This window comes from Meriones unguiculatus, chromosome 4, assembly GCF_030254825.1.
Source record: "Meriones unguiculatus strain TT.TT164.6M chromosome 4, Bangor_MerUng_6.1, whole genome shotgun sequence".
NCBI lineage: Eukaryota > Metazoa > Chordata > Mammalia > Rodentia > Muridae > Meriones > Meriones unguiculatus.
In genome coordinates, this window is record NC_083352.1 from 24,858,092 (window position 1) to 25,076,821 (window position 218,730).

General features: G+C 39.2%; 2 protein-coding genes and 1 long non-coding RNA gene across 6 annotated transcripts; 1 reads left to right on the plus strand and 2 right to left on the minus strand.

Moving 5' to 3' along the window:
* Positions 1 to 6,764: 6,764 nt before the first annotated feature.
* On the minus strand, positions 6,765 to 131,722 carry Wrn (WRN RecQ like helicase). Of its 2 annotated transcripts, XM_060381595.1 has the most exons (35): positions 131,539 to 131,722; positions 123,539 to 123,668; positions 105,026 to 105,133; positions 104,077 to 104,189; positions 98,667 to 98,812; positions 98,089 to 98,237; positions 96,515 to 96,664; positions 93,749 to 93,818; positions 90,393 to 90,507; positions 81,043 to 81,463; positions 79,004 to 79,084; positions 77,215 to 77,353; positions 75,856 to 75,931; positions 74,333 to 74,400; positions 73,996 to 74,104; positions 73,336 to 73,404; positions 70,906 to 70,988; positions 66,501 to 66,607; positions 57,255 to 57,442; positions 54,874 to 55,048; positions 51,340 to 51,521; positions 48,293 to 48,394; positions 47,937 to 48,029; positions 43,839 to 43,980; positions 38,723 to 38,893; positions 38,202 to 38,299; positions 37,208 to 37,280; positions 35,656 to 35,729; positions 28,205 to 28,280; positions 27,922 to 28,034; positions 25,993 to 26,107; positions 23,416 to 23,547; positions 20,961 to 21,123; positions 12,983 to 13,185; positions 6,765 to 8,961 (listed from the first exon to the last, which is right to left on the minus strand). In XM_060381595.1, the coding sequence occupies exons 3-35, from the start codon at positions 105,119 to 105,121 to the stop codon at positions 8,842 to 8,844; spliced, it is 4,212 nt and encodes a 1,403-aa protein (XP_060237578.1). In that variant the 5' UTR covers positions 105,122 to 105,133; positions 123,539 to 123,668; positions 131,539 to 131,722; the 3' UTR covers positions 6,765 to 8,841. The 2 variants fall into 2 exon arrangements, with proteins under 2 accessions (XP_060237578.1, XP_060237579.1); XM_060381596.1 differs by lacking the exon at positions 123,539 to 123,668.
* A 434-nt stretch (positions 131,723 to 132,156) lies between these two features.
* Positions 132,157 to 163,365, plus strand: Purg (purine rich element binding protein G). 2 transcript variants are annotated; one of them, XM_021627243.2, is made up of 3 exons: positions 132,157 to 132,284; positions 132,576 to 133,448; positions 162,466 to 163,365. In XM_021627243.2, the coding sequence occupies exons 2-3, from the start codon at positions 132,582 to 132,584 to the stop codon at positions 162,601 to 162,603; spliced, it is 1,005 nt and encodes a 334-aa protein (XP_021482918.1). In that variant the 5' UTR covers positions 132,157 to 132,284; positions 132,576 to 132,581; the 3' UTR covers positions 162,604 to 163,365. The 2 variants fall into 2 exon arrangements, with proteins under 2 accessions (XP_021482918.1, XP_021482916.1); XM_021627241.2 differs by having other exon boundaries at positions 132,576 to 162,618.
* A 15,231-nt stretch (positions 163,366 to 178,596) lies between these two features.
* LOC132653605 (uncharacterized) lies at positions 178,597 to 198,199 on the minus strand. 2 transcript variants are annotated; one of them, XR_009591344.1, is made up of 4 exons: positions 194,626 to 194,850; positions 190,995 to 191,156; positions 188,592 to 188,768; positions 178,597 to 179,695 (listed from the first exon to the last, which is right to left on the minus strand). It is a non-coding gene; the product is annotated as an uncharacterized LOC132653605 (long non-coding RNA). The 2 variants fall into 2 exon arrangements; XR_009591343.1 differs by lacking the exons at positions 188,592 to 188,768; positions 190,995 to 191,156 and adding an exon at positions 198,106 to 198,199 and having other exon boundaries at positions 194,626 to 194,819.
* Positions 198,200 to 218,730: the final 20,531 nt, after the last annotated feature.

Genomic DNA, 218,730 nt, shown 5'->3' on the forward strand with positions numbered 1-218,730 from the left:
GTCTTATTTTGCTTAGCATTTTCTTGCAAATGTCATGACGTAATTGATGTGGGAAGACTCAGCCCAGAGTGGACTCAGCCCACAGTGAGCTGAGCACCATTCTCTGCACAGGGGGTCCTAAACTGTGGAAGAGTGGAGAAATCAAGCACATAATCAAGCTTGTAGGCAGGCTGCTGTGTTCACTGCTCTTGATCATGGATGTGATGACACTGTTTCAAGTTCCTGCCACCTTGATTTCCCTCCCGTGATGGGCTATAATCTGGAATTGTGAACCAGATCTCTAAGTTGCTTTTGTCGGGAATGAACCTAGGACCCAGGAGCAGAATGAACAGAGCCAACTAAAGACTACGCACTAAACCCCTCTGAAACCATGAGACAAAATAAATAATTCTCCCTTTTAAGCTCTCCATCAGGTATTTTTGTCAGAGAAATGAAAGTTTTAACACAATAATGCTCACTGTAAAAAGACAACAATATGATTTTCCTTGTTAAACTATGCTTTAAAATTTCATTTTTCCATTCTGTTTATTTGAAGGCGAGTGGCACACATGCTATAGTTCATGTGTGGGGGTAAGAGGATAACCTACAGAAGTCAGTCCTCTCCTTCCGCTACATGGGTCCCAAGAATTGAACTCAGGTTATTAGGTTTGGCAACAGGTAATCCAAGCCATCTCACTAAACCTGTACCATGATCTGGAGAACCAAGAGAAGAGACATGTAACTGGTAGATCTCAATTCCAGGCAAAGAGGGAGTGTTAGTTACTTTTCTGCTGGTCGTGGTAAAACACCACGACCAATGTAACTTACTGGGGGCTTAGAGTTTTAAAAGAATAATATCCCCTGATGTCGAAGCAGAGATGGTAAGCAGTCATGAGTTAACATGTTGAACCACAAACCAGAATGAGAGAGCACTCAAAATGGCGTAAGTATTTTGAAACCTCAAAGCATACCCCCCGACCCCGTTGACAAACATTCTCCATCAAGGCCATATCTTCTAGGCCTCCTAGCCACCACCTGGGGACCAGGCATTCAAACACCTGAGACTTACGGGAGGCACAACAGAGGGCTTGCAGTGAATAAAAGAAGACATCAAAGCATTGAAGGAATAAGACAATGGGAGAATGAGTGACTGGAACCAGTCTCCTGACCCAGTAACACCAGTGGGTTGCCTTCTGGTTTCTAAGCAGGCACAGCCCACCTAGCACTTAACCCTCTGGAAAATGGCGCATCTTGTCACTCCCAACCCCATTCTGTGCGCTGGCTAGCTATCCCCTCCACATGAAGTGCCTTCCCATTCTACCCCTGAAGCTGGTCAAGCTCCTACACAAGTGAGGTCAACACTCTCTTGTCAGGAGCCACCCTCTGCTGTGAATAATGTCTATTTTGTGTATATTTTTTCATCTGTGCCTGTTCAGTCAATATTTTGGGGGATTCCATGTTTCTCTCTCCATTTCCATATCCAAATGACCCACCACAAGTAATAAACACAGGTCTATTTTCTTTGTGCAAGCTGCCATGTTAGTTTTTCAATGAGTGTCCACTGAACTGCCTAAGGCAGGCTATAAATTTAAATGTTTGAATCCTCATCTATTACATAAAACAGTACTCTGTGCCACCTTTTCCTCTTGATTTTTTTTTTAGTTTTGTACTAGATAAATGATTACATTGATTAGTGGATTGACCCAAACCAAATAAAACCTAGGACGGTCCTGCTTTTCCTATAAACCATATTACCTGAAATTGCCAATTTTAACCAGCAGATGGTGGTCTTGAACCAGTGTGGTAAATGCTAGCTAGTTTTGCCAGTGTGAAAATAAAGCAAAGCAAATGAATAACTTAAGAGAGCATGGGCTCACACATTCTTAAAGGATGCTTAAAATAATATAAAACTGAAATGAGTCGATGAAAATAAAATAATAAATTACTCCCACCAAAAGGAAAAGAGTTAGGACTAGGGGCCTTTTCAAGTCCTTCTCCAATCCTGGGGACTTGCAGAGCTCCAGGAAAAGAAGTTTCTTCCTCCTTTGTATTCAACACCCTTTTAAACTAAACTACCTACAATCATCTATGATAAGCCTTAGAAGGATTAAAGGTAATTTATACTTCAGACTGAGATTTAATGGATTGCCACTTCATGAACCAGAATATTTTAGGAAGACAGCCGATTATTTTAATTATTTTTATAACTCCTTCTGTGATGGCCTTCCCTCTGTATTTTTTTTTTTTTGTTGTTGTTATATTGCTACTCTGAGAAATATAACTGAGTGCCTCTAAATGTGAAAATTGTCTAACTGTCCTGTTTATATCAAGCCATAGGCAACCTTTTTTTTTTTCTTGCAGCTTTCCTATAGACAGGGTGAGAATCCTACTGTTTATTATTCAAAAGCACATTCTATTTTCCAAATGCTCTAAGCCCCTTTCCTCTTTTATATAGTGATTTTAATAAAAGAGGCTTATGGTGGAGGGATGTGCTCCAGGTTGGAGTCACAGATCATTGCTTAATTCTCATGGCTCAGCAGGGTGTCCCCTTATCCAGTGTGAGCTAGGCTCTACCCACTCCATGTCCTCTCCTTACTCTCTCTAAGGGGAACCATATTGCTTTTCCTTTGGTCACTACTGTGACCCTGGCTTCCAGAACTGGGCTCTGCACACAGTGTAGGTACTCAATAAATCTGCCTTGAAACAAGAGTCCACTTCAGGCTGCTGACACAGATTGCTGGCTAAGCACGGTAAGAGACAGGTGCTGTCCAACCGCAGTTTCTAGAAAGTGATGTCTGTGAAACAGGCTGGCTTCCTCAAGACACCCAGCTACTGACTGTCTTTTCTGGTAGATGCTTCTCCAGTCACACGGGAGAAAAAAGCTAGTATAGGGACAAATTGTTTGCTTCTTTGTTTGAGGAGGGTCCCACTGCACTCTGGTCACCACATGGCACTCTTGATCCTCCTTCATCCACTAAGCCCAGATGCTACAATTGTTTAACTGTACACACATTGTGTCTGCTCCCAGAGATAGTTCAAACTATTATAACACATTGAAATGAGGCTTGGGATTTCTAAGTGATTTGCCCAATCACCTAGCTAATAGACAGCAGAGCTATGGACTTTAGTATATGCTACTAGGGTTTTAAAGGGAAGCTTTGAGACCAGATGTAATCCAGATATCTCAACAGAAGAGACCTATGGTTAGACAGATGTCCAGATTTTTTTTGCTTCTGTTGCTCTCTTTGTGGAACCCCTGTCGCCTCTGCCAGGTCTTTCTTTCTCCCCCTTCTTCGATAAGGTTCCCTGCACTCTACCCAAAGTTTGGCTATGAGTCTCAGCATCTGCTTTGATACGCTGCTGGGTAGAGTCTTTCAGAGGTCCTCTGTGGTAGGATCCTGTCCTGTTCCCTGTTTTCTCCCTCTTCCGATGTCCGTCCCATTTGCCTTTCTGAGTGAGGATTGAGCATCTTACCCAGGGTCCTCCTTCTTGTTTAGCTTCTTTAGGAGTACAGATTTTAGTATGATTATCCTATATTATATGTCTAATATCCACTTATAATTAAGTATATACCATGTTTATCTTTCTGCTTCTGGAATACCTCACTCAGGATGATCTTTTCTAGTTCCCACCATGTACCTGCAAATTTCATGATTTTCTTGTTTTTAATTGCTCTGAAACTGATACTCCAACCAAAGGCCATACATGGAGATAACCTAGAACCCCTGCAGAGATGTAGCCTATGGCAGCTCAGTCTCTAAGTGGGTTCTCTAGTAATGGGAACAGGGACTGTCTCTGACATGAACTCAGTGGCTGGCACTTTGATCACCTCCCCCTGATGGGAGGAATAGCCTTACCAGGCCACAGAGGAAGACAGTGCAGCCAGTCCTGATGAGACCTGACAGACTCGGATCAGAGGGAAGGGGAGGAGGACATCCCCTATCAGTGGACTTGGGGAGGGACAAGGGAGGAGATTAGGGAGGAAGGGTGGGATAAGGGAGGGGGCTACAGCTGGGATACAAAATGAATAAACTGTAATTTATTTAAAAAATAAATAAATTTTTAAAAAGATGTAATATATGAGAGAATAATTTAATTTAAAATTGAAAAAAAAAAGAATTGTAGAGAGGCCTAAGGATCCATATGCCTGCCCAGCTGGAACCGTTCTGGCTAGATCCTGTAGCATGTGGACACTCCTACTCATTCATTCAACATTTTCTGGTTTCTTGCCTGGTGTTACCCTACTCTAAGTGGCAGAGACACAGCTATGCACAAAACAGATAAAAATCCCTCCTCCCCACTGGAATTTATATTCTAGTAGGACATCATACATAAACACAGTAAGCACAACTTCTAGAGTGAGATGTGCTCTTTGGTAAGTTGGAAGAGTAAATTGGCACACTGGTAAAACGGTAAATCGGTGAAAGAGACTGCAGTGCACGAGGATGTTAAATCCTGCTGTTTGCTGTGGCAGTGCCTGGGGTGGAAGTCACAGCTCTAGGGTACCAGACAGTGCTGTAATGGGAGCCACAGTCTTGAGTGTGCTGGGCAGGGCTGAAAAGGAAGCTGCAATTGTTTGTGTAGTAGGTGAGTTCCCTGCCACTGAGCTATAACCCCCCACCCTCAGTCCCTTCATTTGAACAGAGGGGAAGGACTGAGGACTATGCCATGGCTAACAAAATCTTGTACGAGGAAAGAACCTCTGTAGTGAGAATTTGGGTTTTTATAAAAACACAGAAATGTTATGTGAATACATTTTTGCTTTGATCCCAGGTGTGGGGTTGTAGGGCTGCTTCAGATTGTCCACAGCAGCTGGCCACCAGGATTTGTCTTGTGCTCTGGCAGAGGCATGATTTTGCCAGATGCAGATAGTTTACGTTTGGAATTTTAGGGACTCTTCAGGGGGTATATAAAAACCAGAGCACCAGAGGGTGCGGCGCTGCCACTCCCCCGGCTGCTGCTGTCCCTGCCACTCCTATTGTTGCTGGTTGCTGATGGTTCTAGTTGGGTGGGTCATGTACAGAGAGACCAGCAGAAAAAAATTGGAGAACTCAAAGCCCCTAACCAGCAGGAAGTAGTCTAATGCTATTGACACCCCCTTTCCTCTCTATCCTTCTTTCTCTTCTACTTAGTGCTGAGGGGGCTGGAAGGGATAGGTGTAGGAAGGTAGATAAAAGAACACAATAAAGTAGCCAAGAGTCTGGTTACCGAAAGCCCAGTGGGGACGTTCTGCATTCCTGAGCATCTTCAGGAACAGAACAAGATGGAACAAGAGGTAAAGAGACAGGCAGAGCCCACAGGCCTTGTCTGTCTTGCAGGAGTTGCATTTCAAGACATTCACCCCTGGGCACTGTGCTGCTCAGGTCACAAGTTTGAAGCAAGCTTTGAGGCCACATAATGAGAGTCCCACTACAAATTCTCATTCCTCTTACACACACACACACACAATCTCCCTAGAGAGGACCTCTCTGTAGCCATTGATAACCTATAGTTCTTCTTCTAGGGTTAGAGCCCTGTGAGATTTCCTCCATCAGTGTCGGCATGTCAGTTGGTGATGTCATTATGCTGGTCTTGCCTAGGTGACTGTATCATTGAAATTCCATGTCTTTTATCGAAGTCACTATCTCACAGCAGAAGTCCTGGTTCTCTGGCTCTTACAGTCTTTCTATCCTCTCATGCACAATGTTCCTTGAGCCTTACATGTAGGAGTTGTGTTGTAGCTGCTTTGACTGGTGTTGAGCAACCCATGGTCAGTTCTCTGCATTTTGACTTGTTGGGGACTTCTGTAATAGCCTCTGTCTACTGCAAAAAAAAGACACTTTGTTGAAAAGGAATGAGAGCTGCACTTCTGTAAATATCAGGATAAGGGCTTAGAGTGAAATTAGAAATTATACCGGTTTAGGAAAGTAGCAGTAATAGGTTCCATGAACCCATCAGCATGGGGGGGGGGGGGGGTTGGCTAGGTTTATAGTATTAGAGATGAATTCCCTCTGACTATGTGGGCTGTAAGCCCAATGAGACAGCTGTTGGTTACCCCTCAGATATGTGTCACTACTATACCTTGAGGAGATTAGAGCTTCTCTTTCTTGACAGTTTGCATAGCGCCTTCCAGCATGATGAGCGCTGGTCCTCAGGGAGGAGCTCCCAATCAGTTCCGGGGCAAGGGGGAGGTTCTCAAAATCCTGTGCCTGAAGTGTGAGGTGTTTGTAGCAGCAGGGTCTTATCTTCAAGTTCTCAGAGGCAACAAAGGGTGAGGGCAATGGCCTATGTTGTCTGGCGAGTCTCTTGGACTTCCTTGACCAACAGACAACTTAAAAGGAGGTTTCTCATGCTTAGCACTGGGAATTTTGTTAGTAGTCTATTGTTCCTGAGGGGAGTACTAGCACCACGCACACAGGGAGAAAGACAGACAGACAGACAGACAGAGAAAACAGCCTGTTCTATACAGTGCTCCAAGTCAAACAAGGTTACAGTTAGACTCTGTCTGAAGAAATCAAACCAAACTAAGCCAAATTATATAAAGATATGTATTTTTAAGTAAACACAAAGACATAAATAATTTTTCCCTATGGCTTTCAAACCTCTTTAGTATTGTCTCTCCCTCTTTCTTCCCCTCTGCAGTTAAAGTCCCTGCCTTGCTTTGTCATTCCCATCATAGCACCTGTGTCATTTACCCCCCCCCCCCACCGCAGCTCCTTCTTCAAGGCCCCCATGGTTGCTTATTACATTCATGGGTTTTGCAGTTACTCAGCATAGGTGCAGTCATGCAGAAATACACTCAGGTCTGAGACTTTTTCCAAAGATTTATTGATTCACTTAAAAACAGCCATAGCAAATCAGTTACATTTTAGCACAAATATTGTTTGTTTTAAAAAATATATTTTCATTACAAAAAAATTCACAAGGATGGCCCTGTTTCATTTCTGTAAACATTCTCATTGAGTAGATGAGTTTAAGGGAAGAGCCTAGAGTCTGGTCGTCTGCATTCAGTCTATTTGGACATACTATTTTGCCTGAGGTATACTAGAAAAACCCAAGTTCATACAAATATATAGTTGGAAAAGACAGGAATATTTTAATGTCTTTACAAATAATGGTAGAGAATCTTCTTTGAAGCAATACCAAAACAGTAGTTGTTTTTTTAATGATTATTTTCAGTGTGTCATCTGAAACGACAGTCTCCAGTTCTTGGCTAACATTAAGATTTACTGGCCCCTCTTCTGCTTCAAGCAGGCCTTTTAAACAGCATGTCTCCCTGTTACATCATGTCTTAGCTGCCCTTAAAGACTGATTTCTCGGGTTCATTAGATATTCTAGATACAGATAAAACTTTGGATAGTATCAAAAATAATGTTTCTTTTATCCATCTCATTACAAAAGTCTTCAGGTCAAGGAAAGCTGCCCAGGTTCCCCACAAAGGACATAAGCTCACCAAAATGGTAAGCTTTGCTACAAATTTCAGCTTTACTACAGACATTAAATATTGGTAAATCATTTCCCTTAAAACAATAAGCTAACTTCATTCAGTCTTGAGAACAATGTCTGCCAAATAGCCAGTCTAATGAACCAAGCATAATTTTTGCGAGCAAATTTTTGTTTTTCAATTGCATTAGAAAAATTCCTCCAATTCAACTCATAATTAGGCAGGTGTTTTCCTACAGATGGCTACCATATCCAGAACTCAGCTCAAAGCAGGTTAAACATCTTGACACTCTGTCATAGAGAATACAGACTCAAGCACTATAGAAACACATGTCAAGGCACAGAAAGACAGGAGTAACTACCAAATGTGTGTGACATGCACTTAATGGGAGCTACCTTCTGGTTATAGGAAGCAGAAAAATGAGAACATGGGGACTTTTATGTATTAAGTATAGTTTGAATGTTTTACAATAAGATTCATTCATGTATTATGGATGTAACAAATTAAGAAAATGAATATGAGAAAGTCTGATAGGTTCCAAAAATGGCTTTGATTATCTCCTAATGGAATCCCAGGGTTCCATTTTTTTAAGCTACTCTGAATTCACACATGTATTTCTTCTGTATTAATAACAGTCCATTTCTATTTACAAAAAAAGTCAGTCAAAGTCTTGAAATGTACTTATAAGCTATATGGTGAACTGCCTAAAGTTATATTACAAAAGTTTACCAAGAACAGAGTTAAGTTTTATGTTTTTAAGTTCTTTGTGAAACATAAGACATTAAATTCTGGCATCTTCAAATATTGAAGGTACTCAGTAATTAAATACATGAAAATTAAGTATGTTTAATATTCAATATGGGGGACACTGTTTTGCTGGAAAAATAATAGAAACTCCGTAGAAAATGCATAGCATTTAGTTGTCTCTGCAACCGAAAACATTTCAGCATGGCCCCCCCCTTTTAAATGGAAGCCAGTGTGTCACTGGTCTGCTGCACTGATGCTCTGACGGCGCACCTACAGGCATCGGCACAAGGAAGCAAAGACAATCTGCAATATGGGTCTCTTGTCTTAAGTCACAGGACTCCATTTTGTCAATTTCAGATGGCTTCGTATCTATCACTATGTAACTACTAACCTATAATCCACGTCACAGAGATCCTACAATTCCCACATGCAGCACTGCCAGAAGTAGAGAGACCGCAACAAGACGCTGGCAAGGGTGAAGGGAAGCTCACCTCCACACTCTGTGTTGCACTCAGGCTCTCAGACAGCTCAGATGCTTTATCTCAACTCTGGATGGGTGATTAATGATGCCGGCTGCTCAATGTCTAAGTGAGTTTTACTTTGAACTTTAAGTAATTTTAAAGTTAAAAAATGTTTTTTTCATTCTTTACAGGAATAAAGACAGACACACAAATTGCTCTGTACTTGTCATCTTAACTAAAAAGACCTTTCTTTTTTGTCTTGGCCATTGATGAGCTGCCAATATCAGCTGAGGACACACTTCTTTTGGTAAACCATGGGGGTAATTTTCTCTTTGACATTTCAGACGATGTCTATAGAAAACAGAAATACAAAAAAAAAATATTTATACAATGGAAAAAGCATACGAGCTGTAAAAGCAACATAGATAACTATTCTCCCCAACCAAACAAAATGAAATAGAAACAGCTATAGAATTCATTTTGGGATGAAAAATCTAATAAATAAAGGAGAAAAAATTATTATATAATGTCCTTATTCATTTACTTATCCCATTACCACCCACTTTAAAGATGATTTGTTATTTTATTATTAGAATGTCTGTGCATGTGCATGTACATGCGTGCGTGCGTGTGTGTGCGTGTGTGTGTATGTGTGTACACACACTACATATCCTACATCACCCAATGTGGAGGTCAGAGACATCTTTCAAGGTCTTTTCTATCCTGGCCGACATGTTAAAGCAGAGGTTCTCTTGTTTTCCGTGCTGTGTACTCCAACCTAGCTACTCTCGAACGTCCAGGCATTCCCCTGTGGCCACCTCCCCATCACTGCAGGAGTGCTGGGATTACAGAGGCACACCACTATATTTACCATTTCCCTATGGCTCCAGGAATCAAACTCAGCCATCAGCTTTGCAAGGCAAAAGCTTTTATCCACTCGGCATCCTGCTGGCTTCTCTGTCAACTTTCAAGATACTCAAGTTCAGGCATTCTTTTTTGTTGTTCTTTTTTGTTTTTTGGAGACAGGGTTTCTCTGTGTAGCCTTGGCTGTCCTGGACTCACTTTGTAGACCAGGCTGGCTCAAACTCACAAAGATTCAGGCACTCATTTGCTAAGTAAAAAACTGGACCTTGTTTCCGATCTACTAGCATGACACATTAATTTTAGGTTGACCAAAGTAGTGAATTTAAAGAGCTCAGGACACAGCTAAGTGTTATAACACTCATCTGGCACGCACAAGGCCTCAAGTCCAAGAGATTTCACAGAAAACAATAGCAAAGAAAACTTTAAAAGTGATGAATGTGATGCTCTGAGGAAGGCATACAAACAAGGACACACAGAGAGTTTTTATTGAGTGCATGAAAAAGAAAACAGGTACTGACATCCATGGTGTCAAGGCTAGCAGAGTGACTCAGCCACTGCTCAGCTCCTTGCAGAGTGGCCGGGAAGCAACAAGACAGAGTAAATGAAAAAGATCTTTGCTACATAGACTGCTTTGAGAATTCCCTGACAACCATAGATCCCCTTCTCAGAAAAAGAACGAATAAAGACATGCAGAACACTTTGCATGTAATTTTAGGGGCCCATCTGCCAAAATATTTTGGACCCTGTCAAAAGGCCCTGAAAAAATTTATTTAATAACATAAAAGGAATGTTTTGTGCTACATCATCTGTGCATGAAAAACAAATAAACAAGCATTACCACTTGAAACAGTAGGTGATTGTTCTATAAACCTACCATGCTGAGCCGCTAGAGGCTTTGAATAAAAGGGCAGAAATCATACTAATAAGAATACTCCTTGGAATTTAGCCAAGCTAATTTGCTTACGAAAGCATTTGAAGGCTTTTATCATAAAGTAGCTTTATTTAAGTTAAATGTGCCTGTTAGTTAGCATAAGGTATGACAATGGTATAACTTATACTATTTCAGAAATATAACTTTAAATGCTTTAACAATTATTTGCTATATTTTATTATGTTTTCTGCTTTAAAAAATGTTTCAAAATATTCACAGGTAAGGAAAAAAGGCAAAAGATACTTAGAAAAATGAATTGCACATTGAAATTTCATATTGAACACTGTAATACTGACATTTTATATTTAAGAAAACAAAAGCTGTTTCATGTTCCATGTCAAGTAAAGAAATTCAGAGTAAAATGAAGGGGAGGCTGTAACTTTCCCAAAGCTACGGAAAGGAACTGGCTGGGACAGCACTTTTGCTCCTTGTACCCATTTCTAACCAGGGAAGAACAAACAGGAAGAACAGATGAGATCTATGCACTCTGGAAGACACTGGAGCACTTGACTACAATGAAATATTACATGTTACATGGAATAACAAAAAGAAATTTTGATAGTGAAAAATAGCCCAGAGATGGGACAAAGGTTGTGGTTGGCATACAAAAGGCTCTAGATTTAATTGCCAAAACCAAAACACACACACACACACAGAAAGAGACAGAGGCAGAGAGACACAGAGACAGGGACAGATACATGGAGAGAGGGAACACAAACCAACAGTTGAGGGGTATGGAGACATGGGAAAGGGATGTCTCCATCAATTCCTCCCCTCAGAGTACAGGGAACCCCACAAAAGAGGAGACAGAAAGAATATAAGCTAGGGGGGATCTAGAACTCTAAGAAACAGGACCAAAGCTCATATGAACTCACAGAGACTGAGGCAGCATGCACAGGGCCTGCAGGGGGCTGCCCCAGGTCCTCTGGGTATCTATTATCACTTCTAGTTTAGTGTTTTTACAGGACTCCTGAGTGTGCAAACCAGTAGATCTCTGATTCTTATGCCTTCTCTTGGGCTTATTTCCTTCTGTTTTTGTCTTGTCCAACTCTGATGTAAAAGCTTTTGTTTTATCTTATTGTACATTTTTTATGTTTTATCATTATCCCTTCAAAACTTTGTTTTCTAATGGAGACGGAAAAGGAGTAGATGCAGAACGGAGGGCAAGCGGGGAGGAACTGGAAGGAACAGAAGGAGGAAAACTGTAATCAGTTTTTATATATTATTATATATTAAGTGAGAAAAAATCTATAACTGGAAACAAAAAGAAAGTCAAGCAGGACAGTTGCAATATAGAATCAGAAGAGAAAAAGCAGCAAAAAATGGTGGGGTGCGGCTCATAATCAATTTCCATATTTTAAACACTACACAAAACAGCATTATATAGAGTTACATGAAATGAATAAGGCCACCCTGGGCCATGCTCTGCTTTGCAAGTGCAGGAAAACCAATTTCACGTGACATGGACAAGACAATAGGTACAGGCTCACATTCTCGGATAGCAGACTGACATTCAGAGTAGAGCATAGCCTTTCCTGTATTTACAGGTACGGGAAAACAAGTAAGAAAGTCCTAAGTGTGAGCCTAAGTTGTAGAAATAGAAAGATGGGCTTTCTACAGAACTACGTTTCATTAATTCTAAAATATGCATGTGCTGATATCACTTTTACAGCTAACAAATTATGAAAAATGTCAACATTCCCAACTACTTAAGTCACTAGGTTATCTAAAAAAAGACAATACACGAACCTAACTAAAGAACTTTAAAAGACCAATTTAATTTTAAAAAAGAAAGATGATTTTCCTTTATTTTTAAAATATTGAGAAGAGCGAGTGGTCAGTGCTGGAAGTCCTATGCTGATCACCGCTGTGCTGAGGCGTGGAGCCTTGTCTTCAGCACAAGTGTTAGCAACTACCAGCCAGCACACCCAGCTTATCATGGCAGAACTAACATAATTTTAGTGAGTTATTAAAGCTGAGCAATTACTATCAGTGAGTCATGTAGATCTTGGAGGTATTAAGTCAAACCTACAAATTTATAGTCATGTCAGAAACTGATCCTTCTCTAATTACAATCTGCCCATGTGATACCAACATAATTTTTAATATCATCTAAAATAACACCGGATGCTTACTTTTCCTAATTATGCAAGATTCCCCATGTTACACTCAGAACCATAGCTATACATGTAGAGTGCAATCCTTGTACCAGAAAGTGAAAATGACAGAAGGATCAAGCAAAGGGACGCATTCATAATTGAATTTGCTTCACTTCTGTAGAACATATGCACTGCCATGATACACAAAGCTAACTCCATTAACTACATCTCTGGAACAAGGTGTATTTCTTCAAATACAAACCCAATACAGGTAAAATTTAAGATGGTTTTCTACACAATAAATTATTCTTTTATTGTCTTTTTTTTTTAAAAAAATAACAGCTTTCCTCACATGATATTTGAAAAGCGAAGGGAATAATGTACAGAGATTTATATATTACAACAGACCAAATGTACCCTCTGAGCATGAGAAGGGAACCAGGGACACTGTGTAGACATTCTACATGTTAATTAGTACCTTGGCATCAGGGACTGTGTCCTTGCTTTCCTTAACACTCCCACAGTTCTCTTCCGAGCTGGAGAAACACCTCTTTCTGCTGGAATCACAAGAAGGCTGACTCCTGCTGTCGGAACCACTGAGGATCTCAATTACCATGTGGATTAGGTATGTGTCAATGTTTTCAGGAACTAACATTCTAATGAGTTTAACTTTATACATATCTGTAAAAGATAGGAAGCCAAACAACAAAAGTTAAGAAGGATATTTTAGAAAACTAGGCGGTGAAAATGATAAAATACTAGGAAGAAGAAAAATTGCCCAAGAAAATTTTTGTCTTTCAAATGGTAACATCCTTCAGGAAAATGGGATAAAATTATGTTTCCCTCTCATGACACCATGCAAACCCTTAGCTCCAGGACAGGCCAATATTAATGATGCTATATAAGTCATTTCTCTGTCGGATTCCCTGAAAATAACAACCAACATGCATAGACCCCTTTTTAAGGGAACCTGTGCTTCAATTTCCAAATATTGGTTACAAATTAATATTTCTTAAAAATAATTTACTCCTGGGGAGGGAGAGATAGCTCAGCAGTTAAGAGCATACACTGTTCTCACTAAGAATCCAAGCTTCATTCCTAGCTCCCACATCAAGTACTCACAACCACCTGTAATTCTAGCTTCAGGGAATTTGATGCCCTTTTCTGGCCACTGTGGAGAACTGTACCCATGTGTATGCATTCATTTATACACACACACACACAGAAACAAATAAATTTGTCCTTTTAAAAACAATTCTTTGGAAGAGAGGGCTTTTTGCAGCCTTGGCTGTCCTTGAACTCGCTCTGTAGATCGGGCTGGCCTCAAATTCATAGAAATTCACCTGGCTCTGCTTCCAGAGTGCTGGGATTAAAGGCATGGGCCACCACCACCAGGCTTAGAAATAATTCTTAAAATACAAGCTATTGATACTTATGAATAAGATTCTAAGATAATTACATTATTAGTATATGCCAGAGCAAACCACATCAGTTACTTAAAATGCTTATCATGGTGAATTTTCTGAGAGAAAATGACTATGGCCATCACAATATTGTTTTAATGAAAAAATTGAAGACAAAAAGTGCTCAAAGTAAACACTACCGTCTACCCAGAGTGAACAGAATACACGTTACAGAGTTCTGGCGCAGAATTTTGCCTTCAGAATCAAGGAACTTGCGTGTTTTGTGGCAACACAATTAACTCACGTCGTGGCAGTCATCCCCACTTCCCTACACCGTGGAGCATCTGTACAGATGAACCACTGCTTTCCACTGAAGGAAACCCTCTCCACAGCACACACATCCTCAAAGTCAACTACAACAAAACTAAGCAACTTCGAATCCACTTGTTCCTCCTCAGTGTTTATTAAACACATCAGGCACTCCTCACAGGCAACTTAACTTAGTGATCAGAAGCCGAGTCATTATTTAATGACAGCTTCACAACATGAATATAAATTGTTGATGTTTTCAGGCTTATAGTCTCTTTTCTCCCAAAGACTATGGCTTGCTATTCAAGGACTCATCCAAAATGAAAAAAAAAAAAAAAAAAGGCACAAATAAAAGTTATATACAGCTAACAAAAGTAGTACAGTTGGCTACCTACATATGTTACAGGTTAAAAATGTAAGACTGGTGCTAAGCATAGTCTTAGTAAGGACTATGTACTAATTCGTACTAAAATCATCAATGACGTTAAACTATCAACCCCGTTAAAACTGATTTGGGTCAATGTACCACTCTAATTATCTCAGAAATCCCACCATCTTACTGCCCCAATGAGCAATCTGCTCTGTATGTATGCCAGGCTCGACTCTGAACACCTGTTGTCTTCAATTTTTCTTTAGAATAATGTTCTGATACACATTATATTATATTTCCATTATCTCTGGATTGCTGGAAGCGGGGTTGGTGGTTCACAGGTTGGAGACATTGTAGTTTGATGCATACTGGTAAATTATCTCTAAACTGTGCTATATATATTATTATAACCATTAACCAAGGACATGCTCCTAAACATCTGAAACTAAGTAATTCAAATTAATTTTTAAATTTAAAAACTGATATTATACCAGTCCATTCTGTTCAACCTCAAAGCTTATGAAAGCTAAATACTTTTCACTATTTTTTGATGTTGATATTTTGTCATTGATTTTTTCAATTTATTTTTTGATTTATTATAATTTATTCACTTTGTATCCCAGCTGTGGTCCCCTCTCTCATCCCCTCCCAATCTCGCCTTCCCTCCCTCTTCTCCTCCCATGCCCCTCTCCAAGTCCACTGATAGGGGGAGGTCCACCTTCCATTCCCTCTGACCCTAGCCTATCAGGCCTCATCAGGACTGGCTGCACTGTCTTCCTCTGTGGCCTGGTACAGCAGCTTTGTATATAGACATATATTTGTATAACCTGCTCCAAATCCAAGTAGAGGAAGAGGATTATGACAACCATGATATCTTAACCCTCACTTCCTTGGTAAAACACTCACCGTCTGTAAGCTGTCATCTGTGGGTGTGAGATTTGGTATTAGAAGCATGTACCAGCATACTGGCTAAAGTATTTTTAATTAAAGCTTAGCATCAGAGGACACGTTATAATAATGAAATGACTGCAAAAAAAGCTTAATACGGAAAAATATAAGAGCACTTGTTAAGAAATTTAGATTAATTGTATATTGAAATAATATTTTAGTATGTAGAACAGATTAAAATGTTATGAAAGTTAATTGCATTTATTTAGCTTTTTAATGTAGGTATTAGAAAATTAAGGTGTCCATATGGTGTTATATTTTTATTGGGTAGTACAGTTCTAGAAAAATCACTGGATTTTCCCATATTTCAGTCAACTAATATAATGATACTGTATTATATTCATTTTCTTCTGTGAGTTGTTAAGATTAGATAATGATAATACACATCCTTAATTTTATGATGTAAGTATAGTGTTTAAACTATTTTTTAGAAAACAGTCAAAATACTGAACTATGATAATGTTATGCTGAGGTTATTTTAAAAGAATCCTTCTCTATTTTGAATAAAATATACTTCTAAAATTAGGAAACTATAGTACAAGAACTTGAGTACACAAACATTTGCCTCTGGCCTAGCTGCTGATGGTGATGTCACATAAAGTCTTATGAATGTAGGAGTCACTGGTATTTTCACACACTTCTGCAAAGTCATCTGCACTACAGTTTTGCAAGTAGGTCAAGTGTAGTTTTAGATCTTAATTCTTTTCCACCCTTGTGTGGAAGTCAGTACTAAAACATGTCCTGGAACACGGAATGACAGCACTAGCTGTCCTTTGCTGTGTCAAGAGAGATCATGTTACTTCTTTGTTGAAGGTCCCTTGGAAGCCACCCTTAATTTCCCAGTTCCATGCACATAAAGAATGGGGGAAATTATTCTGAGTATTATCTAGGTACCTCATTAAATATCTTACTTAACTTATTAAGCACAGTTAAAACACTCAATGTAATGAAAGACGTTTAAATTATATAAACATAGAAAAATAATTTAAAAAACACAGAATTATAAAAACACAGAGTGAAAATCTAAATGGATAACAAGAATACACAAAAATAAGATTTCAATTCACAGTTACTCTATTTTTGAGTTAATATATATATATATATAAAACATTTATATTGGTTATACATATATAACCCATATGTATATAGGCTATACATACATACATATATATATATGGTTGCACACACTGGCTGCTCTTCCAAAGGTCCTGAGTTCAATTCCCAGCAACTACATGGTGACTCACAACCATCTATAATAAGATCTGGTGCCCTCTTCTAGTGCACAGGCAGGCAGAATGCTGTATAATTAATTAATTAATATTATTAATATTAAATTTTTTAAATTAATTTGGAATTGTACAATATTTAGATCTTGTTCCTTAAAATACTGAATTATGTGATAAGGCTATTGCTAAATAAAAATAACACCAAGCTATTAATATGGTATGTACATTTTCATTCCTTGTGGTAATGCATAATGATATTTTTTCCAGTAAGACCATGAATAGTATCTTATCAAAGAAAAAAAGAACCCAAACCCCAAATCTCACACCCACAGATGACAGCTTACAGACCGTGAGTGCTTTATCAAGGAAGCGAGGGCTAAGATATCATGGTTGTCATAATCCTCTTCCTCCACTTGGATTGAAGCAGGTAATACAAACATATGTCTATATATTATGTATCCAACCTATGTATAGTATATTGTAGAAGAGTAAGACACATGGTTCATAAATACATTTGAAATACATCTCTGTTCTTTGCTGTAATATTTAGCACAAGTCTGAGTAAGATGTACTTGCACTGTAGTCTGTGGATGGTGGTGGTGATGAGTGTTCAACTAGTGACTCGCTCACTCATTAGGAAATACTTCACTTCTAATGCTTGTGAAGTCAGGCTGTCCAATTAGAAATGGTTTTTTTATATTACTAAACTCTGTGTGGTTTTATAATTCCTTAGTTTAAATAGTTGATCAAGTTGGCCCTACCTACATTTATGTACACAGAGAACAATGAATGGACTCAGTAGATTCAGCCTGAGTGTGTGTGTGCATGCATGTGTGTGTGTGTGTGCAAAATGACAATAATTAACAAAGATGTCATGAATTTGAGATGGGATGCAGAAGACGGCAATGAAATGAAGAGAGGAGAGGGAGTGGAAATAATGCAAATACTGTACTTGTACATGAAATTCTCAAGCACTAAAAACTGTTTTAAAAATTAATTATATAACAACTGAAATCAAAACTGCCAAGTTCAGACAATAGGGGGTACTAGTTATCGTAAACAATATTTGAAGAAATTATAAAATATTAAAGGAAATAAAATCAATTTATTCTAATCAAAGAGACTTAATAAACCTGAATCTTACTAAAAACTTTAAGTTACACTTTATTTTGATAACTTTGAAGTTAATTTTAAGTTATTTGACAGAATGACTTAAAATGGCATAGTAAAAATTAAAACATGATAAATCATTAATCTTAGACATGATATTAAAACAATTTTTGCAACTGTTTAGGCCTCAAATCCCTATGTAAAACAGGGTGGAAGTAGGAAAGAGAAAAATGTTTCTACTTTTTTTAAAATCAAAAGTTCTATAACTTTATAATGACATAAATTATAAACTAAATTAACATCAACTCACCTCTTTACCACAGTCAAACCAGACAGTTTCCGTAGTTACGTGGCAATGCTGAGTTAAGGTTAGAATAGTCCTTTTTTGTTATTTAAGAATGTTGCTCAATTATTTAGTATATAAACACACAAAAGATCACTATAGCCCATAGAATTTTCAAGTCACTCCCTTCTGCAAAATGCAATTTACCATTGTTACTGTTGTCTGTTCACCAAAGCCACAGGTTCCATATCCATATTCACCAACCACAAACCGGGAATGGTGGTACGTGCCTATAATCCCAGCACTCAGAAGACTGAGTCAGGAGGAAGGCAAACTCAAGGCCAGCCTAGACTACACAGCAAGACCTGTCTCAAAGCAAACAAACACCAGCGACTGTACTAAACAAGCACACATCCTCCATATTATTTTTCAAACAATACATCACAACAACTACTGACACGTACAGTATAGCAACTGCATATTGTGTTATACTGTGATTTACAGTATACAGGATATGTGTTACATTTTATACAGGAGGCTCAGACACCCACAGATATTTAGATCCCCATGAAGACATGAAATCAATACTGAGGAGTGATTATGCAGTTTCTGAACTCTTCCTCTGTATAGTCTTCCTTATCAACTTCATATGTTCTTTTGTTTTTCAATATTTATTTGTATTTTATGTGTATCACTGTTTTGTCAGCATGTATGTATGTGCACTATGTGTGTACCCGATGCCTGCATAAGCCAGAGCAGGGCATCATAGCTCCTAGAACTGGAGTTACAGACATTTGAGGGTCAGCATGTGGGTGTTGGGAACCCAACCCGGATCCTCTGCAAAAGCAGCAAGTGCTCTTACCCATTGAGCCTCCTCTCTAGCTCCAACTTTATATATTCCTGAAAACTGTCAAAAAGATGGAGGATAAAACTGATGCTATTTAAAGGGTGTTTTAAAAAATGCTCTTGGATATTACTGTTTACTTCAATCATCACCATCTTTACTAATGCCACTACTTACTGTTTGCCATGTACCAAGTCTCTCTGTCTGGTACCCAATGTGCTTCTCACAATTCTGTAAAAAATAAAAATGCTACTCCTTTCTACTTCATACATGAAGAAATTATGACCTGGAGAGGTGTGGGTCATGAGCTAATGGTCACAAATCATGAACTGTCAGAGATAAGACTGGCTCACTATTGCATCTACTGCCAAAGCCTTCACATCCTCCTGTCTGGGCTAATTCCATCTGTCCATTCACGGTAACCATTCATGAAGGTAGCCAATCAAGTGTGAACATGATTGTCAATGTTTTTAAAGGAAGCATGCTGTATAACATTGCCCAACCACCTTATCAAAACATCCAAGACAATGCATTTCTAGCAGAAATTTCAGTCTTTAGCTTTCCCTAAAACAATGTGTCATTTTGCAATGGGCAAAGGTTGATAAGACCACAGTCTAACCCTGCACAGTAAATGCTGTTTTCTCATTCTGCCTTCATGTCTAACACACTGGCTACTGATGTCAGAAAGACTGACTTTCTCATAAGATGACTCACACTTGAGTTCTGGATATTTTACCACGAAGTCTACAATTTGGCTCTTGGGTCTTAATATTCAGAAACTTTAATTTAACCTTTGAAGATCCACATTGACCAAGTTCCCCAAAATACCAATTCATTAACTTATTAATGTGCAAGTTTCCTCTAAATCTTCAATTAGCATGTCTAGACATGCTTTCTGTATATGCAGATATGTACAGAAAATCAAATTATAACGAGACTGTATTTGAGAAAGACTCCTCTTAAGTAATTCTTTTGCTCCATCACTTTACAAATTCTTGGTTGAGGGAAAGCTCTAGCTGTTTCCACATGAGAAAGGATTTCAGGTAGTGAAAAGTAAGAATTTATTCAGCTTTGTAGAAAAGGGTATTTTTGTTTGTTTTTAAGATAATCATTGCTGTAGTCTAACAGAATTTATTTAATCAGATTTATTGTTATAATATGCTGGCCTTATATCTGTACATTTAAGAGGGGAAAATCCTCTAATGTGCCGTAACTTTACTTCTGTAAAAAAATAAATTGCTCAAATATTTCTATAAGGCAAACAGGGGACTGTGCTCCATGGCACAGCTGAAGTTCCTCAGTGGGACAAGAACAAATGCTTTATTTTCTCTTCCTCCTCCTTTTTTTAAAATGCTGTTTTGCCTGTATGATCCATGAACCAAGTGTGTGCTTCCCCACAGAGGTCAGAAGGGGGTGTCAGAACCCGTGGAACTGCAGTAACAGTAGACTGTGGACCACCATGTGAGTGCCAGAAATCAAACCCCAGTCTTCTGGAAGAACAGCCAGTACTGTCAACTGCTGAGCCGTCTATCAAGCATGGAGAAGCAACTCTTTCACTGGGCTACAGAGCTTGACATGTCAGTGACTGACACCACTGACTGTGTGGTTAAAGAAAGATGCCAATGGCAGGGACTCAGGGCCACTTAGGGGAAAATGAGGAGTGCATCGGCTGCTGAGAATGAATCTCAACAACAATGTGGTTTCACACATACATGCCTGGTTTGGGTATGAGTGGGAAAATCATAATCTGAGGAGAAAGAAGTCTTCAGTATACTTTCTGCTGAGGAAGAAACAATTGTTTTTGTTTTTTTTTTTTTTTTTTTACTATTAAAAGTTACCAAAGTAAAATTTCACCACAGCAGAAGGCTCAGTGCTGTTAATATGAAACTATGAGCAAATGGCTTGTTTACTTCATGTGAGTTGACTTGGGTTATTAGGCTGAGAGAATGGCTTTGCTCATCACCTGAGTTGATGGGAGGGTTTCGGATAACATCGGTAATGATCTTCTGAACCTCTGGGGTCAGGCCAGCTCGTTCCATATCCAGGGGGCAGCCAGCTTTTCTCGCCTGGGCTAAGTGCATGCCAACTGCAGTGAGAGGCAGAAGCCTATGCTCAGCTATGCTGTGCTGCAGAAAGAACAGGAAAGAAAGCAGTGAGCTTAAAACCTCCTACGGCACCTCACAGAAAGAAAACATCTCAGGCAGTAAATACTCACCGAGAAATAAGCAATGAATAGACCTTGAGTAAAATTGTAAATATTTCTTCAGAACTGTATCGACCTTTCATGGGTTCTACTCTGTATACTGATTAAAACAAATCACCCAACTCAGCCAAAATTCAATCCCCGCCCCTTCCTTCCCTCTGTATGCACTTTAAAAAGCTACTGTTTCAGCCATCAGCTACTTTATGCTAAGTCTGATATCTGTTACAATCTTTGAAAACATTAAAAAGCTGTATTGTAATGCTCTTAAAATTAGAGATGGTGCTTTGGCTACATGAATTTCCAAGGCTGCAACTCCTAGATGCTCAGGGATGATGCAAGGCTCCAGAAGCACTCTTTAGAAAGGCCCCAAGAAGACTTTCATAAGCATTTTTAATGGGCTCTGTTCATAAAGCACTAACTACAACTTACCAAGGATGCTTGCTCACCGTTATCATACTACTGAACTTAAGATAATCATGATCACTTTTGGAAAGTATTTTTATAAAGATTTTTAAAATAGTTGTGGCTCCAAATACATTTATAATATGTATTAAGTAAAAGCATTTTTTAAACAAAAAACATAGACGCTCAATGACACTAACATTTATGATGTCTCTTTCAATATATTTAGAAAGTCTGAATTTAGACTGTGCGTGTGAGTGTTGATTCATTCACAGAGCAGACCAGCTATGGCAGTATTTTCATCTTTCATGAGTAGGTGTTAAATTGCTTTCATTAAATGTCTACGCTTTTCCATTAAAAAGTATGAACCATGTGTGTATAATATCAGGGTTATTTGATACTAGGCATCAAATTACTTCCAACTAATTGCATTATTGCTCATCACTAATTAGTCCTCAGATGTGTTTAATTTTGTGGTTAACTAGCAAGACCCTCTTAAGACTCCAGGGAGTTATAGATAATCAACAATCATTTTGCAAAATCAACCACTACCTAATACCATAAGACATAAATTAAGATATTTCATTCATCACATCACTGATTATAAATGTAACATATTTTATGTATTATTATTAAAACTAGAATATTCTTTATTCAAAAATTTGGAGCCCATTTCAAACTTTCTTGGTAACCATATTCAGTTACTATACACACATGGTCAGAACATACATATAAGATATATTGAACAAGTGCACCTTAACTCACTGCTTACACAAGATCTCACTACATTCCACTCATCATATATGGTTAAAAGAGCTAATGAAATGATTTAGTTTCTGGCTAAGGGTTTTTCTAAGTTTAAGTAGGAAACTTGACTGTCAATAGACATTTTAAGTTAAGGGCTGTAGGTTTTTATTTTCACACAGCTGTGAGCTAAATAAAGTGCACGGTGGGCAGGCCCTGACCCAAATGAGCTGTTCCAGTTTAATGTCAGAGAACCAGGGATGCGGAGCAGGCATCTCATGGTACCCTAGTCTAGTGATGTGCTTTCCATCTCTTAGAACTCTTGGCAGCCATAAAGACTTATGTTAGAGCAATGAAGAAATATGACCTGTGACCATTTTTCACAGTAGTAAGATATTTAAGAATCTCTAACACAGTTTTGGAGGAAAAAAGAGAGGAGCAAGTGCTAGAAAAAGGTGTGAAATGTAAATTTTTAGAAAGTTCTTTTCAGATCTTTGACTAACTTCCAGAAAGAGTGTATACATCGCACACATGTAACAGCATGTTTTCACAGCTTTGTGCTTTGTTTCTGTTTAACTCACTGAATTTATTTTCTCTGACAGTGCTTGGCATCAAGCCCGGGGGCTCCACATGGTAGATAAGTGTGCTGCACGGAAGGCATGGAAGCTAAGGATTACACACACTCCATAATACAAAGCTCATATTTCATAATAAATGGTATAAAGTACAGTGTATCTACAGTTAGTATTATTGGATCATGTTTTGTTTCTGTGTTTCTTAATAACACATACACTAATTGTTTTAAACTGGTTTTAAAATGCCTCTGCTACATTTTCCCTGAGCTACAGCTGTGCCCTCCCTCACTGTGAAAGACTCTGCTAAGGTAATCACGGACACACTAGACAGACAGGCTGACTGGAAGGACAGACTGCCATCGGTGTGTGAAAATTCAACATGTGACTTACTATATGACAAGAAGTAACAAACCCCAAGACACAGTTTTAGTACTAAGAAGCTGTGGAAACACACTGAAGGCGCTCTGGGCCCTGAAGGCAGCACTCGCTCTTACCAAGGACATCTTCTTTTCCTGAAATAAAGAGTATGTGACCGCCACCGACTGTGAGAGCGAGCATTCTTTATTTTCCGTTTCCTGACTTTTCTTCTGTTCCTCTTGGGGTTTTGTACTCAAGAAGAGGTCTGTCTGCAGAATTTTAAGTATGGCACAAATAATAATGTAATGCCAGATATAATAATATCATCAACATAATGATCACCATACAACTGTGAGGCATTGCAGGGAGATGTAACACAACATCTCTGCATAACAAAGAGTTTTCATGGAGATGCAAAAAGAAGTTGAATTGTTATGTGTTGACTTAAAGGGCTAAGAAAGCTAAAGAGCATCCAACAAACTTTCTCATCTTCTCTTTCGCTCATAAGGAGGAATTCAAAAGGAACCATATGATGTTCTAATTAATGTCTTTAAACTAATCCCCTCATCCTCTGGAATGAACACTGAACAGAATCAATATTCACGTTTATATACTATAGTCACAGAATAGGCACATAGATCATAAAGAAACATAATCTCATCATATCTGTATATGTATATAACTATATGTGTATACATGTATTTAAACATATATGTATATATATGCATTTATGTTAAATATATAGTAATTAGCTGTAAAATACACACCCTAACTAGAACTCTGGCCTTGAAGCATCATGTAAAGTCTTAGATATAGGGGACTCAGAGGATAAGAGCATACATTGCTCTTCTAGAGGACTGGAGTTTCATTTCCAGTACCCACATCAGGTGGATCCTATACACAAACACACACACACACACACACACACACACGATAAAAAAATAAGTATAAAAAACATTCAAAAGATGTACTTTAAAAATTCTTTTAGATATAGTTTCTTTTGAAATATCCAAAAGATAAAATAGAAGATTTTTAAAAATTCACTAAAAATACTATAATTTCCTTAAGCTTTAAAATGAAACTGGTTTTTTTTAGTTACATATAAAAGCCAGATTAAAACAGCATACTATAGTCATAATAAAACAAGAAAAATAGCTGAATAATTTAATGAGCCTAGTCTCCTGATGAATAAAACTGGTTTTACCTTGATAATTTATCATTGTGATCTGTTAAGCTTCATTCTGAGGATACTTTGTTTCTATATCCTGTCATTTAGGAAGCTCAATAAAAATTGAAATATATTTGAAGTAAATATATTAAAAGATTATTGAATATGGTGACTGTTTACTTATTTAGTAAATGTTTTCAATAATGCAGGCTAACTGCAGAAGCCAGCAGTCATTTTTCTCTCTCCAGAGAGGCAGGAAGGTTGTTTCAACACCTACCCTTTGGAGCATTTCTCTTTTGCCTCACTTCAGTTTCCTCTTTGCAGAGGAGCTAGGTGAAGAAATCCACTCACATTTAGATAACAGCACTAATTCATGAAGAAAGATATACCAAGTGCTCAGAGAGGGTGCTTACTCAGTTACTACCAATGAGTGTGCTATTCCTTAACTAATCATCAAGATACCACAATTTCATTTCCAAAATATCTAATATGAAATACAATGAATTTCATACACTTTCTTATGTAAGGTTATGAAAGAGAAACTTTAAAGTTGCCAGAGACACTCTGTTTCAAAAGAGGAAATGGTACATACAAAAACCAGACACTGCTTGTAAAGCCTGCCCACGGGTACCAGGGAGAAACAAGTCCACACAATGCGTGGGTGCTTAATTTCTCCAAGGCTCTTCACCACTTCCCTGATACAGAAGTCATCATTCCTGTGGTTCAGATAAGCAAATGGAGACCCAGGGAAATGGAAGAAAATGTCACATTCACGAGATAGACCACAGCACTGAAATCCGGGTCCCTGACTCTGAGATCGGCAGTCTTCACAGACTCCGACAGTTTCATGTCACAGTGTGGATTATTACAGGAGTTTCAAGAAAAACAAACAAACAACCCTTGTGGAAATGGTCACTTATGGTAGAACAAGAAACCATCAAATGAAATAAGGAGAACACCATAAATATTGAAGAGAATAAAGTGAAAGTTATCTAAGGTTAAGGGGCAGCAGCACAGAAAGGGGCACTGACTAGGGCACACGAAACCATAAAAAACAAAGTGTCTATGCTCCTCACCAACTAACAGCTAAGATACACACAGCTTCAACTTCTAACTACCATATTGGAAAATTTGTCAGCCAAAATACAATACTTATCCAAATTTAAAGTAAAACTTCCCAATTAAACAGGCATGTACATAGACGGCTACTTTAACCAATAACTATAGGTAACTAGTAGGTAGCTGCCAGGCATGATGGCTCCTGACTATGATTCCAAACCAGAAGACTGAGATAGGAATCCAAGTTCAATTCCAAATGGGACACACGGTCAATTCCAGGGAAGCCTCGGCTGCAAAGGGAGTTCTTGTCTGAGTTAATTTTCAGAAGCATGTAGCTAACATGTTACTACAACCATTTACTGTAAATCCATCCAAACTCATTTTCTGTGTGTCCAGATAGAAATACAAATAGAGCGAGAACATGATGCCTATGAAACAGTCTGGAAGTGTTACTCTCCAAGAGTGTCTGTAAACCAGAATGTTTTACCTGAATGCTATTCACTTGGCAGAGTTGTTTGATGACTTCCAACAGAGGGCCCAACAGAGTGGCTTTGCCTTCAGAGACACCATCAATCTGTTTCATATTTTCAACAGTGGTTGGTCTGTCGTTTACAAGCAAAAGAGGGAGAATTATGAGGAAGCCACCGAGTCAGCATCACTCCAAGAACATACTGATACTCAGCCTCACAGTGTGCTCAGTAACTGTATATTTCTCTACAACTCAAAACCAGTACTTTATACAAATGGCAACACCTCATAATTCCTTTCTCTGCCTTTGTCCACTGATGGATTTGCCATGTAAACAATTAGCAAATAAAGGCACCACTTCCATCACCACAAAACTCCATATGCATACTAACTAGTGAAGAGACCGTTACCAGAAAAGAATATGCTAGCACCCTGTGTTCTGCTTGGTTATCCGTATTATTCACAGAAATGGAAAATGTGAGGCTCTAAATGGGCAGTGAGAAAGGCTGAGAAACTCAGAAGAAAGTCTCATCATATTTGTTCCCTGCAAAATGTCTGTGGTAACAACAACCTGGCCCACTAGGCCTTTAATGAGATGGGCTTATTTGAACCTTTGTTTCTTGAACTTCAGACCTGCTTTAAGGACACGCTGCTAGTAGGAACATTCACATTTTAAACGCCCACAGATACAACTTTGATGCTGCACTTTAAAACCTCTATTATACACACATGGAATCATGCAGCTCAATTTTTTCCATTATGTCCACTATCCAAGACTATATGATGTCTTCTTCCTAAAATCCAGTCCAATTAGTGATTATACTTATGGTCTAAGTATATTCTCTGAATAGTGAAGTGTCATATTGGAATATTTAGTTATTTCTTTAACAAAATAATAATAATGACATGTAAGCTACTATGTGTTATTCTGAGAACATCCTGCAGTGAAGCAAGACCTATTAAGTGAAAGTAGTGACAGGAACAAGGTTTAAACGGAACCAAAGGGCAAAACGTTGGAAATGAGTCCTAAGTGCTTACTGAACACCTAGTTCTTCTAAGACACATGCTGGGTGATGTCAAAGCCATAAAGAGGTGGAAAACTAGTACTGTTTTTCACAGTGTTTAAATTCTACTGTGTGATACATGTTTACAACTAACTATACAGAAAAGTAAATAAAACACTATTCACCAAAAACCCCTGATAAGTTCAAGGGAGAGGAATTATTTGGCTGATAAACACAATGAGAAACATTATGAAGGAAACTATAATTAGACGTTGAGGGTTTAAGAGGAATTGTGAGGAATCAAGGAATTCAAGACAAAAACATCTATGAAAGCTAACAGGGCATCGCCCAGAAATAGTAAGCAATTTATGTCATAGAAACCATTCCAAATTAAAAAAAAAAAAAAAAGGTTTAAGTCAACAAATAGAAGGGTGTCAATGCTAAGCCAAAGAAGTCAAGACTACGTAATTAATTTGTTATTAGTTATTAGATGTGAGGGAGTGGCCAGTTAAGAGGCCTCTGCAAAGGAGTGCTCCGCAAAGGTCTGAAATAGCAATAGGAAGAAAGGTACAGACTGATAGACACAGGAGTGTCTAAATGAAGAGTTAAAAATTATTTAAAAATTATTTAAATGAGAGGAAGGGGGATACTAAGAGGAATGAAAGCAAGAGCAAGGATTTAGGAGTGTCATTAGAAACATCCTAACTAAAAACTTGAAAATATGAGAGAAGAGGGGTTTGGAAGATATGAGACACAGAGGGTGAGTGGCTGATGGATGCGGTTTTATGAACCTGAATGTGATTCAGTCTCGTGGAGACAGGGAACTCAAGGCCACCTAAGACACTGCCGCGGCAATGTGACAGTCACCTCACAGGCTGGAGCCACGCTCACGCTATTACCTAATGCTTTGTTTTAGAAATCTGTTCTATCAAAGAGCAGCTTACCGCATTTTGGCCATATCCAGCAGAACCTTGTTTGTTGCCAGAATAGCCAGTGGCACATCCATTTTATTAGCATGTTTCTGTCTAGCTTCCACCAGCTTGGCATACAGCACAGTCTAGCAGGAAACAAAGCAGCACTGCTTTTTAGAACACACTTAGAAGAAGTTGCCTCTACTTTTAGAAGTCCAGAAGTCCCTTAAGATGAAGTGATCTCTAGATTAGAGTATTAGCTGCCCATTCATAAGCTAATCACCACAGTACAAAAAAAAAAAAAAAAAAGCCTTACCCGAGTGTCCAGCTCTTGGGCAGAAATAGCAGGTTCTGGGGAGCTGTAAGATGTTCCTGGTGACTGCATCATGACTCTACAATTAAAAAAAAAATTAAAAAAGTAAATACATTTTTCTTCTTTCCTCATTTACTTTTTATTTCATAATCCAAAACTAGCACTTATTCTTCACAATACCAGTAAGAAAATCCGAACTTGAATTGCAACAGCCTAGATATGAAACAGTTTGGATTTGATAATTTATTAAAATGCTACAGTTGAAATTGCCATTTAGTTCTCTCATAGTGGCTTAAGGAGGGCATCTACCAATCTTTCTTCTCAGGCACATGCTTAGAAACAAAATATTGCTTATCCACAGTGAAGAGGTACTTTCCTAGCCAACCGGAACATAGTTCTGTCCTTGCTGAGAAATCACTGATTTCTGTTTGGTAGGCATCATTAGCAAAGAATTAATACTGTTATTCAGATTTTTTCAAAATCAAACAAACAAATATATGACAAAAGACACAATTGTATTTTGGATTTTTCAAAAATTGTATGCAATATATCAAATTACAAGACAGGAAACGCGCTTGGGAGTATCTCATAAGAAGCATTTCTCACTTATAGGCTAATTATAAACAGGAAAAACTGCAAAAATAAAATTGTTTATGATAACATTTTTTAAGGATGTCATATTTAAGTCTCTACTTCTTGAAAATAAAAGAGTGAATGTGTTTAGTATTCCAGAAATGCTTATAAATTTCTGTTCCAAGAATTCAGTAAGTACAATATAAAGTAAGAATTCATCCTCACATTTCTCACATCCTACCACATATATTAAACAGGCTTGCACCTGACAAGACATACCAAGTTAATCAATTATAACAAGAAATACCAAGTCAATCAATTATAACTGTTGTTAAATTCACACTTATTCATTTATTATATATATGTGCACGTATGCAATGGTGCATGTACATAGGCCTAAGCACAAACGGAGGGCCTTTCTCTCCTTCCACTTCTCTGTGGACACCAGGGGTCAAGCTCAGGACATGAGGCTTGTGGACCAAGCCTTCATCCCCTCATTCAGCTCAATAGCCCAATTTATCTTTTTTTAAAATTTTTTATAGCTTATTCACTTTACATCTCAATCGTAGCCTCCTCCCTCATCTCTTCCCGGTCCTGCCCTTCCTTCCTCTTCCCCAATCTCTCTCCCTTAGTCCTCAGAAACGGGGAGCCCTCTTCCCCTACCATCTGACCCCAGCCTATCAAGTCTAATTAGGACTGCCTGCAGCCTCTTCCTCTGTGGCCTGGCAATGTCCCCCCCTTCAGGGGTAAGTGATCAAAGAGTGAGTAACAGAGTCCATTTCAGGGACAGCCCCTGCTCCCCTTACTAGGGAGCCCACATAGAGACTGAGCTGCCTATAGGCTACAGCTGAGCAGGAGTCTAGGTCCTCTCCATGCATGGTCTTTGGTTGGTGCATCAGTCTCTGCAGGCCCCCCTTGGGCCCAGCTTTGTTGACTCTATTGGTCTTCTTATGAAGCTCCTGTCCTCTCTGGGTTCTTCTCTCCCCCTACTTTTCCTATGACTCCCTGCGCTCTGCTCAAAGTTTGGCTGTGAGTCTTAGCATCTGCTTTGATTCCCTGCTAGGTAGAGCCTTTCAGAGGACATTTATGGTAGGCTCCTATCCTGTGCCCTCTCTTCAAGAGCTTCCTGTGTCTATTCTATACTTTTTACTTTGTTTTCATAGAATCTTTATAACAACAGGCTACTGGCATGATGATTTTTAGTAAACCAAAGCCTTACTATCATATTTTCTTGCAAAATTCTAAGTGCTACCACTAACATAGAAATGAACACAGGAAAAGTTCATAAAAATGTGCTGTAAAAGGCAAAACAAGTGAAGCAGCAATAGCCTCGTTGATGGTATTATTGATTGGTAACCTGATGGGATCTAGAGTTACACAGGTGTTTACTTAGAGATTACTTAGACCAGGTTAATTGGGGAGGGAAGACTCACCTGTAATATTGGGCTCGGATCCCAGACTATGTAATAACAAGGAAGAAACTAAGTATAAAATATTCATTTCCCTCTGCTACTGACAACAGGTGCAGTCAGCTGCTCAATGCCTGCCACCATGAATCTCCCACGATGAAAGAGTACACCCTCAAGATGAGAGCCAGCATGCACTCTGCCTTCCCTAGGTTGCTCTTGTCAGGGAATTTGTCCCAGGTGCATGGAAAATGATAATTACTGTCTTCTATCAAAGAGAAGCTTGGGAACAGGTAGATTCACTGCTCCTCAAACCACTCCACACAATATAAAGAGAAAGAACACTACTAAACATATATACTGAAGCTAGCATTACCCTACCAAAACAAGATAAGGACATGCATACACACAGAGAAAGAGACAGACAGACAGTCAGACATACAGAAAAAGAAACAGAGAGACACAGACAGAGATAGCGAGTCATGGACAAGAGACAAACACAGAGAGACAAAGACAGAGAGAGACATAGAGACTATTGACTAACATGAACATTAAACATAAATACAAAAATAAACCCGCAATCAAAATTCAGGAACACATAAGGCCATACACCATGGCCAAGTGGCTTACATTCCAGAGATATGGTTCAATACAATATATATAAAAGACAACATACAAAGACCCAAACAGTCTCCAGGACACATGACCATCTCAATGTATGCAGAAAAAAACCTCTGATGAAGCACAACAGCCCTATGGAAAAAATCCCTTAAGAAACTACAAAGAGAAGGAACATACCTCAACATAACAAAGGCTACACACAGCAAACCTACAGCCGATGATAGTAAGTGAGGGGAATAAATGAAAAGATGTCTTCTAAAATCAGAAATGAGACAAAGGTCCCTAGTTTTTAGTCAGTAGAGGCCTGAAGAACCAAGCTAGAGCAGTCAGATAAGAAAAAGAAACAAAGGGATACAAATAGGAAAGAAAAAAGTATCATTCCTACTTGCTGCTGATATACTCCTGTCTTTTAAAGACGCTAAGGATTCTACCATAAAACTCTCAGACCTGATAAACATTTTTTCAGCTACAAAGTAGGTTGCAAAATGAACATATTGAAGTCAGTAGCTTCTCTACACCTCAAACAACAAAACTTGATTAAGAAGTCGGGGGTAGGGAATTCCCACTCATAGTAGCTTTGAAAACCTAGGAATAAGCCTACCAAGGAAGTGAAGGCCTTTTGCAACTTTAAACATTGAAGAAGAGGCTGAAGACATTAGAAGATGGAAAGATCTCCAATACACAGAGACTGGCAAAATATGGTGACAGTAACTAAATTACAGAAACAGATCTAAAATTCAACATAATCCCCCATCATAATTCAAAAGAAGTTTCTTCATAGAAAGAAAAAAATTCCTAAAACTCAAAGAGAAGCAAAATGAGCCCAAATGGCAAAAGCAATCCTAAGCAGAAGGCACACTGAAGACATTGCAATAACTGATCTCGAATTATACTACACAGATATAGTATGAACAAACAAGCAAACAAACAGAAAACCATGGCCCTGGCACAAAACCTGACACATAGACCAAGGAAATACAATAGCAGAATTAAATTCACAGCTATATTTACTTGATTTTTTTATAAAGGCCTCAAAATATACAGTAAAGAAAAACAGCAAAGAATGCTAGGAAATCTGGAGAAAGAGAGAATAAATATAGATCTGTATTTCTGACCTTGTATAAAATTTTCAAAATTCTGAAACAACTATAGAAAAATACTTCAAAGTACAGACATGGGCAAGGATTCCACAGAGCAGGACACAATCACACATGAGATTGAATGAAATTAAAAAGCTTCAGTAAAGCAAAGAAAACAATCACCAATGTGAAGAGAAAGCCTGCAAAATAAGAGTAAATCCCATTAACAGAAACTTAATATCTAAAATGTATAAAATTAAATATCAAATATTCAAAATTAATCAATAAGTAAGTCAATGGGTTGAACTGACAATTCTCAAAAGATTAAAATATGAATAGCAAATAAATACTTGAAGAAAAAGTTCAATACCCTCAGCCATCAGAAAAATAAAAACCGTTCTGATATCCCATCGCACTCCAGTGGAATGGGTATCATCATGGAAACAAACAACAAATGTGGACAAAGATGTGGGAATAAAGGAAGCTGTAGTCACTGTTTATAAGAATGTAAACTAAAGTGGCCACTATGGAAATCAGTATGAATATATCAATATCAATATATATCAAAAACTATAATTGCCGTATGAAGCAGGTTTGGATATATACACAGAACTGTAAGTCAACATAGCACAGTGACACCTGTCCATCCTTCTTAACTGCTGCACTATTTACAATAGCCAGGGTATGGAACCAAGCTAGATGCCCACCAACACTGAACGGAGAAAGAAAATGGGATACATATACACAACACAGTTTTATCTAGCTTTAAAGAATGCGATTATGACATTCACAGGACAATGGATAAAACTAGAGATAATTATAATAAGCAAAATAATACAGACTCAGAAATAAAAGCACCACTTTTTCTCTGATATACAGATCTAGATGTGTGTGTGTGTATGTGTGCATGTGTGTGTGTGTGTGTGTGTGTGTGTGTATGCGTGTATGTGTGCCACAAAAATAAAAGCACTAAGAGAATGGGAGAGGAGGACTGAAGGGAGACAAGGGGTAATGAAGTCAGCGATGGGATCCATACATCATGAAAGCAGGAGGAAGAGGAAGGAAACTAGCAAAAAGAGAAGAAAGTATGAGGGTGGTGGAGCAGGTGAAAAAACAACGAAGTACATGATACCTGTATGAAAATGCTCTAAGAAAACCAATGTATTCGTATGCCAAACAAAACTTGATTTAAAGGCATTGTGTGTGATTATTATAAGTACACAGAAGAAAATTTCAAAGTAACCACAGAAAACATTAACAACTAAAGTCATATACCACATCCTTGAAGAGACATCATTAAGAATAGGAATAATTCTTACATTTGATTTTAGCTGAAAAACTAAGAAATTATAGTGATCAAGATTTTTACAAATGGAAATCTGATTACAAAAATTCAGTGTTCCCTAGATAAGAAGAGATAAAAAGAAAGTAATACAAGATAGCAGACATAAAGGAGACTGAATAGAAGGAAAATCAGTAAAAAGAAAACTAAAGCCAACTCCAAAGAAAAAGACAGTTATTAACACTAAGATAAAAGAAGTAGTTAAAATGATATATTTGCTTAATATTATTTGTAATATTTATATGGTTATGACATTGAAAAAAAACAATTACTCAAATATGTTCAAGGAATTGAGGAACGGGAAACACTATATAATAAAAAGCCAACTATTTTTAATTGACAAATTAAAAACTAGTTGTTTAAAAGTATGTCATTTAGAAAGATAGTTGCAAATTACAGAGAAATCAGAAGATTCAAGAATGACTACTAGCTGGGCTCAGTGGCAAATGCCTGTAATCCCAGCACTCAGGAGGCAGGCAGATCTCTGTGAGTTCAAGGCCAGCCTGGTCTAGAAAGAGAATCTAGGACAGCCAAGGCTACATAGAGAAACCCTCTCTTGAAAAAACAAAAATAGAACAAAATGTAGAAATGTTTCATGATAGTGTATGGGCACTGTCATATATATGCCTTAAAGTTTCTATTTAAATAAAACATTAGTAATCACATCTCCCATGAACAAACAAAATGCACCAACCCAGGACCTAGACCCCCTGCTCACATGTAGCCTAATGACAGCTCCGCCTCCATGTGGGTTTCCTAGTAAAGGGAGCAGGGGCAGTCTCTGACATGGACTCTATTGCTTGCTCTTTGATCACCTCCCCTTGGAGGGGGGACGTTGCCAGGCCACAGAGGAAGAAGATACAAGCAGTCCTAATGAGACTTGATAAGCCAGGGTCAGATGGTAGGGGAAGAGGGCTCCCATTTCTGAGGACTAGGGAGGAGACGAGGGTGTAGGTTACAATTGGGATGTAAAATGAATAAAGTATAAAAAAATAAATAAAAACTAATAAAAATTGAAAAAAGCAAAAAAGAAATTAAGAGAAGGAAATTAATATTGTGATAAATGTCTTGTAAGACACAAAGTAGTGCCATCTAAGTGAGCAAAGCATAGGCAGTATGGAGGTCTTACAGCATATTGTCTTTAACCTGAGATGAACATGAGTATAGTCCATTTAATCTTCGTACATAATACAAGCTGTGACACTTCTATTATGCCATCCCTATACAGGATATTAGAATCTATACTTTCCATTCTTCTATCACATCAGCAAGTTGCACAGAAAGATTAGACTGTGAGCGGCTGGGCTTGTAGCTAAATGGTAAAGTGCATAACTAGCACATGCAGGCCCTGGGCTTCATTGCCAGCACGAGAAAACACGAAATTAAAACTACAATGGGGATTTTAGCTTTATTCTCTAACAGTTCTTATATTTTCAGTCTGATTGCCATAGTACCTGTATTTGAAAATGGATTGGGAATATACATTATATAATAGTAGTTAGATGCTAGAGGTAAACAAATACAGATGTGAGACAGCAATTTCATTAGCTATACCTTCTTGGGCAAGTTAGTTAATGGCCTGTCCTTGTACATTTGATTACAGAAGGAAAATAGCAGCAGCTTACTTTAAGAAACAGGTGCATCTGAGCAAGGGGTCTAGGTCCTCTCCATGCATGGTCCTTGACTGGAGTATTAGTCTCTGCAAAGACCCTGGGGCCCAGATTTTTTGGCTTTGTTGGTCTCCTTGTGGAGCTCCTGTCCCCTCCAGGTCTTTCTCTCCTTTCTTTCATAAGATTCCCTGCACTTTGCCCAAAGTTTGGGCTATGAGTCTCAGCCTCTGCTTCGAAACCTCGATCAGTAGAGTCCTCTGTGGAAGGCTCCTGTTCCTGTCTTCTCCTACTTCCCATGTATATCTCGTTTGCCCTTTTGAATAAGGATTGAGCATCTTTCCTAGGGTCCTCCTTCTTGCTTAGCTTCTTTAGGAGTACAGATTTCAGTATGTTTAGCCTGTATTTACTCGAAGGCAAGGAGAAACTCCCTACCAGTGGAGGAGGAGAGGTAGAGGGGGAGAAGAGGGAAGGAGGGTGGGACTGGGAGGAGACAAGGGAGGGGCCTACAGCTAAGATACAAAGTGAATAAGTTGTAATAAATAATAAATTAATTAAATAAAAAAGAAACAGGCGAATCGAGTACTTAACATTTTAATACAAAGCATTGTAAACAGAGGTGCCCAAAAAGCACTATCTATTCCCCTAATTCCCCATGGATCTGTTACAGTCATTCTACAGCTAAAGAGGTTATCTTTTGATTTGATTTGATTTTTTACAATGAAACAGCCCAACATCTGATAGTTCTTTTTCTTTAGGAAAGAAAGGAAAAGAGAAGTATCAGTAATATAAGCAAATATAATAGATTAAAATTCCAACTCTGTACCTGTTTTTAGGAATGTTACTCCCAGAGGAAAACTTCTCAGGTGCTTTGTAGGAAAACATTCTCTCCAAATTCGGCTATTTTTCACAAATAAAGTCCATTAACAAAAAAGAAATTACAAAAACATTAAATACAAAGAAAGTAGGATTGAAATACTTCATACTAACAATTTTTCCCTCAAGCAACAAACTCTTCAAATAAATAAGCTGAAAATGAAAATAAGTTGGTGAGTTACCACCTTTTAAGACTTTAAAGACAGTTTAAAAAGTAAACGATCCAAAGAATGTCCTGAGACACAAAAGCCTAAGATACAAAGGTGATTCAACTCCACATCAACACATCAACACTCCTAACAAGGAGGGAGGGTGGGATTGGAACGGGATGGGGGAGGGGGCCACATCTGGGATACAAAGTGAATAAACTGTAACTAATGAAAAAATGAAAAAAATAAAATAAAATGAATTGGAAATAAAAGAGAGCAATGTTATAGTAGGAGACTTAATTCACCATTAGCCCATCACCATGTTCTAATTAGCTAAAGACAGGTTTGCTAAGGAACCTGGAGTAGTTACTAAAACACTAACAAAAAAAAAAAAAAATATATATATATATATACACACACACATACATTCATTTGCAGATGGAATGGGTGTATATGGAAATATTTAGGAATCAAATTTATTTATTAATTATGTATTATAATATATTAAAAGCCTCAAGACAAAAAATTTATAAAATAAGCTTAAAAAGAAAAATAAATTGCTTTTTGAAATATTTCTACTTATTGCTCAAGAAATCATATATATCATATTTTTATTCTAGTCATACAATTTCTCTTTGTAGTTCATGATTTCTATATATGCCATTCTTATTACTAGCAACAATGCAAACATAAAACTTTTTTTTTATTTCTTTTTTTTTCTAGTTACAAAAGATTTTATTCATAGAAAATTACTTCCAAGTCTTCTTTTCCACTGGCCCTGGAAAAAACACCATGGTTTTCTATCCTGGGTCTTTTTTTTAATTTTTATTTTTATTAATTACAATTTATTCACTTTGTATCCCTCTGTAGCTTTCTCCCTCCTCCCCTCCCAATCTCACCCACCCTCCCCCTTCTCCACCCATCCCCCTCCCCAAGTCCACTGATAGGGGAGGTCTTCCTCCCCTTCCCTCTGATCCTAGTCTATCAGGTCTCATCAGGACTGTCTGCATTGTCTTCCTCTGTGGCCTGGTAAGACTGCTCCCCCCTCAGGGAGAGGTGACCAAAGAGTAGGTCAATCAGATTATGTCAGAGGCAGTCCCTCTTCCCATTACTATGGAACCCACTTGGACACTGAGCTGCCTAGGGCTACATCTGTGCAGGGGTTCTAGGTTATCTCCATGTATGGCTCTTGATTGCAATATCAGTCTCAGGAAAGACCCCTGTGCCCAGATTTTTTGGTTCTGTTGTTCCTGTCGTCTCCAGGTCTGACTCTTTCCCACAAATGTAAAACTTTAAAGGAGGAGTTGCCTCCATGACCAATGAGATAATAAGAGCTACTCCTTGAAAACAAACCTGCTCTGGAGTTAATCCAACTGGTTTTTGAGTAGAGGAATGTTGCTTCATTTCTGATGATACGTGATTAGAACTGAAAAACAGTAAAGTTGAAATACCTCCTAAATTAACATGTAATCACCTGACTTATGAGTCACCACATTACTCTCAGAGAAGCAGAGATCTTATTTCCTTTTAAGAATTGATATTTAAAACTAATAAGTTCTAATTAATAAAAAATGAATTAAAAAAGAATTGATATTAAAAACAGATTTCCCAGAAAAGAGGTTTCAAAGAAAAAAAAAAAAAGGCATCAAGCATATTCCCTTCCTCTGCCTACAGTAGAGAGGTATGCATCACTGATTCTTTAGCATCATCCCCACGCTGTTTAAGCAATACTCAAGAAGTTTGCTTACTCTTTTATTCTGTACGGCCATGAGGTGACTGTAATTCATATATATTCATGTATTCACATCAATATAATAGCAGAATGTACAAAAGCACATAAATCTTGAGAATATACTTTCAAATCCTTTTCATATTTTATACTGCACAGTATAAGCTGTGAAAAGTAAATTCAAGCCAGGCAGTGGTGGCGCACGCCTTTGATCCCAGCGCTTGGGAGGCAGAGGCAGGTGGATCTCTGTGAGTTAGATGTCACCGTGGTCTGCAGAAAAAGTTCAGGGTGGCTAGGGATATACTGAGAAACCCTGTCTCTAGAAACTAAGAAGGTTAAAAGAAGCATAAAACAGAGGATTTCCCCAAGCCTGTGTTCTTCTGTAAGGGACACTTCTTCAGCTATATGGCGGCAAGCAGCTTTGTACATATTGCAGTCAGACCCTAACACCAGCCAGGATAAGTGTTCTATACTTTACCCTTCCCAGTGGCTCCCTTCTACCTTTTACCCAAGTGAAACACTGATTTTACCTGTACATGTCAACAACCTGCTGGAATTTGAATCACTTAAGAAAAACCAAAAGTTAATGGGGGTTGGGGGAGAAAGCGGAAAAAGAACCTTGGCAGCTGACCCATCCTCGGACACATGTCTTCATTAACTTGTAGGATAAGGCTCGGAGGAGACTGCAACTCAGCTTCAGCAAGCCATTTTCTACCCTGTCAAAAGCAAGACAAATCTTTTTTTTTTCTGTCTCTTTATTTTTTTGCATTTTAATTAATTATTATTATTTATTACAATTTATTTACTATGTATCCCGGCTATAGCCCCCTCCTTTGTCCCCTCCCCACCCCCCTCTTCTCTTCCCATGCCCCTCCCCTGGTCCATTGATGGGGGAGGACCTCCTCCCCTTCCATCTGACCCTAGCCTATCAGGTCTCCTCAGGACTGGCTGCATTGTCTTCCTCTGTGGCCTGGTAAGGCTGCTCCCCCTCAGGGGGAGGTGATCAAAGAGCCAGCCACTGAGTTCATGTCAGAGACAGTCCCTGTTCCCATTACTAGGGAGCCCTCTTGGAGACTGAGTCTATCTTAATACAAAGTAGGAAGAAGTGTGTTGTAAAGATAGATCCCTGTGCTCTTTACCTTTTTTGTGAGGGAGCAAGTCTTTATAAATTTGTTTTGCGTGGGCACTTCTACCAAGAGTCCTTCAGCTATGAGATGGTGAGAAAGAGACTTCCACCAACTCTCTGCTTGCTCCTTGCCAGTGCCAAAAAGCCTGTGATGGCGGTATTTATCCGGAAGTCGCTGAGAATTCTGAAATCAGAAATAAAGCATCTAAAAACGCTTGCTCAAATAAACAGGCCAAATAAAGCAAAAGCCTACCTAGCAATTTTTTTGGGTTTGAAAGCAAATTTCAGCTTTTAAGCCTCTCAGGTTTTTATGCTCTACCTTTTTGTTCTGAATACTCAATGTGAAATGGAAATAGTATTCTGCCTTAAATACAGAAAAACCCTCACACAATTCAGATGCATTTCCCAGTAGATAGGTTTGGATATACATCTGGAATATTTCACCTTTGCTATTACAATTTTGATTAACAACTTTTACAAATGATCACAACTACAGCTCCATTCTAGAACATGGGTGATAAGAGAAAATGTGAGCTGGTATTTGTGGGACAATCCATGGATCCCATGCATGGTTAGGTCTCACTGCGCATTAGAGTTTACTTAGCTTGATCACTTGAGACAGCGAAACAGTGCATGCTAAACAGCTCATGTTAGGGAATGACCACTTCTGAGAGATGGTAGAATTCTTAAAGGGGCGCTGTAATCATTAAGTCCTAGAAACATTAGGAAGCTGCCATATGCATGGTTTTGACATGTGCCATATGTCTTCCTATGACAGGGAAGAGTCTGCCCACCTCTACTCTCTATGAAGCACTCTTGCGCTCACTTCATCCTCCTACTGCCTAGCTCATACATTCTCCACATCCAACTACCTTAAACGTGCATGGTGGCAAATGTCAGCCAGCATCGTAGCAAACTTGTGCACGATATAGCTGAGATGATTATGACAGACCAAAATTCATCTATCATTGCAACCTCCATCTACTGTGCCCTCTACTACAAAAACTAGAAAGTCATGAACATGTTCCTGGAACTCTCTTTCGCCCAGAATTATGACCGTGACTTAAATTCTGTTAAGCAGATGTTATCTGCAGGACAAGTACAAGCAAGATGTGAGGCAAAGGCTACTCCTCCGCAATATGTGTGACCATGCATGATCACAGAGGGTCATGCATGATTGTGACCCAAGCAGTGTTGTGATCTGAATGTAAATACGGAGCTCACAGGCTCGTGCATTTGGAAAACTGGTCCTCAGGTGGAGATACTCTTTTGAGAGGCTGCAGAGCCTTTGGCGATGGAGGCATGGCCAGACATCACTGGTGACAGATCTCTGAGAGTTACAGGCTGCCTCTGCTTCCCGTCTGAGTTCTTTGCTTCCTATCGGCTACCATGACATGGCAGGCTGCAAGTTCCCAGTGCTATGGACAAATCCATATGAAGCTCTTCCTCCCGTGACGTGAGAGACTGCAGCCTGTGAACTATGATCCAAAACAAACGTCTCCTTTAAGTTACTTCTGTCAGGCAGATCTGGTCACCATGATGAGAAGAGGATGCTAACCCTCATTGTGGGTCAATTTGAATAAAGTTTTGGAAGTCCAATGCATGCCGGGTAATGGTGTTGTACACACTAATCCACAATATGGAGACCACAACTGTTAGAGTGCACTGTAATTGACCCGGAGGAAAGAATGTGTTTCAGTTGTCCATGCCAACTAAACATGTAAAAGATGTTATTTTGTTTAACTATAGCAACCATCTTAATACACATGTAATCTATAATATTCTTTATTAGTAAGCAACAAGCTTTCCCTGACTTGCCATGAAGAGCTGCTGGGGCTTTGTAGGAGGAGACTCTATTGCTTACAAATAATACCAAAGCAGTAACTTGCCTAACTTGCATTACTAGCTCTCTTGGCATTAGAGTTATTCTAGCCCTTTTTCTTCCTACGCAGAAAAAAAAAAAAAAAAAAAAAAACAAAACTAAAGTGAATGTGCACATTTACTGGGATGAAGTAATGAGGCTTTCCCTAATTAGTAGAAAGTACTTCTTCCCTTTATGATCAATAATCATTGTGAATACTGTGTACTATGTAAATAAATTTATATAACATGTTCCCATGGTAACCACCAGGCAGAGAATGAAACCTATTTATTCTTTGATATTTTATATCTTTTTATTTTTCAAAAGAATCATTTTCCTAGTACAACTAGAAACTAGCTAGCTACCCAATCCAGGTCCTCTGCAAGAGTAGCTCTTAACCACTAAGCCATCTCTCCAGTCCCACAATCAAACTTTGGAAAAACATTGAATGATGTCTTACTCTGGGCAAGACATTCTCGTTAACTGCATAAATGTTTTAATTAATTTAAATTTCCATGTTATCCACTGAATAACCAAAACTTCTTAGAATGAGAAAGTCATCATTGAGAATATAATATCTATTTTGCCATTTTTAGCTCTGAGAACCTATATTTAGTTCCATGGAATATAATCTTGAACAAGGATATTTTCACATTGCTCTTTTCCTTTATTTTCCATCCTCTTTTCCTTGAAAAATAAGGTCCAATAAATTGACATATTGCAGAGTGCAGAACCCAAGAACTGATGAGCAAAATAGCTAGAATAAAGACAACTAGTGGTCAGGGCATCCGTCTAAAGGATGAGTTTCTATGGACATAAACCTTTGTAATAGTATCTGGTACAATAAAAAATAGGGAAATAAAAACCTGCCACTTCTCCAAATAAACTTCTTCCAAAATCAATTCGTGTTTTGTAGTAAACCTTTTTTCTTGCTGGGATTGGCATTATCTTTCATCACTCTTCCTGCTTTCTATATCCAAATGTCTCCATCAATTATATTCCCCCAAACCTACTGAATCCCCCACAAAGCAGAAGGTTCCAATGACAACCTCACAAACCGTCCTGATTCTCCACGTGTGCTCTTTCTTAACTTCAGTAACATTTCCCAACCATCCACAAGTCCTGTGTTGCTTTCCATCCTAGGTTACACTTATTTCTTCCCAAGTAAAACCGACTACACTAGATGCTAACAATGCTCACCCAGGTCAGCACTTCATCCTCTACAAAATAAATGTACTGTCTTTGGGAAAAACAGATGCTCACTAACTCAAGAAAACTAATAGTGTGGGGTGTGACAGAAGAAGACATCCAATGTCTACCTCTGGTGTTCACATGTGCACACACACACACACACACACACACACACACACACAGCTTAAAATATTGCTTAGGTGGTACCTAATTCTGCGGTTATGATAAGAATTAGCACTTCGATAAGGTGTTTGAGAAAATGTTACTCTTGGCACGCAAATGATCAACGTGTTTTTCTTTAAATTATGGCCATTGGCTATGTTACAACATGTTAGAGCCTTGTCAAAGATTTTTACATGGTGAACTGTTTAGTCAGTTAAAGCAAAGTTCTTTAGACAATACTGGTTACTTTCTAATTAGATGCATTAAAACAAAATTTTAAACTCCACTTCACAAATTTACGGATATTCTGAGTAACTGTTTATATTTAGAAAAACGTGTAGGACAGAATCAAGCACTACCGAAACTGTACTTATGTTTACAAAATTCATCTCTTCAAAATAACTCCAAAAACAGTTTGATGTATCACCTTACATCTCAAAATTACATACAAAGGTATTAAGTTGTCCTAAATTGGTTAAGGGGAAAAACTTACTTAGTTCTCAAGAGAATTACAGTTGTAATTTTTCAATAATATCCCAAAAGATATCAAGATCACTGAAAGCAAGGACAGGTAACTTGCCTTATTTTCACTATCTTTAGCATCTACATATTTTCATTAAGTGAGACTTTTTTTAAAACCTTATACTTTTAGCTAGCAAGGGTAGTATAAAGTTTCACTAAGGACGAGCTGCTTAATTTGAGGACTCCCAGAAGACACTGTCAGTATAAAAGGTCTGACTTGGTTTTCAAATAATAAGTGAAACCTGATCCCTCTTGTGACCACTTGAAGTTTGTCTAGAAACAACTTATTTATTGATATTGGATATAGCTGGATGGCAGCAAATCAAAACAAGGATACTTTTCATAAATTAAATACTCACATTGGATACAAGGATTTTAAAGTTGATAAAGATAAAAAATAAATGTATAAATTTCAATTACATTTGAGCTGTCCTGCAGAGCTGATAAAAAATTAAAATTCCCTACTCAGTAATTCCATTGTTAAAATTTTAAGCATCTTTGCCACTTAAAACAAAAAATTTAAACCCCATTATCTTAGAAGCATTAACATTTGAAAGGGTAATACAAGTTTTCAACATTTTACTAAAAATATTTCACACCTAATTTCATAGCTTAAGCAAAAGAAGAAAACATTTGCATGAAGCATTTGATGCTTCTGAACAAGCAAACAACACTTATCTTAATGATTGTTAAATTCTATGAACAAAATAAGCATTTACCCTCTACTATACAGCATATTTTTTAATAAGAAGATATATCTGTAAAGTATCCTGCCTTCTACTCTTGGTTTATTTGTGAACTTAAATTTACACTCTCAATTCAGAAATAAAATTACCATTAAACAGAAGGACTACAGAAAATCAGCTCTGCAAGCTTATTTGTACCTGACATTTGCCAATATAATGAGAGCAAATGAATCATTCAAAACAGAAAGTAATTCAATTAAACTTGGCTGTTCACAGGTAAAGCGCCCAAATACCATCAGAAGAAAGAACATGCCGCTGTGTACTATTGCTGAACAAAGCCACTTATAAAATAATCTCTGAAACTAACGCTTTCCACAAAGAACAGAACCGTATCTGGGCATCAGAAGATACAATTTTGTTCTACCAGTCCCTTGACACAATAACGTTTACTTTCCTTAATTATCCTAAGAAACACCAATCTAGGGATTAATGCAAGTGCAGTGTGATAAGCCAATACACTTCTTCCAGCCGGCAGTGCACACCTGACCAAAAGAGCTCTGATGTGATACAAGGTTTGTGCAAGAAAATGAATGCAGGGTTAAGGTGGATCTCAAGGCGTCTCTGCATTGCCAGTAAGCCAGAGATACAAGCACACAGTGAGAATCACTGTCAGGAACTGTCACAGGAGTCATTACAGACACACTTACAGATCCTCGGAGAAATAAAATTGGAGTCCCAATTCCAAACTTCCCCTGTAGGATGTCCACGGCAGATAGTAGCTGGAATGCCTGTGAACCTAGGTCTTGGGATGTGTCCTCTGAGATGTTAGTGGAAGAGCATTGATTCAATCTGAAGAAAAGTAATAGTATACTAAGAAAACACAGACAAAGCATGTTCCTTTAGAAACAAAAAAGATACAACCAGGAACCATGTAAAATATTGCAAATGTGTCCAACACTTCAAAAACTACAAGTAAAGTTTATTACAATCAAGAGCATGAGCATTATCTGACACCTGAGACACAGACCATCATGGAGCATCACCAACAGTGCTTCCTCATGGTAGCCAGAAGCTAAGTTTCATGGGGTTGCCCAGAAGACATGCAGGGAAGGGGAGCTGCAGGATCTGGCTAGGGCAGCTCCACATGGCCAGTAATCTAAATACTCAATTCTGTGGTATGTTACACCAGAAAGGAGGATTAATTAAAAAAAAAAATTAAGTTAAAAAAATTTCTATGCAGTAACATGCTAGTTTGAACCCTGGTAATTTAAAAATACAACATGGAGCTTATAAACTTGTCTTGCTGGTACATTTAGGAGTTAAATTCCTTAGCTATCCTCCAAGTAGTTGCAAAATTATCATTAACGTAAATGATATTTTTTTTTTGGTTGAGAACAAAAGAAGTCCTTGGAGACTATCAACTAATACATTTCAATTACCAAACTTCACTACTTTCTATATCACAGATATCTTTAAAACAGCAGTAAGAATACATTCAATATTCCGGATAATAATATCATGTTTGGATTTTAAAAAAACTGCTTCGGTTTATTCTCCCACTAACCTCCTGAGCAGGGATGCTTTAGTGGACTTTCTCCAGAGTATTTAAAGTTAGCACGTTGCCATAAGGTAGGACCATTAAGTCTCTCACCACTTTAAATAAAGATTATTGTGGCTATCACTAATTCCTAAAACTTTTTAAATTTCTATAACAATGCTGCTTCTGCCATAGAGCTACTGCACCTAGAGACAACTAACTCAAAAAGGTACCGTTTGTGTTAATTTACGGTATAACAAACTGCACATATCCCTATGCGCACATTCATCAAACCTTCATCACAGTCAAGACCCAGTGACCACACTGCTTTCAAACCACTCGCCCTGCCTTCAAGCTCTGCCAGCAGCAGATCTTCCTTAGAGTTCTACCTTTCAGAGGATATGCATGTGGAACCATACTATAGACCGGGGGCTATTTCCTCATTTAAATGTCTGCTAAAATTTGTCATTGAAGCCCTGTGGGCTAGAGAGTCTTCTTTTCCGGGGTTTTAAAGGAAGAATTCAATCCCTATAATGGTTGGATGAGTATTCCGGTTATGCTTCACCTGAGCATTGTCATTAGAGGACATTAAGCTCCCTTAGATCTGTATTATTGAGTTTCCATTAACTGGCTTACTCAGAGCACCCTCTTTCCCCCTTTACCCTGAGGACTCTGAGGTCTGCAGTAAAATTCGCTTTGATTTTGATGTTGGTAATCAGTGCTCCCCTTTTTTTCTTGTCAGTCTTGTAAAATGATGAACCCCTGAATTCAATGACTTTCCTCTATTGGCTTTGTTTTTCAAGCCATTATTTTATGCACCTAATCTTTATTCTTCCTTTCCTGTTCATTTTCCTCTTATTTGCCTGTTTCTTAAACTGAATGCTTCATTATGTTTGTACTGTTCAGTATTGTATTTAACACTATAAATTGTCTTTGCAGAATCATACTAGCTGCATCCCAGACATTTCATAGTCTTATTCATCAGTTTAAAACATTTTCTAACTTGCCGTAAGCCTTTGACTCACTGCTTATTTGAAGTATATTGCTTTGTTTCTAAGGGTTTAGAGATTTCTCTTTTCTTCTCACTTCTTTCTAGCTTGACTCCTTTAAAGCAAAAAATATATGTTATCCAAATAGAATATTTTTTTCATTTGTCAGGGTTTGTTTTATGACTCAGGAAAATACAGGTGCATAAGTTTTCTAGCTGCCCTTGGAAAGAATGGGTGAAATGCTGTCAGGAAATTAATTGGACCTGGTTTGCTGAGAGTCTTCTTCATTCCTCTATCTCCTCATAGATCTAGTAGGGTTTTGTTTAGGAGCTTTAGGGTGGGTCATGGTTGTTGTTCAGTCTTACTTTTGCTTTTGTTCTCGGTATCTTGACACACATTCTTACTCTTGGACCTAGGCTCATCTTGAAGTCACTTGCAGTGCAGTCTGGCCTCAGAGTCCTGATCTTCCTGTCTGAACCTCTGAATCTTGCCACTTGAGGCATCCCATCACTTCCAGCATCCCTTACTCATTTCGTTCATTAATTCTATTGGTGACTTGTAAGCAGACATTGATGTCACTGAATACACTTGTGGCTTTCTGTTCCACCTTTTAGTTCTGTAGGTTCTCATGTGAAGTCCATGCGCATTTGGGATTATGTCTTCTCTTCTGGGTTGTATGGCTCACATGACAAAGTGGTTATGCTATGTTTAGCTTAGTTGCTTGGCCAGACAATAATCTAGATGCGAATATTTTTTGTAGATATGAATACTATTTATGATCAGATGGCTTTAAATACAGAAATTACACTCAATAATTATCCTCTTTGAGTTCAAAGCCTTAGCAAAAACAGGATTACTGGACAAGGAATTCTGTTTCAAAACTGTAACATCAGCTCTTACCTGATGTAGTATCCAGACACCATTGGCCTACTCTACATGATTTTAGACTTACCAACAATGTCCATCACTTCGCCCACTTCTTTGCTCCTTCCAACTTCAACCCTCCTCTCTTTAGCTCTATCCTTGCTGACATTTCTCTAAAAACTTTGATACTTTTGCACTGTTCAGTGTCTTTCTTTATCCTTGATAATATGCTTTGTCCCAAAGTCCCCACTGCCAAATACTAAAATAGTGACTTACGATTTCTTTTGATTGGTGTTTTCACAGTATTTCTAATTAACTAATTAATTAATTATTACAATTTATTCACTTTGTATACCGCTGTTGACCATCCCTCATCTCCTCCCAGTCCCATCCTCTTCTCCCCTTATGGTCCTCCCCTAGTCCACTAATGGGGGGGGATGTCCTCCTCCTTCCCTACTATCTGACCCTTAGCCTATCAGATCTTATCATGACTGGCTGCATCCTCTTCTCTGGCCTCAGGTGGAGGTGATCAAAGAGCTGGGCATGGAGTACATGTTAGAGACAGACCCTGCTTTACTTACTAGGGAACCCATATGGAGACTGAGCTGCCTATGATCTACATCTGGGCAGGGGTCTACGTCACCTCTGTACATGGTGCTTAGCTGATTCATCAGTCTCTGCAGGACCCCTGGGCTCAAATTTTTGGCTCTGTTGGTCTCCTTGTGGAGCTCCTGACATCTCCAGGTCTTTCTATCTCCCCCTTCTTCCATAAGAGTCCCTGCATTCTGCTCAAAGTTTGGCTATGAATCTCAGCATCTGTTTTGATACCATGCTGGGTAGAGTCTTTCAGAGACCCTCTGTGGAAGGCTCCTATCATGTTCCCTGTCTTCTCCCACTTCTGATGTCTATACTGTTTGCCTTCTAAAATAAGGATTAAACATCTTCCCTAGGGTCTTCCTTGTTGTTTAGCTTCTATAGGAACTAAAGATTTTAGTATGTTTATCCTATATTAGATGGCTAATATCAACTTATAAGTAATACAAGTGGGTGTTTTCACAGTATTTCATATTTCATTATTTTTAACTTATCTGTTTAATTTTACTTCCCCTTAGGGGAAAAAAATCAGATAAAGTGCTTTTAACACAATTTTGATAATTTATGGATTAATGAGTAAAAGGCTTAAATAGCCTTTCAAGGCTATTTATATTTAAAAGCAACTGTTGACTAGCTAGGCCTACCATTTTATGACTTTATCACATAAAGGTAAACCTCTTTACTTCACTTTATTTTAAATAAAGTAACTGTAATTTTAAAGAACTAAACTACTTATCATCCAACAAAAATTTAATGAAGCATGGTCTGAAGAGAAAGAGAAATAACAGTTTCTAAAATGTTCATCAAGAGGAAATTTTTACCTGGGCCTGCAATTATCACAGCATTTTTCAGTTCCCATAATGTCCAAGGAGGCCTTTTGTAGTTGTTTGTCCTCAAAATGGGACAAGATGATTCTGATAAAGCAAAAATTTTAAATTAAAGAACAAATATAGACATGTTAAACCCACCACCCAAATGAAGTACCATTACTGTATTTATTTGGGACCTTGTTATGTCATGCCAATTTATTTAAACACAAATAAACCTGTGCTAAAATTACTGTATACTGCATGTATATAGTAAATATTCTTTTAAAACACTTTAAATTAAAATTTTAAAAGTTCCATCTAAAGGTCTATGCTTCTAATCAGTAAAAACAAAAACAAATAATACATACTGTCGCCTACATTGACTGGAGTGAAGATATTTTTCCATCTTTACCATCATCTTTAATTTATATAACCGGAACTTTTCATTTTGTATCTCAATAAGGTGATGCCTGCCAATTGAAAATCACAAGAATATTTAAAATTATACTTTCAATTTTGTATTTTAATAGCCTCCCCTCAAAATCCCCACTGTATCACAGTAAAGAATATTTCTATCTCCCCAAATGGCCTACATTCTTCCCAATCATGCCTCTGACAAGAGAGAGTTCCATCAATAACTTGGAAGGTTTGATCTCATCCATGCTCATTTCATTTGAGAAAAAGAAACTCAATAAAATATTTATTATTTTATTCTTCTTTTACTACTATTAAATGAGTTAAATACAAAATTTCACAAAAAAATTTTAACAATTCTGAAATCATTAAGAGAAATTAGAAATTAAGAAATTTAGAGAAGTTAGTCAAAAATTTATTATATTGAGATTATTCTCCAGATTATTCTCTTTGAAACAAAAGATAGCAGTAAAATTATAAATATAGTAAATACAGTATATATATCACTGAGATACTTCCTGTATTATGGTTCTGCAGTAAAAAATATAAAATCACACAATACAGAAATATAAAATTACATAATTTTATATGTAATTATGTGACTGAGGTCATGGCTCTACGTATGCTTGTCCAGCATGAGTGAGGCCCAGATTTGATAACTAGTATCACAAAATTGACAAATAAACATTTGTTAGTTAAAATCACTGCATCATCAGTTAGACATGTTTCTTTTCTTATTACAGAATATAATAAGATAGAGTAAAATAGACTAAACTCTTATTAATAACAGCAATCCTTCTGGCTGAGACCTAGCAACCCATTGTTTTTTTTTTCCAGAAGTTCATACTTGTGATGGTACAAATTCATCCTCAATCCTTGCTCTATTCTGTTTATTCTAACCCTATAGTTTTAGGCCCTTTGTCACTGATAAAAAGAGCAATCTATCTGTACCAAAAGCTCAAGGATTTGACCCTCTTCACCCACTAACTCAGCACCTGAGAGTCACTAACCCCAGGTTAAACCCCAATCAGGCTGATAGTGGTTGAATCTGCACTGAACATGTTGAGACATTTTTCTTGTCGTTATTCCTTAAACATTGCAGTATAAACTATTTGTGCATCATTTACTTTGTAACAGATGTTATATGTAAGCTAGAGAGAAAGGATGTAGGAGAGTACACAGCCTGTAGACAAATACTATGCTCTTTTGTACAAAGGCCTCGAGCATAATGGATGTTTTTTTTTTCTCTTAAGGGTCCCAGAACCATTCACAGTGGGTACTAAGTGATGAGTGTATGGGTCTTCTGGCACCACTAACACTTACTGATCAATCTTAACGAGATAAGACACTTAGCATATCTTTCTTACCACATAAACCAGAATTCTCTCTCTTGATGAGCTTGCACTATAAAACCCAGGCCTCTAGTGTTTCCAGCACATTAGTGTGATGCACAAAGAAAGCAAGACCTGGTATTAACCAAGTGATATTCGATATATTCCGACATTAGTGGTCGCTTGCATCGAGGTGTTCGGTCCAACTTACTTCAAATTGGTTTTTAAAACGCTTGAAAGACTCTGGTGCCTGGCCCGGAAATGGCTCAGTGGTTAAGAATGCTTGCTTACAGGAGACCAGAGTTCAGCTCTACATGTTATAAAACACTGACTATTTCTAGGAAGAGCTTAGATTTTAGAACAACTGTTTTTACTTATCTAAACCTACTCTTTAGCTACCACTTCTTGAAGGAAATCTTACATGACTTTTCAAGTAGGTAAACAGCACTCTCTACTCTAAGCAACTTTCTTTTATACCACTTGAAACAGCATTTATCAAAGGTATTTGGGCCAGAAGTGGTAGTGCACACCTTAATTCCAGCATTCCAGGGGTAGAGGGATATTTTTAAGTTCAAGGCCAGGTTGATCTACATTCCAGGCCAGAGAACACTACAGAATGAGACTGTCTTAAACAAACATCAGCAAAGACACATTCATATGATCACTGAAAGTATTTAGTAATAGACATTTCCAAATGCAGAATGAGAAAGTAAAAAGAACACTGTGCATACATAATATGAAGTTCTTGAGTTGAGATCGCCCATTCCACCTACACTCTGAGTTCTACAAAAGCAGGCACTGTTACTCACCTGTGTCCTTAGCACTAGCGTAGTTCTGAGAACATGGCATTTACTCACCACCTTGAGGAATGATGGAGATGAACAACAGCTGCAGAGGCTCAAGAATCATTTAAGTGAACTGAACTAATATGGCTACTGAAGATCCTAACTTACTCATCAACCTGGAGGAACATTTGAAAAGTCCCTTATGTTGGCAGCTCACTGTTTGAGCTGTACTGATTCCTTTCCCTGGCTCCCCATGGATAAACTGGTAAATATTGCCCCTAAGATTTTGCAAGTTGAAGCTGTAATTTTTAATACAATCGGACAGAACTTAACTGACAATTTACTTAGCATTTACGTAAGGTTTAACTGAATTTAAACCATGAACAGTTACTATCTTATGACAGCACCCTGTCAATACACTGTCAACAAGGCAGGGTCAACAAGGCCATTTTCAGTCTGTGAGCAATGGCATGTACTCGTGAAACTAATCATGGAAAATAATAAAGAGAGTTAATGAAGAACTGGACACATCTTTTATAATAACCAGAATTAAAAAATGAGCAATACTACACGGTAGTATCACTGAGGATTTAAAGTGCGGGAACTGCTCGCTGCTTTATAGGACAGTGTGCCCTAAGACCCACGTCAGACGTCCAAGTAGAGTCCCAATCTTGTCAACTCCACACCTAACTGGACATCATCAGGAGTCCTGCGTGACAAGACTCACCACAAATGCTCTTCACGATGTTCTGTTAGTTTTGCTCATTTTTCACTGGCAACCTTTAGATACACGCAGAGATCATTTGAAATTTGGCACACTCCCTCAACTACTTTGTTGGGAAGAAAAAGAGAAATTTGTAAGGTAAAAGCAATAAGCATTCTTACCTAGTTAAGTTAAAGTCTGCCGGAGCCCAGAGTAAGTGACAAGAACTCTGAAGTCCATCACGGCCAGCTCTGCCGATTTCCTGGTAATAGGACTCCATTTCCTTGGGAGCGCCATAATGAATAACTTTGCGAATGTCAGCTTTATTAATGCCCATTCCAAAAGCTATGGTTGCCACAACACACTGAGGATGAACAGCAACACAGCGTAAGCATCACATTTCAACATAACAGAAACTTAAGAAATAAAACAGCTTACTCATAAAACTGAATTAAATATAATGTTACTTACAGACCCGAAAGATTATCTAAATATAAGTTAAATACTTATAAATCATAAAATGTGACTCTGTTCATCTCTATAAAAAGTACCAAATAAAGCAGTTTCTCAGGATACCCAAAGCTACAAGTAACAGTTTCTAAAGTAAGTAAAACTTTTGTATTATTATAGAGTTTCAAGTGTCTTCCCCTGACAGCAGAATGTCTTACTCTAAGAATTATATCATTCATGATTGTAGAGTGAAATGCAACTAATGCTGAATCTTAAAGAGGTGTATAATACTGTAGGTATAAAGTTATTGTATCAAATGCTGATTTCTGAACCCCTCATATCTGGTTGCAATCCTTGTTCTGAGAATCTCCTGTCTCAAAGTTGTGTAAACACTTCTCTCCAATTGTCCCCTGATATGTCAATAAAGCAGCTTATAGCCAATTGCTGAGCAGAGGAAAGAATAGGGTTGGACTTCCTGCTACCCAGAAAAGGAAGAATTAGAGGAGGAAGTAGGAGATTCAGCCAGTGGGCAGAAGTCCAGGAGAAACAAGGAGAGAGAGCTCAACAAAGAAAGCTACAAAGTGCAAGTATCTCTGGCATATACACTGGGAGGAAACCTGATTCTCTTAAAGGGTTAAGAATAGAGTAATAACTGTTCACTTTTTGTGCTGTGAAGCTCATTATTAAACAAATACAATAGATCTCAATTACTGGTATGATAGCTGGGTTAAGAGAGGAAATGAGAAACAAACCCAATTTTATAAAAATAACCATAACATAATACCAAGAAAATAAAACTGTCAAATGATCTAATATGAACAGACCTACTAAAATAAAGTTTATATGGTTGAAAAATATTCATAGAAGAATTAGTGATGTATTTAATAATTTGCAGAAAACAATAATCTTTAATAACAAGAATACAAAACAATAAGCAAGAAACAACAATATATTATAAAGATTTGGGTTTATGTTTGGATTAAGAACCATATAACATCTAAACAGGATTATGATATAAACCAACAGGGAAGGGCAAGGGGTTTAGGAATGCAGAGAGAGAGGGAAAGGACAGTAACACGTTTGAAAGACAGGTGAATGTGCAACACTTTTAGTGGGGAGTAACTAGAGAATCATTCACACTAACAAAAAATTAAGATAATGGTGTCAGCAAATTATGGCAAGACAGAGCAATAAACACCCACAGAGTCCGTAGAAAAGACGGGGAGAGAACAGAGAAAAAATTCTCATTAAAGGTATAATAGAATTATTTGCATATACAGATGAAATTAAAGTATTATTAATAACATATATTCTAGAATGGTCCAGGAAGAAAGGAGGAAGATAGGAAATGACAACAACAACAAAAGATCCTAAACAAATTAGAAAACATGCAAAAGAAGGATGAGAGAATGGTGATAACGGTACAAATATGAAAAGTGAAAACTTTGGGCGAAGAAGACAAGTTCGATACAGCTAGAAGCTAGTAATATAATTCTAATCCTAACCAGATGTTAACCAGATGTTAACCTACTAACCAGATTTTCACACTACCTCTATAAACTTTCAAGTATAAATTAAAGTTATTTTTACCAAGTAAGTTATTCATCATTTCATTCACAAGAAGGCATCATAAAATGACAAACATCGGAAAGACAAAACTAAAGGTTGGGATAAAATTTGTGAACAGTTACGAACAAATAATGAAAATGTGATTAGATTTGAGTGTATACTAAATTTAAAAAGGTTTTTTCTAGAATTATAAAGTAGAAAACAGTTCTAAACATCAGTCTAACATATGAAGAACTACAGGAGTCTGCTTCTGTGACTGCCACAAAATAGAAATCCACTGTAAAATGATAGGAAAGTGACTATTTAAAAATCATTACATTTATGAATTCAGTAGGGACTCAACACACACTCAGCAGAAACGAACCAATTCTAAGAGTCCTAAACAATTCTACACAAATGATAATACATATTTCACCATGTTAAGAAAGGGAATGGTTTCAAAGCATACATGAAGCTTTTGAACTATGACCAGGACCAGATGTTAAACAAAACACTACCTGATGTTAGCTAGAATGCAACTATTAATATAAACTTTAATTTTTACAATTTAAATTCCTATTAGTGACTTTCACATTAGAAAGAGAAGATAAAGCAATGCATGCACATATACATAGAGATGATAGATGATAGTAGATAGATAGATATAACCTTCAAAAAATTAACTATAATGAAAGATCATTGAAGATTTTTAAGCCACCTTTTAAAATATTAATGCTTTAATCAAGTTATAAATTGGCAGTTTGGTGATTTGAGTGAGAAGCCTTCTCATAGGCTTGTCCATTTGAATGTTGATCCATAGGTGGTAGAACTGTTTAGGAAGAAGTAGGAGGTGTGGCCTTGCTGGAAAGGATGGAATATAGCGCTGGTTCGAGGTTCCAAAAGCCCATGCCACTGCAGTTAGCTCTCTGCCTGGTCTAAGGCTGTTGGGTGCTGCTCTAGCTCCACGCCTGCCTGCCCGCCCGCTGCCATGCTCTGTAAGGTGCCTCGGTCACTTATCTTAGCACAGCAGCAGAAAAGCATTGAAGAAGGTGGTAAACCAGACATATCCAACAAAGTGCCCTATTGCTGAATAATAAAAAATATTAATAAATGCAGACAAAAATCTATAGCAAGCATTAGATCTGTTCCTTCCACAGGAGAGAATAGGAATGACAAGACTAGATGTCTTCAGGCTGAGGCAAGCCCCTTCTCATCTTCAAGCTGGTCAACCACCCAGCTCAACCTGCCTGTGATTGTCTTAGCTTTCCTCACTGTCCGCTCACTGTGCCATTCCTACCATTTGTCCTCCTCTCCAACCACTTCAAACTACTCACTCTCTGAGCCCTGTACACACTCACTTAACTGCACCTGCTGCTCTCTCCTGGGATTCCACAACCAATTCCTTTGCCCTCATTACCTACTTGACAAACAGTCTCCGCTCACATTTCACCTTCCTAGATGGCCACTTTCATTACAAAACCTACTTTGACAGAGCTAGTGTTCCTCCTGTATATAGCTCAGTAACAGACACAGTTTGCTATTTACATTAAACTGCATGGTTTGTTTCACCAATTTTCACTATACAATGATTGCTTTTATCAGAGTACTGACACTGTGCTTAACACAACAAAATTACTTGAAAATTTTGGTAAATAAATATCTGATGGATATTTATAGTTCCTATGAAGAATTTAAAGAAAGATGGTTAATCCTTATACCTGAATTTCGTCTCTCAGGAACCTATGATGAACATCCTTCCTTTCACTAATTTTCATGCCTGCGTGGTATGCTCTGCAGGCTAAGTTCAGTTTCTCAAGCTCAGCAGTAACTTGTTCTGTCATTTTTCTGGAAGGACAATAGATAATGGTAGGACCTTCAAACTCCCAGGCAGAACTGTGGAGAGGGCAAGGAGAGAGGGAGGGAGGGAGGGAAAGAACACAAACACATCTATTATATGTATGTTTCATCGAAGCTTGGCTTTCATAATCTTGGCTTTCTACTAAGTGAAAGTCTTAAAGAAGTCAGCAGACCAAAAAAGATAACACTTCAACTCCCTGAAACTCTAAAACACTATAAAGACAAATATGGAAATGAATTACGTGAACTCAAAACTCTAGCATTCAATATTGCTTCCAAATAAAGTTAAAATCAGAAATCAGTTTATTTTAGGAAAAAAATAATTTAAAAACTTATAAGGTATAGATACAAATACTTTTAGAAAAGCAACACAATAGATTAGTCTTTACTTACTTAAGTAAGTTTCATTGTTTCATGGTTGCATAAAATACTATACAAGATTTAAAGATAAAATATTACTGCAAGGTTTACAGATATGTCTGCAGGTGATAAATCTGAAAAGTTATCTATGGAATACATCAAGTAGCAGCAAGGAGATAGATGTGTTAGGAGAGATTATAGTAATCTGGGATAAAAATTAATCGCCATTAGCAGAATTAATATAAATATGAGCAGAAAGCATTTGCATAAGAGATTGTAAAGCAAGTAATGGCCAAAAAATAGGAAAATGCAATATCACAAAAGGAGATGGAGGAAGGCACTTTTAGAAATATGTATCTTTAAGAAAGAAGAAGGTCATTTTAAAAAGTAGCCATAGTATTGAGGATAATCTGTATTGAAAAGAATCAAAGATTAGGGGTGAGGTAGTGATGTGAGTATAAAAGCATCTAGTTTAGAAGAAGCCCTTGACAAGAGAACCTTTCCCTTTACTGTAAAAGAAAAGTATAGTACAATATACTCAAGGAGGCTGCTAGAACAGCAAAACATTATGAGTACATTCATTATATTCCTATTTCATTTTGAATAACAAGCATTGCTCAGTTATTACTCAAATTGTTCCCTAGTATCCATAACAAGAACTAGTGTTTCTCAACCTAGGATCCATCCCTTCCATTGTCATACTTTCTGGAAGAGGAAAATACTAACAATGTTCTGTGTTCTTACCTACCTGCATTTGGTTTGTGTTAGTATTGGTAGGAAAATTATTTTACTTTATTCAGAATACTTCATATCATGAAAATATCAATTTTTCACTCAGCAGGCAGGTCAGAGAATATGGCATTATAAAGGTTCTTAACAAACAAGATAAAGCATATATAATACCTTTAACAAAACAAGCAATGAACAGTTTCATCAGTAAAATGAAGACATAGGTACTTCCTGGGCAGTTGGAGGATTTAACGAGCTAACTTGTAGAAAATGCCCAGGACAGTGCTTGGAACATGTACAGACTCCATATAGACTATTAAAAAAAAAAAAAAAAGTTCCCACAACAGAGCTAAGCCATGTTATTAGGAAAGCACACAGGACTCCTAAGAAAGGCGCATGTCTTGCTTGTTCACTGACTTGTAAATTATTAAAAGCATATGCCCTATTCAGATAACAACATAAAATAAAAACAGTATCAGAAGATTAGCTCCTGTCCACCTGCCCCTCTACACCTTAACATATACTCTTTGAACATCACAGAAGAGGGGACAAATCGACTGTAAAAGCCAATGGTCTGATAAAACTGAAGTAAAGCAGTGTCTCCTGGATATGACAGGACCACCACACTCATGAACTTACAGTTGCCTGCACAAGACCAAGCCACTCAGACAGAGCTCTAGAATGGTACAAATGGCTCCCTGAGCCCCTACCCCACACTGAGGCACTGCAGACAGCTGATAGTTTCTGGGAGAGGGAAAGGGAGTTTTCTTTAAGACTGGAACACCTGATTATTTGTCCATATGCCCATGGATGCTCCCTACCCAGAGGTAAACGGACAGCACATTTGAGAGTTGGTGTGTTATTTAAACATGAAGGACAGCGTGACGTTGGGGAGCAGTAGAGAGATAAGATGGATCTGGGAGAAGTTGAGTAAGTTATATGATCAAACTGTAGTACATGAAATTCTAAAAGGAATTAAAGAAAATATTTTTAAATGTGCTTTAATCCAGGCCACTGAAGTGATTATATAGTATTACACTTAATTTGAAATAAAGCTACATAAAATTTGAAACGTTAAACATGTATCAAAAAGAAACAGAAAAACTAACCTAACTTCCTTAAAAAGAAAATTCATCTATTGTTATATCTTTACCTTGACTTCTGGACAAGAAATGGTTTTAGATCCTGAAGGATATTCCCTGTTTTTCGTCCAACTTCTAAGTACAGATTTGGTCGGTCAAACCCAGTGCAGGTGACCTGAGGGTTTTTCAGGTTTAAGCAGCGTATGATATCTTCCCGGATGGAGGCGCTTGCAGTGGCAGAGAGGGCAATGATTGGGACCTGCGGGAAATACGACACAAAGGGATTCAGGAGCTCCCTCACTTTCACTTTTCTCACAAACCAACAGTCATACAAACTATGTCTAAGCCTTCCACATTACTGTTTTGGGTTATTTAAATATTTATTTCTTTTTGTCATGTTGAGGGTGGAACCCAGGACCTTGGGCATGCTATGTGACTACTCAACCACTGAAGTACATGCCCTGAGTAAAGAGAAAAAAAGTTTTTAATCGGAAACACATAAAGAAATGCTCAACCTCATTAGCCATCAGGGAAATGCAAATCAAAACAACCCTAAGATTTCACCTTACACCCATCAGAATGGCTAAGATCACAAACTCAAGAGACAACACATGCTGGAGAAGTTGTGGAGAAGGGGGAACCTTTCTCTACTGCTTGTGGGAATGTAAACTTGTACAACCACTCTGGAAAGCAATCTGGAGCTTTCTCAGACAACTAGGAATAGTGCTTGCTCAAGATCCAGCTATACTACTCCTAGGCATATACCCAAAGGATTCTCAAGTACACAATAAGGACATTTTCTCAACCATGTTTGTAGCAGCCTTATTCATAATAGCCAGAAGCTGGAAACAGCCCAGATGCCCCTCAACTGAAGAATGGATGCACAAATTGTGGTATATGTACACAATGGAATATTACTCAGCAATAAAAAACAAGGAAATCATGAAATTTGCAGGTAAATGGTGGGATCTGGAAAAGATCATCCTGAGTGAGCTATCCCAGAAGCAGAAAGATGCACACGGTATACACTCACTCATATAGATATACAATATAGGATAAACCTACTAAAATCTGTATACCTAAAGAAACTAATAAGAGGGAGGACTCTGGCTAAAATGCTCAGTCCACATTCAGAAAGGCAAAGAGGCTGGACATCAGAAGAAGGAGAAAAGAGGGAACAAGTCAGGAGCCTGACACAGAGGACCTCTGAAAGGCTCTGCCCTGCAGACTATCAATTCAGATGCTGAGACTTATGGGCAACTTTTGGGCAGAGTGCAGGGAATCTCAGGAAAGAAGTGGGAAACAGTAAGATCTGAAGAGGACAGGAACTCCACAAGGAGAGCAATAGAACCAAAAAATCTGAGCACAGGGGTCTTTCCTGAGACTTCTATTCCAACCAAGGACTATGCATGGAGATAACCTAAGACTCCTGCACAGATGAAGCCCATGACAGTTCAGTATCCAAGTGGGTTCCATTGTAATAGGAACAGGGACTATCTCTGACATGAACTGATTGGCCTGCTCTTTAATTACGTCCCCCTGAGGGGGAAGCAGCATTACCAGGCTACAGAAGAAGACACTGCAGCCACTCCTGATGAGACCTAAATGACTAGGATCAGAAGAAAGGAAAAGAAGACCTCCCCTATCAGTGGACTTGGGGAGGGGCATGCATGCAGAGGGTGGAGGAAGGGAGGGATTGAGACAGGAGGAGGGAGGGAACCACAGGGGGGATACAAAGTGAATAAAGTGTAATTAATAAAGAAAAAATTAATAAAAAAGTTTTTAAAACAGAAAAATTATCTCCTACTTAATAAGTCAAACACTGAATCTATAAGGTTTCAATGCAATCTATCTTGCTCCACTAAATTAAAATTACTTATTAGCCATCTACATTTTAGTGGTATAGAAACAGGAATTTTATTATATATATATATATTAATAATCTGTAATTCACAGTTCAAAAGCAACGGCAGAGTTATAATGTGATAACCTAGTTACATAGAACAATTTATCTTGTCTTTTGCAAGAAGTTTCTTCAAAATTATATTGGCCTATGGCTTTTCAGTGGAAACAACTCTCCCAACAGCCTTAACAACCTCCCTTCAGTTTTACTGCCTTCTCAGTGCCATACTGTATATGACAAATACGTAGCAAGTGAAACGTTTACTAACTGATTCCTTAAGCAATCGAGTCATAGGCTATTTCCAGTCTAGCTCTTCTTGACAGGATGAGCAGCAAAATCAGGAGCACAAGAGGTAGCAGGAAAAAACATGAATGAATTTCTTTTAGAAATTCAAAGCAAAATATCTCCCATATAAATGTTGCATCTTTTATCACTATTTTAATGGAGATACATTCAATCAGTTTTTACTATCAGAAAAAAAAGGCTATCTTAACATTTATTTCTAAATCATTGGCTATCGCTAAGGATACAATTTTATTTTAAAATACTTTATTATCTGTAGTAGATCAAGGAAACAATATTCTAATAAAATGAGTTACTCAAACACACTGTGACTACTTCACAAACTAATTTAAGCATTGTCTTATATCTAAGTATAAATGTATGTGCAGTTTGCCAATTTGCAAAGAAATATATACACAATTTCTAGACGTCGTGGCACACTTGAAATTCCAGTTTGTAATCCTGGCACCAGGTAGATGGAGATGGGCTGCTCCCTGGGACTCACTGGCCAAGCTACGCAAATGTACACCTGTATCTGCACACAACACACATGAACACATACATACAAAAACATGCCCGGTGCTTCATGTTACTCAAGAGTAGAGAGCAAGCACCTAAAAGGTTTCAGCTGTAACTACTACAGCACAAAACAGTTGAGATTTCTTTCTGTACAACAATTTCAAAGGCAGAGGCACTGCTAGCTCATTCCCCACTGACTTGGCAAGGGCTCAATTTAGGAAGAAAGAAGATGAGCAAGAGCTACATGGTTGCATGAACTTTTAATAAAAATTTCCATTTTTTATAAGGCCCTCAGGCTGGCAGACTGCTAGGAGAAAAGAAAAAATAATGTATTGTAAACTCACTACAACATTGTAAAGACCCAGTGGGGAGTGTTGCTCTTACAACTAGAAAGTAGGATCAAGTAACAACACTTAGGAAAAGTGGATGTTCAAAAAGTGGATAGAACAAATCTCTCAGAATGATGTTGGAAATCATTTATGATGATTTATGATGATTTATCATTTGTGATAAATCCAACATTTATGATGTTGGAAATGTCGCCAAGAATAAAGTTTACAAATAGCACATGGGGCAGTATTGAGAAATCAACCCCATGCCCTCATTTGATGGGCTACTTCCAGGTCATCTCTGTGGCTACGCACAATTATTAAAAGTCCAAACTGTTTAACTTTGAAAGAAACTGCTCAAACACTGACTTATATTGCCACCTACTTAGAGCAAGTTCTCAGTGCGAGGAATTGGTTGTTTAAGTTGGCTAGCCTTGATTTCCTTGGTGAGAGACAGCAGTTGTTAGCAAAAGAAGCAACCAAACATAATAAATATAATGCAAATTAATCTTATGGAACTGTACACTTAGGTGAATCTTAATTATATACTCCATGAAACAAAAGTTGAGAGAAAATATAACTATTCTTTTTCCAGATTGGATCATGTGACTACTTCACACTGTATAATGTACACAGATTTTAGATGTTTATTCTTTTATTCCAGTTATTCAGTATCTGAATAACTGATCTTTTTAATGGGTCCTTACAACAAAGTAATGGGAAGAGCCAGTATATCTCATGGACTTTAAAAATACCTCTTCCTGATTGGATACAAACTTTAAAAGATATGCAGAACTTTCCTCTGGCTGCTCCTTCTCTGGGCTCACTTTTATGATTCCCTCCAAATGGGCTCTTTGTGTCAACTGTTTGGTGATTTCTAGCGTTTCTAGATTTACTATAATAATTTGGTGTGATGTATCCAGGCTTACAAGAGTAATCCCAGTGTAACTGGATAGAACAATAAGACCAAGGAACATGAGAAAACTGATATCCAGCAGGTGGCGTTTCTTACTACTGCCTAACAGAGTCAGTTCTTAAAAACACAGGGGAAAGGATCCTCAGCCACTGCATGAGGAACAACCTGCCAAGACTCTCGGCTGAAGGATATGGTATTTAATCACTGGAAGAACGGAAAATGATCTCATTATATCCAGAGTTATATATAACAAGGGATTTAATTCCACCTGAAGAGTATTCAAGAACTGCTTGAAATATTTAAAACTCCTTTAACACGATCCTAGAATGAAAGGCCTGGGAAAGGATTACGAAAGTACTCTTCTCGATTTTCAATTTCGCAGCTCTCTCTCTCTCATTAAACCATTCAAAATTAGTGGAAACCAGTCCTTCAGAGCAGTGCTTGGTGGCTTGCACTGTGGGAACGCCTTCACTCGCCCTCCCACGAGTACTATTCGCCTTTCGGTATCACCTGCACCATTCTATGCACACTGTATCATGTGCTTCTACTTTCCTGGATGTGGATCTCAGTTCCCTCACTGGACTATGAGCTACCTAAGGGGAGAAAATGTGGTTTGTCTCTTTCAAATCATTTATTTTGAAACCAGCACAGAGTCCTATGGTATAGCTATTTATCACCCAATTCTTATAACTACCTACGCAGGTTTCTGATCAGAATTCATTCATTCATTCATTCATTCATTCATTCAAGTAATTATTGAGCAGCTGCTATGATTCAGATACCACCCCTGCTTATATAAACCAAAAGAAGAAAAACTCCTTCTTGCTACGGTTTAGATACAAACTGTCTTAGCCATGTGTGGAAGGGTGAGTTCCTGGGTAATAGACCCAACCACTAAGAGGTTAATGGATAACGACAGCTGTAACCTGACCCACTGATGGATTCCATTAATAATCTGATGTCATCATGGGAACATGAAAGTGACATAACATAAAACTCAGTGGAATGTGATACCATCGATTTTTTCACTTTATTTGGTGAAATGGCACCCTACAAGAGGATCTTGTGCAGAAGGCACAAAACTCTCTGGCATATTCATAAGTATCACTTTAAATGCTGTATTGAAGTAGACTGAAGATGGAAACCCAGAGGTCACTGTAATAGCCTATGTGAAAGATATAGGCTAGCACCAGAGATCTGGCAGGGATCAAGAGAGAAGTAGTTAGAGTTTGTATATACTTGGAAGCCCTCACAAGAGTTCCTTATTATTGGAATGTGTGATGGAGAACGGTAAAAAGAAAAGTTACCAGGCATAGTGGTACATACTTACAATCCAGGCACTGGGGAGACTGAGGCAGGGGGATCTCTAGTCACTGCTGCATAGCAAAAGTCTGGTGCTGCTATTCAACAAGATCAGAGAGTCTGGGGGAAAGCAGTTGGAGTGGGAAGAACATCAGAAGTCAGTTGGGATGGGATAAGTTTGAGATAGCTATTAGGAACCTAAATAGAAAAGTCTTAAGTAGGCAGCTATGTGTGTAAACATAACCTATGAATCTCCTATCGTGTGTTTGACTTTTATTAAATAAATATTGCTAAAAACCAAATTAGTGACAACACCAAATATGGAAAGTTCATATAGGAACGCAATAATATCTTGGTGGAATCAATCCAAGACAGGGATGTAAATTTGAGAGTTCTCCATAGATAGATGGTAGTTTAGCACAGAGGATAGAGATTAAGTACCAGGCATGCCAACCTCAATAAAACAGGCAGGTACAAAGGAATAGAAGACACTCAAGGAAAAGGAAAGAAAGAAAACAAGAAAAATGTGCTGTCCTTAGACAACTGAAGGAATATGATATTGATGGCTACCTTACTGGATGGTGCACAGCTGAGAAAGAGTGCCTGAGACAAGGCCAGACAGTACTTAGACCTCAATCCACACCAGCTGTACTCTCTTTCAGTATGATATTTGCCAGCTGTGACATTGCGTTTTTGCTACTGTTGATGACTTATTTTGTTCACTTAATTACTGCTCAATCAAATCTTCAAGGGAAAACCCAAGCAAAAAGAAGTAATTTTAAACATAGCAATTTGCCATTAATATGTAAGATTAATGATTAATGAAACTGAGACAGATAATCTTACTAAAAGGTTAACAGCTTTCAATATTTTTCTCTGTTTAACCCCTGTAACTATGAATCTTGAGCACAGGAGGCACCACCGTCTTCCTGTCAGTAGGACCTAAACACAGGCCACTTTGTTCATTCAATCAAAATTAATACAGAGGACTAGCACAAATGCATTCAAAAGATCTTCAACAAAGGGGCAAAAGTGATTAAACAGAAAAGGCAGTCTTTTGATCCAGTGGCAGGGGTAGGGGCTTCCTGTTCCTACCTCCATCGCATAGCATGGGATTAGGCACATGCTACTTTGCTTTACAGGGGCTTTGTAGACTCAAGCGCACGGCTTCACACTTGCATGGCAAGCTCTTTACCTGCCATGCCATCTCTGCACCCTCTGAGACCTAAATTTAATCACTCACATTTTAGGAAAAACAAACAAACAAACAAAAAAACCATAGAAGCAAAATGTCAAGAGTAAGACTGAGAACAAAATCCAAAAAATATATAATTATAATATTCTAAATTTCATCCAAATTCATGTTTTTTCTTTATAAGACAATGTGAAAAAAATAAAAAACAATGTGAAAATAATGATAGATAAAATAAAATTTATAAAAAATATTTACAAGCGAAATATCTAACACAGAACTGATATTTATAAAAACTTTTTAAAATTCTGACAGGGTGATGCAGGGACGAGGGACATGGCTGAGTCTTTGGGCCTGAGCGTCTATCTCCAGCACCTACACAAAAGCCAGGCAGAGAGTGCACACCTGGGAGCCCAGCGTCCAGGAGGAGAAGGAACCCAGGGGCGTGGTGGCCCGCCAGTCTAGCACTGGCGAGCAACCTGGCTGGTGAGAGACTCTGTTTTAAATCAAATAAGGTGCAAGCGTAACAGATGAAGATGCCAACACCAACAGCTGGCTTCTGCAGGTGCTACGCTGTAGAATTCGACACACACACACACACACACACACTCCCTTTCCCTCTCCCTTTTATTCTCCTTCTCACACACACCCACTTAACAGAAAAAAAAAAACAATTAAACAAGGCATGTTACCAAATAAGAACCATACAAAAAGACATTCAACACCACTAGCTATTAGAGAAATGCAAATTGAAAACACAAACTACCACTCCACTCCTATCTTAGTTGCTAAAATACAACAGCAGTAAGACAAAACAGTGGTGAGAATGAGAAGAAATTATAGTTCCTATACTTCTGGGGACAGGGAGGATACACAATGGTATCGCCAGTCTGAAAAGTAGTTCTGCAGATCCTTCTAAAAATGAAGGAAGCACTTCCCAGAGGGTCCAGCAGCCACAGTCCTGGCATTTATCCCCAAAACTAAAACTTATGTTCACAGGTTATAAAACCATTGCCCTACCAAAGGACCCTGGGAGTATGTAAGTGTTCACAGTATCCTCATTTACAATATCCGAAGTCCAGGAAACAACTGAGGTTTTCTATGAACTGTGATGAATATGATAATGCAGTCCACAGCCCATCTTACAGTGGCCCATTAATGAAGGACACATAGCAACTACAATTTTGTGGAATGTTTAAAAAAGGAAAATGAAATAAATGTGTCAAAGCCATACTAAACACCTGCCCTCTCCATCCACATTGGCTTTTTCTGGTTTCAGACTACTGTGATCAAGCCTAGTTTAAATATACTAAATGGAAAGTTATACAAATAAAAAGTTTATTTTTCTTTTTTTCCCCAAGACAGGGATTCTTTGTGCAGCCTTGGCTGTCCAAGAACTCATTCTGTAGAACTCACATGGATCCTTCTCCCTCTGTCTCCCCAAGTGCTGGGATGACAGGCGTGCCCTTCCAGTGCTGACACTCCATTCTCACTGTGAAGGAATGACCCCTTGCTACCGAGTACCTGCACAATTCATGTTTCTCATCAGTTAGCTCTTTTATACCCGTCTTGGTGACCAGCAGTTAAGCTGGGAAGTGCTTGTGGTTGGCTGCCCCTTCTTCTACTTAATTATGATCCAAATGGTGGAGAATGAGTGTGGGCATTTTTATTATAGTCTATTGCCATGGCTATTCATTTAACACTTCTTCCACTGTGCGTAAATTACATCGGGGGGAGCTCCAAGGTGCCCACTGGGGTCCTAGCAAATATAGCCCCTGCCACTAAGGAGCAATAATGCCATTTTTTATTATTATTTATTATAATTTATTCACTTTGTATCCCAGCTGTAGCCCCCTCCCTCATCTCCTCCTGGTTCCACCCTCCCTCCTTTCCCTCTCCCTATGTCCCTCCTGTAGTCTACTGATATTTACAAAGCTTCTTTTCCAACTCTTGTCCCAGGGAAGAATATACTACCTGTGCCCTGACATCGAGGAGTGTGATAACGACACAAACTCAAAAATAATTTAATACATTGAGATATCTTGATACTTTTTTAACTTTTTTTTAAATTTTTTAATACTCTATTCATCATATATCCCAATTGAAGGCCCCTCCCTCAACTCCTTCCAGTCCCACCCTTTCTCCCTCATTCCCCTCTTTCCCCTCTTCCTATCCCCTTCCCCACGTCTACTGAAAGGGGAAATTTTCCTCCTCTGCCAGCTGCCCATAGCTTATTAAGTCTCATCAGGACTGCCTGGATCTTCTTCCTCTGTGGCCTGGCAAGGCCACATCCCCAGGGGCAAGTGATCAAAGAGCAGGCTACTGAGTTCATGAAAGAGGCAGCCCCTGCTCCCCTTGCTAGGGAACCCACATGGAGAATGAGCTGTCTATGGGCTACATCTGAGCAGGGGGTCTAGGTCCTTTCCATGCATGGTCTTTGGTTGGTATATCAGTCTCTGTAGGAGTCTGACCCCCTTCGGCTCAGATTTTTAGCTTTGCTTGCTTTTAATATCACAATTTCATGGTTCTCAAGGGTAAACTTCGTGGATGACAATGGAGTAGCTCGATGTCAAAGGTTGCATATTCCTGTTAGAGTATTCCTCAATAAGCTATATGCCAACCTCAAAAGGAGGCCAATGTTAGAATCTTAAAAAAAAACACATAGGTTCCCTGCTTATATCTGACACCTTCTCTTTTATAAAAAAGCATTTAGCTGTTAGGACATTACTCAGTCCTGGAAGCACTTGATAAAAATGTCACTTCAAGACATTAAACTTGGGGTTGAGGATTTAGGTTAGAAGGAAAAGGCCTGGAGTCAATTCAAAACTAGGATGGGTGGGGTAGGATGGGGACATCAAACTTGGCAAAGCTTACCAAGGGGAGTGCTTTCTTCAGAGAGCCCAGTGTCCTGAATGAACTTCTAAAATCATGGCCCCACTCAGAAATACAGTGAGCCTCGTCCACAGCAATAAGTGTGATACCTACAAAAAGGAGAATATACATGGAAAATATGAGTCAAAAAGCAAAAGATGCTATCTAAGTCAATATTGTTTTTTCTGTTAGAATATATACCTTACAAAAAGTATGAGCCAAATCAAAGTATTTGGCTCAAACACACACACCCATAAGAAGCATAAAAAATACCAGATAACATCAAAACTCATAAGCAAGAATAGGAGGCAAGAAGAGAAATGAATAAAAGGCATTAGAATATAGGAAATATTTATATTTAATTCAAACAACATACTATATTTCAGCTTTCATTACTATTCCTCAAAGATATAAATTACTTACTATTACTTTGTCCCCAGATTATCACTTATGAACCATCTGCAACAATGTGCTTTCAAAAGAACTGTTCTATTTCATTTTTTGGCAATAATGTTAATCTTATCTTATAGATTGGCTATCAAAAAAGACAAATAGTCAGCACATTTCTCCCGAGATGAAAAACATCATTATCCACGATTGAGCACGTATCATATTGCAAGAAGTTCCTCTGAAATGCCAATATGTGAAGACACCATGACATCCATATTGTCTAACATAAAATAGTATGGGAAGAACTCAATCTAATTGTGTGCAAAGTAGGTAGTAAAAAGGAATATAGCTCCGCACTCTGCCCCACAGTGTACACTAAACAAGATCGATAGTGTGGTAATGCATTTTAAAGGGTTTATTGTATAATCATCTATTAAAACAACTTCAAAGAACTGACTAGTAATGCCCCTACCATTAATTATCAAATTAATACTTTTAAGAGAAAAATAACTTTTGTTTGGGGGCTATATTCTATCAGTGAGATGATTAAAAACACATGCTTTAGAGTCAGATTGGCTGCACACAAAGCCTTGACTGCACACAAGTTAAAAGACTTTCCAGTTCTCAGTTTCCCCAAAACTACAATGTGAATCTGCTGAGATGGCTCAGGGTGTTAAAAGCCTAGAAAGCCTGACAGCGTTCAACCCTCAGAAACCACAGAGAGAACTGACTTCCACTGCTCTGTAAACACATTGTGGTAACATGCACACACGCACGCACACACACACACAGCAGCAGCAGCAGCAGCAGCAGCAGCAGCAGCAGCAGCAACAGAACTCTATGATACACAGTAGGCAATAAAAGCACCTAGCACGTCTTGGTACTCTGAGGTTAAATTATAGCACACACATAAAATACTCAGATAATCCAGGCACCAAAAAAGAGTTTATTAAGAATATGCTACCATTGTTAAGAGCCAGTGTGGTAGCACATGCATGGAATTTCAGGGTAAGGGATTCAAGGCCATCTTCAGCCACAAAGAAAGTTCAAGACTTGCCTGAGCTACAAGAGTCTCTGTTTAAATAAACAACTAAATTAGCCCTTTTCTAGATAACCAAAATGCACTTGACTTCAAGGATCTCACAGTTCTACAGAAAAGACAAAATTCACTGAGATTATAAGCTACACTGAGGTCCTCAGAAAATGAGAAGGAAGAAAGCAGAGAAGCAAATATATATTTTATACCACTGAGTGACTGGGAAAATCCCACTGTTACTCACACACTTATTTTGACTGTAGAGAATAAAATAGCTAGATTTTAATTTAAATGAGTTAGAAAAATCTCTGATAGGCATATAATGGAGTTGACCTTTGACCTGCATAGTTAGTTCAAACAAGCATTGGTTAACATTCACTTGAATGGAAAGTTCAAGTGTCTTTCCAGGTCCTGTACATATTTCATTTCGGCACACCTGTCACTCAAGTCTCATTCCCAAAGTTAAAAGACAATTACAAGTGCAGCTGAAAAGGCACCCCCATATAAAAGTATGTTTGCTATTTCTGTTATAGATCCAGACTCCTTAAAAAAATTTAACATTTACCTAAAAATGACAAATCTGATTAGTTAAATGTCAGACTACTGTACAAATAACAACCTGAGTATATTCATTTTATAGGCATTTTACACTTTCCTGCAAGCAAAAGCCAAGGGGAGATATTAGTAAAAATAACTTTAATTTAGCTTATCCCTTTTTCTAACTTACCCAGGGAAAAATATTTTCATCCATTAAAAGCAAAGAATGCTTCTCTAATGAAAATACTTATGCATGTTTTTTGGTTTTTTGTTTGTTTGCTTGTTTGCTTGCTTCTGTGTTTGTTTTTAAAATAGAAGGGAGCTGACTATCTGATCCTCCTGAATCAGCCTCCTAGAACTGAGATGATATTTCCGTACCTAGCAAAAGAAAGGAAGGAAAAAAGGAAGAGGGGGAAGGGAGGAGAGAGAGAGAGACAGACACGGGGGAGGGGGAGAAAGAGTGGAAACCACAATAAATAACAATATCTAGATGATCAAGCAAGAAGAGGGGTTTAAAACCACCTCTCTTCAAGCCTGACAACCAAGTTGAATGTCTGGAACCAGCATGGCTGAAAGACAGGACCATCTCCCCTTCTCCTGAAAGTTATCCTCAGACTACACACTCATACCAAAACAGAGTAAAAATAAAAATAAATTAAACAATGAATTCAGGCCTGGTGCATGCTAGGCAAACACCATCATTGAGCTACACCCTTGGCTCTGCAGCATTCACCAGTTACCTGTTATGAAAAGTTAAAAAGTAAAAAGTCACAACTACTTGTCAAAAGCATTTAACATTTATTTACGTAATTATTCATTTACAGCATTATAAAACTAAAACATATTTGAAGCGGAATCAAATATACTCAGAATATAGAGTTACAGATTCCAGTGTTTTAGATATAATCATGAAATTGATCTATAACGTAGAAAGGCTTATCCCATAGGGACATGCTCAAAAGAACTCCTTATAGCCTAATAGGATACACATCAAATTTGTTTTCCATTGCAGGCAAAAAGCATGCAATGAGAGCTAAACAGATAACACAGGCACATACTGATAATACACTTCTTACATGTTAATTTCTGTCCTCAATCTTTGTTGATTTCATCACATACTGCAATATAAAATTTTGCTTTCATTGTATTTGTTAAGAAAACTGTTAAATATATTCCTTATACAGAATGTTAAGTGATACATGTCTTTGTTAGTATTAATATTGCTGTGACGAAATACCATGACCAAAACAACTTGTGGAGGAAAGGGTTTATTTGGCTTACACTTAAACACCACCTTCATCACTGATGGAAGGCAGGACAGGAACTCAAACAGGACAGGAACCTGGAGGCAGGAGCTGATGCAGAGGCCATGGAGGAGTCCTGCTTACTGGCTTGCTCATCATGGTTTACTCAGCCTGCTTTCTCATAGAACCCAGGACCACTAATTGATAAAATGCTCTACAGGATTGCCTACAAATAGATCTTACGGAGACATTTATTTTTCATTTGTGGTTCCCTTCTCTTTGATGTCTCTAACTTGTACCAAGTTGACATAAAACTAACCAGTCCAGTAGAATACTGAAAACTTAATCTATATGAAATTACTTAAGACCTAGTTCTTCAAAAAGTTCCCAAAATTGGGAAGATAATTTTATCCTACAAGTTGGATAAAATTTAAATTAAGGTTTCAAATATGGATTAGCATTTGTCTCCTTTGTAACTCTCAGCTGAACCTAACCACCACCACCAAAAACAATAAAAATAAAATAAAAACCAAAAACATAAAAATGTTTCAATACAGTGTCACAGCATGTGACTAATTTTATATTTATATTCTCTAAAAAAAAATAAGCTGTTTAACAACATTTTTCTAAAGTCTGAAGAGTAATTTTTTGTTTTGTTTTGTTTTCTTTTCAAAACTGGGTTTTTCTGTATAACCCTGGCTGTCCTGCAGACCAGACTCACAGAGATCTACCTACTTTGCCTCCCGAGTACTGGGATTAAAGCCATTAATGAAGAATGATTCTCATAAACAAGAACCAAGAACTATGACATAGATTTAATTTAGACTCAGAATATTAAAGAAGATAAATCTCAGAATCATTGAATGAATTCAGCATTCATTCAACGGCATACTGAAATAGATAACTAGGTACCAAGTCCTGCACTGAGGAAAAAAATTAAAAAAACCATATTTTTCTGTCAAGAGTATATTGTGTAGCAGGAGATACTTACATGTCTGCATACAAATATAGAACTAACCCAGAGTCCCACCTTTATGGAATGAGGAACTATATATATTATGAAATGGGACAAATACCAAATTGGTCAGCGATTTCCCAGAGAAGGAATTGTTTGAAATGAACCTTTAACAAAATTGAAATCTAGTCTCTATTCATGCGTGGATTTACTTTTTATTCACAGAAGTCCTATTTCGTTACTTACCAATATTAGACTCAAGCTCCTGGAGTAGGTCCAAATTACCAGAACAGAATTCTGGAGTTATGTATATGATCCTGTATTTGCCTCTGTAAAGACAAACAAAAACAGGAACAGAAAAGAAAACACTCCACTAAAGAACACAGTCTTTTTCTGTGGCCTAGCAAGGCTGCTCCTCCCTTGGCGGGGCGGGGGGAGGGGGGATCGAAGAGCTCGCCGTTGAGTTCATGTCAGGAATAGCTCCTGTTCCCCTTATTAGAGAACACATTTGGACACTGAGCTACCATGGGCTATATCCGAGCAGGGGTTCTAGGTTATATCCATACAGGGTCCTTGGTTGGAGAAACAGTCTCAGAAAAGACCCCTGTGCCCTGATATATTTGGTCCTTGTGGCGCTCCTGGACTCTCCAGGTCTTACTAACCCCCCTTCTTTCATATGATTCCCTGCACTCTGTTGAAGGTTTGGTTATGGGTCTTAATATCTGCTTTGAGACACTGCAGCCAGGCCTGAAGAGACTTGATAAACTAGGGTCAGATGGAAGAGGAGGAGGTCCTCCCCTTTTAGTGGACTTGGAAAGGGACAGGGAGAAGATGAGGGGGAGAGGGGGGACTGGGAGGGAAGGAGGGAGGGGGCTATGGTTGGGATACAAAGTAAATAACCTGTGATTAATATAAAAAAATAAATGAATAAAAAGAACATAGTCAATGAATAACAACTTAAAATTAAAATGTTTGATAGATTTTTAAGTAACACATCATTCTTATTATGAAAAACCAAAGGAATATTATATATACAAATTCAGATTTGTTAGTTCTTTGATTTGTCTTCAACTCATCAAAACAAATAGAGCAATTTCTGTCAGGGAATATTTGCCACTAAAGTGGTATTACAAGTCAAATTCTACTTTCTAAAAGTCCATTTTCAAAACAAAATACCCAAGTTAGATACTCAAATCTTTGTAAAGTTTTTGTATTATCCCATACCAATGTACCTCACCTATGAGAACTAAAACCCATATTCCTTGCTCTCTAATAATTAAGGCCTTAATAATCCAGTTTATTCTATATATTCTACTGACAAGAATAGGCAATCAAAGGCTGTCTTCTAAAATACGAACACCTGATCAAGATTAACCAGTCATCAAAGGGAGGAGTGGAGTTGCCATCCTCTATTTGGTGACTCATCTCCTAAATGGGACAGGAGAACACACATAAAAAGAAGATCTTTTGTATTCTCCATGTCCATTTTTTCTCCACGGGAGCCATGTGAACTTCCTTTGTCCTTAAAATAAAATTCATGTTTTGCTTAAAGTAATTATGTTAACTTGTTATTATGACAACTTTTATAATGAAGGCTACAAACTATTTATGCTGTGTCATCACTTTACCATATAAAAACAGATGAAAGCCCGGTAGTGGTGACACACATCTTTAATCTCAGCACTTGGGAGGCAGAGGCATGTGGGACTCTATAAATTCGATCCTGATCTACAAAGAGTTCCAGGACTACCAGGGCTACGCAAACAAATCCTGTCTCAAAAACAGTAACAGATCAAATTAAACTTATTTTTTTCTATATAAGAAGTTGAGTTTTTAACTCATCCATTCAACAAATATTTTGCTATCTATTACATGCTAAACATTATATTTTCACTAGAAATTTATTAGGTACAGAATAAATTTTCCTTTATCTCCAGGAAACTAATATAGCATTCTAATTACTGTAAGAAACAAAAATAATAATAAAGTCTGACATTATTCTACCCAGATTTGGACTCAGTTCTCCTTCCTTTATGAAAACTGATCTGAGATGAGTTAGTCAATTCAGTGTATCCCAGTTTCTTTTATCTATTGTTGGTTGGTTGGTTGGTTGGTTGGTTGGTTGGTTGGTTGGTTGGTTTTTCAAGATAAGGTTTCTCTATGTTGCCTTGGCTGTACTGGATTCACTTTGTAGACCAGGCTGGCCTCTAACTCACAGCAACCTGCCTGCCTCGGTCTCTGCCTCCCCTAGTGCTGGGATTACAGGTGTGTGCCACCATGCCCATGCCCGGCATATCCCAGTTTCTTGAAAATGAGATGTTTCCTTAGAGAGTGAGACTCAGGGTATCTCAGTTTAAAGGGCATGCCAGAACATTCATGGAACCAGAGAGCAGCCAAAAAAAAAAAAAAAAAAAAAAAACAACCCAACACAAGTCTGAGAACAGGGAGCATAACCGCGGGTTGAAATCCAGACTGCCAAGCTTATTACAGTAACCAAGTTTGGAAGAAAGAAAGGAAAGGGAGAAATGTAACTACCTTGTAATTTCAAAATTAAAGTTTTTAAAGTATGCTTTCAAATAAGGGCAATTTATTCATATATTAAATAAAAATGTACACAAAATTCTCTTACAGTATATACATCTTAGGATGTGATCTGAAGTCATATAAACTACTCACAATTTAATGTCTCCTAGAATATTTTTTGATTGTGCTGATCCAAGTAAACAGGCTGGAATGTTGGACATTCTAAAAGAGACAAATGCTCCACATCAATACACATACCACAGATACTAACTTTGTTCTTAAAAAGAAGAGATTAGTAATATATATCCCTCATTCTTCTAATATATATATATGTATCTTGACAGCAGAACAGAAAAAGAATTTCGAGGCAGCCATTATAAACCAGCATAAATCTTCTTAAAACTTGATCAGGAAAATCTGATGGCCTTGACTCAGAGAACACCAAAATGAATGTAAACTCTCCCACTAACACTTTGTTTGCCACTACTAAATGCAGCCAGGTGGCGTAGTGTGCCCCGTGAGCCCAACACTTGCAGGACAAAAGGACAGAGAGACACCATCCTGGACTATAAACAGCAAGACCCTAGATAAAAATAAAAATAAAGGTCGTCATGTCCCCAAACATAATCCTATGATTTATGTTTATCATCTGATATTTCATTTACAGAACAAACAGAGGGGGACAACTGAGCAAAGGAGCACTGGACTGAGAGAGAAGATGCCAGCTTGGCCTCTCTAGTAAGATCCTTCTTTAAGTGTTCTTTCTTGCTTGTTTATCAAAGGCAATGATGTAAAGGTAAAACCATTACTTACTCAAGCTGAAGAACCTGATCTTCCATTAAGGAAATAAGAGGCGAAATAACAATTCCAATTTTGCCTGCATAAATAGGTGGATACTGGAAGCACAAACTCTTCCCATATCCTTGAATAAAAATAATACACAAAATAAAAATAAACTCTTGATGTTTTACTTTCTTCTTACAACGTGCTTATGTAGCAGAATAAATATCCTTATAAGGTAATTCATACATTAATTTGAAATCTTTTTTTCTGTTCACTCTCTCCTATATTTTAAGTTTGTGAAAGATTAAGCACTTTAAACCTTAATGATTTTTAAATGATTAAATTATTTACTTTAAGTATAACTTACCAGTTGCCATGACAACAACATTATCTCTTCTTTCTTCTAATACAGAATAAATGACTTTCCACTGAACCCTTGAAGGTAAAAAGTAAAATCCTTTCTCACAATCCAATGTACAATTTTAAACTTATTTAACTTCTGCTCCCCAATAAACTCTTCTGACTTTTTTGAGCTTTCTCTATAAATATATACAAGTCCCAGATTTTTGAGACACTATTTTATCAACCTCTCCTTCAGACTGCCTGAACAACTAGGAGTTTCCATATGATGCGTGGATTAAATATAATCTGAGGTATAAAGTAAATCTCCAGCTTCGAACTATAGAGCCAAAATAATTAGTATTTTAAAATAAATAAGAGTAATGTCTTGGGTTTGAAATGAGAGATCTGTGTCAAGTGATGGTCCAAAGGAAAATCAGCTGGAGATAAGATCCTCTGCTTATGCAGACAACAATTATTCTTCTTTGAGTGTTTTCTCTAACAACAGCATGCTGAGTTAACAAAATGTATTTCTCTATACATCTATGTGTGTTCTCCTGAACATGGACTATATTATTTTAGTTTTTTTTACAAATTAAATTAAAAGAAAGAAGAAAATGCTTCCATGAATTCTGTTTTAAATTCTCAAAACTGGGAAAGCCCAGTCAAGATTTTTACTTTCTTACTGGTCATATTCAAATTTACTTGTTCCTAATCTCATTTTTGTTCATTTCATTTTTTCTGCTTGTTAGTGTGTCCTTGTTTGAATGGTCTGAATAAAAATGACCCCTATAGGCTCATAAAGAGTGGCATTATCTGAAAGGATTAGGATGTGTGGCTTTGATGAACTAGGTGTGGCCATGTTGGAGGAAATGTGTCAGCAAGGGCAGGCTTTGAGCTTCCAGAAGCTCAAGCCAGAACCAGTGGCTCGCTCCCTCCTCCTGCTGACTGCCAATCCAGATGAAGAACTCTCAGCTCCTTCTCTAGCACCATATCTGCCTCCATGCTGCCATGCTCCCTTCTGTGACGATAATGGACTAAGCCTCTGAACCTGTATTCCAGCCCCATTAAATGTCTTCCTTTATAAGAGTTGCCATGGTCATGATGTCTCTTCAAAGCAGTGAAGGCCTAGCTAAGACAGCCCTTTAGATGTAACTATATTTTATTTGTTAAAGCAGTAAAACATCACAGCTCCTCAAACTGTTTTCAGTGTGCCTTGGAGACCTGCTCAAAGCAGGCAGGGAAGCTTGTTTCCTCTGATTTCATACTTAACAAAAGGCAAATCAGCAACAAGAAAAAATTCTTTTTTCATTATGTAGTTTCTACATAGAACCATCCAGCTAAAGAAAAAAACATAAAGAAACCCTTCATTTCTTGCTAAAAGAACAAAGAAATTTATATACTATTTCAAATAATTTTGCAGTTACATAGGATATACATTTGACATATATTACTACATTAAAATTATACTGCTTCTGTTACATGAATGGATTATTTTTTTCTTTGTTAAAAAAATAACTTAAGCACATAATTAACTGAGATCACACTCACGGTTTAAAACTGCAATGGCCGAAAAAGGTCTTGAGGAAATTAATTTGCTTTGCACTGGGTTCCGGCAATAAATGGTCTTGAAAATAAATAAAATAATAAAATTGATATTCATGTTCAAAAAGAAGTATACATGTAAGAGGAGGAAAATTTCATTTTGTTGGCTTTCATTAAAAAGAAAAACAAAACAGTGATGGGTAGCATGTTAGCTTTCTGTTCTAACCAAATTGGATCCTCTAGGTAGCCATCAGGACACCAGGTGAACCCTGTGCTCACTGCTAAAGCAGCAGAACTGTGGGAGCGCTTTTACAAGTTACCAACACTGACAAAAAGAGGCCCAGCATTCTGTAATTAGGTACACTTGCAGGATCTAACATCTAGAACGAACCAAACCAAAGCAAACACCAGAAATGCTAAAATAGTTTCCTACTAGAAGCAAGTTTTAATTAATGATAAACATAAAAATTGTATTAGTATCCCAAATTAAGTATATCGAAAAAATAAAATCTTTGGTTGTTTAAAACTAAATCTATTTACGTAAATTTAGTTACCTTTATCTGATTTAGTTTTCTATCAGATTTAGTTAGGTAAATGCAGTTACCTAAATCTTTAGCCAAAATTTTAATGGCAGCACACTGTGGCCTCTGCCACAGTGCATACCACTGTCCATCCTTGCTAAATGATGGAAGGCCTCACAGCAGTCAAGAAAGGACAAAACACATACTCTAGATAAGCTGTCATTAAGCCTGAAAATTAAGTTTTATCTCACACCTTAACACTTCTAAAAAAAAAAATTAAACAGATGGCTGCACTTAATAAAAGAAAGCAGAGGAAAATATTTTATCAATATGCTTATAAATACCTTCCACCTACCAAATGTTTTGAAATTTCTACATTTTCCCATAACAAAACAGTGTCAGTACAGTGTAAGCTCTACTTCTGGAGAAGACTCTGCAAGCTGACAAGATGACTATGATTATTTACCCTGAGATGATAAGTCTATCATTTACACACTCATGTACTATATTCTTTGTGAAAAGAAAGTGCTCTGGTGTGGTGCCAGTCTAAACCACAAGCTCCTGGGGAGCAGACCACAAATATTCGTGTCATTTACATTTAATATAAGCAATTATTAAACTATTTTACCACAGTTACTAAGACCCGAACCAAATCTTTAACTTAAGGACGAAAGGTTTCAGTTGCCACATTTCCTGAGAGACAAGAGCACTGTGGGATTAAATGCCTGGTTTATAGACCTGAGAAGTAAGTATATGCCACCTACTCATTAAACTCCACAACACTGGAAGACTGGCCCAAAATCAAAGTCAGTGAAAGGTGAGAAGTTTCCAACCTATTTCTTACCCTCTTCTTCCTGCTCCTCTTCAGTGGCTTCATTTCCATCTCCATCTCCCTCCTCAGGAGGAAGACTCACGTTGCTTTCCATTTCCAACCATTTAGAATGAGTTGGTTTCACCGCATCATTATTTAGGTTTTCTAAAGACTGAAAGCGTAAAAGAAAATTTAAAGCAAAACACTGACAATATGGTATCTTTTCACCAAGCACAAAAAAGAGTGTTATTAACAAAGCCTACAATTTGGTTGAAAGCTGGCAGATGTGCAAGCAACAACACAAAAGAACATGTGTGCTCCTCTATAAATATGTGCTGGAGAATGGCTTCAAGGCATGAGGCCAGGATGGAACTTGGCCAGCATAAACAAGGTTCATTAATAGCATGTAATGAACTGCCTCTAGGAAATCTATCATAAATTTTAAATTTGCATAATTTAAACAATTTTCCTTATTGGGCTTCAATGTTTTAGATTTCCAACTGGTAAAATACAAATTTTAATGCTATTTTTATAAGTTTCTCTATATTGGATGTCAGTTGAATTTTTTATGGCTAAAGATGATGCTTAAATTATGAACAATCAATAAATGTGTTTTAGAGTTATAAAAAAATTCAAATAATTTTAAGAAAGTATTACTTATATGAAATAAGTTCTTTTTTTGTATATCATACATTTTCTCCCCTATTAGAAAATATTAGTATATTTCAAATTGCTTAATCAATAAAACTTTTTACTAAGGAATGACATGGAAGATTCATTTAAGCAAAGTTCTTCACTTCTAGTTTTTAGTTTGGCTTTAAGAAGTCTTTAAGAGTATGAGACTTCAATCCTATCAAAAAAGAAAATGAAAAAAAAGTAAGTGATTCTGTTTAATTTTACCAATATATTCAGAGAGCAGAGACAGTCAATGTACAATGTATGTTCCCGATGTCCACGAGTATCCTATACCACTTGAACAGAACACAGCAGAGAAAGACTAACCTTTGCTGGTTAGTAAAGGCATTGTGAGTTAGCTCCTAGTTCTTAAATAGGAGTCAGGCTCTGTGACAAACCCTGCTGTGAGTAATGGGCATCAATGGGAAAATAAGAATTCAAATCTACAAGTAAAGAATTCACATCCTTATTATTTCTGTGACTGCCATTACTAGGATTCAAAACCGAAGAACTAGAAAATTACTCTCCTTTCATAAAAGGAAAAAAAATCACACTAATGTAAAGTTGATAGATTGAAAAATAAATACAAAAGAATACTTCTTTTTTTCTTTTCATTTTTCACTTGATTTAACTAAACTGTGTTTTCCCCCGTTTCACCTAGTCTGGTTTTTCCTGTTCATATATGATTCATGACACTTGATAAACTGGAGGTTGAGAGAAGGGATAGAAAATGCATACATTTATACCTTTTCTTTGATAACATAACAGAGTAAACAAGCATTATAAAATTACATGTGATCAGTATTTAAAACCCACAGTAAGAAAAACCAGAGACTACAAATGATTGAATTGGTAAAAATGGAATATCTAGAATGTGGCATGAAGAATGAGAAATCAATGTCATACCAAAGTGCTTAGTCACTGCCCACATTTCATGCCAAAGAGAGACACAAAAAACACAGCATATATGAGAACCCACGATATTATACCCAAGACTACTTATATATTAAGAAAAGTAAACTGAAAACTTTAAGTCTAACATTATATATGAGTTGCATTGTGGTGGCATCTGATTGAGCACTGAATAATATTTTAGTTATTTAAGTGTCTTATATTCTTGAAGTAACTCTTTGAAGTTCAAACATACCTTAAGCATCTCCATTTCTAAATCTTCATCACTTTCAATTATATAAGAGGAATCGTTTCCATCATCATTGAAAGATAAATGCTTTTAAAAAAAGAGAGTATTTCAAAGATTAACTTCCTGTATAATTGATTCTATACTCTGTGTTGTTTTCACTAGACATATTTAGACATCTTCCTCTCCTTTAATAGATGGAGATATATAAAGCTTGTTTATTTGTTTGGTGGGTGGGTGGGTGGGTGGGTGGCTGGTTTGGGTTTTTTTGTTTTGTTTTGTTTTGTTTTTGAGACAGGGTTTCTCTGTGTAACCTTGGCTGTTCTGGACTCGCTTTGTAGACCAGGCTGGCCTCAAAGAGATCCACTTGCCTCTGCCTCCAGAGGGCTGGGATTAAAGGCATGCACCATTATGTCCGACATATAAAGCATATTTATATATTTACAGAGTGAGTGGACAGAATGGTTTTTTAAACATAATCAAAGAGAAATAACATACTTAAAAAGATAGGCAAGTTAGATAAACAGATTTGAAATAACATCTACATTCAAAAGAAAAACAAAAGTTTAAGTTCTAAGGTCAGTCAATGTCAAACCAAGTCTCTCCAACTTTCAAATACATGAAATTCTATACAATATTTAAAAAAATCTATACAAAGAAAAGTAACTGTTCTTTTATATATATTGACTTAAAAATAGCAAAGATTAATAATATATAATTATATTATCTTTAAATAAATCAGTGTTTTACAAATAATACCTATTTGAAAAAGTACTAGATGTATTATTTACTTGATCTCTTGCTGGTGCTTGGATATGAAAAATCTTTACAATAATTTAGCAATCTCAAGAAATCAGAGGTACCTAACAAAATATGAATCTCCCCTCTCTCACACAACACATATACACATTGATACACACACACACATACACAAACACAAAAAAAATCAAGAAGAAATATGAATAAATAACTCCCCAAATGCTGAATATTTAATTTGTAAATGAGAAAAGGAAAAAATAGCTTTAATTAACATGCTTAATTTGAAGCTATCAAAATATATTAAAATACATTTTTTTAACTAAGAAAGGTTTTGTTGCTTTCTAAATGGGGTCTTAAACAAATAATGAAAATAATGCTAGTAATTATGATATAATAAAACGACAATAACTGGTATAAAAGATGTCAGTTAAATCAAAACTATGATCCTACTACTCTATTATATAAGCAATATTAGAGATTTCTACATAATTAAAATAATGTCCATGTCAGCAAAAAAACAGCATTCTCTAAAGAGAGGGTATGGTTTACAAATGGTTGGAATGAGAATATTTTGAAATTTTTAAAACAACATACGTTTGCTAAATAGAAACCTAAAAATAAAAATCAAGGACTATATATATGACTGAGGTTCCATTTCTATAATAAAATTGGAAGAAATATACAATCTTTTCAAAATCTAAAATAAAATTTGTTATTGCAAAAAAAAAAAAAAGTAAAAAGCCCAGAAACAATGAGTGTCTTCAGTAATTTGCAAGCTAGTGAATACCAGAAGGAAACAAGAGCTCACTGGCTCTCGGGGTGACAGTACAGACCCCTGTAAGGCACACCCTTTTACTCTAGCAAAAAACTTCTACTTAAAGGAATATAACCTATTCCCCAAATCAAGTTAGATGAGTCAACACTTAGAAAGAACCTACCAAAAATCTATTACCTATTATGCAAAAAGAAGCATAAATGGTAAAGAAGCAAAATCTAACAAAGGTTCTCTTGACAATATAATATTTTTGACCTATGCAGTGCTATATATTGTATTAAGTGGGTTTCACAAGTTAAGGTGGCCCTCTGTATTGGTAAATAAAGTTTTTGTTGATGCACACAAGGCACAACTGTTTGCTTGTGTCTGTGGCTGCTTTACAATCCAACAGCTGAATTGAACTGCTGCAACAGAGACTATGCATCCCGTAAAGCATAAAATGCTTGTTCTGCATGCATTTATCCAACAAAGTAAACCAAACTGATGAATATATTATTCCCTTTCGATTTAGTACCTCAGAAGATTGTTGAGAAACATCATTACAATTTTTTTCTTCAGCCTGCTGTTCCAAAATTTGGAGTTCATATTCTGAAATACTGGACATCCAACAAGTTCTTTCCATTTCTTCTTTCAACAGATTGTCTTCTACTTCATCTTCAAACTCACCTTCTTCTTGCTTCACTTTAGTTCTAAATACATCAACTTCCTCAAGTTTCACTAAATTGTCAAGTTCTGGGTCCCATGGTTCTTCTTTAGGGAAAATCCTAGGTTCTCCAATTTGTTTCTCTTTATCTCCAACAACAGCTGAATCCTCTGGTGACAATACGGTAAAACTACTGCCTTGCTTCTGTTCAGGCTCAGTGTTTGGAGGACCAAATAGCACCTCTCTCAATGAACATAGATTTTCTGAAATATTCTTCAATATTATAGGAACCCTAAAAAAATTCAAGAAACATTATTCAGTTTTAATTATTCATCATAAAGACAAGTTTTTTTTGTTTTTTTTTAATTTTTTATTAATTACACTTTATTCATTTTGTATCCCCCCATAGGCCCCTCCCGCCTCCCCTCCCGATCCCACCCTCCCTCCTCTTTCTGCATGCATGCCACTCCCCAAGTCCACTGATAGGGGAGGTTCTCCTCTCCTTTCTGATCTTAGTCTATCAGTTCACATCAAAAGTGGCTGCATTGTCCTCTGCTGTGGCCTGGTAAGGCTGCTCCCCCCTCAGGAGGAGGTGATCAAAGAGCAGGCCAGTCAGATTATGTCAGAGGCAGTCCCTCTTCCCATTACTATGTAACCCACTTGGACACTGAACTGCCATGGGCTACATCTGTGCAGGTGTTCTAGGTTATCTCCATGAATAGTCCTTGGTTGGAGTATGAGTCTCTGAGAAGTTCCCTGTGTTCAAATTTTCTTGTTCTGTTGCTCTCTTTGTGGGGACCCTGTCCTCTCCAGCTCTTACTATTTCCCACTTCTTCCATAAAATTCCATTCACTCTGCCCAACAGTTGCCCATCAGGCTCAGCATCTGCTTTGATAGGGCAGAGGCTTTCAGATCAAAAAACTCAAGTGACAACACATGCTAGAGAGGTTGTGGAGAAAGGGGAACCCTTCTCCACTGCTGGTGGGAATGTAAACTTGTACAACCACTCTGGAAATCAATCTGGCTCTTTCTCAGACAACTAGGAATAGCACTTCCCCAAGATCCAGCCATACCACTCCTGGGCATATATCCAAAAGAGGCTCAAGTACACAAAAAGGACATTTGCTCAACCGTGTTTGTAGCAGCCTTATTTGTAATAGCCAGAAGCTGGAAACAACCCAGATGCCCCTCAACTGAAGAATGGATGCAGAAATTGTGCTATATCTATACAATGGAATATTACTCAGCAATGAAAAACAAGGAAATCATGAAATTTGCAGGTAAATGGTAAGACCTGGAAAGGATCATCCTGAGTGAGTTGTCCCAGAAGCAAAAAGACACACACGGTATATACTCACTCATATAGACATACAGCATAGGACAAACCCACTAAAATCTGTGCATCTAAAGAAACTAAGCAAGAGAGAGGACCCTAACTAAAACGGTCAATCCCCATCCTGAAAGGCAAAGAGGCTGGACATCAGAAGAAGAAGAAAACAGGAAACAACCTAGGAACCTTCTACAGAGGGCCACTGAAAGCCAGAAGAAAACAGGAAACAAACTAGGAACCTACCATAAAGACAAGTTTTAAAGGCTTTTACAAAAGAAAAGCTTACTAAGAAGACCCACAGACTAAACCTGCTCCTCATTTCCACATGGCCACATGTGAGGCTGAGTCGCAGCTGGCTTACCTGTGTGATAAGGTGATTCAGATTGTTGCAGTGGCCTACACCTTGACTAATAGTCAATAGATTGACGAATAGTCAATAGTATTTGGTTCTAAAAGCGTTTATGCCAGATTTTCCTTTTTCTATTTGATAATTAATTTAATGAAATATAAAGTACATCAATAAGATATGGTCACAACAACAAAGTAAAGACTACTTCATTACATTCTTAACTAAATGCGCAAGAAGAGCCAACAAATTTCTGTTAAAAAAAAACTTGTTTGATGGTTGACCCAGAGTCCATCTAGTTCTTCCCCAACCTCTTTCAACATTTCCTTCTAGCACATCTCTATTTACCATGGCAACCATCAACTCTCAGAACTATACTCTACCAAGGACCGCCAGTGGCTACACTAGTGTGGAAGTAACCTTTATTACCCTCTGGCCTCCATTAGCTCTCTCCAGACTTAGTTCTACTGCGGGCCACCAAGAGTTCCTACTCTCAGACCACTTCCATCCCCTGGAGACTCTGCATCTTGGTGTGGAGTGCTAGGGCCTCCTCATTCTCTCCCTGTGTGACTTCCAGCCTTTCTTTCTAGCCCCTTCCCACTCCTTTGTGATACCTTCTAATTCCCAGAAACACTTTTAATTTGGATACCACAGCTCCCAAACTTGCCTAGGACCTAGAGTCAGCAAGGACAACCAAAGAACAGAACACCCACCCAACAAAGACAAGACCAGACATTTATATCAAGAAACACTCCAAATATCATAATACCAAATGTGTAGATCCCAAGACAAAATAAAAATACAAATAACCATACAAACAAAATAGCCAAAACAACATGCTTCCTCCAGAAGTCAGCATCTCTATTATAGTAAGCACCAAGAAAGGTAATTTAGTTAAAGCAAAGACAAGAACTTCAAAACAGCAATTATGAATTGTTCAAGATTGTTAAAGAGGATATAAACAAATCCTTAAAGAAAACAGTAAAAATACAAACATTGCATGAAAAACAAACAAACAAACAAAAAAAACTTATGACATAAAAGTAGAATTTAGCAAAGAAATAGGATCACAAAGAAAACCCAAGCTGAAAAATGAAAACCTCAGGGTGTTAAAGAAAAGCCTCAGAGGTAAGTCTCACCAACACATCAAAAGTTATGGAAGAAAGAAGTTTAAGTCAAGGTAGAAGAAATGTACAGTTCAGTCAAAAAATATTAAATCTAGAAAGATTCAGGCACAAAACATCCAGGAATCCTGGAATACTATGGAAAGACCAAACTTATGTAAAATAAATATAAAGGAAGTAGAAAAAAATCTACATAAGGCACAAAAATATTTTTAACAAAATCATACAAGAATTTCCCTGAATCCAAAGGGGGAAAAATGTTTATCAACATACAAAAAGCATACAGAAAACTAAACAGACAGAACCGGAAAAGAAATCCCTCCCTAATACATAATCAAAATACTAAACATACAGAAGAAAGGATATTTAAGGCTCAAGGGGAAAAGAGAAAATAACACATAAAGACAAGGCCATTAATATAACACTTGACTTTTTTTTTTTAAACTTTTTGTTGGTTCTTTTTGTGAATTTCACATCCTGCACCCAATCCCACTCCCACTCCCCTGACACCCACCTTTCACCCTTGCAACCTCCTGCAACAGAGAAAAGAAAAATCTCGTGGAAGCTGTAGTGTGTGACAGTGTGTACCCCAGTATACCCTTTTGGCCACACTTTTTTGAATGCAAATGTTCACTGCAATGACTTGTTGGTCTGGTTCGAGGAGTCTGGCTTCTGCTCCTCTATCAATACTGGAACCTCACTGGGACTCCTCAGATATCATGTTGTTGCCCTGTGTCATGGAGATCCTGTACTTTTGGAGCTGTAGAACTGGCCCCTTCATGCGTTCCAGCAGTTCATAAATGGGGTAGATGTTAGAGCGGCCCAATTAAAATCCCTGGATCTGGGCCTGAGAAGTATCCCGAGGGCGGGAGGATGGGAGAGCAGGCCCTGCGGCTTGTCTTGTGGCAGCCTGGGTGAGGGAGAGCTGCCCTTCCCTAACATGCCTGCAGGTGGGAAAGCTGGCCCCCAAAGGCATGAGGGCAGTAGAGCAGGTGGGCTGACCAACAGCCGGCTTTTCAATGGGAACTTTGAGGGCCAGAAAGGCTCCGGACTGATAGCACCGAAAGACCACAAAAGCCTGCCCAAACTACTGTATCCAGCAAAGCCACCAATCACAGTAGAAGGAGGAAAAAAATTCTATGAGAAAACCAATTTTAAGCATATCTATCTACCAACTCAACATTACTGCTGGCAGTAAAAGGAAAACTTCAGTCTGCAGGGGTTAGCCACTCCCAAGAGAACACAAGGAATAATCCCAGACTAGTAAATCAGAAGAGAGGAAAGAAACCCACACTGTAACCACAAAATAACAGAATCACCCCCCCAAAAAAAACAAAACAACAAAAACTGTACTGTTCATTGACACCTCTCAATATTAATGGCCTAAACTCTATAATAAAAGGACACAGAAACAATGTCTCCCATACACAAGACTAATGCACATTTGAACTCTCAGAGACTGTGGTAGCATGCACAAGAATGACAAAGGTTCAATACAGAAAAAAGTCCAGCACGCCTAACCAAAAAGTTCTTTGCAATGCATATGGCTGGGAAAAGAAAAAAATCACTTTTCTCCAATCAAGTGTCACTGGGTATATCAACTACATTGCAGGGCAGGCCCCAGGCCCAGAAGGAAGCCGTTGACCAACACAAAATGAACTCCATGCTTTTTCTGTAGGCTTTTTGTTTCATTTTGTTTGGGTATTTGCTTTTCCTTATTGGTTTTTGTTTGTTTCGGTTTTTGTTTGCCTGCTTGACTGATTGTTTGTTGAGAGAGGTGCACTCGAGCCTGGAGTTGGGTGGGTAGGATCTTGGAACTGTTGAGCAAGAGGGGAAACAGGGTAAAAACATAAAAATTTTTAAACAAAAAATTATACCTATAGTTAAAATAACTACAAAAGCTCATAAGAAAAAAATATAAAAATTCTTAGGACTCTGTATTCATATGACTTTAGGTACACTGAATTATCACTCCATTTTAAAGAAACTAAAATTAGAAATTGTAGGTAACACATTCCAAGTATATTTTAAATAAGAAGCACTGTGCAGAACTCCGAAGAGCAGGCCTACATGTAATGAAAACTCCATGATGCTTGCCTAGAGTGCACAAGGCCTCAAGCTCAATCCTCTGTACTAAAGAAAAAAAAGATCTACCTAATAAGTGAAGAAATTAGAGAGAGCCAAAGGAATGTGATAAGCAAAGAGATGTGTTTATTATGTAATAAGTGCTTTGGATTATATACTCTAATTTTTCAGTATGAAAATCAATGACTTAGGTAATCTGAAATGTTTGTATAGCTCCAGTGAATTTTATGGTTCAAGATGAAACTTTGCTCTTTCATAAGAATGAACTATCAAAGTGTGAACTGTTCCAGGAGTTGTTCCCACACTAGAAACTGCATTATTACAAGACACAGAAAAAAAGCGAGAACTGACGGGGCGCATCACCCTGCCAGTTAGCGCTCAGACTTCGAGAAGGCATTACGCCACCTGCTGAGGAAGTGGCAATGTCATCAAGGGTCTTCCCGGCTCTGTACCCTCTGTGCTACAGTTCCAACCTGCCAGGCAAGATGTGCCTACTGGTGAATTAGTGACATGACTGGTTGTGGGGTGGCCAGCAAAAACGTGACAGGATTTGAAGACTGAACCTTCAGGGGGAATAGATGAGTGGACACGTAAATCTGGTCAAAAGCCTCGGCTGGGAAAAAGCCGGGCCCCACCAGCAGAACCTACTGCCGGCAGGTTGCTAAGTAGACACATACCATATTGCCTTCTAAATACTTGTTATTTCCCGTAGTGTTGCTCTCCGTTTCTGTCAGAAGAGCCTTTTTTTGCAGCGGGACTAATGGAGACTCAGAACTGGTCAAAGAGGAGAAATGAATGCTGTGTGCTCAGCCTGAAAGGGGACCTCTATATCACTCTTTCAAAGGCCTGTGGACATCACAGAAAGGATGGGCAGACTGTGAGAGTTGGAAGATGTGGAGGAGTGCTATGAAACTGCCTTCTGGATGTGGCAGGGCTACTGAAATTGTAAGCACAAAGCAGCTGTGGACACCTGTAGAAGCCTACAAAGGACAGGGCCTTTCAACACCCACCACGGAGGGGCAAAGCTCACAAGAGACCTCCTCTTCCCCAGAAAGCTTTTGCTTGGTTGCCAGGAGAGGAGTTACCATTCTCTTCAGCAGTGTAGTACTGGTAAGTTGCCAATGCCCAGTCCACAGCTTCTTAACTATGCCCATACAAATTCAGCAACACACTCAGGTTTGTGAGCACGTGTGTGCGCACGCACGCACGCACGCACGCGCACACACACACACACACACACACACACACACGACATGAAAGAAAAGGAACTACCTAAGTGGAAGAGGGTCAGCAGGAATCAGGGAGATAAGAGAGTGTAGTGGGAGACAAATATGATCATAATAAATTGTACAAAATGGTCAAAAATCAAAACAAAACTGTACAATTAACAACTCTCCAAAGTTTGGCTCAACCTTAAACTGTCAAAGTCTGTATTCACACAAACAAAACCGAGCTCAAAATGAAATTCTGTGCTGGAAAGATAGCTCAGCAGTTAAAAGCACTGGCTGCTCTGCCAGAGGACCAGGTTTGATTCCCAGCGCACACAAGGCAGCTCACAGCTGACTGTAACTGTTCCAGGGGCTCCAACACCCTCCTCTGCACCCCTCAAGCATATGGCATGTAAGCTGTGCATACACATGGCATGCAGGCAAAATACTCATACACATAAAATAATTTTTAAGACTTAAAAATTTTTAATTACATTCAAAATATAGTAACAGACATATCTTAAAATAAAATTTTATGAAGTTTTTGTTAGGCAGACTGACTTTAAACTTGTGATTCTCCTGCCTCTGTCTCCTGAGCACTGAGATTATAGGTTATGTACCACCATGCCTGGTGATATATATATATATCTCACCACATATATATATATATATATGTATGTGTGTGTGCTTATATGTAACAACTATGTATGAATAATGTGATAGGAACAGTTATGATGCAATTTAATTGTGAAATGTGTTGCTATAGCAACAGTGACATAATTCAACTAGCAATACTTCATGCCTTATTTACCCTACTCTCACAACAAAGATATAACCACCTACTCTAATACTAAATCCTGGCCTGTGAAGACATTCAAGTTAGCACTTTTCCTTCCTTAAGAGTGCTGTCATGCTCATTAGTAAGCAGGAGACAAGCTCAACACCCCGCAGAATGTCAAGAACACTGCAGCAATGCCACAGTACACACTGAATTTAAAATCAGCGACTAGACAATACTAAATAACTCCAATCCTATCAGAGTCCTCTGAAACAAAACAACTGTTCCTTTCTGCAATAAACCTCAAACCACTCTGTTGTGAGTTCTTGATGTTAATAAAGCCTACTTAGCCCGCCGTTTCGAAGCAAAGCAGTAAGCATATGTGATTTATACCAAGCAGGTATTCTGTAAAAATCAGAAATCCATGTTTAAGAAAAATCACATAAAAGGTTATTGAAATTGGTACCAGGAGTGAGGTATTGCTGTTAGAGACCTGAACATGTTTTGGGGAAGACTGTAGAAGGACTTTGGAACTTTGGGCTAGAAAAGCCATTGAGTGTTCAAAGCTTGGTGAGCTATTCCTGTGGATCTTGGAAGATAAAAATGTTGAGAGCAATGCAGACAATGAGACGTGGCTTGTAAAGTTCCAGAGGGAAGTCTGAGAGTCCCTTAAAGACTCTGTTACGGCTATTTGTTATTTTATTTTATGTTATTTATTTATTTGAAAATCTGTGGTTCTGGGTAGCTGGAGCTGAAAAAGCAGCTGTGACTAACAAAACACAAGAAACACTGAAGTAAAATTTTGCATTACTGAGACAACTGATGCTGCTCAGCTGGAGATGAGAAATTAGTGGTGATTAAGAAGAGACCAGCATCACTGAGGTGAAATCTTCTGGGAAATGTTGCTTCAGAGTCAGCTCACAACAACTCTTCCAGAGGTGGCTACAGTTGTACCGCATGCACTCTGGCAGCAGAATTTGGATCCTGGAACAGTCACCCAGGTGGTACTGGTTTTGAGGCATGAAGGGGTCATGGACAGCAGCTGAGGCTTGGCACTGTGAGAGTCCAAGAAATGTCTCTGGTGAAGGTGCAACTCCAGGAGCAGTTGAAGTCCCAGGATTAAAGGGGTCACGGGAAAAAGTTGAGGCTTGGCACAATGAAAAGAGTCCAGGAGAGGCTATTAGTGAAAGTGCAGCCCAGTTGTAGCAGAAAACCCCAGCATTTTGGAGATGTCAGAAGTATTGGATGACCACCAAGAACAGTAGCAGCAGGGGCGTGAAGCCAGCCAGGGCCTAGAAGACCAGCTTTGTATGCCTCAGAGTGGGGCTGGAGAAGTGATGCAAGCAAGCCATTTAGAGAAACACAGAATGGGTGAGTGGGTCCCAGACACTGGACATTGCACTATTTACACTGCTGGGAGTTTGATTTTGCTTTGTTCAGATGGCGAGTGTGCCCTGGTTCTTCCCTCTTTAAGTAAAAAAGTCTTTATTTTTGATTTTACAGGAGCCCACAGGAGGCCATAGTTGAGAGACTTTAAACTTAGAGAGACAGAGACTGACAGAGAGAGAGAGAGAGAGATTTGGGAGTTTTACAGAGCCTTTAAATTTTAAAAGAGACTAGATCATTTAAAGAGACAACTTCTCAAGTGTTAAGTTTGTAAGACTGTGGGACTTATGAGTTTGTAAAATGCTCTATATTGTGATGCCTTTATTAATGTTGATATTGGGAATGAACAAGAAAAGAAAGTTTGTGGTTTAGCAGTGGTGTAGTTGTGTGTCAAGTTGACAAGGGGTCAGCTGTACTAGTTTTATGCTAATTTGACCCAAGCAATAGTTATCTGAGAGGAGGGAATCTTGATTGAGAAAAATGCCTTTATAAGTCTGGGCTGTCAGCAAGCCTGTGGAGCATTTTCTTAATTAATGACTTATGGGGGGGGTCCAGGCCATCCTTGGACTTGGGGTACAAGTTCTATAAGAAAGCTCTCAATCAACATATCAAAAAAAAATTATAATTTCCCAAAGCCAAAATACTATCTATCCCAAATAACTGCTTCACATTTCTACAGAGCAATTGTTACCTCCTAAATTACATTACTGAACTGGAATTGTTCAGAGCATTTCTACTTTTAAAAGAATAAATTTATCAAGGAATTCACTTGGACCAAAGCAAAGTATGCTTCCAAAGAGATTTAGTTACACAACTGTCTGAAACTCCAGATCCAGGGGGAATCTGAAAACCCTGACCTCCATAGACACACACACAAATGTATACATTCACACACACACACACACACACACACACACACACAATTTAAAATAAAATAAATAATTTTAAAAGCAGAATATTTAACCTCTGTAGAGTTTCTAAATTTCTGCAAGTGACAGGAAAATGCTTGGCTAGGTCTCTCATTTCTTCAGAGATTGAATTCAACTGTTTCTTCATCTCCATAGGTAGTCTTTCTTTGGCTAAAAAAAAAATTAATATTAATATTAATATTCAAATTAAAAAGCAGAGATTCTATTTAACTATATCATAATATAGTATTAATATTCATATTTTCATCTATTCTCTACATTGAATTAAAAAAAGAAACATTTCCTTCTTGAATCCTTAAATCACTTTCTTCACTTTACCTCCTTCTTTTAACTTCCTTTTCAAATTTTTGCTATTTGAAATTTAGAGTAAATTCCAAATTTATACATTATACAATCCAAAGGTTATTGACCTAGACAGCAGAACAAAATTGAGATTCTAAACTCATCTAACACTGTTTCTAATTCAGAAATCAGCAAGCCTGAAACCCTATGAGTTGGGACTTAATACTGTTTGGAAACCTTGCCCAAGGGTCACTCTGCATTGTCCTAATTAGTAATTAGCAAAACAAAATTTGAGCCTGTCTTATCTATGGCCATCTTCCAAACTTTCAACCTCACTCCATCAGATAGTGCATTCTGTGTCAACAGCAAGATTCCTGCCTTCACTGTTCGTTTGTGTTTGAGACAGGGTTTCTCTGTGTACCTCTGACGGTCCTGGAATTCACTCTGTAGACCAAGCTCACCTGGAACTCATTGATCCACCTGTTTCTGTCTTCCAAGTGGTGGGATTAAAGTTGTGCAACACCACTGCCCAGCTTGTAGAGATGGGTCAGTGGTGACAGATCACTGGTTACTCTCCTTTCTGAAACCAGCTCCTTGCTTAGAATTTATTCACCACTTCTCCTCTCCCTAAAACATCCCAGGCTCCCTTGAAGCATATGATATAGATCACCTATCTTGCTATTCCAGACGGCTAGCCATCTTTTTTTGGTTTGTGACATCAAAATCACAACCTTTTATTCACATATGGTTAGGTTTACTTATTTGGTAACTGTCTTTCCGTGCACTACTCTCCTGTGATCGTTCCTTGTGATTTTAAAGCCTACAGAGATGCGCCACTCTACTATGGACTTTCCATCCTCAGCTCCTCCATTTCCAACCATCTCTTCCTCATCTGACCTGAGCCGTTCATTCCCACCATCAGAGCCTTCACTTAAAGCTACCCAATAAAAACCACCATGGCCCCCAAACTTTCTCTTACAAACATTTTGCACCTTAAATACTGGTATCCCATCACTGTTTCTAGCACAGTTTCCCCAATTCGGTGTGTTAACACTTCAGAAGAAAACTTACTGACTCCGCCCTCTCCCCACCATGGCTTCCTTTCCTTTACTAGACACTCTATAGTGTCTATTCCTTTGACACACAGACGCTCGGCTTCTCTCTTCTTTACCCACCTGCATGGAACTTACCTCACAAAACTCCTACTCTAATTATATTCAACTCTTTAGCTAACTGATGCCTATCCCCAAGTAGCTGGACCAACTTAAAATTATATTGAGCCATTTGACTTTAAAGTCATGACACAGATCACTGCTCTACTCTACGGTGCAAATGTTATGGCTCCACTTTCTCTTTTAAATTTCCAATGCCTGCTGCGCAGCCCCAAATGTTCTGCTCCATTTTCTCCTAAACTAACTCCAGCTCAGCTTTTCCCCCTCAGCAGCAAAGCTTCCTTTAGGAAGGCTACCACATTATCAACCTTAACTGTTAATATGAGAGCTTCACATCATTCAAATCCTCAGAGATTTAAGTGGCTGACAACTCCTTCCTATTTAAACCATTTCCTTCACCTGCCCTCCTCCTTCACTGATGACCCTCTCCATCCTCTCTCCTACTCTCACTTTCTAAATGCCAGTGTGACCTTGAAGTTGATGCTTTCTCTGCACTCAGGCAGATCTCTGTGCGTTCAAGGCTAGCCTGATCTACATAGTGAGTTCTAGGACACCTAGGACTACACAGAGAAACCCTGTCTCAAAAAGCAATCAATCAATAGATGTCGCCGCTAAGTCCTGCTCTTCTTTAACCAGGGTTTTAATCTGTCATGCCACCAAAACCCAGGAGGATCCTTGACACATGCCTCTCATTACATCAGATTCTGTTGACTCCACTTCTCCATTAAATTATAGTGTGAAGCTGTCCACTTCTGTCAACTCCTGACACAAATTACCAATTCAAGTTATCATTTCTTCTTTTTTGGCTTAACATCCTTTTGGAAGTTTGTGTTGCCCCACCATTCTTTTGTCATCCTACAATCCGTTTTCTTCCTCAGTGGCTCATTTTGTTAGTGTTTTGGTTTTATTCTAAAGCTTGCTCTGCTAGTTCGATTTAAATACAGCGCATTTCACTTCCACGTTTAGAATGTGAATAACTGCAGTTTGCTCTTAGGAAGGGATGTGAAGTCTGTACTATAGCCTGTCTTCTTTCATGTCTCTGCTTCTCCGACATTACACTATCGTAACCAATAGTTTACTATACTGCACAGGCTACAGACAGGTTACCTCTGACACATTGTACCTGTCTATCATTTTCCCTTTTGCCTTGGCTAGCAGATGTCTGCTCCTATTTAAGGTCTTATCTCAAGCATTACTTCTATATTTTCAATGAAATATACTAATGATATGTAAATCATGTTTTCACTCAAAAAGTTTCAGATTTCAAAGCATCTCAGACTATGTAAGGACTGTTCAATCTATTTAACAATTCTCTCTGGCCATTAACAGAGGTGCTTTTGAGTATTTTGTCCCTTCTGTGCTCACAACTAATCCATGAGATAGATATTTTGCTATTATCCACATTTAAAGCATGGGAAAAGAGACAACTACAGATCAGATGGCTAAGATTCCACCATTAGTCTATATAGCACAAAAGCTACATAATTGACTCCCCATGCAATCACTACACTATCAAAACACCTGACAAGGCAATGAATCTGAGTGAAGAAAACAGCAACTTAACGCAGAACAAGACAGCACATCTTATGTACATTAAAGTATTGAGTTAGTTTTAAACAGTTGTGGAAAGAAGGTGTATGCTTCTAGCCAAGAAGAAGCTGGTTGGCTCACTGATGTTATCAAAGATAATAACGTAGCTACTCCATGAATTGAAGAGTAGCAACACTACAAAACAAAGCAATGTGAGCCCTGCTTTCCCACAACGAAAATACCTAAAACTCCAATACTTAATTCTGATGAATTTCATCTTCACAGCAATACTGTTCAGACATTGAAGAGGTAGTATAATATTTTGTAAAGATGCATTGACTTTTTGAAACAAAACTCACAAAACAGCAAATATACATTTTTATCTTTTATTTTAGGCCATAACATACCTTTATTTAGAGCAAACACTTGCCCAGTATCTCCCAAGCTTTCTAATTTTTGATAGATGATAAGACCAGCCTATAAAATAAAGAAAACAAGGTGAAAGTTACAGATAATCAAAATAAATGTATATATCACCTCTCTAGCAAAATCAACAAGAATGGTTTCCAAAAGACCCAAAAAAAAATGAAGTCAAACTATTCCATTATGCAAAGATCCCTGTCTTCAGGTAAGCACTATTCCAACTGGAAAACAAAAGCTGCCTTGGGCTGCAAAATATAGCTCAGAATTTTCATTTACTAACTTTCAGGATGAAAATGAAATGAAATGATCTGTAAACAAAATTTTTAAAATACAATCTACTGAGAGACATCTGCTTTGATGACAGATTCTATCTAATATTTGAGATTTCATTAAGCCACCTGAGAACATTGGTCAGCATATGAGGCCTAACGCATGCAGGATATTTTTAACAGAGACAATCAAGTCACACAGACTTTCAAGAATAAGGACACTACAGCCTGTAATCTCCATACTAGGAGGACAGAAGTAAGAGGATCAAGATATCAAGGCCAGCCTCAGCTACATAAACAGTTCAGAGTGAGGTAACCCAGACCCAGAAAGACACACATGGTATGTACTCACTTATAAGTGGACATTAGCCATGCAGTACAGGATAACCATACTGTAATGCACAGACCCAAAAAAGCCAAGGAGAGCCCAAGGGAGGAAGCTTGAATCTCATTCAGAAGAGGAAATAAAATAGACATCTGAAGTAGGTGGAAGAGGGGAGTGAGGAAAGTAACAGGGTAGAGAGGATCCAGAGAAAGAGAACAGAAATAAGTATGGGGGGGATCTCTAGGACAGGGAGGCTCCTGGGAGTCTATGGGGGTAACCCTGGCTGAGACTCCTAGCAGCAGGGGTTAAGGAAACTGAAGTCGCCACCTCCTGTAGCCAGGTGGGACTTCCAGCAGAGGGAGGTTGACACCAACCCACCCATAAAACCGTCCACCCAAAAGTCTTGCCTACAATAACTGTAGAGATAAAGATGGTGCAGAGATTGAGAGAATGGCAAACCAATGTCTAGCCCAAAATGAGACTGACCCCATGGGAGAGAGCTGACCTCTGTCACCATTAATGATACTCTGCTATATTTGCAGACAGGACCACAGATAGCATAAGTGTCTTCTGAGAGGCTTCATCCAGCAGCTGATGGAAAAGGATACAGAGACCCACAGCCAAACAATAGGCCGAGCTCAGGGAATTCTTTGGAAGAGTGGGAGGAGGACAGAGGGAGCTAGAGAGGTCAAGGACACCACAAGAAGACCTATAGGGTAAACTAACCTGGGCACACAGGGGCTCACAGAGACTGAACCAACAACCAAAGAGCATGTACAGGCTAGACCTAGACTCCCTACACATAGGTAGTAGATGTGCAGCTTGTTCTTCATGTGGGTCCCCTAACAATGGAAACAGGGGCTGTCTCTGACTTTCCTGCCACTGGATCCCCTTCCCCTATTGGGCTACCTTGTCAACGGCTCAATGGGAAAGGACACATTTAGTCCTTCTGCGACATAAGATGCCAGGGTCGGTTAGTACCCCTCGGAGACCTCCCCTTCTCTGAGAAGAAGAAGAGGGGAAGAGGGAAAAGGGGGCATGAGGGTGGGACTGGGAAGAAAGGAGGAAGGGGGCTGGCATCAGGCTGTAAAGTGATGAAAGAAAGAGAGAAAGAGAGAGAGAAAGAAAAAAGAAAGAAAGAAAGAAAGGAAAGAAAGAAAGAAAGAAAGAAAGAAAGAAAGAAAGAAAGAAAGAAAGAAAGGAGAAAGGGAAACATTTATGCTTAGACACAAAGTACGGGTTAATTAATGCTTAGATGCAAGATAAAGGTCAATTGATGAGAAGAGTGTGGAAGAGGAAGAGAAACTAAAATGAGTAACTGTTTATGATTTGTGGAAAATGACTGAAGAGAAATGAATTGAATTTTTTTAATATAAAAAAATATTAAATGCTAGGGGCTAGAGAGATGGCTCAGTGGTCAAGAGCACTGGCTGCTCTTCAGAGGTCACACAACCATCTGTACTGGAACCTGATTCCTTCTTCTGCTATGTATGAAAACAGAGCACTCGTTTACATAAAATAAATAAATATATCTTAAGAAAGTAAATGCAAGATAGAATAACAAGATATTTATCAATAAATAAAAGTATAATATATGGTAAAGTAATTTACAAATGACATATTTCTTAAGTTAATAGACAAAAGTACTATATGTAAAAACAAGCTGAGAATCTAGTGTATATGCAGAATGTAAATATGAAAATATATCTAAAAACAGAAGCAACTAAATTTGGAGGCAATTTATCTAAATTTCCACATTTTAAATATAAATGTAGGGAATAAGGCTAATTTAAATATAGAAAGCCTGCAATTTTTTTTATTCTGAGTGATTTATATACAAAATAGATCATCAAACCATTTGTGCCTGCTAAGCCTAAAGCCTTTCATGATTTCAGTAAGTTCTCATTCTTTTACACAGAAATTGGACATCACTTTGACTTCATGACAGTGAAAATAACTACAGCTAAGCAATCTATTAATTGGCATTTTCTAATTAACATGTAGAACTTCACTTGCTGTATTCCTAAGCAATTTTTCATGACAAACTAGAATAAAATATTTTAACTAAAGACACAACCACAGTAAAAAAATGTTTTTCAGTAATTCAGTACAGGAAATAGAAATGACATGATAACTAACAGTCTTTAAATACATACATAAGCATCAGTAGCGGCATACAGTTTCTGGTCCTCAGTGAGGGGGAAATTGCTCCAATTGCTACAGCGGATGGACTTGTCTTTCAAAAGCTGTTTTCCCAAGACATGTTTAACTAGACCATTGAGGCTCCAAGTCTCTGCACACTTCAGCTGGAAGTAAGGAAAAGGCATCATAGCAAACAAACCTTTGCTGTCAGCGATTCCTAAGTACCACCTAATGAGCAGACCACAAATAAAACTAGAAATGTTGTACCATAATAATCAAACTGTCCATCACTAAAACCTCATTTATAGTCCACAAGTTCCATAATGTGAGTATTAAAATCCTTAAACTTTAAAGATTCTTTCCTACAAAGCAGTTGAATAGATTAGAATGCTTTTGACTTTACAGCCAAATGGATACTTGGCTAAATATAAGAATTTAACCATTTCATTAATAAAATAATGGAAATATAGGTGTTGGTGTTAAAGGTCAAACTGACACTCAGAGCTCTATATCAAGAGCTGCACTACAGTCTTCTTTACAAAAGAAATGTTATTGGAAAAATGTCTTTTAAAATAAATATTCAGGTGTGCAAATACAGGAAAGAAGTGAGAGTTGGAAGAATGCTAGTTTAATACTAAAATCTGTGCTCCTAAAGAAGCTGAACAACAAGGAGGACCCTAGGGAAGATGCTCAGTCCTCATTCCGAAGAGCAAACAGGATAGATATCGGAAGTAGGAGAAGGCAAGGAACAGACAGGAGCCTTCCACAGAGGACCTCTGAAAGACTCTACCCACCAGGGTATCAAGGGAGATATTGAGACTCAGAGCCAAACTTTAGGCAGAGTGCCGGAAACCTTATAGAAGAAGAGGGAGATAGAAAGACCTGGAGGGGACAGGAGCTCCACAAGGAAAACAACAGAGCTAAAACACCTGGGCCCAGGGGGCCGTGTAGAGACCGATACTCCAACCAAGGACCATGGAGAGAGAGGGCCTAGACCCCTGTTCAGAGGAAGCCCATAGGCTTTGTTCAGTTTCCAAGTGGGTTTCCTAGTAAGGGCTACAGAGGCTGTCTCTGACATGAACTTAGTGGCCAGCTCTTTGATCACCTCCCCCTGGTGGGGGGTTGCAGCCTTGCCAGGCCACAGAAGAAGATGATGCAGCCAGCCTTGATGAGACCTGATAGGCTAGGGCCAGATAGAAGGGGAGGAGGTCCTCCCCTATCAGTGGACTTGGGAAGGGCATGGGAGGAGATGAGGGAGGCAGGGTGGAGGTGGGAGGGGAGGAGGGAGGAGGCTGCAGCAGGGATACAAAGTAAATAAATTGAAATAAATAAATAAATAAATAAATAAATTTTAAAAAATAAAAAAAAAAGAATGCTGGTTTAGGTAACTGTATGCCAAGATAACAAACCAGAACTGGGTGCTTTATCATGTACTTTGAACTTCTGTATTGCCACCAAAATCAACACACAGCCTACATTACTTTTTTGAAGAAAAAAAAAAACCCTAACATTTAGATTTTTAAAAATGCACATCTTGAAATACAAATTAGCATGTATATTACAATAATACATGTATTACTTGCTGTACCTTTTCATTGGCAACATCCGTCAGCTCCACAAAACTCTCCAACTTGATGTCAAAATCACGCAGAAGTTTCCACTGATCTCCTTCAATTCCAACACCTGCCTTCTTAATTGACTTATTTTCTAGTAATACTTTTAATCCCTGGGGGAAAACTAAACATTTCATTATTATTTCCATAACACTGTTAAGTATAATGGATTCACTATTTTTATGCACTGTGTAGTCATGTTAATCTGATGCTTACATTAAGCTTAAATTTAGAATCACATTCATCTTAACTATTTCTTTTCTTATCTAATGCAGTTCTGACTAAAAATTGACTAGGAAAAAAAAAAGAGTTCAAATGCCACCTCTAGGAACAGTAACAGTATATTATTCCAGTATATTATTGCTTAGACCTCTAAACTTCAATTCTCTATTTTCTAACACAGGAAAAAGTTATAAAAATCAGGTAAAAATACAAATACTTAAATAAATGTAAGATCAGGAGAGAAAGCCTGTTAATGAAAGAGCTTAATTTTACAGGAAGTTGATTTATTTTAATTTTGTTGGCCATATAAAAACGAAACAGAGATACCAACCTGACATAGAAGAAACGTGAAACAAGTAGCATTTGCTCTCAGACACACACAACTGAATCACTGCGACTTTGCTTCGCTTCCCTTGTTTGTATATGGGTGGCCATTCCATGTCAAATCCTATCACATCTCCATCAGACAGACGCATGCTATCAAAGAAAAAAATGTGTGGTGTAACTGCATGAATTTTTTTTTTAACTTTTCCATAACTAACAACATCGTCACAAGTTAAGGGGCAAACAAAAGACTGGAGAACCTGTCTGTGACACCTAACACTTTTGGTAAGCAGCCAGAAAATATTAAAAAGTCTTTTTAAAAGTCACTAAGAAGACTTCTGTCTTAGTCACTGTTCTATTGATGTGAAGAGACACCATGTCCAAGGCAACTATTATAAAAGAAAGCATTTAATTGGGGCTGGCTGACAATTCAAAAGTTTAGCCCATTATCATCATGGTGTGGAGCAGCAGCTAAGAGCTATAACCTGATCGGCAGGTGGAAAGAACAAGAGGTCTGGCATACACTTCCTCCAACAAGGCCACACTTCCTAATACCTCTAATCCAGTGGTTCTCCATCTTCCTTTAATACAGTTCCTCATGTTTTGGTGACCCCCAACCATAAGATTATTTCATTGCTACTTTATAACTGTAATTTTGCTACTGTTATGAATCCTAATGTAAATATCTGATATGCAAAAGATCTATGAAAGCATCATTTAACCCCTAAAGGGGTCTAGCAGGTCGAGAACCACTGTTCTCATCCCATCAACGAGTTCCACTCTCTAGTGATGAAGCATTCAGCATATGAGCCTTTGGGGGTCGTTCTAATTCAGAGCACTAAAACAGGTAAGATGGCTCAGTTGATAAATGCCTTAGTTTGCTATCTACCATGTCCAAAAGCAACTTGGGAAGACAGGGTTTGTTTAAGCTTACATGTCACAGTCTATCATGAAGGGAAGGAGGGAAGTCAGGGCAGAAAATCAAGGCAGGCACCTAGAGGCAGAGACCATGGAGGAACATTGCTAACTGTCTTTATCCTCCTGGCTTGCTCAGTTGGCTTTCTCGAAAGGCAGGACCAACTTTCCCACAAGCCCAGGGATGATACTGCCCCAGGTGAGCTGGTCACTCCCACATCAATCATTGATCACGAGAATGTGTTTCCAGGCTTGCCTACAGACCAATCTGATGGGTCATTTTCTCAACGGAGGTTCCCTGTTCTCAGATGACTCTAGCCTGTGTCAAACTGACAACAAAAGCTGACCACACATCAAACAAAAGAAATGTTCACTGCAGCACCCCTCCTTTTGCACGGCGGGGGAATTGAAAATAAACTACATTTCCAGAAACCAAAGAATAAACAAATTGTGGCATGCCAAAACAGAAACAGTGGCACATAAACGTTTAATGGAACTACATACATCAAAAAGAAAATTCTCAAAACTTATGGTTGAATAAAAAAGACAAATTCCAGGAAACTCATATATATTTAAACTGGCAAATAATACAACATGAAGAAACACTAAATATTGAACTCATGACGTTATTTTAGAGCTGCACAGGGGCCAGAAGAAGGTAAACTAAAAAGGGTGTTAGTGGGCTTTTATTTCCAGTTTATTATTTTTTTGGACACACATAGCACAAGGAGAGAACCTACTCCTGAAAGCTATCCTCTGACCAAGTATGCACCTACATACATAAGCACACATGCACACACACATGCACACATCACATGAGCACACACACAAAATAAATAATCAAGACTTAACATAACTAGATAAGAAGATACAGCTGTTTTATTTATTTTTCTTTATATTCCTGGTTCACAGTTTTGTTTTTATTTTTTGTTTTGAGACAGGATTTCTCTGTGTAGCTCTGGCTGTCATGGACTTGCTTTGTAGACCAGGCTGGCATCAAACTCATGGAGATCTGCCTGCCTCTGCCTCCCTGAGTGCTGGATTACAGGCATGCACCACCACACCTGGCTTAGTTCACAGTTTTTAATTAAAAATGTATTACAAACATAAAAGAATGTCAGCTACTACTTCATCCCAAGATGAAATTTACAAGGACTCATTCTTCCACTGAGAATAAAAAAAAAAAGTACAAAAATATCTAAATTTGCTGCTCTCAGGACAAGATGACAATCTCTGAGGTTATCCCTGATTCTCCTAGAATGTCTTCCAGGCAAGTAGAGAGAGTAACAGCAAGGACAGCACTGAGGGGGGAAACAGAGACAGTGGTCTCTGATTCCTAGAGTCCTCAGGACTCTAGGAATCCTGAGAGGTCAGGGTAACTATAAGCTACACAGTTCTCTCGTAGACAGGATAAAGAGACCTTAAGCTCTAAAAGTCACAGCAGACATTGTTGAACTCCAGAAACAATTGGCCATCTCCATGAGGGTCACACCTGACAGAGCTCCATTACCTTCAGAAGAAAAGCTATCTCAGGCCTAACTAATACAGAGTAAAAGCAAGCCTCCAAATACAACACCCATTTCCAGGTAACTCAGCTGCAAAAAAAAAAAAAAAAAAAAAAAGCAAACTGCAAAAGATATAACAAGGTAAATCACAGCTGACCAAAAAACTCAGCAGCTCTGATACACATCAAACATAAACTATAATGGGGGTGGGGATCACTCAATGGGAAGGGAACTTGCATTACACTCAGAGCAGGCACGGTGGCACAAGTCAGTGATCCCAGCACCTGTGAGCTGTAGGCAAAAGGATGGGGAACTAAGATCATCCTCAGCCATACAGTAAATTCAAGGGACCTACCTCGGCTACATAAGACCCTCTTCAAAACAACACAAAAACAAACAAAATATAGTATAAATTATAAATATGTTCAGCAATTTTAAAAGAAACCATGTACCAAGTAAAGCACTAAACTGGAAGTTTGGTGAGGTGTTTTTAAATGTAACTTTTATAAACAAAACACATCTGCACTCTGCACTATTCCTAGTTTTCTGTCTTGCTCAGGCACCATCAGAGCAGCTGCTTCCTGCAGTAGATGGGAACAGGTACAGAGACCCATGGCTGGACAATAGGCAGAGAGTGAGAGACCTTAGAACACTCAATCCTAAATGGCATGTCTCCATCAAATCCCTCCCCTCATGGCTTGGGGAACTTTGCGAAAGAGGAAGCAGAAAGATTTTAAGAGCCAGTGGGGATGGAAGACATCAAGGAAATAAGACCTTCTAGAAACGATGGGGCTGATGATGTACAAACAAACTCACAGAGTGTGGCAGCATGCACAAGGCCTACACAAGAGGTGAAGTCCCAGTGCTGAAAGGCAGAAATGGACATCTTCCATCCCTCATCCAGAAGTTAGCTCCAATCTTTAACTACTTGCAAAAAGAAACTTAATATACTGAAGACCAACTGAGACACCCAGCCTCCTGAAATGAACAACTACAAAAACAAGGCATTCTGGGCCTTTTGTTGAGAGACAGCCATTGTTGGACAAGAGAGACCACAGCCTGTAAAGCCATGCTAATAAATCCCCATTTAATATATCTATGTATATATATACTCATTCTATAAGATCTGTTCCATTAAAAAAAAAGTGACTAATACAAGACATGACATACCATAGCAAGACAAAAGGTAATATGATGAGGCTAATATATAATCATATATAATAGGTTTACCTATTCTGTAGGTCTAATTTTAATTCAGTTAAATGAGGCCCAGAAGTGAGAAGATAAATAGAGTGGAGCTGAAGACACCTAAATACTACTTGCAGATTACATTTACCACCAGGACAACACTGATGAACTGCTTCATTTACTTCTGCTTTTTAAAAATCCAAGTGCAAATAGTTAAAAATCAAAAGTACATATGCAATCATTTCAACGATCTGAATTAATTTACTGCTTCTCAGTGTAAATTGCTTCTCTGTGTAAATTGCTTCAAGAGGCTTAGGTTGCATTACTCCAGAATCCTAATTTCACAAGTTGCTATGACATGAATATCCTCTCCAAATTTCCTGACAAAATGTACTCCTCAATGGAACATAGTGGGAGGTGGGGCATGAACACAAGTGTTTGGCTCATCAAGGCTCCACCCCCTCAACAGATACTCCTTTTCAAGAGCATAGGCTAGTTATCCAGAAAACTGGTTTAATTTTGGTCCCTCTTCCTTTCTACCAATACAAAGATGCAATACAAAGTTCCTTGCAAATACCAATCCTATTCTCTGTGACTCTATAACATCCCAAACGGGAAGGAATAAATTCATTTATAAATTTATTTATATGTGTCTTTCTACAGTTTACTCAGGCCATGGAATTTTGTTACAGCCAGAGAAAACAAACTCAGACAGGCAGGTACAAACAAGTACTAACAGTCATTTCTACTTTTTTTTTTCCTTTCTTTTTTTTTTTTTAATTAATTTACTCATTTTACATCCTGATCCTATCCCCTCCCTGGTCCCACCCTCTCTGCCCCTTTCCCCCCCATCCCCATGCCCTAGTCCTCAGGAAGAGGGAGCACCGCCCCTTTACTAACTGACCCCAGACTATCAAGGGACTGCCTGCATCCTCTTCCTCTGTGGCCTGGGAAGGCCACCTCACCTGGGGGAAGTGATCAAGGGGCAGGCAACAGAGTCCATGTCAGAGACAGCCCCTGGTCCACTTATTAGAGAACCCACATGCAGACTGAGCTGCCTATTGGCTACATCTGTGCAGGGGACCTGCGTCCTCTCTGGGCATGGTCCTTGGCTAGTGCCTCAGTCTCCGAAGCCACCCCCTGAGCCCAGATTTCTAACAATTATTTCTGATGCTCTTTTTATAGACCATTTGGAGAAACTATCACTAACTTTGAAAAATGGCCTGAGAGATGGCTCAACACTTAGGAGCTTGATTCCCAGCACCCACATTGTGGTTCACAACTGTCCATAATTCAAGTTCAAAATCCAAATCCCTTTTCTGGCCCCTCAGTGAGCAACATACACATGTGTTATGTAAATATACATGCAGATGAGGCATCCAAACATATTTTTCAAAAGTTAAAATAAAAATAAATTTTAAATAAATAAAAGAGAGACTCATAACTATTACTTGATATGTTGATATTTTAGCAAGATATGAAAATGCAGTTAGAAGTTAAGTAATACTATCATTTTTTTCTAAACTGATAGCGTGTTTAATAGTTTTACCTATACATTACATCTCAAGCACTAAAAAGAAACAAAATGTATCTAATGAAGTAGAAAAGGTTATTAATTAACAAAGGTTACTACTTACTACTTTAATATAGTGGCTTTATTTTTATTTAAAAAGTAGAATACAACTTAGTGATATGATATATGTAGAAATACTTCTGAAATATATTTCCACTGTAAAACTAGGCACTCATAAATATCACTCATTAGTTCTTAAGGGTCCAAACTTAATGCCAAGAACTTCAAACCCTTACCTAATGTCTTCAGACAGGAAGGAGCAATCACTAGCTTCATAGCTGTAAACAACAGACCCAGTGAATTCTAAGAATGGGAGGTCATCTTCAAGAACACTCTTCTGAATGCATGCCTTGAGTTAAGAAAATTCAAAATGAGCACAAACTATTTTCACAATAAATAGTAAGTCTTCACTGAAGTAGTAAAGCCCACAGACGCAATCTATAGTACTAAGTTTTATATTGTAGAGTAAGAAGCCTTGAGAAGTTTAACAAAGGTAACGCCATACTGCTGTAAAATGATTTGTCCATAACTTTCTATTTTCAAACTTCTAATCTTACTTTCATAAAGTCACTTAATTTACTTAATTTAATTTTTCCTGATAATTATATTAATTAACATCCTAGATAAAATAATGTGACTTTGAAATGCTGATAGCCAGTTACCAGATCATAACTCTGCAAGGACTTAAATGATTTTAACCAAAAATTCACCAACATTAATATTGTCTAAATTATTATATGAAATGGGACAAACCAACAGGGCACAGTGGTGCACACCAGTAATCCCAGCACTCAGGGAGGCAGAGGCAGGCCGATGGCTGTGAGTTTGAGGCCAGCCAGTCTACACAGAGAAATGTGAGTCCAGGACAGCCAAGTTTACACAGAGAAACCATGTTTCAAAAAACCAAAAGCAAAAAAAAAAAAAAAAAAAAAAGGAACAAGCCAATAATGCTAAATAAAAGAAAAAAAAAGAGAGAGAGAGAAAATATACATTAGGGATTCTCATTTTATAAAGCTTATTTAAAATTGAATCTCATTTACCTTTCAACAACTTGGTCCTGGTTCATTCACAAAACAGAGTTTTACCTAAACAATGACTTGAAGCTTACAAGCAATGGGGTGACTCACTGCACAGTCAAATTCAAACGAAACTTCCCATCTGAACAAACAATCAATGAACAATTACCTTCTTTTCTTCTGTAGCACCTCTTTTATTCTGCTCAGACATCCATTCAGGAAATTTCCGCTGCAGTGAGGTGGTTTCCATTTTATTTTCATTCATCTTTAAAATGCCCTAGTTGCAAATGCCAATAAACAATAGCCATGAATAAATATGACAAATATTTGACAGGAAACTCAGAGACAGCCCCACAGTTAGGACTGCAAAATCAAACAAACATACATATTCAGTGGAAGATATAACACCTAGCCTCAAGAACAAGAGCTTGAATCACAGAAAAGCAAATGCAACATTCCAGGTTTACTAACTATACATTACATCTTTCTTTTATAACAAATGGACCATTTTAATGGAGTTCTATGGTTGTGGCAGATTCAAAATCTAATATGCTATGTTATGCTTTGTTCCTTCAAAAGAATAAGTTTTATGTCATTAATGAAGATAATCTGTGAATATGTGAGGTATTAATTTTTTCAGCATCTTTGATTTTCTGTATAATTATCATCTCCCTAAGGTCTCAGTTGACTCAGCACAACGGTTAGATTTATTCACAAATCAACTTGAAGATGCATAGAGTTCTGAAGACCTAGCAGCTGTTCTATAGCAAGGACTTTCACTATGCTCTTGGCTAAGAGAATGAGAGGAGTCCCTAAAAAGAGTTTTTTGTTACTTAGTTTTGAGGGCTCTCCAGGATGTAATTCAGACTTCAAGTATGAAATTCCAAATATAGTACTTTTTAATAATTAAAGGAATCCATGCTCCCATGTGACTTATACTAAACTCAAGTAGTAAATTCCTCAAGCCCCTGGTTAACCTTTTATTACCAAGTGACTCATGGGAAGTAGAAATTTAAATATGTTGTTGAATATTCTCTTTGTGAAACATCACGTTAATATTAGGTAATCACAGCAAACGTTTCAGATTTAGGAGCAGCCTCTTATACCTGGAATTATTAAGTCACATAAAGAAACCTTTTATTCCTTTTTTTTGTTTTGTTTTGTTTTTCTCTTTTCTATTTATTCAGACCAGGAAAATTCTATACATATCTGTCCCAAAGTCTCCTCATCTCAAAATTTCTTTATCCTTTTTTTCTTTTTCTTTTTATTAATTACAGTTTATTCATTTTGTTTCCCAACTGTAGCTCCCCCCCTACTCCCCTCCCAATCCCACCCTCCTTCCTTCTTCTCCACCCATGCCCTCCCCAAGTCTACTGATAGGGGAGGTCCTCCTCTCCTTCCCTCTGATTCTAGCCTATCAGGTCTCATCAGGACTGGCTGCATTGTCTTCCTCTGTGGCCTGATAAGGCTGCTCCCCTCAGGGGGAGGTGATCAAAGAGCCAGCTAGTGAGTTCATGTCAGAGACAGCCCCTGTTCCCATTACTATGGAACCCACTTGGACACTGAGCTGCCATGGGCTACATCTGGGCAGGGGTTCTAGGTTATCTCCGAGAATGGTCCTTGTTTGGAGTATCAGTCTCAGAAAAGACACCTGTACCCAGATTTTTTGGTTCTATTGCTCTCCTTGTGGAGCTTCTGTCCTCTCCAAGTCTTATTATCTCCCTCTCCTTTCAATAAATGGAACCTCATTAAACTGAAAAGCTTCTGTAAAGCAAAGGAACTGTCTTCAGAACAAAAAAACTGCCTACAGATTGGGAAAGGATCTTCACCAACCCTATAGCTGACAGAGGACTAATATCTAGAATATATAAAGAACTAAAGAAGTTAAACAGCAACAAATCAAGGAATCCAATTTAAAAACTGGGGTACAGAGCTAAACAGAGAATTCTCAATAGAGGAATATCGAATGGCAGAGAAACACTTAAAGAAATGTTCAAAATCCTTAGTCATCAGGGAAATGCAAATCAAAACAACCCTGAGATTTCACCTTACACCCATCAGAATAGCTAAGATCAAAAACTCAAGTGACAACACTTGCTGAAGAGGTTGTGGCATTCCCACTGCTGGTGGGAATGTAAACTTGTACAACCACTTTGGAAATCAATCTGGCTTTTTCTCCGACAATTAGGAATAATGCTTCCTCAACATCCAGCTATACCACTCCCAGGCATATATCCAAAAGATACTCAAGTATACAACAAGGACATTTGCTCAATCATGTTTATAGCAGCTTTATTTATAATAGCCAGAAGCTGGAAACAACCCCATGTCCCTCAGTTGAGGAATGGATACAGAATTATGGTATATTTACACAATGAACTATTACTCAGCAATTAAAAAAAAAACAAGGAAATCATGAAATGTGCAGGCAAATGGTGGGATCTAGAAAAGATCATCCTGAGTGAGGTATCCCAGAAGCAGAAAGACACACAGGGTATATATTCACTTATAAGTGGATATTAGACATATAATATAGGATTAACATACTAAAATCTGTACACTCAAAGAAACTAATCAAGAAGGAGGACTCTGGCTAAATTGCTCAATCCCCATTCAGAAAGGCAAAGAGGATGGACATCAGAAGAGGGAGAAAACAGGGAACAGGACAAGAGCCTACCACAGAGGGCCTCTGAAAGGCTCTACCCTGCAAGGTATCAGAGCAGATGATGAGACTTACAGCCAAACTTTGGGCAGAGTGCAGGGAATCTTTTCTTCCTTGTTAGTTCTTTGAGAATTACATACAAAGTGTTTTTATCGTATTTACTCCCCTTTCCCAACTCTTTCCAGATATACCCCATCCCCTACCCATCCAACTTTAATGTAATAAGACAAATTCATGTAAACCCTAAAGCAACTTATAACTGTTAATGGTTAAGTTCCTATTTGCCAAAATTTCACAAACCCTGAGAGAAGTCAAAAGTTGGCATCAAATTACAGATGTATGATTTCTTACGTTCACTTTTTCTTGGTTTTCGGACAATTAGGTTACATTATGGCATTTTTCAAGAAAATTTTGTTTTCCTTCTTTTCCCATGCCTCTTCTCCCCTTTCTTTCCCAGTTCCCCAACTCCCCACCCCTTGAACCCTCGTAGCCCAAATGGCTTGCCTTCTGCCTTCATGCCTTTCTTGGCTAGACTTTTGTCAACTTGAGGCAAGGTAGTGTTATCTGAGAAAAGGAAAACAATGGAGAAAATAAGACTGGCCTGTGGGCAAGCCTCTGGGGCACTTCCTTACTTAGTCATTAATGTGGACGCTGAACTTCCTGTAATTGTGCCCTGGTTCTTCACTCTTGGAATAAGTCATTTATTTTTATTTTATAGGAACCCACAGTTATAAGACCTTGGACATTTTAAAGAAACTTTGTAATTTTAGAGGAACTTTGGATATTTTTTAAATGTTTAAAGAATATGGAATTTTTAAAGTTATTTATACTTTATATTGTGATATTAATATGAGATCTTAAAAATGAACAAGAAGGAAAGGATTCTTTTTTTAATAGAAAAATTTGAGTGTGTCAAGCTGACAAAGGGTCAATAGTCCTGGCTAGTTTGTTGTCAACATGACATAAGCTGGAGTCATTTGGAAGGAGGGACTCTCAGTTGAATGAAAGACCTCCATAAGAGCAGGCTCTAAAAAGGAGGCAATTCTTAACAAATGACTGGTGTAGGAGGGCCCAGTCTCCTTTAGGTGATGTCACCATGGGGTGCACATGAAAGCAAGCTGAGCAAGCCATGAGGAAAAAGCAGTAAGCAGCGCTCCTCCATGTGAACTCAGAGTTGTAAAGTATAATCTTTTCTACCCCAAGGTGCTTTTGGTGATAGCGTTTTATCACAGCAATAGAAACCCTAACTAAGACAAAGTGCCAGTGACCTTTAACCCTCTTCCCCTTCTGGACACCTCCTGTTCCCCTTTCGTGGTCTCCTACCTAGTTGCAAAATCTCTAACCACTCTCACACTCATGTATTCACTTATTCACTATTGTGAAAGGAACAGCAATAAGCATGGTTAAGCAAGTTCTTCTATAGTACGGTAAACTATATAAACTATATATATTGGATAGATGCCTAGGAGTGGCACACTGAGTTGTATACAAGTTCTAATTTTCTTTTTTTTTTTTTATAACTCACTAAGTCTGATACTGTTACCTATATGTGTGTGAGTGTGAGGTCATCCACTGGAACATGGACAACCTAACGTGGACACCCCCCCAAAAAAAATTACTCTTCCTTCCCAGAGACGTCATCATTCCCTGTATCTCCTCACTGGGGGTAGGCCCCAGTTAGCATGGCCCCTATCCATACTGGAATTCTGATTGGCTTGATCTTCTACAGGTCTTATGCAGACACAAGCCGCTATGAATTAGTGAAACAGCTATGTCATAAGCAGAAGCCAGGATTTCATAGCACCTACCCCAGTAGGGTCTGTTATTAAAGTATATTTGCATAGAGTATTTGTGCTGCACGCAGAGTATATCACTGGCAAAATGCCAGAAAACGGAGGTTTCAACATATAACTTAACCTGTACAAAAGCTATGTAAGCAACTTAGCACAGTGATGAAGCAAACATAAACCTTGGTAACTAATCTGCAGCTGTGTAACCCTAGGATCATTTTAATTTGAAATACCTATTTATATACAAAATTGAATCTAGACACTTCCAAGTAGAGAATTTAAAAGTAAATTTATTTACAAACCAATTATCTTGGGGCTGGAAAGTAGCAGAGTTCCTACTGCTCTTGTAGAGGACGCACAAACACATGTACATATGTAAAAATGGATTCTTTTAAAAGGAACTTAAATCTCCCCTGTGAAAGTGTTTTAGTTTGCACTTTCCTGAAATTATCTTGCCTATCCATCTACTTCCACCTACAACTTTTCAACTCTTATCATTTTAAGACTGTCTACATTTTTTTGCTGTTACTGGTCATTTCTCTGTTATTGTTTTGTTTTTCTTTAATCTTACATAGACCAAATTACACATGTCTGTTCTCAGCAGTGACATTCATCTCATTCGCAGGCAGTGAAAGCCAGGGCTATGGGGCTGATGGATCAGCTCGTCGGGTAACGGTATTTACTCTGCAAGCCAGGAGACCCGAGTTTGAGCTCCAGAATCCATGCAAAGGTAGAGAAAGAGAACCAACTCCACAAAGTTGCCCTCTGACCTCTACGTACATTCCACAGCACGTGTGTATTCACACCCACACAATGACAAATTCAATTACATTTATAAATTTTTAAAAGTTTTCCTTTGCTGAGTAAGCAGCTTTATTTTTGACAGCTTCACACATGGACACAGTGTGCTGTGCTCCCACACCCTCTCTTACCCCCTCACACTCCCACTGACTCTAGTTGACTAGGCATCTTACATTTCTCAGTCTTCCTCTGGACTTGTGGGAGGGCTGTTGTTGTTGGGGAGGTTGGTTTGTTTCCAGGAGGGGGGTTGTTTCGTTTTCTTGAGACAGAAGGTCAGGAAGCCTAGGCTCACACTATGTAGCCAAGGATGGCTTTGAACTGCTGACCTTCTTGCCTGAGTGCTGAGGTTGCAGGTTTGTGCCCCCATGCCTGGTTAATGTGGTGCTGTCATAGCAAACAGCAGGAAGCGCTTCTGCCTCAGCAGACTAAAAACTTCTTTACAACCAACCAGTATCCAACAGCTTAAGTTCCTTACACAAAGTACCCAGGGCACAAACCCCTTAGACCTAAAACGCCTCTCTGTTTCCTTAAACAGGACATGTTAGTTCTTTGTGGTGATATGTACAGCTTTGAATAGAAGTAAATACTATATAAAATATTTCTACACACTACTAAAGCTCTTCTCAGACATTCTATCTCACTCTATTAATACTATTAATTATTCTTTGAAAGTCAGACAGCATTAATGAAACATTAGTTTACACTACTTTTCCGCTATCTATGCATCTATCATTTGATCACTGCATTTTTTTTTATTAATTACTTTATTCACTTTGTATCCACCCTGTGGTTCCCTCCCTCCTCCTATCCCAATCCCTCCCTTCCTCCACCCTCTGCATGCATGCCCCTCCCCAAGTCCACTGATAGGGGAGGTCTTCTTTTCCTTCCTTCTGATCCTAGTCAATTAGGTCTTATCAGGAGTGACTGCAGTGTCTTCTGTGGCCTGGTAATGCTGCTTCCCCCTCAGGGGGAGGTAATTAAAGAGCAGGCCCTGTTCCTATTACAATGGAACCCACTTGGATACTGAACTGCCATGGGCTACATCTGTGCAGGGGTGTTAGGTTATCTCCATGCATAGTCCTTGGTTGGAGTATCAGTCTCAGGAAAAGACCCCTGTGCTCAGATTTTTTGGTTCTGTTGCTCTCCTTGTGGAGTTCCTGTCCTCTCCAGATCTTACTGTTTCCCACTTCTTTCATAAGATTCCCTGCACTCTGCCCAAAGGTTGGCCATAAGTTTCAGCATCTGCATTGATAGTCTGCAGGGCAGAGCCTTTCAGAGGCCCTCTGTGTCAGGCTCCTGACTTGTTCCCTCTGTTCTCCTTCTTCTGATGTCTATCCTCTTTGCCTTTATGGATAGGAATTAGGCATTTTAGCAAGAGTCCTCCCTCTTGATTAGTTTCTTTAGGTGTACAGATTTTAGTAGGTTTATCCTATATTATATGTTTATATGAGTGAGTATATACCGTGTGCATCTTTCTGCTTCTGGGATAGCTCACTCAGGATGATCTTTTCCAGATCCCACCATTTACCTGCAAATTTCATGATTTCCTTGTTTTTTATTGCTGAGTAATATTCCATTGTGTAGATATACCACAATTTTTGCATCCATTCTTCAGTTGAGGGGCATCTGGGCTGTTTCCAGCTTCTGGCTATTACAAATAAGGCTGCTACAAACATGGTTGAGCAAATGTCCTTATTGTGCACTTGAGACTCTTTTGGGTATATGCCTAGGAGTAGTATAGCTGGATCTTGAGCAAGCGCTATTCCTAGTTGTCTGAGAAAGCACCAGATTGATTTCCAGAGTGGTTGTACAAGTTTACATTCCCACCAGCAGTGGAGAAGGGTTCCCCTTTCTCCACAATCTCTTCAGCATGTGTTGTTTCTTGAGTTTTTGATCTTAGCTATTCTGATGGGTGTAAGGTGAAATCTTAGGGTTGTTTTGATTTTCATTTCCCTGATGGCTAATGAGGTTGAGCATTTCTTTAAGTGTTTCTCTGCCATTCAATATTCCTCTATCAAGAATTCTCTGTTTAGTTCTGTAATCCATTTTTTAATTGGATTACTTGGTTTGCTGCTGTTTAACTTCTTTAGTTCTTTATATATACTGGATATTAGTCCTCTGTCAGCTATAGAGTTGGTGAAGATCCTTTCCCAATCTGTAGGCTGTCGTTTTGTTCTGAGGACAGTGTCCTTTGCTTTACAGAAGCTTTTCAGTTTCATGAGGTCCCATTTATTGATTGTTGCTCTTAGAGCCTGTGCTGTTGGTGTTCTGTTCAGGAAGTTGTCTCCTGTGCCAATGAGTTCAAGGCTCTTCCCCACTTTTTCTTCTAAGTGGTTTAATGTGTCTGGTTTTATGTTGAGGGCTTTGATCCACTTGGACTTTAGTTTTGTGCAGGGAATCACTGCATTTTAATTTAACTATATTTAATGTAACTATATTACAAAAAAAATCTTCAAAAAAAGAAACAGGGAATAATTAAAAATAGTTTTTAGCTTAAAGTCTTGTCTTGGTCTAGTGAAATAACCACTGAACTACTGTGCGTATCTGTGTGCTATGTTTATGTGTGAGTGCCAGCAAGCTCCTACCATGTGGAAGAGAGCAACTTTGTGGAGTCAGTTCTTTCCTTCTGCTTTTACATGGCTGCTGGGTATGGAACCAGGTTTTCGGGCTTGCATAGCAAGCACTTTACCCCACTAAGTATTTACTGCATTCTCCACCTTACACTAATGGAAAGTGCTGCAGGCATTTGAATTTCATTGGGCTTACAGTTTCTATGACATCACAATGTAGAATTCAAAACTAAATGCAAGTTGGAGTATTCGGGAGCTTCTCTGCGTACAGACAGCGCATAAGAGCTTGTGTATTTTTAGACTAATCTTTATGCAAAGTCTTTATTCTTCCTATCGTTTTTTGGTCTCAGATGCCCATGTTACGGGAGTTGTGAGAGACCACATGGTGCTAGAAACAGAACCCGGTCTTCTGCAAGAACAGTTAAGGTTCTTAACCATGAGCAATCTCTCCAGGCCCCTAGTGTTTGTATTTTTAACAACATACTCAAGTTTTTGTTGTTGTTGTTCTTTGCAGTCAATCTCCATGATACAATCATATGTAACTTTTGGTAAAAGCCTGCTTTGTGTGTATTTTGTTTCATGTTTGTCAGTTTGTCTGTTTGCTTTGAGACAAAGTTTCCTTTGAGACTGGCCTTGAACCCACAATCCTCATGACTCCCCTTCCTGAGTGGTGGGATTATAAGTATACACCACCATGCCCAGATTTTTTGATAATCGAGTTGCAAAATTTGCCTCATGATAGCTAATGTAGTAGACTTACTGCAGTAGAACTGTCCCCTCCAGGTCTTTCTATCTTCTCCTTCTTTCATAAGAGTCCCTGTACTCTGTCCAGAGTTTGGCTATGAGTCTCAGCAGCTGCTTTGATACCTTGTTGGGTAGAGTCTCTCAGAGGCCCTCTGTGGTAGGCTCCTGTTCCCTGTTTTCTCCCTCTTCTGATGTCCATCTCGTTTGCCTTTCTGAATGAAGACTGAGCATCTTACCAGGGGCCTCCTTCTTCCTTAGCTTCTTTAGGTATACAGATTTTAGTATGTTTAGCCTATGTTGTATGTCTAATATCCACTTACAAGTGAGTATATAGCATGTGTCTTCCTGCTTCTGGGATACCTCACTCAGGATGATCTTTTCTAGATCCTACCATTTGCCTGCAAATTTCATGATTTCCTTGTTTTTACTTGCCGAGTAGTATTCCATTGTGTAAAACGTACCACAATTTCTGTATCCATTCCTCAACTGAGGGACATCTGGGTTGTTTCCAGATTCTGGCTATTATGAATAAAGCTGCTATGAACATGGTTGAGCAAATGTCCTTGTACACTTGAGCATATTTTGGATATACGCCTAGGAGTGGGCAGGGGCTCCACAAGGAGAGCAACAGAACCAAAAATTCTGGTCACAGGGGTCTTTTCTGAGATTTATACTCCAACCAAGTACCATGCATGAGATAACCTAGACCCCTTGCTCAGATGTAACCCATGGCAACTCAGTCTCCAAGTGGATTCCCTGGTAATGGGAACAGGGGCTATCTCTGACATGAACTCAGTGACTGGCTCTTTGATCACCTCCCCCTGATGGGGGGGCAGCCTTACCAGGCCACAGAGGAAGACAATGCAGCCAGTCCTGATGAGAACTGATAGGCTAGGGTCAATGGAAGGGGAAGAGGACCTCCCTTATCATTGAACTGAGGGAGATGCATGGGAGAGAAGAGGGGCTGAGGGTAGATTGGGAGGGGTCAAGGGCAGGGGCTACAACTGGTATACAAAGTGAATAAATTGTAATAATAAAAAATTAATGTAAAATTAATTAATCAATTAATTAAGAAACATTAGAACTGGCCAAATAAATATTTATAAATTACTTGTCAAAATTATAAACTATGTGTTAAAATATACACCTTAGGTGACTCTATTTGACAGCAATGAGACAGTTAAGAGAAGTTGCCTGGTACCATTTCTAGTTTAGCCAATAGAGCTCATGCCAATAAGATTTGAAGTTTGGTTCAGAAGAAACAAAAACTGACTAGCTTTAAATGTGACTTCTGTGTCACACCCCAAGGCTCAGGGATCGCTGCAGAAGAGGAGGCGGAAAGGTTGTTGACAGAGCCATTGCACATCTGAATACACAGAGGCTGTGACAGCATGCACAAGGCCTGCAAAAACTCAAGCCAGGCAAATCCCAGAGGGGAGGGGTTTATGAAATCCCACCCACAGCTAAAAGGCTTATTGGCCATTGATAGCTACTAGGGAAACAAGAGTAAGTCTTCTTCAGGTCCCAGTTCCTGACAAGCTAGGTATCTTAGGTGATCCAAGCATACACAGGCAGCACTAGGAAAACTCAGTGTGTTTAAAAAAGAAAACACACACATACACACACACACACACACACACACACACACACAAGAAATTGGGTGGGGAAATGAGGAAGGGTAAGATTTGGAGGGAGAATAGAGGGTAGATTAGATCAAAACACATTAGACGTGCTATGAAATTCTCAATATAAACTGTAAAAAGAAAGTTAAGACCACATTCCAAATTAGTTAAGAAGGGGTAGCTTTTTAATCACTATACTCGAGCCCACCCTATAACAAAGGGATTCAGCTCAAGGGCAAGTTTTCTCCATTTAGAACTGAGCTATCTTCTAGGGAACAGACACTTAATACCAGTCTCCAGAGAAAGGTGGGTTTCAATGGATGAGCTGAGATTTCTTTGTTCCTAAAACCTTTAGCTAGGGTAAGGAAATGAATACCTACTGTTACCATGGCAATTGCCTTGCCTCATTGCTTGAGGGTTAAACTAAATAAGGTATCCCAATCTTTTCTAAAAGCATCAAGAAAGAAAGAAAGAAAGAAAGAAAAAAAGAAAGAAACTTAAGTAAGTTAAACGGCCAATATAATCATTTAGAATATAAAGTTGTTACTAAAAAATATTAATAACATAATATATAATCATTCAACAATTAACTGACAAGCAGTTATACTGCTTAATGTGAAAATCATTTCAATAATTATTTCAAAATTCTTTCAATAACTACCTAAAATGGTTTGATTTTATTTTAGTCAAGTGTGTACTCATTTCTTAATAAAAATGTAAAAATGTTTAAAATTACTCTGAAATTTGCTAACAAAATTTTAGGAAAAATAAGTTGTATATTTATGCTATAATTTTAATTTCTCACTATAGACCTTTACGAAAATTGTACTATAGCCAATAAGTTTACAGTGGTTCTGAAAAAGAAGTCATTCTAACCAACACTCTTTACCAAAAAAGACTAGCTGGCATTGCCAAAGACTGCTTGAGTATTGAAGAGTAGAATGTAGAGAAGCAAGAAGGGAGAGTGGAAAGGAGTCTGGCTCTGATATTGGTCTGTGTCAAGAAAAGGAATCCAAAACTGAAAAGATTGAGCAAGGCAGGCTCTTCAGTGTCACATAGGAGCAATTTCATATAAAGATTATTTCATTATGAAATACACTTTGACCATTTCCTCACAATTTAATACCTCAGTCTACGATGGTACATGTTAGCCTCTAAATTGTTGTCTAGTAAAAGCGTTACAGAATTCTGCCCACATAAATAACAACCTAAAAGCGTAGGGACCTAACACACTCATCCCATTCTACATTGCTTTCTACCATCTCTATAGCTCTCGGATGCTTTTTGAAACAATTTCATCATGTTGGTTCTCATTAATGAACTGAATATACACAATGTGTTTATTACATATATATATGTGTATATATATACACATGTAAGAATCTGTTAGAAAGTTACGCTTTGACATAGTATGGACTACAATCACATAGTATTAATGTAACCTTGAGCAAGCCACTGTTTTGCTAAACTCTCATTTCCTTGTGTGTAAACTAAAATTATATTCCTGTTATTATATTACTTACCTTATTGTATCTCATAATTCTAGGAGCTGATGCGTTTTTTCTAGGAGCTGATGGGTTTTTATATTGGGTTTTGTTTTCAGAGCTGGAAACTGGCCTGGGAGAGTACAGGTTAGCCAAACACCCTAATAAAACCAGCCCACACATTGCTAGTTTCATTGACCTCACTGCTAATAAGATAAATACCAATAAAAATTTCATCAGATTTTTTAAACTATAGTTTTGCTTGAGTTCGGTTGTGGTTCTGTTTCGGGTTTGTGTATTTTATTTTGTTTTTGTTCTATTTACTTTTGAGACAGTGTCTTACTCTGTAAACCCAGGCTGGCTTCAAACTCATGACTGTCTTTCCAGCCTCAGCTTCCCAAGTTCTGCACTTAAAGGCACATCCTACCTTGCCCATCTTGAACTGGAATGCCAATGAGTACTGATGCTCTTTCACTGTTCTTCTACCTCATGTCATGTAGTCCAATGGGATACCTTAGAAGGACTGAGATTCTGAGTACAGAATTTCAGGTAAGTTCTGTGGGTCTGTTCCAGGCAAATTAGATACTACCTTTATGTAATTCTGAGAGTGGGAAGGGTCAGGGTAACAGAAGACAGACTGTTTCAAGGAAAGGAAGAGGGGCACTGGGAATCAAGAGAGGTGTCAAGAATAGAGAAAAAGCAGAGAGAAGCAGGAAGGTCGTGCAGAGAAAAGTAGAAAGCAATCCATAGCCAACCTCAGCTTCCTGGGAGGCAAAGTAGCTAGGAAACCAAAGATATATATATCCACAAAGTAAGGCAAGCTGCCCCAGAGACAGAAGACTTGCCTTCCTTGCCACAGGAGAACCCACAGCACGTGCAAGCCCTAAACCGAGCAAGGGGATGTGGGTCTGACAGAGACCAGTATGTGGCAGACTAACCCTGGAGAAGAACTTCATTGATTGCCCCCATACCTCAGTGTTCTGCAGCCAAGTGTCTCTTGAGGGGCAAGTAGCATCCTGCTATGCGAGAATGAGCTACTCTTCGGTCCTCAAAACACGGAGTATTCACTAGTCAAAGAGCCCACAATGTCTGGGTAGGAAATGAATGCGAGAAGCAGCCGTGGAAAGGGAGGAATCAGACATGGACTAGACCCACTTTGTTTAAGCAGCAGGGAGCTAAGGCGACAGAGAGCTCAGTGGATAGAGGCCCTGCCCTCTTTGGCAAAGTGCAAATCACACTGCCTGCAGATTACAGTGGAGGCTGAGAACTCAAAGACCCACCCAGGCTGTAGCGGTGGATTGCTTGATCTCCAAAGCTGCCTCACTTCGACATATGTTTTATTGTAGGGTGGGGCTAAGAGCTCCAGGCCCAGGTCCTATAGCTTTTGCCAGCCTCTTGTCTCCCACAGAATGCTTCACTGCTGGAGAGGGCTGAGTCCTTCTTTGCCACTGCAAAGTTCAGTACTCTGCTTGCTTAGGCCAATCTGACAGGAATGATTCCTCAGCTAAGGTTCCCCTTTCCCAGATAAATAGAGTTTGTGTCAAGTTGACAAAAACTTAGAGCCAGAGCAATTAAAGGCTCAGCAGTTAAGGTCACTTGCTGCTCTTGCTGAGGACCTGGATTCAGTTCCTAGCATCTACATGCTGGTTTCACAATTATCTTTAACTCCAATTCTAAAAGATCCAACATCCTCTTCTGATGTGCCTGGGTATCCAGCAGGCACATAATATGCAAATAAATTTTAGGCTGGGTGTGGTGGAGTACACCTTTAATCTCAGCACTTAGGAGGCAGAAGCAGGTTAGTTCAATGGCAGCCTGGTCTATACAGTGATTTGGGCTGGCCCAAGGTTACATAATGAGACCCTCTATCAAAACAAATAACAAAAAACTAACCAACACAGGGGTCTACATACACATAACATAGTCTAATTCAACCATTAAAAAAAATCATGTCATTTGCAGGAAAATAGATAGAACAGGTATAATGGCATTAAGCTTAGAAAAGACAAATATTGTGTTTTTTCTTACATGCAGAATCGAGAAGAGAAAGAGATATGAAAATAAAAAGGACTATTTGGGATGAGAAAGAAGACCAGTAGAAGGGTGACAATAAAAGGCAATGGTGATGGATGGCCAAAAAACATTATAAAACATGTGTGAAATACATGTATTAATTGATTAATAACTACTACAAATCCTATTGAAGCCTATTATCATGCACAATTAATATATGGTAGTAAAAATGACAAAAACAATATGGATACATATAGAGATACCAAATAAATTTTTTCCATCAACAGTTAACCACAAAGTGCTTATAGACTGAATAGTGAAAATAAGATTTACCAAATACTTCATTTTTATCTACTGAGTCAGAAGTACTGAGTTTCAATATGCAACTATTCTCTTTCTATGTAACTACACACAAACTATATTTGGGAAGTTTCCAAATATAACCTAAATCATTTTTATGAGCTCATCCAATTGTTTGTACACACTAAAAGGAATACAGAAAGGAATTTCAGTGACTGGGAGATTATAAGTCTGAGTAAGCAACAGTAAAGAGAACATAGCATAGAAAACTTGTAAGAGCAAAGCGACTTAAAGGCTTCAGCCATCCAGTTTGGTTACCATGGGTCCCGATTTTCATTAGACAACCTGGATTTCACCAGTACCATTATCTTCTTTTTACTGCAAAGCAACTTGCAATGAAACATGTGTAAATAAATAAATAGACTTGTGTAGTAGCACTGACAGGAGGATCCCCGGATCTTGGTGGCCAGTCAGCCCAGGCTAGGCTAATCAGCAAATCCCAAGCCATTGAGCCTGGTCTCCACTCATGTGCAGGTACAACCATAAACATGTATTTCAAATCTAGCCCCCTTTTTACATTGTTTGGTTTACTGAAGAAAACTGAAATCATGAAATTTTGCAGGAAAAATAGACGGATCTGGAAAATATATTAAGTTAGATGACTCAAACTCAAGAAGAAAAAAAGCCAAATATTCTCCCTACATACAAATAAATACATACACATCTGTACACAGATGTAAGTGTGGGTAAAGTCTAAAAATCGAGAGAGGAGACCATGGGAGGGTAATAGTAAGTGATAAGGAAGGATGAAAAGCAGATAAAAGGACTTACAGGGAATGAAGGAGAAGAGTCTGGAGGGAGGAAAGCAGGGCAGAAAGAGGGATGGAAGAGATGAAAGGCAAGAGAACCACAAAAACTGCTTTACTCAAATATGTCTTAATGGTATCTAACAGATTATATTCTGATTTTAAAAATAAAAACAAAAATATATGATTTGGGGCAGGAGAGATGGCTCAGTGGTTAAGACTAGTGGCTGCTCTTCCAGAGGTCCTGAGTTCAGTTCCCAGCACCCACATGGTGGCTCAAAGCCATCTATAACATGATCTGAGGCCCTCTTCTGGCATGCAAGTGTACATGCAAAACACTCACCTATAAAATATAAATAACTAAAATTAAAGTTATAAAAAAAAATCTCATCCTGACCTCCTTCAATCCGTTATATATACATATTTTCAAAAATGTGATTGTACACACTGGCTATACAAACCAGCATCTAGCATGCATATATATGTATATATATATATAACCTATAGATTATTTTTAAAATATATAAATAGAAATGAAAAGGGAATGAGGAAAACAGGGTAACCAAGAAATCTATAACAAAGTTCTCATTAAATCGATTTAATTGCTTAATTAAATAGATTTCTAAGACTCACTAACCTATCACAGATTTTGCTAGTCTTAATTTCCCTCCAAAGAGCCCAAATTAAAAAAGAAAAAAAAAAAGGCAAACCTAATAAAACCACCTATTAGCACTCAACCACAATAAGTCAAAGCAATTCTGAGTAGAAATAAGATGGTTTTCGAGATGCTTATTTCTTTTAGGTACCTAATAAATTTTTTGAACTGTCAAATAATATATAAGACAAAAATCTGTTAATAAATGTCAAGTGAAATAAGGTACAAATATAATCAGTTAAATAGAAGACAATGAGATTATAAGGCTAGCAACAGAGAAAAAGGAAAAGCCATTCTTTTAACCCTCCCCCCTGCTGTGTCATGGTAAGGAGTCACTCTGCTCATAAAACAGGAAGATGGCTTGACCTGAGCTGAATCCATGGCACAGAGAAATGCTTTATAACTGAATTTCCCTGTCCAACTAAATAATTCATTATTTTTAATGAATTTCCTCTGTTCTGTAAGTAGTTTTAGCAAGTCAGCTGAAAGTCAACCATGATAAACTGGGAAACATCAGAGAAAGTTTTCAAGTAAGTCCATTTAAAACTTGCTTAGGTGTCTACTTTTCTTCTTATATTTATTACCCTTCCTTCATAAAGCCTGAGATGAAATTTTATGGGACTCACTTTTAAGTGGGCATTCACGGTTGCCTAGACAGTGCCATCTGCACTCAAGTCTCTTTATCACACTAATAAATTTAATTCAGCTAATGAACAGTTACCTACTAAGCCAGCTCCTATAGTGAACCCAATTGGCCTATAAGTAAGCCTCATTCCCCTTGCCACAAAGACTCAGGATCTCAGGCCTAAGATCACAGCCATACCCTGTGTTTGGTTTAAGAACAAAATACAAGATTCAAGTCCAAACAAACACATGGGGAGTTCTTGAAATTTCTAAGAATATTTCTAATATGAATAATCTTCTCTTTTAAGAAAATGAACTAAAGTGATAACTTCTTTTTTTTCATTTTATTTATTTATTTTTATTATTAGTTACATTTTATTAACTCTGTATCCCAGCTGTATCCCTATCCCTCATTCCCTCCCAATCCCACCTTCCCTCCCTCATCTCCTCCTTGCCCCTTTCCAAGTCCACTGATGGGGAGAGGACCTCCTCCCCTTTCATCTGACCCTAGTTTATCAGGTATCTTCAGAACTGGCTGCAATGTCCTCCTCTGTGGCCTAGCAGGGCTGCTCCTCCCTTGGGAGGTGGGGATGTCAAAGAGCCCACCATTGAGTTCATGTCAGGAATAGCCCCTGTTCCCCTTACTAGGGTACCCACTTGGTTACTGAGCTACCAAGGGCTACGTCTGAGCAGAGGTTCTAGGTTATATCCATACATGGTCCTTGGTTGAAGGAACAGTCTCATATAAGACCCCTGTGCCCAGATAAATTTGGTCCTTGTGGAGCTCCTGTCCTCTCCCCCTTCTTTCATATGATTCCCTGCACTCTGGCAAAGGTTTGGTTACGAGTCTCCACATCTGCTTTGATACACTGCTAGGTAGTCTTTCAGAGGCCCTCTGTGGTAGGCTCCTGTCCTGTTACTTGTTTTCTCCTACATTCAATGCCCATCCCATTTGATTTCTAAGTGAGGATTGATCCTCTTACCCCAGATCCTCTTTCTTGTTTATCTTCTTTAGGTGTATTATGTTAATCATATCTTATAGATATAAATAAGTGAGTATATACCATGTGTGTCTTTCTGCTTCTGGGATACCTCACTCAGAATGATCTTTTCTAGATCCCAAAATAAAACCAAATACTCTTAAATTGGTTAGAAGAAAAAGTGGGGAAGACCCTAGAACTCATTGGCACAGGAGACAACTTCCTGAACAGAACATCAACAGCAAAGGCTCTAAGAGCAACAATCAATAAATGGGACCTCATGACACTGAGAAGTTTCTGTAAAGGAAAAGACACTGTTGTCAGAACAAAACGACAACCTACAGATTGGGAAAGGATCTTCATCAACCCTATATCTGACAACAGCAATTTTTTGGCCGTTACGGATGGGTCATGTACACCACTGAAATGAATGGCAAAAACACATTCTGGGATTCAAAGGAAGCATGGTGCCTCCTGAATGCAAAAAGTCCAGTTTGGCGGGAGGATGGAGTGAGGGGAAGGTGAGAAGAAATGGACGAATAACTATGTCCCAGAACACTGTAAGCAATTCACTTTTTATCTAAAGTCCTTTGGAAGTCACTGGAAGGTAAGGCACCAATGGCTTCACTGCATGACTAATGACCCTCTAACAACAAAACCACCGTCTGCTCGGAAATTCATCTGGACAAACCATAAATTCAACGTGAGTGGCACTCCAGAGCAATATGTTCCTTTTTCCACCACGCGAAAGATTCACGAATGGGTCCCACCTTCCACACCCTACAAGTGACAACAGTGGAGCCCAGTTCCGGCATGTACAGGATGGTGCAGTGCTTCCTTTGGAATCACATCTCTACAGCTGACCATGAAGGTTATTAAAGTTGCTTGACCAAGAAAAAAAAAGAAAAGAGAAAAAGAAAGAAAGAAAGAAACAAACAAAGAAACAAGAGAGAAACAAAGAAAGAGAAACCGACAAGGGAGCACACATCTATAAGCAGATGCTGGCGATGCAGGGACCAGAGACTCCCTCCCCTGCCAGTTGGCCCATCCAGCCAGTGAGCTCAAGGTACAGTGAGATACCCAGTCTCAAAAAAATAAGGTGAAACGTGATCAAGGATCAATATCCAATATCAATCTCTGGCCTTTACACCCACAGGCACATAAAAATACATACATGCACACAAACTAACAAGTAAAAATAAAAAATATTTCCTTACCTTTTAGGTCTATATCGTTTTCTGTAATAACACTCTAATTAATCCATATATATAACTAAAAATAAAATTATGTTGCAGAATCTTTTCTTTAACCCCTTACCTTAAATAAACAACCACAAAGACTACAGTAGTAAATTCTGAACCTTCAAAAGAGCAAGTTCTAATGAATGTGCTGGAAGATGCTGTAACCCAGCACTCAAAATGCAAAAAGAGGAGGATCAAGACTTCAAGGCCAGCCTGGGCTTTGTATATATATACTGCAGCCTTCTCTCAAGCCATGGGATGAGGATAACGCTGAGCACAACCACAGCACTGGAGAAATAGTTCAAAACTTAAAAAAATAAAGAAATAAATAAAACAAAATAGTTGAGCAGCAATGTCAGGAAATGATAACTACATGAGACTAGTGTTTACCTTTGGGCTAGAAAGCTCTGCATTAAGCTGAAAGTCAGCACTGCCAGACTGGAAGGAAAGGTCAACAGTCTCTTCAGTGAGCGGCACTGAAGAGTATGGGGCATCCTCTTACCATTCTGCGATCTCCCTGCTGGACACACCAGAAAGAAATGAAATCAGCACCCTAGACATACACCTGCTCCACCTGCTCCCAAGTTCCTGGCGGTTCATCCACAACAGCCAAATAGAAAACTAACTGAGTACCCATCAGAGGATGGATGGACAAGGTCAACTCCAGGCAAAAAGAAAAAAAAAAAAAACAAACCAGGGTGGAGAGAAATAAAAGGCTCCATGCATGGAGTATTCCCTAACATGGAATACTCCTCACTATCCACCCCTTCACACACCAGGCTAGTTGGTCTGGGAGCTGCTGGACTGCCCTCTTCCAGCCCCATTAGAGAACTGGCATTACAGACCACAGAATCTTGACTGGCTCTTGTGTGAATTCTGGGAAATCAATCTCATTTTCACACGTGGGCAGCAAGCATTTTACAGACTGAGCCATTTCCCTAGACCAAGGGTATATTCTTAGAGCTGTATAGGTCAAGGGACCTAATATACAGCACTGAGAACCACAGTTAGTAATACTGCACCATATAATAACATTTTGATTTTAAAAAACGTCAGTGTTCTTACAAAAGAAAAAATTTGTACAATGGAAGGCCATGATGTCCATCTCCTTAACTACAATAGTCATTTCACTATGCAGTACTTCAAAGCATTATGCTGTGTACGTTACATGCATACAGTAAAAAAAACAAACCATGAACAGAAATAGATCCAGATAAATATAGAAAACTGACATGTAACTAAGGAGGCATTTCCACTCTTTAAGAAAGAACAAGTTATTCAATAAATGAAGCCAACCAAACTGGCTATAACTTTGTTATATAATATAGGCAAAACTTTTAAAAGTTTAATTTTATAGACAATTTTCAGGACAGAAAGTACTGGCCCCACCAGAACATTTAAAAAAATGTTCTGTAGGAAACATCAAAATGTTAAACCTCCAAACTTTCAGATTAGCACTTACACATTCACATGAAATTACTAGCACATTGCCCCAAAACAAACGATGTTCATTACACGGTTTATGAGAGCAAAAATACTGAAAGTAATTACTACGACAAATTAAAAGTCAAATGACGGCAAGCCCCTAACATGGAATACTGAGTAGTGAACAAAAGAATAAAACAGACCTTTGTGTATTAATGGGATCTCTAAGATACATAGTAGGTGAGACAGGGAAAGCTGTCAATTAAAGTTACTATTTAATTGTAATATAACATGAAATTCTGTATTCACTTATCTCTGGGTATGGAAGTACCGGTTCCATACCCTCCACTTCCCCCACTTCTACCTCAGAAAGCAATGTGAATAGATGTTCAAGTCTCATAAAAAATGATACATGTTTGCATATAATATATACACATATATATAACATATACACATATATAAAATATGTTTTATAGGATGTATTGTATAGTATACATGTATATATGTATTATATTATATATAACATAATATATAATATGCCATATATTATATTATATTATATTACACATAATATACACATGTAACATGTTATGTTATATGATACATTAATGTATCGTGTTGCATATATTGCATATATCATATATTACATATAATATATACTATACATACATATATACATAGTATGATAATATACTATATGATATATATTATATGTGATATAATATGCGGTAATGTAATATATAGCATATAATTGTATACTGTATTATATATGATATGTATTATATAATGTTGTGGCATATGTGATATATTATATATAAGATATATCATATATTATAATCACACTGTATATGTTTTAAATAATAGCTATATAATATTATATTATTTATAACACATACCATATATGTAACATATACATATATATGTATATGAACATATATACAACACATATACATATTCCTGTATATGTTAAAACACTTCTGAGTTTCTCAGACATAACATAATGTGTTGTGTAATTATTATACTATCATGCTGATTAGAAAATAGTATAAGAGCAAAAGTGACTCATTACAGACACACACACAAAAACTAGCTATTTCTGAATAGCCAGTTAAATATGCAAATGTGAAACAGAAAATAAATAATAAACACTGCTTTACATCTTTTTAAAATATCCCCAAAACAAATATATCATAAGATTTTTTTGTTTTTTTAAGAAAAGTAAATAAGAATAAAAGGAGGGAAAACAGGCTGGCTATCTCAACACTAGGGACCTTGATAAGAGACTGCCTGCCTAGTTCACATGGGGTCTGGACTCAGTACCAACATTACAAAAAGTAAATACATACGTGCATTCACACTAAGAAAGAAGGTAAAAGACCTACTGTGTACAGTAAATCTTAATAGTGTTCTATTCTCCTAAATTTAGCCTTCCCTAAACTTAAATGCATTAGCACTAAAACCTTCTGGTTAGAACTGACCTCATCAGCAATACCAAAGATAAAATCTAAGACCAACAGAAATTATTCATGACAATCAGTTGGCAGATAAATATAAGCCAGGGGCTGGAGAGATGGCTCAGAGGTTAAGAACATTGGCTGCTCTTCCAAAGGTCCTGAGTTCAATTCCCAGCAACCACATGGTGGCTCACAACCACCTATAATGAGATCTGGTGCTGTCTTCTGGCATGCAGGCACAGATACAGGCAGAACAGTATATACATAATAAATAAATCTTTAAAAAAAAAAAAAAAGAAAGAAATATAAGCCAAGTCTCAGTTCTCTGGCCCACCATCCTCTGACTATAATTACTGGTTCTAAGGAAGTCAAATAGTAATATATTTAGGATTCTATTTCCATACTGAGAGAAAGGACACTTGCTTCTGGCTAGATATGAAGGAAGAACTGTATATTCAAGGCTGACAAAGGCTGCCATCTTTCAAACATAAAGTTAACAGCCATAAAAATGGCTTCATAGGTCAGAAAGCAAGGTCAGAAAGCTAGTCAAAGCCTAGCTATTTGAAGGTCATGCTGCCTCAGGAAGCATCATATAAGAGACCAACAAATAACCTGCTAGGGCTGAAGTCAGTTTGACTCTGGATTTCCCACTGAAAATGTTCTTGTTAATAAGAGGGAACAATTAGTACTCTCCAACCATCTTTTGTTGGACTGTTCTGAGCATCAAATCTGTGGCTTTCTACATGTTAGGCACATGCTCCACCACTGAGCCGCATCCAGAGCCCTAACAACACACCCTGCTCTAATTTCTTAAAGTCTGTCTGAAGTTCTTTTCTGTAGCTACTGTGACTTGATTCTTCCCTAACAACAGGTTACTCAAATTTTTCACTATAGATATTTTTCAGTGAACTTCCTCTTGTACCTGAGTATCTTTAGCCATTATTTCCATGGGGGTAAATTCAGTTACTAGGTCACAGACTACTCTTGCTTTTTGGCTGGGATTAATTGGCATTAGGAACCCAGACATTTGGCTAAAATTCAGGCAGGACTGGCGATCTAGCCTCAATGGTAGAATATTTACCCAGCACACGTGAAGCCGTGGGTTCATGCCAGCACATCCTGGGGAGAGTAGTGGGAAGAGAAGAGGACACAGATCTGTCCTCGGCCTCAGCTTCAGACTGGCAATTGTACCATCAGCTCTCCTACTTTGTGTAAATCCTCCTCCCTGTCTTCACCTCCATGGTGACAGCCTTAGTTCAATCCATAAACCTTTGGGAAGGTGGGGAGGTGGTGGTTTTCTTTTTTGTTTTTGTTGTTGATTGAGACAGTCTCTTGCTATGGAGCCCAGACCAGTCTAGTATCCCCTATGTGCTATTCATTAACCTTGAACTTTTTGCAATGCTCTGCCTCAGCCCAAGGACTGGGAATGCAGATGAATACCACCATGCCTGTTCAACCCATACAGCAGATGGATAGCCTCAACTCAAAACAATAGCCACAGCGACTCTGCTTAAATGTAAGGATTAAATAAAATGGCCAAGTGAGATTTAACCCCAGGAATACTAGGATGGTTCAACATAAGAAAAGTGGCCAATAATTCACATCAGACATATAAAGGAAAAAACACTACGTTTATCTCAACTTACACAAAAAAATATGTACTTGATAAAAATTAACAGTTTTTCATTAAAATGCATAAAACAATAACAAAAGGCAATTTTTTCAACATAAAAAAACAGCATTTATAATGAGTCTACAGAAAACACCACTGAGTACAAAACAACTTTTTGCTTAAGGATATCCATTTTTACCTGTGCTACTCAATATTGTATTGAAAGTTGTAGACAGAGTAACTACAAATGATTTGCTTTTAAGGGGCATCTGTGACCGTTAGTCTTCGCTGTCAACTTGACAGTGATCTGGAATGAACTAAGAGATAAGCCGCTGGACACACCTATAAGGTATGTTCTTAATCAGGTTATCTGAAGCAGGAAGACCCAACCTGACTACAGGCGGCACCTTCCCGTGGTAGCCAGATAATGGAATATCTAGGAGTTAGCTTTGCCTCTTGCTTTGCTGCCTTCAAGTCTCGCTGGTCAGTCCATTTACTGTTGATAATGTTATCTACACAGAAAGCTCATGTATCCTGTTGCTGCTGATATCGCTGCTGTAATATTTCCTCATTGATACCAAAAGCTTCATCAGGCTTCGGATACAGACTGAAGAGCAGAGCTCTCCGGGAATCATCCAGGCCTTCAGCACTGGGTTGGGGCTGTTGACACATGCAGTTTCCTGCATGGAACAGCGACAGAGTGCTCAGCCTCTACAGTAAGAAGACTGTCATTGCTGAAATCCCCAGACTATGATGTACAAGCCAATCTAATGAATCTTTGTTTAATATAGATTTATTCTGTTGGTTCCCTAGAGCAGTGGTTCTCAACCTGTGGGTCACAACCCATGTGGGATTTGGATGACCTTTTCACGGGGGTCACCTAAGACCATCTGCATAATCAGATATGCATTATGATTCATAGCAGTAGCAAAGTTGTGTTATGAAGTAGCAATGACAACAAGTTTATGTTGGGGCTCACCATAATATGAGGAAATGTATGAAGGGTCACAGCATTAGGAAGGTTGAGAGCCACTGGCTTAGAGAACCAAGACTAATACAGCATCTGAACTAGAAAGAAGTAAAAATTATTTCCATCTTCATAGGTAGCACAATCCTGTATGTAAAAACCCTACAGAACTGACAAGAGAGCTACTAAACCTAACAAGGACATTCAACAAAGTCACAGAATACAAAATCAACACAGAAATACCAGCCGTTTTTATATACCAAAATGAATAATCTGAAAGAAAGCAATGCCATTTACAACAGTTTATATTAATAAATAACTAGAAACAAATTTAAACAAGCACATTTAAATAAAACAGACGTGTTCGCTGTAACTACATTCCCACATGTAAAAGAGTAAAATTGAGCCTTTAACTCAAACCAAATACAAAAATTAACTCAAATATAAGAGCTAAAACTAAAAAAAAAAGTAAAATTAAAAGAGACTATGGATGAAATATTCATAGATATGGTAATACATTTCTTAGATATGCTAACAAGGGTACAAATACATAAAGATAATAAACTGAACATCATCAAAATTTCACACTTCAGGAATCAACATTATCAAAAAGAGAAAAAGTGTCCAGCATTGTAAAGCATGCCCATAATCCCAGCACTTGGTAAGCAAAGGCAGGAGGATCTTCAGTTCCAGGACAATTTGAGCTACATATTGAGACCCTATCTCTACATCCCCCACAAAGAAAAACACACACACACACACACACACAAAACATGATAGATAATTTGCATATTATATATATGATGCCTGTTTCATACTCAAATGAAGAGCTCCGCCAACTCAACAACTTAAGAAGCTCAACCTTGAAAATAGACAAAGGGCTCTAATATACATACTTGGCCAAATAGGAGTAGCCATTAAATGCATGAAAAGCTGCTCATGACATCAGTCATTAAAAAAAATACAAGCCAAAACAAAAATAAATACTTCTCCATGTGACCCTCCAGGAGGAACAAGTAGGGCAATAGATTTGACAAGGACAAGGGGAATCTGAGACATTTGTGCAATATCACTGTGAGAAAAGTTCAGGCGTTACTTAAAAACCAGAAAGCCCATTCCAATATACAGACATCATCAAAAAAATATTAAAACAGGGACACAGATACCCACATAACAACATCCAAGTCAGTAGTACAATAGACAAAAGAAACAATCTACCAATATTTGAAAGGATAAGCAAAATATGGTACATTTACATAAATAATGAACTATAATTCAGCCTTAAAATAGTAATTAAACTCAGCTATAAGTCACAGAATAGATGGACCTTTTGGTTTGGTTTGGTTTGGTTTTGTTGTTGTTGTTAAGACAGGGTTTCTCTGTGTAGTCTTGGAACTTACTCTGTAGACCAGGCTGGCCTCAAACTCACAGTGATCCACCTGCCTCTGCCTCACCATGACCCACACAGATGGACCTTGAAAACACATTGAGCCACATCTGTCAGATCAAAGAAGCAAATATTTATGGTTTTATTTACATAAATTATCTAAAATGGATGGATTTCATAAGAAAGGTAATATATTACAAATTACTGGGACCTGAGAAGAGGAGGCAATGGTGTTAATGCTTTATGGTTATAGGGTTCCTGCTTAGGATGAAATTTCTGGAAACAGGGGTAGGGTGTAAAGAGTAGGTATTTAGCATGGGCAGTGCCCAGCATCCGAAAACAAACAAGAACCCAGATCAACAACAAAAACACTGCAGAAATAGATCATGGCGACATTTGCACATGAAGACTATAATTTAATATCACTGAATTGTACTGAAAACTATTAAGATGGCAAATTATAGTGTGTGTGTGTGTGTGTGTGTGTGTTTTCCTGACAACTCGCCAACAGCTTCCCAACCCTTCAGAATGACACACCAAATTTCCAACAGTCAACAAATCGTCTCTGGTCTGTATGAGCAGGCCCCTTTCCTCTGCCTTCTACGTTGTCCTTAACTATAAGCAGCCTCCTTCAAGCAGTTTGCACTTTTTTCCCTCGGGACAGCCACAAGATGATCTCTCACTTCCTTCACAGTGAGGACCTATTGGAAAATGAGAGCTCCCAGTCCCCATTGGCTCTAGTCTCTCTTTCATTTTCACTTGGACATATTGCACTAGACATTTTGCGTGTCATTTCCGCTAAAATTTAGGCTCAAAAAGAGTAAATTTTTCTCTCTGTTTTACTCATTTTGTTATCTCTGTGCTGAATTCGCACAGAGCTGGGATGCCATTCAACAGTAGGGCGCTGTTTCCAGCAGGTGAGCAGTCAGGAGTTCCACGCTCAAGGGAAGAGCAGACCTGGGGTGGGGCGTGGGGGCCACTAGTATTCAATGTGGTCAGGAGGACACCACAGGGGAGGCAGCACTGTCTTGAGTTCGAGGGCAGCCTGGGATAAAAGTGCGAAGGACTGTAGCAAAAAAAAAAAAAAAAAAAAAAAACAAAGCCTAAATGACTATAATTCGGGAACTCTGAGTTAGCATCCTCAAGATTTTACTGCTCTCCAGGTTTTTACACATCTCGCGTATCGGAGAACAACTCCCATTCAACAAGATAAAAAGCCCAAAGCACGACTTGAACTTAAAAGACCCAATACAGTTTGCGCAATCCTGGAAAGCGGAAAGCATGACTGTAAGAGCCCGAGAAACAGCAGCTGGAGGCGGAAGAGGCGGGAAACTATGCTAACTGACGGGCTCAGAGGAGGCCTGTGGCTCCGAGGCCCCTTTCGCTGGGAGCTGAAGGAGAAAGGAGGCAGGCTTCCTTTCCAGGAATCTCCCCAACACAAACCCAGGGGTCTGCCCAGCGGGCCAGAGGGCCAGGGGGCCAAGATGCATAGCAATCGCCCAGGGTATGCAGAGGTGAGAAGCAAAAGCGGGGAAGACACGTTACCCTGAGAAGAGCCAGATCAACGGGTCTTCTCCTTCAGCAGGATGACCTATGGAGGGCTGAGGACAAAAGCCCACGACCCAGGCACCGGGCGAGGCCCCACATTTACTAACTGCACCCCAACTGGCGCCTAGGCGCTCTTCTGCTCTGGAGACTGCCCTTCCCCGCACTCCGCCCGCGGCCCCGCCCAACCTCTCAGAGCTCCGCCGCCCTCCCACCGCAGCCATCCCTGTTGGCCGGCGCAGCGCGCCTGCTCCAATCAACCCAACGGCCGCTGGGCACGCTGGGAAATGTAGTCTCAACGCAGGTGCGGGCGAGCCGCGGGAAGTCACAACGCTCCCGCCACCTCTCCGGCCGGCTCTCACGCACGCCGGGTCCCCGCGCGCTGGCTGCCGTCAGGGCGCGCCCGGGAGGCAGAGCCCGAGCCCCCCTCTTTCCGCTAGAGTGGCTGGGGAGGCGGGGTCCGCAGCCCGGCCCCTCCGGCAGCTCCCCGCCTCCCTCCCGCCCTCCCCGCGGCGTCGGGCCGGTACCCGAATCCAGGCAGCGGCCGCAGGAGGCGCGGCGGCGGCGGTGGGCGCCGCAGGCGATGCCCCTGCCCCGCTGCTCCGGCGCGGGGCAGAGCGCGCGGCGGCGGCGGCGGCGGGGAAGGAGGCGGGGGGCGGCGGCTGCGGCGGCGGAGGGGCCGAGAGCTGGCGGCGGCGGCGGCGGTGGTCGTGAAGGGCATCGGTGGCGGTGACGACGGAGATGATGTGAGTGTCGGCTGGCTGGGGACCCCCCCACACACACCTCGGGGGTGGGGAGAGGACTGCCGAGCCCGAGCTGGGCGGCCGGCGGCGTACGGGAATCGGGACGGGAGGCCCGGGGAGGCAGAGGGATGCTGCGTGCGCGGTGCGGAGCCGGCCTCGGCCGGAGCGCAAGAGCCGGGCCAGAGTCAGGGTACCGGGCGGCGGCGGCGGGGGCAGTGCGGACCCAGGGGCGTCTGCGATTGTTCTCAACACCCCTCCCCCATCCCACCCCGTGTGTCTGTTTGTCACTTGCAGCTGAAGATGGAAAGAGCGAGGCGAAGGGGAGGCGGCGGCGGCGGCCGTGGCCGCGGAGGCAAGAATGTAGGGGGCTCTGGCCTAAGCAAGAGTAGACTCTATCCCCAGGCCCAGCACTCTCACTACCCCCACTACTCCACGTCAGCCACCCCTAATCAGGCCGGGGGCGCATCCGAAATCCAGGAGCTGGCCTCCAAACGAGTGGACATCCAGAAAAAGAGGTTCTACCTAGACGTGAAGCAAAGCTCCCGGGGCCGCTTCCTAAAGATAGCTGAAGTCTGGATAGGGAGAGGTCGGCAGGACAATATCAGAAAGAGTAAACTGACCCTCTCCCTGTCGGTGGCAGCAGAGCTGAAGGACTGTCTAGGCGACTTCATCGAGCACTATGCCCACCTGGGCCTGAAAGGCCACAGGCAAGAGCATGGCCAGAGCAAAGAGCAAGTCTCCAGGAGGAGGCAGAAGCACCCTGCACCCTCCCCGCCAGTGTCCGTGGGCTCGGAAGAGCATCCTCACAGCGTCCTCAAAACGGACTATATAGAGAGGGACAATAGGAAATACTACCTAGACCTAAAGGAGAACCAACGAGGTCGCTTCCTAAGGATTAGACAGACCATGATGCGGGGCACTGGCATGATAGGTTATTTTGGCCACAGTTTGGGCCAGGAACAGACTATTGTCCTCCCAGCACAAGGAATGATTGAATTTCGAGATGCCTTGGTCCAGTTGATCGAAGACTACGGCGAAGGAGACATAGAAGAACGAAGGTGCGGAGACGACGACCCTCTTGAGCTCCCAGAGGGGACCTCTTTCAGAGTGGACAATAAAAGGTTCTACTTTGATGTGGGCTCTAATAAATATGGAATTTTCCTGAAGGTAAGTGAGGTGAGGCCGCCTTACCGTAATACTATTACTGTTCCGTTCAAAGCTTGGACAAGGTTTGGGGAGAATTTTATCAAGTATGAAGAAGAGATGAGGAAAATTTGCAACAGCCATAAAGAAAAGAGAATGGATGGCAGAAGGGCCAGTGGTGAAGAACAAGAATGCCTCGACTAGCATGAAATTGAACTCCATCAGGCAAAATTTAGGAATCATTAATTGGCTAAAAGTACTGATCCATAATCATTTGAAGAAGTTTTCCTCCTTTGGGCCCTATGTTATTAGTAATACCTCTCATAGTTTATACTTCAAGAAGTCTGATTCTCATGTTATGTTATACATAGATCACTATAATTCTCAGGGGAATTCCAACCTCCCCAGAGCCAAATAGTTTAGCTGCTTCAACTGCTCCAGACTATTGAAGTATGCAGATCAGCACAAAAGGTGACATTCTGACCTTTAAACACCATAACTAAGATTTACATTGCACTATGACATAATCCTGAAAATGACGCATATACTTAATATGAAAGTGTGGATTACTATTTAACAAATCCCACCCCCAAAGAAAATCCCATTTATACTTTGTTAAAAGTTGCTAGGTTTACCTGTAGGGCAGTTACCACAGAAACAGAAATTGACCTCAAGTTTAAAGTTGTTTATTGGGTACCAATATTAACTAGTACCACTAAAAGATTAAATCTTGCTAGATAATTAAACCTTTAAAAATACGATATCATATTCCTTAACAGTTACTATATATAGTATTCTATAATTTCAAATTTTGTGGTAACCCTACAGTTTGAGTTGCCATATCAAAGCCATGGAAGAGTTTTAATTCATTATTCTAAACTAGTTACAATCTAATCTCCTGTTTCCGGTACTATATATTTTATTGACTTTCCAAAGCTTTGGAAATCATGTCACTGTTGAGGGTGGCTTCACCCAGTGGCTTTGCTATGGAAATTTTGATGTTTTAGCCTTTTGTGATAATTTGCAATCGCTTTTCCTTAAAATCTGTTATGGACTATCAAAATGTTGTATTTTCTGCTTCCCCATTCATGTATTTCATAGGCTTTGTACACCAGTTGACTGGTGTAAAAAAAGATCTGCTGATATATTTTAGTAGCACTTTTGCATTTGCCGCCCCTAAAACCAGGTCAACTTCCAATATAAACCTGATTTTTACAGATACTTTTAACTCCAGAAGAAAAAACTTTTTTTTTTTTTTTGCTAGGAAAAAAAGCATTTAGAATACAAAATTGCAGTCTGGGGAATACAATATTTGGAAATAAGATTGGTTATAAACATTTAAAAGGAAAATTCAGGCATTTTCCAAGGTGCTCCTTAAGATCCTTAAAGAGGTTTACACTATACAAGATGTATCCATTTGCCTGTATTAAAAATCACTTTCCAGAAAGTGCCACCTGAATTTTTAAACACTCAAGCAATTTTTAAACAAGTGGGTATAGTATATATACTTACCAACACCCCTTATTAACCGACTGAAATTTCATCTTTTGGGCTACATTTTATTCTAAATCAAACTGTTTTGTAATGGGATCAGCTGCTTCCCCACAGTCCATATCATCATGGTTGAGAGACAGATGCTGATTTCAGCTCCCCAAATACGTTCTCCTTGGTGAGAGCTGGCTACATTGAGGTCTGGTTGAGGTCAGAATGTGGCTCTTCTCTGATATGCTGTAAGTAATTCAGAATTTCCTTTAACAAGTCTCCCTCCAGAACTTTTCTGCAAAAACGTTAAACTAAGGTCTCTAAGGAAACTATGAAATGAATTAAGAAAATTAATTTCACTGGTTTATGTTAAGAACTAGCAACTGGTAACCCAGACATGCATACTGGTGTTGGTTGCAGATTCTTTCTCACGTTTCTTGAAGTACTATGATGGAATCTCACTCGGTTCATTCTCATTGTGAACCACCGGGGTCACTACGGAACAGCTGAAAGTTAAAGATAATCTCAGCAGTAGAGTTAATAGCACGTGGTGGGTATTGAGACTCTAAAAGTAGCAAGGATTCTTAAACAGTCGTAACTGTAAAATAACATAACTGTAGGCTTGATAAAAAGTAGTTTGGGGTATAGGAAGGAGTGGTGTGCAGTTGAATTACTGTCCTACTGATTGTTATTGCTGCCCATCAGAGTGCCTATTAATAATAACCAACCTGTCAGATTTCGGCAAACTGGAGCTGTGACTATCCCATTACTCAGCTGTCCCTGTCACTGTTGCTGGGAGGGTATGCTCTCTCTCAAAATCTCACCTTCCTTTTAAAAGTATTCATATCCATTGAGACTAACTGATTCCTTTTTGGTTTTTAGTCTGATCAGGTTTAAGTGTGTATATACATATGTGCATATATACACACAATACTGTGTCAGACATAAATATAAATATATTTAATTCACTGTATATACATATTATTAGCTTCATTTCACGTTAATTATTTAAGTAAAAGACTACTTAAATAGCCAGTTTTTCTACTTTGTATATATACTTCAAAGTTTTTGCCATCTCAAAGCTACAGATTGGGTAGACACACACACACACATATATATATACATACGTATATAAAATGCATATATGTACATATATGTGTGTACTGGCAATTGAATACACTCTAGAATCACTTAAGACTTTTACCAATCCTTTGTTTACCTTTTCATAGTTAATATATTCATTGAAAAATGCTATGATGCTATGATTTTTTTTTTGATACTTAAAATTCCCAAGAGTTCATTAGCCATAATTAAGTGAGATCCAGTTCAAACATCTGGATTTAGGATGTGTAAAATAAGCTACTATTTTTATCTGTGCAATATAAATTTTATTTATTGTCATTTGTAACATAAATGGAGCTGCAAGTGTACATGGTGTTCTTCAAAATAACAGGATCCTTGCCTTGAAGGCGTTAAACTCTTAAGGAAACTGGATGTTAGAAGTAAAAAAAATGAACATTGAAGTTAGTAACCAAAATTACTAGTTCACTGTATAATGCTAAAACATTGATGATGTTTGCACATAGTTATTGAGCGTAATGTGGACAGACTCAAACTGTAATAATATAAGCTAATAGTATAAATCTGGAAACGGGTTCCTCAGTAGTTGGCAGTGTGCTCCTAGCGATTGAAAGCAGCACTAATGCGCTGTTTATATGCAAAAGATGCAATGTATTATAAAGATATTCAAGTTCTGCCACATTTTCTTATTTTTCTTCTTAAAGCCCCAAACTGCCATGTCCCTTAAACTTGAGTCAAACACAAGCTTATTTGCACTAAAGAGCATGGCCAAAAAAATAAATAAATAAATAAATGACAGGGTGGAAAAGCTGTTTAGAACCTCTTGAAACAATTGGTTCTAATGGGAGAATTTCACATTTGTCTATTTGAAAGCTATATGGTCCAGGCAGACAATCTGTCAGTTCACTAATTTAATAATGCACTTTACCTTTTGTATATAGAAGATGTACATTTATGCCACTTGACCGGCAGGACGTGTTTCAGTAACTGTGTATTAGAATCTGTAGGGTGATCTCTTGCATGCACATGTTTGTGTTAGAACTATTGTAACAGGTTTCCATGAAGGCAGCGTAATGGAGAAGGACAGAAGATGGTTTTAAAACAAATCTCAATTCATTTAACAAGGAATTGTAAAGTAGATTTCCTGTCTGTATTAAGGACTAGAATATATGAAACTATTTCTAATCCAGATTAGTATTGCAGTTCAGACCATATCTACCATAATACTCCAAAAATTAAATTGGGGAATCTAGCCAGATAACTTTTTTAATGATTCTGTTTCATTGTTAATATGTGTTTGAGTTACTAATTAAAAGAAAAAAAAAAAAAGGCAGTACTTGCTACAGCTCTAGAATTAAAGTATGGTTAGCTTATGTTTCAAAAATCACCCAGACTAAAGAAATAAAGTTTCAGGTAGGAATATAAAGAGCTTAATAAGCTGCTAAAATAAATAGGATGTTGCAAAATCTGCAGAAGTATTAACCTTTACCAACTCAAAAGGGACTCTGGGAGATTTGGTGTAACCTTCCACCCTGAATCCATTTGAAGCTGTATATTTGAAAACTAGATAATTGTTGCTTAATAATAGGTTGTATGTACTTTACTGAGAAACACTGTGTACTAACAATTCATCAAGAGTGTGCTATATTTATTGCATTCATTTTATATCCATAGATAAGAAATATATATAGTCATCCTATCTTAATCTAATCATGTATTTATATTGTAATTTTGCAAATATTTTCAGTAAAATAAACATTTATCTGAGCTGCACAATTTTGAAGAGGATGAAATTGGAATATACTCTCAGATACTCATTTTTAATCAGCAGCTACCATTGAAAACTGATGTATTTATTGTCACTCCTTGAAATTGTTTTACAGTTTACTTAATATCTAAATGAATGAGGCTTAATTTGAATTTTAATTGATTGTCTGAAAATAAGGTTGTTTGGGTTTTTTTGTTGGTGGTGGTTTTTGGGGGGGTTGGTTTTGTTTTCTTTTTTCTTTTTTCTTGCTTCCTTCCAAATGACTTTCACTGAAACCATGAAATCCTCTTCCAAACTTTAGGTAAGGGCTTTGGTGAGTTACCACCTAGCCTGAAGTATGTCTTTACCAAACACCAAACATCTTTGGCAGGATGTTTTATCAAAAGAAGTTAACATTGAATCTGTGCCTCCAGAATACTACCGATATAAGATTTGTCATTGCCAGATAAGATTTATTAAAATATTTCTGAATTTTCCTCAAGGATTTCTTGACTTCCATAGAGAAGTCAATGGCCAGCTCAGCAGAGGAAAAGAATAAGGCTATAAAATCTACAGTACTTTAGCACTGAAGTACCAGAAAAATGTGCTTCCCAATTCAATATTATATGAAAATTGGATTTTTAGATCATAGTAAGTCTACCATAAAAAAAATATGGTCAAATATACATGGGTAGGTTTTAGGGGAAATTTTTACTAGCTTTCTTATATAATGGAAAAAAATCACTCTTGGTTCTTAATCTGATATGACATTTTCAGTCATTTAAATTTATTTTAGTAGTAAATTTTTAACATTTTTGAATAGGAAAATGATACCAGATTTATGGGACTGAGGATTTAGTTCAGTTGGTGAAATGTTTGCCAAGAATGCACAAAGCCCTGGATTTGATTCCCACACCACATAAACAAGGCATGGGTAGCACATGCCTTTGTAAAACCAACACTGGGGGAGGCAAAGGCAGGAGGAACAAAAGTGAAAGGTCATCCTCAGCGACATTGAGGGCAGCCTGAGCTACATGAAACCCTGCCTCCAAAATAATAATACGATGCTCCAGTAGGCAATGAAAAGTAGCAACCAGTGTTATCAGTTTCTTGTATTGTCCTTTTAGAGTCATTCTCATGGGCCAACATTTATGTTCGTATATTCTTTTAAATGCATAGACATATGCACCTTTCCATACCTAACAGCATCAACTGTAGGTCTGGCACTTACGGGTTTTCTTTTTACTAACTATCATATTTTATCTGGTTAGCCTATCATTTAGTATATCATACAGGGAAAATATCAAGAGAATAGTAAGAGTCCCATTGGTATTGACTTAGATTACAGATAACTGTATTTATCTTTAAGTGTACAAATATACAGTTTCTCATCCTAGTTTCCTTCACCCTTAACCACCTCACCTTCCATATCACCCTATTTTTCCCTCTCAAAAAAAAAAAAAATACTGGTATTTTTCTCCTGCAGTAACACATTAGTTCAGGGGATCTGGATATTAAGTAATATAGCCAAGTGGTATGTGAGGTTAACTATGTTCTCTGATGAAAAGCTCTGATATTTAAAAGCTTTAACAAATTATAGCTTTCAATTTTTACTAACTGTGCTACTACTTTTTTCATCCAAAGACCTTGCTATTATGAGTACATAAACATTAGAACTGTGGTGAAAGATTTTATGTTACGGCTTTGTTGAAATTGCTTGATTTATTAACATGAAACATTTTATCAGTATAATAAGAAAGGTATAAACTTTATTTAACAGCTTTTCAATTTCATGTCTACACAAAGAAACAGCACTGTTCCTAATCATTTAAAGCACTGTTTGGTTTGGTTTGGTTTGGTTTGGTTTTTTATTTTGTTTTGGGGTATGAGGTGTGTGTGTGTGTGTGTGTGTGTGTGTGTGTGTGTGTGTGTGTGATAGGACAGAACCCTGAAAAAGTTGGGCGCTTTTTTTTTTTTAACCTTGTTTTTTAGTGAACCAGAGTTTGTCAAAAATCCTGGAACTATGATTTGGGGAAAGAGTATAATGTAGGAGGCTAAGGGACTATGTACAACTATGTCATTGCAAATATGTCAAATAGCAAATATGACTGTTGAAAAGTAAGTTTAGACAAGAGAAAATAAAAGATGGCAATTATTACGAATCCTGAAAATATAAACAAAACTACTTTAATAGTTTTCCAGTGATCCTTGGGAGGGGACTGTGACCCTGTAACTCGTAGTCACGAGGTATGCATTTTAAGGCCTCTTTTCTGTTAACTACCAAGGGGAAGGGGAGACAACTGAAACATTAAATATTCTGCTCTTGAACCCTTCAGTTTTACAAATGAAAGCAATCAGGGTAAAAAAAAAATCCAACAGAATTGGAAATATATCTTAAACGTGGATGGAGGGATTTTTCTTTTAATACATTGGTATCTTTAAGCCTTCAGAGAACAAAATAGGAAAACTAAAGGCACTGGTTTAAACTTTATGGTAATTTCTGTATGACTGGTGACATACTTTGCTGTTCAAAAATGAGAGGTGTCATCAGAAGACATCCTTTCACACACTTTAAAATCATGAGAGGATTATAATATATTTAGTGAGTAACCCACCATCTTGTATTGGAGCTGCAAAACTAGCCAACCTCTGCATGTATTGTTTAAACTCAAAAAGTGTGTTTATTTCATTACTCATAAAGAATGGACAAAGAGAATACAAATTCACCTTCAAAAATTGATTGTATTTAAATTTAGAACAAAAATAATTTCCAGTTCATAATCAGAGTTCCTTTGTTGGTTTGATTTTGTCTTTGCATTTCCTTGTGAAGATTGTTTTTGTTAAATACAGTGACACCACCAACACACTCACTCATAGTACTCAGTGTGGCTGCCTGGAACGCCCTTCCTTATGTGAGCCTGACCATACAGCTTGTTTAAAATGAAACAGTGTCTCTGTTAAGATTTCTGACACTAGATAGCAATTGTGTATTTTCTTCTTTCATTCATACTTAGTTTTGACAATTGCTCTATTAAGTTTCAGAGTTTTTAGAAATAAGATCTAAAAAAGAAAGAACTGACCCTGAAATTTTCTTACAGTATTTAAGTGTGTTGAGTTGTTTAGAGGGTAAGTTTGAAGAGGAAAAGTTTCTCTTGTTAATCTTTCTTAAACTAATGTTACAAATCTGATTGCTTTAGCTGACTCAAGACAAAATTTCTCACATTAGAAACTACTATGGAGAAAGTGGTTCTCTGGGGTATTACTGTTTGGGCTTTTATTTATTGTAGGTTCCGTGCAGTTGCATAAAAGTAGCAAGAAGAAAAGAAAACGAAGAGCAGTAGCTGATAGGGATTTTTTTCTCCCTATGCCAAAAGAAATCAATCTAATATAAAGAAGAGAAAGAATGTATTCCCAATCCCTACTTAACCACAGACTCACTGAGAAAGGAATGAGACCTGGTTCTATAGTATATGAGCTAGCCCTAAAGCAATAATTTAACTTCTGTTAGGTACTTTCTTCATATGAAAAAAAAAAAAAAAAAAAAAAAAACATGTTGAGGTCACTCCTACTTTTACCTTAAATTCTGCATCAGTGGAGTGTGAAGGAGTCAAGTGAAGGATAGGCATGCTGAAAATTTGAACAGTGGCGTCTGTTCCATAGCATCTGCAGATCTCCTTAGCCACTCAATGTAAAGTTTTGTCCTAGACCTTTAAGACTAGTTGTTGCATACTAACTGCATTGTCTTACACGCTATACAACCATTGTCTTCTTTATTTTTTGAGGGGAGCATTTTTTATGTCTGAAGTCTGATTTTTGAAGGAGCATGACTTGCTTCTTCTATATATTTTATATTCATCTCCTGCATTCTGCATGCATAGTAACTTTTAAAACCCAGCATCAATTGTCCAACTGCTGAAATTACCATACAATACAATGTGAAGTGTTATGTGGCTACTGTCGTCATAGTGTCCCAGAAAATAAAGTATTGATCTTTTCTTCCTTGGCCGTATCAAATAACCTATCCTACAAATCAAGATGTTGTTCACAGGAAGAACACTTACCTACCTGGAGCAGTATGCCTCTGTTACAGAAGTCTGTACTTACAGGGTGTGAAAAGATTAAATAGTCTAGTGATTTATTTGTTTTTTAAGCCTTGAGAAAAATTCAAGGGTTGATGAGGGGAAAAGTAGATAGGCCATGATGATAGGTGCATTCCTGTAGGCACTCCAGTCCACCACTGTGCAGTGTCAGCATCCGCCAATAGGAAATGTTAAGAGTGATGCCTTTCTCAAAAGACTTTATCAAAGACAGTATTTAGGAGTAACTTACTTATATTTTAAAGAACATAAATACATAAATATTTTGATCGTCTTAAGAAGACTGGTGCACATACAATTCTATTTTCCCAAAATATTCCATTCAATAGCATGTCTTTGGCCTGGTGGTGGTTCTCAGTAGCAATTTAACTGGTCTATTTTGAACAAATTCGATAGAATGAATTGACTGTTGTAGACAAAGTTCCTTTTCTGTTTTCTCCTCCCTCAAAATAGCAGATGTATTTTCAGTTCTCAATTTCTTCTCTTGGTGTTTGGAATATAAGTGGGACGTGAGAGAACAGTTTAGTTTGTTAGCTCTCTGCATTTGTTGTTGTGTAGAGGTTTACCTCAGTCTGCTGTCAAACACTGCAAACAGCTTTACCTAAAAGTACACACTTGAAATGCAGAAACTTCACGACAAATCTAAACGTTAGAACCCTGAAGTAGTGAGCTAAGACTAAGGATGACAGTGTACACAGCCCATACCTAAGTCCGGAATGTTTCTTGCCATTTGCTAATCTGCTGTGTTGGCCTTCATGTTCTTTAGACTCACAGTAAGATTTGTACCGATGATTTCACAATCTAGACTGCTAATAGGAGGAAATCTGTTACTGTTTAGTAAGTACTCTTAAAAAGTTTACCACACTATAACCAGATGTAAAAAGAGAATTCTAGAACTCACTTCATTAATCATCTTTTTTCACTCCCACTTCCTGGACCCTACAGGAATTCAGTAAGAGCATGATTTTCTCTACCACTGTGGCCCTACTTTCACCCTACGTATTTTTTTCAAATGACAATTAAAACATAATAAAGATCAGAGCTGCTCTTTGAAATAAGCTACATCTATATAGACTGTAGGAAAGTCTTAAGATCAAGAAGTGGCCTTCACGTAGCCACTCTCGGCATCCTTATCATAGTTAGCTAAGAGTTTAGGATGACTAGAAAGCTCAGGGTCATTCTTGGCCATATAGCAAATTAGGCCAATCTGGACTACATAAAATCCTGTCTTTTGTAGAGAGGTATAGAGAGGGAGAAGGAAAAGATGTCAATTAAGGTTCATTACTATTATTATTACTGATAACCAGTATTGAATATCTGTACTACTACAATGCTGAACCCTTCATATAGACTTTCTCATCTGTATAACAACATCATTATCTTCATTATAATTTTCCAGAGATTTAAGAATTGGCTCCATATTTCCCAACATTAGTAAATTTGAATCAAATTGACATCTAAAACAAAGATTGCACTCAATCAGTTAGGCCACGCTGTCGGTAAGACTTGCTCAGAAACTGATGCACACACATATACACACACCCCAAGAGTAACAAAACATAGTCCGTCCTCACTCAGCATAAATGAGCTTCGGGTTACTGGGAACCATTATCCCAAACTGTTCCATATCGATGGGATTATTCTCATCAAGAAACATTTGCTTAACTGAAGATTTATTCACTTGGTTTACGTTGCTGCTCATAAGTAGAACTTACTTGATCTTAAGTATAGATTATAGACTGAACCTCCAATTCTGGTCAACTGTTTCAAATAATTATCAGTATTTTTAAAAGGATCCAGATGATAGGACCATAGTTGGATCATCCTGACTCTATCCCTACCAACAGAAAATGACAAATCACTGCTCACTGTGGGTCTGCAGTTTCATTTTCATGAACTGAAGATAACTGGCTATGTTAAATTTGTCTGGAAATAAATCTTACCAATATGATTGAGAGGTTTTCTTGTTTCATACAACTTTTTCTGCCAACTGACTGACAGCTTGCCCTGCCTCCATACTCTGGCCACATTATTCCAATCCCTATCGTACTGAGTTACCCAAAGGATCGGTACTCTGGTTTCAGGTCCATATTCTTTCACATTGCTCTAGGATGATGGTTTTCAAACTTTCCTGAGTCACTTTCAGGGCTTGTTAAACCTCAGACCACTGAAATCTACCTACTTGTCTGTGTAGTTGGACTGGTGGAATGAGAAGTCCAAGAATGTGTGTTTCTAACACACCCCAGAAGAAAGGAATCTATCTGTCCTACAAAGATACTAGAAGAAAAATTTAGAACTAGTATTCTGGTAGGAAGAGAACTAATTTAGAACTAATACCCTGCTACTTAGACTGCCTTGAGATATTCACAAATCAAAAGCAGGACTGTATAAGTTGACTAGAGTTTTTGATAAGTTATTTTATTCTCTTTATATTCATTACTTTTAATAACCTTCTGATTCCCTCTTACTTTTCAACAGCTATCTCAAGATATATCTGGTAGGGATGAATTATAAAGACATAAAAGTCATCATGCAAATAATACGGGTACTTAAGCATGTTTTTAATATATTAAATAATTCTGGCATATAAATTTTAGTAAAGAAAAGTGAATGATTACTCAGAAATTACTGACAAGCTTATTGAATATAAAATATTAAGACCTGAAGGAACCTAGAAATTACTTTAGTCTCCATATTTTACATTTGTACTGTATACCATGTAATATGAATGATTCATGGGTTATCTAAATAAACATAAGGGCTTTAAATGCTAATTATTTCTTGAGATACATAAGTGAGGCAAAATAAACTCATTTCCTGTAAAACACATAACACTTTCACCATCTTTCTGAGTCTTCTCTGTATTTACAAGGTAAAGGAACTCTATAATGTAGTTTATGGTTCTTTCTTAGTTAATAGTTGTAACCATTGCTTTCAGTGTGGAGATTCATTAAGTTTATTCTGTAAAAAAAAAAATAACACTTAAAAATTACTTTCTCCATGCTTGCCAGCCTAGTGGCAATTGTACAGGCAGAGACTAAGTGGGTACTTAGTGTGGTATAGAGAGAGAGCAAATAATGAGAAAAGAGCTGTTACCTACATCTTTTTAACTCTGAGAACTTAACAGAAATAACATATGAGACTTTTTCATTCAACTCTGTTAAGTAGGCAAATTGAAAGAAGAAGTATGATTTCAAATTGCCAAGGATTATCCTGAAAACCATACCCCCCAAAAACTACTGTTTCACCCATCTCTAACTACAGAACAACACAGCTAGTTTTGAGGGCTGTACCTCTGTGGCAGAGCACCTACCTAGTGTCTTCCAGCCCTGGGTTCCATCTGAAGCACTAAGAAATGTTTTTAAAGGAGAACTACTTTTTCTTGGGCTTTCTAATTATAACAGTTTGCTACACCACACAAATATATACTGTATATGTGCATATAACACAAATAACTTTTGCATTCATATAGATTCTAGGCCTCTGCCCCTGTGCCTTGTCTTGATGAAGTAATGGAAGCTGGGTTCACGTCAGTTGTGGCTGTATTTAATCAGCTGCTGTAAAGTGTATTGAGCCTGGAAATCTGCATCTACCAAGACAGGGAAAGAAGAACATTCATGCCAAGTATATGCTATTTGTCATCCCAACTTGAAAGCTATAAAAGATCTCCTTAGAACTATAAAAAATTCAAGGTCAGCAAGACAGCTGCTGCTTACAGCACCTACTGCTACATGACTCACCTAGGACCGAGTCTTCTCTAACAAGTCAAAGAAATTGTTTTCAACCAAGAGCTTTAAAACAGCACAGAATCTCCACTGGGCCTCTAAGAAACAGAAAAACCATTACCATAATGATGTCAAAGAGTGTACCCTTAAATGTTACACTTTGTATTTGCTTCTGAGGAGTTCTCAGCACCATTAAAATAACAGCATTTTCCCCCTTTAAAACTGAGGCCAGTTGAGCCAGCGAGATGGCTCAGTAGGTAAAGAGACTTGCTACCAAGCCAGATGACATAAATTCAATCTCCAGAACTAACATGGTGAAAGGAAAGAACCAACCTAAGCAAGGTGTTGTCAAGTCTCCATACGTGTACCTGCACACACATGCACACACACACACACACACAAATATAAATAAATTTCAACAATTTAAAGTTGAAGATTTTTTTCCAATGATACTCAGACATTAGTGGCACAGTTTATTAACAAGGTCAGTTTGGATCCTCATCTCCAGGGATTATGATTCAGCTGGAGGAGTGGTTCTGAAATTAGCCTACTTAATTGTCCTGTTCATATCTTGTTCTAATTATCTGGAACCTTGGTGGTGGTGATGGTAGTAGTGGTGGTTATCATTTCAAGTTCTCATGTTGTCTTGGGTGGCCTCACATGTCCAGGTAATTTGGACTCACCTTATACTGCCTACAAAGTGCTGGAAACACAGGTGTCAGCCACCACCTCCACTTGAAAGCTATTCATTACCATCAACTAAAAGTAGAAACTTTCATTTTTCTAGCTGAAATTGCTTGCATTTAAATACCATCATGGATGGTGATCTTTTTTGTTTGTTTGTTTATTGCTTGCTCTAAACACATGAAGACCTAATGCTGAATCAAGGTGTTTATTTTGTGGGGTCACTCGGCCAGCTTGGTGGGATAGCCAGTGAATACTGAGGACACCAGCATCAGCCTCCATTCCTTCCCAACAATATAAACTCAAGTTCCAACTGCCCTTACTTGCTTTCTGCCCCTGGGCTGCATACTCCCTCAGTTTCACAACCCAAATGTTTCTGAAATTCTCTCCAGCTTGAGTTAAGTCTTTTCAGTCTCTCAAATTTGACCCTCCAATTCTCACATAATTTTTGCCAGCCTTTTCTCCTAAAATATTAGGAATATTTTAAAAATCCTTAATTTGGAGCTATTTTTTAATGCCTCAATTCTAGTAGTAATCTTTTTTTAAATTGTGTCAGAATGCATATCATAAAAGTAACCTTTTAATAGTTTCCTAAATGTTCAGTGGTGTTATTTGTATATAGCCAATCTGAAAAACATTTCTGTCTGAGCTCCTATACCATTAATCTCCCCATCTCTTCCTAGCCCAGCCCCATCGTGTTTTCTTCACAGCGTTTTTTTAAAAAATGTACAAATAGCTTCTTAGCCCCCCTTCTCTCAATAGCGGATTTATAGTTATTGCCACTTGGCTCCAAATAAAAACTTTTATCTTCTTACGGTTCTAGCATGCAAAATGACTTAGAATTGCAAAGCCCTGTGCGTATATGAAGATCGCGCTATAATCCTTGTGACCAAGTGGAGGATATTTTTGTCCTGGGAGTTCTTCCAGTGAAAGTGAGCTTTTATCCTGAGAACTGGAGGACTCGTGGCCATTTTTGTGCGTGTTTGTTTGTTCAAGATTTGACGCTTCAGTTGCCAGGATAAGTCGACTTAAACAGTAGACTTTATATAGCTCTTTCCAGTGTATAGCAGAGGTTCATATTCTCCTAACACATAACATGTATCATGTTGGATGTTTTCCTAAAATCTGACAGTTTTAATATTCATTAAATAATTTCAAAAATCTTTGCTTAATATGAAACTTTATCATAAAATAACTATTATGAGAAGAATATATTTGGATATAAAATAATATATGTGTGTAAAACTAAGATTCACTATTTGACAATAAAGTCTCAAATATTATCTTCAGAACCCTTGGACATAACACTCAACACAAGAACTTTTTTCTTTTCCGTTAAGGGAAATTTTTTTTCATTAATTTACACCAATTTAACTAGGGAAGTGTGGCACAACAGAGTGGTTCTATAGCAGACCATGCAATTACTTTTCTTTCTTTTCAGGGTTCCTCTTGCTTTTAAAATCTTGTTTCATTGTATAGTATTAGCAGACCTAAATCACAGAGCTCCATTTAGTGCCCTGAACTCTAACAAGCTCAGGCTGCTAGGCCACAATTTAGCCAGTCCTCAATCTGTAGTCTCTGATATAAGATTAGCACTAATATTTTACAAGTAGGAACCTGTAGAAAACATTTCATTTCAGCCTGGAAAGTCCCCAAGTTCTGAGCTTTCGTTTTAAAATCATTTACCTACTCTTTTATAGTACTAAATTTATTTAGAATATAGAACGCCTGTGGCACTTTGGTAACTGATGATAGTTTGCATTATTGTTCTTTAAGCATTATTAAACCATATCCATATTTAAGCGAGCTTATGAGCAATTAGGTAAATATGTTGTGATTCGGTTTGTTAGTCGCCAGTTATTTTTCAATGTTTTTTAAAGGCTCTAACTTATATTTGAAGAATGTAAGCAATACATATAATGAAGCATTACAACAAGCTACAATTCCAGCAGTCCCTTTAAGGTATTTGCATCTGATGTAAGGCGTATTACATAGACTCTACATGTTATGTGATAGAAACTTTTACATTTTATGAAGAAATGATTAATCTTGGGTAAACACAGAACTTGATTCTCTAGACTTTCAATAATTAATTCTAAATGACAAGTTACCATTAGTAAATTTGTTACCCAGCATAGCTTTAAAGTGCATATAAATGCTAAATTATTTGCTGTATTTATTATACTTAAGAAAGCCAAAGAATGTTAGGTGTTTATTACTTGGACTATTATTTCAAGTCTTTGTGGAGTTTAAAAGAATTCTAGTCTTGCCTTTGACCTCACAATGTGCAACAGTGCTTATATCAGGTCAGGGTACCATGTTCAGGAGCCAGATCTGGGTTTTCTAGCCAGGCCTGGGCCTAGGACAAGTCACTTAACTCTGGGGATGCCATTTTTCTCGCTCATCACTTGAGGGGACCAGATCAGGAAATGTGAGCTCTGGGCCCTTCTAGTATCTATGTCCCTTGAGCCAGTCAAACATCTTAGCTATCTTTAATGTCCTTCTATGGCCCATGTCTTCTCCAGCTGCATTTGTTGCATCTGTCATTTATTGACCATTCTATGCTCAGCATTTTTCATATTTAGTTCTGGCTGCTTTGCAGTTTTGCTTCTAATTTGCCTTGTCCCCGTGGTTAACCTTGTGTGTGTGTGTGTGTGTGTGTGTGTGTGTGTGTGTGTGTGTTGAAGCTAACACAGATCATATATAAGTTTTATCTAGACAAAAGCTTTAAGTAGGTAGTTCTTATAGTTTGATGAGATTTTTAGACGAGTAACCTAAATCTTGATTAAATATACTTTAAACTTAGTTTTCCATATGAAAACTCATCTCCTTGACTTGAATATAAATTTAAAGAGCCTCTTTCTTCCTCCTTTGCATTCCCCTCCACACCTTGCCCTGTGCTGATTGCATAAATCATCTTTTCACTTAATCACCACTGTTCCTCTTCCTGTTCCTTTTCTGCCTTTGAAAACACAGTACTTAACAGAATTATAAATGGTGACAAGTGATAGTGAAAGGGATCATTTAAAATGTGCTGGGGGAATATGTCATTTTTTGTTTCAAAGATGTCTCACAAATTAAGGTACAATTTGATATGGGGTCTTCTGTTTCCTAAACATTCTAAATTTTACTTAATGACATTTTTGTGCCATGTCCAGTGTTGCTTGATTCTAAACATCTTTTGGAGCCTAATCAAACTTGTATTTCCATTCAACATATATTTATTTTATCTGCCAGGTTCCAGGCAGTGTGTTCATACATACGAGACGAGTGTTTCATAATTAGCTGTATTTTACATTTAGCAATTGATTCTTTAAATATGATTGTTTACATCTGTCAGTGCTCTAAATATATTTCACTGATGCAAACAGAGAAAGACAACAGTACTATTTTAGACAGTTATTTTGTCTTCATCATTCCAAATCTCTCACTGTCCTGGAATAAAAGTAGCAATCTGTTTCATCTCATGCCTGCTGTGTTCAAGTGGCAATGCATTCCTGAGCAACAAGCATGAGGGATGACTATGCAGCCCTCTGAAGTCTCCTCATACAGTGCTCCCATGATTTCCGTAGAGGGACACAGGGTGGTGACATGTATTGCATATTTGCTCTCCCTGCCTTAGACTTTTGTATTCTGCCTCACTTTAAGTTTTATTTCATCCATTGTATAGTCACAGATTCCTTTTTACATAATAGAATTTGCAAACATCTGCCAGCGTGCTTTGCTATAATGACTATGTCACTCATGAGCCAAATGGAATCACCCTGATTCTGTTCGGGTTGTGTGAATCAGCAGATGCACTAGTCCGCACATAGAAACCCTGCAGTCCAGACCACCCAGGGACACATTGAATTATTTGTGGTATAAGAAACTGATATATCCTGAACATTTTCTGGTGACTTCATTAATTTTTAAATATTTTCTAATTAAATTAAAGACTTAAAAATATGGAACTTAAAATCATTTTCAGAGTTCTTTCACATACTCAGCCTCATTTTGTCCTGATTTAAATTTGTTGCATATTGCTACCCCCACCCTTGGATGTATAAAACTTGAGTCCCTGTCAGATAACATGATTTGCTGTAATCAGCAGCCTACCTAATAATAATAAAATAACAAGGTGTTAATGAGGCCACTGATAATTAATGCCTTCATAATAACAGACAAATTTTAGATAGCAGTCTTTCAAGAGTTGGTCAGTTTCAACATTTTTATAGTTAAAGGTATTCTCAAACTGCATCCTAGGCAGATGTGGTAGTGCATGCTTATAATTCCAGCATTTCTGACACGCAGGAAAACACAAGTTCATGGCCAACCTGGACTACGTGAAACTCTATTTTTAAAAAAAGAAGAAAATAGCAAGGTACTTTCTTGCTTTCACATAGTCTTTAGGTTCAAGCCTTTATTCGCTTTATGCTGGTTTTGAGCCCTGGTAGTAGACACAGCACTCAGTGCTCTGGTGGTCCTGTCAGGCCACAGATCTAGTCTGAACTGGATTCTGACTGTCAACACAGCAGCCTAGCTTCCCAGCTTCAAACATGCATTCATCTTTGCCTGAACAGCCTGATCCCTTTTTCTCCCCCTGTCACCTCTTATCATTGCAGCTGCATTGTGAGTTTAACTACCTAATTTGCATAGTGGGTCTAATAAATCAATCAATGAGCCCTTTCTCTATGCTCACTTCTTGTATTTATCTAGTTTATCCGTTTTTAATACAACATTTTATTCTTTGAGAAATTCATACATGCATACCATGAGCCTGTGCTCATATGAACACTTTGTTAGTGACCACATAATAAGATGAAGGCAGACTTTGCTCCAAAGATCTGTTTGAAGGTAGCGTCAGTTTTCTCTCTAACTCAAGAACCCACATCTCTCTTCCCTTCATGAGTGTTTACAATGAATAATGAAGAGCCCAGAGTGCTGCAGTGTCCTCAGTTACATACTCAAATTCAGTCATATTCATATGTCATCTGTTAGAGCAAGAGCTCAAGACAGAAACAGCTCCACTTCGGTAGGATTAATAACAGTGTGATCAAAGCTGTAATTAGGAAATTCCACAAAATAAATGACCCCTATGCTTCGTATTCCCAGTTTACCAGAGTTGTGGCATTGCTGTGGTAGTAGCCATCTTAATTTCTGAATTTGACATGCAAATTGGATTATTCTGACCTTATATTTATGGCCATAAAAAGTTCATGTGCAAATTAGCCTAATCTGCAAGAATTATCATATATTTATAAATTATCATATATTTGAATATGATATATGTAAATTTTATTTTTAAAATGCTCTGTATGACTAGGATTTTGAAGGAAGGGCTTAATAGAAATTCCACAATTTCCTTTTTCTGTGAAAAGAATAAAACAAGAATCATTATAATCGACTTCCTCCACTCCCTTCAGCAATGATTTTAATATTTCTAGGTTCTAGGTCCCCCTAAATTCTCAAGCACTAGTACAGAGCAGTAACTAGCATAGACACTGGTGTTGGCCAATCCTGGATTGAAGTCCAAATTCTATCAGTTGTATAATTATGTTCTGGGCCATCGTCTGTCTCCAGGACCTTAGTCAATTCCAAAGCAAAAGGACCACTTGTAAACCAGATGCTCCTTAGGAAAGTTAAGCATTATAAGGTGCAGGAAACCATAGCAAAATAATCTGTCACATAGTGACACTTGAGAACTGCTAACGTTATTCATTTTCCAAACCCATAAAAATGCATGATTCTACAAGAAGTATAACAAAATGATGCAAAAGTAGGAGTGGGCCTCACTTTACCACAAGAACTCCAGGTAGCAGTGGTGAGGAACTTGAATTCCTTTTAGTCTTAGAAGTGTTGTAGTTATCGATAGAAGAGTACAGATGCATAAGTGAATATTGCTTGCACAGAAAACCAAAGGCACTAGACTAGAAAAAATTATTCTTTAGACTATCAGAATTAAGAATTTTCTGTCCATCTGGAGACATCATTAAGAAACTTAATAAGATTGTTTAAGAAATTAAAAAAATATATATAAATTCCCATCTATGAAAGGCCATGCATGAGGTAGGTGACATGAGTTGAAGACCAGTTATCCCTGCATTAAAAGAACATACTTCTTATGTTTCATCATCTTGGCATGATAGCATAATGACTTGGCAACCTATTATCTACTTGTCTACATATGCCATCAACTTAAATAGGGAAAAATCTCCAAGATGTCTTGGGGTTTCTTCAAAACCACCAAACTGCGCACTTTGGAACTTGCACTAGATCTTGCAAAGTGGTTTCTTACCAGCCAATGTTCATCTTTTGCTTCAGAATCAGTGGAAGTGTATGTTTTATTTAAGATATCGCTGGGTAGTCTTCTCTCAAACACAAGAATTTTCGCATCCCTCTATTCTAAAACAGAAACCATGATTACATACAATTCAAGTGTGGTGACAAATGTCTGTAATCTTAGCCACCCAGGAGACAGGAGCAGGACTATGCTACTAAGACCTTACCTCAAAACAATAACAAAAAAGTAATAAGGTTAGATATGGGACTCATTTTCATGGAAGAAGCATTCCACTCATAAGCTGCTGGGTTTCAGGGTGTAAGAAGCAACTACAGTTTGGGCCCCAGTGATTGAGGTAGAGCACTGTGCAGGTTGTGGGCTTCCTGACACCTTCCCTCTCAGGTATCTGAACTGTATTTTTTTTCTTTTATCTCACACAGGAGCTCTGTTTTCTTTTGACACTTGAAAACTTATAAAACTACAAGAAATGTTTCCCTGACTGTCCTCTGATTGAATCAGTATTTCTTATTTCCTCTGAGAGGCATACACGGACTGTTAGGTTATTGGACTGTTAGAGGAAAGCTATAGCTGAGAACCTGCATTATCTTATCAATGTATTGTTTATTATAAATATATCAACTTCTACTTATGCCATTTTCTATTAACAGCCTCGATAATAATTGTAGGTTAGGAGAGTCACCATTCTTTTTGTTTTAGTTTAAGCATGTCCCCACACTTTCACTTTTAATTAGAGTGTGTAATGTGAAGTAAAGCTATTTTTCAAAGCAAGGAATACCAATTTCAGGGAAATTAGGTTATTCATTTAGCTTTTCAAAATACCCATACAATAGCCTTGACTGTGCAGGAAACATTGTTTGTACCTTTCTATTTTTTTTCCTCTACTCTCAGGTGGAGGTGATTATGAATGGTAAAATCTTATTTTAAATGTGTTTGTATGAAACATAGATATGGGACAGTATAAGCCGTTGGTGGGGTTTTAATTGAAATTACCGAAAGGAATAGATTGGAGAAATGATTGGCGTCTGATTCATGTTTTAACTTTACAGATGAATGCTTGGCATCACTTGTGAGCAAATTCTGTTCAGTATATTAGCATTTTCTTCTCAGAACTAATACAATTTTCTTTTATTTTTAGAATGACTACACAGTGTAATAAGGTTACTTCTGTAAGAAACTAAGCATCCACTAGATACCTGATTCAAAAAGTAGCCTCCCTCTTTAAAACTGATGAACACAGGCCAAATTATAATGGTGAAGTAATCATAAATTAGGACCTGCACTGGCATCTCAACGTTTCAAAACCTGGAATACTACATCTGTATTTCACTGTGTGCCATACAGCATACGATAAAGTCCTATTCTCTCCCACCTGCCTATACTGAGTCAGTGTCCTTTCTGAACGGTGGCACCTGCTGTTCAGCAGTCCCCTGTAGAGTATTAGTCCTGGATTCCACTCCAGACTGTGTTACTCTTTGTGGGAGAGTTTGAAAGGGAGACTTTTGAGGAGAAAGAAAAATGGCACCTACCTTCTGATGCTTCTGAGAGAATGTTGAGGTGTATTTCACTGTAATGCTTTTCAATTTTTGATTAAAACACAATTTACATGGTGTCAATGCTATACCACTCAGTTTCAGTGAATATGAAAACATGGAGTATTTCCGTTACCCAAAAAGCTCCTGTATACTTGTTTTCAACCGACATACCCACAGCCCACCTCCCTCCTAATTTCTAGAAGCAACCATTGATAATTTGCCATGTTTGTGTATTCTAGAATTTTATTTAACTTAATGTGTGTTTTTTTTTTTCATTTTGGTTTCTTTCTCTGTCAGATCATCCATGTTGTTGAGCTTCATGGTAATTTCTTTTTATTGCTGATATCTTCTTGAAACAGATCTGAACAGTGTATCTGAATTGATGAATGTGTAGACAGCAAACCTATAAAAAGAAATACACGGTGAGGAAGTACTGTCCAGTAGTAAGTGACAGTGCCTGTAACCTTCAGACCCCTCTTCCAGTTTAACTGGGACTGTGCGGATCAAGAAGTACTATTTGGGACACTTGAGTTATTCTACCAACAACAGAAAACGGGTGAGAACCCATCAGCCAACACAGTGGCCATCAAACTCATTTCTTTTGCTTTATAGTTATGCTGTGATTTCACAGAGCAAATGTTAAAAATATTCCCAGGTGAGGAAATACTTGGTATAGGGTCTAGTTTATCAAACACCCTGGACTAGGATTGGGCCTGCCACTGCCTACCTGTCATCCAAGTACTCTGGAGGCTGAGGCAAGAGACCTACAAGTTCAAGGCCATCTGGCCGAACTTTGTCTTTTAAAGAAAAATGATAGCTCTAATACTTCCATTGTTTGCTGGCATGAGGACTCTAGTTGATGTAATGTGGACCTAGTGAGCTCAGTTTTATAGTTAGAAATTCTGTTGGATCTGGAATCCCAAAGAAAGGTTATATAAGTCACAGGTGAGCAGGCACTTCAAGATTGACATCTGGACGGCATCTGTCTTTTTCTAAACAGCCTAATGATAGCTAATCTGAGTTCTGCCCTTTTACTCTAAGTCAGTGAATGGCAGTGAATTTGAGCAAATGTTTACTCTGATTCTGGGGTGCTACAGTATATTCCAGTATCCCGAAAGGGTGAAAGGTTTCACCACCTGTTGTCTTTTGCAAGAATTCTGTGTCCTATAAATACCTGGATGTGATGTTGCCCCTGCATCTTTACCTACACCCGCCCTCAACACCAGGAGCCCAGAGGTATCGCATACCAGGTATTGGTTGTCACCTACCACTAGCATACACAAGAGCTACTCTCCTGCCATTATGCGAGGTTGACGCATCCTTCAATGGTTAATTATTTGGCAATGGAAAAGCCAAATAATTATATAGCAACATAAGGCATAAGCCAACAGAAGGCATCAGTTCATGGGAGAAGGTCCCCTAATGAGATGAAAAGTAGCCTGAGTGCTGAGAAAATACTAATAAAACTTACTATTATTTTAACGCTCCAGATCTCATAGCCACTTGTGTTCTCATTTCTTTTATGTCTCTGCCTACCACTAAGTACCCTACAGTCCTTTGTTGCTCTTTCTTAAATACATGTGTGTGCATGTGTGTGTGAGTATGATGTCTGGAAGTGGTCATGCATGCCATGGTGCACATGTGGAGGCCAGAGGAGAACTGCATGGAGTTAGTTCTCTCAGTCCACCTTTAGGTGGGTTCTGGGCCCAAACTCGGGTCACCAGGCTTGGCCAGCAAATGCCTTTACCCACTGAACTGTCTTGCCTGCCTTCCTTACCTACTTGTACTTATTCTTCTGCTTTCACTATTCATATTTCAGTCTGATAATTCCAAAAATACTGAAATGAAACTTCTCTTTAATGTGACCTACTTTAATGCAGAATTTGACCTACGTTGTATTTTTCATTTTTAAAAGGAAGGTTAGATATGAATAAAGAGAAACCTTATTAGTAGAATTTAACCTGTAAGGAAAGCCTCCAGAGCCATCATAATAAGCCTCAAGGATATAGTCTCAATTCTAAAGTCTGCTAACTTCTTTTGAACAATATCTAAACAGTCCATCATCATTTTAGTTGTAGTAATTAATTTTAATTAACTGCCAATAGTTTCTTACCAGATGGAGAAAAGAGGATATAGCCCCTATTGTCATCTGAATATAAGAAATGCTATCAGCTTAATGTGAGGATGGCAAAGAGACCATGGGTTGTGAATTACAGAATTACAATCTTCATTTCTTGGTGCATATATCCTGCCTAAGGGTTTTTTAAAAGGCTCAGCATAAAATAGAGTTGCTGTCATAGTAACCTTTCTTCCTTGCATTTGCTTGTTCTGGAGACCAAAAATCCCAGGATTTTATGGGGCTAGAGGTGCTGGCCCATGGGTTGAGCATGGGCTTAACACAGGCAGGGCCCTAGGTGGCATGCCCATCACATCAACCAAAAGAACTGGCTTCTCACTTTCCAGTTTTTACTTCATTACATTCTTGTCAACATGTGTCACTAAAACTGCTGGGTTTATATACATAGGAAGTGACTTTACTTAAAAATTCAAACTTATTATCAAAAGACACAATTCTTCCGCTAGTTATATTTAAAAACCATAACTCTGATTTTCACAAGAACTAATTCCCCTTTCTGTTTTAACCATGAGAAATGAGATCATAAAGTGACCTGTTCAGTGAGTTCATGGAAACTGCTGGGAGTAGGATGGCCTCCTAAACACTAATTTTATTGACAATACAAAGCATTATCATATCCACATACTATTGTGACTTAAATAGGATTATTCGGGATTTAAAATACTTTGCTTAAAATTTTTGCCAGAGAAAGGATAGTCATTTATTTAAAGAGAACATTTAATACTCAGAGCTATGCAAGAACCCTGAACCACCAAACTCTTAGGGCTTAACTTGCCTTTTTTCTTGAAAAGAAAATCAATTTTGAGTGTCACCCAGATTCCCACTTTGTCAGCTGAAGAATCAGTCAGCACAATAAAGACTTTTAGAGCTAGAAAAGACTGTTGGTATCCCCTGGTCTAACCGCAGAAGTCACTCAGTCCAGGGAAATCACTCTCTTCTCCAGGGACTTTGGTTTTTCTGCTTTAGCCACAGTCCACAGATTGCAAATCATACAGATGTGCAGCTGTCTTTTCATTCCTTCTGATAGTGGGCTGCAGCTTCCTGGCTTATTTCCTTGATTCACTGTCTGAATTGGCTTCAGGAAAGTATCGGCTGCCATGTGCAGCAGCTCGTCTTTAACTAGAACACCTGGCAAAGGTAAAGATGGATAATTCCTAGTTTTAGGGAATGTTGTAGTCAGTGGTGTCACTGGCACTCTAGAAAACACACTTTGGTCGGCTGTGTCAGGGTGACTTCAGAATGAGTAGGGCTACCCTGTTAATCAGAAGGACATGCCACCTACCGTAGTGCAGAGGAGGCCGGCACAGCTCTTCATGGGGTCCTCTGGCGGGAGTATAATATAAAGGTTATTGGTCTATTTTCTCGGTCCTGTTTCTCTCTACATTAAATCAGCAGGTGTTTCTTTTGTATATTCCAAGCTCTGCTGCGTCTGACTATTAGAGCAGGATGCAAGATCCTGTCTTTGGTCCCAAAGATGATAAAATACGCTTGCCATAGAGTAATACATCACTGCCCACAGAGTAGAGCATTCGACTCTTATAAACTCTGCGCAATTCAACCACTACCCATGCAGTTGATTAATGTTGCCAGCCTCGTCCAGATACAGGGAGAAATACATGCTACAGATGTTGTGAGGTATTTTACAAATGAGAATTCTGTAAACATAACAGCTAAAGAAAAGACAGAAAAGGTTAAATAATATAGTAAGAATGCGTTTCTTGCAGACGGTCAGTATTTATATCAATGTGTAGAACTAACTGTACCACAACCTATATTCTAGGTGAATACAATTGTCTAACTCCTACACTGTCAACAATGTGGATTAGCAAGAAAGACTCCACAGCATTAGATTATTTGGGGTATTAGATCAGGTAAATAAAGTTGGAATATTATATATACTGTAGACTTTCCATGTCTTCAACTTTAAGAATTTTATGCATTTCAGTGTTTTTTTAAGTTCTCTAACAGATTTTAAATGCTGAAACTATCAAAGTCTATTACTTAACGGTAAAGGAGATCATTTCTTATGCTCAAAAACTGTGAGAAGATCCTGCGGGTAGACCATCTGTCTGTCCTGTGATTAACTGTCAGTACACTGGGTTAGGGTTAGTGGAAGAGGAAGAGTATTTGCAATGGTTTCTCATGCACGATCCTTTCCGATTTGACTGTTTTCAATGTTTGTCAGTTTTCTCAGAAGACTACCATATCAGTTTCTGTCTCATAATCTAGCCACAAAAGATGAAAGGTTTGCATAACTGGACTTTTTTTTTTTCTAGATGCCTTTATTAAGTCATTCTTAGACTGTTGAGCAGCAGTTCTCAACCTGTGGGTCGCGGCCCATTTGGGATCCGCATATCAGATCTTTACATTACAATTCCTAACAGTAGCAAAATTACCATGATGAAGTAGCCACAAAATAAATTTACGGTGTGGAGTCACCACAGCATGAGGACCAGTATCAAAGGGCCTCTGCATTCGGAAGGTTGACAATCCCTGTTGTAGAAGATTCGAAAGCTGCAGAAAAAGAAAGTGATCCTTTCCAAGCCATTTAGTGTTCTGTGATGGTGAGCTGATCCTAATTTTAGCAGTAGTGCTTTTATGTTTTCACCAGCCTTCTCACTGCATGCTGCCCAATTAGCCTCTGACATGAGAGACCCCAGATATCCTGCACCTGGTACTACCGAGCTTACGGTCTCACTCGCTCCTGAATGATACAATTTTCATCTCAGTTTTCAAAGAAACAACCTCAAGTTTAATTTCATTACACTCAGAAATAGTAGAAACGTTCAAAATTTAAATTTGTATGCATGCCAGTATTTGAACTATATATTAATACAGTTAATACATGGTAAAGAGTCATCTTTAATTCTTATCTGATGAAATGGGAATTCAGAAATATGGGGAACTAATATACAGTTCTTTGATTTGTTCTATATTTCGTGCTTTGGTCTCCATTGTCCTTTTATCCTTATATTTCTTCTAAATATAACTTGTAAAACACATTTCCATTTAGTGTTTCTATTTAAATAAAAGGGATAGGATTATGTAAAATCAATATCGCACGTTTTTGCTGTACTTAACAAGAATGAGCAGTTAAGATAGGAAACCTCAGTATTTAATACAGTTTTCCAAACTTGGGTATCAGATCATACAGTTGCTTTTGTGATTGAAGGGAGTAGATATAATATGCAATCAAATAGACAAAAAAAATAGCTAAGCCAGTAAGTTTTTTACAGCGTAAGACTTCTGTGCATCGCATGGCAAAGTTTTGCTAACATTTGCTTGAACGAGATCTCCTGCTGTCGTCAGGTTCTGTGAAGCGTTTTCACTGCACTTGGATGTGAATCCTCACAAAGACACAGGTTCTTACCAGTTACCACTTTAAAAACACTCTGCTGTTTTTGGACAGTTATAGTTCATCTTCCTGGTTATATTTGTGACATTTGTGAGACTGTACTAGTACGCAAAAGATGAACCTATATACATATTTAGAGTTTGAAAAAGTAGAATTGTGTGCATTTTAGAAAAATATATGGTAACTTGTGGCACTTTGAAAACGGAATGTGCAATTATAATGGTTTATACCACTTTGACATTTTTTAACCCTAGAATTACTCTTACTAGGCTTTAGATTCAAAACCAAACCCAATCCTAAAACTAGCACTTTGTTCCTACTCTTCCTCTTTGCTTCATGTGTGGAATGTTTTACATAGATCATTCTCCCGCCGAGTTTTCTCTTCTTATGCCCTGACCTCAACACCTTCTAAGACAGTTTAAATGAGTCCAATTATTATCAGGAAAAACCATGACCAGTTGGTATCATGACCATTTACTCTTGTGCTGATTTAAATATAAGCAAATTCTCTTGTTAAAATTCTTTCTAAAAAAAAAAATTTAAACATTTTAAGAGTTTATTGATTTAAAATAATTTGGTAGATATGTAAATAGTCATAATTTATCCTAAAATCTAGATTTTTCTGCACAACCAAGTATATAGATTTTCTGAAAACATGCCCATATTCTCCCAAGGAAAATAATATATATAATAAATGTATTTCAGTATGGGTATGGTTCCATATACATAAATGTCTGTTCAGTCACAGGAATTTACTGTGACATACAATGGGTTGTAAGCAAAGTCGGTGTAAATGCTAACATTAGACTGGGGCATCAACACAAATTATGCATAAACTTGCTGCAACAGAGGGAATCTATTGGCCTGTACCTGCTGATTTAGCATTGGGTTTCTCTAGCCGTCCCTACTTAAGGCTGTACAATCATTTTAAGTGAAGGAAAACAGAAACAAATAACTTTTTTAAATGGCCTCATTTGCCACAGTTTGAAAACTGTTGAATTATTTTGAAGTTCATTGGCCACTAACAGCTTGTTTTATGTACAAGTCATAGCATTTAGAAATCACACATCTCCCCTTCCCTTTAAAATGTATTGAGAATTGATGCAAATTCATAACTCTTAACTTCTAATTATTAAAAATCATTATCTATATTGAAAGAGTAAATGACATAAGAACTACAAGAGATTGGTAATAATGTAACCCATAGACTATCAAGCTTTGGTAGTGCTGGGTTTCTTGCAAAGCCTTAAATTAAATATTTTAGTGAAAAAATTACCTGATAAAAGAAGGCACTTTATTATCTGGAGCTAAATATTTATCTGCATAGAATTTGTCTAAAGATCCCTTAAAGTATTCTTTATCCTTTTATAACTTTATCCTAGTTATACATTTTTCTAAAGCCACGTAGTATATAAAGTGATAAAGTAAACTATTTTAATTTAACAGAAAATTGTGTTACATATTATAAACAACAAATAATACAGAAAATAGTAAAAGAAAAGTATATGTGAAAATACCGTGTAAGTAAGTTAACATATAATCATTTGAAATTACCATGTAAAATTTTTAAAAATTAAAAAAAAAATTTAGACAGCTTTTATTTGTTAATTCTTATATTTTAATTAGCTCTACTTTATCTCAAAAAGATTATCAATAAGAGGGCAATCAGAACTATTAAACTAGCCTATCATAGCTTTATTCTATTTTGACTGAGCTTTTTCAATGTAGCCGTAAGACATTAAAAATCCATTTTGTTTCTTCTTTGTTCAAGTCATGCAGACTTGGTGAATTATCAAATTTGAGTCATTCCTGTAGGTGTGTTGGTATATATGTGCTCCCTCTTGGGGAAATCAGTAGTTGATTATACGATTAATTTAGTCAACAAAAAAAAATACAATTTTTTTTTCAAGAGTATCAACCCTTGCATGTTGATCCTTAACATCTGCCAATGTACAAATGATAGGCTAGTATTTCCAATTTTGTTTGTGAACAGTGTATCTAAACGTTTAAGAAAACGTTTTCCATGATGTTACTTATTTTTAAATCTTTCTACACTTTAGCCTTTTTCTCTTTAGTTTTAAGTATTTTAATAAATGTAAATGTTTCCTAGGCAGAGTCATCATTTCATGATATAGAAAAGAATCAAGTTTATCAGGTCTTTCCTCACCCAGGAGAGACTAAAAACAACTTCTGTGTCAATTGTTTGGTTTCTGTCTTTGTTTTCTTTTTAAAATACGATATATTAACCCACAGGTGTGTGACTGTCAAGGCATGAACAATCTTAAGTGTAGATCTATTGAGTACTTTGTGATGCTGAGTAACAGGCTTCTCTCAACCTCTGTGATGCTAAGTATTTTCCTTAGAACGTTTGTTTAATGTTAGATTGTTGTTCTGAAAGATGTTGGTCCTAGCGGGATTTTTAAAAACTTGGAAAACAAACGCATGTATTACAAGTATAGAAATGGTGAATTGTAAACTTACCATACAGGACTGATTCTATTTTCAAACATGTTTCACTGTTAAATATAGACAACATAAAATTGCTGCCATATCGTTGCTGAGTACTCTTTCCTAAATGACCCTGTTATCACTACTCCAGATTAGATGTGGGGCAGATACATGATTGACTCCTGTATCTGCATAGATATTTCCAGGTATATTCTTCTCCTGGTGAGTAAGATTATATTTTCCATGATATCAGTACATTGAGATCCGAATATACCTGTATCAATGCTTACTGCACATTTCTTATACAGTACCTTCATTTGCCAAAATTGGCCTAGGCTAAAACTGGAGGGTTTGTTACATGTTTTCTGCCAGAAAGATTTTCAATTAGGAGTGGGTTTATACTGTGAAAAATAGTGGAACTCCCTTTAAAATTTCTTATTTGCTAAATTTAAATTAATATTTTTTCTTTAGCTCACAAATTACCCTAAATCCAGAGAGAATCTCAACCTTTTTCACTGTTGTCAGAGCAAGCATAAGGAACAGCCCTATGACACCACAAAAACAGTTGAGGAATCAGGACTAAATCCCTTATGTTACACTCCAGAATAAAGACACTCGGTGAAAGGAATGAACTGAAGTTCATCACGAGTGCAAGGCTTCTGCACTTGGCATTCCTGCACGGAAGGGAAGACAGGTCTCAACGCCATTGGCATCATTTCCACACTGACCTTATGTGGAAAGCCCTCCACCACCCTGGAGGATTCTCGGCTCACTTGGGTTTGCTCTGTGGGGGGAATGTTTCCTTAACTCGCTAAGCCTTTCAGTTTCCAAATCGCCATTTGCCAGCATTGAGGGAGAAGACACGTAGACTTGAAAATACTTTCTTAAGAGATCATGTAACTATATAACTCTAGGTTGAAATTTTTGAGGGGGGGATCATCTCAATCCACTGCCTCCTCTAATAAACACTTTTTTAAAAATCTGTAACTGTTTTAGTGTTAACAGGGTACAAGGTGGTTTTGTCCTGTATTGTATTTCAAAGGTTCTCATCGGTTGTGATGTATTGTACTGTATGAAAAGAAGTCAGAAATTGCCTTGTATTGTTTATAATGGACCATAACACATATTAATTCAGTTTTCATGTTCCAAATTTTTCAGTGATGCATGTTCACAGTTAGGTCCTAAAATCCTGTGGTGCTAATTCCTCCATAATTCAATGGTGCTTTTGTGGATGCTAACTGCACACATGCTAAACAAAGCTTGAAATCCAAAACTTCCCTCCCTTCCTCTGTTTATATGAAGTAAAATAAAATAACTTGAACTTGTCTCAAAGTATCACTGACAATCTAATAAACTGGTTTATATGTGTCATTAGTTTGGATTCTTATTTTTTAGAAGTCACCTCAGTCACACTGGGCCCCAAATACTGATCTTTCTTTTGGGGGGGGGTGTAGTTTTATAATTATTTTTTGTATGTTTTTTATTTTAGTTTTTATTAATTACACTTTATTCACTTTGTGTCCCCCCCGTGGTCCCTTCCCTCCTCCCCTCCCAATCCCACTCTCTCTCCCCCTTCTCCACACATGCTCCTCCCCAAGTCCACTATAGAAGAGGTCTTCCTCTCCTTTCTGATCCTAATCTATCAGGTCTCATCAGGAGTAGCTACACTGTCTTCCTCTGTGGCCTGGTAAGGTTGCTCCCCCCTCAGGAGAAGGTGATCAAAGAGCAGGCCAATAAATTCATGTCAGAGACAGTCCCTGTCCCCATTACTATGGAACCCACTAGGACACTGAACTGTCGTGGGCAACATCTGTGCAGGAGTTCAAGGTTATCTCCATGGAATGGTCCTTGGTTGGAGTATCAGTCTCAGAAAAGACACCCAGATTTTTTGGTTCTGTTGCTCTTTGCGGAGCTCCTGTCCTCTTCAGGTCTTATTATTTCCTACTTCTTTCATGAAATTCCCTGCACTCTGCCCAAAGGTTGGCCATAAGCCCAGGGCCAGATGGTTTCAGCACAAAATTCTACCAAATGCTGATCTTACACGTGTTTATTTCATTATTCATCTATACCTGCAAATTTATGTTTTCTCAAGGAACTTAAATCCAGTTGATCAAACTTCTGAAACCATGTTTGGATAATATCCATAAAACCAAACCCTGTCAGATGTGAAAATAAGTATGTTGAAAAGACCAAACATGTACCAATGTGCCTTTGTCTGTTTTAGTAGTTTACTGATATGGGGATCATTGGATTGAGCCAGCAGGAAAGTAAGGATACCTTCTAAGTATTTCATCCCAGATAATGCTAAAAGGACCCACTCCTCCAGAACCATCTTTGAAGTAAGAGTTGTGGGATTCAAGTGTGGGCTGGCAACAGGCATGAGGCCTTGGGTTCAATTTCTGCAATGCAAAAGTCAGAAGGAAAATTTCATTCTTCAAATATGAAAATAAGGAAAGAAATAATCAGATTGTAATTTCCCAGAATAAACTGATGTCATGTATTAGAACAGATAATAGAGAAAAGCATGATGATGGTATCAGGAGAAGTTACACTTTGCCAGCCCTATGGAGAAACTGTAGTATGAGGGAGGCTGCTAAGGACCTCTGTGAAATCACAGAGCATTTCTCCCAAGCCAGAGATAAATTTAATACTACAGCCATATGCACATTTGCATCCTAATCTTGTATCTTTCCTTCACCACTGGGGATATTAAATTTTGGAAAGAAAGAAAAAAAAAAAGGAAGCAAATTACTAAGGCTTCTCCGACAACAGTCATTGACATCAACTATAAAGGACTCATGTTTACTGGTCTGGTGACTGAAATGCCATTTCTATACCAATGAAGTTCTTTGTCACACATTAATGTCATCTCAAGTAGCTGTTGAGTCTCATCTGGCCTCTGACATCAGAAACTAAAATTTAGAGAATGGAGTCACAGTCATGTTCCTCTGACTCTTGAATAAATGCAATATTCCTAATTCACAGCCTCTCCCAGAGATACTTCTGTCACATAGCACCTGTTTTACAGCATTCATGTGCTACAAAATAATTCCACATTGCTTTAATGAAAGAGGGAGTAAGTGAATATAGGAATATTTTAGAGTTTATTTCTGGCAGTGTCTGTCAACATAAAGTTAATTCTATCTTCAAGAAAAGGTAATATTTTTTTTTTTGCTTTTGTGGGAGAAAAAGTTTTTTATATGTGAAAATATTTCCAACCTTAATCTCATAGTCAACTAGATTTCTGTATTACTTTCCACTACAATATTTGTGCCATCAAAATTTTATTCTTAAAAATGTTATCTTTTGAAGCACTCTAACTTAGTGAGACCACACCTCAAAATGCAAAGAAGACTGGGGGTGTGGTTCCTGGGGGAGAGTTTGCCTAGCATATTTGCAGCCCTAGGTTCAGTCCTCAGATCCTAAACAAAATTAATTCAAATAAATAAAATTCATCTGCCTTATTTTTTAAAAAAAATCAGTCCCTCTTTATAAGCAAAACTTTGATTCAAGGATGTAAAAGTTACACATTTATCTATAGGTTTCAACAGTATTTTGGGACATTATCTTTTCTGATCCTAAACTAATGATTTTTATCACATTTTAAGCTCAAGATCTATTTTTCCCTTCTAAGTCCTTTTAGGGAAGCGTTTTCTAAAGAAATTCAGATGATTTCCATTAAGGAAAATCTTTCTATTAAAATGTTAACACTGAGAGCCCAAGCTCACTCATCTTTGGGGACTAATTTGTCACATCAGGAATAGTTTGAGTCTGAAAATAGACAATGACCTTAAGTAACAAACAGAATGAGCCCAGCTAGTTCATTTCAGACTTGTGCCCCTTATCATTATCAGCTGTAGCACTGCATACAGATTCACACTTAGAACTAATGCCATCTTCTTTCTTCTTACGTCATCCCTGGAAAGAGGAGGTGGCTGTAAAAAGTAATACAATTCACACAAAAGTGAGAGCTACTTCATCGTCCTTAACAAAGCCCAGAATGCAGTGAGGTCAGCTCCACACACAACTCCTTGCAAATTGATGTCTTGTACTCTATGAATGGTAGACGAACCCTCCACTTTCACAGCACATGAGGTTTGATGTCATAAAAGACCTAACAAAAGACACACAATGGAGAATGACTTCTGAATGGAAGGATTGACTCCCAGCTTTGTGTATGTGGAAACTTGGTTTTGTTAGTTTGTTCTGAATGAATTCATAAGAAAGTCCCTCAAAACAAGGTCATGAAGAAAATCCTTTTGAGCACCAGATGTCCAGTGGAGAAATGAAGTAATTTACAATAGCAGAAGTGTTTCTCCTGGGGAACTGGAAGAAGCTGTGTGTGAGAGACAGACTTTGAATTTTGCTTTTCTACTCGTCAATTACTGTTTCATAAGCTTTATTATTTGTTTTTAATTTTAGAAATCACATTTTAAATGAAAGGCGTCAGGGTTAGAGACTTAGCCAACTGCTCAGCATCTTCTTTCTTCAGTAGAAAATTCTGCTCAGATACGATTAATAGCAGGATGTTCTTTGACAAATAAAAAAAAATCAGATGAAGGAGAATGAGTAATATTCACGCGTACCGTCGTCACGATGTCTCCGTGAGGCAAACCTCCAAAGAAAGAAGTTCACATCAGCTCATCAGAACACAGTCCCTCCAGCCCAAGAGGGAGAACGCTAACAAATCCTTACCCTTTGATTTTTTTCTACCTTACACTGATTTCACATCTTTCAATGTAGAGCTATTATGGTTTATATAATTCAGTCACACAATCTCATATTCAGGATCACTTTGGGATCATTAATGATAAGATGCAATTTATGGTTATCATTAAGCATTATTGTTGCTCATAAAAGTAATTTATAGTTTTCATGCAGTTTCTACTAAGCACCAACATTAGTCATACACTATCAGTAAGGATATCCTTCACCATGACAAAAGTTTTATACATAGTAGCTCTCTAATCGTGGGCCCCCTTTTTTGTTTCCTGGGTTTGGCTTTGGCTTTTGGTCTTTCTGTGACAGGGTCCCACTTAACTTAAGGCTGCCTCAAACTCCCTGTGTAGACAGGGATGACCTTGAACTCCTGATCTTTTTTGCATTCGTCTCCTTAGTGTAGACATGCAGCACCATACCTCGTATGTGGTGCTGGGGACTGGATCCATGGCTTCATGCATGCTAAGCAATCACAGGCCCAGCTGAGCCACAGGCCCAGCTCCTTGCTTTGTTGAGACAGTATCACAGTCACACTTAGCTAACCTGCTACTCACAAGGTGGTCCACGATGGTCTCAAACTCACAACAATCCTACCCCAGACCCCCAAGTTCTGGAGTGACAGGCATACATTACCCACACTTAGCTGTACCATTCCCCTCCGTGAGGGAGATTTGTGGATCATTCCAACTCAACAGTAGTGACCAGTGAAAGGTCAAGATCCCTATTCCTTTGTGGCTCTTCTCAGCAGACCACGGCACTTGTTACAATAGAGCAGATACAGTGCTGGGATACTTCTTGACCCCTTTCCTGGCAGCCACTACTAATTGACCACACTCAGCATGCAAGATTGGCATATTTGCCATTCCTTCTTAGACACCCACCAGCACATGTCCAAGCCATCTGTGTTAGTTCAGATCCTCCAAGAGACAGATGCCAAGACGAGATTACATGGGCAAGAGATTCACGTCTTAAAGGAAGTGCCAGTGAGAACCACGGTGGGGAGGGGGGCGGTATACCATCAGACTGTAAATCAGGTCTTCTCCTCTGAAGAAAAACCACAGGGGGCAGGGAAGAGAAGACAAAAGGAATAGGGAATGTATTTATTAAACTGAAGTGCAGTTCTGTGCAAATTCCATCCTTGTGGGGAGAGTTTAAGGCCAACGAGCCCCTTTAAAAAAAAAAAAAAAAGGCCAGCATCTTGCAGGTACAGCCCTGCCTGGCATCTCTGTCACGTATCATTTCTCAAAGTGCCTGAGAGGAAGCACATTCCAGTGCCAACATGGTGACTGAATTAAGAACACAACAGCTGGGTCAGCAGGTCATTTACATAGATCTGTAGAGATGGACACTGCAAACAAGAGCCTGTTATGAAAGTCCATCCCTCAGATTTCCTACTCTTGATTCCATGGTTGAGCGACAGGCTGTTTCTGCATTCCGTGAGGCGGCTTCTGGATGGTACAGTATTTGGTTTGCAGGTGGATGCCATCTACCTCCTTTACCGTGAGGCAGATTTTCTTGTGGAATGTCTGTCTCTGCTGCCATGCTTCTGTTCATGTGCCTGTCACACCAGTTCCGAGATAATCAACGGCAGTGTTAGTGAGACCAGGGGGCCACGCCCCCAGTGTCTACTGGCTGTTCAGTACCGCTTTCATCATAGCTGTTAATACACGACACAAAACTCTTCATAGTGTGTTTGTGTTCCAGTATACTCGGATTTCCGGCCACTTCCCTTTAAAATTCATGAGCAGAGAGCTAAGCCATTGGTCAGTATCTGGGAACTGTAAATACAAAGTATATAACCAGATATGTAACTTAGAGGTTCTCACATAGCCACAGATATAAGGTGAGAGTCACTGTTACATCCATTGAGAGGGATAAAGTTAAGACCGTTTGGACATACTGTTCATGCCATATTAGTCACAGCCTCTGATCCTATTCAGTTTTATAACTTTATAACTTCGGCTGCACATGTCCAACTGTGAATTACAAGGTTCAGCAGAATCCAAATCATAATGGGCAAGTCTGTTCTCATAATCTAGAATCATTATCTCTGCCAGGGCTAAATTGTATTCCCATTACTTTTTCTTCTCTGCAGTGGTTGGCATGGTTTTATCCCAGAATCCCAGGGGCTATATCATGAGAGCTGATTCTCTCCATAGAACCTGCCATCACTCCAGTTTTGCTCACTTGTGTCCTTTTTTTCTACACAGACAGCTCCAAAACCACTGGGTCTGTTCAGTCATCTGGACCAAGCAGTATGGCTATTATACGTGCTACAAAGCCCTGACCTGCTCTGAGCCCTATTCAAAACTGGCAGTTGCTAGCTACATCACACAGAGTATAAGTCAAAACAATATTCTTAGTTGTGGAATATACTGTCCTCAAACCCAAAGAGGTTTCACAGGCTGATGTCCCTCAATGTGAGAGGGATACAAGAGGTACCTGTTTGTCTTTTACTTTAAAGATGTCCTGGCAAGATTTTGACTGTCAAGTCTGTCTTCTGAAAGCTTCACTAGAGTGCCAGGATTCTGAATATCCACAGGGTACATTCTGGACCTCTCATTTTCTTCAGCCTCCTCATAGTCACACTGCAACTTCACTCTGTTACAGAATTCTTTTCTCCTGAAAGCAACTGAGAAATCTCTGCTTCACTAAGTGTTGATCTTGGCTTTATCCATACTTCCAAGAACTGTCTTTATATTGTCTTTCTATTTCCTGGGGTGTTGGATTTGGGGTCCTGAGAAAGTTGAATTCCTAGTCACTTAATCAAGCTCTCAAAAATATAGCCTAAGGGGTACTCCTGGGACTCCTGTCAGGAGAGTCCAGCTGATCTTGAAGAATAACAACTATAGCATCTTCTTCCTTCATAACAGATTCCAGCATCTGCCCACCTGGGCTTTGCTGAGTTTGAACCTTGATGATCAGACAAAAGAGGGGATAAGGGAAGCTACTTAGAAAAAGGCATGCTACTTTCCTCGTGGGCTCTGCAGCATCTTCATGCACAATACAAGTGCTAGGTCTTACCAGGAGGAAGAAGACACCTCTGCAAGCCTAAAAAATTAAGTGTGGGGATGTATGCCTAGACTACAAGGACAGCCATCTCCATGTCCTCATCCCAGTTTTCAGTTTTCAGGTCAGGGTTTTTCTAGGGTTCCATAATCCATTTTCCTCTTGCCCCAACACCTGTTCCTGGATGAACACATGCACACCTAGAGATCTCTGCAATTCCATATACTTAGTCCTGTTGGTTCTGGCACACTGTAGAAGGTAAGTGCCTCTTTGTAAGTCACTGGAAAGACCCCGTGCCTCACACTATTAGTTAAGTTCTCTTATGCCGACAAAGGCATGAATTTGACTTAGGAGCAGTAGGCCTAACTCTTGTCATCTTTGGAGATATTTTTCACTGAATATCTTTCAAATGCCTCAGCCATCACATCTGCATCTTTCTCCCCTCCCCCCCACACACCAGAATATAGTCTATGGTCGCCATCAATGAAACCTTTTGCATTTGATGCACTACCTTTCCATATGAACAATTCATTTCCCATCTATCAATCAAGCTACCCTCCTCTTTACCTGTTGGGCAGTTAATGAGTAATCTTTAAGTTAAGATCTAACAACCTGTCTTCTTGGCACATTCTCGGTACTACTTGTGTTAGGGCAGGTCACCTGGGAAACAAATCCAGGACAGACAGACGCTATGCTCTGAAGGTGAAATGTCTTCACAGGGTCACATTAGATGCTTGGTGCCCCCGATAGTGGCACTATTCTGGGAGGTGCCAGAAGTTTTAGAAGGTAGGTTCTAGGAGAAAGCAGTTCGCTCAGGGCATGGTCTCAGAAGATACACCCTACTGAATCACCTGCTGGAAAACCCCTCTTTCTCTTCTTCCTAGCCACCATGAGTTGAACAGCTCTGCTCCACATGATCCTACTGCCCAGGTGTTCTGCCACACCATGACCCCACAACCAATGCAGCCAGTTGTGACCAACAAAAACTCTGAAAGTGGGATCCAAAATAAATCTTCTTCTGAGTTGTTTCTTTCAGATACTTAGTACAGTGATACAGAAGTAATTAATGCAGTAGGATTAGGTATGTTAATGATTTATTGAGGTAAACGCTAGTGAGAGGTAGTGACGGTGACGATACATGGAGCGGCATCAGATGCTTCCCCTCTCTGCCAGGTTCCATAGTTCACAGACCATAATTTATTCATTAGCATCCCAGCCTGTAGGGCATCCTGATCCTTTTTGTGCATGCATGCCAGTATTTCTCCTGTGGATTTGAAAAACATACTGGATGACTTGCTACATAAGAAGCAGACAGAGCTCAGGCCTTCAAGAATGAACAAGGCAGGAGAGCGGAGCCAATCAGTGTGTGCATGATATATGGAAGCGTGGAAGCCAAGAGGAACTGGCCTCTAAAACATGAGTCCTTGATTCTGATGAGGACGTCCATTTCCGGATCCTCAGTATCCCTGGCAAAACTGCTGCCTGAGGCTATGAGTAGGGAAGAATCCTAGCTTACTCGGCTGATAGGAAGTGGATAATGCCCAGTAGAAGAACAGCCATCTTGACTCTCAAAAGCATGTGCAAAGCATGTGCTCACATCTGCATACACACACACACACACATGCACACCAACTGAGCAAACCCAGGTGATATATGCATATATTTATTCCCAACAAGTCAAGAGTCAGAATCAGAAAGATTTCAAGTTCAAGGTCAGCCTAGGCAACATAAACTATAAGACAGATGTGAGGTAATCTCTAGGTCCCACCCCTTACTGAAGAGCTGCTGGCTGTGGATAGTTGCCATGGAAGGGAATATCATTCTTTTTCAAGACAATGGCTACTGGTAGGTTTCCCATGCTCCAATAGATGGCTTCAGACAAAAGTAAAAAGTCTGAAAGAATAAGCAAAGAGCTCAGAGCTGCTCTTTCCTGTGGTCACCAGGCTGTGTGACTTGCCCACCAAACCACACGCCAAATCTCAGTTCAAGACAAACATTACAACCCTCCAACATGAAAGCCGCTCAGCACAAACATATAACGGGGTTTTAGCCAAATGGATTGATTGTTAAGACTAAGTAGATTTTGTCACAACGCTATTCAGTATTGCCAGAATGACTTACTGAAATCTCTAATCACTGTCAGCTCTCTCCACATGGTAAGCTATGTTGACATTCTTTACTGAGTTCATGTGCATGTCTTTTGTCATCCATAATGACCATGAGGGTGGTAACATATTCACACAAATCAGCCACATATGAGTGAGCTTTGGAGCCCAACATCGTTTACAGCAGCCTGGACCAGGAAAGCAGGTCCTCACAGGGACTGGCAAATAAGGAAGTTCTTGTTGGGTTAATACAACTACAGAAGGAAGTGGCAAAACTGTATGAGATGAGAGGTCACCTGGCTACATCTGGAACACTTCCACTTAGAACAAGGCCCCTAGGTTGGGGCCACACGGTACCAAGAGAGAGTGAGCCATGATCTGCTGGTCTGCGATAATCTGCTAGGAGACGCCTGTGCAGTGACCCCCATGTCTGTGCTAGTTGCTCCATGAACAAGCCAAGCATCCATGGCCCATTGGAGATGCTCACAGTGGAGAGTCACTCCAGCAGCATGACCTGATGGAGAGGAATTCGAATATCGTCTTGTTTGGGATGCCATGGGCTGTGGATATACTGGCACAGTTCATCTGGAACCCAACACTTAGGTCTCCTTCTACAGAGGCCCAAGCCCATAAAGACAAAGAAGCTGAAAGGGGATCTGGATTCTAAGTCAAGGTAAAAATGGAAACTGGGGGAAATATTTTTTTAAAGTGTACTTTTGTCTTATTTTGGAAATACCTTTAAAGCCTTAAAATTAAGTTATATCTAAGGTAGTGAAAAATATTTCTCAAGTTCAAATATAAATGAATATTTTAAAAGAACTGAATTCCTTTCTTCTGCCTCAAGTAAATTGCCCATCCTTTGTGATGGCCAGGCCTAATGCACATGGTCTGGGTGAGCCCTGATGTCCTACTACCTCCAGAGTGAGAATCTGGCTCTTTTCCTGAGTATGAGCTAATTGCAGATTCTCTGCAGTCACTTTGAAGTTTTTACTTTTATTCTGCCCAATCCTCAGTAGGCCAGAAAACCATTTCCATTGTAACTTAGTACCCCTTAACCAATGCCCTGTCCCACTTCCCAGGGGATGGGGCAATTGTGTTGAATTGTCAGTGGGACAGAACCTATGACCTTCTCTCGTTCACACAAATCCCCCTTAACTGGATGTGCTTTGCCCATGTATATATGATACTAGATGACCATGAATGTGTGGTATCTGCTGTGGCTAGCGCCACTGTTTGAGTCTATAACTCTTTCTTAAAATTATTTCATTAATATTAAGATCTGGGTGAGTATAATGGCACACATCTATAATCCTAGGAGATTAAGGTAAGAAAATGATAAGTTTGAAACATTATCAAAAATAGTAAAATAATAATAATAAACTAATTAAATCTGGTAGTGCTGTTTCCCACTACTTTAATACCCAGCCTCTGGGATTCCTAGACCTATTGTTCCTCAAGCTAAAGACCCTCTGGGCTTTTCCCACTTGATTCCTACCAGAGCCTCTTTCTGCAGCGCTATATAATGTGACCTTGCATGTCGTTTGGTTTTATTGGTGTTCACAGTGAGCTTCACTTTATCTTTATAAATCACAGGCTGTCGCACTTAATATTCCTTTAACTATGCTGTGGGGCACAGAACACAGGTTCAGGAACGACCATGTCTTCACAATTGATCCTAGAGGAACCACTCAGCTTCTGGCTCTCTCTCTGTCTCTTTTTTTTGTCTGTCTGTCTGTCTGTCTCCTTCCTGCTCTCCTTCCCTCTCTGTAGAACTCTGTAGCCCAGGCTATCCTCAGTGCCATGGTCCTCCTGCATCAGTCCTTCTGAATGCTGGGTTTACAGGCATATACCTCCATACCCAGATGTACATCTATCTCTTTTCGAATGGGGAAATGATTCAAGATTGGACATGGCCTGCTTTGAGTATCAGGTCCTGGGTCTTGGAGTATTCTAAATAATAAACCTCTCTCCTCACTCTGCCTTGTCATTTGTAACAATAAAGATGGAATTAAAGATCACTGTGATTAGTGAAATAAACAAGGCACAAAAAGCCAAGTGCTGTATAAGGGGTACTAAGTTTTAATTGGATAGGAACAAAAAGTTCTGGTGTGCCTTTTCACAGTCGAGTGAGTGTATGTAACAATAATGGGCTATGTACTTCCAATGTCAACTTTTTTAAGTTTTAATATTTAAACATGTGTTTAAGGACACAAAAGTATGTAAGTTGATTTAAATACTATATAATGAGCCACATCTCCAGACCTCCTAGCTTGCTGTTCTTTGTTTTTAATGTTGACTAAAGCTGAGCATGGTAGCCTGTAAACTCAGCACCAAGTAGGTAGGCTGAGCAGAACCATGAGCTCAAAGATAATCTCGGCTACCCAGCGAAGCCCTGATGTGCTGCACATAACCAAAAATTCACTGTGTGACATGCACTCACAGGTAGCATCCATGTTTGCTTGGCTTTCCAACCATCATCACAGGCTCCAAACCGCTTTCACTTGCCCAAAAGAAGCTCTGATCTGTAGGTAAGTCAGTTCCAGTTCCTACCTACCCTCAGGCTATGTCATCTGCCAAGCCACTTCTCTCTGGCTGAATCTCCCCGTTCTGTGTGGTGTGTATCAGTAGACTCATCTACTACATGGCCTTCGTGCCCAGCCTCCTTCATCTGTCTTATGGTCTCAAGTTAATGCATGCTAAATAGAAGGTCTCAGGCTCTCCTCCCAGTCCCAATCGATTATAATCCGCTGTAACTGCGTAATCACTCTTTGTATACCCATGCAACAGTGAGACATGCGGATTGCTTCCACGTTGAGCAACTGGGACGAACGCTGCTATGAACATTCATGTCCATCTGTTTTCAATGCCCACGGATGCGTACCTAGAAGCAGAATTTGGAGGTCACGTAATAATCTCATGGTCGTTCGTGTTCAGTTTGGAGGGAAAGTCAAACTGTTTTCTAACGCGTGCCGTACCACTTTATAACCTCACCAGCAAGTAAGTTAACTTTTTGCATTTTAAATCTCTTGAATATCGTTATGTGTAAATGTTAATGAAATTGTTATAATACCAGTGTTGTGTTACATGAAGGCATCAGGCTTTTATTGTATTGTTGTGTTACAGTAGACATTTTTTAGACTGCCAACCAAAGTGTAGTAAACCTATTCCACATGTATCTTGCTACTGGGGTTGCGTATGTGTGAACCATCCTTAGTGATATATAACTGATGTTTAAAGCCTTACGTAGTGCAGGTGTACAGTTTCATAACCGTCAGTTATGTACATGACCACAAGAACTCCATTACAGTCAAGTAATAAGTCTATCCATCACCTGAAGGAGCTGACTTTCAGGACTCGGGGGATGGATAGCTCAGTGGCAGAATACTGGTCAAACATCATGAAACTCTGGGTTCAGTCAGCAGCGGTGCAATTAAAGTCTCCTTCCCTCTCCATCCCCTTCTCTCTATTTTCTCCTAGCTCCAGGCAACTATCAATCTATTGAGCTTGCATCAAGTAAGTGTGCCTTTTCCACAATTTCATGTCAGTTGACTCATGTCCCGTACAGATTTTGGTCCCTTTTATTCACTGTGATTACTGGGGGTTCAGCCATATTATCATGTGTATCAATATCTCACATCTTTGTGTCTACACTGTCATTCTACCACATCACTGGATCTGTTTATTTCTTTGTTGATAGATACATTGGTTGTTTCCAGTCTTTGGTATTAATTAGTTTCATCACAGTAATATTGTAATACTCATTTGCTTCTATTTTTATTTGCTGGGTGTCTAGAAGTGGATCTGTGGACTGTGTGGTCAGGATGTGTTTTACAAATTGGCAGTTCAGATCAGTGGGTAGAGCCAGCCGAGCCAGCCAGATCCTTAGCATTGCCTCAAATGGGTGGTGGAAGGCGTGCCTGCAATCCCAAAAATCAGGCAGGATGACTGGGAGTTCCGAGTCATCTTGAGATTCAGGCAGCTCCTGGCCTACCTGGGCTACGTGAGACGTTTTAAGAAACTGACAAACTCCTTCAAAGTCGTTGTTCCATGTTCATGCCCATAAACAGTTCTTCCCTGTTCTTGCCACTGGTATTTCTTGTTGTTCATCCTAATCTATAAAAAAATCCACATTGATATTTATGTATGTTTAGAATTAATTTATTAATTAGAATTTATTATTAATATTAGAATTTATTGTGCACATGTAGTTATATTCGTATATATTATTGGATTAGACATATTTGGCACAATATTGACATTAACTACTTGGTTTTTGGGCAAATGCTACAAAAATGCAAAAGGACAAACAGAAATCCTGCAATGCCATCAATATATATGGGCATGTAACCACATGCTTTTAATCCTAGCAACGTGGGAAGCAGAGGCAGAAAGAACTCTGTTGGTTTGCAGCCATCCTCATCTATACAGCAAAACTGACAACTGCTACAAAATGAGACCTTGCTTTAAAGGGGGGGGGGGGAGCAGGAGACAGAGAGACTATTTTATTCCAGGAATGAATAGCAGAGATTCATCTAGCTTTAAAGACTTTAAAAGTACCAGAATTAGTGTTCCAAATCATATATCTATTTCATTATCTACTGTGGCTCCTAGAAAAATTGTTTTTTGGAAGAAGACAACAAACTACCTCAAATTCAATCAAGGGCATACCTGGGGACCCAGGTATGGTTTCTTTGTTTGAACAAATAATAGCTCCTCAGATGTGGGATATGGCTCCTGAGCTGAGAAATGCCTTCCATGATAGTTCTGTCAGAATGATGGAAAAGAAAACTTATGTTTACTTGGGCTAGACTACAGCACATATATGTGCTGTGACAGAGTCCTGTGAACTGTTTACTATCTGTCAAAACACAACCTGAAAGGAATTGGGTTTTCTGGGCATTTGGTTGAATATCACCTTGGCTCACTATAGCAATAGCATCGGATTGATAAGCAAAAAGGCCATATGTGACTTTTACACATGAAATTCTTAAAGAACTAATAAAATTATAGCGATTTTAAAGGTATCTGTCATGGATATCAGTAAGATACTGTATTAGTTACTTTTCTTACTTCAGTGACAAAAATATCCAGCAGAAACAACTTATGGGAGGAAGGATGTAGCTTAGCTCACAGCTTCCAAGAGTCCAGCCAATGACTGCTTGGCCACATGCTCATGCACAGAGCATCAAGGTGCCGGGAAGAGGTGGTTAGAAGAGCTTCCTTCCTTGTGGAAGGACAGGAAGCAGAGACACTGAGAAAGGTCACTAAAAGTGAGGTAAAACCTTCAAAGGTACATTCCTCGTGACACTCCTTCACCCAGGACCCACCTCCAAAAATTTTCAACAACCTGACAACTGTGCCATCAGTTGGTGACCAAGCACTCAAAACATGATTCTGGGAAAGACTTTTGATATTCAAACCTGTAGTGGAAGTTTTGGTTTCTTTAAAAACTCGGTTATGTTATGTAACTGATTTCGTTTTGTTTTGTTTTGTTTTTAATCCAGTGTGGAATATGAGACTGCCTTACTTTATCCACAGCTGTTAATAGCCTCATGTGGCTCAAAGACAGTCATGGCCTTTCCCAGCTGGAGTGAGTGGAATTCTGAGGACTCTGAGAGGGTATAAATACCAGAGCCCAGAGAGAGGAAGGGGCTTTGAGGAGACAGACGGAGGAGGAAGGCTGCTTGTTCGTCTTGCTGCAACTGCCATTTGCTGGAGTGCTACATATCCTGACGACTGAGACTGGTATTTTCCCAAAAAAACCTGATGACCATGACCCACCAGTACTTAGTCCCCTTTCCTTTCTAACCTTCTTTTTCTCCTAACTAGGGTTCAGGGGAGGGGGGTGGTGATTAGAAGGAACGTAGAAGCTTGAGGAACCTCAATTAAAGTAGAGTTTAAAAAATAGCGCCTATAAAAATGTGGTCTTCTCAACCAAGAAAAAGACACTAAAAACCTAAATAGCTACAATAACCCTTTCAGATTTGAGTCTTTTAGGAATTGAACGAGACAAATAGAGATCTTTTATTATTTATTTGATTATATTCAATACCAACCCATGTATTTCCCACAAAATTGTAAAATTGAACACAGAAGATTTTCAGTATTTTCACTTCATATATGATACAATTTACACAAAAATAAAACAAAATGCATCACATACTTATGTCTGTTTTTATATACACAAAATATCCCAATAAAACTACAAGTATATACAAGAACAAATAATGATAGATGCCTCAGGGAAGAGGAACTATGTGTGACACGTTTGGAAAGAGGTTTTCCTGAACCCAATAATACTGTATTATTGCCTCAAAACATGACCACAAAGAGAAATACAAATAAAGCTAGTCACTTCCTCGAGCTCTTTGTTTTTCTCTAATTTCACCTCACAAGAAGTTTGTCCATCCTCTTTCATGACCTTTAAAATTAGTTTCAGGCAGATTTAGCAAGAACAGAAGCTTCACTCCATCTTAGCACTCACCTTCCTCCAGGCTGGCCTTTCTCATCTCCCAGTAAAGCTTTGCTGCTGGAAGCTCATAGTCCCTCCTTATTCTCCAGTTTATTCGTTGCCACTCACGGGTTCTCACTGACACGAGCCAGTCAGGCTGCTCCTGCTGCGCTGCTGCTTTATCATCATCTCCTCCTCCCTCCTCCTCCTCCTCCTCCTCCTCCTCCTCCTCCTCCTCCTCCTCCTCCTCCTCCTCCTCCAAAAAGAAAAACAGAAATATTATAATTTTAAGATATTTTCTTTCTATATGTCCATCAGCATATATGTGTGTAATATATATATACATATATACATAATATCAGCATCATATATCAGTATCATTACTAAGTTTAAACACCTTCATTTGGTCAGTTATCTCCAGGGCATAAGACAGGGCCTGGCACATACTTTAACACTCATTATTCATCGAGTTATGTGCAAGAATGAACACAGTGGATGGATGGATGACACATTCAGCCCACAGAAGGTCAGCTCAATTTTTCTATTTAAACATAAAATAAAAGCTGTCATTTTCAGATTTTAGGAAGGTTACAGACTCCATGCCTGTTCTCATGACTCCTTGAACGTGTTTTGGAGATCTTCACCAGCTCCCCCTGACAGCCATAACCCCCAACCATGACCCTCTATTCCCACCGTACCTGACCCCCACATCCTAGCTGGAGGAAGGTATTCTTAGATGCCTGTCAACACAGGACATTTAATAAAAATCAAAAGGTGGCTGGCTGTGCTTCCTGTCTTCCCTGAGTTCTCTCGTCTCTCAGTGTCTCATGACTGTTTCAGGTCAAGGCAATTTGGCACAACAGCCAGGCACTCGGCAGCTCTTTCAGATCAGCTTGGAGGCCAATTCCTCTAAACTGGAAAGTGGCTTTGTCTCCTAGGACATTCTACTTCTTCATCTTCTTGATATGTGGGTCTCAAAACAGAAGAGTGAAAATTAAAAAATCTTCTGCCAAGTCTCACAGGAGATTAGAGTTAAAGGTTAAAAACACCAACATCTACCAAATAGATGGAGCATTCTTTTCTTCTCACTAACAAAGTATCGGTGCTGAAAAAGAATGACGATTTTTCTACGTTCCGTCCTCTTGCCCTTGCCCCAATAAGCAAATTGTACTTGAAGTCACTAATTGCACCCTGAATCTCTCATACAATGGAATAATAATTATGCATTAGCAAATGGCTTTCAAGCAGAAGCCTGCTTTTTATTTAGCAGAAAACAGCTCCCCTCTATTTATTAAGAAACTACTGTATCATTTATTTATCACATACCTACCATATGCTAGACACTCTGTTATTTTCTTTAACATATGTGCTCTCTCTTACTGTATTTCTTCGGCGCACTTATTCATTCATTTCACAACTGGAAACAAGAGGGAAAAAAAAAAAACCAAAAGCTTAAAGGGATTATCCTTTTGACTTGCCTGGTCCCCCACAATGGTGACAGAGAGTAAATTATGTTTTGGTGTAATTGGCTTTGATTTTCTACAGATGGGGCATTGTTATTTAAATGTCGTTTCCTTTATGCTTTAGTTCCTGGTTTTAAACAGATGACTTTGTGGCCGAGCTGAAGTTTAGGAGCTTAGCAGCCTTCATTTACAGTCTCACGTTGCACTCTGTGTAAGGCTCACATCTCTGGCCACCCTCCAGCTTTGTGAAAGATGAGATAGAAACATTTGGGTGCCATCCCTGAGCACCTCTGAATGCGACCATGTGAGTCTGCTCTGCCAAAGCCTGTAAACATAAGCATTACCACATGCAACTCCATGGGGCTGGAGGGAGAATAAAAGATGACTAAGGAGCATCATTAGTTTCATTCCAGGACATTTACATCACCCTCTCTCAAGCACACACACCTATTAGCTGTCAGTCTCCGTTTCTCTCAGTTCCTTACTTTGCATTCTGAATAAACACAAATCTACTTTCTGTCTATCTGGTTTTGCCTGGTTAGTACTTTTCATGTAAATGGCATCAATGCTCATTCATGCAATATGATAGTAGTGATTTTTTTTAATATCTGAAGATCAGATAAATTCTTTATGAGGAAATGAGTCAGGTACACTGAAGATAAACATGTAATTTAGTTATATTCCCAGATACCTTATTTTGATTGTGTCAAAGTAGGAACCTTTGTGCATTCTGATAGACTGCCATATAATTTAAATTCAAAAATAATAATTAAGAGAAAGATGAAAATAAATAGAATATATTTAACGCTTTAAATCTGGTCACATATTTCTTTATTTCTGCAATTAATGTAGGTATCATGGACACTCATAAATGAATGCAGTTACAAGAAAAATCTAAAGGGTTTGGAAAATAATCACTGGAAAGCTCTTAAAGATACTGTCTTTTCTTTAGTCAGGTGCAAGATGATGTCTTTTCTGCTATATTAGAGGACATGGAAATTACAGGCCGTTGTCAGCCTCAGGCACTGAGTCTGTTCTGCACCCCTAACTCCTAACGCCCCTCAGTTTTTCATGTTGTTTGCCTTCCCAGCCTTGACTTTCAGCTGCCTTCTCTCCCTGGCCTTCCATTGCTCTCTTATTATCCAGTGCATCTGGGCATGAAATATCTTACTTCTCCCTAGCAGCCTAAAGTGACAACATGACTGGTGGACATTGCTGGGCCATGCACTACATCCCTCAGTCAACTTGAGCAAAACAACATCAACTGAGAAGCTTGTAGGAAAAGAAAATGATTTCTTAGGGTTTTGGAGGCTAGAAATCCAGGGTCAAGTTCTGGTGGGAGCCATGGTTTTATCATTGCATTTTCAGTCTGTGGAAGGAGAGCTAGCTAGCTTTCCAGCCTCTCTATCCTGATAACCAAGGCCTCCACCCTTGTGACCTGATCACCTTCAGAGAGCCTCAGTTAAAATGTTACCGCATTGATGATTAGTTCTCAGCACAGGAATTTCACCAGGCTACTTTCAATTTTCAGATATGCCTGAATCTTAGCTGTGTCACATTGTGCAAAGAAATGACCCCAGCCTCAGCACCTCATGGAATATATAATGAAGACTGTGCCTTTTGCATCAGACTACGTAAGGGTAGATGATGTGAGGAATGATGGCAGATGCACACCAGATGCTCAATAAATAGCGGTAGCTGCTGGAGAGATGGCTCAGAGGTTAAGGGCACTGGCTGCTCTTCCAGAGGTCCTGAGTTCAATTCCCAGCAACCACATGGTGGCTCCCAACCATCTATGATATCTGGTGCCCTCTTCTAGCATGCAGGTTTACATGCAGACAGAACATTGTATACATAATAAATAAATCTTTAAAAAAAAATAGCGGTGGCTACCATCACTCCCACCATCATCATCACAGAGCTGGTAGCTGGTGAGCCTTAAATTATTCCACTCAATGCAATTATTCCCAAGAGTCAATTGATGGAAATAAATAACAGTTAATTTACCAGTCATCTGTGAGATTTCCTTACCCTCAACACACACACACATCCATACATGCACATTCACACATACAGGCACACATGCGCACGCTCACATGCACCCGCACACACACACATTCTTTAGTATACTATTTTTGGTATTTTATAGAAATGAACAAAAGAAAGGAACCTTTCTTCCCTGCTACCCAGCATTTTTCTCTCTCTGAAAATTGCTGCCAACATGAATAGTCATTCAAACAGAAAGGGATGGCTCTTGCCTTTCTGGGCAATCCTCGCCTCCTCTGGGCATTGTTGGCCAGCTGATTACATAGCTCTGGAAACAGGTCAGTGTGGGAGTTTGGCATTTTCATTCGAGGCTGGTTCTCTCTCTCTCTCCCTCCCACCCCCTACAGATACACTAGTTAAAACTTGAAGAAAATTTATTCACTAAAATTTTCACTTTTTCTTAGAAAATAAAGCAGGTCTGTTCTGCCCCGGGATCTGTAATCTGAGGCTCTCTTACAAAAATGCAAGCTACATCTTCCATCAGCCTTTCATATTCACAGAATGTCACCCTTCCTGTGGTGTCTCATGAATAATGTTCTGTGGTAGGGTGGGAAAATAAAGACCATTTTAAGTGATTCTTTTCATCCCCAACCACATGAGTGCTGGAGTGCCTAGCTTTCTGTGCTCTTTTTTTCAAGCTTGTGAAGGTTAGAATGACTATCATTCTTTAAGTCTGATCTTGGTTTTTTATTCCTCACTTCTCTGCACCTTTTTCCCAAAGCAAGATTGGCAGATTTCTCACTTGGAAAATGTTCATTTACAGGGTTTTCAAGCTGTTTTCAGAGTAAGCTTGTTGGTGGTGTCTTAGCGCCAAGTTCTTGACACCTAAGCACATAGGTGTTTGTTACATGAAAATATATGTAAAATAGAGGCATTTAATTAAAAGGTAATCCTCAGAGAGAACTCTTGCATGGATTGCTGGGAAGTGGATAGCAGAATCTTCTGATTATTCTTCTACTTGATCATAAATGATGACTTATTAGAGACAAATGCAAGAAGATCAATTAGTAGCTAAACACTTGCCAAAATCACAGGTGATTGCTGGTTTTTTGTTGTTTTTTTTCGGGGGGGGGGTTAACCTAATTTTGATTCTTTTAAATGATTACAGCAAAAAGTCATAAAATACCAAAAGACTCAAAATCTTATTCTGCAGTCAAATTACACAACATGTGGATATTATCACACAAGTTTTAGCCCTTTCACTGAGAATCTGTTTTTTCATATATTTTTATACATTGTGTGTGTGTGTGTGTGTGTGTGTGTGTGTGTGTGTGTGTGTGTAAATTAAAAGGAAACCTTCGAGAGTTGTTCTTTCTCCTTCCCCATGCGGGATTGCACACTTGGGAGCAATCATCTTTACCTACTCCACCATCTTGCTGGCCTACTTTTTCCATGTTTGGTTAGATGTAACCTTCCTTCCTAACATGTTTGCAAAACTGCAAGCACATAAGTTTCTATCTGCAACAGTACCCCCTACTTCAAAAAAGGTCAAGCATTCAAACCCTTACGAAACAATTTGATGCAGAAAAGCAAGCGAGGAGGACATGAATTTATAGTCCTGTTCTCTTTTTTTTGAACAAATTCACTTTCATTGAACACAGGTTCAGTGAAGCCAGGTATTGTGACTCATGCCTGTAACCTCATCATTCACAAGGAAGAGGCAGGAGGCTCGCTTCCAAGCCATTCTCAACTACATAGTGAGTTCAGTGACAGACTGAACTACAGGAGACCCTGTCTCAAATTTTTGAGGCTCTTATTTTTGCAGCAAAAACAATTACAGAAAGCCACAACTGGATAAAATTCAGAGAACATCTACAAATACATCTATGATACAATACAATACATCTATAACACAAGCCCTACACCCAAAGCTAAGGGAACATCACAGAAGTGGGGAAAGAAAGATTCTAAGAGCCAAAGGACCAGGACATCTGCTGTGAGATTCTATACATGACAGGGAAGATCTCAACAACACAGTTGCCTAAACAAGACTCGAACAATGACTAGACTACACCAGTTGACATGCTGCTTAGATGGGGAAATCTCATGAGGACCCACCCTTAGATGGAGAGCTACAGGCAATTAAAGACTTTTGAGGGAGGGAGAACCAGTCTTTCTCAGGGATGACTCTGTAACAGGCCCCCAGATCTTAGCACAACTGACTCCATGATGGAAATACCATTCAGGTCCTAAAACTCAGCATGTGGACAGTATCACCTGTCTATATATATATATATATATATATATATATATATATATATAAATTATAAAGCACAAAACAAAAACCTAATCCATCCAAGTCCATAATTCTGGGAAAGGCTCTAAATGTACTAACCTTGCCTTTTGGGTTCTGTAGATCTGCTTCTCACTAACTGTTCTTGTTAAGTGAAGTATGTCAACCCAGGACATGATTTTAGTGCTTAAAAGTTCACTCTGCGAAAGGTTCAGGGCTACACTGGGATCCTGAACTCCAAGAGCAGTTACCAGGCAGCTAATGCTTTCTAGCAGCTTAAACCCATATCCAAGCAGTCTCTCTTCTCTGGTAGATACCCCACAAAAGACTTTCCTAATTATTTATTCAAAACCAAGTGGTTAGCCCAAATACATACATATATATGTAAATGAGCTCAGCAGGTTATAGCTATAAAGTAATTCATGTACATATGAATATCTATGTTTAAGACAATAATGTGAAAAAAAATGAGGCCATGAATTTGAAAGAAAGTTGGAGGAAATGCTGAAAGAGCTGGAGGAAGGACAGAGAGGGAGAAGTGATGTAAGTACAGTATAAATATATAATTTTTTATTTTAAAAAATAAAATTAGGGGCTGGAGAAGGAGATCAGCAGTTAAGAGCAATGGCTGCTCTTCCAGAGGCCCAAGGTTTGATTCCTAGAACCTACAAAATTGTTCAACTATCTGTAACTCCCATACAAAGGATCTGATGCCATCTTCTGGCCTCTGTTGGCACTGCACACAGATGGTACAAAGACATATATGCAGGCAAAACACCTATACACATAAAATACATTTTTTTAATGTTAATTAAAAACTTAAAAGGGCAGAGGGATGGAATTTATTCAGTGGAGAACTGGGATTGTGCCTCAGTGGTACATGCTTGCTTAGAATAATAGAGGTCCTACATTCAATCTACAGTCTCTCTCTCACACACACATGCACACATACACATACAGGGTTCAGTGAGGAGAGGCCTCTCTCAAATATTGGCTAGCTGGCCTTCCTTTCATCTCCATGTGGAGGGCTAGGATTGAGATTCCGGGTCTTTAAGTGCTTTCAATATTATCTTTTTAAAGACTCTTAAGGGTACAAGCCCTGCTCAAGGCAAGGGCTTAAGGGTGGGTAGACTTGCCAATGGGAATCCAAAGGCATCATACATCCATTTGTGTTTCTAAATGTGAGAATTAAACTGGTTTCATTACTTAATGAAGGCTTTCCTGTGCTGGCCCCTTCTACAATACTAATATTAAACTAAAGGGTATTCAGGGTACAACAGGAGTGTGTCCATTCAATGTGTATCTTAGAGAAATAGCTCCTCTGTGGCCTGAGGATGGATTGTTTCTTTGCCCTTACAAATATTGCTTTCATAAGTTAATTTCATATAATGGTTTTGATCCAGCATTCTAGTAATTGACCAGACCTCTTAGGAAACAGATTATCACAGAAGGAATTTAACTCAAATATTGCTGTTTTTGAAAGGCTCAACGAAATGGACAGTAGTAACAGATGTGCAATGCTGTGAGTGTACTAAGCACTGATATATTATACACACGAAGAGTTAAAATGACAGATTTCATATGCTATGTATTTTGCTACAATAAAAAAGCTGATCTCATATTAAAAATGAATACACATCCAAGTCAAGAAAGCAATAGAAAGAAGCCATCAATCAAAAAAGTGACATTAATCATAACTCTTGCTCCCAGAGATAAGAAAAGACAACTGAATTTGTTTACACAAAAAGAAACTATGTTGGATTGTGTAACTAGAAATAAATAAAGATAATATTTCAAATTTAAATCTTTAATTCATCATGGCTTCTTTTGTCTTTACTGGCCATTCCTTCTTCTGTGTCCATTTCATTCTTCTATACACTTTCTCTTCAGATGGGATTAAAACAAAAATGGCTTCCTACAGCACTAGGCGACCTTAGAAACTACAGTATCCTTAGCAACCATATCAGAATGGAAAGCAGCTCTCTTCTAAAAGATTTAACAAAATTCCTGCTCAAGTCCGTTGGTCTAGGCTAAACTAGAGAAATTACTGAAAGCTGGACATGGTGGCATACACCTCTGATCCCAGCACTGAGGGAGGCAGAAGCAGGTGGATCACTGTGAATTCAAGACCAGCCTTGTCTACAAAGCAAGTTCAGGACTGCCAAGGCTACAGAGAGAAACCCTGTCTCAAAATAGATAGATAGATAGATAGATAGATAGATAGATAGATAGATGGATGGATGGATGGATGGATGGATGAAAGAAAGAAAGAAAGAAAGAAAGAAAGAAAGAAAGAAAGATTCCTGAGGCATTCCTTTGACTGGATTGGATGGGGGTAAAATGTTCTGGTTTTTCAAGTACAGGAGTTGTTTTCTGGAGCACATTACAGTCAGCTCAGCCTAAGAATGTGGAAGTCAGATTAGACACAGGAAATTAGAGCAGAATGATAAAACAAAAACACTGAAAGACTGAAGACAGACCTACAGTTGTTTCCTGAAGTGTAATCCAATAACAATAACAGCTGACATTTGCGGACCTTAGTTTGTGCCAGTAGATATTCTAGGAACTTTGAACGTGCTCATTCATTTGATCCTCACATTCAGCCTGCGAAGTGGGCACTGCTGTTATTTCGGTTCCGGAGATGAAGAACCTTAGCATGGAGGCTTGCTCAAGATCACTGGTTAGTGCATACAAAGTTCAGAATTCAGAACCAGGAAGGCTGTTTTCCATAGCACACTTAATGCCTAAGCAAGGATGCCTCTGCTTCCGTGGACTGTCACCAAGGTGGCATTAGTTGACCCACCCAGTGACTTAAGTACCACATGAGCATGGCTTAACATATTGTATGAAAAGAAAATTGTTCCTTTCATTTCTCTCCACGCTTCAGGTCAGATCACACTTTCTTTCCAGCGTTGGTAGGATTTGAACCTTTAATAACTGCTACCCCCCTTTTCAACATGGCTGCCAGCAAGTAGAAAGAGACTCAGGCCCTTGCAGGGTCTGTGTTAACTTGATTTTATGGTTTAAATATTCTTTTTTTTTTCTTATTTACTGTATTTACATGAAACTTTCATTTTAAATAAATTAATCTAAGTATCCAAATAGTTTAGTTTAAATGAAGTATTGAATGAATTACCAAAAGAGAGAGACTGGCTAAAGACAGAAACGGCTGGAGAGATGGCTCAGCAGCGACCAGGTTCTATTCCTAGCACTCGTGTTTGGCTTACAACCATCTGTAACTCCAGTCCAGTCCCCTTCTGGCTTCTGCAGGCACTGCATGCCATGGTACACAAACGTACCTACAAGCACAACACCCATACATGTAAGTCGAAATGAAAAAAAAAAAAAAAAAAAAAAAAAGGCTCTGCACCTCACCAGGGCAGCAAGGGAAAGCTTGCTCAGGAGAGCAGGCTCAAGAGAGCTAGGGGGCTGACCAACTCAGCTACTGCCCAGGTCCAGGTCCAAGGTGTTGAGTTGGCCTACCCCAGCATCTAGCCCATCTATGAGCTGCTGGAAGCCAGAGGCTTGAACCAAACCAATGACTCATTGCAATGAACTTTTTCAAGTAAAGCTGTTTGTGCCAAAATATCCTGTGTGGCACACTGCAGCTTCCAGCGCCATTACAAAGAACGAATATGTGATAGGGAAGCGAGAAAAACAGGAGCAGGATGGTACACGCACAGCGGTGCTGGATTTGGGACAGCTGTGACAGGCATAAGAGAAAGCTGCTGCGTGGTTGATAGAGGAGCGGGCCATTGCCCAAACGGGTTGGCAAGATTTTTTTTTCCTTTTTTTTTTTTTCCTCCACTCCCCCACCTCCCCAAGACAGGGTTTCTCTGTGTAACCTTGGCCGTGAACTAACTTTGTAGACCAGGCCTTGAACTCATTAGGATCTGCCTGCCTCTGCCTCCCAGAGTGCTGGGATTACAGGCGTGCAACCGCTCCCTGTGAGCAGTTTTTGTTTGTTTGTTTGTTTGTTTGTTTGTTTTGTTATTTTCTTTTGGGAGGGAGATTACCAAGGTAAACAGCAGATATGGAATGGCTGGGTAATGAGTGAGGTTGGGGTGCATGGTGTGAAATTCCCAAAGAATCAATAAAAAGTTACATTTAAAAAAATAAAATATTCATTATTTACCAAAAGAAACAAACAGAAACAAAATTCTCTAACTATACCGGCTAATGTCTAAGGATGGTGTGCTCTCTCCCTTGCTAGGTTTTGGATTTTATATCCTTTCATGGCTGCCATTCTGTTGCTTGCTTTCCCTTCCTGGCTGTCAGTCCTCAAAGGGTAATGTATCCCTGTGGTTTCCATTTAAAATTGTGTTGTTTTCATGGGGTGCTCATGACTGAACCCTTGTCCTCACACCTGCTGGGCAAGTTCTATCCACTGAATTACAGCCTCGGTACCGGAATTTTTTTCTGAAGCATAACAATGCCAAGTCTCCATTCCCTTTCCTCTTCCACCCACAAACAGCAGCTAATATAAGCATATACCAAACATTTCCAAAAATGAAAATATTCAGTATTGACTTACAGATTGAGTCTATGTCTTTGGCCCCATATGCCATTACCTTCTTCAACTGTTTGCGTGGTTAAGGAGGAAGTTGACTCTCAGTAGTTAGAACTTCAAAGTCGGATTGTTGATGTTATGGTTGCTTTTGACTTAGTTCATGCTGCCTCCCTCCCGCAGCCCTGCCTGCTCCTACCAGTGCTTCTTTCTTGATGTCTTTGTTCGCCTCAGAGCAAGGCTATCAAGTCAAGCAGATGTATCGTTAACTCTTTATTTTTTTTCCTATTATTCCATTTATTATTTCCTATTATTCCTATTTATTTCCTATTATTCCTATTATTTCCTATTTTTCCATTACGGCGCTGACTCAGGGAGTCCTGTCTAAAATGCAGGGAGGCATGTGTAAGGTGAAATGGGCAGGGACTTGGCATTCCTCACTAACCATCTACTAACCTGAGAGAAAATTTACCTCCTCTCACTTTGAAAGTCAGAAAACTGCACAACCTTTTATGAATATAAGACAAGTGTGATGAGTGTTAGGAGACCAGAGTCCTCACAGACGAGCGAGTGATTATGAGAGCTCTGACCAGGGAGGGGGAACACGGTATGAGCCGTGTCACAGGAGGATTCTCACAGTGGAGTACCAGGTCAAAAACAGAAAAAGCAGGAGAAGTGATAAAAAGAAAGTGGTTAGTTGGTTGGTTGGTTTGGTTTTTTGAGACAGGGTTTCTCTGGCTGTCCTGGAACTCACTCTGTAGACCAGGCTGGCCTCGAACTCAAAGAGATAGGCCTGCCTCTGCCAAGTGCTGGAATTAAAGGCTTGCTTCACCACCTCCCAGGAATGTGTGTCTCTGAGTCAATTTTAGAGAGAAAAAAATCTGAACCTGAATCAGTTTGTGAAATAGCTGAAATAGCTAAAGCGTAACTGAGAAGGGTCATTATCTGAAAGGAATCCACACAGCCCTGCGACACACCAGTCTGAAATTAGACGCTGGTGTGCAACGAGAGAAGCAGGCTGGCCAGGGAATCACCGCTTCAGTCAAACCTGGCTAAAAAGAAAACATTAAATTGTGGGACGAGATAGTGCAGGTCTGTAATCCCTGCACTCCAGGAGGTAGGGAGGTGGATCTCTGTGAGGAGTGAAAAGTGAGTCCAGACTGAGAAACTCTTTCTTGAAGAAAAAAAAAAAAAAAAAGAAGGAAGGGAAGGAAAGAAAAATAATTCATAAGACTATGCTGTGTTTTTGTACCTCTCACAAGTTTCTCTGCATTTCTCATCTTGTAACCTCTGTGAAGCAGACCTGAATTGAAAGAGAGTGATCTGGAAGAACGTCATAATCAATTTATGCTTCAGAGATATGGCGTGGTGAGACAAAGCATCCAGTGTATCATAGGTATTCGGTAAGTGTTGAACAACTGAATGCTGTGGCAGATGCAGTCAGGGCCTAGATCTTATCTGCTGCCCTCGCTCTGAGCTTCACAAGGAGGTGTAGATGATGTCAGCATCAGGAGAGGCTTCCTAGCACGCCTGTCCGGCGCTTTCAATGCCTCCAGGAGCTGCTCTGATTGAGCAGACAAGCCACAGGAGCTATGCTCATAGGAAGAGGAGCAGGGATTAGTAAATAAAGACTCTTCTCTTCCCAGACATACCTGTAAACTAGTACTAGGGCTGCTGAAAGAGGAGTGTCAGTACTTGGAGGCCAAGATGAGCTGCTCTAGTGTTTCAGGCCAGTGTGGACCTTGTCTCAAAACAAACAAATCATATGGAAAGAAAACAAAACGCTTCAACCCTTTTGTCCCTGAGGAGACAATTCTGAAGTATATGCTATGTAGTTTCACAGAGGGAACGTTCCAAGTGATAAAGTCCATTACCCATAGCTATAATCTATGTAATGGTCATTTTTCAGCTTTCCAATTCCTGTATTAAAATTCCTTTAGCATGGTTCTGAGGATAACCTCTAAACAAACTACATCCCCCCAACTCTTTATTATTACCTGTATGTATGTTTGTATGTGTGTATAGAGTAGGTATCAGTATGTTGTTCATATTAGCTTCAAACTACTGGGCTCATGATCCTTCTGCTTTTGTAACAGGCCCCAGACCTAAGCACAACTGATGCCATGATGGAAGTACCATTCAGGCTGTAAAACTTAGCACACCTGCCGAGACAAAGTCCTAATGCAGCAAAATCTGTAGTTCTGGAAGTCTCTAAACGTGCTAACCTTGCTTCTGGCTTCCATAGTTCTGCTGTGGCTAACTGTTCTTCCTAACTGAGGTGTACAACCCAGGATGTGGTTTTGTGCTTAAGAAACCCACGCTGAGGAAATCTCGGGGCTGCACTGGGGTCCCAAACACTTGTGTAGTTGCCATCTGACTAATAAAGACATTCTACTGACTTGAGCCCATGTCTGAGTAGTCCTCATGACATTTCTGGAGGTTTCACGAAGATCCTCAGAGACCAGACCTTGAAACACCAGGGGTCTTGGAGTCCCGTGGAGTAGGGAAGATGCGGTGGTCAGGGGGCTCCTAAGAGATGCACAACCAGAGACTCTCCAAAGCCACAAGACTTGCTTTGATCAATCCATCACTGCCCATCACTTCAGAAGAGAATGACAATTCTAACCACCTGAAAAGGAAGCAAATTAGAAAGTCACCTGGCCTGTCACTTCTGGAGGTCAGTCTGGTTAAGGCACCTTCTGTTTAGGATACCAAGAAGAGGGTGAATATGGCTGCTCATTTGGGGTCCAGGATGCCTGTGAGACCTCACTGAACTCCCCAGGTCTGTTCAGGTATATGAATGTGTGGTAGCCAACCTTGGTTGCCCTTACTATGTCTGTCTGTCTCTGTCTCTGTCTCTGTGTGTGTATGTCTGTGTCTGTGTGTCTGTGTTTCTGTCCGTTGGTTGGAGAAACATATCTAAAGTAGAAGGGAAGGTGAGCTATACTGGGACCACCACCACCCACCGCTGCCCCTGCAACGACTTCCCTCAGGCTCACAGCGGGGCTGCTCCGCCACCATGCCCCACTTTCAGCAGGCACTGTGGCTCCATCAGACGCCGCTGCTGTTGCTATAGCAATCCCAGCATCCATGGTAAGCGTCAGCTGCCGTAGCCCAAAGGAGAGTTTTACAGATACGAACAGATGTCACGTCTGTTCTTCAAACAGAAAAACTCTGAACCTTCTGTGAACTCAATTAGCCCTCTAAGAGTTGGGTGGCTCAATGATGGTTCAGGCTGTCTGAAGAACGAAGCCCCAGACAACCTTACCAGTCATCCTGTCCCATTCTGTCCTGTCCAGTCCCATCCTGTGTCTTGTTCCCAGCCTAAGCCCCCTCCTTCTGCCTCCACTTCTCTTCTCGTATTCACTAGTTTGAGACACAAGCCTCTGTCCCCCAGCTTAAGATCTGTGCGGTTTGTTGTGGACCTGAAAGGTCACCCAGAGAAACCCCAAACCATCACTAGGTATTAGCCCTGGCGCTTGACTGGGGGAAAGACTGTATACATGCAATTGGTGTATATTTGCTATAGCCCACGGCCATGATGTCCTCTACGGAAAGGAGAAGCTAGCCAGGTGTGATGGCGCGCACCTTTAATCCCAGCAGGTGGATCTCTGTAAATTCAAGGCCAGCCTGGTCTCTAAAGTGAGTCCAGGACAGCCAGGGCTGTTACACAGAGAAACCCTGTCTCAAAAAACAATAAACAAATTAAAAAAATAAATAAATAAAGGAGGGGCTTTTATCTCAGCTGGAAAGAAAATCAAGAAAGGGAACTCTCAAGGCCCAAGAGAACAGGACAGCATACTTGGCCACCTCAAGGTGCCTTAAAGACACCAGTCAGGTGTCTCCAGAAATTGTTTACCCTGCCTGAACTGGAAGTGATCCAGAGACCAAACTACACTGTAGAGGTGACTCTCATTCACATTGTATTAAGGTGTCTCTCTGTATTGTTAATTGCTGAATAGGCAGTGAGCTAAATGCTAACAGATTCTGGTATAGTCATTGCTACTGAGGAATCTTCTGTCTCAATGTTGTGTAAAAATTACTGCTCAATTATCTCTGATTGGTTTAAAAAAAAAAAAGCTGAAAAGCCTGTGACTGGGCAGAAGAGAACAGTAGGTGGGACTGTTGCCAGTCTAGGGATTCTGGGTGGAGGGATGAGAGGGAAGGAGGGGGAGAAGGAGAGAGAGACTATGAGGAGCTACAGGCCATGAAGAGTTGAGAAGCTAAGGACAAAGATGGAGCAGGAGTGGCCACGGTAAGGCTAGATGGCAAATAGCATGGGGCACATGGCTGAGAAGTAGCCAGGCTAGCATAGACTGGTTAGTATGGATCAAGATCTGCACAGCTTAAAAAAGCTTTAAGAGCTAGATTGGGCACAGAAAAAAAAAAAACACATTAATTCCAACACTACACAAAAAGAAAAGATGTCAAACAGGAGACAAATGGGTGGTGATCTTGCCAGATAAGAGACCCATACTCTCTGCCATTATCAGAAGACAGATGGTCTCTAAGTTCCACAAGACCACACTAGAGGCCACTGAAACTGCTGAGTTACTCAAACGCAGAAATTATTCCTGTGTTTGCATCACCCCACTCCCTGAGGTCTTAGGATGGTCCAACCTTCACTGCCAAAGTCTCTCTAAATTTGACAAAGGTCCTAATGTTGATTAAAAACTCCATTATACCTATAGGCCACAAAGCTCAAGACAGGTTTTAAAAAAAAAAAAAAGAGTAAATAAATAAATCTTTAAACTATGTCCTTGAAAGCAGCAAAATTTGGGCCAGCCTCTACCTTTTACTCTCCCAAGGGCCAGATGAACCCCATACCAAAAACTACTACCCATTCCTTCCTCAGGTCCTTCAGGTTCCACAACAGACCCAGAAGACTGTTTAGACAGTTTGAAAGGCTGCACCCTTGCCTGTGTCCAAGCTTTCCCGAAAGTTCCAGCCTGGAGACCTTGGGTGGGTAAAGAGAATCCCACCCCAAAACAATGCAGGTCATTGATGTCACCCTGAGGACCCACCACACCCAGCTGAAAGGCTACAGAAGATAATGAGGTCATCACCAAGTCCTCTGACCTCCTAAAGATAAGATTAACATTGACACCATAATTATGTTTGTCCTATTTTGTCCCCTTTGTTTTCCTTGTCTCTCTGTGGCCAACCTCCCTTTCCCATAAGCCAAGACCTTGGGTATGAGAATTTAAAAAGAGCAGAATCAGGGAACTCATAGCCAATCTATCCACTGAGACCAAACCACCTTCCAGATAGATTTCTGTAAGATACTACAACCAGAGAGGAGCACAGCCCTGGGACTGTGGCCCATGGGTGAAGAGAAAGGGATATAAACTATTCAGTATTTTGCCTGTCTAGCTGATGCTGGTACCCACACTTAGAAACTCACCATCCAAAAGACACCAGCACATAAAGTCATCCGGCCCATTGGCCTAAACCAACCCATCTGGATACCCGTGAAATACAAGCTCCCTAATATGGTAAGCCTTAAAACTCCAGTTTTCATAGGAATCCCTTCAGCAACCTCAAGGATAATAGGTCTAGGAGGCAGCAGAAGGCATCCCATCAGTGTTCAAAAGAATGTTAAAAAGAAGGTATAATTTCCTTAACCATTCTCAACCAGACATAGGTTGAGACTGCTGGCTGTGCCTGAACCCCATGCCCTCATATCATGTTGGGATTGAAACTATTCAAGCAACAAGCGCTATTTCCAACCCCAGTACTTGTAAATGGGACCAACCTAATCTCACCAGGGAGGATCTCCGGGGTGAGAATGCCTGTTGAATGTCATCAAGATAACCCCTATAGAGTAGTTCCTTCCAGGCAGATTCCTGTAGCAATGCACAGCAGGTTAATTCCAGAAGTGGCAATAAAACGTATTCCCAGGCCCTGGAGACCACTGGTTTGCAGTAATGGCTTCACCAAGTGTGCATCTTCTGAGTTGTTTACACAGGAGGAGAACTCCCTGTAGGCTTAGATTTTTAAACCTATCTACTTTATTTAGGGTTCTTAAATGCTTCTTCCTCCCTTCCAACCCACTGACCAGAGGTAGGGGAGAAAGGGAGGAAAAGGAGGTTGTAGACCTTTTTAGAAATAGTTCCTTGGGGCAAGTCCACTCTTCATAGTCCGGACAGTCCAGTCCAAATGCCAACACCAAGCAGCAACATGAATCAGCAGGATTCAGCAGAAACAGTCAGACTCCCCTGAATAAGAACGATCAGGAAAAGCCACAAAACTCAGTTGAATTACATCTAGAAGTTCTCTGGAACATTTCTCTCTGCCAAGTGTGAAAGAACAAAGACCGGTGAAGTGATATCAAGCCAAAAAGATTGTCTCACTGCCTGTGGGCTCCTATATATGGCCTCTCAGAGTCCACCCACAGATGTTTTCAGCTGGCCAAAGTCATGTCCCTAGCACGGAACAGCTTACAGAACATCATGTGCCCTCTCACAAGACAGCTTTCGGCAAAATATCACATGACACAACTGAGTCATATGAAATCAGAAACTTCCACTTAAACCGTTCCTTTGCATCTTTACAGGTTATATCATGGGTACTCTATAATGGAGAAGAGGGCAGGGCCCGCTTAAATCTAGAATTTGGCCTTCCCCTTGCACAACATGCCATTCCCATTCCCATTGCCCTATTGGTGAGAGCAGGTATCAAGGGTTCCACTGCAGCTGGAACTTCAGCCCTAGTTATGGGGGGGTTAAAACCTTAAGGTTCTCAGTGTTCAAGTAGACATCAACCTGGTCCGTCTAGAAAATTCTGCTTCCCATCTGAAACGCCAGTTAGATTCCTTAGCCAAGGTTGTTCTTCAGAATGGAAAAAGATTGGATGGCCTCTTACAGAGACAAGAAGGTCTCTAAATGATGCTGGGAGAAACTTCTTACTTCTATGCCAATCAGTCAGGGATAATTAAAAGTTTAGCCATGGTCAAAAATAACCTTAAAAAAAAGACATCAAGAATCTAACAACTACTACCAATTTTGTTCTTCTGGTAGCCCTGGTTGACTACTCTACTTACTGTCATGGCTAGGCCATTACTTCTTTTACTCTTACTATAAGACCCTGCTTGGTTGACTGCCTATTTATCTATGTAAAGCAGCTAAGCCTAAAAGGACAATATGACTCCCCACCCCCAGATTAATCCACAATTTGACACATGCCCATAGAACCAGTGAAAAATATAACAGACACCCAGAACTTAGTAGGCCCCCAGACCTTAGCACAACTGATGCCATAATGGAAGTACCCTTCAATCTGTAAAACTCATCATATAGACAGCACCACTTGCCAAAAGGAAAACAAAGACCTAATCCATCAAAGTCCCCATTCTAGGAAAGTCCCTAAATGTACTAACCATGCTTTTTGGCTTCTGTAGCTCTGCTCCCCACTAACTATTGTTGCTAATTGAGGTGTATCAACCCATGATGTGGTTTTGTGCTTAAAAACTCACCCTGAGGAAGGTTTGGGGCTACACCCAGCACAGTCACCTGCCAGCTGATAGAGACATTCTGTTGGCTTGAACCTGAGTCTGAGTACTCTTCTTCCGTGGCTACCCTCAACACTTTTTACTCTCAAATAGCTGGGAGTACAGACTCACACACTACTGCCCTTGCTTGAACTCCTTATTTTAAAGTTGGCTAGTAGGAGTTCAGAAGCTAAAATATTTTGTTTATAATAGACTTAAACTGAGAGCCTTTCTTTCATTATTGCCCTGATCTTATAATTCTTTTATAGAGTCTGTGACTCCTGAGCTATAGAGTTAATAGTCAGAGAAATGTAACTTGAAATCCCATGACTTAAATTTGGTTATTCATCATTCAGCTTGACTAAGACCTGAATAATAATCAGAGTCTGTTGGTTATAAAGGCAAAGTGAGATGTTAATTTACTAAAGATTCTGAGGTATCTGAGTACCAACCTATGATGAACCAATCACTCATAACTCATTTCCAAGAGAGTTGTATTAACGCCACTATTAATCCCTCCGTAGGCTCAACCTATTCTCATCCGTGGCTGCACTTTTCTTATTTGTGAAGTGGGAATAACCGTTCTCCCTGGCTCATGCACAAGGATGTTGTGAGGATTAATGAGTTAGGGAAGTACATTTGGGCCTTAGATGGATGTCGCTATATAAATGCAAATTATTGCCTTACAGCTGGGCTTACACGTAACAGTGCAAAGACTTTTCCATCCTAGCTTCTTTCCTAGTACTGAGATAACACAGCTTCCTCAATCTCCTGCCTGAGAGAACAAGCACTCACTGTGCAAGCACGGTAGATCTGCCCAGACACAGTCTTTTCTGGCATTTCTCTCTGACTCCTAACTGCTCCATAGCTATGCATAGGCTCTCTCCTCAAGTCACCCCATTATCACCTCTAGTGCGTCTAGCTTAAGCAAGCTCCACGTGAGCACGCCGAAGCAAGAAGCCATTTTTGAAGCAAAGAGCCCTCCTTAGGTTCCAAATGCATCAGCTAATCGAGTGGCTCTTTGAGCAGCTTGATCTTGTCAGCTTGGCTTAATCTGATAAATGCTCAGCAGGGCAGGCAGTGAGGCACACTGCTGAGTGTACCTGTGAGGATGTTCCTCGAGCCGCTAAAACACGAGGGCCCTAACCTCATGGATGATTCCATCAGATGATGAATTAAATTTTGAGTCAACTCTTGGGAAATGGTGACACTTCCTGGCTGGTGAGAGGAAGCAGGTCACTGGGGCATGTTCTGTCTTCCCTGGCCCTTTCTGTTGCAGTGCTCCACATCCCCCTTGGCGTGAGGTGAATAGCTCTGCGGATAATAACACTGTCCCATTATCATGACGTTCTGCAGAACTGCATGGGGCCCAATGACCAATCGGCTAAGAGCTCAGAACCCCGAACTAAAATACTCCCTCCCTTCAGATGTTCAGGCATTTAGATCAAGCTGTCATGAGAGCAAATGCTCCTGAAGATAACGACTCCTTCCACTACACGTTCCGCAAGGACGGTGAGCCGATTAGAACGTCAGTGGTGTGGAAAGGTCGAAAGGGACAAGCCCACAGCTGATTTATCTTAGGGCATCTTTAGCCCTCTTCACAGCTGCCACTTATTGCCCTCTTCTGTCCCTGGCCTAACAACTTTGGGACCATGATGCAAATTCTTCGGAATGTACAGAAAGTCCCCTAGTCTAAAACCAAAGGGCTGAGAATGCTGCTGAGAGCATCCGAAAGCTATCCCAGAGGTGTCCCTGCTTTTCTTGTTCTTTGTCTTTGGAAACAGGGCTTCACTACGTAGTCCTGCTGTCCTAAACCTCGCTATGTAAACCAGACTAGCCTCAAGCTCACGGACGCACCTACCCTCTGTCTCCCGGCTGCTGAAATGGGCATACGACCCCATCCAGTTCCCCACTTTACTATAACCCACCGAAGGAAACTTTGCAGCAGCGCTATTTTAAAGGTGACTTTCTTTGTTCTGTTACTATAAAAACTTCATCAAACTGTTACCACAATGAAACCTGGAGTTAGGGGAAAATCTAACTCCAGCTATAAATCACTCCCATTTGGCTACAAAACAGATTTTTTTACCTCTGCGAGGTGAGAGCTGAGCTTCTGCACTGACGCTGCATAAAAGCTACGAACAGGACTTTTCGAGCCTCCGGAAACATGAAGCTAAGTTTCTGTTTCTAAATTCTCAGTTTGGGAGAGCAGTTCTTAGAGCTGTCCCTTCTCCTGATTAATGCCTTCGAAGCATGACTTGGCAGATTCTAGGCAGCGATCCAAGCGAATGCTGCCGCTGCTGGTGGAAATGGATGAAGTTCGGGGTCCCAAGTTCTACCTCCCTCAGGAACATCAGGCTCCAGGCTGTAAAGGGTGGGTGGAAGAAAACGATCCCTGAGACAGGATTTCTGGTGCAGCAGGAGGTATGGAAGAAAAAAGATTTCTCCACAGCAAAGCGTTACGGGCTCTTTTAGTTAAACAGACACTTGAGGGTTTTTATGGATAATGTGTTTCATTGGCTGGGACTAGGATGCTGGCGAGGCTCTATTAATGAGGGGAAAAATATCAGGTGACAAGATCACGTTACTGAACACCTGCCACCGCTTTTGGGTTGTGTCATGTGCTCCTGAGGCAGGCTCGGAAACAGGGAGAGAGCATTGTCCTACACCTTACATTCTCAGGATGAGATTTTAAATCTCAAGTTTGAGATTTCCTGGGGTTTGAACATGCTCCATCTCCCTAGTTCCATGCCAATTCCCCTCGAGGCACAGTCCAGGAGCCCCACACTCTCCCGTTACTTTGATCACCTCCCTACCATAGACTTGGGTACCTATTCCTGCTCACCTAACCTGCCCCCAGCCAAACCACCAATCTCTCCATCTTCCTAGAATCTGTAGCAAAGAAAAGATCCCTTTCTTTTACCCACCCTCCCCTGGTCAGACAGTGAAAAGAGAACCAGATTTTACTCCTCTTTTCTGCAGTATCAGTTATGTAATTGAGTGAGTTTAATCCTTTTAATTTATTTATAATAGTTTTCTTCTGTATACCTGTACATTACACAAAATTCAAAAACATACCAAATCTGTGCATCTGCCTAGCTTGTCACCCCAGACACAAAGTTAGCAGTTTCCAATGAATCTAGGCAGATATAGTCAATGCATATGCAAAAGGGTATACTTACAGTCATAGCACAGTTTTCTGGGTGTTTGGCTGGGCATTCATTACATCTATATACCAGTGGGGATGTGAGCTGTTGTGAAAAAAGTGACATCTTGACAATATTGAGACAATCCTCCTGTAGTAGTTTGAATAAGAATGGCTCTAATAGGCTCATATATTTGAATGCTTGGTCCCTAGTTGGTAGAACTGTTTGGGAAGGATTAGAAGGTGTGGCCCTGTAAGAAAAGGTGTCACTGAGGCTAGGCTTTGAGATTTCAAAAGTCAGTGTTACTCCCTTTCTGCCTCCTGTTTGTAGATCAAATGTAAGCTCTCAGTGGCTGCTCCCTGCTGTGCCTCCCGCTTCAAGTCTCCCTGCCATGGTGACCATGGAAGCTGTAAGTCACACATAAACCCTTCCTTCTCTACATTTGGAGGACTCTGCTGGTGAGATTGAAATCTGGTCTTTTCTGGATAGTCTCGGAGGTTGGTATAAAGGCGACAGACTCCCTGTTCTAGTGGTGTACACTCTCTGAACCCTAAAACCTCTAAGGAGTGTCATGTTGCCCTCAGTGATAATGAAAGGCCTGACCCTTTCCTGATAAGACAACCTGTTTAGCAAGCATCTGGGGATTTCTGGAGATACCTACCCTATGCTAATAAGATGTCTTGGTGTCTTGACTTTCCACCAATGACCTTTGACTTACCTTTCCCCACCCATAGGATAGATAATTAAGTACTGCTTTTCCTCTTTTATGATTGGACTATTTTGGTACATGTAGATTAAGTATCCTGGCACCTCTAGTCTCAGCAAATCAAACACATTCACCCTTGAAACTCCTCCCACTGTCCAAGGTTTACAAATCCCTGATTTCACACAAAATAAACATGAGAGGTGCTTGGTGATACCATCAGCTTTGTAACATGGCTGCCTGAGATTCATCATTTAGTCTAGGGAAGGAAGGGCTTCCATCCTCCCTGGGAAAAGCACTTGTGCCTGTTTTTGTTGATTCTCAATATCTGAAGAGGTTGTACAGCCACAACAAAGAGTTGTTCTAAACAGCATCCCCTTAAAGGAGCACATTACTAGCATGTGAAAGAACAAAGGGCCAATGCAGCCATTACCAGGCTTTCATAGAGGCATCTCCATCTCAGAACCCAGAACATCTGATCCCAGTATTTCTAAATACATGTGTCTATTATTTCTTCAGTGTCTGTCCTTTTTTCATTGCCTTGCTGACCCTAGTCAGGCCTCTGGAACCCAAGCCATCTAAGGATGCAGCAATGACCTGTTGGTGAGAGTGGGATATTGAAGTCATCCACTAATAGTGTGTTGTAGCTAGTCTTTGACTTTACATCTTCCTTGATGTTGCTTGTACAGTAGAGAGAGAAGCTTACCAAGATGCTAAGCCTTCATTTTCCAAAGGAGCAGAGGGGTTCAGTCTTCTTGGAAAAGACTGACACCCAGCTAGCTCATTCCAGTTACTTTATTCAAACATATACAAAGTTAATTGGGTCTGGGAAAGGTTCCAGCTACCGAAGTTATCTTGCTCTTGCTGCCCGTGAGAGCAGACAACCCACACACATCTCAGGTGCTTGTGGCCATGGCTAGCCATAATAAAAGTAAGGTTCAAAAAGTCTCAAAACAATTTCTCAGCCTCTACTGATTAATCCAAACATAGCAAAGGCTTTACTGTAACATTTCACTCTAAGCCAGACACAAAGGCTTCTCTGTACATTTCACCTAAAGCCAGAGATAAAGGCTTGACCACACATTTCACTACATTTACATATAGTAGTAGTAGTTGTTTTATGAACTCAGCTCACCCATTTTAATGCATACACATTTAGAATTAAAATGTGCTCTTGATGAGTTTTCTCCTTCATCAGAATAAAATGCCCCCACCCCTGACTAGCATTGGTTTGAAGTCTGTGTTATCGGATATTAGAGCAGAGGCATCTACTTATTTCCTGCCTCCAATGAGGTTGGGGAACACTAAATCAGGTTCAGCCTAGCAGGAAGGAAGTGACCTGAGTGAATTATATTTGTAGTAGAGCGTAGCTTGAGAAGCTGCCCCTCCCCAACTCCTGGTTCATCCTAGGAATGCTACTTTGATTTATTGAAAAGGGAGGGGAAGGGTAGCTCAGCCTAGTATGCAGAAAATCCTGAGTTTGGTCTGATCTCCAGTACCACAGAAAACCAGGTGTGGTAGTATATACCATCTTAGCCTATACAATGAGGTTGAGGCCAGCCTGGCATAAGAGAGATCCCATCTGAGGAGTATAGAGGGATTTTAATCCAGCAACATGGCTACTTTGGCTAGAATACAAACATGCCCTTTAATCCCTCTGGCTGGAATATAGACAGGCCTTTGGTACACACCTTTAATCCCAATAATGAAGGTAAAGTTAGTTTGTAGAAGGAAGCACCAATGTTTGAAGTGGTGTCTACTTGAGGGGCAGACAAAGTGACTAATCAGAGAAAGATTTGACAAAGTAGGATATGCCCAACTCTCAGGAAAACAGAGAAGAGAAGGAACTTAAAAGAGCATCAAAGAGAATGTGAGAGAGGAGGCAGTTTTATCAGGACAGTTGTACAGACAGGTTGCAGAGAGACAACAAGCTTGACACATGTGAAGAGAGAACAAGTCAGAGAATGAGAAGGAGACAGATGGTTATTGCCAAAGTTAGTATGAGGCCAAGCAGAGTAATTCAGTCAGAATCCGAAAGAAGCCAGTTTGAATCAGTCAGCTTGGAATGGAGTTTTAAACCAGAACAGCTGAGTTGACTAGCCAGCCAGAGTTCAAAAAGAGCTAGAAAGGTGAGCTTATTTAGCAGTAAGTTTCAGAGGCTGAAAGCATTCCAGGCCAAGATTAGAATGTACATAGAAGAGAAGCTTTCAGGACTAGGTCTAGGTTAGCAGATGGAAGCAGTAAGCCTCCGAGACTACAATTACACCAGGCGAATAAAAGTTACTTTTAGAAAAAGGAGAGAGGGAAGGGATAAAAGCTAAGAACCCAGTTTGTATGCCTACTTGAACCACCCATTAACCCAGAAACTCCACCAATTGCATTCCTCACAGATTTTCGACAATTCCTGGATTCCAGGTAGAGCCAGTCAGTATTTTTTCACGTAAGACTTACGTGGATATTATAAAAATGATATGACATTAGAAAAATCTCTTCACATCATATTCTGTTACTAGATTAAAGGAGCTGAGCAGTGGTGGTACCTTTAGTGGTAGTGCCTTTAATCCCAGATCACAGAAGACAGAGGCAGGCAGAACTCTGTGAGTTCAAGCCAGCCTGTTCTACAATGCAAGCCCAGGACAGCCAGGGCTACACAGAGAAGCCCTGTTTTGAAGAGGAAGAGGAAGAGGAAGAAGAAGAAGAAGAAGAAGAAGAAGAAGAAGAAGAAGAAGAAGAAGAAGAAGAAGAAGACAAAGAAGACGAAGAAGATGACAAAGAAGACGAAGAAGATGACAAAGAAGACGAAGAAGATGACAAAGAGAGGAGTACAAGATGGGACACTATTTGTTTTTCAAACAAGAGGACTTGTGTTCTATCCCTAGAACCCAAGTGAAAAGGCAGGGGTAAAAGCTAGATGTGGTGGGGCTGGAGAGATGGTGCAGCGGCTAAGAGCACTGGCTGCTCTTTCAGAGGACCCAAGTTCAGTTCCCAGCACCTACATGGTGGTTCGCAACTACTAACTTCACTTCCCAGGGATTTGATGACTTCTTCTGACTTCTGCAGGCACCAGGCACAAATGTGATGTACATACATACATGTAAGCAAACACTCATACACATAAAAAAAAAAAAAAAAAAGCTAGATGTGGTAGAGCAAGCTTGTACTCCCAGCTCTGGGGTGATAGAGACAGCCAGGTCCCTAGGGCTCACTGGCCAGCGAGCCTAGCTTATTTGACAAGTTCCAGATGAGTGACAGAAAGTCAAGGTGGACAATGCCTGAAAAACTATAACTGAGTTGGTCCTTTGGCCTCCACATGACATGTATAGGCATATACTGTACACACACACAAGCACACACACACACAGAGAGAGAGAGAGAGAGAGAGAGAGATAAGGTTATAGAAAAAAATACTACTTACATTCACTTTGGCTCCTGTGAGGCCTGTTGGACTTAGCCTGACAAAGTGATCAAGGAATTCAGTCACTTTGCCTTGGAGGCGAGGACGACAGGCAAAAGACAAGGTAAACAACGGAACTTAAATTTGCAATAAACAGTGCGTCCAACCTAAAGTAAAATGTAAACCATCCGTTGTTGGTTGGTTCAGTGCCTGATGGATTGGTTGCTTGCTAAACCTGTTGGCCTGACTTGACATTTACCTCCTCAACACTGAAGGGTTCAAGACCTGCAGGCAGGCTTGGTGAGAAGCAGGAAGTCAGACCTGCTCCAAAGGTTCTGGGAGGAGGTAAGAGGGAAGTTGTCACTCTTCCGGTACCGTGATCTTTTCTATAGCGGATGTGTCTGCGGCTGCCTCTGCCCATGTTGTCACACGGTCTTACTATTGGAACCGCAGTTCCTATACCACCTCTTCACCTTCACTTACATCTGTGACTGGGCTAAAGGAATTCTTCAATTTCGCTGTCAAGGGAGAAGAGCGTTTTCTAAGCTTGTGCTCCTGGGGCTGCAATAACTTGAAGTACTGTGGTAGGGCTGGCTCTGGAAGAGCTCCCAGCAGCTAAGGGTTGACTCTGAGCACATCACCGCTCGGCCTGCCTTCCTGGTGTGCTTGATCTTGGGGATCATTCAGAGCGAGGGCCTGCCAACATATCCCAACGGGGACCATAGTTCAGCAGAGAAATTTTAACTTTGATGCCTCTAACTAGAGCAAGGTCTTCCTCTTTGCTCTCGAAGCTCATTGTTTCTGGAATCAATTTGTATGTTTCCCCCAGTGTCAGGAGTCTGACATCAAGAGGCTTTGAGGAGATGCAGTCATTTTCAAGGCACAGCAAAGTCAACACTAGTAAATTAGAAGTGTGTTTGACTTTCAATTACATGCCTTTTTCAATGGCTCTTCTGCATCCCTTGCCATATGGAGAAGATACTAGAAGACTCAAACTGGCAGCTTTTTGCCAATAAACAAACAGCCACTCAGCTGAAGATACCATTATTTGGATTTAATTCAACAATGTTTAGTGAACAGCCCTTTCTATGCATCCATAGCTATCTTTTTTCTTTGTTTGTTATCATTTATTACAATTTATTCACTTTGTATCCTAGCTATAGCACCCTCCCTCATCTCCTCCCAATCCCACCCTCCCTTCTTCTCCTCCCCCTACACCCCTCCCCTAGTCCACTGATGGGGGGGGTGTCCTCATCCCCTTCCAACTGACCCTAGCCTATCAGGTCCCATCAGGACTGCTCGAATTGTCTTCCTCTGTGGCCTGACAAGGCTGCTCCCCACCTTCAGGGGGAGGTGATCAAAGAGCCAGCTACTGAGTCCATGTCAGACACAGTCCCTGTTTCCCTTACTAGGGGACCCACTGGAGACTACCCATAGCTATCTTAAAGTTACAAGTAATTGGTTCAAAAAATGTGAAGACTTTGGTTTATGAAAGTTGTAATATAGGTAATTCCTTAAAATTTCCAACAAACTACAGTTTTTGAGCTTTTAAAGGAAATTACTTACTTTTTCTTAAACTTTTACTTGGGTAGCAGGGTGGAGAAATGGGTTTTAGATACAATTTGTGTAGGCTTGAGTTCTCCTTCTACATATTATATGTGTATAATATTTTAATTTAATTTAAATAATATAATAATTTGAGAAATTATTTCACCTGTGGCTCAGACTCTTCAGATAAAAAAAAATGAGAGTAATGCCACTTTGGGGGGACATTACTTAAGCTTAAATAAGGCAGCGTAGTATAAAGGCCATTTGTGTGATAATGTGTACTAAGTACTGCTGTCCCCCTACAAAATATGAAACCCTAAAGGTCAGGATGATGCACGTCTGTCATTTCAGCACTCAGGAGGCAAAGGCAGGAGGGTCAGAAGTCAGAGGGAAACCAGGGCTACTACAGTGAGACCGTGAAACAATGAACAACACAAATCCAGAGAGGGCCAGAACTTTTTCAGTGGAAAATCATTTTGATCCAATCTTTTCAAAGCATATAAGCCAGGTTCATCTAAACTGTAAGGAAGAAGGTTATGGAGAAACAGAAGGGCTAGAGAGATGGCTCAGTGGTTAAGACCCAGGTTCAAATCTAAGCACCCATATGGCAGTTCACAACTGCCTGTAATTCCAGTTCCAGAGCATCCAGCAACTTCACACAGACATACATGGAGACAGAACACCTATGTAAATAAAATAATAACAAAGAAAAGTTTTTTAAAAAGAAATAGGAACAGAGACAACAGAGCAGTATTTCTTATAAATATGTCTTGAATTATAGCCCAATTAAGAAAACAAATAGTGAGATACATCTAGGGCCTGATACTCATCTTTATATATCATTTCAAATTGAATACAATCTCATTTGAAATAGAGTGCAAAGCAGAGAGAATGAAGGGATGGGGGTCTTAACAGGAAGAAAGAAATATAGTGTAACATAAATATAGATGGCTTAAGTAATGGCTGTGGGACTTTGGGCAAACATTAAAAAAAAAATCCTTGGACCTCAATTTCCAGACTCTAGAAGGATCTTATCAAATATAATCATGATATTTTTAGAGTCTTGTTTAGACTTCACTATGACCTTGAGTAAATTCTTGCAGAAACTACTAACGGTACAAACTTTAGATTAAAATTTCCATTATTTATTATTATCTGGGAGCCACGCACACCTGGAGGAAGAAATCAGAGTTAATTTTGGAAATTATTTTTAAGGTACCATAACTAAAGTAAAAATAGACTTTTATAATAAAACAAGACTTCTCCCATTAAGATTAAAGAGAGGGCTTGAAGGTGATTCCATCTGTAAAGCACTTGCTGTGAAAATGCGAGGAACTGAGTTTGGCTCCCCAGCAAGATGTAAAATCCAGGAATGGTGGGGCTTGTTTATGACCCTGGGAGTTGGTGGGGGGAAAAAAAAGAACAGATCTGTGGATTTCTTTGACCTAATTTTGCTATACCTTAAGCTCTAGGCTCAAAGTTCAAGGTTGATACAAAACCTTGACTCAAAAAAAAATAAGGTAGAGTGTGAATGATAAAAACAACATCAAATTGTTGATCTTAGAGCCTGTGCTGTTCAGGAAGTTGTCTCCTCTGTCAATGAGTTCAAGTCTCTTCCCCACTTTTTCTTCTAATAGGTTTAGTGTGTCTGGTTTTATATTGAGGTCTTCGATCCACTTGGACTTTCGTGCAGGGTGACATGTATGGATCTATTTGCATTTTTCTACAAGTAGACATCCAGTTAAACCAGCACTGTTTGTTGAAGATGCTATCTTTTTTTCCATTATATGATTTTGGCATCTTTGTCAAAAATCAGGTATCTATAAGTGTGTGGGTTTCTTTCTGGGTCTTCTATTCAATTCTACTGATCCACCAGCCTGTTTCTATGCCAGACCATGCAGTTTTTATTACTGTTGCTCTATAGTACAGCTTGAGAAATACCTCCAGAAGATCTTTTGTTGTAGAGGATTGTTTTAGCAATTCTGGATTTCCTGTTATTCCATATGAAGTTGAGAATGTTTCTTTCAAAGTCTGTAAAGAATTGTGTTGGTAATTTGAAGGGAATTGCATTGAATCTGTAGATTGCTTTTGGCAATATGGCCATTTTTACTATGTTAATCCTGCCAAGCCATGAGCATAGGAGATCTTTTCATCTTTCTGATATCTTCTTCTATTTCTTTTTTCAGGGACTTTAAGTTTTTTTCATACAAATCTTTGATTGTTTGGTTAGAGTGACACCAAGGTACTTTATGTCCTTTGTGGCTACAATCAATAAAGGGGACCTCATGAAACTGAAAAGTTTCTGTAAAGCAAAGGACACTGTAGTCAGAACAAAATGACAGCCTACAGATTAGGAAAGGATCTTCACCAATCCTATATCTGACACAGGGCTAATATCCAGAACATATAAAGAACTCAAGAAGTTAAACAGCAACAAATCAAGGTATCCAATTAAAAAATGGGGTACAGAGCTAAACAGAGAATTCTCAATAGAGGAATATCAAATGGCAGAGAAACACTTAAAGAAATACTCAACCCCATTAGCCATCAGGGAAATGCAAATCAAAACAATCCTAAGATTTCACCTTACACCCATCAGTAAGATAAAAAACTCAAGTGACAACACATGCTGAAGAGGATGTGGAAAAGGGGGAGCCCTCCTCCATTGCTGGTGGGAATGTAAACTTGTACAACCACTTTGGAAATCAATCTGGTACTTTCTCAGACAATTGGGAATAGTGCTACCTCAAGATACAGCTATACCACTCCTAGGCATATATCCAAAAGATGCTCAAGTATACAACAAGGACATTTGCTCAACCATGTTTATAGCAGCTTTATTCAGAATAGCCAGAATCTGGAAACAACCCAGATGTCCCTCAGTTGAGGAATGGATACAGAAATTGTGGTACATTTACACAATGGAATACTACTCAGCTATTAAAAACAAGGAAATAATGACATTTGCTGGCAAATGGTGGGAACTAGAAAAGATCATCTTGAGTGAGGTATCCCAGAAGCAGAAAGACACACATGGTATATACTCACTCTTAAGTGGATATTAGACATATAATATAGGATAAACATACTAAAAATCCGTATGCTTAAAGAAGATAAGCAAGGAGGACGACCCTGGATAAGATGCTCAAACCTCATTCAGAAAGGCAAATGGGATAGACATTGAAAGAGGGAGAAAACAGGGAACAGGACAGGAGCCTGCCACAGAGGGCCTCTGAAAGACTACCCAGCAGGTTATCAAACCAGATGCTGGGACTCATAGCCAAACTTTGGGCAGAGTGCAGGGAATCTTCTGGAAGAAGTAGGAGATAGAAAGACCTGGAGGGGACAGGAGCTCCACAAGGAGAACAACAGAACCAAGAAATCTGGGCACAGGGGTTTTTAACTGAGACTGATACTCCAACCAAGGACCATTTGTGGAGATAGCCTAGAACCCCTGCACAGCTATAGCCCATGGCAGCTCAGTCTACAAGTGAGTTCCCTAGTGAGGGGAACAGGGACTGTCTCTGACATGAACTCACTGGCTGGTTCTTTGATCACCTCCCCCTGAGGGGGGTGTAGCCTCACCAGTCCACAGGGGAAGACAATGCAGCCAGCTCTGATGAGGCCTGATAGTCTAGGGTCAGAGGGAAGGGGAGGAGGACCTCCCCTAACAGTAGACTCGGGGAGGGGCATAGGAGGAGAAGAGGAAAGTAGGGTGGGATTGGGAGAGGATTAGGAAGGGGGCTACAGCTAGGATACAAAGTGAATAAATTATAATAAATAAAAAGTGAAAACACACAAGCATGAACACAGCACATGCATGAGCACACACACTACAAACACATGCAGACAAACGCACAAAGATTAAATATTGCTGCTTTTCCCGAGGACTAGCATATCGCTCCCAGAACCCTTATCAGGAGACTCATTACTAAGGGCATTTATACAAACACATACACCCAAATAAAACTAGCAAGGTTTTTTGGGGTGTTCTGTTTTGTTTTGTTTTAATGTTAAGGCTGTAGAGCTAGCTAAGATGGCTGAGCAGCGAAGAGCACGCGCTGCTCTTGCCGAGGACCTGAGTAAGGTTCCCTGCCTCCCTGGTTTGCTTGGTATGTAAAATGCCTGCAATTCCAGCTCCAAGGAACCTGCCACCTTTTTCCAGCTTCTGTGGGCACCTGCACACACTTGGTGCACATAAACTCACTGGGACGAACATCTATACACAGATTTTGTTTTAATCTTTAAAAAAACATTAAGGTTATGAAAAGTAAAACAAAGCCAAGAAAGTGTTCTAGCTTCACTAAAGACAGGTGATGACAAAGGGTTATGCGATTATGTGGTCACAGATGGAATCTAGCTGGGCGGGGTGTTGGCCAGCAGCAGCACATGCCTCTAATCAGCACTCCAGAGGCAGAGAGAGGCAGAGGCAGAAGCAGAGGCAGAGGCAGAGGCCAAGGCAGGTGGATCCATGACTTCAAGGCCAGTCTGGTCAACAGAAAGTTCCAGGACAATTAGGACTACACAGAGAAAGCCTGTATTGAATACTCTATCATTTCCTGCCTTCTTTCCTTGAGCTAATGTCTCCTGAGGAACCTGGAGCCAGGCTGGCAGCCAGCAAGCTCCAGCAATCTTCTGTCTCCTCTGTCCCCTTCCTGCTAGGATCACAGTTGCAAGGACCACATTTGGCTTTTTATGTAAGTGCTGGGGATTCAAACTTCTGAGGCAAGCTTTTCTACACATTGGACCATTTATACAGTCTGGAAAAACTTCTAGAAAGGTTTTTTTTTTCCCTGTTCACAGGCACAAACACACACATATGCACACACTACACACACATACAACACATGCGGGTGCACACACACACACAAGTACTTTCCAAAATAATTTTGGAGATGAGTTGGTAAAAGCAAGTGCTAATTATACTTAAAATAACAGTAATGAAAATGACATTTAAAAAGACCACAGCATGAAAAATAATTACCTCAGAGGAAATAGTGTCTTTTAAAGTCCTTAAGAAATGAAATGAAAAGCAAAATGAATATGAGGAGCCTATTGATTCAAGGAGGCGCTTAAAGACTAATCATCCTACAAAATCAATGAGATAGAAGATAAAAGTTAGATGGTAAGGGCACTTTACTATATTTGTTTCATAATTTCAAAAGAAAAAAAAAGATTAAAATAGGAGTCAGCAGCAATGGTGGGTTTGGTAGAGCTTTAGAGTATTCACAAAAGAGCTCTCTTACAGTTTTCTTACAGCCCTTGACCTGAGTCCTTTCTATCTGCAGTATGTTCCAGGAGTCTGAGTGAATGCCCAGTCTTAACAAGTAGGCTTCTTCCTATGTGGTAAAGTTTAATTCATAAATCAGGGACAGTTGAAATAAGCAGTGACGAGGAATAAAGGCTGCAGTGTGCTGTAATGTTACTGTAAGGACAGTTATATGGATGTGATGTTTGTACCCACTCCTCAAAGTGAGATTTGAGATGAAACAAGGACTACATGATGAACTGAGGCATAGGACATGGGCATTGCAGCATATTTGTGAGGATAGACTTGAAAAAGAGATAATTCTGTGTGGCTCGCACTATCGTCTCGCCAGCAAGAATGACGCAGCACACACAGGATCCTTCTGCAGTAAAGCTTTAATGCATCTTGAGAGGGAGAGCATAAGCTTACAGCGAGTAGAAACGGAGACCCCAAATGGCAGATACCCATCCCTTATATAGGAAACTGTCCTCCGCTTAGGATGTGTCAGTCCCTGATTGGCTGTTGCTCATCACCCCATATGATGCCCCGGGCTGGGCTCGTGACGACGGTTGCCCAACAGTCATAACGGTCATAATGGTTTACCAGTTTTGAGGGCGGAAGCCAGCGCCATGGCAACCAAACCCCGGCTCTCCACATCTCCCCCTTTTTTATTTTGTTTGAACAGTAAGCCTCCTACTGTCAATACAGCATTATGCCAGACAGCCAACATCTGAGCCTGGTGGAAGGCAATGCTTCAGCCGTTGCCCGTCATTGGAGCAACCTCCTCACTGTGAGGCTGTCCTGTCTTAGGTCGGTGAAGACTTATTGCACTCTTCCGTCACTGACTTTCCAGATCGTTTGGCAAGAGAAAAATTGTGATTTACACCCATCCCTGTGCAATGGGAAACAGATCCCCAGGGAGTGCAAGGGCTGTAAATCCAGACTGTGGCATGTGCTTGCAAAGACAGAGGCAACCTTGTCAAACATTAATTTTTCAGCATGGATAAGCAAATATCGGGGGAGGTGCCTTGCTCCAGAGCGGCTAGCGCCTGTACGATCACCACCTTGTCACATTTTTGTTGGGTTTTGAGTTTGCAGAACAACCAGAGGACAAATATTAAACCACAGCACAGGGCAGCGCCAAACATCCCAACGCCCACCCATTCCTTAAAATAAGAAAAAGCGGAAGAAACCCAGGATAATAAGCCATCTGTGAGCAATAAATCCACTCAAGTAGAATTAATAGTCGCCACCGCTGCCCTTAGCTCTTCGTTTCTTCAAATCCTTCTGACCAATTTCCTGCAAGATATAGGGACAATTTCCTGGACAAATTAGCGGCTCGGGTAAGATTTTCATATTGTACACTGGTAATACAGAGTGCTCCTATTTTTATTTCACACCCTAATTGAGCCAATTGAGATAAAATATCTATTCTTTCTTCCACAAGATCCAGACGCTGGTTAAGAACCATCAATCCGCCTTTTAATTGTGCGCTAGCAGATGCATGAAGGTTTATGGCTTCAGCCACACCTGCCATTGCCAAGCTGACTGCAGTCAGCGATGGCAGTAACAATGGCTGTGGTAATGCCAAAATCTTTCTTCTGTCTAAACAGGGAGAGGGTGGATGGAGTCTCCACAGGGATTGGGATCCACTGCGGGACTCTAACAACCAGGGCACGAGCGTAACGCCTGGCATTCCAACATTGCAACATCCAGCATGTATGTCTCATTGGTACAATTTCTAAAAGAATTATTGGACAAAACAAGTAAAAAAGGGGAATAAACACAGACAGGACTAGGCGGAAAAACCGTCTGATTTGTATTGGAACTAGAAAAATTTAGGAAAAACCAATGAATTATGTCTGACCGGCATAGGCTTTGGGAATGCAGACATGATTCCCCAACGGTGTTCCCCTGTCGTGAGTGTTACCATCTGCATCATCATAACAAGATGATTCCACATTCTCATCATCTGTTCTCTTAGTGGATTCCGCAATCCTCCTAGTAAGTCTTTCAGGTACCCAGAATGGATTGTCTTCACCCTGTGGAAAAACACAAACAGCTCCCCTGGATCTTATAAGAATAGGATCCGGTCCTTTCCATGTGTTACTCAGAACATCTTTCCATTTAACCATCTCTTTTAGCCTATTAGGCTCTGAGTAATGTCTTTCTGCCGCAGTATGGCCTTTATCATCCAAGTTTAAAAAATTTAGGGTAAAGAGTGCCATGGAGACGGCCACTCTTGGTACTGAGGGAAGAACATCCTCTATTCCCTTTTTGTTTTATTAAGTAAGATTTGAGCCTGCGATGTGCACGTTCTATAATCCCTGGTCCTTGAGGGTTGTAGGGAAGGCCAGTCAGATGAGTCACGTTCATCCGATGACAGAACTGCTGAAATTTTTGTGAAGTACATGCAGGTCCATTATCAGTCTTGAGAGTCTTAGGCGTTTCCCAAGCACTCCACGCCTCAAGGCAATGTTGTATCGCATGTGAGGCTTTTTCTCCTGTCAATGGTGTGGCAAATATAATGCCTGAGCATGTATCAATGGAGACATGCAGGTATTGAAGTCTTCCAAAAGAAGAGACATGAGAAACATCCATTTGCCAAATCTGTAATGGTCTTATGCCCCGTGGGTTTATTCCTACATGAGGTACGGGTAGAAACAACAGTTTTTACATTGAGTCACAATATCTCTGGCTTCCTTTCTGGTTATAGAAAAGCAGCGGCGGAGAGTCTCAGCCGTCACATGGAAGCGTTGATGAAAGTCTTTTGCCATATCTGCCTGGGAGGACAGTGCAACAGCTACAAGTCGAGTAGCTTTGTCTGCCAAATCATTGCCCCGGGACATTGGGCCTGGCAGACCCGAATGTGCCCTGACATGGGTAATGTATATGGGAGTTCTTCTATTTTGTAAGGTCGATTGTATTTGCTGAAGAATAGAAGCGACCTTACTAGAGGGTTTAATGACTCCCGCGGCCTCCAATAGGTTAACTGCATTAACCACATAACAGGAATCTGACACTATATTTAAGGGCTCTGAAAAGGTTTTTAGAACTTCTAAGACTACCAAACACTCTACCACTTGAGGTGAGGTTTCTTTATAGTCTTTAGATATTACCCTGTCATTAACCACATAAGTACCAATTCCTGTTTTTGAACCATCTGTATATACTATTAATCCATCTTTGAGTGGGGACTTAACTGTTATTTGTGGAAACACCACAGCTTGATTTAGTGCAAATTGTAGAATAGGATGTTTTGGATAATGATTATCAATTTTTCCTGTAAAGGAGGTAATCAAAACAGCCCAATCATTAGAAGTGGCCGCTAGGGTTTGAACTTGTGCAGCAGTATAGGGTACAATTAGGAGTTCGGGCTCTCGCCCAAAATAGGTAATTGCTGACTTTAATCCCCTGAGGGCTAATTGTGCAATGGCATTGGGATACCAATCTATAATCTTAGCAGGAGATGCATTTGGATGGATCCATAATAGTGGTCCATTCTGCCATAACACAGCAGTTGGCAGCTGAAACGTCTTGAAGACACATAAATTAAAAGCCTGTGTATTATCAATGCATTGTAATTGTGCATTTTTGTAAAGCTATTTCCACCTTTTGCAGGGCTTGGCTAGCTGCAGGCGTAAGACTCCTGGGAGAGGAGATATGAGGATCTCCCTCCAGGATATCAAACAAAGGCTTTAATTCAGCAGTAGGAATTTTTAAGAAAGGTCGAAGCCAATTAACATCTCCTAACAATTTTTGAAAATCATTTAAGGTACGGAGATGATCTCTCCTTATTTCTACCTTTTGAGGCACAATTTTTGTAGAGGACACTATGGATCCCAAGAATTGTCCAGTATTGGCCATTTGCACTTTGTCTGTAGCAACATGTAGACCCCATTGTTTTAAAATTTTTAGCAAAGAAGAATAGGCTTTTTGAAGCATTGTCATATCTCTATGGCATAAAAGAATATCATCCATATAATGAAGCAGAATTAACGAAGAATATTGCTTTCTTAACGGCAGCAATGCTTCTTGAACATAAAGTTGACACATAGTGGGACTATTAGTCATTCCCTGTGGCAGGACTTTCCATTGATAGCGCTTATCAGGCTCTGCATGGTTAATGGAAGGAATGGTAAAAGCAAATCTAGGTCTATCTTTGGGAAATAGAGGTATGGAGAAAAAGCAATCTTTAATATCTACAATAATTAGGCTCCAGCCTTTAGGTAGGGCAGACAGCATAGGAAGGCCCCTCTATACGGGGCCAAACATATTCATCTGTTCATTAATGGCTCTCAAATCATGTAACAATCTCCATTTGCCTGATTTTTTCTTAATCACAAAAATTGGAGTGTTCCATGGAGATGTAGATGGTTCAATGTGACCCAAATTTAATTGTTCTTTTACTAGCTGGGTCACCGCTTCTAGCTTTTCAGAGGATAGTGGCCATTGAGGAACCCACACAGGGCCCTCTGTTTTCCATGGTATGGGTCGTGCTGCCCCAATGGCCCCTAGGAAAAACCCAAACCTTGTCTGGTTTGGTTTCCTGTGGGTGAGATAGGTTCTGTTCTTCCTTGCTCTTGTTTACCCAATCCTTTTCCTATCTTGTACCCCATCTTTGACATAATGCCTTTTGCTTGCGATGAGTATCTCCCAGGAGGGGCACACTCATTTGACAGGGTCAAACCCATATGTTGCATAATGTCTCTTCCCCAAAGATTGACTGGGAGAGGGAGCACATATGGTATAAATTTTCCTTGCTGACCTTCTGGGGTTTCCCATATTAAGGCAGCAGAGCTGATTGAGGGGCAGGATTGATACCCCAGCCCTTGTAAAGAATGGGATGATTGCGTGGTGGGCCAGGCTTTAGACCACCAATGAGAGGAGATTATGCTTTTATCTGCTCCTGTATCTAGAATACCTTCAAACGTTTTGCCATTAATTTTTTAAATGGAGCCTGGGTCTCTCATGTAAAGGGACCATCAAATAGGCCGAATCATTGCCTGAAGAGCCCATTTTGGCAATTTTTGGTCTGGAGGATCCTCCCTCTATATCGAGGAGGAGTAACAATTGAGCGATTCTGTCTCCTTTCGAGATTGAAAAAACTCCTTTTGGACTACAGCATAAAATTTGAATTTCTGTAGAATGTTGATTATCTACAATTTCAGGGTATACTATTAGACCTTGTAAGGTAAGTGCGCCTCGACCCAGTATGAGGCCAACAGTTCCTGGAGGCAAAGGTGTTATGGTCTCTGCAGGAACTGGTTGAACACTCATTTGTAGCATCAGCAAGAAGTCGGAGGCGGCACGCAGGTCCACTCTTGTGGAGTGTCCTGAGCTGTGTCTCTGTTGTCCTCCTGGGTTCTGACAAACCGGTTCCCATATCTTTGAGGGCCCTGGGACCGAGGGCCCGACGGCCCGTTTTTTGGCGCGTCAGCAGCCTGATTATTATCAGTAGTCTGATTGTTGATGGGTGGGAGGAGTCTCCCCTGGACATCTCTCAAAGAGCGGCATTGACTAGCTTTATGATATCCTTTGCCACAACGGTTGCAGAGGGTCGGTGTTTCCCCCCTACTATTTGAATTTTTGCAATCTTTTTTAAAATGTCCAGGTTTGCCACAGTTATAGCAAGTCCTCTGGTTGGTCTTACCAGCAGGACGTTTTTGAGATTGGAGGATAGCAGCCGCTAGGCCCGCATTCGTAAGCAGTCCTCCGAGGTCTCTGCACACTCTGAGCCAATCTTGTAATCCCTTGTTCTTTCTGGGGGCTATGGCTGCCCTACATTCTTGAGTAGCTTGTTCAAATATCAGCTGTTCAATAAAAGGTTCAACTTGTTCTATATCTCCAAAAATGCGCCCTGCGGCCTCCGTCATTCTGGCCACAAAATCTGAAAATGACTCTTGAGGTCCTTGTACAATCTTTGTAAGCTGCCTATTGGCCTCTCCTTTACGAGATAACACCTTCCAGGCCTTAATGGCTGTTTGAGAAATTTGAACATAAGCTCCCCAATGATAATTTGTTTGGTCTGCGGTAAAGCGTCCTTGGCCTGTCAACAGATCAAAGGTCCAATCTCTCTGCTCAGGGGTAAGAGCATAGGCATTTGCTCGAGCTTGTGTTTGGGCAGCCTCAAACCAGAGGGCTCTCCATTCCATGTACTGACCCATATTTGGGAGGGCGGCCTTTGCCACCATTTGCCAATCAACAGGAGTTAACGCATTATTGGCAAGTCTATCTAATTGCACCAAAGTAAAATTTGCATTAACTCCATATTTGCGGACTGATTCAGCCAATTCTTTTAATTGATTGTAATCTACGGGCACATGCACTCGTCCTCCATTTTCTGTTTCGAAAACAGGAAAGGTCATTTGAATCTTTTTTCTAGCCTTATCTGGCACAAAAGAAAAATTTGGAGATCGTGCCTCGTAAGGCGGAGGTGCAGTAGGCACTGTTCAAGGATGGGAGGTGCGAGGGAGTTTTTTATTTATCCCTCGCTCATCTGGATAGTATCTCTCCTCCTCATATTTGGCCGCTTCTTCATCTAGTTCAGCCTCCTCCTCTGAATCAAGAGTCTCTGCGTCAGAGGTACCGGGGCTGGAGCTCTCAGAACTGTCGAGGTTCAGTGCTTTTAGCTCCTTTACAGGATAGAGTCCATGTGGTCTTTCCTCTAGAGGATTAAACGGGGGGCTGGACTCTTTAAGGGGTTGCACTCCTTTTTTTGGAGGGTCCTTAGCTTTTTTGTTTTTATGGGTATCCTTTTTCTTGCGCGCACCCAACCTCTCACTGTGTTCGGTTTCTGACATGCTGTCCTGAACTTCCTCAAGGGCGACCTGTCCTTCATCAACCGCCCTTTTGCAATTATCTTCTAAGCAGTTCTTAACAAGTTTCCAGATTGCCTTGGTGCCCAATCTCAAGTCATTGTTCCCTAGGTGGCGATCAAGATCTTTGCCTAACTTATTCCATGATGCAACTGTGAGGGACCCTGAACATGCGTACCAGGGAGCCACCCGATCCACCTCTTTTACAAAGTTCTTAAGGGTTCTGTGTGCTATCTTAATGTCTCGTTGTTTTAAGACTGCCTCGAGTGTGGTTACAACCGATTGCGTGGTTCCCATGGCGGTTGCAGCTTATTTACGTCTGCCTTAGGGCCACCGAGTAAAACGAAAGTAAAATTACCACGCCGGCAGCTTATCTACGTCCGTCTTATAGGCTGCGTTCTACCCACTCTTGAGAGGCTTCTCTGCTGCTCCTTTATCTACAGGAGACTTATAACAGGGTTTTAGGAGGTCTTGCCGCTCATGTACCTCGGTCTTATAGACACCCTCCAAATTTAACAATAGCCACCACGAAAACAAATGAACAAGAGAAGTGCAACCATAACAGTAAATATCACAGCAAGGATCGGCCCAAAAATTTCAGAGACATGCATACCTCTCCGAACTTACCTTTCCCTGCAGTTCTGAATCCTCCTTGAAATCAAGGGGTCTCCGAAGATGCTGACGATGTTGGGGTCAATATTCCCGGGTTTCGGCACCAGATGTGGCTCGCGCTATCGTCTCGCCAGCAAGAATGACGCAGCACACACAGGATCCTTCTGCAGTAAAGCTTTAATGCATCTTGAGAGGGAGAGCATAAGCTTACAGCGAGTAGAAACGGAGACCCCAAATGGCAGATACCCATCCCTTATATAGGAAACTGTCCTCCACTTAGGATGTGTCAGTCCCTGATTGGCTGTTGCTCATCACCCCATATGACTCCCCGGGCTGGGCTCGTGACGACGGTTGCCCAACGGTCATAACGGTCATAATGGTTTACCAGTTTTGAGGGCGGAAGCCAGCGCCATGGCAACCAATCCCCGGCTCTCCACACTTGACCTGGGTCCTTTCTATTTGCAGTATGTTCAGGAGTCTGAGTGAATGCCCAGTCTTAACAAGTAGGCTTCTTCCTATGTGGTAAAGTTTAACTCATAAATCAGGGACAGTTGAAATAAGCAGTGACGAGGAATAAAGGCTGCAGTGTGCTGTAACGTTACTGTAAGGACACTTATATGGATGTGATGTTTGTACCCACCCCTCAAAGTGAGATTTGAGATGAAACAAGGACTACATGATGAACTGAGGCATAGGACATGGGCATTGCAGCATATTTGTGAAGATATACTTGAAAAAGAGATAATTCTGCTTATCAAGCAGAATAGTGGGTTGGTAGCAGCATGAAATTTTATCATGCTAATGAGAACAGTGGACAATTTAAAGCTTTTGAGCTACTCATTTTGAAAAATTTTTTATTAATGTTTTTAGGCCATGGTTAACTGTAAGAAAGTGAAATTCGATGGAGGCACAGGCCTTTGTATCTGTAAACATTATTTTAAGCTCCAGTTTTACTCTGTATAATTTTATTGTTCCTGTTAATAATCTATTTTGACAGGGAGACAGAGGCAGGCAGATCTCTGTGAGTTTGAGGCCAGCCTGGTCTACAAGAAGAGTACAGAACATTCAAGGCTACACAGAGAAACCCTGTCTTGAAACAAAATAAAACAAAGCACCAAACAAACAAAAAAAGTAGAACCAAAGGGGGAAAAAAAATCTTTGGATAAAGTGAAATTATAGAACTTTTTAAAAAATAACATAGTTTTCCCTCACAAAAATAAGTAAAATATGTTTGTTGTGTAAATT

Bases quoted from the DNA above. Each gene is read 5' to 3' on its own strand.
- Wrn (XM_060381596.1), bottom strand. From the start codon at position 105,121: ATGAATGAAAATAAAATGGAAACCACCTCACTGCAGCGGAAATTTCCT. The intron at 57,443-66,500 runs GTAAGCTTTGCC...TATTTCCCGCAG, and splicing joins TGAAGAAAGCACTCCCCTTG to GTCCCAATCATTGCCCTCTC. The intron at 28,281-35,655 runs GTACAGAGTTGG...TTTTAATTGTAG, and splicing joins AGTAACATTCCTAAAAACAG to AGTCATGATGCAGTCACCAG.
- Purg (XM_021627241.2), top strand. From the start codon at position 132,582: ATGGAAAGAGCGAGGCGAAGGGGAGGCGGCGGCGGCGGCCGTGGCCGC.